General features: G+C 42.9%; 11 protein-coding genes, 4 long non-coding RNA genes and 1 pseudogene across 26 annotated transcripts; 8 read left to right on the top strand and 8 right to left on the bottom strand.

Moving 5' to 3' along the window:
- Positions 1-13,206: 13,206 nt before the first annotated feature.
- Positions 13,207-16,408, bottom strand: LOC139568507 (uncharacterized). The gene is made up of 3 exons (XR_011673621.1): positions 16,262-16,408; positions 13,868-14,086; positions 13,207-13,590 (listed from the first exon to the last, which is right to left on the bottom strand). It is a non-coding gene; the product is annotated as an uncharacterized lncRNA (long non-coding RNA).
- A 6,482-nt stretch (positions 16,409-22,890) lies between these two features.
- On the top strand, positions 22,891-26,304 carry LOC139568506 (uncharacterized). Its single transcript, XR_011673620.1, has 3 exons — positions 22,891-23,024; positions 25,424-25,642; positions 25,920-26,304. It is a non-coding gene; the product is annotated as an uncharacterized lncRNA (long non-coding RNA).
- Positions 26,305-53,428: 27,124 nt separating this feature from the next.
- On the bottom strand, positions 53,429-56,760 carry LOC139568508 (uncharacterized). Its single transcript, XR_011673622.1, has 3 exons — positions 56,710-56,760; positions 54,041-54,259; positions 53,429-53,763 (listed from the first exon to the last, which is right to left on the bottom strand). It is a non-coding gene; the product is annotated as an uncharacterized lncRNA (long non-coding RNA).
- An 8,562-nt stretch (positions 56,761-65,322) lies between these two features.
- LOC139568505 (uncharacterized) lies at positions 65,323-68,508 on the top strand. The gene is made up of 3 exons (XR_011673619.1): positions 65,323-65,456; positions 67,627-67,845; positions 68,123-68,508. It is a non-coding gene; the product is annotated as an uncharacterized lncRNA (long non-coding RNA).
- Positions 68,509-84,026: 15,518 nt separating this feature from the next.
- Positions 84,027-87,713, bottom strand: LOC139568502 (putative nuclease HARBI1). 3 transcript variants are annotated; one of them, XR_011673618.1, is made up of 10 exons: positions 87,013-87,713; positions 86,749-86,925; positions 86,597-86,658; positions 86,428-86,514; positions 86,299-86,340; positions 86,057-86,230; positions 85,942-85,977; positions 85,289-85,843; positions 84,896-85,007; positions 84,027-84,801 (listed from the first exon to the last, which is right to left on the bottom strand). XR_011673618.1 is itself a non-coding variant. In XM_071390370.1 (8 exons), the coding sequence occupies exons 5-8, from the start codon at positions 85,758-85,760 to the stop codon at positions 84,431-84,433; spliced, it is 1,071 nt and encodes a 356-aa protein (XP_071246471.1). In that variant the 5' UTR covers positions 85,761-85,843; positions 85,942-86,340; positions 86,428-86,658; positions 86,749-86,925; positions 87,013-87,713; the 3' UTR covers positions 84,027-84,430. The 3 variants fall into 3 exon arrangements, 2 of the variants coding, with proteins under 2 accessions (XP_071246471.1, XP_071246469.1); XM_071390370.1 differs by adding an exon at positions 85,104-85,219 and having other exon boundaries at positions 85,942-86,340; positions 86,428-86,658; XM_071390368.1 differs by adding an exon at positions 85,104-85,219 and having other exon boundaries at positions 85,289-86,340; positions 86,428-86,658.
- A 10,433-nt stretch (positions 87,714-98,146) lies between these two features.
- LOC139568504 (lysozyme g-like) lies at positions 98,147-107,346 on the top strand. The gene is made up of 4 exons (XM_071390372.1): positions 98,147-98,231; positions 105,407-105,597; positions 105,722-105,860; positions 106,840-107,346. Exons 1-4 carry the CDS (start codon positions 98,228-98,230, stop codon positions 106,971-106,973), a joined length of 468 nt encoding a protein of 155 aa, XP_071246473.1. The 5' UTR covers positions 98,147-98,227; the 3' UTR covers positions 106,974-107,346.
- A 13,140-nt stretch (positions 107,347-120,486) lies between these two features.
- Positions 120,487-126,215, top strand: LOC139568503 (uncharacterized). The gene is made up of 3 exons (XM_071390371.1): positions 120,487-120,552; positions 125,218-125,457; positions 125,730-126,215. The coding sequence occupies exons 2-3, from the start codon at positions 125,223-125,225 to the stop codon at positions 126,131-126,133; spliced, it is 639 nt and encodes a 212-aa protein (XP_071246472.1). The 5' UTR covers positions 120,487-120,552; positions 125,218-125,222; the 3' UTR covers positions 126,134-126,215.
- A 28,570-nt stretch (positions 126,216-154,785) lies between these two features.
- Positions 154,786-161,773, top strand: LOC139568501 (uncharacterized). Of its 2 annotated transcripts, none has more exons than XM_071390367.1 (3): positions 154,786-154,931; positions 160,612-160,836; positions 161,150-161,773. In XM_071390367.1, exons 2-3 carry the CDS (start codon positions 160,614-160,616, stop codon positions 161,551-161,553), a joined length of 627 nt encoding a protein of 208 aa, XP_071246468.1. In that variant the 5' UTR covers positions 154,786-154,931; positions 160,612-160,613; the 3' UTR covers positions 161,554-161,773. The 2 variants fall into 2 exon arrangements, with proteins under 2 accessions (XP_071246468.1, XP_071246467.1); XM_071390366.1 differs by having other exon boundaries at positions 160,609-160,836.
- A 6,548-nt stretch (positions 161,774-168,321) lies between these two features.
- LOC139542362 (ATP-dependent RNA helicase DDX39A-like) lies at positions 168,322-175,257 on the top strand (annotated as a pseudogene).
- Positions 175,258-180,482: 5,225 nt separating this feature from the next.
- Positions 180,483-189,829, bottom strand: LOC139568499 (lysozyme g-like). 3 transcript variants are annotated; one of them, XM_071390364.1, is made up of 4 exons: positions 189,760-189,829; positions 182,219-182,409; positions 181,956-182,094; positions 180,483-180,986 (listed from the first exon to the last, which is right to left on the bottom strand). In XM_071390364.1, exons 2-4 carry the CDS (start codon positions 182,396-182,398, stop codon positions 180,853-180,855), a joined length of 453 nt encoding a protein of 150 aa, XP_071246465.1. In that variant the 5' UTR covers positions 182,399-182,409; positions 189,760-189,829; the 3' UTR covers positions 180,483-180,852. The 3 variants fall into 3 exon arrangements, with proteins under 3 accessions (XP_071246465.1, XP_071246466.1, XP_071246464.1); XM_071390365.1 differs by lacking the exon at positions 189,760-189,829 and adding an exon at positions 188,526-188,619; XM_071390363.1 differs by lacking the exon at positions 189,760-189,829 and adding an exon at positions 186,494-186,624.
- Positions 186,799-198,814, top strand: LOC139568498 (lysozyme g-like). Of its 3 annotated transcripts, none has more exons than XM_071390361.1 (8): positions 186,799-186,938; positions 194,025-194,143; positions 194,262-194,413; positions 196,489-196,578; positions 196,679-196,911; positions 197,489-197,639; positions 197,754-197,892; positions 198,400-198,814. In XM_071390361.1, the coding sequence occupies exons 5-7, from the start codon at positions 196,708-196,710 to the stop codon at positions 197,888-197,890; spliced, it is 492 nt and encodes a 163-aa protein (XP_071246462.1). In that variant the 5' UTR covers positions 186,799-186,938; positions 194,025-194,143; positions 194,262-194,413; positions 196,489-196,578; positions 196,679-196,707; the 3' UTR covers positions 197,891-197,892; positions 198,400-198,814. The 3 variants fall into 3 exon arrangements, with proteins under 3 accessions (XP_071246462.1, XP_071246461.1, XP_071246463.1); XM_071390360.1 differs by having other exon boundaries at positions 194,262-196,341; XM_071390362.1 differs by having other exon boundaries at positions 197,754-198,814.
- A 1,205-nt stretch (positions 198,815-200,019) lies between these two features.
- Positions 200,020-202,418, top strand: LOC139542353 (lysozyme G-like). The gene is made up of 3 exons (XM_071347676.1): positions 200,020-200,307; positions 200,510-200,660; positions 202,405-202,418. Exons 1-3 carry the CDS (start codon positions 200,140-200,142, stop codon positions 202,416-202,418), a joined length of 333 nt encoding a protein of 110 aa, XP_071203777.1. The 5' UTR covers positions 200,020-200,139.
- On the bottom strand, positions 201,512-219,812 carry LOC139568472 (dual specificity mitogen-activated protein kinase kinase 7-like). 3 transcript variants are annotated; one of them, XM_071390306.1, is made up of 12 exons: positions 219,519-219,812; positions 217,939-217,986; positions 213,622-213,769; positions 213,354-213,420; positions 213,027-213,140; positions 210,318-210,437; positions 210,011-210,118; positions 209,597-209,776; positions 209,291-209,371; positions 208,146-208,288; positions 207,937-207,982; positions 201,512-207,727 (listed from the first exon to the last, which is right to left on the bottom strand). In XM_071390306.1, exons 1-12 carry the CDS (start codon positions 219,640-219,642, stop codon positions 207,587-207,589), a joined length of 1,320 nt encoding a protein of 439 aa, XP_071246407.1. In that variant the 5' UTR covers positions 219,643-219,812; the 3' UTR covers positions 201,512-207,586. The 3 variants fall into 3 exon arrangements, with proteins under 3 accessions (XP_071246407.1, XP_071246409.1, XP_071246408.1); XM_071390308.1 differs by lacking the exon at positions 219,519-219,812 and adding an exon at positions 218,271-219,499; XM_071390307.1 differs by lacking the exon at positions 217,939-217,986 and having other exon boundaries at positions 219,519-219,805.
- A 481-nt stretch (positions 219,813-220,293) lies between these two features.
- On the bottom strand, positions 220,294-277,840 carry LOC139568470 (serine/threonine-protein kinase N1-like). Of its 3 annotated transcripts, none has more exons than XM_071390305.1 (23): positions 277,018-277,840; positions 232,040-232,234; positions 231,678-231,783; positions 231,358-231,506; positions 230,875-230,995; positions 228,361-228,506; positions 227,763-227,976; positions 227,178-227,378; positions 226,928-227,037; positions 226,464-226,607; positions 226,242-226,317; positions 225,747-225,876; positions 225,438-225,522; positions 225,138-225,217; positions 224,806-224,878; positions 224,607-224,698; positions 224,159-224,335; positions 223,647-223,709; positions 223,482-223,558; positions 223,169-223,311; positions 222,824-222,931; positions 222,427-222,507; positions 220,294-222,305 (listed from the first exon to the last, which is right to left on the bottom strand). In XM_071390305.1, the coding sequence occupies exons 1-23, from the start codon at positions 277,036-277,038 to the stop codon at positions 222,102-222,104; spliced, it is 2,796 nt and encodes a 931-aa protein (XP_071246406.1). In that variant the 5' UTR covers positions 277,039-277,840; the 3' UTR covers positions 220,294-222,101. The 3 variants fall into 3 exon arrangements, with proteins under 3 accessions (XP_071246406.1, XP_071246404.1, XP_071246405.1); XM_071390303.1 differs by lacking the exon at positions 277,018-277,840 and adding an exon at positions 238,018-238,462; XM_071390304.1 differs by lacking the exon at positions 277,018-277,840 and adding an exon at positions 232,684-232,824.
- Positions 277,841-279,717: 1,877 nt separating this feature from the next.
- Positions 279,718-281,987, bottom strand: LOC139551651 (uncharacterized). The gene is made up of 3 exons (XM_071362926.1): positions 281,859-281,987; positions 280,522-281,699; positions 279,718-280,244 (listed from the first exon to the last, which is right to left on the bottom strand). The coding sequence occupies exon 2, from the start codon at positions 281,298-281,300 to the stop codon at positions 280,689-280,691; it is 612 nt and encodes a 203-aa protein (XP_071219027.1). The 5' UTR covers positions 281,301-281,699; positions 281,859-281,987; the 3' UTR covers positions 279,718-280,244; positions 280,522-280,688.
- On the bottom strand, positions 281,440-285,770 carry LOC139542347 (uncharacterized). The gene is made up of 5 exons (XM_071347663.1): positions 285,717-285,770; positions 285,431-285,625; positions 285,292-285,328; positions 283,887-285,180; positions 281,440-281,642 (listed from the first exon to the last, which is right to left on the bottom strand). Exons 2-5 carry the CDS (start codon positions 285,487-285,489, stop codon positions 281,440-281,442), a joined length of 1,593 nt encoding a protein of 530 aa, XP_071203764.1. The 5' UTR covers positions 285,490-285,625; positions 285,717-285,770.
- Positions 285,771-288,358: the final 2,588 nt, after the last annotated feature.

Here is a 288,358-nt window from a genome sequence, read left to right as displayed (position 1 = left end):
TGGTGCTGTGTATAGTAGTTTACCATTTCTTCAAATTCAAGAATTTAAATTGATCAGCAATTTACATTTGTAGATTTACATTCTCTCCGTTCCTGTCATCCTCTTTCTCGCCTCTCTTCCCTCTCTCTCTAGCAGCAATGGGAGCTAGTGGTTCAATCAACGTCAACAGCGATGCGCAAGGTATGTAACCCAGTCCAACTGGAGCAGGGACTCTGTATATGAATAAATGTGTTGCCACTTAGCATGTGGCCCATCCCACATAGGATTCTAAGCAGAAGCGACACTGCCACTGGGATGGGGGGGGTACATGTCCCCCTCAATATTCAGAACAAGTCGATTAGTCCCCACCAATAAATTCTTGTTGGGGTTGGGGGCCCCCCATATAGCATATGAACATGTCGTAAGCAATGGCAAAATATGTAGAATTGCAGGAAATTAGCTTTAATGTTCGACTTTTGGCACGAAAAAACTCCTTTCTCAATTTTCAAACAGAAATGGGGTGTGCCTTTGGTTCATTGTGTCACTCTGGTCATGCTGTGAACGACGTAGCTAGCTCATTAGCTAAGCCAGCCACTTGTAACTAGCCAGTATGTGTTGACGTCATTTCATGGGATATGTTTTTGGATGGAAGCTGTAGAGATGGCATTTCCGTAGCCAAATATCATATTCATTTATTTTTTAAAGCATTAAATAACCTGGTATGATGGTGCATAGATCAGTTAGTTTAAAGCGGTTATTTTTGTGTTTTTGACCAGTCTACCTTTTTAAAGTAACTGTCCAGTGTTTTCAGATTTCTATGAAATATTACCTTTAATGAATTACAATATGAGAGAAATAGTTTACCTTCCCAAAAATGTTGAATTAAACATGTTGGAATGGTGTGGGCGTATACTGGTCATGAAATATTCATGCGAGTAGGCTGCTGATTGGCCAGCTCATCCGCCTCAGGAGGACGACATCCTCAGACGAAATAGCAAGCATTTATGAAACAGGTCTGTTTGAGATACAAGTGTGAGATTTAAGTGTTTTTTCTCCAATTTATGCTTTCGCCACAAATACAAGTATAGGATAACAGAATATTTCCTTAAGTGAGATTTTCACTGGACAGTTACTTTAAAACTGCATCATTTTCTCTCAGCCTCATGGCAAAATGTGTAGAGTAGCAGGAAATTAGCTTTAAATCTGCAACATTTCTCATCATGGCAATCTGTGAAGAATAGCAGGACATGAGCTATAAAACCTCATCTCTGCCCCATGGCAAAATGTGTTGAAATGCAGGAAGTTCAAAAATGTCCCTTCCTCTTATACTGCATTTTCATAGTACCACTCCATACACCCCTCAAGAGAGGCATAATAAGTAATGTCAAACTGTAGAATTGCAGAAGGCTTGTTTTAAGAATTGCAGAAGGCTTGTAAGACTATGCTAGTGAGTTTATAGTGTACTTTTGACTAAAGACAGTAGCGGGTGGATTGTTTGTTAACTGCCAATTGGGCTCCGATTAGTGACCAGTATCCATTACGCTGATTCTGTTGCAAAACTTTTATTAAAACAGAAGCAAATGAAACAGGGAGGGACCTACCTGAATTTGTCCAATAGAAACTCTCATTTTGCCCCATTTTGGTTCTTAAACGGTAAACGGGTTCCATAATTAATACACCACAGGACAAGGACTCCAGAGAACATTTAACCATTTATTGTAGCACAAAAAGCATCCCAGCACAGAGGGCAAACACATGAATAAAGACTACTTGAAAGGGTATGTATGAGTATGGTTTCTGTGAACAGACAAAGAAAGCGGCATAAGAGTTCACATCAACAGAACAACAACGCTAATGAAGGAGTCCAAACATACACATCAAAAGTTACTAAGTTGAACTAGGGGTTAAACAATGAATGTAGCACATTAAAGGCACAGATAACTCACGTTTATCCTGAACGCATACTAGTGAACCAAGAAATCGTTTTTTATAGTGACAGGTCACCTGATTTTCATTTCATGGTCACCTGAGAAGTCACCTGACTTGGAGGCCTTCTTGGTATGGAATATTGTCATTATCTGTCTGAACAGTTCTGAACATTTACATTTTAGTATTTGTGTGTGACTCTGTTGCTCTCAGCAGTGTTCCTAGCAACACCTAATATTGACAACCACATTTCTTTCAGCACTGTCCAGTATTGACTATCTCTCTCTCTCTGTTTCTGTTTCATTCTCTTGTTCTCTTAGGTTGTAATATAGCCAACGCAACAGGCGGCAAAGTGCGTCTCTACCACAAGTCAGAGAAGATGGCTCTCTGTGACCTCATCGAGGGGTGTAAACTCAAGAAGGCCGACTCCATCCTCATCCTGGAAGGCACCGTTAAGAAGAGCGTTCTCCCGCATAACCTCTATGTCACTGGCTTCCAAGTAGAAAGTGACAATACACACAGCTGCCCTAAGGAATCCCCACTGAACGGGTTGAACAACCTCCTGGCAGAGTATGCTGAGGGTCACCCCAAGTCCTACATCCTCACTGCCGACAAAGAGGTCAAGTTCGCCAAGACCGGAGAGATCTGGGTGGATGAGGACGGGGTGGATCACAACCCCAAAAAGTAACGCCACCAGGGAACCTGTATCTTAACACCCTTTATTAATCACAGATGATTAAACTACATTACATGTACAGATTAAAATTCAAGAGTTTCAATCACAGATACATGAAATGGGGTGTTCTTACCGCTAATGCTTTTTGTATGGTACAAATCAGCAACTCTACTTTTTGACAAATAAATGTGTTACCAAACTGAGAAGTGAGTATGTGTTCTGTAAGATGTTATTATGACAAGAAACTCAGTGTGTGTGTGTGTGTGTGTGAATACATTACATGATTGGGGTTGACACCAGATATCCTACATAGTTATACTTATTTTAAAAGTGGTCAAGAATGTAATCAAAGTTTATATTTATCAGGTTGTAGTCATGTTATTTCAAGCATACACCGTGATGGTGCAAGACACTTGCAGGGAGCACAAATAATTAGCGGAGAAAAAATGTGCACATTTGCTCATAACATTGGATTTGAAAGTCTTGTGAACTAGAATGTTAGATATATGTAGTGTTTCCCAACTAAAGGTTTGATGAAGAGTTGATGAGTTGAATCAAGTGTGTTAGTGCTAGGGCAAAAACTAAAATGTGTACCCCTTTGGGTCCCTAGGACCAGGATTGAGAAACAGCAGATTAATGCATCAAAATGAATGAACACCACTCCAGACAACCACTTTCACGCCACATGGCTCTGTCCACCCACCCTACCAATTCTGGAAAGAAACCATACACAAACTGTGCACCCTTTTGGGTCTTCAGAACTACCACCCAAACATCATCGGTCCATTTTAAACTGCCTTTAATATCGCCAAGAAAACAGTATTACTCAACTGGAAAAAGAGATACCAGCTGTCTGTTTGGCTCAGCCTTCTCACAGACCACATCACAATGGAAAGAATTACAGCATCCACCAAAGACTAAATTTAACCCTTCAACGAAAAGTGGACCCCCCTCAAGTCCTTGCAGCTACCACTGAGCAGAACTCACCCTAGTGTTTCCTCTATCACCCAAGTTGCTATTACTGTTTATTTTTTAGATAATATATTATTATTGTATTGTTATTTTATTTATTTACTTTTGTATCTAATCAGGTTTACAAAACCAAATAAGATTTATCCCCTGCAACAATCTTTTCACCATAGGTGACTTCCCCCAAATACGAATGTTGAATTTGTTATTAATTGGTGTCCTGTCTACATTTCCAGTCCAGTCCTGTCGTGTCAACCTGTCCCTACAAGGACCTGTTGAATGTGTGACTTGTTTGCTTGTTTTTGTTGTTATTATTGTTGTTTGTTTATTCTTTGAGTCACATTAATGGTCTGATGGGAAGACACAGGGTTGGGAGGTTGTTTACTTAAATTGTTTTGGTCTGGGGTATTAGGAGCGGCTTCACTTTTGTAAAAATGTATACTGAAAACTTCAATAAAATAAATGAACAATTAGGAGTAGGCCCCCCCCAGTGAGTAGCCCCCCCCCAGTGGTGTTCTCATCCACTTTGCTGTATGAGTGGGCAATATCCAGTCCCATATTGTAGGCCGCTAATCCCCCTGAAAAAACAAACAGGACAGGCTGTAGCCATGTAACCTGTTCAGTTGCATCATATACCTACCTTTGTATTAAATGTATGACTCATCTCTGTCAAACTCTTGGCAACAAAAGGCGAGGGAAATGGTACCTTTCAGCTCCTGCTCCGTGGTACATTTTCTATCATATCAATTCAGACAGAAAACGGCACGTATTCGTTGAACTATTTTAGAAAGTAAATGAGAATACATTACGTCTTGGCAGTAGGCTCTGCAGCTTCCAGGTAGCTAGCTCACTACCATAGATAAGCTAAATCATTACCATAATAATAAACTTTGTTAAATTTGTTTTGTTTTTAAATCTGTTTTAAATTATTTGTACACACACGGTCGTTTGTACTATTTAGCTAGGCAAGTTAGTTAAGAAAAAAATCTTATTTTTACAATGACGGCCTACCCCGGCCAAACCCTCTAACCTGGATGACGCTGGGCCAATTGTGCACTGCCCTATGGGACTCCCGATCATGGCCGGCTGTGATATAGCCCAGGATCAAACCAGGGTCTGTAGTGAGGCCTCTAGCACTGAGATGCAGTGCCTTAGATCGCTGCGCCACAAGGGAGCCCTACAGGCAGTGAGTGCGGTATAGCTATGGCAATTCCCCTGACTGAAACAAAAGCAGAGCCAAACAGGTGGAGGCTGCCCACTGGGCAAAAACTGGTTGAATCAACGGGGTTTCCACGTCATTTCAAACAAAAGAAATGTGATAACGTTGAATATGTTCAGAGACTCCGCCGATAACATTGACGAGCTAATCACCTCGGTCACTGGTTTCATTAGAAAAGACATCGGTGACTTGGCCCACAGTGAAGGTTCGCTGCTTCCCCAATCAAAAGCCCTGGATTAACAACAAGGTTGGTGCCAAGCTAAAGGAGAGGGCTACCGCACACCGTGCTATCGCAGGCTATCCTGAGGATACGGCTGAGGACAGGAACGCGTACAAGAAGTCCCGCCATGACCTCCGCTGAGTCGTCAACAAGGAAAAGTTGGAATCATATCACACATGCTCCGACGCTCGCCTCATTTGGCAGAGGGGCTACAATACAGTCCATTACGGTTTACAAAGGAAGACCCAGCCATGATCTGCCCAACAATGCTTCTCTACCAGACAAACTCAATGGTGACTTTAAAGCACTTACAGAGTTTAATAGCTGTGATGGAGAAAACTAAGGATGGATCGAACGGCATTGTAGTTACTCCACAATGCTAACCGAATTGACATAGCGAAAAGAAGGAAGGTTGTACAGAATAAAAAATATACCAAAACATGCATTGTGTTTGCAACAAGGCACTAAAGTAATACTGCAAAAAAAAGTGGAAACGTCTAGGGGCAACAACGGCTCAGCTGCGAAGTGGTAGGCCACACAAGCTCACAGAACAGGACTGCCGAGGGCTGAAGCACGTAAAAATCATCTGTAACACTCACTACCGGGTTCCAAACTGCCTCTGGAAGCAATGTCAGCACAAGAACTGTTCGTCGGGAGCTTCATGAAATGGGTTTCCATGACCGAGCAGCCGCACACAAGCCTAAGATCACCATGCCAAGCGTCGGCTGGAGTGGAGTAAAGCTTGCTGCCATTGGACTCTGGAGCAGTTGAAACATGTCTTCTAGAGTGATGAAATACACTTCACTATCTGGCAGTTCGACGGACGAAGCTGGGCTCGGTGGATGCCAGGAGAACGCTACCTGTCCCAATGCTAGTGCCAACTGTAAAGTTTGGTTTAGGAAGAATAATGGTCTGGGGCTGTTTTCATGGTTACCCCCAGGCCCCTTAATACCAGTGAATGGACATTTTATCGCTACAGTATATAATTACATTTTAGATCAGTGATTATCAACTGGGATCGAAATTTAAAGGGTCGCAAGAATAGAAAATAGAATAAAAAATGTGAAAGGTAACACCGCACCAAAACTTTTATTTTGAAAGGATAACGCTGCACTCCTTATTGTTGCTGACTTTACAGGTGCAGTGCGTCGGCAGTGCTGAAATCAACTGCTGCTTCCAATGTCACAACAAGGCAGGCAACCCGGTCCCTTTCAAGAACAGAAAATACGACCCCCACTTCATCAAATATGGTTTTACATAGTGCAAGAAAATGAACTCTGGCCATCTACTACGATTATAGAACACTCTCGTCTTAGTGTGCCAGAGCGCACAATAATTGATGAATTTACGAACACGCCCATATATAGAAGACACCGTTGTGCGTCCAACACAACGAGCTGTTAGCTAATGACAGAATGAAACCCTCCAAAATGAAACCCCTTCTGGGCACCAAGCATCCAAGCCACAAAGATAAGACAGCTGACATTTTTTTAAAGGAAATGTCAATATCTGGAGGCCTCACAAGATTCATTGAACAATGCACGGTACAAGAAAAGGCACTTCGCGCATCATACGGTGTGGCCCAGCGCATTGCTAAGTGGTAAAAAAGCCTACACCAGCGCAGAGGATCTCATATTCCCCCCTGCGATTTATATGTGCACTGAAATCTTGGAAGGGTCAGCCGCCAACAAACTTAAAACCATACCTCTATCAAATAACACCACGAGGGAGAGAATCCAGGACATGTCTGAGGACATCAGAGCGCATCAGTGCAAAGGGCCATTACGCACCGCAGCTTGATGCAATTCTAATGGTCTATGTCAAACACGTCTAGAATAATAACTTCGAAGAGCAGTTCCTTTGTAGTGCTGATTTCCCTACCACCAACAGTGCAGAGCCTGTCTTTAAAACAATGGATGTGTACATGGGCTCCGTGGGACTGGCCTGGGATCGGTGCGTCGGTGTGACCACTGATGGTGCAGCTGCCATGACGGGAAAGAACACTAGGGTAGTAAAGGCTAGTGGTTAGAGCGTTGGGCCAGTAACCGCAAGGTTGCTAGATCGAATCCCCGAGCTTACAAGGCCAAAATCTGTCGTTCTGCCCCTGAACAAGGCAGTTAACCCACTGTTCCCCGGTAGGCAGTCATTGTAAATAAGAATTTGTTCTTAACTGACTTGCCTAGTTAAATAAAGGTGAAATAAATACAAAAAATAAGCGGATCCTGGACAGAGCACCGAGTGCGACGTGGAACCACTGCTTCCTACACATGGAGGCGTTGGCAGCGAAGGGTATGGTGCCTGAGCTCCACGCCACTCTCCAGGTCCAGGATGTGATCAAGTGTGTCAACTATATCAAAAAGAGTTCCACGAAAAGCAGGTGTTTCCAGTCCTTCTGTAGGGATATGGGGAGCGAGCACCAGCAGGGGCTTTATCATGTAGAGGTCCGCTGCCCTTCCAGGGTTAAAGTCGCTTTTATGAGCTTCGAGAGGAGATTGCTGCGTTTCTTTCGGAAAACAAGTCACCTCTGGCCGGACATTTCCATTGTGAGGCTCGGAGCGAGTTGCCTACCTGGCAGATATTTTTGATCATCTGAATTCTCTCAATGTGCCAATGCAAGGGAGGGGCACAATTCATTTGAACAGAGGGACGAAGTGGATGCCTTCAAGATGAAGCTTACCGTTTGGGCAAATCATGTTTCAAACGGGAGAATGTACATGTTCCCCAATGCTGATTTCGAGATTCAGATTCTGATCCACAAAGTGCACAACGACACACTGAAAACAAAACGTTAAACAGCATATTGTCAAGCTGCAGAGAAAGTTCTGCGACTACTTCCGGGAGGAGAACAGGATACAAGACGACTGGATACGCAACCCAGTCTCTCATTAATGATGTACTTTACTATACGTACAAACTAGCACCACATTTTTATATAGGCCTACTAATGGCATAAACCCATTGCGCATCGAACTCCATCAATTTCACGCCCCTTCTGAGACTCTTAACTAGATGCTCTAATAGTTTGTGCTATTAGTACAAATATACATAGCTGCTTTTTTGGAAGCAATTATCTAGCTATTTTAAAGTGAAAGCCAGGTAAATTGTTGGACAATAAATGACCAACAATCTAGTATTTTCTCTATTTCGGCCCGCATAATTTTAGACTATTATATTATTTTAATCAGTTATGTGTATTGCTTTATTATCTTGTATACTGGTAGTGATCTTTATTTGCCCTGGCCAACATTTTTATTGTAACGTAATGTTAGCTTGTTGGTTCCCGTGAGCGTGTAGGCCTTTTAGCAAGCTGTTTAAAAATCTACTTGTTTTCATTATTCAAAAAGACAATCCATAATATCATCAATCGTGTAAGCACATGGAAATACTTTCGTGAATTATTTATTTCAGACTCATGACTTAAGTCACGGACTGTGAAGCTCAATCTCCCATGATTCTGTAGTATTGACCATATAATGAATCAACTTAGTTATGTTGTATTCCCATCAAAACTATTATGCTGCATATATTACTCTTTATAACGTATAATAATAGAATAAACAATTGCATTTGAATTAGATCTGTGATAGTGTAGCTAGTTTATTTATTGGCCTGTATGTGTACAATAGAAAAAAACACTGGTATGGATGGAGGACCAAGACGGCCCAAAAAAAAGAAAAAGAATTGAATACATAAATAAATAAATATATATGCACGTAAATGTAAAAATAAATGCATGTACACGGATATCAATCAATACACAAACACAATTTGATATAAATGAGTACTTTTGCACCATTTATTGCTGTATTTATTTTATTTCGGTATTTATTTATTTCTGTATTCCTTCGTCCCTATGCAAATGACGAGGCTGTCATTCAAACTATGTCACTGTGACCTTAATCTCATTGGTTGATCCGTATCAGAGTACGAAGATCGACTTCACATGCCTGGTTGCTATGACACAGACACTACGTAATATGGTTACACACATGCAAGAGATATTTGAGAGTGTTTGCTTACCTAGCTGAAAGGAGGAAGCATGGTAAACTAAAATGACCTATGTTTACTTGTGGAGCCTTTAGAAAGGGTGTTCAATAACTGCACAATTCTATTCTTTAATTCAAATTTGTACAGTTTGCCCTGTCCCCTTTGACTGTCTCAGTAAAACTGTGGCGAGAAACGGTCAATAATAAGACATGCTGCTGTCTTTACACTAGTGAGCAGACAGACCGTCTGAGCAGTTCAACTAAAGAGTAGAACGAAAAGTGTCACTTCAACTTCAGCTGAATGTTTTCTTCATGACTGTTTAAAAAATACATTACATTAATTTCTGGTGATGTACGTCTATCAGTCATGCCCCTCCTGAGACAAGCAAACTCAAAACACCACCCTCACCACGACCATAAGGACCATTGTGGTCCTTTTATTCCTCAGTGCTATCTATGCTATAATAACCTGGGGCGAACACTGCAACAGTGAGGAAAGGCTTGCCGACACAGCCATCTCTCCACAGACCCCCAGAACACAGAGGCTACGGCCTCTGGAGCAACTTGTGATTTCAATTTGAGCCAGGCCACAGAACGAGATCACATCACAGGGTGGAGAGCCAGGGATGGAATGTGACCAGGGGCCTCAAACAGGATCAAGTCACCTTGGTAGGGCGCACTAATACATATAAATGGGCCTCTCCCTTTTCACTCTCTGACTCTTTCACACTAGACTATAATTTTCTTAATTAAAATGTTTGGACTCTTACATGAAGCCTGGAAGGTCCCAGGGCAGGGTCACAGAGAGAACTCGCGGTTTCTCGTCCATTGAAAGTTCCTTGGTGTCACGATCGTTGAAAAGAGTAGACCAAGGCGCAGCGTGCTTAGAGTTCCACATCATTTTAATAAACTGAAACTCACTGAACTGCAAAACAACAACCTAACGAACGAACGAACGAACGGACGAACGGACGAACGGACGAACGGTGAAGCTATACAACTAGCGCTGACAGGGAACTAAACATAGACAAGATCCCACAAACACAAATGAGGAAATGGCTACCTAAATATGATCGCCAATCAGAGACAACGATAAACAGCTGTCTCTGATTGGGAACCATATCAGGCCAACATAGACATACAAAAACCTTAGATGACCCACCCTAGTCACTATCACGCCCCAACCAACACAGAGAATAAACAGCTTACTGTGGTCAGGGCGTGACACTTGGTTCCTTCCAACTGACCTCTCTCATTAAAAAGGTGTTTTTGCCCACAGAACTGCCACTAATTTATCGCACCATTCTCTGTAAATTCTAGACACTAGTGGGTAAAAATGGGGCTGTTTCTGAGATGCTGGAACCACCATGTGTGGCACCAACAATCATACCACGTTCAAAGTTGCTTAGATTACGCATCTTTCCCATTTCCCATATTTCCCATTCTAACAACAACTAAAGCTCTCTACTCTATATACTCTATATATTGAGTTGCAGGCAGCCACATTATTCGCTGTTCAAAGGAGCAGGCTATTTGCGTTAACACGCAGGGGTACCTAATAAAGTGGCCGGTCAGTGTACATCTCTAACTGACAGGACCTTCAAAATGGTGTGATATCTGGGCCAGCGGGCCAGCTGTCCAGCTTCTTGCACTATGGTGCAGATCTATGATCACATTTCCCCTGTCTACATTCTATCCTTATTCTTTGCTAGATAGCAAAACTGACCCTAGATCAGCACCTGTACTCTGAGAAGCTTGATAACTACATGCCCAGATTAGCTTGAATCACAAGAGTAGGATTTAATATTTAATAGCCATAGAAGTTATCAGGCTTCTCAGAGTACGGGTGCTGATCTAGGGTCAGTATTATACACTATGCAAATGTTATTAAAATATGCAAGAATCTCTTCATAAATCAACAATAAACTCCCTATACATTAAAGTTATACGTTCTAAAACTTAGATTTGTGCATGCCTATGCACACCATAAATCAAATTGTCACAATTTGAGGTCTTAGGTCTGTTAGGATCACCACTTTATTTTAAGATGGTGAAATGTCAGAATAATAGTAGAGAGAATTATTTATTTAAGTTTTTCTTTGTTTCATCACATTCCCAGTGGGTCAGAAGTTTACATTACATTTACATTTAAGTTTACAAACACTCAATTAGTATTTGGTAGCATTGCCTTTAAATTGTTTAACTTGGGTCAAACATTTTGGGTAGCCTTCCACAAGCTTCCCACAATAAGTTGGGTGAATTTTGGCCCATTCCTCCTGACAGAGCTGGTGTAACTGAGTCAGGTTTGTAGGCCTCCTTGCTCACACACGCTTTTTCAGTTCTGCCCACAAATTTTCTATTGGATTGAGGTCAGGCCTTTGTGATGGCCACGCCAATACCTTGACTTTGTTGTCCTTAAGCCATTTTGTCACAACTTTGGAAGTATGCTTTGGGTCATTGTCCATTTGGAAGACTCATTTGCAACCAAGCTTTAACTTCCTGACTTGTTAGAATCTTCCCATAGTTGGTTAACCCTATTGGTGCAGGGGTTTGCTTACTGGCTGGAAAACTTGGATTTAACACCCACAAGGGACGTTACATTGTTGTTCGCTACTTTGGTGTCAGAGTGGGATGGTGTCTGTGAGGCTATTGGAGAGGTGTGTATACGTGAGGGACTTGGTAGAGTGAAGCGTGGGGACATGAAACAACCCTTGCCGGTTTTTACATACTGTAAAAAATAGGGGTGGATCTTTGATGTTATGGGGCTATTTTGCTTCCAACGGTCCTGGGGACCCAGTTAAGGTCAACGGCATTATGCAATTTACCAAGTGCCAGGACATTTTAGCCAAGAACCTGGTTGTCACTGCCAGGAGAATGACACTTGGCAGCAAGTGGATCTTCCAGCGAGACAGTAACCCCAAGCACTAATCAAAATCCACAAAGAAATGGTGAATTGACCACAAAATCAACATTTTGCAATGGTTTCTGGACATGAGCCCCTAAAAACCTGTGGTTTGAATTGAAGAGGGCAGTCCATAAGAGTAGACAAAGGACATAAAGGATCTGGAAAGATTATATTTGGAGAAATAGTCTAGAATTCCTCCCAACGTGTTCTCTCTTTAAAGGCTCAGTGTATTTAACCTCGCAAGGGGAGTATTCAAAACAGGTAGTTTAAAAGAATACAATTTCCCCCCCAAAATTGCTTTCAATATAGCTCAGTATTTTCTGCTAACCTTTTTCAAGAGTACCAATAATTATGGACCTGACTGTACAACATCAATCAACTATCAAACGTTGTACCTTTCAACCGCTGCTCCATATAATGTATACAAATAAATATTAATAGCAACTTGGGTGTCAGAGGAAACACTAGGGTGGGATCAGCTCATCTGTAGCTGCAAGGAGTTGAGGAGTGGGGTCCAGTTTCCGTTCAAGGACTGGATTTTGTCTTTGGTGGATGCTGTATTTTTTCCCATTGTGATGTGGTCTGTGAGAAGGTTAATCCATTGACAAAATAGACTGTTGGTTTCTGTTTTTCTAGTTGAGTAATATTGTTTTCTTGGATATATTTAAGGCAATAGAAATGGACTGATGATCTCCAAGAAGGCAAAAGATTGGGGAGAGTGGAATGCTGTGACCCAAAAGGGTGGACAGTTTGTGTATGGTTTCTTTCCAGAATTGTAGGGTGGGTGGACAGAGCCATGTGGCGTGAAAGTGGTTCTATTTTAGTTTTTTCCTTAGCACTAACACACTTGATTCAACTAATCATCAAACCTTTAGTTGGGCAACACTGCATTCATCTAACATTCTAGTTAAAATGATTTTCCAATCGAATGTAATGAGTAAATGTGCAGATTTTGTCTCTGCTATATATATTTGTGCTCCCTGTAAGTATATTGCACCATCACACTGTGCTTGAAATAAAATGACTACAACCTTAGAAATAAAACTTTGATTACAATATTGTGTTGTTGACCTTTGTTAAAATTAGTATCAGTATGTAGGATATCTGGTGGCAACCCCAATCATGTAATGTAATCACACACACACACACACACACACACACACACACACACACACACACACACACACACACACACACACACACACACACACACACACACACACACACACACACACACACACACACACACACACACACACACACACACACACACACACACACACACACACACACACGATAACATCTTACAGAACACATACTAACATCCTCAGTTCGGTAACATTTATTTATCAAAAACCTACATCGATTACATTGCTGAATTCGACCATACAATCAAAGTATATCTTGTAGCACTTTTTCACCTATCTGGGATATATTCTGTCTTTATTTTTTAACAATAATGTGTATGTAGTTTAATCTGTGTGTATTGTCACTTTCTACTTGGAAGCCAGTGACATAGAGGAGGAAGAGGGGTCTTCTTAAAGGTGTTTTCCAGGATGAGAATGGAGTGGCCCTTCCTGAGTTGACTCCCCTCGATGAGGTCACAGAGAGCCATCTTCTCTGCCTTGTAGTAGAGACCCACTTTGCCACCTGTTATGTTGGCAATGGTGATGCTGGGTGCGACAGTTTTTCTGGGAGTTGTTTGTTAAGCTAAGAGAACGAGAGAGACTCATTGGACAGTGCTGAAATAAATGTGGTTGTCAGTATTTGGAGTTTGCATTGAACACTGCTATGAGCAACAATAAACCATGTTTTATGCTGGTGCTGGAACTGAGCTGTGAAATGTGTATGTATATGGACATGTAATTGCTTTATGCTTTGAAATGTCTAATGTGTTATATTCCCATGTTGAATGGCCACAAAACAATAAAATATGAATTGATTTATTTATATGTAGATTCCCTCCCGCTGGATAGGGTTTACATACCAGTATGACTGGTGGTTTTGGCCTGGTTGCCAATGGAAATGTTTCCGCTCACATTGCCTGTTACATTTTGGCCTGATACGTTTTGGCCTGATACGTTTTGGCCTGATATGTTTTGGCCTGATTCAGTAGGACATTTGGCAACACATTGGGTTTTTTTGCAGACGCTTTGGCTGTTGGTATGTGAAGGGACATCAGTTGAAGCACAATCCATTGCTGCAACTATAGAGAGAGGAGAGAAAGAGAGGGGGAGAGAAAGATGGTAATTAAGGGTTAAGTTGATTCAATTCAGTGGTGGAAAAATTACCCAATTGTCATTCTTGAGTAAAAGTAAAGATACCTTAATAGAAAATGACTCAAGTTATCCAGTAAAATACTACTTGAGTAAAAGTCTAAAAGTATTTGGTTTTAAATATACTTAAGTATCAAAAGTAAATGCAATTGCTAAAATATACTTATTTATCAAAGTAAAAGTGTAATTAGTTTCAAATTCCTCATATTAAGCAAACCAGATGGCACCAATTTGTTATTTTACAGATAGCCAGGGGAACACTCCAACACTCAGACAACATTTAAGCAAAGTGTATCTGTGCAATGTATCATTATTAGTCACCATTGCACTAAGTGGCATTGCATGTCTTTTGCGATGTCTTGCTCCTTATGCTCAAGTTCAAGCACAGAACATTCATGAGCAGGCGCAGTACTCAATTAGTATCAATGCTCTAGGTTCCACAGTAACAACAAAGTAGTGCCTAGGATAAATTCTATATAACAGTATGACATTATATCACACGTAACAACTCCTCCCTTCCAGCTATCTTGTATTCCGTCAACATCAAAAGAGATATGCATGTAAATTCAACAACTGTAACAATAACTGAAATAAGGCACTATTCAATTATTAAAACTAACAACACATTTGTTTCACAATAAAATAAAATAAAACTAGCTTGAGAACCAGTCAGTAGTTGTAGGACTCTGAGAAATGGCGGCTTCAACAGTCTCTTGAGGTTCAGTTTCATTACAGTGCCTATAATAAGTATCACACCCCTCTGACTATTTCCCATTTTTTGGGTGTTACAAACAGGAACAACATTTGATTTCATAGGGATTTTGACTGATCTACACAAAATACTCCATTATGGCAAAGTGAATAAAAAAAGAATAAACTGTAAACATTTAAAAACGAAACAATTTGCAACAACATTAGTTTGGTAAAGGACATATTTTCATCGGAAACATTAAGCCCAGTCTACTTGTTGTTTTCAACAAACAGATGTTGTGGCCGTAATTCATCACCATGCAGTGTTCAATGGGAATTGTCCATTTAGAAAATTCCAATGAACAGGCAGATTAAACTAAATCGAACGTCTGTATATTGAAAAGAAGACAGATTTTGGTTTGTAACACTGAAAAAAGTTGTTCAACTCTGCCAAATGAGCCTGTTTCAAATGATCACTATTTGAGAGTAACTGTTCCAGGCAGGAGACGCACATGTCTTCACACTGCCAACTTTTTATTTGGAAAAATATTATATTATATTATGTTTTTTAACTTGATATATCTGACCTGTGCAAGGAACAAAGGACTATAAAATCCTGGTGTGTCACGTCGTTCATAATTGAAATGCCCATCTGATATTTTCAGCCATTTTTATCATTTAAATTAATAGGCTACCCATTAATTCATGAAGAATATAACTTATAGATGCATACATGGGTCTTCCACTCAGTGTTGAAAAGCAACCTAACATAGGCAATAACATCATTACACTAAAACATATATTTGTAGACATTTTATTAAGAAACGTAGTATCCAAAAAGAAGACAAATCTAACAAATGATCAAATGAACAAAAGAAGGCTATGCCATTTCAGTGGAGGCTGCTCTGTATCTGATACTGAGATCATAATATTTGGTATCATATTGATACAAGACTGACAGTATCCCCCATTTCTGAGTATCTTGCTGAGGGGAGAACGCTTATAAAAGTGGCCGGAACGGCACAAATGGAATGTCATCAAACACCTGGAAATCATGTATTAGATGTATTTGATGCCATTCCACTGATTCCGCTTCAGTCGTTACCACCAGCCCGTTCTTCCCAATTAAGGTGCCACCAACCTACTGTGCGTTGTACAGCCCTAGGCTTCTACAGTTAAGCGCATGCTGAGGTTACTGCCTTTTTGAAGATTGTGTTCCATGATATCACATATAATATAATATGTTAAGATTATGAAAATTCACTTTCAGACAAAGTCAGGCGCCCGTGTATGTCACCATAAGGCTGATCTTGTTCCCACACATTTCTCTGTAGCAATTAAGTCTGGGGTCATTGGCATGAGGACAATAGTATGAGGACAACACCTAAAGCATGTATTTTAAATGATGTATTTACCTGTGTGTGTTCTTCCTCGGTGCGGTGGCGCGCTTGAAGGTTGTAGTAATCAGGTGTTCTAGTGCAGAGTGGAGAGACGGCTCTGCTTTTATAGGGTACGCTGACAGAGAGAGGGAGGGTGGGAAGTTCTCAGCCCAATCCATTCCAGGTAAATGTTATTATTCCAGAGAACTGAAGAGGATGACTCAGTTCCAGAGAAGCTAGGTGGGTGTCACAAGATCAATATATTTGTCAAGCGCTAAAACGTATTATATCTCAAAGGGACATATCTTTAACTACCCCCTTACAGGTAAATCACTGACTATCAAGGGAGTTTGATAACCTAAAATAATAAGACGATCAGCCTGAGAATGCAAAAAATAGCAACCATGTGAGAGTCTCTGAGTTGCTATCTATGTGCAGCAGTTCTCTTGCTCATTAAAACTGATCTCAGGTCAGCTGGTAGCAGGGTCGTAGAATGAAAGTATGTGCAGTGGTTCTTCTGATTGCGTTGGAAGCCGAAGAGGCAGCGGGGTCAGTGGTAGGGTTGGTTGCCACTGTGCTGATGGCTGCAAGTGATGAGGTTGGAGCTCTGGCTGAAGGCTTTGCCACACACCTGGCACACATTGGGCTTCTCACCTGGCATAGGAAAGCAGAGGTAAAGTTCACTATTTTACAAGTGTTAAAGGGGCAGTGCGGTTGTTAGGGTGCTAAATATCCATATTGACGATGGCCGTATTTTCCACATGTATGTACAATAAGCCCACTCTCTGTCTCTCCCACTCTGTCTTTCCCGCTCTGATCTGTCCCCACCCCATTCCGTTGTCTACCAAGCCGTCATATCGGTTTAGTCCACCAGGGACCATTCATTGCATTGTGTTAGTAACCAATAACCAACTATTTGTGTGATTATGTAATTCTGTGTGTTTAGTTAGTTAGTTAGTAAATAAATAATTAAGCCAATTTGTATATCGCTGATTCATCATTTATGCTAGGGTTCGTGCAGATATCTAAGGATTTTGCGACATTCAGAATGAGACTCATAGAAGGTAAACAATTAATTAATGACTGAAATGTAAGAGATATTTATATCTTTAAGAGTTAATTCGGAAAACGGTAACCCGTTAAATAAACTTTTCCGTGGTGTCCTGAGATTGCAAATGAGTTAATTGTTACAGGATTAATGTAATCATTGTAATAACTAAACATAGGTAATCGATTTGATAAAACAATCATCATCACATTAATGATAGCCAAGACATGACATGTGATGTTAGCAAGTTATTGATTTCTAAACCTACATACACACTATATATACAAAACTATGTGGACACCCCTTCCAATTAGTGGATTTAGCTATTTCAGCCACACCCGTTGCTGACCGGTGTATAAAATCGAGCACACCTCCATGCAATCTCCATAGACAAACATGGGCAGTAGAATGATCTTACTGAAGAGCTCAGTGACTTTCAACGTGGCACCATCGTAGGATGCCACTTTTACAACAAGTCAGTTTGTCCAATTTCTTCCCCTGCCCCGGTCAACTAAGTCAAATCAAATCAAACTTTATGTCACATGCGCCGAATAGAACAGGTTTAGACCTTGTGTAGAAATGCTTACTTACAAGCCCTTTACCAACAGTGCAGTTCAAGAAGAGTTAAGAAAATATTTACCAAATAAACTAAAGTAACACAATAACATAACAATACCGAGACTATATACAGGGGGTACCGGTACTGAGTCAGTGTGCGGGGGGTACAGGTTCGAGGTAATTTGTACATGTAGGTAGGGGTGAAGTGACTGCATAGATAATAGACAGCGAGTAACAGCAGTGTCTAAAATCAAAGGAGGGGGCAATGTTAAAGTCCGTTGCCGATTTGATTAATTGTTCAGCAGTCTTATGGCTTGGGGGTAGAAGCTGTTAAAGGAGCCTTTTGGTCCTAGACTTGGCGCTCCGGTACCGCTTGCCGTGCGGTAGCAGAGAAAACAGTCTATGACTTGGGTGACTGGAGTCTCTGACAATTTTATGGGCTTTCCTCTGACACCTCCTATTATATAGGTCCTGGATTGCAGGAAGCTTGGCCCCAGTAATGTACTGGGCCGTACGCTCTACCCTCAACCGGTCAGGATGCTCTCGATGGTGTAGCTGTCTGTGCTAGCAAAACAGTCCTGGAGCGTAGCATCCACGCCATCTGACAACTTCCATATTGAGCGAGTCACTGGTACTTCCTGCTTTAGTTTTTGCTTATAAGCAGGAATCAGGAGAATATAATTATGGTCAGATTTGACAAATGGAGGGCAGGGGAGAGCTTTGTATGCATCTCTGTGTGTGGAGTAAAAATGTTTTCCTCTGGTTGCACTAATTTGTAAAAATTAGGAAAAACTGATTTAAGTTTGCCTGCATTAAAGTCCCTGGCCACTAGGAGCGCCGCTTCTGGGTGAGCATTTTCTTGTTTGCTTAAGGCCTTATTGAGTTGGTTGAGTGTGGTCTTTGTGCCACCATCTGTCTGTGGTGGTAAATAGACGCCTACGAGTTTTTTAACATGGGTCGTCCATGTTAAAACGTCTAGGAGCAACAACGGAACTACTGAGTTCCAAACTTCCTTTGGAAGCAATGACAGCAAAGGAACTGTTTGTCCGGAGCTTCATGAAATGGGTTTCCATGGCCAAGCAGCCGCACACAAGCCTAAGACCACCAATCGCAATGCCAAGCGTCTGCCGTAGTGGTGTAAATCTCGACACCATTGGACTCTGGAGCAGTGAAAACACGTTCTCTGGAGTGATGAATCACACTTCACCATCTGGCAGTCCAATGGACGAATCTGGGTTTGGCAGATGCCAGGAAAACGCTACCTTCCCCAATGCATAATGCCAACTGTAAAGTTTGGTGGTGGAGGAATAATGGTCTGGTGCTGCTTTTCATGGTTCGGGCTAGGCCCCTTAGTTCCACTGAAAGGAAATCTTTACGCTACAGCAATCAATGACATTGGAGACGATTCTCTGCTTCCAACTTTTTGGTAACAGTTTGGGTAAGGCCCTTTCCTGTTTCAGCATGACAATGACTCTGTGCACAAAGTGAGGTCCATACAGAAATGGTTTGTCGAGATCGGTGTGGAAGAACTTGACTGGCCTGCACAAAGCCCTGACCTCAACCCCATCGAACAGCTTTGGGATGAATTGGAACTCCGACTGCGAGCTAGGACTAATCGCCCAACATCAGTACTCAATCTCACTAATGCTCTTGTGGCTGAATGGAAACAAGTCTCTGCAGCAATGTTCTAACATCTAGTGGAAAGACAGGCCATGGAAACGCATTTTATGAAGCTCCCGACGAACAGTTATTGTGCTGACGTGGCTTCCAGGAGGTAGTTTGGAACTCTGTATTGAGTGTTGCAACCGGGGAAAGATGATTTTTACATGCTTCAGCACTTGGCGGTCCCGTTCTGTGAGCTTGTGTGGCCTACCACTTTGTGGCTGAACAATTGTTGCTCCTAGACGTTTCCACTTCACACTAACAGCACTTGCAGTTGACCTGGGAAGCTCTAGCAGGTCAGAAATTTGACGAACTGACTTGCTGGAAAGGTGGCATCCTATGACAGTGCCACGTTGAAAGTCACTGAGCTTTTCAGTAAGGCTATTCTACTTCCAATGTTTGTCTATGGAGATTGCATGGCTGTTTTCTCGATTTTATACACCCAGCAAAGGGTGTGAATGAAATAGCCGAATCCACTCATTTGAAGGGGTGTCCACATACTTTTGTATATAGTGTATTTTATTGTAGTGCCATGTGGCCATGGGATTATAAGACACATTGATATTATAATAAGTTCCAGCACCAGCGTAAAAATAAATAAAAAATAAACAATTATGAGGCTCAAAGCAGTGTTCCCAGCAAACTCTTAATACTGACAACCACATTCCTTTCAGCACTGTCAAATCTCTCTCTCTCTCTCTCTGAGAAGATGGCTCTCATTGACCTCATTGACCCCTCATTGACCCCTCATTGACCTCATTGACCCCTCATTGACCCCTCATTGACCCCTCAACTCCTGAAGGGCCACTCCATACTCATCCTGGAAGACACCTTTAAGAAGAGCCTTCTCACTAAGAGCATCTATGTTACTGGAAAGTGACAATACACATAGCTGCCCTGAGGAATCCCCACTTCATGGGCTGGACAACCTCCTGGCAGAGTATGCTGAGGGTCACCCCAAGTCCTACGTCCTGACTGTCGACAAAGAAGTGAAGTTAGCTGAAACAGGAAAGATCTGGGTGGATGAGGACGGGGTGGATCACAGCCCCAAAACGAAACGCCACCAGGGAACCTCCTGTATCTTAACACTCTTTATTAATTACAGATGAAGCTACATAACAATTATTACAGATACAAAATATTTCATTAAAATATTCATTAATTAAACGACACTCCAGACAACTACTTTCACGCCACCTGGTTCTGTCCACCCACCCTACAATTCTGGAAAGAAACTATATATAAACAATCCATCCTTTTGGGATGTGATAACCCAATAAATAAAATGTCCCACAAAATATGAAGCCAATATAGTATGCTATGTTCTCATGTTTCAGGAGTGTACATTTGGCTGCAAGGTGTGTTGGAAAAAGTGTTCAAGCGCTCATGCGTACCTGCTAATCTGATTTCACCAGAAGTCTGACATGAAGAAATACATCATTCATACACGAGAGTCAACATGTATTCTATGGGAATAGAGATCTGGTCTTTGTCAAGGTCACAGTCAAAATGTGTTATTCATTTTCCATAAGGCCATATCATTCCAAGGTTATTATAGTAAGGGAAAATTGAAACTAAAATTCAAATTCAAATTTGAAAACAATTTAGTAAACTGAGAAATAAAATGTAACCAATATTGAAACGATTGTCTTTGACTGAAAAACAAAAATATGTTTCGTTTTAGTTTTTTTCTAATGGGGTTTTTGAGCTTCTGAATCTGGCAGGTAAATGCTGTCAGTAGATGCCAATGTTTCAAATAGGCCCAGCTTGTGCATCACTATCACTAGCTATTAATACCTACTGGGAAAAGATGTCAGTTCAACTTTAGTTTTGATTTACATTTGGTTGGAATAAAAAAAAAACATGCCTCCGTATCATTTAGTTAATTTGGTAAATATTTTCTTAACTCTTCTTGAACTGCACTGTTGGTTAAAAGGGCTTGTAAGTAAGCATTTCACGGTAAGGTCTACACTTGTTCTATTAGGCATATGTGACAAATAAAGTTTGATTTGACTTAGTTGACCGGGGCAGGGGCAAAAATTGGACAAACTGACTTGTTGTAAAAGTGGCATCCTACGATGGTGCCACGTTGAAAGTCACTGAGCTCTTCAGTAAGGTCATTCTACTGCCCATGTTTGTCTATGGAGATTGCATGGAGGTGTGCTCGATTTTATACACCTGTCAGCAACCGGTGTGGCTGAAATAGCTAAATCCACTAATTGGAAGGGGTGTCCACATAGTTTTGTATATATAGTGTGTATGTAGGTTTAGAAATCAATAACTTGCTAACATCACATGTCATGTCTTGGCTATCATTAATGTGATGATGATTGTTTTATCAAATCGATTACCTATGTTTAGTTATTACAATGATTACATTAATCCTGTAACAATTAACTCATTTGCAATCTCAGGACACCACGGAAAAGTTTATTTAACGGGTTACCGTTTTCCGAATTAACTCTTAAAGATATAAATATCTCTTACATTTCAGTCATTAATTAATTGTTTACCTTCTATCAGTCTCATTCTGAATGTCGCAAAATCCTTAGATATCTGCACGAACCCTAGCATAAATGATGAATCAGCGATATACAAATTGGCTTAATTATTTATTTACTAACTAACTAACTAATCACACAGAATTACATAAACACACAAATAGTTGGCTATTGGTTACTAACACAATGCAATGAATGGTCCCTGGTGGACTAAACCGATATGACGGCTTGGTAGACAACGGAATGGGGTGGGGACAGATCAGAGATGGAAAGACAGAGTGGGAGAGACAGAGAGTGGGCTTATTGTACATACATGTGGAAAATACGGCCATCGTCAATATGGATATTTAGCACCCTAACAACCGCACTGCCCCTTTAACACTTATAAAATAGTGAACTTTACCTCTGCTTTCCTATGCCAGGTGAGAAGCCCAATGTGTGGCAAAGCCTTCAGCCAGAGCTCCAACCTCATCACTTGCAGCCATCAGCACAGTGGCAACCAACCCTACCACTGACCCCGCTGCCTCTTCGGCTTCCAACGCAAACAGAAGAACCACTGCACATACTTTCATTCTACGACCCTGCTACCAGCTGACCTGAGATCAGTTTTAATGAGCAAGAGAACTGCTGCACATAGATAGCAACTCAGTGACTCTCACATGGTTGCTATTTTTTGCATTCTCAGGCTGATCGTCTTATTATTTTAGGTTATCAAACTCCCTTGATAGTCAGTGATTTACCTGTAAGGGGGTAGTTAAAGATATGGCCCTTTGAGATATAATACGTTTTAGCGCTTGACAAATATATTGATCTTGTGACACCCACCTAGCTTCTCTGGAACTGAGTCATCCTCTTCAGTTCTCTGGAATAATAACATTTACCTGGAATGGATTGGGCTGAGAACTTCCCACCCTCCCTCTCTCTGTCAGCGTTACCCTATAAAAGCAGAGCGGTCTCTCCACTCTGCACTAGAACACCTGATTACTACAACCTTCAAGCGCGCCTCCGCACCGAGGAAGAACACACACAGGTAAATACATCATTTAAAATACATGCTTTAGGTGTTGTCCTCATACTATTGTCCTCATGCCAATGACCCCAGACTTAATTGCTACAGAGAAATGTGTGGGAACAAGATCAGCCTTATGGTGACATACATGGGCGCCTGACTTTGTCTGAAAGTGAATTTTAAAAATCGTGTAATTCTACAAAGTTTCTTCACAGGAGGAATCCATATTTATGAACAGAACACAACTATTTGTTCTTAGGTTCTGACACAATAACTGAAATTGAACTCCAGTCCTTAAATGAAAAAAATACATATTTTTAGAACACAAGGACATAAAACAATATGTGCAAATTTATCTAGGCCTATATGCCAACAGTTCGCAAAAACAATGCCTCATTTATTATAACCGTTACAGATAACAAATCCTAATTGCTAAATTGACCCATATATATTCAGTCAATAAAAAGTGCCATTTGAAACCATAATCTTAACATATTATATTATATGTGATATCATGGAACACAATCTTCAAAAAGGCAGTAACCTCAGCATGCGCTTAACTGTAGAAGCCTAGGGCTGTACAACGCACAGTAGGTTGGTGGCACCTTAATTGGGAAGAACGGGCTGGTGGTAACGACTGAAGCGGAATCAGTGGAATGGCATCAAATACATCTAATACATGATTTCCAGGTGTTTGATGACATTCCATTTGTGCCGTTCCCGCCACTTTTATAAGCGTTCTCCCCTCAGCAAGATACTCAGAAATGGGGGATACTGTCAGGCTTGTATCAATATGATACCAAATATTATGATCTCAGTATCTAGAGCAGCCTCCACTGAAATGGCATAGCCTTCTTTTGTTCATTTGATCATTTGTTAGATTTGTCTTATTTTTGGATACTACGTTTCTTAATAAAATGTCTACAAATATATGTTTTAGTGTAATGATGTTATTGCCTATGTTAGGTTGCTTTTCAACACTGAGTGGAAGACCCATGTATGCATCTATAAGTTATATTCTTCATGAATTAATGGGTAGCCTATTAATTTAAATGATCAAAATGGCTGAAAATATCAGTGGGCATTTCAATTATGAACGACGTGACACACCAGGATTTTATAGTCCTTTGTTCCTTGCACAGGTCAGAAATATATTAAGTTAAAAAAACATAATATAATAGAATATTTTTCCAAATAAAAAGTTGGCAGTGTGAAGACATGTGCGTCTCCTGCCTGGAACAGTTACTCTCAAATAGTGATCATTTGAAACAGGCTCATTTGGCAGAGTTGAACAACTTTTTTCAGTGTTCCAAACCAAAATCTGTCTTCTTTTCAATATACAGACGTTCGATTTAGTTTAATCTGCCTGTTCATTGGAATTTTCTAAATGGACAATTCCTATTGAACACTGCATGGTGATGAATTACGGCCACAACATCTGTTTGTTGAAAACAACAAGTAGACTGGGCTTAATGTTTCCGTTGAAAATATGTCCTTTACCAAACTAATGTTGTTGCAAATTGTTTCGTTTTTAAATGTTTACAGTTTATTCTTTTTTTATTCACTTTGCCATAATGGAGTATTTTGTGTAGATCAGTCAAAATCCCTATGAAATCAAATGTTGTTCCTGTTTGTAACACCCAAAAAATGGGAAATAGTCAGAGGGGTGTGATACTTATTATAGGCACTGTAATGAAACTGAACCTCAAGAGACTGTTGAAGCCGCCATTTCTCAGAGTCCTACAACTACTGACTGGTTCTCAAGCTAGTTTTATTTTATTTTATTGTGAAACAAATGTGTTGTTAGTTTTAATAATTGAATAGTGCCTTATTTCAGTTATTGTTACAGTTGTTGAATTTACATGCATATCTCTTTTGATGTTGACGGAATACAAGATAGCTGGAAGGGAGGAGTTGTTACGTGTGATATAATGTGATACTGTTATATAGAATTTATCCTAGGCACTACTTTGTTGTTACTGTGGAACCTAGAGCATTGATACTAATTGAGTACTGCGCCTGCTCATGAATGTTCTGTGCTTGAACTTGAGCATAAGGAGCAAGACATCGCAAAAGACATGCAATGCCACTTAGTGCAATGGTGACTAATAATGATACATTGCACAGATACACTTTGCTTAAATGTTGTCTGAGTGTTGGAGTGTTCCCCTGGCTATCTGTAAAATAACAAATTGGTGCCATCTGGTTTGCTTAATATGAGGAATTTGAAATTAATTTAACTTTTACTTTTGATAAATAAGTATATTTTAGCAATTACATTTACTTCAAATTCAGTCATTTTCTATTAAGGTATCTTTACTTTTACTCAAGAATGACAATTGGGTAATTTTTCCACCACTGAATTGAATCAACTTAACCCTTAATTACCATCTTTCTCTCCCCCTCTCCTCTCTCTATAGTTGCAGCAATGGATTGTGCTTCAACTGATGTCCCTTCACATACCAACAGCCAAAGCGTCTGCAAAAAAACCCAATGTGTTGCCAAATGTCCTACTGAATCAGGCCAAAACATATCAGGCCAAAACGTATCAGGCCAAAACGTATCAGGCCAAAATGTAACAGGCAATGTGAGCGGAAACATTTCCATTGGCAACCAGGCCAAAACCACCAGTCATACTGGTATGTAAACCCTATCCAGCGGGAGGGAATCTACATATAAATAAATCAATTCATATTTTATTGTTTTGTGGCCATTCAACATGGGAATATAACACATTAGACATTTCAAAGCATAAAGTAATTACATGTCCATATACATACACATTTCACAGCTCAGTTCCAGCACCAGCATAAAACATGGTTTATTGTTGCTCATAGCAGTGTTCAATGCAAACTCCAAATACTGACAACCACATTTATTTCAGCACTGTCCAATGACTCTCTCTCGTTCTCTTAGCTTAACAAACAACTCCCAGAAAAACTGTCGCACCCAGCATCACCATAGCCAACATAACAGGTGGCAAAGTGGGTCTCTACTACAAGGCAGAGAAGATGGCTCTCTGTGACCTCATCGAGGGGAGTCAACTCAGGAAGGGCCACTCCATTCTCATCCTGGAAAACACCTTTAAGAAGACCCCTCTTCCTCCTCTATGTCACTGGCTTCCAAGTAGAAAGTGACAATACACACACATTAAACTACATACACATTATTGATAAAAAATAGAGACAGAATATATCCCAGATAGGTGAAAAGTGCTACAAGATATACTTTGATTGTATGGACGAATTCAGCAATGTAATCAATGTAGGTTTTTGATAAATAAATGTTACCAAACTGAGAATGTTTGTATGTGTTCTGTAAGATGTTATCATGTGTGTGTGTGTGTGTGTGTGTGTGTGTGTGTGTGTGATTACATTACATGATTGGGGTTGCCACCAGATATCCTACATACTGATACTAATTTTAACAAAGGTCAACAACACAATATTGTAATCAAAGTTTTATTTCTAAGGTTGTAGTCATTTTATTTCAAGCACAGTGTGATGGTGCAATATACTTACAGGGAGCACAAATATATATAGCAGAGACAAAATCTGCACATTTACTCATTACATTCGATTTGAAAATCATTTAAACTAGAATGTTAGATGAATGCAGTGTTTCCCAACTAAAGGTTTGATGATAAGTTAAATCAAGTGTGTTAGTGCTAAGGAAAAAACTAAAATATAACCACTTTCACGCCACATGGCTCTGTCCACCCACCCTACAATTCTGGAAAGAAACCATACACAAACTGTCCACCCTTTTGGGTCACAGCATCACGCCATCAAGATGGCGTAGCAGTGTAGACGTGTTTGTTTAGTCCTCTCGTGTACGTTTGTATTTTTCGTATTTCTTGTATATATTTTAATTTTTTTTCTATCTCTTTTCGATATTTAATTCGATTATACCTTCCGGTAACCTACCTCACCCAATGTGATACGGAATCGCTATTATTTTTTAACTTTGGAACACATTCAAGAACCCCCAGTAGCTAACCAGCTAATCAGCTACAAGCTATTTAGCCATTTTTAGCCGCTGCTAGCAGCTTTTACCTTCTGCACAGACACCAGCCCTGTTATTAGCCTGGATATTACTCACCAATTTACCAGCATCGGACTGTCTCTCGACAACAACGCCGGATTCCTGCCGTAATCCCTGAGCCACTACTTCTGATCCTCACAGCTAGCTTGCAGCTAGCGCAGCTAGCGCCACTGCCACGAAGCTAGCACCAGTTAGCAAACACAATTCTACAATCACAACCTCTCTTTCGCCATCGCCATCCGGCTTGGATTCTCTGTCGACACGACCACGTCTGGTCTGCAGACGAATACCCCATCTGCTGTACCGTCAACCGGCCTCCGTCTGAGCAGACCCCCTCCGTCTGAGCAGACCACCACCCGGGCTACTAACTTTAAACGTTGCGTGCTAGCTTAGTGGCGGCTCCCCTGCTCCATCTACGGCTGCCCCCTGGACACTATGATCACTTGGCTACATAGCTGATTCCTGCCGGACTGTCCATTAATTCACGGTACTCCATTCTGTTTATTTGTGTTTTATCTGTCGGCTCTGTGTTTTAACTCAGGCTCTGTGTGTAGTCAATCCGACCCTCTCTGCCTAGTCGTCGCCATTTTTACCTGCTGTTGCTGTGTTAGCTGACTAGCTGCTGTTATCTCACCTGTTGTTTTAGCTAGCTCTCCCAATCAAGACCTGCAATCACTTTATGCCTTACTGTATGTCTCTCTCAAATATCAATATGCCTTGTATACTGTTGTTCAGGCTAGTTATCATTGTTTTGGTTTGCAATGGACCCCGTAGTTCCACTCTCCGTACCTCTGATACCTCCCACACATGCGGTGACCTCACCCATTGAGACCAGCATGTCCAGAGATACAACCTCTCTTATCATCACCCAGTGCCTGGGCTTGCCTCCGCTGTACCCGTGCCCCACCATACCCCTGTCTGCACATTATGCCCAGAATCTATTCTACCACGGCCATAAATCTGCTCCTTTTATTCCTTGTCCCCAACGCTCTAGGCGACCAGTTTTGATAGCCTTTAGCCGCACCCTCATCCTACTACTCCTCTGTTCCTCGGGTGATGTGGAGGTAAACCCAGGCCCTGCATGTCCCCAGGCACCCTCATTTGTTGACTTCTGTGATCGAAAAAGCCTTGGCCTCATGCATGTCAACATCAGAAGCCTCCTCCCTAAGTTTGTCTTACTCACCGCTTTAGCACACTCTGCCAACCCTGATGTCCTTGCCGTGTCTGAATCCTGGCTTAGGAAGGCCACCAAAAATTCTGAGATTTCCATACCCAACTATAACACTTTCCGTCAAGATAGAACTGCCAAAGGGGGAGGAGTTGCAATCTACTGCAGAGATAGCCTGCAAAGTTCTGTCATACTTTCCAGGTCTATGCCCAAACAGTTCGAACTTCTAATTTTAAAATTAATCTCTCCAGAAATAAGTCTCTCACTGTTGCCGCCTGCTACCGACCCCCCTCAGCTCCCAGCTGTGCCCTGGACACCATCTGTGAATTGATCGCTCCCCATCTAGCTTCAGAGTTTGTTCTGTTAGGTGACCTAAACTGGGATATGCTTAACACCCCGGCAGTCCTAAAATCTAAGCTAGATGCCCTCAATCTCACACAAATCATCAAGGAACCCACCAGGTACAACCCTAAATCCGTAAACATGGGCACCCTAATAGACATTATCCTGACCAACTTGCCCTCCAAATACACCTCTGCTGTCTTCAATCAAGATCTCAGCGATCACTGCCTCATTGCCTGTATCCGCTACGGGTCCGCGGTCAAACGACCACCCCTCATCACTGTCAAACGCTCCCTAAAACACTTCTGCGAGCAGGCCTTTCTAATCGACCTGGCCCGGGTACCCTGGAAGGATATTGACCTCATCCCGTCAGTTGAGGATGCCTGGTCATTCTTTAAAAGTTACTTCCTCACCATATTAGACAAGCATGCTCCGTTCAAAAAATGCAGAACTAAGAACAGATATAGCCCTTGGTTCACTCCAGACCTGACTGCCCTCGACCAGCACAAAAACATCCTGTGGCGAACTGCAATAGCATCGAAGAGCCCCCGCGATTTGCAACTGTTCAGGGAAGTCAGGAACCAATACACGCAGTCAGTCAGGAAAGCAAAGGCCAGCTTTTTCAAGCAGAAATTTGCATCCTGTAGCTCTAACTCCCAAAAGTTCTGGGACACTGTAAAGTCCATGGAGAACAAGAGCACCTCCTCCCAGCTGCCCACTGCACTGAGGCTAGGTAACACGGTCACCACTGATAAATCCGTGATAATCGAAAACTTCAACAAGCATTTCTCAATGGCTGGCCATGCCTTCCTCCTGGCGACTCCAACCTCGGCCAACAGCCCCGCCCCCCCCCCCGCTGCTACTCGCCCAAGCCTCCCCAGCTTCTCCTTTACCCAAATCCAGATAGCAGATGTTCTGAAAGAGCTGGAAAACCTGGACCCATACAAATCAGCTGGGCTTGACAATCTGGACCCCCTATTTCTGAAACTGTCCACCGCCATTGTCGCACCCCCTATTACCAGCCTGTTCAACCTCTCCTTCGTATCATCTGAGATCCCCAAGGATTGGAAAGCTGCCGCGGTCATCCCCCTCTTCAAAGGGGGAGACACCCTGGACCCAAACTGTTACAGACCTATATCCATCCTGCCCTGCCTATCTAAGGTCTTCGAAAGCCAAGTCAACAAACAAATCACTGACCATCTCGAATCCCACCGTACCTTCTCCGCTGTGCAATCCGGTTTCCGAGCCGGTCACGGGTGCACCTCAGCCACGCTCAAGGTACTAAACGATATCATAACCGGCATCGATAAAAGACAGTACTGTGCAGCCGTCTTCATCGACCTGGCCAAGGCTTTCGACTCTGTCAATCACCATATTCTTATCGGCAGACTCAGTAGCCTCGGTTTCTCTGATGACTGCCTTGCCTGGTTCACCAACTACTTTGCAGACAGAGTTCAGTGTGTCAAATCGGAGGGCATGTTGTCCGGTCCTCTGGCAGTCTCTATGGGGGTACCACAGGGTTCAATTCTCGGGCCGACTCTTTTCTCTGTATATATCAATGATGTTGCTCTTGCTGTGGGCGATTCCCTGATCCACCTCTACGCAGACGACACCATTCTGTATTCTTCTGGCCCTTCCTTGGACACTGTGCTATCTAACCTCCAAACGAGCTTCAATTCCATACAACACTCCTTCCGAGGCCTCCAACTGCCCTTAAACGCTAGTAAAACCAAATGCATGCTTTTCAACCGTTCGCTGCCTGCACCCGCCCGCCCGACTAGCATCACCACCCTGGACGGTTCCGACCTAGAATATGTGGACATCTATAAGTACCTAGGTGTCTGGCTAGACTGCAAACTCTCCTTCCAGACTCATATCAAACATCTCCAATCCAAAATCAAATCTAGAGTCGGCTTTCTATTTCGCAACAAAGCCTCCTTCACTCACGCCGCCAAACTTACCCTAGTAAAACTGACTATCCTACCGATCCTCGACTTCGGCGATGTCATCTACAAAATAGCTTCCAATACTCTACTCAGCAAACTGGATGCAGTTTATCACAGTGCCATCCGTTTTGTTACTAAAGCACCTTATACGACCCACCACTGCGACCTGTATGCCCTAGTCGGCTGGCCCTCGCTACATGTTCGTCGTCAGACCCACTGGCTCAAGGTCATCTACAAGGCTATGCTAGGTAAAGTGCCGCCTTATCTCAGTTCACTGGTCATGATGGCTACACCCACCCGTAGCACGCGCTCCAGCAGGTGTATCTCACTGATCATCCCTAAAGCCAAAACCTCATTTGGACGCCTTTCCTTCCAGTTCTCTGCTGCCTGCGACTGGAACGAATTGCAAAAATCTCTGAAGTTGGAGACTTTTATCTCCCTCAACAACTTTAAACATCGGCTATCCGAGCAGCTAACCGATCGCTGCAGCTGTACATAGTCCATCGGTATATAGCCCACCCAATTTACCTACCTCACCCCCCATACTGCTTTTATTTATTTACTTTTCTGCTCTTTTGCACACCAGTATCTCTACTTGCACATGATCATCTGATGATTTATCACTACAGTGTTAATCTGCTAAATTGTAATTATTCGATTTATTGCCTACCTCCTCATGCCTTTTGCACACATTGTATGTAGATTCTCTTTTTTTCTACCATGTTATTGACTTGTTTATTGTTTACTCCATGTGTAACTCTGTGTTGTTGTCTGTTCACACTGCTATGCTTTATCTTGGCCAGGTCGCAGTTGCAAATGAGAACTTGTTCTCAACTAGCCTACCTGGTTAAATAAAGGTGAAATAAAAAAAAATAAAAAAAAATTCCACTCTCCCCAATCTTCTGCCTTGGATATCATCAGTCCATTTCTATTGCCTTAAATATATTCAAGAAAACAATATTACTCAACTACAAAAACAGATTCCAACAGTCTATTTTGTCAATGGATTAACCTCCTCACAGACCACATCACAATGGGAAAAAATACAGCATCCACCAAAGACAAAATCCAGTCCTTGAACGGAAACTGGACCCCACTCCTCAACTCCTTGCAGCTACAGATGAGCTGATCCCACCCTAGTGTTTCCTCTGACACCCAAGTTGCTATTAATATTTATTTGTATACATTATATGGAGCAGCAGTTGAAAGGTACAACGTTTGATAGTTGATTGATGTTGTACAGTCAGGTCCATAATTATTGGTACTCTTGAAAAAGGTTAGCAAAAAATACTGAGCTATATTGAAAGCAATTTTTTGGGGGAAATTGTATTCTTTTAAACTGCCTGTTGTAACGGCAGCCTTCCCTCTCTTCACTAGAAGAGGGGGTGAAACAGGGATCGGACCAACACGCAGCGTAGCTAGTGCTCAACATATTTAATATAACGAACTGTGAACACTTACAACACTACAAAAACAACAAAATGTGGCAAACCGAAACAGCCCTATCTGGTGCAGACAAAACACAGAGACAGGAAAAAACCACCCACAAAATCCCAACACAAAACAAGCCACCTATATATGATTCTCAATCAGGGACAACGATTGACAGCTGCCTCTGATTGAGAACCATATTAGGGAGCGTACTGGCTCCCTTGAGCACCGAGCCTGCCCAACCTTACCTGGTTGAATGCTCCCCGTAGCCCGACCAGTGCGGGGAGGTGGAATAACCCGCACTGGGCTGTGTTGGCGAACCGGGGACACCATGCGTAAGGCTGGTGCCATGTACACCGGCCCGAGGAGACGTACTGGAGGCCAGATATGTTGAGCCGGCTTCATGGCACTTGGCTCAATGCTCAATCTAGCCCGGCCAGTGCGGGGAGGTGGAATAACCCGCACCGGGCTATGCACACGTACAGGAGACACTGTGCGCTCTTCCACATAACACCGTGTCTGCCCGTACTCCCGCTCTCCACGGTAAGCATGGGAAGTGGGCGCAGGTCTCCTACCTGACTTCGCCACACTACCCTTTAGCCCCCCCCCCAATACATTTTTGGGGTTTCTTCTCGGGCTTCCTGGCCAGCCGTGTTCCCTCATAACACCGGTTCCCCTTCTCAGCTGCTTTCGCTCTCCTAGCTGCCTCCACCTGTTCCCATGGAAGGCGATCCTTACCAGCCAGGATCTCCTCCCATGTGTAGCAACCCTTTCCGTCCAACACGTCCTCCCAAGTCCATTTCTCCTGGTCCCGCTGCTGCTGCTGCTGCCGCTGCTGCCCGTTGCTACGCTGCTTGGTCCGAAATTGGTGGGTGGTTCTGTAACGGCAGCCTTCCCTCTCTTCACTAGAAGAGGGGGTGAAACAGGGATCGGACCAACACGCAGCATAGCTAGTGCTCAACATATTTAATATAACGAACTGTGAACACTTACAACACTACAAAAACAACAAAATGTGGCAAACCGAAACAGCCCTATCTGGTGCAGACAAAACACAGAGACAGGAAACAACCACCCACAAAAACCCAACACAAAACAAGCCACCTATATATGATTCTCAATCAGGGACAACGATTGACAGCTGCCTCTGATTGAGAACCATATTAGGCTGGACACAGAAACAGACAAACTAGACACACAACATAGAATGCCCACCCAGCTCACGTCCTGACCAACACTAAACAAGCAAAACACATAAGAACTATGGTCAGGATGTGACAGTACCCCCCTCCTGAGGTGCGGACTCCGGACGCACCCCCTTAAAACTCTAGGGGAGGGTCTGGGTGGGCATCTGTCCGCGGTGGCGGCTCCGGCGGTGGACGAGGACACCACTCCACCATTACCTTGGCCTAGGAACCTTCACCAAGGCCCCCACCTGCTTTAGGAGACAGCTCAGGACAGAGAGGTAGCTCAGGACAGAGAGGTAGCTCAGGACAGAGAGGTAGCTCAGGACAGAGGGGTAGCTCAGGACAGAGGGGCATCTCCGGACTGAAAGGCAGCTCCGGACAGAGAGGCAGCTCTGGACTGAAGGGCAGCTCCGGACTGAGGGGCAGCTCATGACTGGAAGGCAACTCATGACTGGAAGGCAACTCATGACTGGAAGGCAACTCATGACTGGAAGGCAGCTCATGACTGGAAGGCAGCTCATGACTGGAGGGCAGCTCATGACTGGAGGGCAGCTCATGACTGGCAGGCAGCTCATGACTGGCAGGCGACTCATGACTGGAGGACAGCTCATGACTGGAGGGCAGCTCATGACTGGAGGGCAGCTCATGACTGGAGGGCAGCTCATGACTGGCAGGCAGCTCCTGACTGGCAGGCAGCTCCTGACTGGCAGGCAGCTCCTGACTGGCGGGCGGCTCTGGCAGCTCCTGACTGGCGGGCGGCTCTGGCAGCTCCTGACTGGCTGGCGGCTCTGGCAGCTCCTGACTGGCTGGCGGCTCTGGCAGCTCCTGACTGGCTGGCGGCTCTGGCGGCTCCTGACTGGCTGGCGGCTCTGGTGGCTCCTGACTGGCTGGCGGCTCTGGCGGCTCCTGACTGACGGACGGCTCTAACGGCTCGGGACAGACGGGCGGCTCTGACGGCTCGGGACAGACGGGTGGCTCAGACGGCGCTAGGCAGACGGATGGCTCAGACGGCGCTGGGCAGACGGATGGCTCAGACGGCGCTGGGCAGACGGATGGCTCAGACGGCACTGGGCAGACGGATGGCTCAGACGGCACTGGGCAGACGGATGGCTCAGACGGCACTGGGCAGGCAGGCAGCCCAGACGGCGCTGGGCAGGCGGGCAGTGCAGGCGAAGTTTGACAGACGACCGACTCTGACCTGCTGAGGCGCACAAGAGGCCTGGTGCATGGTGCCGGAACTGGTGGTACCGGACTGGAGACACGCACCTCAAGGCTAGTGCGGGGAGCAGGAACAGGGCACACTGGATTCTCAAAGCACACTATAGGCCTGGTGCGTGGTGCCGGAACTGGTGGTACCGGACTGAGGGCACGCACCTCAGGGCGAGTGCGGGGAGAAGGAACAGTGCGTACAGGGCTCTGGAGACGCACAGGAGGCTTGGTGCGTGGTGCCGGAACTGGTGGTACCGGGCTGAAGACACGCACCATAGGGAGAGTGCGTGGAGGAGGAACAGGGCTCTGAAGATGCACTGGAAGCCTGGTGCGTGGTGTTGGCACTGGTGGTACTGGGCTGGGGCGGGAAGGTGGCGCCGGATATACCGGACCGTGCAGGCGTACTGGCTCCCTTGAGCACCGAGCCTGCCCAACCTTACCTGGTTGAATGCTCCCCGTAGCCCGACCAGTGCGGGGAGGTGGAATAACCCGCACTGGGCTGTGTTGGCGAACCGGGGACACCATGCGTAAGGCTGGTGCCATGTTCCCCCGGCCCGAGGAGACGTACTGGAGGCCAGATATGTTGAGCCGGCTTCATGGCACTTGGCTCAATGCTCAATCTAGCCCGGCCAGTACGGGGAGGTGGAATAACCCGCACCGGGCTATGCACACGTACAGGAGACACCGTGCGCTCTTCCGCATAACACCGTGTCTGCCCGTACTCCCGCTCTCCACGGTAAGCATGGGAAGTGGGCGCAGGTCTCCTACCTGACTTCACCACACTATCCTTTAGCCCCCCCCCCCCCCCCCCCAAGACATTTTTGGGGTTTCTTCTCGGGCTTCCTGGCCAGCCGTGTTCCCTCATAACACCGGTTCCCCTTCTCAGCTGCTTTCGCTCTCCTAGCTGCCTCCACCTGTTCCCATGGAAGGCGATCCTTACCAGCCAGGATCTCCTCCCATGTGTAGCAACCCTTTCCGTCCAACACGTCCTCCCAAGTCCATTTCTCCTGGTCCCGCTGCTGCTGCTGCTGCCGCTGCTGCCCGCTGCGACGCTGCTTGGTCCGAAATTGGTGGGTGGTTCTGTAACGGCAGCCTTCCCTCTCTTCACTAGAAGAGGGGGTGAAACAGGGATCGGACCAACACGCAGCGTAGCTAGTGCTCAACATATTTAATATAACGAACTGTGAACACTTACAACACTACAAAAACAACAAAATGTGGCAAACCGAAACAGCCCTAATCTGGTGCAGACAAAACACAGAGACAGGAAACAACCACCCACAAAATCCCAACACAAAACAAGCCACCTATATATGATTCTCAATCAGGGACAACGATTGACAGCTGCCTCTGATTGAGAACCATATTAGGCTGGACACAGAAACAGACAAACTAGACACACAACATAGAATGCCCACCCAGCTCACGTCCTGACCAAAACTAAACAAGCAAAACACATAAGAACTATGGTCAGGACGTGACACCTGTTTTGAATACTCCCCTTGCGATGTTAAATACACTGAGCCTTTAAAGAGAGAACACGTTGGGAGGAATTCTAGACTATTTCTCCAAATATAATCTTTCCAGATCCTTTATGTCCTTTGTCTACTCTTATGGACTGCCCTCTTCAATTCAAACCACAGGTTTTTAGGGGCTCAAGTCCAGAAACTGAGATGGCCATTGCAAAATGTTGATTTTGTGGTCAATTCACCATTTCTTTGTGGATTTTGATTAGTGCTTGGGGTTACTGTCTCGCTGGAAGATCCACTTGCTGCCAAGTGTCATTCTCCTGGCAGTGACAACCAGGTTCTTGGCTAAAATGTCCTGGCACTTGGTAAATTGCATAATGCCGTTGACCTTAACTGGGTCCCCTGGACTTTTTTTTAGTTTGAAGCGCTGTCACAATGCCACCATTAAGATGTTTAAAACTTGTCTCAGCAGCATACATTTGAGATTTTTTGATGCAACGAGGGTAGAAATTGCTTATTTGGTCGATATTACAAGCAAAGCAGAGCTGTTTTATTGAGGCACAAATATCCTGTGCTTTTTCATTTTGCGCATAAGTGTCTACAAACTCAGCTTGTCTACATTGTAACTGCAAAGCATATATGGCTCAGCCAGGACTGTTACAATTGTAACATTTTTTACACAAATTATGTGTAACAACACCCTGAGTGCATTGGACATGAAACAACGACACAAATGTAATAGCACAACAAAATATATATATATAGTTTTACATTTGCAGGTGACTACACTTTTTCTAATTTCAGTCACTAGTTAGCACAGCCACAGTCATAAACCCTAGCCTCATACTATAATTTCTTAAAATCTGATTTTAAATCTCAACCCAAACCTTAACCACACTGCTAACCTTATAACTAGCCCTGACCCTAACCTTAAATTAGGACCTGAAAGCTCATTTTTGTTTTAAGGAATGTTTACATTATAACCAATTTAGACTTTGTGGCTGTGGTAGCGCGCACCGGAGGGAAGCAAAACCTCCCAGTGGGCAAAACCATTAATCTTGAGGCAACGGGAAGGGGTTGTAAAAAATATATATAGATTATTATATAATATATAAAATGTACATATCTCTTTTAATACAGACTAGCTCAAAACATTGCTAATCACTGAAAATTACAACTTACCCAATGGGGATCATGATCCTTTTCTGGTAAGAAACTGGTGATGCAAAAACATACGTTTGCACCCCTATTTTGAATGTGGGGATGCAGCTGCTCCACTTGCTCCATTGCTCAGGCACCTATAGTGACATACTTGAGCAAGGATGACTAAGGGGCCTTACAGATATGTTGTGTGTATGGGGTACAGTACAGAGATGGGGTAGTTGTTTAACAAATCATATTGAACACTATTATTTCAAACAGAGTGAGTCAATGCAACCTATTATTAGATTTTTGAAGTCAATGTTTTCCCCTGAACTAAGCTTGCCATAACATAGGGGTTGAACACTTATCTAACATTTTGTCTTATATTTTTTGTTTTTAAATGTTTACATTTTATTCTTTTTTTTATCACTTTGACATTTTTGTGTAGATCAGTCAAAACCCCTAATAAATCAAATGTTGTTCCTGTTTGTAACACATAAACAAATTGAAAAACGTCAGATGGGCATGAATACTTTTTATAGGCACTGTAATGAAACTGAACCTCAAGAGACTGTTGAAGCCACCAGCAATCATAGTCTCACAACTGCTGACTCTGGTTCTCAAACTAGTTTTATTTTATTCTAAAACAAAAGTGTTGTTACTTTGAATATTTGAATAGTATCTTATTTCAGTTATTGTTACAGTTGTTGAACTTACATGCATATCTCTTTTGATGTTGACGGAATACAACATAGCTGGTAAGGGAGGAGATGTTATGCATGATATAATGTGATACTGTTATATAGCATTTATCCTAGGCACTACTTGGTTGTTACTGTGGAACCTAGAACATTGATACTTATTGAGTAGCCTACTTTGCCTGCACATGTTCTGCACTTGAACTTAAGTTTGATCGAAAAAGTAAAGTTAACATTACCTCCGTTTCAAGTATCATTATTACTGTTTGTATAGAAGTAAGAACACAACACCTAACGCCAATATAAAAAAAAAAAAACAGTAACAGAGAGCAAAGTACAATATGGAGAATTTAGCAAACTAGACATTTGTGGTAAGTACTTTGGGTCTGCCAACTTCATGAACCTTCACCATTCTCAAATAAATTCTGATTGACACCAACCCTTGTCTCGTTTAAAAACGTTCAATTAGCAGATGGAACCAAGACATCACAGAAGACATGCAATGCAACTTAATGCAATGGTGACTAATAATGATAAATTGCACAGTTAAACTTTGCATATCGAGATCTGTGCTTTATGTGGACAGTTTGGATGAGGAAAATGATTTAATTTAGTCAGTGGTGTAAAGTACTTAAGTAAAAATGCTTTACAGTACTACATAAGACATTTTTGGGGTATCTGTACTCTACTATTTCTCTTTTTTGTCAACTTTTACTTGACTACATTTCTAAAGAAAATAATGCACATTTTACTCCATACATTTTCACTGACACCGAAAAGTACTCGTTACATTTTGAATGCTTAGCAGGACAGGTAAATTGTCCAATTCATGCACTTGTCAAGAGAACATCCCTGGTCATCCTACTGCCTCTGATCTGGTGGACTCACTAAACATATGCTTTGTTTGTAAATGTTGGAGTGTGCCCGTGGCTATCTGTAAATGGAAATAATAAAAGGTGCCATTTGGTTTACTTAATATAAGGACATTGAAATGATTTATACGTTTACTTTTAATAAAAAAGTATGTTTAAAACCCAAATACTTTTAGACATTACTCAAGTAGTATTTTACTGGGTGACTTTTACTTTAGTCATTTTCTATTAAGGTATCTTTACTTTTACTCAAGTTTGACACTTAGCTACTCTTTCCACCACTGAATTTACTCAACTTAAGCCTTAATTACCCTCTTTCTCTCCCCCTTTCTTTCTCTCCTCTCTCTATCGTAGCAGCAATGGGAGGGAATACTTCACATGATGGTGCTACTTCACATACCGACAGCCATAATGACAGCCATAATGACAGCCATAATGACAGCCATGACGACAACCGTGTTGACAAAAGTCAACACATATCAGGCCAAAAAATATCAGGCGATATGAAAGGCAATTTTTCCATTGGCACCAGACCAACACCATAATTTGCAAATAAATTCATAAAAAATCCTACAATGTGAAGATTCTGGATGTTTTTTTCCTCATTTTGTCTGTCATAGTTGAAGTGTACCTATGATGCAAATTACAGGCCTCTCTCATCTTTTTAAGTGGGAGAACTTGCACAATTGGTGGATGACTAAATACTTTTTTGCCCCAGTGTATACATACACATTTCACAGCTCAGTTCCAACACCATCAAGGAACCCACCAGGTACCACCCTAAATCCGTAAACATGGGCACCCTCATAGACATTATCCTGACCAACTTGCCCTCCAAATACACCTCTGCTGTCTTCAATCAAGATCTCAGTGACCATTGCCTCATTGCCTGTATCCGCTACGGGTCCGCGGTCAAACGACCACCCCTCATCACTGTCAAACGCTCCCTAAAACACTTCTGCGAGCAGGCCTTTCTACTTGACCTGGCCCGGGTATCCGGGAAAGATATTGACCTCATCCCGTCAGTTGAGGATGCCTGGTCATTCTTTAAAAGTAACTTCCTCACCATCTTAGATAAGCATGCCCCGTTCAAAAAACGCAGAACTAAGAACAGATATAGCCCTTGGTTCACTCCAGACCTGACTGCCCTCGACCAGCACAAAAACATCCTGTGGCGGACTGCAATAGCATCGAATAGTCCCCGCGATATGCAACTGTTCAGGGAAGTCAGGAACCAATACACGCGGTCAGTCAGGAAAGCAAAGGCTGGCTTTTTCAAGCAGAAATTTGCATCCTGTAGCTCTAACTCCAAAAAGTTCTGGGACACTGTAAAGTCCATGGAGAACAAGAGCACCTCCTCCCAGCTGCCCACTGCACTGAGGCTAGGTAACACGGTCACCACCGATAAATACATGATAATCGAAAACTTCAACAAGCATTTCTCAACGGCTGGCCATGCCTTCCACCTGGCTACTCCAACCTCGGCCAACAGCTCCGCCCCCCCGCAGCTACTCGCCCAAGCGTCCCCAGCTTCTCCTTTACCCAAATCCAGATAGCAGATGTGCTGAAAGAGCTGCAAAACCTGGACCCATACAAATCAGCTGGGCTTGACAATCTAGACCCTCTTTTTCTGAAACTGTCCGCCGCCATTGTCGCAACCCCTATTACCAGCCTGTTCAACCTCTCTTTCATATCGTCTGAGATCCCCAAGGATTGGAAAGCTGCCGCGGTCATCCCCCTCTTCAAAGGGGGAGACACCCTGGACCCAAACTGTTACAGACCTATATCCATCCTGCCCTGCCTATCTAAGGTCTTCGAAAGCCAAGTTAATAAACAGATCACTGACCATCTCGAATCCCACCATACCTTCTCCGCTGTGCAATCCGGTTTCCGAGCCGGTCACGGGTGCACCTCAACCACGCTCAAGGTACTAAACGATATCATAACCGCCATTGATAAAAGACAGTACTGTGCAGCCGTCTTCATCGACCTGGCCAAGGCTTTCGATTCTGTCAATCACCATATTCTTATCGGCAGACTCAGTAGCCTCTGTTTTTCTGATGACTGCCTTGCCTGGTTCACCAACTACTTTGCAGACAGAGTTCAGTGTGTCAAATCGGAGGGCATGTTGTCCGGTCCTCTGGCAGTCTCTATGGGGGTACCACAGGGTTCAATTCTCGGGCCGACTCTTTTCTCTGTATATATCAATGATGTTGCTCTTGCTGCGGGCGATTCCCTGATCCACCTCTACGCAGACGACACCATTCTGTATACTTCTGGCCCTTCCTTGCACACTGTGCTATCTAAGCTCCAAACGAGCTTCAATGCCATACAACACTCCTTCCGTGGCCTCCAACTGCTCTTAAACGCTAGTAAAACCAAATGCATGCTGCACCCGCCTGCCCGACTAGCATCACCACCCTGGACGGTTCCGACCTAGAATATGTGGACATCTATAAATACCTAGGTGTCTGGCTAGACTGCAAACTCTCCTTCCAGACTCATATTAAACATCTCCAATCCAAAATCAAATCAAGAATCGGCTTTCTATTTCGCAACAAAGACTCCTTCACTCATGCCGCCAAACTCACCCTAGTAAAACTGACTATCCTACCGATCCTCGACTTCGGCGATGTCATCTACAAAATAGCTTCCAATACTCTACTCAGCAAACTAGATGCAGTTTATCATAGTGCCATCCGTTTTGTTACTAAAACACCTTATACCACCCACCACTGCGACCTGTATGCTCTAGTCGGCTGGCCCTCGCTACATATTCGTCGCCAGACCCACTGGCTCCAGGTCATCTATAAATCCATGCTAGGCAAAGCTCCGCCTTATCTCAGTTCACTGGTCACGATAACAACACCCACCCGTAGCATGCGCTCCAGCAGGTATATCTCACTGATCATCCCAAAAGCCAACACCTCATTTGGCCGCCTTTCCTTCCAGTTCTCTGCTGCCTGTGACTGGAACGAATTTCAAAAATCGCTGAAGTTGGAGACTTTTATTTCCCTCACCAACTTTAAACATCTGCTACCTGAGCAGCTAACCGATCGCTGCAGCTGTACATAGTCCATCTGTAGACAGCCCAACCAATTTACCTACCTAGTCCCCTTACTGTTTTTATTTATTTACTTTTCTGCTCTTTTGAACACCAGTATCTCTACTTGCACATGATCATCTGATGATTTATCACTCCAGTGTTAATCTGCCAAATTGTAATTATTCGCTCCTATGGCCTATTTATTGCCTACCTCGTCATGCGTTTTGCACATATATATATATAGACTCTTTTTTTTCTCCTACTGTGTTATTGACTTGTTTATTGTTTACTCCATGTGTAACTCTGTGTTGTTATCTGTTCACACTTGGCAAGGTCGCAGTTGTAAATGAGAACTTGTTCTCAACTAGCCTACCTGGTTAAATAAAGGTGAAAATAAATAAATAATAATAAATAAAACCAGTGTAAAAATACATCAAAATAAACAATGGTTTATTGTTGCTCATAGCAGTGTTCTCAGCAAACTCCTAATACTGACTTCCACATTTATTGTAGTACTGTCCAATGACTCTCTCTCGTTCTCTTAGCTCCACCAAAAACTCCCCAAAAAACTGTCGTACCCAGCATCACCTTTGCCAACGTTACAGGCGGCAAAGTGCGTCTCTACTACAAGTCAGAGGACTTGGCTCTCAGTGACCTCATCGAGGGGTGTAAACTCAAGAAGGGCGACTCCATGCTCATCCTGAACGGCACCGTTAAGAAGACCAACCTCCCTCAGATCCTCTATGTCACTTGCTTCCAAGTAGAAGATGACAATACTCAATCATGCCCTGAGGAAGGCCCAATTTATGGTCTGGACAACCTCCTGGCAGAGTATGCTGAGGGTCAGCCCAAGTCCTACATCCTCACTGCCGACAAAGAGGTGAAGATAGCTGAAACAGGAAAGATCTGGGTGGATGAGGACGGGGTGGATCACAACCCCAAAAAGTAACGCCACCAGGGAACCTCCTGTATCTTAACACCCTTTATTAATCACAGATTAAACTACATGCAAATTATTGATAAAAAAATAAAGACAGCATGCATCACAGATAAGTTAAATAGTTTTTCAAGATACACTCTGTGTACGGTAGAAATCAGCAATGTTATCACTGTAGTTTTGTGACAAATAAATAAATGTTACCAAACTGAGAAAACGTTAGTATGTGTTCTGTAAGATGTTACCATGTGTGTGTGTGTGTGTGTGTGTGTGTGTGTGTGTGTGTGTGTGTGTGTGTGTGTGTGTGTGTGTGTGTGTGTGTGTGTGTGTGTGTGTGTGTGTGTGTGTGTGTGTGTGTGTGTGTGTGTGTTTGTGTGTGTGTGTGTGTGTGTGTGTGTGTGTGTGTGTGTGTGTGTGTGTGTGTGTGTGTGTGTGTGTGTGTGTGTGTGTGTGTGTGTGATTACATTACATGATTGAGGTTGCCACCAGATATCCTACATACTGATACTAATTTTAACAAAGGTCAACAACACAATATTGTAATCTAAGTTTTATTTCTAAGATTGTAGTCATTTTCTTCAAGCATACAGAGTGATGGTGCAATATACTTACAGGGAGCACAAATATATATATAGCGGAGGAAAAGCCTGCATATTTCCTCATTACCTTGGATTTGAAGATCATGTGAACTAGAATGTTAGATACAGTGCATTTGGAAAGTGTTCAGAACCCTTGACTTTATCCACATTTTGTTACGTTACAGCCTTCTTCTAAAATGGATTAAATACTTTTTTCTACACACAATAACCCATAATGACAAAGCAAAAACATTTTGAATTCAGATCCTTTGCTATGAGACTCAAAATTGAGCTCAGGTGCATCCTGTTCTCAGGTGCATCCTTGATATGTTTCTACTACTTGATTGGAGTCCACCTGTGGTAACTTCAATTGATTGGACATGATTTGGAAAGGCACACACCTGTCTATATAAGGTCCCACAGTTGACAGTGCATGTCAGAGCAAAAACCAAGCCATGAGTACAAAGGAATTGTCCTTTGGATGCCTGTATTTTTGTAGTAACTGGTATATTTATACACCATCCAAAGTGTAATTCATAACTTTTTTTACCCATCTACCAATAGATGCCCTTTGCGAGGCATTGTTAAACCTCCCTGGTCTTTGTGGTTGAATCTGTGTTTGAAATTCACTGCTCGACTGAGAGACCTTACAAATAATTGTATGGGTTACAGAGATGGCCTAATCATTTAAAATTCATGTTAAACACTAATGTTGCACACAGTGTGAGTCCATGCAACTTATTATGTGAAAATGTTCAGCAAATATTTTACTCCTGAGCTTATTGAGGCGTACCATAACAAAGGGGTTGAATATTTATTGACTCAAGACAGCTTTTTGTTTTTAATTAATTTGTAAACATTACCAAAAAACATAATTTCACTTTGACATATGGGATATTGTGTGTAGGCCAGTAACAAAAAATCTCAAATGAATCAATTTCATATTTAGGCTGTAACACAACAAACTGTGGGAAAAGTCAAGGGATGTGAATATTTGAGGTCCAGACACAAGATCAGAAATTTTAGGAAAAAAGCATTGTATATTTCACAGAGTACAAAACACAGACGCAGAATCTAAACAAAACAAAACTGTTTGTGACCTGGCTGCTAGAAGAAACCATACAATAGTTGTGTACAAATGTAATTGTAATGTTCTGGTTTATTTACCTTCAGCCTTGCTGTTCCACTTAGCCCTGGCAACAACATCATTGGACTAGTCCTCTCCAGTGGTGTTCTCGTCCACTTCCTCATATTTCCATCCCCCATGTTGTAGGCCGATATTAACATGTAGCAATGTAATCTATTGTAAAGACCCTTGCTTATGTAGGCTTGTTAGAATCTCCCCTAAGTGGGTTAACCCTATTGGTGCAGGGGTTATCTTACGGGCTGGAAAACCTGGATTTAATACCCACAAGGGTATATGCAGAAAAGATCCTCATACCTACGGTAAAAAATAGTGGTGGATCTTTGATGTTATGGGGATATTTTGCTTCCTGTGGTCCAGGAGCCCTTGTTAAGGTCAACGGATCATGATATTTGCCAAGTACCAGGACATTTTAAACAAAAACCTGGTTTGCACTGCCAGGAGGCTGACACTTGGCCACAAGTGGATCTTCCAGCAAGACAATTGTGTGCTCCTGAGTGGCGCAGCGATCTAAGGCACTGCATTTCAGTGGTAGCGATGTCATTACGGACCCTGGTTCGATTCCAGGCTGTATCACAACTGGCTGTGATTGGGAGTCTCATAGGGCAGTGCACAATTGGCCCAGCATTGTCTGCCCAGCGTTGTTTGGCCGGGGTAGGCTGTCATTGTAAATAACAATGTGTTCTTTTAATTTTTTTACCTTTATTTAACTAGGCAAGTCAGTTAAGAACAAATTCTTATTTTCAATGACGGCCTAGGAACAGTGAGTTAACTGCCTTTTTCAGGGGCAGAACGACAGATTTGTACCTTGTCAGCTCGGGGATTTGCAACCTTTCGGTTACTAGTCCAATGCTCTAACCACTAGGCTACTGTCACGTTCCTGACCTGTTTTCCTTTGTCTTGTATTTATTTTAGTTGGTCAGGGCGTGAGTTGGGTGGGTTTGACTATGGTTGATTTTCTATGTTGGGATTTTTGTGTTCGGCCTGGTATGATTCTCAATCAGAGGCAGCTGTCAATCGTTGTCCCTGATTGAGAATCATACTTAGGCAGCCTGGGTTTCACGTGTTTTTTGTGGGTGTTTGTTTCCGTGTTTGTGTTTTTCACCACACGGTACTGTATCTGTTTTCTGCACTTCGTTTATTTGTTTTGTATTTTCAGTGTTCAGTTTTTCCGTTATAATAAATCATTCATCATGAACACTAACCACTCCGCGTATTGGTCCGATCCTTCTCGCCTCTCCTCGTCCGAGGAGGAGGAATATGACGACTACCGTTACAGAAACACCCACCAACAAAGGACCAAGCGGAGTGGAGAAGGGCAGCGACAGCAGCAACAGAAGACACAGGACTCGTGGACCTGGGAAGAGATCCTGGACGGCAAAGGACCCTGGGTTCAGCCAGGGGAATATCGCCGTCCCAAGGTGGAGTTGGAGGCAGCGAAGGCAGAGAGGCGCTGGTATGAGGAGGCAGCACGGCGACGCGGTTGGGAGCCCGAGAGTCAGACCCAAAAATGTATTGGGGGGGGCACACGCGGGGTGTGGCAAAGCCGGGTAGGATACCTGAGCCAACTCCCCGTGCTTACCGTGGAGTGAGAGGGCGTCGTACTGGTCAGACACCGTGTTATGCGGTAAAGCGCACGGTGTCCCCAGTACGCGTGCTTAGTCCAGTGCGGGCTATTCCACCTCGCCGCACTGGTAGGGCTAGGTTGGGCATCGAGCCGGGTGTCATGAACCCGGCCCAACGCATCTGGCCTCCAGTGCGTCTCCTCGGGCCGGCGTACATGGCACCAGCCTTACAAATGGTGTCCCCGGTTCGCCAGCATAGCTCAGTGCGGGCTATTCCACCTCGCCGCACTGGCAGGGCTACGGGGATCATTCAACCTGGTAAGGTTGGGCAGGCTCAGTGCTCAAGAGCGCGTGTCCTCCTTCACGGTCCGGTATACCCGGTGCCACCTCCACGTACCAGTCCTCCGGTGGCAGCCCCCCGCACCAGGCGGGGTGCGGGGTTCTCTCCCCAGTTGCTCCCACCTGTCCAGCGCTGTCAGAGCATTCCTCTTCTCCAGCGCTGTCAGAGCATTCCTCTTCTCCAGCGCAGCCAGAGTCTCTCATCTGCCCAGCACTGTCTGAGCTGCCTGCCTGCACAGCACAGTCAGAGCTGTCCGTCTGTCCCGAGCCGTCAGAGCTGTCCGTCTGTCCCGAGCCGTCAGAGCTGTCCGTCTGTCCCGAGCCGTCAGAGCTGCCCGTCTGTCCCGAGCCGTCAGAGCTGCCCGTCTGTCCCGAGCCGTCAGAGCTGCCCGTCTGTCCCGAGCCGTCAGAGCCGTCCGCCAGACAGGAGCAGCCAGAGCCTTCCGCCAGACAGGAGCAGCCAGAGCCTTCCGCCAGACAGGAGCAGCCAGAGCCTTCCGCCAGACAGGAGCAGCCAGAGCCTTCCGCCAGCCATGAGCAGTCAGAGCCTTCCGCCAGCCATGAGCAGACAGAGCCGTCCAGCCAGGATCCGCCAGAGCCGTCCAGCCAGGATCAGCCAGAGCCGTCCAGCCAGGATCAGCCAGAGCCGTCCAGCCAGGATCAGCCAGAGCCGCCCAGCCAGGACCAGCCAGAGCCGTCCAGCCAGGATCAGCCAGAGCCGTCCAGCCAGGATCAGCCAGAGCCGCCCAGCCAGGACCAGCCAGAGCCGTCCAGCCAGGACCAGCCAGAGCCGTCCAGCCAGGACCAGCCAGAGCCGTCCAGCCAGGACCAGCCAGAGCCGTCCAGCCAGGACCAGCCAGAGCCGTCCAGCCAGGACCAGCCAGAGCCGTCCAGCCAGGACCAGCCAGAGCCGGCCAGCCAGGATCCGCCAGAGCCGGCCAGCCAGGATCCGCCAGAGCCGGCCAGCCAGGATCCGCCAGAGCCGGCCAGCCAGGATCCGCCAAAGCCGGCCAGCCAGGATCCGCCAGAACCGGCCAGCCAGGATCCGCCAGAGCCAGCCAGCCAGGATCCGCCCCTTAGTCCGGTGCTGCCCCTCAGTCCGGAGCTGCCCCTTAGTCCGGTGCTGCGTACATGGAGGGTGGTTGTTAGGAGGAGGCCACGGGGGCGAGTAAGGAGGCGGACAAAGACATTGTTAAGGTGGGGTCCACGTCCCGCGCCAGAGCCGCCACCGTGGACAGACGCCCACCCAGACCCTCCCCTAGAAGTTATGGTGGTGCGCCCGGAGTTCGCACCTTAAGGGGGGGTTCTGTCACGTTCCTGACCTGTTTTCCTTTGTCTTGTATTTATTTGAGTTGGTCAGGGCGTGAGTTGGGTGGGTTTGTCTATGGTTGATTTTCTATGTTGGGATTTTTGTGTTCGGCCTGGTATGATTCTCAATCAGAGGCAGCTGTCAATCGTTGTCCCTGATTGAGAATCATACTTAGGCAGCCTGGGTTTCACGTGTTTTTTGTGGGTGTTTGTTTCCGTGTTTGTGTTTTTCACCACACGGTACTGTATCTGTTTTCTGCACTTCGTTTATTTGTTTTGTATTTTCAGTGTTCAGTTTTTCCGTTATAATAAATCATTCATCATGAACACTAACCACTCCGCGTATTGGTCCGATCCTTCTCGCCTCTCCTCGTCCGAGGAGGAGGAATATGACGACTACCGTTACAGCTACGCTGCCGCCCCAAGTCAGTTCTTAACTGACTTGCCTAGATAAATAAAGGTTAAATAAAAAATAATCCCAAGCCCTAATCAAAATCGAGAAAGAAATGGTGAATTGACCACAAAATCAAAGTTTTGCAATAGCCATCGAAGTCTCCGGACTTGAACCTCTGAAAACCTGTGGTTTGAATTGAAGAGGGCAGTCCATAACAGCAGATGAAGGATATATCTGAAAAAATGTCCTCTTTTTTTAAAGGCTCTGTGTCATTAACCTTGCAAGGGGAGTGTGCTGGAGTGTTCAAAACAGGGATGCCAATCATTTTTACCAATATCTTTAACGTGTTTAACAAAATCTCTTAAGCTGAACAATTGTATTAGCTACAACAAATTGCTTACAATATACCTCTGTTTTTTGCTCATCTTTATCAAGAATACAAAAAATGATGGACCTGGCCGTACAACATCAATCAACTATCAAACTGTGTACCTTTCAACTGCTGCTCCATATAATATATACAAATAAATATTAATAGCAACTTGGGTGTCAGAGGAAACACTAGGGTGGGATCAGCTCATCTGTAGCTGCAAGGAGTTGAGGAGTGGGGTCCAGTTTCCGTTCAAGGACTGGATTTTGTCTTTGGTGGATGCTGTTTTTTTTCCCATTGTGATGTGGTCTGTGAGAAGGTTAATCCATTGACAAAATAGACTATTGGATTCTGTTTTTGTAGTTGAGAAATATTGTTTTCTTGGATATATTTAAGGCAATAGAAATGGACTGATGATCTCCAAGAAGGCAGAAGATTGGGGAGAGTGGAATGCTGTGACCCAAAAGGGTGGACAGTTTGTGTATGGTTTCTTTCCAGAATTGTAGGGTGGGTGGACAGAGCCATGTGGCGTGAAAGTGGTTGCCTGGAGTGTTGTTGATTTTTATTAATGCATTAATCTACTTTTTCTTAATCCAGGTCCAGGGACCCAAAGAGGTGGACATTATTGTTTCTGCCCTAGCACTAACACATTTGATTCAACTTATCATCACTCATGATGCGTATTAAGAGACACTGTATTTACAGTGCATTCGGAAATTAATCAGACCCCTTGACTTTTTCTACATTTTGTTATGTTACAACCTTATTCTAAAATGTATTAAATCGTTTTTCCCCCCTCATCAATCTACACATAATACCCCGTAATCACAAGGCATTTTTTTGTTGTAATTTTAGAAAATGTATTACAGATAAAAAACTGAAAAATCACATTTACTTAATAATAAGTATTCAGACCCTTTACTCAGTAATTTGCTAAAACACCTTTGGCAGCGATTACAGCCTTGAGTCTTCTTGGGTATGACGCTACAAGCTTGGCACACCTGTATTTGGGGAGTTTCTCCCATTCTTCTCTGCAGATCCTCTCAAGCACTATCAGGTTGGATGGGGCGCGTTGCTGCACACCTATTTTCAGGTCTCTCCAGAAATGTTTGATTGGGTTCAAGTCCGGGCTCTGTCTGGGCCACTCAAGGACATTCATACTTGTCCCGAAGCCACTCCTGCTTTGTCTTGGCTGTGTGCTTGGGGTCGTTCTCCTGTTGGAAGGTGAACCTTCGCCCCAGTCTGAGGTCCTCAGCACTCTGGAGCAGGTTTCCATCAAGGATCTCTCTGTACTTTGCTCCGTTCATCTTTCCCTCAATCCTGACTAGTCTCCCTGTCCCTACCGCTGAAAAACATCCCCACAGCATGATGCTGCCACCACCTTGCTTCACCGTAGGGATGGTGCCAGGTTTCCTCAAGACGTTACGCTTGGCTTTCAGCCAAAGAGATAACTCTTGGTTTCATCAGTCCAGAGTATCTTGTTTGTCATGGTCTGAGAGTCCATTAGATGCCTTTTAGTGATGAGTGGCTTCTGTCTGGTCACTCTACCATAAAGGTCTGATTGGTGGAGTGCTGCAGAGATGGTTGTCCTTCTGGAAGGTTCTCCCATCTCCAAAGAGGAACTCTGGAGCTCTGTCAGAGTGACCATCAGGTTCTTGGTCACCTCCCTGACTAAGGCCCTTCTCCCCCGATTGCTCAGTTTGGCCGGGTGGCCAGCTCTAGGCAGAGTCTTGAAGGTTCCAAACTTCTTCCATTTAAGAATGATGGAGGCCACTGTATTCTTGGGAACCTTCAATGCTGCAGAAATGTGTTGGTACCCTTCCCCGGATTTGGGACTTGACACAATCCTGTCTTGGAGATCTATGGACAATTCCTTTGTCCTCATGGCTTGGTTTTTGCTCTGACATGCACTGTCAACTGTGGGACCTTATATAGACATGTTGGTGCCTTTTCAAATCATGTCCAACCAATTGAAGTTACCACAGGTGGACTCCAATCAAGTAGTAGAAACATATCAAGGATGATTAATGGAAACAGGATGCACCTGAGCTCAATTTTGAGTCTCATAGCAAAGGATCTGAATTCGTAGGTAAATATGTTATTTCAGTCTTTTTAATAAATTTACATTTGCAAAAATGTTTTTGCTTTGTCATTATGGGGTATTGTGTGTAGAAAAAAGTATTTAATCCATTTTAGAAGAAGGCTGTAAAGTAACAAAATGTGGATAAAGTCAAGGGTTCTGAACACTTTCCTAATGCGCTGTATCTAACATTCTAGTTCACATGATCTTCAAATCCAAGGTAATGAGGAAATATGCAGGCTTTTCCTCCCTATATATATATATTTGTGCTCACCCTAGACCCATCAGACTGTTAAACAGCCACAACTAACATTTAGTGGCCGCTGCCAACATACTGACTCAACTCCAGCCACTTTAATAATGGGAATTGATGGAAATTTATGTAAAAATGTATCACTAGCCACTTTAAACAATGCCACTTAATATAATGTTTACATACCCTACATTACTCATCTCATATGTATATGTATATACTGTACTCTATACCAACTACTGCATCTTGCCTATGCCGTTCTGTACATATTCTTTATCCCTTTACACCTGTGTGTATAAGGTAGTAGCTGTGGAATTGTTAGGTTAGATTACTCATTGGTTATTACTGATTAGCAATGTTTTGAGCTAGTCTGTATTAAAAGAGATATGTACATTTTATATATTATATAATAATTTATATATATTTTTTACAACCCCTTCCCGTTGCCTCAAGATTAATGGTTTTGCCCACTGGGAGGTTTTGCTTCCCTCCGGTGCGCGCTACCACAGCCACAAAGTCTAAATTGGTTATAATGTAAACATTCCTTAAAACAAAAATTTGCTTTCAGGTCCTAATTTAAGGTTAGGGTCAGGGCTAGGCATAAGGTTAGCAGTGTGATTAAGGTATGGGTTGAGATTTAAAATCAGATTTTAAGAAATTATAGTATGAGGCTAGGGTTTATGACTGTGGCTGTGCTAACTAGTGACTGAAATTAGAAAAAGTGTAGTCACCTGCAAATGTAAAACTATATATATATATTTTGTTGTGCTATTACATTTGTGTCGTTGTTTCATGTCCAATGCACTCAGGGTGTTGTTACACATAATTTGTGTAAAAAATGTTACAATTGTAACAGTCCTGGCTGAGCCATATATGCTTTGCAGTTACAATGTAGACAAGCTGAGTTTGTAGACACTTATGCGCAAAATGAAAAAGCACAGGATATTTGTACCTCAATAAAACAGCTCTGCTTTGCTTGGTAAGTAATATCGACCAAATAAGCAATTTCTACCCTCGTTGCATCAAAAAATCTCAAATGTATGCTGCTGAGACAAGTTTTAAACATCTTAATGGTGGCATTGTGACAGCGCTTCAAACTAAAAAAAAGTCCAGGGGACCCAGTTAAGGTCAACGGCATTATGCAATTTACCAAGTGCCAGGACATTTTAGCCAAGAACCTGGTTGTCACTGCCAGGAGAATGACACTTGGCAGCAAGTGGATCTTCCAGCGAGACAGTAACCCCAAGCACTAATCAAAATCCACAAAGAAATGGTGAATTGACCACAAAATCAACATTTTGCAATGGCCATCTCAGTTTCTGGACTTGAGCCCCTAAAAACCTGTGGTTTGAATTGAAGAGGGCAGTCCATAAGAGTAGACAAAGGACATAAAGGATCTGGAAAGATTATATTTGGAGAAATAGTCTAGAATTCCTCTCAACGTGTTCTCTCTTTAAAGGCTCAGTGTATTTAACCTCGCAAGGGGAGTATTCAAAACAGGTAGTTTAAAAGAATACAATTTCCCCCCCAAAATTGCATTCAATATAGCTCAGTATTTTCTGCTAACCTTTTTCAAGAGTACCAATAATTATGGACCTGACTGTACAACATCAATCAACTATCAAACATTGTACCTTTCAACTGCTGCTCCATATAATGTATACAAATAAATATTAATAGCAACTTGGGTGTCAGAGGAAACACTAGGGTGGGATCAGCTCATCTGTAGCTGCAAGGAGTTGAGGAGTGGGGTCCAGTTTCCGTTCAAGGACTGGATTTTGTCTTTGGTGGATGCTGTATTTTTTCCCATTGTGATGTGGTCTGTGAGGAGGTTAATCCATTGACAAAATAGACTGTTGGATTCTGTTTTTGTAGTTGAGAAATATTGTTTTCTTGGATATATTTAAGGCAATAGAAATGGACTGATGATCTCCAAGAAGGCAGAAGATTGGGGAGAGTGGAATGCTGTGACCCAAAAGGGTGGACAGTTTGTGTATGGTTTCTTTCCAGAATTGTAGGGTGGGTGGACAGAGCCATGTGGCGTGAAAGTGGTTCTATTTTAGTTTTTTCCTTAGCACTAACACACTTGATTCAACTAATCATCAAACCTTTAGTTGGGGAAACACTGCATTCATCTAACATTCCAGTTAAAATGATTTTCAAATCGAATGTAATGAGTAAATGTGCAGATTTTATCACTGCTGTATATATTTGTGCTCCCTTTAAGTATATTGCACCATCACACTGTGCTTGAAATAAAATTACTACAACCTTAGAAATAAAACTTTGATTACAATATTGTGTTGTTGACCTTTGTTAAAATTAGTATCAGTATGTAGGATATCTGTCACGTTCCTGACCTATTGTTCCTTTTTCTGTTATTTATTTAGTTGGTCAGGGCGTGAGTTGGGGTGGGTTGTCTTTGTGTGTTTTGTCTAGTCTAGGGGTGTTGTATGTGTATGGGGTAGAGAAGAGTGAGGTTGTCTAGTTATGTCTATGGCTGCCTAGATTGGGTCTCAATCAGAGACAGCTGTCATTCATTGTCTCTGATTGGGAGCCATATTTAAGGCTGCCATAGGCAGTAGGCTTTTGTGGGTAGTTGTCTATGTTGAACGTTTGTTGCTGGTCTGTGCACTTACGTTATTTAGCTGTTTTGTTAGTTTGTATATAGTGTTCGTTTTGTGTTTTCTCTCTCTTCTCAATAAAAGAAGATGTATTTTGCACACGCTGCGCCTTGGTCCAATCTCTCTCAAGAAGACGATCGTGACAATATCTGGTGGCAACCCCAATCATGTAATGTAATCACACACACACACACACACACACATGATAACATCTTACAGAACACATACTAACATTCTCAGTTTGGTAATATTTTTTTATCAAAAACCTACATTGATTACATTGCTGACCATACAATCAAAGTATATCTTGTAGCACTTTTTCACCTATCTGGGATATATTCTGTCTTTATTTTTTATCAATAATGTGTATGTAGTTTAATCTGTGTGTATTGTCACTTTCTACTTGGAAGCCAGTGACATAGAGGAGGAAGAGGGGTCTTCTTAAAGGTGTTTTCCAGGATGAGAATGGAGTGGCCCTTCCTGAGTTGACTCCCATCGATGAGGTCACAGAGAGCCATCTTCTCTGCCTTGTAGTAGAGACCCACTTTGCCACCTGTTATGTTGGCTATGGTGATGCTGGGTGCGACAGTTTTTCTGGGAGTTGTTTGTTAAGCTAAGAGAACGAGAGAGAGTCATTGGACAGTGCTGAAATAAATGTGGTTGTCAGTATTTGGAGTTTGCATTGAACACTGCTATGAGCAACAATAAACCATGTTTTATGCTGGTGCTGGAACTGAGCTGTGAAATGTGTATGTATATGGACATGTAATTGCTTTATGCTTTGAAATGTCTAATGTGTTATATTCCCATGTTGAATGGCCACAAAACAATAAAATATGAATTGATTTATTTATATGTAGATTCCCTCCCGCTGGATAGGGTTTACATACCAGTATGACTGGTGGTTTTGGCCTGGTTGCCAATGGAAATGTTTCCGCTCACATTGCCTGTTACATTTTGGCCTGATACGTTTTGGCCTGATACGTTTTGGCCTGATATGTTTTGGCCTGATTCAGTAGGACATTTGGCAACACATTGTTTTTTTTTGCAGACGCTTTGGCTGTTGGTATGTGAAGGGACATCAGTTGAAGCACAATCCATTGCTGCAACTATAGAGAGAGGAGAGGGGGAGAGAAAGATGGTAATTAAGGGTTAAGTTGATTCAATTCAGTGGTGGAAAAATTACCCAATTGTCATTCTTGAGTAAAAGTAAAGATACCTTAATAGAAAATGACTCAAGTTATCCAGTAAAATACTACTTGAGTAAAAGTCTAAAAGTATTTGGTTTTAAATATACTTAAGTATCAAAAGTAAATGCAATTGCTAAAATATACTTATTTATCAAAGTAAAAGTGTAATTAGTTTCAAATTCCTCATATTAAGCAAACCAGATGGCACCAATTTGTTATTTTACAGATAGCCAGGGGAACACTCCAACACTCAGACAACATTTAAGCAAAGTGTATCTGTGCAATGTATCATTATTAGTCACCATTGCACTAAGTGGCATTGCATGTCTTTTGCGATGTCTTGCTCCTTATGCTCAAGTTCAAGCACAGAACATTCATGAGCAGGCGCAGTACTCAATTAGTATCAATGCTCTAGGTTCCACAGTAACAACAAAGTAGTGCCTAGGATAAATTCTATATAACAGTATCACATATCACACGTAACAACTCCTCCCTTCCAGCTATCTTGTATTCCGTCAACATCAAAAGAGATATGCATGTAAATTCAACAACTGTAACAATAACTGAAATAAGGCACTATTCAATTATTAAAACTAACACATTTGTTTCACAATAAAATAAAATAAAACTAGCTTGAGAACCAGTCAGTAGTTGTAGGACTCTGAGAAATGGCGGCTTCAACAGTCTCTTGAGGTTCAGTTTCATTACAGTGCCTATAATAAGTATCACACCCCTCTGACTATTTCCCATTTTTTGGGTGTTACAAACAGGAACAACATTTGATTTCATAGGGATTTTGACTGATCTACACAAAATACTCCATTATGGCAAAGTGAATAAAAAAAGAATAAACTAAACATTTAAAAACGAAACAATTTGCAACATTAGTTTGGTAAAGGACATATTTTCATCGGAAACATTAAGCCCAGTCTACTTGTTGTTTTCAACAAACAGATGTTGTGGCCGTAATTCATCACCATGCAGTGTTCAATGGGAATTGTCCATTTAGAAAATTCCAATGAACAGGCAGATTGAACTAAATCGAACGTCTGTATATTGAAAAGAAGACAGATTTTGGTTTGGAACACTGAAAAAAGTTGTTCAACTCTGCCAAATGAGCCTGTTTCAAATGATCACTATTTGAGAGTAACTGTTCCAGGCAGGAGACGCACATGTCTTCACACTGCCAACTTTTTATTTGGAAAAATATTATATTATATTATGTTTTTTTAACTTGATATATCTGACCTGTGCCAGGAACAAAGGACTATAAAATCCTGGTGTGTCACGTCATTCATAATTGAAATGCCCACTCTGATATTTTCATCCATTTTGATCATTTAAATTAATAGGCTACCCATTAATTCATGAAGAATATAACTTATAAATGCATACATGGGTCTTCCACTCAGTGTTGAAAAGCAACCTAACATAGGCAATAACATCATTACACTAAAACATATATTTGTAGACATTTTATTAAGAAACGTAGTATCCAAAAAGAAGACAAATCTAACAAATGATCAAATGAACAAAAGAAGGCTATGCCATTTCAGTGGAGGCTGCTCTAGATACTGAGATCATAATATTTGGTATCATATTGATACAAGACTGACAGTATCCCCCATTTCTGAGTATCTTGCTGAGGGGAGAACGCTTATAAAAGTGGCGGGAACGGCACAAATGGAATGTCATCAAACACCTGGAAATCATGTATTAGATGTATTTGATGCCATTCCACTGATTCCGCTTCAGTCGTTACCACCAGCCCGTTCTTCCCAATTAAGGTGCCACCAACCTACTGTGCGTTGTACAGCCCTAGGCTTCTACAGTTAAGCGCATGCTGAGGTTACTGCCTTTTTGAAGATTGTGTTCCATGATATAGTATATAATATAATATGTTAAGATTATGGTTTCAAAAGGCACTTTTTATTGACTGAATATATATGGGTCAATTTAGCAATTAGGATTTGTTATCTGTAATGGTTATAATAAATTAGGCATTGTTTTTGCGAACTGTTGCCATATAGGCCTAGATAAATTTGCACATATTGTTTTATCCTTGTTTTCTAAAAATATAGTTTTTTTTCATTTAAGGACTGGAGTTCAATTTAATTTATTGTGTCAGAACCTAAGAACAAATAGTTGTGTTCTGTTCATAAATATGGATTCCTCCTGTGAAGAAACTTTGTAGAATTGCACGATTTTTAAAATTCACTTTCAGACAAAGTCAGGCGCCCATGTATGTCACCATAAGGCTGATCTTGTTCCCACACATTTCTCTGTAGCAATTAAGTCTGGGGTCATTGGCATGAGGACAATAGTATGAGGACAACACCTAAAGCATGTATTTTAAATGATGTATTTACCTGTGTGTGTTCTTCCTCGGTGCGGTGGCGCGCTTGAAGGTTGTAGTAATCAGGTGTTCTAGTGCAGAGTGGAGAGACGGCTCTGCTTTTATAGGGTAACGCTGCCAGAGAGAGGGAAGGTGGGAAGTTCTCAGCCCAATCCATTCCAGGTAAATGTTATTATTCCAGAGAACTGAAGAAGATGACTCAGTTCCAGAGAAGCTAGGTGGGTGTCACAAGATCAATATATTTGTCAAGCGCTAAAACGTATTATATCTCAAAGGGACATATCTTTAACTACCCCCTTACAGGTAAATCACTGACTATCAAGGGAGTTTGATAACCTAAAATAATAAGACGATCAGCCTGAGAATGCAAAAAATAGCAACCGTGTGAAAGTCTCTGAGTTGCTATCTATGTGCAGCAGTTCTCTTGCTCATTAAAACTGATCTCAGGTCAGCTGGTAGCAGGGTCGTTCTGTTTGCGTTGGAAGCCGAAGAGGCAGCGGGGTCAGTGGTAGGGTTGGTTGCCACTGTGCTGATGGCTGCAAGTGATGAGGTTGGAGCTCTGGCTGAAGGCTTTGCCACACACCTGGCACACATTGGGCTTCTCACCTGGCATAGGAAAGCAGAGGTAAAGTTCACTATTTTACAAGTGTTAAAGGGGCAGTGCGGTTGTTAGGGTGCTAAATATCCATATTGACGATGGCCGTATTTTCCACATGTATGTACAATAAGCCCACTCTCTGTCTCTCCCACTCTGTCTTTCCCGCTCTGATCTGTCCCCACCCCATTCCGTTGTCTACCAAGCCGTCATATCGGTTTAGTCCACCAGGGACCATTCATTGCATTGTGTTAGTAACCAATAACCAACTATTTGTGTGATTATGTAATTCTGTGTTTTTAGTTAGTTAGTTAGTAAATAAATAATTAAGCCAATTTGTATATCGCTGATTCATCATTTATGCTAGGGTTCGTGCAGATATCTAAGGATTTTGCGACATTCAGAATGAGACTCATAGAAGGTAAACAATTAATTAATGACTGAAATGTAAGAGATATTTATATCTTTAAGAGTTAATTTGGAAAACGGTAACCCGTTAAATAAACTTTTCCGTGGTGTCCTGAGATTGCAAATGAGTTAATTGTTACAGGATTAATGTAATCATTGTAATAACTAAACATAGGTAATCGATTTGATAAAACAATCATCATCACATTAATGATAGCCAAGACATGACATGTGATGTTAGCAAGTTATTGATTTCTAAACCTACATACACACTATATATACAAAACTATGTGGACACCCCTTCCAATTAGTGGATTTAGCTATTTCAGCCACACCCGTTGCTGACCGGTGTATAAAATCGAGCACACCTCCATGCAATCTCCATAGACACACATGGGCAGTAGAATGACCTTACTGAAGAGCTCAGTGACTTTCAACGTGACACCATCGTAGGATGCCACTTTTACAACAAGTCAGTTTGTCCAATTTCTTCCCCTGCCCCGGTCAACTAAGTCAAATCAAATCAAACTTTATGTCACATGCGCCGAATAGAACAGGTTTAGACCTTGTGTAGAAATGCTTACTTACAAGCCCTTTACCAACAGTGCAGTTCAAGAAGAGTTAAGAAAATATTTACCAAATAAACTAAAATAACACAATAACATAACAATACCGAGACTATATACAGGGGGTACCGGTACTGAGTCAGTGTGCGGGGGGTACAGGTTCGAGGTAATTTGTACATGTAGGTAGGGGTGAAGTGAGTGCATAGATAATAGACAGCGAGTAACAGCAGTGTCTAAAATCAAAGGAGGGGGCAATGTTAAAGTCCGTTGCCGATTTGATTAATTGTTCAGCAGTCTTATGGCTTGGGGGTAGAAGCTGTTAAAGGAGCCTTTTGGTCCTAGACTTGGCGCTCCGGTACCGCTTGCCGTGCGGTAGCAGAGAAAACAGTCTATGACTTGGGTGACTGGAGTCTCTGACAATTTTATGGGCTTTCCTCTGACACCTCCTATTATATAGGTCCTGGATTGCAGGAAGCTTGGCCCCAGTAATGTACTGGGCCGTACGCTCTACCCTCAACCGGTCAGGATGCTCTCGATGGTGTAGCTGTCTGTGCTAGCAAAACAGTCCTGGAGCGTAGCATCCACGCCATCTGACAACTTCCATATTGAGCGAGTCACTGGTACTTCCTGCTTTAGTTTTTGCTTATAAGCAGGAATCAGGAGAATATAATTATGGTCAGATTTGACAAATGGAGGGCGGGGGAGAGCTTTGTATGCATCTCTGTGTGTGGAGTAAAAATGTTTTCCTCTGGTTGCACTAATTTGTAAAAATTAGGAAAAACTGATTTAAGTTTGCCTGCATTAAAGTCCCTGGCCACTAGGAGCGCCGCTTCTGGGTGAGCATTTTCTTGTTTGCTTAAGGCCTTATTGAGTTGGTTGAGTGTGGTCTTTGTGCCACCATCTGTCTGTGGTGGTAAATAGACGCCTACGAGTTTTTTAACATGGGTCGTCCATGTTAAAACGTCTAGGAGCAACAACGGAACTACTGAGTTCCAAACTTCCTTTGGAAGCAATGACAGCAAAGGAACTGTTTGTCCGGAGCTTCATGAAATGGGTTTCCATGGCCAAGCAGCCGCACACAAGCCTAAGACCACCAATCGCAATGCCAAGCGTCTGCCGTAGTGGTGTAAATCTCGACACCATTGGACTCTGGAGCAGTGAAAACACGTTCTCTGGAGTGATGAATCACACTTCACCATCTGGCAGTCCAATGGACGAATCTGGGTTTGGCAGATGCCAGGAAAACGCTACCTTCCCCAATGCATAATGCCAACTGTAAAGTTTGGTGGTGGAGGAATAATGGTCTGGTGCTGCTTTTCATGGTTCGGGCTAGGCCCCTTAGTTCCACTGAAAGGAAATCTTTACGCTACAGCAATCAATGACATTGGAGACGATTCTCTGCTTCCAACTTTTTGGTAACAGTTTGGGTAAGGCCCTTTCCTGTTTCAGCATGACAATGACTCTGTGCACAAAGTGAGGTCCATACAGAAATGGTTTGTCGAGATCGGTGTGGAAGAACTTGACTGGCCTGCACAAAGCCCTGACCTCAACCCCATCGAACAGCTTTGGGATGAATTGGAACTCCGACTGCGAGCTAGGACTAATCGCCCAACATCAGTACTCGATCTCACTAATGCTCTTGTGGCTGAATGGAAACAAGTCTCTGCAGCAATGTTCTAACATCTAGTGGAAAGACAGGCCATGGAAACGCATTTTATGAAGCTCCCGACGAACAGTTATTGTGCTGACGTGGCTTCCAGGAGGTAGTTTGGAACTCTGTATTGAGTGTTGCAACCGGGGAAAGATGATTTTTACATGCTTCAGCACTTGGCGGTCCCGTTCTGTGAGCTTGTGTGGCCTACCACTTTGTGGCTGAACAATTGTTGCTCCTAGACGTTTCCACTTCACACTAACAGCACTTGCAGTTGACCTGGGAAGCTCTAGCAGGTCAGAAATTTGACGAACTGACTTGCTGGAAAGGTGGCATCCTATGACAGTGCCACGTTGAAAGTCACTGAGCTTTTCAGTAAGGCTATTCTACTTCCAATGTTTGTCTATGGAGATTGCATGGCTGTTTTCTCGATTTTATACACCCAGCAAAGGGTGTGAATGAAATAGCCGAATCCACTCATTTGAAGGGGTGTCCACATACTTTTGTATATAGTGTATTTTATTGTAGTGCCATGTGGCCATGGGATTATAAGACACATTGATATTATAATCAGTTCCAGCACCAGCGTAAAAATAAATAAAAAATAAAAAATAATGAGGCTCAAAGCAGTGTTCCCAGCAAACTCTTAATACTGACAACCACATTCCTTTCAGCACTGTCAAATCTCTCTCTCTCTCTCTCTGAGAAGATGGCTCTCATTGACCTCATTGACCCCTCATTGACCCCTCATTGACCTCATTGACCCCTCATTGACCCCTCATTGACCCCTCAACTCCTGAAGGGCCACTCCATACTCATCCTGGAAGACACCTTTAAGAAGAGCCTTCTCACTAAGAGCATCTATGTTACTGGAAAGTGACAATACACATAGCTGCCCTGAGGAATCCCCACTTCATGGGCTGGACAACCTCCTGGCAGAGTATGCTGAGGGTCACCCCAAGTCCTACGTCCTGACTGTCGACAAAGAAGTGAAGTTAGCTGAAACAGGAAAGATCTGGGTGGATGAGGACGGGGTGGATCACAGCCCCAAAACGAAACGCCACCAGAGAACCTCCTGTATCTTAACACTCTTTATTAATTACAGATGAAGCTACATAACAACTATTACAGATACAAAATATTTCATTAAAATATGAATTAATTAAACGACACTCCAGACAACTACTTTCACGCCACCTGGTTCTGTCCACCCACCCTACAATTCTGGAAAGAAACTATATATAAACAATCCATCCTTTTGGGATGTGATAACCCAATAAATAAAATGTCCCACAAAATATGAAGCCAATATAGTATGCTATGTTCTCATGTTTCAGGAGTGTACATTTGGCTGCAAGGTGTGTTGGAAAAAGTGTTCAAGCGCTCATGCGTACCTGCTAATCTGATTTCACCAGAAGTCTGACATGAAGAAATACATCATTCATACACGAGAGTCAACATGTATTCTATGGGAATAGAGATCTGGTCTTTGTCAAGGTCACAGTCAAAATGTGTTATTCATTTTCCATAAGGCCATATCATTCCAAGGTTATTATAGTAAGGGAAAATTGAAACTAAAATTCAAATTCAAATTTGAAAACAATTTAGTAAACTGAGAAATAAAATGTAACCAATATTGAAACGATTGTCTTTGACTGAAAAACAAAAATATGTTTCGTTTTAGTTTTTTTCTAATGGGGTTTTTGAGCTTCTGAATCTGGCAGGTAAATGCTGTCAGTAGATGCCAATGTTTCAAATAGGCCCAGCTTGTGCATCACTATCACTAGCTATTACTACCTACTGGGAAAAGATGTCAGTTCAACTTTAGTTTTGATTTACATTTGGTTGGAATCCAAAAAAAACATGTCTCCGTATCATTTACTTTATTTGGTAAATATTTTCTTAACTCTTCTTGAACTGCACTGTTGGTTAAAAGGGCTTGTAAGTAAGCATTTCACGGTAAGGTATACACTTGTTCTATTAGGCATATGTGACAAATAAAGTTTGATTTGACTTAGTTGACCGGGGCAGGGGCAGAAATTGGACAAACTGACTTGTTGTAAAAGTGGCATCCTACGATGGTGTCACGTTGAAAGTCACTGAGCTCTTCAGTAAGGTCATTCTACTGCCCATGTTTGTCTATGGAGATTGCATGGAGGTGTGCTCGATTTTATACACCGGTCAGCAACGGGTGTGGCTGAAATAGCTAAATCCACTAATTGGAAGGGGTGTCCACATAGTTTTGTATATATAGTGTGTATGTAGGTTTAGAAATCAATAACTTGCTAACATCACATGTCATGTCTTGGCTATCATTAATGTGATGATGATTGTTTTATCAAATCGATTACCTATGTTTAGTTATTACAATGATTACATTAATCCTGTAACAATTAACTCATTTGCAATCTCAGGACACCACGGAAAAGTTTATTTAACGGGTTACCGTTTTCCAAATTAACTCTTAAAGATATAAATATCTCTTACATTTCAGTCATTAATTAATTGTTTACCTTCTATGAGTCTCATTCTGAATGTTGCAAAATCCTTAGATATCTGCACGAACCCTAGCATAAATGATGAATCAGCGATATACAAATTGGCTTAATTATTTATTTACTAACTAACTAACTAAAAACACAGAATTACATAATCACACAAATAGTTGGTTATTGGTTACTAACACAATGCAATGAATGGTCCCTGGTGGACTAAACCGATATGACGGCTTGGTAGACAACGGAATGGGGTGGGGACAGATCAGAGCGGGAAAGACAGAGTGGGAGAGACAGAGAGTGGGCTTATTGTACATACATGTGGAAAATACGGCCATCGTCAATATGGATATTTAGCACCCTAACAACCGCACTGCCCCTTTAACACTTGTAAAATAGTGAACTTTACCTCTGCTTTCCTATGCCAGGTGAGAAGCCCAATGTGTGCCAGGTGTGTGGCAAAGCCTTCAGCCAGAGCTCCAACCTCATCACTTGCAGCCATCAGCACAGTGGCAACCAACCCTACCACTGACCCCGCTGCCTCTTCGGCTTCCAACGCAATCAGAAGAACCACTGCACATACTTTCATTCTACGGCCCTGCTACCAGCTGACCTGAGATCAGTTTTAATGAGCAAGAGAACTGCTGCACATAGATAGCAACTCAGAGACTCTCACATGGTTGCTATTTTTTGCATTCTCAGGCTGATCGTCTTATTATTTTAGGTTATCAAACTCCCTTGATAGTCAGTGATTTACCTGTAAGGGGGTAGTTAAAGATATGTCCCTTTGAGATATAATACGTTTTAGCGCTTGACAAATATATTGATCTTGTGACACCCACCTAGCTTCTCTGGAACTGAGTCATCCTCTTCAGTTCTCTGGAATAATAACATTTACCTTACCGCATGACATTAGACATCATTCATACACGAGAGTCAACATGTATTCTATGGGAATAGAGATCTGGTCTTTGTCAAGGTCACAGTCAAAATGTGTTTTTCACTTTCCATAAGGCCATACCATTCCAAGGTTATTATAGTAAAGGAAAATTGAAACTAAAATTCAAATTCAAATTTGAAAACAATTTAGTAAACTGAAAAATAAAATGTAACCAATATTGAAACCATTGTCTTTGACTGAAAAACAAAAATATGTTTCGTTTTAGTTTTTTCCCTCTAAACTTTAGACAAAGTCTAATGGGGTTTTCGAGCTTCTGAATCTGGCAGGTAAATGCTGTCAGTAGATGCCAATGTTTCAAATAGGCCTAGCTTGTGCATCACTGTCACTAGCTATTACTACCTACTGGGAAAAGATGTCAGTTCAACTTTAGTTTTGATTTACATTTGGTTGGAATAAAAAAAAAACATGCCTCTGTATCATTTAGTTAATTTGGTAAATATTTTCTTAACTCTTCTTGAACTGCACTGTTGGTTAAAAGGGCTTGTAAGTAAGCATTTCATGGTAAGGTCTACACTTGTTCTATTAGGCATATGTGACAAATAAAGTTTGAATTGACTTAGTTGACCGGGGCAGGGGCAGAAATTGGACAAACTGACTTGTTGTAAAAGTGGCATCCTACGATGGTGCCACGTTGAAAGTCACTGAGCTCTTCAGTAAGGTCATTCTACTGCCCATGTTTGTCTATGGAGATTGCATGGAGGTGTGCTCGATTTTATACACCTGTCAGCAACCGGTGTGGCTGAAATAGCTAAATCCACTAATTGGAAGGGGTGTCCACATAGTTTTGTATATATAGTGTGTATGTAGGTTTAGAAATCAATAACTTGCTAACATCACATGTCATGTCTTGGCTATCATTAATGTGATGATGATTGTTTTATCAAATCGATTACCTATGTTTAGTTATTACAATGATTACATTAATCCTGTAACAATTAACTCATTTGCAATCTCAGGACACCACGGAAAAGTTTATTTAACGGGTTACCGTTTTCCGAATTAACTCTTAAAGATATAAATATCTCTTACATTTCAGTCATGAATTAATTGTTTACCTTCTATCAGTCTCATTCTGAATGTCGCAAAATCCTTAGATATCTGCACGAACCCTAGCATAAATGATGAATCAGCGATATACAAATTGGCTTAATTATTTATTTACTAACTAACTAACTAAAAACACAGAATTACATAATCACACAAATAGTTGGCTATTGTTTACTAACACAATGCAATGAATGGTCCCTGGTGGACTAAACCGATATGACGGCTTGGTAGACAACGGAATGGGGTGGGGACAGATCAGAGATGGAAAGACAGAGTGGGAGAGACAGAGAGTGGGCTTATTGTACATACATGTGGAAAATACGGCCATCGTCAATATGGATATTTAGCACCCTAACAACCGCACTGCCCCTTTAACACTTATAAAATAGTGAACTTTACCTCTGCTTTCCTATGCCAGGTGAGAAGCCCAATGTGTGCCAGGTGTGTGGCAAAGCCTTCAGCCAGAGCTCCAACCTCATCACTTGCAGCCATCAGCACAGTGGCAACCAACCCTACCACTGACCCCGCTGCCTCTTCGGCTTCCAACGCAATCAGAAGAACCACTGCACATACTTTCATTCTACGACCCTGCTACCAGCTGACCTGAGATCAGTTTTAATGAGCAAGAGAACTGCTGCACATAGATAGCAACTCAGTGACTCTCACATGGTTGCTATTTTTTGCATTCTCAGGCTGATCGTCTTATTATTTTAGGTTATCAAACTCCCTTGATAGTCAGTGATTTACCTGTAAGGGGGTAGTTAAAGATATGGCCCTTTGAGATATAATACGTTTTAGCGCTTGACAAATATATTGATCTTGTGACACCCACCTAGCTTCTCTGGAACTGAGTCATCCTCTTCAGTTCTCTGGAATAATAACATTTACCTGGAATGGATTGGGCTGAGAACTTCCCACCCTCCCTCTCTCTGTCAGCGTTACCCTATAAAAGCAGAGCCGTCTCTCCACTCTGCACTAGAACACCTGATTACTACAACCTTCAAGCGCGCCACCGCACCGAGGAAGAACACACACAGGTAAATACATCATTTAAAATACATGCTTTAGGTGTTGTCCTCATACTATTGTCCTCATGCCAATGACCCCAGACTTAATTGCTACAGAGAAATGTGTGGGAACAAGATCAGCCTTATGGTGACATACACGGGCGCCTGACTTTGTCTGAAAGTGAATTTTCATAATCTTAACATATTATATTATATGTGATATCATGGAACACAATCTTCAAAAAGGCAGTAACCTCAGCATGCGCTTAACTGTAGAAGCCTAGGGCTGTACAACGCACAGTAGGTTGGTGGCACCTTAATTGGGAAGAACGGGCTGGTGGTAACGACTGAAGCGGAATCAGTGGAATGGCATCAAATACATCTAATACATGATTTCCAGGTGTTTGATGACATTCCATTTGTGCCGTTCCCGCCACTTTTATAAGCGTTCTCCCCTCAGCAAGATACTCAGAAATGGGGGATACTGTCAGGCTTGTATAAATATGATACCAAATATTATGATCTCAGTATCTAGAGCAGCCTCCACTGAAATGGCATAGCCTTCTTTTGTTCATTTGATCATTTGTTAGATTTGTCTTATTTTTGGATACTACGTTTCTTAATAAAATGTCTACAAATATATGTTTTAGTGTAATGATGTTATTGCCTATGTTAGGTTGCTTTTCAACACTGAGTGGAAGACCCATGTATGCATCTATAAGTTATATTCTTCATGAATTAATGGGTAGCCTATTAATTTAAATGATCAAAATGGCTGAAAATATCAGTGGGCATTTCAATTATGAACGACGTGACACACCAGGATTTTATAGTCCTTTGTTCCTGGCACAGGTCAGATATATCAAGTTAAAAAAACATAATATAATATAATACTTTTCCAAATAAAAAGTTTGCAGTGTGAAGACATGTGCGTCTCCTGCCTGGAACAGTTACTCTCAAATAGTGATCATTTGAAACAGGCTCATTTGGCAGAGTTGAACAACTTTTTTCAGTGTTACAAACCAAAATCTGTCTTCTTTTCAATATACAGACGTTCGATTTAGTTTAATCTGCCTGTTCATTGGAATTTTCTAAATGGACAATTCCCATTGAACACTGCATGGTGATGAATTACGGCCACAACATCTGTTTGTTGAAAACAACAAGTAGACTGGGCTTAATGTTTCCGATGAAAATATGTCCTTTACCAAACTAATGTTGTTGCAAATTGTTTCGTTTTTAAATGTTTACAGTTTATTCTTTTTTTATTCACTTTGCCATAATGGAGTATTTTGTGTAGATCAGTCAAAATCCCTATGAAATCAAATGTTGTTCCTGTTTGTAACACCCAAAAAATGGGAAATAGTCAGAGGGGTGTGATACTTATTATAGGCACTGTAATGAAACTGAACCTCAAGAGACTGTTGAAGCCGCCATTTCTCAGAGTCCTACAACTACTGACTGGTTCTCAAGCTAGTTTTATTTTATTTTATTGTGAAACAAATGTGTTGTTAGTTTTAATAATTGAATAGTGCCTTATTTCAGTTATTGTTACAGTTGTTGAATTTACATGCATATCTCTTTTGATGTTGACGGAATACAAGATAGCTGGAAGGGAGGAGTTGTTACGTGTGATATAATGTCATACTGTTATATAGAATTTATCCTAGGCACTACTTTGTTGTTACTGTGGAACCTAGAGCATTGATACTAATTGAGTACTGCGCCTGCTCATGAATGTTCTGTGCTTGAACTTGAGCATAAGGAGCAAGACATCGCAAAAGACATGCAATGCCACTTAGTGCAATGGTGACTAATAATGATACATTGCACAGATACACTTTGCTTAAATGTTGTCTGAGTGTTGGAGTGTTCCCCTGGCTATCTGTAAAATAACAAATTGGTGCCATCTGGTTTGCTTAATATGAGGAATTTGAAACTAATTACACTTTTACTTTGATAAATAAGTATATTTTAGCAATTGCATTTACTTTTGATACTTAAGTATATTTAAAACCAAATACTTTTAGACTTTTACTCAAGTAGTATTTTACTGGATAACTTGAGTCATTTTCTATTAAGGTATCTTTACTTTTACTCAAGAATGACAATTGGGTAATTTTTCCACCACTGAATTGAATCAACTTAACCCTTAATTACCATCTTTCTCTCCTCCTCTCTTTCTCTCCTCTCTCTATAGTTGCAGCAATGGATTGTGCTTCAACTGATGTCACTTCACATACCAACAGCCAAAGCGTCTGCAAAAAAAACCAATGTGTTGCCAAATGTCCTACTGAATCAGGCCAAAACATATCAGGCCAAAACGTATCAGGCCAAAACGTATCAGGCCAAAATGTAACAGGCAATGTGAGCGGAAACATTTCCATTGGCAACCAGGCCAAAACCACCAGTCATACTGGTATGTAAACCCTATCCAGCGGGAGGGAATCTACATATAAATAAATCAATTCATATTTTATTGTTTTGTGGCCATTCAACATGGGAATATAACACATTAGACATTTCAAAGCATAAAGCAATTACATGTCCATATACATACACATTTCACAGCTCAGTTCCAGCACCAGCATAAAACATGGTTTATTGTTGCTCATAGCAGTGTTCAATGCAAACTCCAAATACTGACAACCACATTTATTTCAGCACTGTCCAATGACTCTCTCTTGTTCTCTTAGCTTAACAAACAACTCCCAGAAAAACTGTCGCACCCAGCATCACCATAGCCAACATAACAGGTGGCAAAGTGGGTCTCTACTACAAGGCAGAGAAGATGGCTCTCTGTGACCTCATCGAGGGGAGTCAACTCAGGAAGGGCCACTCCATTCTCATCCTGGAAAACACCTTTAAGAAGACCCCTCTTCCTCCTCTATGTCACTGGCTTCCAAGTAGAAAGTGACAATACACACACATTAAACTACATACACATTATTGATAAAAAATAAAGACAGAATATATCCCAGATAGGTGAAAAAGTGCTACAAGATATACTTTGATTGTATGGTCGAATTCAGCAATGTAATCAGTGTAGGTTTTTGATAAATAAATGTTACCAAACTGAGAATGTTAGTATGTGTTCTGTAAGATGTTATCATGTGTGTGTGTGTGTGTGTGTGTGTGTGTGTGTGTGTGTGTGTGTGTGTGTGTGTGTGTGTGTGTGTGTGTGTGTGTGTGTGTGTGTGTGTGTGTGTGTGTGTGTGTGTGTGTGTGTGTGTGTGTGTGTGTGTGTGATTACATTACATGATTGGGGTTGCCACCAGATATCCTACATACTGATACTAATTTTAACAAAGGTCAACAACACAATATTGTAATCAAAGTTTTATTTCTAAGGTTGTAGTCATTTTATTTCAAGCATACAGTGTGATGGTGCAATATACACTGCTCAAAAAAATAAAGGGAACACTAAAATAACACATCCTAGATCTGAATGAATGAAATATTCTTATTAAATACTTTTTTCTTTACATAGTTGAATGTGCTGTCAACAAAATCACACAAAAATGATCAATGGAAATCAAATTTATCAACCCATGGAGGTCTGGATTTGGAGTCACACTCAAAATTCAAGTGGAAAACCACACTACAGGCTGATCCAACTTTGATGTAATGTCCTTAAAACAAGTCAAAATGAGGCTCAGTAGTGTGTGTGGCCTCCACGTGCCTGTATGACCTCCCTACAACACCTGGGCATGCTCCTGATGAGGTGGCGGATGGTCTCCTGAGGGATCTCCTCCCAGACCTGGACTAAAGCATCCGCCAACTCCTGGACAGTCTGTGGTGCAACGTGGCGTTGGTGGATGGAGCGAGACATGATGTCCCAGATGTGCTCAATTGGATTCAGGTCTGGGGAACGGGCGGGCCAGTCCATAGCATCAATGCCTTCCTCTTGCAGGAACTGCTGACACACTCCAGCCACATGAGGTCTAGCATTGTCTTGCATTAGGAGGAACCCAGGGCCAACCGCACCAGCATATGGTCTCACAAGGGGTCTGAGGATCTCATCTCGGTACCTAATGGCAGTCAGGCTACCTCTGGCAAGCACATGGAGGGCTGTGCGGCCCCCCAAAGAAATGCCACCCCACACCATGACTGACCCACCGCCAAACCGGTCATGCTGGAGGATGTTGCAGGCAGCAGAACGTTCTCCACGGCGTCTCCAGACTCTGTCACGTCTGTCACATGTGCTCATGTGCTCAGTGTGAACCTGCTTTCATCTGTGAAGAGCACAGGGCGCCAGTGGCGAATTTGACAATCTTGGTGTTCTCTGGCAAATGCCAAACGTCCTGCACGGTGTTGGGCTGTAAGCACAACCCCCACCTGTGGACGTCGGGCCCTCATACCACCCTCATGGAGTCTGTTTCTGACCGTTTGAGCAGACACATGCACATTTGTGGCCTGCTGGAGGTCATTTTGCAGGGCTCTGGCAGTGCTCCTCCTTGCACAAAGGCGGAGGTAGCGGTCCTGCTGCTGGGTTGTTGCCCTCCTACGGCCTCCTCCACGTCTCCTGATGTACTGGCCTGTCTCCTGGTAGCACCTCCATGCTCTGGACACTACGCTGACAGACACAGCAAACCTTCTTGCCACAGCTCGCATTGATGTGCCATCCTGGATGAGCTGCACTACCTGAGCCACTTGTGTGGGTTGTAGACTCCGTCTCATGCTACCACTAGAGTAAAAGCACCGCCAGCATTCAAAAGTGACCAAAACATCAGCCAGGAAGCATAGGAACTGAGAAGTGGTCTGTGGTCACCACCTGCAGAACCACTCCTTTATTGGGGGTGTCTTGCTAATTGCCTCTAATTTCCACCTGTTGTCTATTCCATTTGCACAACAGCATGTGAAATTTATTGTCAATCAGTGTTGCTTCCTAAGTGGACAGTTTGATTTCACAGAAGTGTGATTGACTTGGAGTTACATTGTGTTGTTTAAGTGTTCCCTTTATTTTTTTGAGCAGTGTACTTACAGGGAGCACAAATATATATAGCAGAGACAAATTCTGCACATTTACTCATTACATTTGTTTTGAAAATCATTTTAACTAGAATGTTAGATGAATGCAGTGTTTCCCCAACTAAAGGTTTAATGATTAGTTGAATCAAGTGTGTTAGTGCTAAGGAGAAAACTAAAATTGAACTACTTTCACGCCACATGGCTCTGTCCACCCACCCTACAATTCTGGAAAGAAACCATACACAAACTGTCCACCCTTTTGGGTCACAGCATTCCACTCTCCCCAATCTTCTGCCTTCTTGGAGATCATCAGTCCATTTCTATTGCCTTAAATATATCCAAAAAAACAATATTTCTCAACTACAAAAACAGAATCCAACAGTCTATTTTGTCAATGGATTAACCTCCTCACAGACCACATCACAATGGGAAAAAAAACAGCATCCACCAAAGACAAAATCCAGTCCTTGAACGGAAACTGGACCCCACTCCTCAACTCCTTGCAGCTACAGATGAGCTGATCCCACCCTAGTGTTTCCTCTGACACCCAAGTTGCTATTAATATTTATTTGTATACATTATATGGAGCAGCAGTTGAAAGGTACAACGTTTGATAGTTGATTGATGTTGTACAGTCAGGTCCATAATTATTGGTACTCTTGAAAAAGGTTAGCAAAATATACTGAGCTATATTGAATGCAATTTTTTTGGGGAAATTGTATTCTTTTAAACTACCTGTTTTGAATACTCCCCTTGCGAGGTTAAATACACTGAGCCTTTAAAGAGAGAACACGTTGGGAGGAATTCTAGACTATTTCTCCAAATATAATCTTTCCAGATCCTTTATGTCCTTTGTCTACTCTTATGGACTGCCCTCTTCAATTCAAACCACAGGTTTTTAGGGTTTCAAGTCCAGAAACTGAGATGCCCATTGCAAAATGTTGATTTTGTGGTCAATTCACCATTTCTTTGTGGATTTTGATTAGTGCTTGGGGTTACTGTCTCGCTGGAAGATCCACTTGCTGCCAAGTGTCATTCTCCTGGCAGTGACAACCAGGTTCTTGGCTAAAATGTCCTGGCACTTGGTAAATTGCATAATGCCGTTGACCTTAACTGGGTCCCCTGGACTTTTTTTAGTTTGAAGCGCTGTCACAATGCCACCATTAAGATGTTTAAAACTTGTCTCAGCAGCATACATTTGAGATTTTTTGATGCAACGAGGGTAGAAATTGCTTATTTGGTCGATATTACTTACAACGCAAAGCCGAGCTGTTTTATCGAGGTACAAATATCCTGTGCTTTTTCATTTTGCGCATAAGTGTCTACAAACTCAGCTTGTCTACATTGTAACTGCAAAGCATATATGGCTCAGCCAGGACTGTTACAATTGTAAAAAAATGTACACAAATTATGTGTAACAACACCCTGAGTGCATTGGACATGAAACAACGACACAAATGTAATAGCACAACAAAATATATATATATAGTTTTACATTTGCAGGTGACTACACTTTTTCTAATTTCAGTCACTAGTTAGCACAGCCACAGTCATAAACCCCAGCCTCATACTATAATTTCTTAAAATCTGATTTTAAATCTCAACCCAAACCTTAATCACACTGCTAACCTTATGCCTAGCCCTGACCCTAACCTTAAATTAGGACCTGAAAGCTCATTTTTGTTTTAAGAAATGTTTACATTATAACCAATTTTGACTTTGTGGCTGTGGTAGCGCGCACCGGAGGGAAGCAAAACCTCCCAGTGGGCAAAACCATTAATCTTGAGGCAACGGGAAGGGGTTGTAAAAAATATATATAGATTATTATATAATATATAAAATGTACATATCTCTTTTAATACAGACTAGCTCAAAACATTGCTAATCACTGAAAATTACAACTTACCCATTGGGGATCATGATCCTTTTCTGGTAAGGAACTGGTGATGCAAAAACATACGTTGCACCCCTATTTCGAATGTGGGGATGCAGCTGCTCCACTTGCTCCATTGCTCAGGCACCTATAGTGACATACTTGAGCAAGGATGACTAAGGGGCCTTACAGATATGTTGTGTGTATGGGGTACAGTACAGAGATGGGGTAGTTGTTTAAACAAATCATATTGAACACTATTATTTCAAACAGAGTGAGTCAATGCAACCTATTATTAGATTTTTGAAGTCAATGTTTTCCCCTGAACTAAGCTTGCCATAACATAGGGGTTGAACACTTATCTAACATTTTGTCTTAGATTTTTTGTTTTTAAATGTTTACATTTTATTCTTTTTTTATCACTTTGACATTTTTGTGTAGATCAGTCAAAACCCCTAATAAATCAAATGTTGTTCCTGTTTGTAAACAAATTGAAAAACGTCAGATGGGCATGAATACTTTTTATAGGCACTGTAATGAAACTGAACCTCAAGAGACTGTTGAAGCCACCAGCAATCATAGTCTCACAACTGCTGACTCTGGTTCTCAAACTAGTTTTATTTTATTATAAAACAAAAGTGTTGTTACTTTGAATATTTGAATAGTGTCTTATTTCAGTTATTGTTACAGTTGTTGAACTTACATGCATATCTCTTTTGATGTTGATGGAAAACAACATAGCTGGAAGGGAGGAGATGTTATGCATGATATAATGTGATACTGTTATATAGCATTTATCCTAGGCACTACTTGGTTGTTACTGTGGAACCTAGAGCATTGATACTTATTGAGTAGCCTACTTTGCCTGCACATGTTCTGCACTTGAACTTAAGTTTGATCGAAAAAGTAAAGTTAACATTACCTCCGTTTCAAGTATCATTATTACTGTTTGTATAGAAGTAAGAACACAACACCTAACGCCAATATAAAAAAAAAACAGTAACAGAGAGCAAAGTACAATATGGAGAATTTAGCAAACTAGACATTTGTGGTAAGTACTTTGGGTCTGCCAACTTCATGAACCTTCACCATTCTCAAATAAATTCTGATTGACACCAACCCTTGTCTCGTTTAAAACCGTTCAATTAGCAGATGGAACCAAGACATCACAGAAGACATGCAATGCCACTTAATGCAATGGTGACTAATAATGATAAATTGCACAGTTAAACTTTGCTTATCGAGATCTGTGCTTTATGTGGACAGTTTGGACGAGGAAAATTATTTAATTTAGTCAGTGGTGTAAAGTACTTAAGTAAAAATGCTTTACAGTACTACATAAGACGTTTTTGGGGTATCTGTACTCTACTATTTCTCTTTTTTGTCAACTTTTACTTGACTACATTTCTATAGAAAATAATGCACATTTTACTCCATACATTTTCACTGACACCCAAAAGTACTTGTTACATTTTGAATGCTTAGCAGGACAGGAAAATTGTCCAATTCATGCACTTGTCAAGAGAACATCCCTGGTCATCCTACTGCCTCTGATCTGGTGGACTCACTGAACATATGCTTTGTTTGTAAATGTTGGAGTGTGCCCGTGGCTATCTGTAAATGGAAATAAGAAAAAGTGCCATTTGGTTTACTTAATATAAGGAAATTGAAATGATTTATAGTTTTAATAAAAAAGTATGTTTAAAACCCAAATACTTTTAGACATCACTCAAGTAGTATTTTACTGGGTGACTTTTACTTGAGTCATTTTCTATGAAGGTATCTTTACTTTTACTCAAGTTTGACACTTAGCTACTCTTTCCACCACTGAATTTAATCAACTTAAGCCTTAATTACCCTCTTTCTCTCCCCCTTTCTTTCTTTCTCTCCTCTCTCTATCGTAGCAGCAATGGGAGGGAATACTTCACATGATGGTGCTACTTCACATACCGACAGCCATAATGACAGCCATAATGACAGCCATAATGACAGCCATAATGACAGCCATGACGACAACCATGTTGACAAAAGTCAACACATATCAGGCCAAAAAATATCAGGCGATATGAAAGGCAATTTTTCCATTGGCAACCAGACCAACACCACCAGTCATTCCGGTATGTAGCCCAATCCAACAGGAGGGAATCTATATGTGAATGAATAAATAAATACATTCATATTTTATTGTTATACCATGTGGCCATTCCACATGGGATTATAACAGACATTGATATTAGACATTTCAAAGCATAAAGTAATTACATGTCTATATACAGTGGAGCAAACAAGTATTTAGTCAGCCACCAATTGTGCAAGTTCTCCCACTTAAAAAGATGAGAGAGGCCTGTAATTTTCATCATAGGTACACTTCAACTATGACAGACAAAATGAGAAAAAAAAATCCAGAAAATCACATTGTAGGTTTTTTAATGAATTTATTTGCAGATTATGGTGGAAAATAAGTATTTGGTCAATAACAAAAGTTTATCTCAATACTTTGTTATATACCCTTTGTTGGCAATGACAGAGGTCAAATGTTTTCTGTAAGTCTTCACAAGGTTTTCACACACTGTTGCTGGTATTTTGGCCCATTCCTCCATGCAGATCTCCTCTAGAGCAGTGATGTTTTGGGGCTGTTGCTGGGCAACAAGGACTTTCAACTCCCTCCAAAGATTTTCTATGGGGTTGAGATCTGGAGACTGGCTAGGCCACTCCAGGACCTTGAAATGCTTCTTACGAAGCCACTCCTTCGTTGCCCGGCGGTGTGTTTGGGATCATTGTCATGCTGAAAGACCCAGCCACGTTTCATCTTCAATGCCCTTGCTGATGGAAGGAGGTTTTCACTCAAAATCTCACGATACATGGCCCCATTCATTCTTTCCTTTACACGGATCAGTCGTCCTGGTCCCTTTGCAGAAAAACAGCCCTAAAGCATGATGTTTCCGCCCCCATGCTTCACAGTAGGTATGGTGTTCTTTGGATTCAACTCAGCATTCTTTGTCCTCCAAACACGACGAGTTGAGTTTTTACCAAAAAGTTCTATTTTGGTTTCATCTGACCATATGACATTCTCCCAATCTTCTTCTGGATCATCCAAATGCTCTCTAGCAAACTTCAGACGGGCCTGGACATGTACTGGCTTAAGCAGGGGGACACGTCTGGCACTGCAGGATTTGAGTCCATGGCGGCGTAGTGTGTTACTGATGGTAGGCTTTGTTACTTTGGTCCCAGCTCTCTGCAGGTCATTCACTAGGTCCCCCCGTGTGGTTCTGGGATTTTTGCTCACCGTTCTTGTGATCATTTTGACCCCACGGGGTGAGATCTTGCGTGGAGCCCCAGATCGAGGGAGATTATCAGTGGTCTTGTATGTCTTCCATTTCCTAATAATTGCTCCCACAGTTGATTTCTTCAAACCAAGCTGCTTACCTATTGCAGATTCAGTCTTCCCAGCCTGGTGCAGGTCTACCATTTTGTTTCTGGTGTCCTTTGACAGCTCTTTGGTCTTGGTCATAGTGGAGTTTGGAGTGTGACTGTTTGAGGTTGTGGACAGGTGTCTTTTATACTGATAACAAGTTCAAACAGGTGCCATTAATACAGGTAACGAGTGGAGGACAGAGGAGCCTCTTAAAGAAGAAGTTACAGGTCTGTGAGAGCCAGAAATCTTGCTTGTTTGTAGGTGACCAAATACTTATTTTCCACCATAATTTGCAAATAAATTCATTAAAAATCTTACAATGTGATTTTCTGGATTTTTTTCCCCTCATTTTGTCTGTCATAGTTGAAGTGTACCTATGATGAAAATTACAGGCCTCTCTCATCTTTTTAAGTGGGAGAACTTGCACAATTGGTGGCTGACTAAATACTTTTTTGCCCCACTGTACATACACATTTCACAGCTCAGTTCCAGCACCAGTGTACAAATACATCAAAATAAACAATGGTGTATTGTTGCTCATAGCAGTGTTCTCAGCAAACTCCTAATACTGACTTCCACATTTATTGTAGTACTGTCCAATGACTCTCTCTCAAATCAAATCAAATTTTATTTGTCACATACACATGGTTAGCAGATGTTAATGCGATTGTAGAGAAATGCTTGTGCTTCTATTCCGACAATGCAGTAATAACCAACGAGTAATCTAACCTAACAATTCCACAACTACTACCTTATACACACAAGTGTAAAGGGATAAAGAATATGTACAGAACGGGATAGGCAAGATGCAGTAGATGGTATAGAGTACAGTATATACATATGAGATGAGTAATGTAGGGTATATAAACATAAAGTGGCATAGTTTAAAGTGGCTAGTGATACATGTATTACATAAAGATGGCAAGATGCAGTAGATGATATAGAGTACAGTATATACATATACATATGAGATGAGTAATGTAGGGTATGTAAACATTATATTAAGTGGCATTGTTTAAAGTGGCTAGTGATACATTTTTACATACATTTCATTAAATTCCCATTATTAAAGTGGCTGGAGTTGAGTCAGTATGTTGGCAGCGGCCACTAAATGTTAGTTGTGGCTGTTTAACAGTCTGATGGCCTTGAGATAGAAGCTGTTTTTCAGTCTCTCGGTCCCTGCTTTGATGCAGTTGTACTGGCCTCGCCTTCTGGATGATAGCGGGGTGAACAGGCAGTGGCTCGGGTGGTTGTTGTCCTTGATGATCTTTATGGCCTTCCTGTGACATCGGGGGTGTAGGTGTCCTGGAGGGCAGGTAGTTTGCCCCTGGTGATGCATTGTGCAGACCTCACTACCCTCTGGAGAGCCTTACGGTTGTGGGCGGAGCAGTTGCCGTACCAGGCGGTGATACAGCCCGACAGGATGCTCTCGATTGTGCATCTGTAGAAGTTTGTGAGTGCTTTTGGTGACAAGCCGAATTTCTTCAGCCTCCTGAGGTTGAAGAGGCGCTGCTGCGCCTTCTTCACAACGCTGTATGTGTGGGTGGACCAATTCAGTTTGTCCGTGATGTGTACACCGAGGAACTTACTACCCTCTCCACTACGGTCCCGTCGATATGGATAGGGGGGTGCTCCCTCTGCTGTTTCCTGAAGTCCACAATCATCTCCTTTGTTTTGTTGACGTTGAGTGTGAGGTTATTTTCCTGACACCACACTCCGAGGGCCCTCACCTCCTCCCTGTAGGCCGTCTCGTCGTTGTTGGTAATCAAGCCTACCACTGTAGTGTCGTTCGCAAACTTGATGATTGAGTTGGAGGCATGCATGGCCACGCAGTCGTGGGTGAACAGGGAGTACAGGAGAGGGCTCAGAACGCACCCTTGTGGGGCCCCAGTGTTGAGGATCAGTGGGGTGGAGATGTTGTTACCTACCCTCACCACCTGGGGGCGGCCCGTCAGGAAGTCCAGTACCCAGTTGCACATGGCGGGGAGACCAAGATTGGTCGGACCAGCGTTGAACCGACCTGAGCGCTGGAGCTTCTTGTTTTAGTTTCTGTTTGTAGGCTGGAAGCAACAAAATGGAGTCGTGGTCAGCTTTTCCGAAAGGAGGGCGGGGGAGGGCCTTATATGCGTCGCGGAAGTTAGAATAACAATGATCCAGGGTTTTACCAGCCCTGGTAAAACCTTGTTCTCTTAGCTCCACCAAAAACTGTGCATCTCTACTACAAGTCAGAGGAGATGGCTCTCAGTGACCTCATCGAGGGGTGTAAACTCAAGGGCAACTCCATGCTCATCCTGGACGGCACGGTTAAGAAGACCAACCTCCCTCAGAGCCTCTATGTCACTTGCTTCCAAGTAGAAAATGACAATACTCAATCATGCCCTGAGGAAGGCCCAATTTATGGGCTGTACAACCTCCTGGCAGAGTATGCTGAGGGTCAGCCCAAGTCCTACATCCTCACTGCCGACAAAGAGGTGAAAATAGCTGAAACAGGAAAGATCTGGGTGGATGAGGACGGGGTGGATCACAACCCCAAAAAGTAACGCCAGATTGTAGTCATTTTATTTCAAGCATACAGAGTGATGGTGCAATATACTTACAGGGAGCACAAATATATATATATATAGCGGAGGAAAAGCCTGCATATTTCCTCATTACCTTGGATTTGAAGATCATGTGAACTAGAATGTTAGATACAGTGCATTCGGAAAGTGTTCAGAACCCTTGACTTTATCCACATTTTGTTACGTTACAGCCTTCTTCTAAAATGGATTAAATACTTTTTTCTACACACAATACCCCATAATGACAAAGCAAAAACAATTTTGCAAATGTAAATGTATTAAAAACACTGAAATAACTTATTTACATACGAATTCAGATCCTTTGCTATGAGACTCAAAATTAAGCTCAGGTGCATCCTGTTTCCATTAATCATCCTTGATATGTTTCTACTACTTGATTGGAGTCCACCTGTGGTAACTTCAATTGGTTGGACATGATTTGGAAAGGCACACACCTGTCTATATAAGGTCCCACAGTTGAAAGTGCATGTCAGAGCAAAAACCAAGCCATGAGGACAAAGGAATTGTCCATAGAGCTCCAAGACAGGATTGTGTCAAGTCCCAAATCTGGGGAAGGGTACCAACACATTTCTGCAGCATTGAAGGTTCCCAAGAATACAGTGGCCTCCATCATTCTTAAATGGAAGAAGTTTGGAACCTTCAAGACTCTTCCTAGAGCTGGCCACCTGGCCAAACTGAGCAATCGGGGGAGAAGGGCCTTAGTCAGGGAGGTGACCAAGAACCTGATGGTCACTCTGACAGAGCTCCAGAGTTCCTCTTTGGAGATGGGAGAACCTTCCAGAAGGACAACCATCTCTGCAGCACTCCACCAATCAGACCTTTATGGTAGAGTGACCAGACAGAAGCCACTCATCACTAAAATGCATCTAAAGGACTCTCAGACCATGAGAAACAAGATTCTCTGGACTGATGAAATCAAGAATTAACTCTTTGGCTGAAAGCCAAGCATCACGTCTTGAGGAAACCTGGCACCATCCCTACGGTGAAGCAAGGTGGTGGCAGCATCATGCTGTGGGGATGTTTTTCAGAGGTAGGGACAGGGAGACTAGTCAGGATTGAGGGAAAGATGAACGGAGCAAAGTACAGAGAGATCCTCGATGGAAACCTGCTCCAGAGCGCTGAGGACCTCAGACTGGGGGCGAAGGTTCACCTTCCAACAGGAGAACGACCCCAAGCACACAGCCAAGACAAAGCAGGAGTGGCTTCGGGACAAGTATGAATGTCCTTGAGTGGCCCAGACAGAGCCCGGACTTGAACCCAATCAAACATTTCTGGAGAGACCTGAAAATAGGTGTGCAGCAACGCGCCCCATCCAACCTGATAGTGCTTGAGAGGATCTGCAGAGAAGAATGGGAGAAACTTCCCAAATACAGGTGTGCCAAGCTTGTAGCGTCATACCCAAGAAGACTCAAGGCTGTAATCGCTGCCAAAGGTGTTTCAGCAAAGTACTTATTAAGTAAATGTGATTTTTCAGTTTTTTATTTGTAATATATTTTGTTGTGTTGTAGTTAGCGATGGAGATTTCAGGGTTTTTGTGGTTTTCCTAAGCCAGGATTCAGACACGGCTAAGACATCCGGGTTGGCAGGGTGTGCTACAGCAGTGAGTAAAACAAACTTTGGGAGTAGGCTTCTAATGTTAACCTCTCGTGGGGACGTGAGACGGTAGCGTCCCACCTCTTCAACAGCCAGTGAAACTGGTGGGCGCCAAATTCATATACAGAAATACTCATTATAAAAATTCAGAAAACAAAACATATTTTACATAGGTTTAAAGATGAACTGCTTGTGAATCCAACCACGGTGTCAGATTTTTAAATGGTTTACGGCGAAAGCTACATTACGATTATGAGAATATAGCCCACTAAACAAATCATTACAAACAGTAGCCAGCCAGCTAGAACAGTTACACAATTTAGAAATAGAGATAAAATGAATCCCTTACCTTTGATGATCTACATATGGTTGCAATCAGCAGACATTAATTTACTCAATAAATGTTCTTTTTGTTCGATAAAGTATCTTTATAGCCAAAAACCTCCGTTTTGTTCACAGGTTTTGTTCAGTAATCCACAGGCTAAAACGCAGTAAAAACAGGAAGACAAAAAAATCCAAATTGTATCCGTAAAGTTCATAGAAACATGTCAAACGATGTTTATATTCTAACCTCAGGTTGTTTTTAGCCTAAATAATCAATAATATTTCAACCGGACAATGACGTCGTCAATATAAAATGTAAACAAGAAACGCACTCTCTCAGTCTTGCGCAGGAAAAAGCTCTGTGACACGGCAGGGTCCACTCATTCAGACTGCTCTTACTTCCTAATTTTTCAGGATACAAGCCTGAAACAATTTCTGAAGACTGTCGACATCTAGTGGAAGGCATAGAAACTGCATTTTGAGTCCTAAGTCAATGGATACTGTATTGGCATTGAATAGAAAACTACAACAACAACAAAAAAACGACTTCCTGAATAGATTTTTCTCAGGTTTTTGCCTGCCAAATCAGTTCTGTTATACTCACAGACACTATTTTAACAGTTTTGGAAACTTTAGAGTGTTTTCTATCCATATCTACCAGTCATATGCATATCATATATTCTGGGCCCGAGATACAGGCAGTTTAATTTGGGCATGCATTTCATCCAAAATTCCGAATGCTGCCCCCTACCCTGGAGAAGTTAACATGCATGAAACCCAGGCTTTTTTGGTTAAAGAAGTCAACAAATGAGAGCACCTGGAGAGTGGGAGTGGAGCTAGGCACTGCAGGACCTGGATTAACCTCTACATCACCAGAGGAACAGAGGATAAGTAGGATAAGGGTACGGAGTAAAAGGAGCAGGTTTCTGGGCACGATAGCATAGATTCAAGGCATAGTGTACAGACAAAGGTAAGGTAGGATGTGAGTACATTAGAGGTAAACCTAGGCATTGGGTAATGATGAGAGAGATATAGTCTCTAGAGACGTTTAAACCAGGTGATGTCATCGCATATGTAGGAGGTGGAACAACATGGTTGGTTAAGGCATATTGAGCAGGGCTAGAGGCTCTACAGTGAAATAAGACAGTAATCACTAACCAGGACAGTAATGGATGAGGCATATTGATATTAGAGAGAGGCATGCGTAGCCAAGTGAACATACAGTATGGGTCCAGTGAGTGGTTGGGCTGACTGGGGACACTCAGACTCCGATGCTAACAAGCTAACAGTTAGTAGGCCGGGGCTAAACAAGCTAGCAGTTAGCAGACCGGGGCTAGCAAGCTAGTAGTTAGCAGACCGAGTTAGCAAGCAAGCAGTTAGCAGACCGGGGCAAGCAAGCCAGCAGTTAGCAGACCGGGGCAAGCAAGCTAGCAGTTAGCAGACCGGGGCAAGCAAGCTAGCAGTTAGCAGACCGGTGCTAGCAAGTTAGCAGAAGGGCCTTTGGGGGACGTCGCGATGGAGGTAAGTCTGTTTTTGCCTCTTCGTGCGGTGACGTCGATAGACTAGTAGAGTTCCAAGTAGCTCTAGGTAGCTAGCAGGCCGCGTTTAGCGGAATGGGCCTTCAGCGGACGTTGCGCCTGAGGGGCCTGTTGGAATCCTCGGGCAGATTATGTCGGTATTCCAGTCGTAGAGGATCGGCGGGGTTCCGTGCCCCGTACCGGCAGTAGAAGGGGTCCGGATATTGTAGCCCAGGAGTGGGCTTCGGTGGTAGCACAGGAGCCCTGGCTGGGCTAGCTTCAGGCTAATTGGTGCTTGCTCCGGGATGGAAACGCCAGAAGTAGTCACCCGGGATTGCGGTTAGCTAGTTGCGAAGATCCAGATGAAAATGTTCAGAGATTGCGGTAGGAATCCGAGGATATGGAGAGAGAGAGAAAATAGGTCCGTTATGCTCTTGTCACAAGCCGGCTCATAGCCTGTGACAAAAATGAGGGGACACGAACAACAGGTATAGGCCAATTTAAAAGTGTTCTTTATTATAAACAAACTATTAACTTAAACTAAGAAAAAGGAATGAGGTGTGGAAGTATCATGATGTAAGGTGTATGTAAAGTGTATGGATGCGTGAATATGTGTGTGTGAACATGACTGAGTGAAAACTATGCAAAACTACAAAGGAACAAACAAATCATGAGCATACCTGGAGGAGCAGAGAGAGAGAGAAGTGATTAGTGACAGTTTTATACCCTGAGCCCAGGTGGCTCCAATCACTAACGACCCTCCTCTGCCTGCAGGAGGAACCGCCCCCTGCACTGCAGAGGAGGAGCCGTGACACTCTGGTTTGAGGCACATTGTTCGGACTGGCGAGAGCTTTCCGAGCTAAAGGTTAGCTGATGACCGCTAGCAATGGTTTGCTAACTGATAGCTGGTAGGTAGTTAGCTGGCTAGCTTCAGTTGAGGGATTCCAGATCCGAAGTAAATAGAAATACTTTAGAAAAACCAGATCCACGCCACATTGGGTGAGGCGGGTTGCAGGAGAGTATTTAGAAGTTGAGGTATAGGAAAATATTTTAAAAGATATGCGAAGAAAAGGATGTAAAAAGATATATACAAGGGACACGACAGGACAAAGACAAAGACGTCTGACTGCTACGCCATCTTGGATGCAAGGATGTAGATGATACTGCCTGATGTTCCATGTTGATTACTGCTGTTATTGCATTGTCACACCTTTACATCTAGGATTATTTTTACTTTGAAATAATAATAACAAGCCTCATGATCTTAATTCAACTGTCCTACCGCATCAGAACCCCAGATATTTGCTTGTTTCACTCCACTGGTTTACTCCATTATTTATTAATAATATTATTGTTATGTTATTTGTTTTATTATTTTTTTAACACAAGAAAAAACAAAACAATATGATCAGAGTTTATGAGAAAAACGAAAAGAGCATGTGCAGGAGACGTAGAAAAACCCTGAGGCTTGTAAGGCACTGTATCCTTTCAAATGATTATGGAGTAAAAAATCCAAAAAACTATCTTGGTTCAACAAACACCGTGTAGTGTTTACAATGAAATTGTAATGTAATTGGAAACAAACACTGTGTCACGCCCTGGGGCCTGTTGCACAAAACTAGGATAAGGGATTAAGCCAGGATATCTTGGTGATCCTGGCTCAATTGATCCGTAATCCGGTTGCACTAAAGATGGATAGGGGGCAGGAGGATATGTTATGGTATAAATTACCATGGAGATTTATTCTGTGGAGCTAGCCTGCTCCAGACCAGGCTAAATTCCAGGATCTATTTAATCTCATCCCTAATGTCAGTCAGCAGTCACCACAAATGGAAACCAATAGTTATTTCACTGCTCACTATACATTGTTATCACATATAACTAGACCCACTGTTATTATTTAAACGTTTGTGATCATTAATTTCAATGATTTTGGATAAAAAATGATTTTTAGATGATGTTGCTATCATTAGATAATTTACAGTTTCCCATAGACTATAAGGCTATATATAAAATGATAGAATATTAGGGCCACAGAGGGGAAAAAAACACAAGTCATAATATTGTAACCAGTTGTTTTAAAGGAGGACAGTTGTTAAAATGACAGATGTGGGGCATTTCGTGAAATTGTACTTCAGTATGGTTTCATAAACAAAGACATGCTGATGTGCCAGAATATTAAGTATCACATTGTCATAAGTATCAAAACTGTAAAAACAATATGTAGCTTTTCTGCAGAAAGAACCAGCCTCATAAATTTATGACTTTATCCTTTTTCTTCAGTGTGGCCCTAGTACTCTGTCATATAAACAAATACACATTCCATATGAATATAAAAACACAATGTGTAACATTATGTTCCTTTATTGAATAAGGACAAAACAAAGCAGGTAAACCATCAGCTCCTTTCGAAACTGAAGTCACAGTGACTCTACAAGATGGAAAGCACAGAATCCAAGCATATTATACAAAATGATACATACACATTCAAAGGTCTGTATATAACACACCCTGCATGTCTGCACACTAAAATAAATGCAGGACAAATCCATACACATCAACTGAACAGACAAATGAATGGATGCAGTAGCCTCCCTGCAGCCTTGTATTACACACAGTATACCGCACAAACATCATAAGAGGCCAAATTCGTCAAAAAACGAACCCAAAAAAAACCAAATTCCTCTGCCACCGCAGGACATATTTAACCAAAATTGAAAGCACACATACTAACTAAAGTAATTCAACACATATTGGTCCCTCAGCAGCCGACCACTGTCGTCATCAGGGAAGATTGCCGGATTGTCCCAGTCCATGGCTGGTGGCACTCTGGGGGCCCTCTCCTTCCTCAGGCAGGCCACATTGTGGAGGACAGCACAAGCCACAGTAATATCACATGCCCTAACAGGGCTGACCCTTAATTTGTGAAGGCAGTGAAAGCGTGCCTTCAGGAGGCCAAAGGTCATTTCAACTCTGGCCCTGGTCCTGGCATGGGCATGGTTGTAGGCCTGCTGTGCTTCCTGGGGGTCTGTGAAAGGTGTCAGGAGAAAAGGCTGGCAGCCATACCCCCTGTCTCCCAGCAACACACCAGAGAATTCACCTGTCAACACAAAATCTCATCATTACTACCTCATAAACACAGTGATATTCTTGACACAGCCATGATGGTTATAAATAGGGGTTGTGTTGCTTACCTTGTGATAGGCACTGATAGATTTCAGAGGCCCGAAAGATTCTGGAGTCATGGACTGAGCCAGGCCATTTTGCCACAACATTGCTGATCACACAGTCAGCATTGCAGACCATCTGAAATCATAAGATGAGGAATATTACACCAATCAATGCACATCACTGGCAATGCAGAGTGTTCGTCAATGGACAATATCAAAAAGTTATGTTCACCTGAACATTAATGCTGTGAAAGGATTTCCTATTCACAAAATCGGCCTCATGGGCACCTGAGGGGGCTTTTATCCTTATGTGTGTGCAGTCCACTGCACCAATGACATTGGGGAAACCTGTCACACAAAGTAATGAGTATCCTACTATGTGTTAACAGTTGTCCTGTAATTTGTAGATCCTCTTACCTGCAATCCTATAGAACTCCTCTTTGATGTCACAGAGTCTTCTGTGGCCAGGGAAGGAGATGAAGACATCTGCTAATGCTTTGATAGCCAGACACACACTCCTTATTGTGCGGCAAATTGTGGCCTTGTTCAGCTGTTCTGCATCCCCCACTGAGTACAGGAAGGCTCCACTAGCAAAAAAGCGCAAGGCCACACAAACCATTTGCTCCACACTCAGTGCATGGCTCCGTGCAGTGCGGTGCTTAATCCTGGGACCCAGTAGTCTGCATAGATACCTGATGCCATCTGCAGAAAACCTGTATCTTTCATATAGATGGTCATCAGGGAAGGCCAGTGGGTCCAACCGGTCCCTGAAGACCCTTTCTCGCCTGAAGGCTCTCCTCAGCACAAGTGCTTCTTCATCCACCACATCTCGCACGAATGGGCATGCCATTGTCAGAGCAGAAAGGAACACACAATTTTGGGCCTTCATATAGGCTAGTGGCCACACCTGGTGCTGGGGGGGTGGGCAAAAGAGGGCGATGCCTTATAACGATGACTTGGTTGTACTGATTGCTGGGAAAATAAAAAAAACCTTAGAAAGATGCCACCGTCCTGTGTGCTCACAATAAGAGCTCATATGTCAGGGCTCACTTGACTTTACGAGAATATACCTAATTTTTATTTTGAGCTGTGTCATCTTCTTGGAGCTGGGGGAGGAAAGAAAAATAATGATTAATACATTTGTGTTACAGTTAGCATACAGTGTACATTGAAGGCATATCTCACCTCCCTCTCAAGTTTTTTTATTTCAAGGTCCAGTTTCCTAATTGTCCTCTTTTTTATTTCGGACTCCAGTGCAAGATTTTCCATCTTTTTCTTCTTGTACTGAATGTCTATGTCTGCCAGTTCTATTTGGCGCCGGAGGTGGTTGCCATACAACTTTCTGATAGCTTGTGAGCTCTGTGAACACAATACAATTAGCGCAGCTGGAATTTGGCAGGATGTGGTGTCCTTTTATTAATACGCACTATGTTGCCAGGCTGGTTTTCCCACTGTATAGCATCTGGGTCCTGTAAAAGAAATTAGATTTTTTGATTTTGATGAGGACTCCTCACCATTGTAGAGTAAATAGTACTTTCACAGTCTTAACATGATACCTCATGCCTTCTGGAATCCAGAGAGATGGTCTCCTCCTCATCATCGTCTCCATCATGTGCTGTTGCTGCTGCACTGGGGCCTTCACCCTATCACATTTAATCGGATTCATATTGAAGCTAGTAGACAAGACATGCCAGGCCTACAGTATGCCTTTGATGGAGTACTCACTGGATCAGCATCGTCTGGTGCTTGTGCTGGTGGCTCTAACAGGAACACAGTGCTGCCAGACACTGCAAGGCAATAGGTAAACCAAAGTCAGACAGTCCAAATTGATTCAATATGAATGTGGTTGTATCCCATGTAGAGATGGAAGGACATACCTTGAATGAAGCGGGTGGCATCTTGGGAGGAACCTATGCTCGTCTCTTTCCCCCCAGGGATCCCCTCTAAGACGGGCCTGCCTTTATTTAGCTCCAAGGCCATGTCCTCTGCTGGGGTAAGGTCAGCCTTTGGTGACCCACCACCCGTGCCTTGTCTGTGGGTATTCTTTTTCACTGCTAAAACAGTACAGACAATGTGTGAGCAGGCACCTTCTGGGTACAATATATGCTTGTGCTTTGTTAAATATTAGTCAGGGACCATACCATTCTGCAGAATGTTCTTGTATTTGATTTTGACCTGCTGCCATGTCCGTTTTGGCCCGTTCATGTTTAATCTACACACACACACACACACACACACACACATTTAATGGAGTCACACTGCAAAAAATTACTTGGTATTTTTGTCTTGTTTTCAGTAAAAATATCAAAAAATGTATCACAGCTTTATACAGTGTGATGGAGTTACTTTACACAATTTCACTCATATCTGCAGTGCATTTCAATTAAAAATTTAACCGTTTCATAATTACAGTACAACTGCATTTTTGGAGATGTGAATTAAATATTTGAATTGTAATTGTGATGTTTCAGCGGAGCGGTGAGTGTGTAATTGTGCACTACTTACGCATTCAGGCGGTCTGCAATACTTTGCCACGCTTTTTCTCTTTGCTTTATCACTGTGGCGGTGTTGCCTTTCTTCTTAATTATATCTTTTACCTCCTCGTATGCCTCCATGAGGATTTGTGCTTCCGACGGGGAAAAGTACGCGGCTCTAGTTGCCATGGTAAATCAGTTAATCTGTGATCTGTGGCGGGGTCTATTTGAGTGAGCCGTGAGCGCGCACCTATCCAGGATTGGTTTCACCTGGCTTAATGAATCCGTGTCTGCTCATCCTGGCTTGGTCTTTGTGCAACCAATTAAGCCTGGACGCACATGTTTTGGTTTCATTGAGCTCAGCTGAGTCATTTATCCCGGATGTCTTAATTCTACTTTTGTGCAACAGGCCCCTGACCATAGCTTGCTTTGTATGTTTGATGTTTTGTTTGGTCAGGGTGTGATCTGAGTGGGCATTCTATGTTGTTTGTCTGGTTTGTCTATTTCTGTGTTTGGCCTGATATGGTTCTCAATCAGAGACAGATGTTTTGCGTTGTCTCTGATTGGGAACCATATTTAGGTAGCCTGTTTTGTATTGTGGGTTGTGGGTTATTGTCTATGTGTAGTGTTTGTGTCAGCACTTTGTATTAGTTTGTCAAGTGTTCTTCATTTTCGTCTTCGTTAAATAAATCAAGAATGTATTAATTTCACGCTGCGCCTTGGTCCTCCTCTCTTCAACGTTACGACGATCGTGACACACTGTATAGCTTCAACACATGGTTAACACTATCATTTTGATCTTGTCAGCTCTTGAATCCATATCTTTATGGTAGTATTCTCCATTTAACATGTTTTATAATCCAAGACCAGGCATAATCTGTGTCCCAGCAACCAGCCCATATTTGTTATCTGATACTGATAGGTCACACACAGTATGTCCCCTCTGCCCTCCTATCCCAGGTGAGAAGCCTTGTGCGTGCCAGGTATGAAAGCCAACCTTCACCCACAGCCGTCCTCACAGTAGCAAACAGCCGTCCCACAAAACCAGGAGAATGACATAGGTTTTAGACCTTCAGGCTAAAACCCTGCTACCAGCTGATCTGAGTCTCAGCTTCTACCACCAGCATCACTACTGCTGATAGGCTCACAAGCAGCTATAGCTGCTGAACTTAGTTACATTTTAATTTGTCAATAGTTCAAGGATTATGTCACTGCTGCCCTGTTTGGCCACCAGCTGATCATTCAAACTTTTTCTATGCTGTCTTCACATTTGGACAAGGAAAGAGGCATATGTGTTGGACTTTGATACTGGCCTGGTGATTTCAAGGTTATACTGTAAGTCTTGGATCAAAATACAACACTATGATACCAACTACTATGACCCCAGTATCTACAGTTGTTATTATTGATCATTTGTTTGATTCTTATTATTAGATTTGATAATATTCTTCATAGTAAACTGTCCAAGCATACATGTTTTAGTCTAATCATGTTATGGCCTATTTTGTAGGGTTGTTTTTCTTCACACAACAGTGTAGTAGGCCTTGACCAGTGAATGCATTCATCAGTGATATTCTTCAAGAATCAATGGGTAGCCTATATTTCACTAATTTAAATGATCAAAACAACTGTAAATATGACAGTGGGCCATATTTTAGTATTTTGTGTCCAAAATGTCATCCTATTCCCAATAGAGGGCACTACTTTTGACCAGAAGAAGTAGTGCACTATAAAGGAAATTGGATGCCATTTCAGACACAGCTATGTGTTCACTTCTCATTTATTAATTTGGGTTATTACAGTGCTGCTTGCAATGCCAGTGCTGCTTGCAATTGTACCTTCAAATGAATTGTTGATGAGCCATTTTAGATAACTTGATTATTACCTAGTCATTCCAAGTACAGCTGTAATGCTGCAGGCATCCATTTATTTAATAAGATTATTTTTTGTACCCAGCATCTGCGATTCATGTTATGTTGGCACACTATGTTTGATGCTCTAAACTAATCTCTCCCTCGTCTTTCACCTTTTCTTGTTTCAGTTGAACAGTCCAGATGAAAATCGCCCTCTGACCAGTGAAGACGATGTGTGGTGTCCCTGTGTCTTTCAGAGAGGGAGAATAAAAATAGAATCTGACAATTTTTTTATTTAAATGTCTCTCCCTGATCTCCCAGTTCATTAAGCATCACGTTTTATTTTATCCTATCCTCCCGGGGCTGCAGTTTTACTTTTCTTTTCCCTAATTGTGGTTGTTTAAATTTTTTGGGTTAATGAAGTAATGAAATTAAAACTTTTTATACAAGAATGTCACTGTTTATTTTCTATTTCCTTACTAATAGGGTTCAAATCTTTTGCCATTTTTGTGAAATTTCTGGAAATCCCAGTGATTCTCTGCTTATTTATTTTTTTACCATACTTACTAATTAGAGAAGTTGGCGATTGGCTTTTCACATTGCAGCATATCACTGAACATGAACGATCAATGTTGAATTCAAATGTCAGAAGACAGACCTAGATTAACAACTTCTTATGGCTGAGATCCCGCTAACGGGATCGATATGACAACAGCTAGTGAAAGTGCAGGCTGCCAAATTCAAACAACAGAAATCTCATAATTAAAATTCCTCAAACATACAAGTATCTTATACCATTTTTTATACCAATCTTGCTGATAATCCCACCACAGTGTCCGATTTCAAAAAGGCTTTACAGCGAAAGCACCACAAACTATTATGTTAGGTCACCGCCAAGTCACAGAAAAACACAGCCATTTTTCCAGACAAAGACAGGAGTAAAAAAAAGCAGAAATAGAGATAAAATTAATCACTAACCTTTGATGATCTTTATCAGATGACACTCATAGGACTTCATGTTACACAATACATGTATGTTTTGTTCGGTAAAGTTCATATTTATATCAAAAAATCTCAGTATACATTGGCGCGTTATGTTCAGTAGTTCCAAAAACATCCGGTGATTTTGCAGAGAGCCACATCAATTTCCAGAAATACTCATAATAAACGTTGATCAAAGATACAAGTGTTATACATGGAATTTTAGATCCACTTCTCCTTAACCCCCAACATTATACTATTCTAGATAGCTTAAGAACTCTGCTACCCTATACAAACTAAACAATAAAGAAATAACTAACATGTGGGTGACCTCAGATCAGGAGTGCAGGGGGCTGGTTTGGGGGCGTGTCTTCAGTCGCTGGGCAACACCTAATCCCCTCACTCTCTTTTCTCATGTCATCTGCCTGATGCCTCTCTCTTGTGTTTGCGCTTCATAGTTCCCCTAGGAAACCTGTAAGGGAAATAGAGAGACAAGAGAGGTTAATCTTAGGGACAGTTTCAGGGGGAAGTATTGAAACGAACATCATGCAAGAGGCTACAGAGAATTGGTGTGTGTGTCCTCTCCTCACCACGTTGCTTTTCTCTTTCAGCAGTCAGGTTGGAGTCTCTTCTGCTCCTCTTCTGTTCATTGGCTTCAATGGTGTACATCTTCCTCTCATCTCATCTTCTTTAACTTGCTCAAGTTACACTGTAATATAGAATAACCAATTATTTGAACCCATATTTTAAGATGGCATAATATGGGTATCGTCTGGTGTTTAAAGTTCACCACACTGGGTTAATTATCTATTAGAAAGCATATCAAGCTCATTGTTACGTTCCCCAGCAAGACAACCAACATTGTTTTTCGCTCAAACAGAAGGGGGAACTAATAAAGAGTCACTGACAACAAATAAAACAAAACAGGTGGGGTTTTAGGAGGGGTTCTGAAAGCCAAAAGTGTTCCCCGTTTGTCGTCTACTACGTCATCCAATTGTATACTACAGTGGCTTGCGAAAGCCCCCCCCCCCCTTGGCATTTTTCCTATTTTGTTGCCTTACAACCTGGAATTAAAATTGATTTTGGGGGGGTTTGTATCATTTCATTTACACAACATGCCTACCACTTTGAAGATGCAAAATATTTTTTATTGTGAAGAAAAAAAGAAATAAGACAAAAAAAATGAAAACTTGAGTGTGCATAACTATTCACCACCCAAAGTCAATACTTTGTAGAGCCACCTTTTGCAGCAATTACAGCTGCAAGTCTCTTGGGGTATGTCTCTATAAGCTTGGCACATCTACCCACTGGGATAGCAAAACTGCTCCAGATCCTTCAGCTCCTTGGGTTCCACTGGTGTACAGCAATCTTTAAGTCATACTACAGATCCTCAATTGGATTGCGGTCTGGGCTTTGACTCGGCCATTCAAGACATTTAAATGTTTCCCCTTAAAGCACTCAAGTGTTGCTTTAGCAGTATGCTTAGGGTTATTGTCCTGCTGGAAGGTGAACCTTCGTCCCAGTCTCTGGAAGACTGAAACAGGTTTCCGTCAAGAATTTCCCTGTATTTGAATGAATCATGCAACATGTGAATTGGCTTTTGATTTTGTTAATTGGTGCAATTATGAACATTGCCATATCGGCTTGTGACCGGGGAACAGTGTTGTAAAGTACTTAAGTAAAAATACTTTAAAGTATTTTTTAAGTCGTTATTTTGAGTATCTGTACTTTACGTTTAATATTTTATTTTTGACAACTTTTACTTTTACTTCACTACATTCCTAAAGACAATTATGTTGTTTTTACTCCATACATTTTCTCTGACACCCAAAAGTACTCGTTACATTTTGAATGCTTAGCAGCACAGGAAAATGGTCAAATTTGCACACTTATCTAGAGAACATCCCTGGTCATCCCTACTTCCTCTGATCTGGCAGACTTACTAAAAACAAATGCTTTTTTTGTCAATTATGTCTGAGGGTTTGAGTGTGCCCCTAGCTATCCATAAATAAAATAAAAAAACAGACAATTGTGCCATCTGGTTGGCTTAATATAAGGAATAAGAAATTATTTATACTTTCACTTGTACTTTTGAAGTATATTTTAGCAATTACATTAACTTCTGATACTTAAGTGTATTTGAAACCAAATACTTTTAGACTTTTACTCAAGTAGTATTTTACTGGGTGACTTTCACTTTTACTTGAGCCATTTTCTATTTTTACTTTTACTCAAGTATGACAATAGAGTACTTTTTCCACCACTGCTGGGGAGGAGCTTGGCCATTCAATGCAATTTGCTTGCAATTGGTATGTCAGCCCCTAATCTTTCCATGTCCGTTATAAAAACAGTGTTGCCTAAAGGAAGTCAGTTGAGCATCTGCTGAGGCGAGAACTATTTGGGAGAAAGTAGAAGTGCGAGGAATAATTTAGGCATATTTGTCAGATTTGCAACATCAGCACTGTTATGTTTGTTCCTTATATAATGACAAACCGGGGCGTAGGTTTAACTACTTTAATGAACATATACTTCAGCTAGAAAACTCCATGTTTAGCCATGCAAGGCATTCTTTAACCATCTCCCGCGCCCGCATAGCCTGCTGGGTAACGTAGTCTAAATGTTATTAACACATAACAACACTTCTTTCCTTTAAAAGAAACATAGAAAAGTAGTTAACTACACATGTCACATCACATTTGTTTACTCAACCTGCATAACATGCAATTTTCAATAACACACATTTCTTTCCCAACATTTTTTTTCCTGGAAAATGTAATATTTTTTCAACTAAATATAGTCTGTCCAACAATACTCTATTGTGGCTCTATTTCTTTTCACATTAACAAAACATTCAGTCCAGGTGCCCCTTTTTTGATTATTTTTTTAGCAATTCTCAATAAGCCTTTCAAGGGCTCTGACAGTCCTTTTTGGTCATTCTGCTGAAGTGCTTCCTGAAACAGTTGGACAGCATGTATTGTCAGTCAGGGTGTTCTGACTGAATTGTCCATTTCTAAAGGCATTTGACTCTTCAGCAGTATCCTCCTGATGATCCTCAGTCCCTTCAGTGAATGGCTGCAGCCTTAGATCCACTCTGTTTCGTCTCAGTTGTGATCCATGCTCCGTTTGGATCTCATAGGATCGCGGTGCAACTTCTCTGCACACACCCTTGCTGCATCCAGGTTCCTGTAGTGATGTCTCGGAGTCGTACATGATCTCCAGGTTTCAGTTCAGGTAAGTGTCTTGCACTTTTGTTGTGTCACTGTTTTTGTTTGTCTTTCTGTTTTTCCTTTGCGAGTTTGACTTTGTGAGCACCTCTGGGTGTTAGCAAGTCCTCATGGATGGGTAGGTTGGTTCTGATGCGACGTCCCATCAACATTTGTGCAGGTGAAAGTCAGTTCTGCAGCGGTGCGCTGCGGTAGATCATCAGATTTTTTAGGAAATCCTCCTTTCCATCGTGTGCCTTTTTCATCAGACCTTTGACAATTTTGACTGAACTCTCTGTTAAGCTGTTGGACCTTTGGTAATTGGGGCTGGGGGTGTTGTGTCGGAATCCCCAGTCGTCAGCGAACGATCGGAATTCAGAACTTGAAAACTGCGGGCCATTGTCCGAGTACAGTTCAGACGCAACCCCATGTCTTGCAAAGACTGATTTCAGGTAGGTGGTTACAGCTTTGCTGGAGGTAGTTGGCAGTGTTGCTACTTCAGGGTAGTTTGAGTAGTAGTCGGTAACAACAATGTGACTTTTGCCATTGCAGTCAAAAAGGTCAACTCCAACTTTGTAGTAGGGTCTGTTGGGTACTGGATGAGGCATTAGCGGCTCTGCTTGCTGCTTTGGCCTGTAGGTCAAACACAGTTCACATGAAGCAGTGGTCTGGCTGATTTCCTGGTACATTCTTGGCCAGTACATTACTTCTCGTGCTCGTCGTTTGCATTTTTCCTCACCCAAGTGGCCCTCGTGTATTTTCTGTAGCATTTCTTTGCGTAGTGTCATGGGAATGACAATCTTGTTGCCTTTGAACACTATGTTATCCACAACGGTGAGCTCTGCTCTGCACATCCAGTAATCCTGTATTCTCCTTGGACAGTTGTTGTTCTGTGCAGGCCATCCTATCAGTGTCGTTTCTTTCAACTCTGTCATTGTTTGGTCAGCTGCGGTCTCTTTTTTTGATCTGCTCCATTCTCTCAGAAGACACAGGAAGTGATGCTACGATCATGTCGACGTAGGCCTGAATCTCAGTGTTTTTCTGTGTGTCGAAGCTCTCCTTGTCGACTGCTCGAGAAAGTGTCGGCGGCGAACATGAACTTTCCCGGGGTATAGATCATCTTCACATCATACTTTTGCAGTCTAATCAACATTCTCTGGATTCTCATTGGACAATCATTCAGTGGCTTAGACATGATTGACACCAATGGCTTGTGGTCGGTTTTTACTTTGAAGTCTCGTCCGTAGACGTATTGGTGAAACCTTTCGCAAGTGTATGTGCTCGCCAGTAGTTCTTTCTCTATTTGTGCATACCTTGTCTCTGCACCTGTCGAGGCTCTGGACGCATAAGCGACAGGTTGCCATGTGTCGTCATGCTGTTGCAGAAGAACTGCTCCCAGGCCAAACTGTGACGCGTCTGCAGAAATCCTTGTGCTTTTCTTTGGATCATAGAATCTTAGCACTGGCTCTTCAGTGGTTGTCTTCTTTAGGTTTTTGAAGCAGTTCTCCTGTTCATGGGACCATTCCCATTCATTTTTCTGTTCCAGAAGACATCTGAGTGGAGCGGACTGTGCTGACAATTGAGGTATGAATTTTGCAAGGTAGGTGATCATGCCCATGAAGCGTCTCACATCATCCTTGTTCTTCGGGCGCTCCATGTTGTTGATGGCTGATGTTTTCCTCGGGTCTGGTTTGACTCCGTCCTCTGAAAGTACATCTCCAACGAATGTAAGTGTTTTCACACCAAACTCGCATTTGTCCTTGGAAGGTCAACCTAAAACCAAACGTGTCAGGTCCAGCACTTGTCTCACTCTCGCATCGTGTTCTTCTTTTGTGGATCCCTAGATGATGATGTCATCCATCATAGTCTCCACTCCTGGAATGTGCTCGAAGATCATGTGGATGGTCTTGTGGTAGACCTCTGGCGCTGAGAGAATCCCATATGGTAGACAAAGAAATCTGTACCTGCCCTCAGGTGTGTTGAATGTGCATAGCCTTGCGCTTGCATCATCTAGCTTCATTTGCCAGAATCCTGATTAGGCATCAAGCTTACTGAACCACTTTGCTCCAGCAAACTGCAACATTATCTCTTCTCTGGTTGGCAACTTGAAATGCGCTCTCTTGATTGCTTTGTTGAGATCTCTCGGGTCTAGACATATCCTGAGATCGCCGTTCTTTTTCACCACAATAACCAGTGAGCTTACCCAGTCTGTAGGTTCATCCATTTTTGTGATGACGTCCATCTTTTAGATGCGTCCGAGTTCCTCTTTGAGCTTTTTCCTCAGTGCAAATGGAACTTTTCTGCATGCATGCACAACTGGAGTAATTTTGTCATCAGTACATATTTTGTGTTCTCCTGGTAAACATCCAAGACCCTCAAACATATCCTCATACTCAGCCAGTAGTGATTTTTGGTCATTTTCAGTCTGTGATGTCACTACATACACTCTTTTCAACAAATTGAGCTTTTCACATGCAATGATTCCAGGAATGATGATTCCTGTACACTCTTTTCCACAATCAGCAGCTGTGCTCTGAACTGTTTTCCTTTATGCTGTAAAGTTACTATGCAGCTACCTTTGACTGGTACGTTCTCCCCAGTATAACCAGTAACCTTAATTTTCACCGGGTGTATTTTGCTCTTCACCATCAGTGTTTTGTAGTCATCCAGCGATAACAGGTTTACCTGTGCTCCAGTATCAAGCTGGAATGGTATTATAGTTTCATTCACAGTCAATGGCACAATCCATTCAGCATTTACTGCATTGCATATTTCCACAGAATCAACAAAGAATTCTTCCATCTCCTCGACTGTGTGAACCTTTTTCTTTGTAGCCTCAGCTTTGCAGCATTTTGAGAAATGATTATTTTTCCCACAGTTGTTACATGATTTGCCATATGCAGGGCACTTTTTTGGCTTGTGGATAAATCCACATTTTCCACATGTAGTGTTTTGATTTCTGTCTTTTGCTTGTTTTTGTTTTGTAAGGCGTTGTGTGTTGTGCTCCTCTCTTTTTATTGCATACACTGACGTCTCATCCCTGCACAGCTCTTTAGCTTGTACTCTGGTGGTTTCAGCTGCTCGACACATATTCACTGCTTTATCCAAAGTTAAATCTTGCTCACGCAGCACTCTCTCCTGGAGTCCATTATCAAGTATGCCACAGACTATCCTGTCTTTCAGATTTTCAAATTCACACGTTTTGCTCACTGTGTTCAGCTCAGCCAAATACTGGTCAAAACTGACTCCCTGTTTCTGATCATGAGAAACACTTGTATCTCTCAAACGTGACGTTCTGGCTCGGTACAAAGTACTCCTCAAATTTAGCCATTAGCACAGTCAATGTCAAGTTTGCCTCATCTAGCTGAAAGCTATTGTAAATGTCCAATGCACCCTCTCCAATAACATGCAGAAAAATGGAAGCTTTCAATTTGTCATCATCTCCCCCTGCACCACTGGCTGCTAGGTAGATATTGAATCTCTGCTTGAAACGTTTCCAATTGTCAGCTAAATTGCCTGTTAACTGCATAGGCGTAGGAGGACTAAGGCTATCCATGACGGAGAACAGGAACAGTGTCAATTTCTCTTACTTCAGTGTGTTGCTCATCAACTTGCTCATCAACAGATTCCAATGCAGCCTCACTCTCGCTGCTGCGGCTCGTTGTCCTCGCTCTTGCAAGCTAGCGTCTTCGACTACTCACGTCACTTGACTTGTGGTAGAATGTTCAATTTTCGTTGCGGACATTTGCAGAGTTACTCCTTTCTTTTCTCTGTCTCGTCATAGCGACTACCAATCTGACACCATGTTATGTTTGTTCCTTATATAATGACAAACCGGGGTGTAGGTTTAACTACTGTGGGGTTTTGCTAGGCTTAGCGTGCTAAAATAACTATAAACTAGAAGGATTTTACATTAATTAAAGTTTAAGCTACTGACTCATGTAGGCCTGACAATTTGTCTTTGTTCTCAGGAGTAACAGTTCTCATAGCCTAACCATGAGGCCACAGCCTGAAATATATGTGTATGCAACAATGTACAAGGGCATAAGATACACGAAGATCATCTGTGAGGTTCTGAATTATGCACTATAACCCAATACTATAACACATGTGATTGAATATTAGCAACTGTTGGCCTGGGAGCCTGGGTGTCTGTGTGTGTGTGCTGGAAGTAACAGTTAGCCCCAGATAAGTGTGCTGGGAAGCTGTGGTTAGCCTTGAGCGAGAACAGTGGGCTTTGTATACAGGTGCAAATAGCTCAGACAATATTGCAGAGCTGTCTGACCTCAGTCTTTGGGGTGAAGGAGCGTAATCTACACAGCAACAGCATCGGGACATCACATGCGCTAAGGGGCCAGGACTGGCTTAAAGCGCCAACACCAACGATAGGCTGGGTGAGTCTAAACCACGCCCAGTCTAAACTCTGACAGGCCGGCTCAGAAGCGGGAACTATCTCTGTCATGAGTATATTATAATATCTTTGTCAGTAACAAGTTAGTTCCTTGTTCCACCCTGCGGGGTGGTGCAGTGAACCCGTCTATACGGAAATTGCATTTGCCATTTATTAACTATTGAATTAAACAATTATTTTAACCAAGTTCAGGTGTGGTATTGTTCCTATCTCAGTTGAACCTTACGCAGCCTTAACACTACTTTTAATGAACATATACTTCAGCTAGAAAACTCCATGTTTAGCCATGCAAGGCATTCTTTAACCAACTCCCGCGCCAGCATAGCCTGCTGGGTAACGTAGTCTAAATGTTATTAACACATAACAACACAAGCACTTGAGTTTTAGTTTATACATTTTGAGGAATCTCCAGTTTCAAGAATCAAAACATCAACATGGGTAAGCTCTTACTTTTGAAAACAGAGGCAAAATGGTGCAATTCGGTTGCATCCACTAACCATGTTTCAATCCACCGTTTTTATGAGAGTAAAGTCATACTGTATTTTTTTTTTTAATAATCACGACAGCTTGGTGGGATCTTTTTGTGTTGGTGAAATATTGCGAGAAATGGTGGTGGAAATGCCTTAATGCGCAAATATTGATATAATAACCATCATAGGGAGTCACTACGACTCGGGAAACCATGCAGTTTACTGTATTTGGCTACAGATGACATAAATGGTGATGAACTGAACCACTACCTGGGCTTGTGGAGTCTACTGAGTGCACAGTGATGAGCTTGATGCTCCTTTACAATAAATATCAATGGTCTTATTCTACTGACATGATGATCAATGCTTGACTGCGTTTGACAAATAAAAACATTCTTGCTCTTCACAATAATCTCATAATGTAGCATACCTGCACAGCCTATCCGCATTGTATCTGTGAGACGTTGGCAAGCGTGCACGAGCCAAAAACAGTGAAGGCAGGAACATTTGCTATTTAACGCAACAGTTGTGACAAAACTATCGGTAGAGTTGAAAATGCGATGGAAACATTGAACTTTCGATTTTTATTAGGTACATGAAAACTAAAGGTGTAATATGCAGAAATCGCTGGTTGGATTAACTTCTAATAGTTTGCCTAATTTCAGTTTGTGACAAAACAAGCAGCCATTGTGTAGAGAACCATTGTACCATATAAACCCTGACATATTTTCCATAACCAAAAATATTGTACTTTCAGCGGTATGAAGCTGGTGTACAAAACTGAAAGTAAAAAAAGGCAAAAACGAAATTTAAAATATGGCATAGAAATAGTGCACATAGAACAGACTGCTTCTTAGTCTTGCTTTCAATGAAAATGACAGATCTATAACTAACATTTCTATGTGAATTTGGTCAGTCCACCCAAAAAGTTATATATTGCAGCAACAAGTCCATTTGGAGGAGACACACAACTGGTGGGAAAATGTGCATTTTAGCGGATTTTAGAATAGTTGCATGAAAATCTAGCTGGAGTCAATCAAATGTATTTATAAAGCCCTTGTTACATCAGCCAATGTTACAAAGTGCTGTACAGAAACCCAGCCTAAAACAGCAAGCAATGCAGATGTAGAAGCACTCGGCAAGGAAAAACTCCCTAGAAAGGCCAGAACCTAGAAGGAAACCTAGAGAGGAACCATGCTCTGAGGGCTGGCCAGTCCTCTTCTGGCTGTGCCGGGTGGAGATTATAACAGAACATGGCCAAGATGTTCAAACGTTCATAGATGGCCAGCAGGGTCTAATAATAATAATAATAATAATAATAATCAGTGGTTGTAGAGGGTGCAACAGGTCAGCACCTCAGGAGTAAATGTCAGTTGGCTTTTCATAGCCGATTATTCAGAGTTAGAGACAGCAGGTGCGGTAGAGAGAGTCCAAAACAGCAGGTCCGGGACAAGGTAGCACGTCCAGTGAACAGGTCAGGGTTCCCTAGCCGCAGGCAGAACAGTTGAAACTGGCGCAGCAGCATGAACAGGTGGACTGGGGACAGCAAGGAGTCATCAGGCCAGGTAGTCCTGAGGCATGGTCCTGGGGCTCAGGTCCTCAGAGAGAGAGAATTAGAAGGAGCATACTTAAATTCACACAGGACACTGGATGAGACAGGAGAAATACTCCAGATATAACAGACTGACCCTAGCCCCTCCGACACAAACTATTGCAGCATAAATACTGGAGGCTGAGACAGGAGGGGTCGGGAGACACTGTGGCCCTGTCCGACGATACCCCCGGACAGGGCCAAACAGGCAGGATATAACCCCACCCACTTTGCCAAAGCACAGCCCCTACACCACTAGAGGGATATCTTCAACCAGCAACCTACTACCCTGAGACAAGGCCGAGTATAGCCCAAGAAGATATCCCCCACGGCACGAACCCGAGGGGTGCGCCAACCCGGACAGGAAGATCACATCAGTGACTCAAGTGACGCACCCCTCCTAGGGACTGCATGGAAGGGCACCAGTAAGCCAGTGACTCAGCCCACATAATAGGGTTAGAGGCAGAGAATCCCAGTGGAGAGAGGGGAACTGGCAAGGCAGAGACAGCAAAGGCGGTTCGTCGCTCCAGTTCCTATCCGTTCACCTTCACACCCCTGGGCCAGACTACACTCAATCATAGGACCTACTGAAGAGATGAGTCTTCAATAAAGACTTAAAGGTCGAGACCGAGTCTGCGTCTCCCACATGGGTAGGCAGACCATTCCATAAAAATGGAGCTCTATAGGAGAAAGCCCTGCCTCCAGCTGTTTGCTTAGAAATTCTAGGAACAGTAAGGAGGCCTGCGTCTTGTGACCGTAGCGTACGTGTAGGTATGTACAGCAGGACCAAATTGGAAAAATAGGCCCATGTAATGCTTTGTTGGTTAGCAGTAAAACCTTGAAATCAGCCCTAGCCTTAACAGGAAGCCACTGTAGAGAGGCTAGCACTGGAGAAATATGATCAATTTTGGGGGGTTCTAGAGCATTGCAGTAGTCTAATCTAGAAGTGCCAAAAGCATGGATCAAATTTTCTGCATCATTTTTGGACAGAAAGTTTCCGATTTTTGCAATGTTACGAAGATGGAAAAAAGATGTCCTTGAAATATTCTTGATATGTTCGTCAAAAGAGTGATCAGGGTCCAGATTAACGCCGAGGTCCAGTTTTATTTGAGATGACTGTACAACCATCAGTATTAATTGTCAGATCAAACAGAAGATCTCTATTTTTCTTGGGACCTAGAACTAGCATCTCTGTTTTGTCTGAGTTTAAAAGTTAAAAAAATTATGCCATCCACTTCCTTGTGACATGTCTGTCGCACATGGGTGTCCTTCTTAGTATACAACTCTAAAGTCTGACTAATAGTTAAAGCTATTTCACAAAAACTGGTGCACCAGTTAAAATATGCTGTCATATATTTATATTATTAGATTTGTCATTATGTGTTATTAGATTTTATTTGAAATGTATATGTAGGGGAGAGTGGGGTAATTTGAGCCACTCTTGTTTCTAGAAAACCATACACAAAATGAATCATTTGACCAAATATTTAGGAAGGAAGAAACCACATGGAAAAAGTGGTAAGCAAGTTGGACCCCCAAAAATGATTTTGTGTCAGAGATTTCATGATGCTTGTATCTAAACCAAATTAGATCATTTTAAGATTGTTCTATACATCCTGATAAGCTTCAATATGAGGTTCTAAACCTAGCATGAAAATGCAGCCTTGTAATTTTGTGGGCTAATATTGTCACGTTCCTGACCTGTTTTCTGTTAGTTTTATGTGTTAGTTGGTCAGGACGTGAGTTTGGGTGGGCATTTCTATGTTTTCTGTTTCTATGTTTGTTTTGGGTTGCCTGGTATGGCTCTCAATTAGAGGCAGGTGTTTGACGTTTCCTCTGATTGGGAGTCATATTTAGGTAGGCTGTTCACAGTGTTTGTTTGTGGGTGGTTGTCTCCTGTATCTGTGTTATGTTTGCACCATACGGGACTGTTTGCGGTTTGTTCGTTTCATGTAGTCTGTTCCTGTTCATTGCGTTCTTCACGTTATATGTAAGTTCGTCGTTCAGGTCTGTCTGCATCGTTTATTTGTTTTGTTAGTTTAATCAAGTATAGTTCGTTTTCGTCTTTGTCTCTTTTGTTTATTTAATAAATCATTATGTCATTTCACTACGCTGCGCCTTGGTTCAATCACTACTCCTCCTCTTCGTATGAAGAGAGAGAGGAATACCGTTACAGAACCACCCACCAATCCAGAACCAAGCAGCGTAATTTTGAGCAACGGGCAAGTATACAGGACTTGTGGAGTTGGGAGCAAATATTTAACGGAGAAGGACCATGGGCTAAAGTGAATCACCGTCCATGGGAACAGCTGGAGGCAGCTCGGAGAGCGGAGGAAAAGAGAGAGAGGAACCGGCGTTATGAGGGGACGTGTCTTGCACGGAAGCCCGAAAAGCCCGTGAGTAACACCCAAAAATTTCTTGGGGGGGGGCTAAGAGGTAGTGGGCCAAGGGCAGGTAGGAGACCTGCGCCCACTTCCCAGGCTAACCGTGGAGAGCGGGAGTACGGGCAGACGCCGTGTTACGCAGTAGAGCGCATGGTGTCTCCTGTACGTGTGCATAGCCCGGTGCGGGTTATTCCACCTCCCCGCACTGGTAGGGCTAGATTGGGCATTGAGCCAGGTGTCATGAGGCCGGCTCAACGCGTCTGGTCTCCAGTGCGTCTCCTCGGGCCGGCATACATGGCACCTGCCTTACGCATGGTTTCCCCGGTTCGCCTACATAGCCCGGTGCGGGTTATTCCACCTCCCCGCACTGGTCGGGCGACCGGGAGCATTCAACCAGGTAAGGTTGGGCAGGCTCAATGTTCAAGAGTGCCAGTACGCCTGCACGGTCCGGTATTTCCGGCGCCACCTTCCCGCCCCAGCCTAGTACCAACAGTGCCTACACTACGCACTAGGCTACCAGTGCGTTTCCAGAGCCCTGTTCCTCCTCCACGCACTCTCCCTATGGTGCGTGTATCCAGTTCGGTGCCTCCAGTTCCGGCACCACGCACTAAGCCTCCTGTGCGTCTCCAGAGCCCTGTACGCACTGTTCCTTCTCCCCGTACTCGTCCTGATGTGCGTGCACTCAGCCCGGTGCCACCAGTGCCGGTACCACGCACCAGGCCTATAGTGCGCTTCGAGAGGTCAGTGTGCCCTGTCCCTGCTCCCCGCACTAGGCTTGAAGTGCGTGTCTCCAGTCCGGTGCCTCCAGTTCCGGTACCACGTACCAGGCCTACAGTGCGTCTCAGCCGGCCAGAGTCTGCCGTCTGCCCAACGGCGCCTGAACTGTCCGTCTGCCATGAGCCTGCAAAGCTGCCCGTCGGCCATGAGCCTACAGAGCCTTCCGCCAGACAGGAGCAGCCAAAGCCTTCCGCTAGACAGGATCAGTCTGAGCCATCTGTCTCCGCAGCGCCATCTGAGCCATCCGTCTCCTCAGCGCCATCTGAGCCATCCGTCTCCCCAGCGCCATCTGAGCCATCCGTCTCCCCAGCGCCATCTGAGCCATCCGTCTCCCCAGCGCCATCTGAGCCATCCGTCTGTCCCGAGCCATTAGAGCCGCCCGTCTGTCCCGAGCCGTCAGAGCCGATAGTCAGTCAGGAGCCGCTAGAGCCATTCGTCAGACAGGATCTGCCAGAGCCGCCAACCAGACTGGATCTGCCAGAGCCGCCAACCAGACTGGATCTGCCAGAGCCGCCAACCAGACTGGATCTGCCAGAGCCGCCAACCAGACTGGATCTGCCAGAGCCGCCAACCAGACTGGATCTGCCAGAGCCGCCAACCAGACTGGATCTGCCAGAGCCGCCAACCAGACTGGATCTGCCAGAGCCGCCAACCAGACTGGATCTGCCAGAGCCGTCAGCGAACCATGACCGTCCAGAGCCGTCAGCGAGCCATGAGCGTCCAGAGCCGTCAGCCTGCCATGAGCGTCCAGAGCCGTCAGCCTGCCATGAGTGTCCAGAGCCGTCAGTCAGCCATGAGCTGCCCCTCAGCCAGAAGCGGCTAGTAATCCAGAACTGCCCCTCAGTCCAGAGCTGTCTCTCTGTCCGGAGCTGCCCTTCAGTCCGGAGTTGCCCCTCTATCCTGAGCTACCTCTCTATCCTGAGCTACCTCTCTATCCTGATCTATCCCTCTGTCCTGAGCTACCTCTCTGTCCTGAGCTACCTGGTCCCGGAGCTGTCCTTTATCTTGGTGTTGTCCCTTAAATTAGGTGGGGGAAATAAGAGGGTGGTCATGATAGGGGGTAGACGTAAGCTGGGATTGACTATGGTGGGGTGGGGACCTCGTCCAGAGCCTGAGCCACCACCGTGGTCAGATGCCCACCCAGACCCTCCCCTAGACTTTCTGCTGGTGCGCCCGGAGTTCGCACCTTAAGGGGGGGGTTATGTCACGTTCCTGACCTATTTTCTGTTAGTTTTATGTGTTAGTTGGTCAGGACGTGAGTTTGGGTGGGCATTTCTATGTTTTCTGTTTCTATGTTTGTTTTGGGTTGCCTGGTATGGCTCTCAATTAGAGGCAGGTGTTTGACGTTTCCTCTGATTGGGAGTCATATTTAGGTAGGCTGTTCACAGTGTTTGTTTGTGGGTGGTTGTCTCCTGTATCTGTGTTATGTTTGCACCATACGGGACTGTTTGCGGTTTGTTCGTTTCATGTAGTCTGTTCCTGTTCTTCACGTTATATGTAAGTTCGTCGTTCAGGTCTGTCTGCATCGTTTATTTGTTTTGTTAGTTTAATCAAGTATAGTTCGTTTTCGTCTTTGTCTCTTTTGTTTATTTAATAAATCATTATGTCATTTCACTATGCTGCGCCTTGGTTCAATCACTACTCCTCCTCTTCGTATGAAGAGAGAGAGGAATACCGTTACAAATATAGTCAAAATGTTTGCCTTGGGGTAAATTGAGCCAATGGCCATGTGGTAAGTTGAGCAAATTGAAATGTTTTCTTCCCAGACATAATGCAAGGCATTATCGCTGGGATATGAGGTAACAACGGGGCCAGGCCTGTGTAAAAACAAAAGCACATAGTGTTTGTTGGGCCTACGTTAAAAGTTGATTCAAATGATTAAAAGACAAAAAAGCTATTGTGATTGTGTTTGGAAAATAAAGAGTTAAAAAGGTAGTGGTAATATTTCATTTAGTACAAATGTTTAGGTGGCACACCTTACCCTGTCCCTCAGCTCAACTTACCCCATACCCGGGATACACAACATCCTGAAATATATGTAGATATATTTAATAGAACGATTACTATATTTCCCTTGACAGAGTGATGCTGAATGTAAAAAAAAAATGTCTTAACTTACCCCACTCTCCCCTACCAGAAATCTCTATAAATGTTGTGTTTTTGGAATATCACTGCTAGCTTACAGGGCTTGTACTAATATACACTTCAGCTTGGGTTTGTGTTGTGTAGTCTGTGCACTCTGAATTGAATCTCACGTGAATTGTCTTGATTATAGCCTATGATATGAAGGTTGATACTACTTGTACCTCATAAAGCTGTAAGTGGTCTCTGGCAACTCTTACAAGTACTAAAATATAACAAGTTCTTATACAAACATTAATTTACTAACAGGATCTCACGAAATGGCAGAAGAACTGAAACACATGAACAAGTATAAGTCCATCATAAAGCGGGTGGGGCGAAACCATGGAGTGGCGCCATCCGTCATAGCTGGTATCATCTCACGAGAGACCAGGGCTGGGACAGGAGCAGGACTGGACAATGGTTGGGGGGACAATGGAAATGCATTTGGTCTCATGCAGGTAGGCACTCAGTTTTGCAGGTACATTTGCTATACTGTTGTTGGCAGACAAGAGAGCCTGTTTCCTATTTCACAATGCAAAGTAAGCGGTGTCCATAGATTTCTATTGATTTCATTTTTTTTAGGTTGACAAAAACTATCACCGTCCACGGGGGAGATGGGACAGTGAGGAACATCTGAGTCAAGCAACTGGGATTCTCGTTGATATAATCGGATCGGTCCAGAAAATATTCCCTTCATGGACCGAAGAGCAGCAGCTGAGAGGTATAGCCAACCATTTGACCCGCCCTTCTTGCCAATAGTTTTTTTGTTGTTGTTGTGGGGGGGGGGGGTAGATTGTAGCTTCCATCACTGTAATTGTCTGCATCATTTCCAATCCCCCAAAATTTGGGGGTAAAAATATAATCTGTAAATAATATCCTTTCTAAATAAAGTTTCCTTTATTATTTTCTCCTAACCCCACCACCCCTCCCCCAGTTGGATTAAACTAATGGAAAACAGCACCTAGGCTTCTACTTCCAGCTTAAACATTCATTATAGATTTTACGAACACAATGTATTTTACAATAGTTATCTTTTGTTTGTTTTTAATCCCATCCTTCAGCTACCCTCAACCTCTCCTATCTATCTCTGAAGACCATCCAGTTTTGATTTCTATTTGCCATTTCTATTTTTCAACTGTGCTGTGATGTTTCACAAAAGTTCTGAACCTTTCTATTCTCATAGTCTCTACAGATTGTAAACCAAAGATAAAAACCTTTGCTAAAAGTGTTATTATTTTATTGATCGATTTGACTATGACTTTTCAAATCACCCAGCAGTGCTATTTGCAGAGTTAGCTCCACGTAAATGTTGCAATTCTTCAGCCATTCCTGAACCTTTGATCAAAAACAAGATACATATAGAAAGTACCAAAACAAATGATCTAATGATTGTCTCTTCGCAGAAAAACATTCTATTGGTTGCAAGAATTTTGTATAATAATTTAAATTTGAAGTTTTGAATCTGTCGTCGTTTTGTGTATCAGTTCATAAACCATGTGCCAAGGAATCAGTACATCAAATCTCTTCTCAACAATTTTGCAATCTTTATGGCACAGCTGTCAATTTTTGGGTCCTCAAATGAAACTGCTCAGAGTTTGATAGAGATGATCAGTCTTACATTTAATACAACCTTTATTATGCATTATACAACTACATAGATTACATGACTACATTACAGCCTGTTGTGTTTGTTTTTTCAGGAGGATTAGCAGCCTACAATAAGGGGCTGGATAATGTCCACTCATACAGCGAAGTGGACAAGAAGACCACTGGGGGGGACTACTCCAAGGATGTTCTTGCCAGAGCTCAATTTTACAAAAGCAATGATTATTAAAGTCAACTCAGTGGTTACCTCCAAGTCTTCAATTAAGACCATTGTGAAGAAAATGACATATCCTCCACTATCTCATCAAAACTTAGGCTGATGTTTAATTGTTAATTATGATCCATTAATCCAGTTTTTACCAATCCTTGTCCTATGGTGCACATTTTTCTTTTGGCCTAGCAGTAACACACTTGAGTCAACTCATCATCAAACTTTAAGTTGGGAAGCACAGATTTATAACGTTCTAGCTCATGTGATTTTCCAATGTAATGAGAAATGTTTCTGACCTATTTGTGCTCCCTGCGATTGTCTTGCACCATCACTATGTATTGAAATAACATGACAAGCTACAACCTTAAAAATTAAACGTATGATTACAGTCTTTTGTTGTTGACCTCTGTTGAAATAAGTATCAGTGTGACGGAAATCTGGTAGCAACCCCAGTCATGTCACGGAATCACACATTGACTTACTTGTCAAAATAACATTTTACAGAATACACACTCACTTTTTCTTAATTTGGTAACATTTATTAATTGTCAAAAAGTAGAGTGATTACATTGCTGATTTCCAATGTTTATGTAGTTTAATCTGTGATTAATAAACAGTATTTTTTAAATAATTCAAATGAATGAAATTTAGGCTCTCGGAGAGAGCATGGTTCATTACAGCACCAAGGACAGTTACCACGGGCACATTGACCACAATCCTGAGGCTTGCTGCGATGAAGACCCTTATGATCCCCACCACATTCTGGTCAACACCACTGACACCCATCTCCAAAAGGACACGGTTGATGAATCTTATGATATCTCCTATCACATAATCTTTGGATTTTGCAGACAAACATCGGGCAATAGCACACTTGATAACCTGAATGAGGATAAGAAAAATAACCACAACTCCCACTATTGGAAGTATCATGCTCACCAAAAAAACTTCCCCATGTACCGAATGTTGAAGACAACCACATGACTAAGCCTAAATCATCTGGATTGGAATCATAATATTTAGCGCCCTCAGTCCTGATCTTTTGGATTAGGTCAGTTATTTCCTCAGAATTATCAGGAATGTAACTACAGCATTCAGCACCAATAACAGCACATGTACCCCATTGAGCTGACAGAAGATAATAAAGTGTCAAACTATTTTGCATCGCCACAGTCTGAATGGCAACCATCTCAGCTGTAATTAACTCAACTATACTATTAGATACGAGTTCCAAAGGGTTAGCCATATTAATAACTATTTTAGAAATACCATAAGATGGAAAAGCAATTGCAAAGAATCTCTCCGTTTCTGTAATCACACGTTTATGACGGTGTGATAAAGGAGAATTCACTGAATGCCTTACATATCCCAAATAACACAATCCTTGTAGTAGAGTTCTTAAGCTATCTAGAATAGTATCATGCTGGGGGTTAAGACAATGGGATGATTCTGTAAGGTTTTCCAGAAAGTACATTTTCAGTGTCCCACTTTGCCAATACTCAACCTACTTAAAAGGAAAAAATATCCTTCACATATTTAGTGGATATAGATTCTCGTGTTATAGATAGACTAATTGGTGATCATTAGGAAAGGTGGAATAATACTGAACAAAAGATATACTATGCAGCAGCAACAAATTCAAATACTTTACTGAGTAACAGTTCATTTAAGGAAATCAGTCAATTGAAATAAATAAATTAGGCCCTAATCTATTGATTTCATCAGATTTGGAATACAGATATGCATCTGTTGGTCAGATATAGCTTTTTTTTTAAAAGGTAGGGGCGTGGATAAAAAAAACTTTCAGTATCTGGTGTGACCACCATTTGCCTCATGCAGTACAACACATCTCCTTTGCATAGAGTTGATCAGGCTTTTGATTGTGGCCTTTGGAATGGTGTCCCACTCCTCTTCAATGGCTGTTGCTGCATAATGGCGAAACTGGAACCCGCTGCCGTACACATCGATCCAGAGCATCCCAAACATGCTCAATGTGTGACATGTCTGGTGAGTATGCAGGCCATGAAAGAACTTGGACATTTTCAACTTCCAATAATTATGTACAGATCCTTGCAACATGGGGCTGTGCATTATCATGCTGAAACATGAGGTGATGGCGGCGGATGGACGCCACGATAAAATGCAATTGTGTTCGTTGTCTGTAGCTTATGCCTGCTAATACCATAACCCTACCACCATCATGGGGCACTCTATTCACAGGATTGACATCAGCAAACCGATCGCCCACACGAGCACGCAGATGAGCTTCCCTGAGATGTTTAATTTTACAATTTGTGCAAAAATTCTTCAGTTGTGCAAACTCACAGTTTCATCAGCTGTCCAGGTGGCTGGTCTCAGACGATCCTGCAGGTGAAGAAGCCGGATGTGGAGGTCCTGGGCTGTCATGGTTACACGTGGTCTGCGGTTTTGAGGCCGGTTGGAGGGACTGCCAAATTCTCTAAAACAACGTTGGAGGTGGCTTATGGTAGAGATTATCTGGCAACAGCACTGGTTGACATTCCTGCAGTCAGTATGCCAATTGCACGCTCCCTCAACTTGAGACATCTGTGTCATTGTGATGTGACACTGCACATTTTAGAGTGGCCTTTAATTGTCCCCAGCACAAGGTGCACCTGTGAAATGATTATGCTGTTTAACCAGCTTCTTGATATGCCACACCTGTCAGGTGGATGGATTATCGTGGCAAAGTTGAAATGCTCACTAACAAGGATGTAAACAAATTTCTGCCCAAAATTTGAGAGAAATAATATTTTTGTGCGAATGGAACATTTCTGGGATCTTTTATTTCAGCTCATGAAACCTGGGACCAACACTTTACATATTGCATTTATATTTTTGTTCAGTGTATATATATATATATTTTTTTTTTATAGTGGAAGACATCTGAAATCTATGATCATAGTGCCCTCTACTTGTGACAGGCAAAATTTAATCTGATATATTCTATAGCGTTAATCTAGGTTTGTCTGCTGACGTTTGAATTCAACATTGATCTTTCATGTTCAGTGATATGCTGCAATGTGAAAAGCCAATCTCCAACTTCTCTAATTAGTAAGTATGGTAAAAAAAAAAATAAGCAGAGAATCACTGGGATTTCCTGACATTTCAGAAAATGTACAGAATTTCCTATTGGTAAGGAAAAACAAAAATAAACAGTGACATAATTGTAGAAAACGTTTTAATTTCAATTATTTAATTAACCAAAAAATAGAAACAGCTATGATTAACAAGGAAAAGAAAAGTACAACTGCAACCCCGGGAGGATAGGATCAAATAAAATAAAAGGTGAGGCATAATGAACTGGGAGATCAGGGAGAGACATTTACATAAAAAACGGTCAGATTCGTTTTTTTATTCTCCCTCTCTGAAAGACACAGGGACAGATGGGCACCACACGTAGTCTTCACTGGTCAGGGTGCGATTTTCATCTGGAGTGTTCAACTGAAACGAGAAAAGGTGAAAGACGAGGGAGAGGTTAGTTTACACCATCAAACTTAGTGTATCCACATAAAATGACTTCCAGATGCTGGGTACAAAAAATAACCTCATTAAATAATTGGATGCCTGCAGCATTACAGCTGTACAGACCATTACAGCTGTACAGACCATTACAGCTGTACAGACCATTACAGCTGTACAGACCATTACAGCTGTACAGACCATTACAGCTGTACAGACCACGTACTTGGAATGACTAGGTAATAATCCAATGCTCTAAAGTGCTCATCAACATTTCGTTTCAAGGTACAATTGCAAGCAGCACTAGCATTGCAAGCAGCACTATAATAATGAAGGATATTCCAAAACCAAAATGAATAAATAAAAAGTAAAAACATGGCTGTGTCTGAAAGGGCCTCCAATTTCTTATATAGTGCACTACTTCTTCTGGTCAAAAGTAGTGCCCTACTTAGGGAATAGGGTGACATTTCGGACACGAACCATGAAATAGTACTGTGGAATTACATGAACTCAATGAGTGCTAGACTAGTTTGTTGGATATAGCTTACTGTAGGTGGCGATGTCAAACTCCTCTGGGAGCTCTGCCACGTTGACCTTGAAGCGGTCCTGCATATCGTTCAGGGTCTTGGCGTCGGTCTCGCCGTACACAAAGGTCACGGACAGATCTTTCGTCCCAAACCTGCCTGCACAGGCCACTATGCAGGTAGGTGTCGGAATCCTCGGGTATGTCGTTGTTGAAGACAATGTTGACGCGCTCAATATCCATTCCTCGGCCAAACAGGTTGGTGGCCACCAGGATCCGTGTCTGGAAGTGCTTGAACTGCTGGTACCGGGAAAGCCTGGGGGAGGAAGGGGGGCACCCATAGATTTAGAATAAGTGGAACATCCTGCTTCACTCCTGTGGGTACACTGAAACTGTGACCCACAAACATGTCTGAGAGAAAGTTATTGTTCCTCTGGATAACAGCTTCTGCTAAATTACTATTATAGACAATGTGCATGTAAATGAGAGAGTCTCAATTTGATTGCACAACTCCTCCGTCCTCTCCTCGCCTCCTTTTGAAAAAGGTCAAAAGTAACCGAGGAGAGGAGGGGAGGAAATGTGGAAACAAATGTGCTTGTATGAAATTCATATCAAATCAAACTTTATTTGCCACATGCGCCGAATACAACAAGTGTAGACTTCACCATGAAATGCTTACTTACAAACCCTTAATACAAGCCCTTAACCAACAGTGCAGTTCAAGAAGAAGAAAATATTTACCAAGTAGACTAAAATAAAAAGTAATAATAAAAAGTAACACAATAATAATAACAATAGCGAGGCTATATACAGGGGGCTCCGGTATCGAGTCAGTGTGCAGGGGTACAGGCTAATTGAGGTAATCTGTACATGTAGGTGGGGTTGAAGTGACTATGCACAGGTAACAAACAAGTAGCGAGTAGCAGTGCACAAGGGGGGTGGGGGTTCAATGTACATTTTTATGAATTGTTCAGCAGTCTAATGGCTTGGGGGTGGAAGCTGTTGAGGAGCCTTTTGGTCCTAAACTTGGCGCTCCGGTACCGCTTGCCGTGCTGTAGCAGAGAAAACAGTCTATAACTTGGGTGACTGGAGTCTCTGACAATTTTATGGGCTTTCCTCTGACACCGCCTATTATATAGGTCCTGGATGGCAGGAAGCTTGGCCCCAGTGATGTACTGGGCCGTTCGCACTACCCTCTGTAGCGCCTTACGGTCAGATGCCGAGCAGTTGCCATACCAAGCGGTGATGCAACCGGTCAGGATGCCATCGATTGTGCAGCTGTAGAACCTTTTGAGGATCTGGGGACCCATGCCAAATCTTTTCAGTCTCCTAAGGGGGAAAAGGTTTTGCCATGCCCTCTTCACAACTGTCTTGGTATATTTGGACCATGATAGTTCGTTGGTGATGTGGACACCAAGGAACTTGAAACTCTCGACCCGCTCCACTACAGCCCTGTCGATGTTAATGGGGGCCTGTTCGGCCCGCCTTTTCCTGTAGTCCACGATCAGCTCCTTTGTCTTGCTCACATTGAGGGAGAGGTTGTTGTCCTGGCACCACACTGCCAGTTCTCTGACCTCCTCCCTATAGGCCGCCTAGTCGTTGTCGGTGATCAGGCCTACCACTGTTGTGTCGTCAGCAAACTTAATGATGGTGTTGGAGTCGTGTTTGGCCACGCAGTCGTGGGTGAACAGGGAGTACAGGAGGGGACTAAGTACACACCCCTGAGGGGCCCCAGTGTTAAGGATCAGCGTGGCAGATGTGTTGTTGCCTACTCTTACCACCTGGGGGTGGCCCATCAGGAAGTCCAGGATCCAGTTGCAGAGGGAGGTGTTTAGTCCCAGGGTCCTTAGCTTAGTGATGAGCTTCGTGGGCACTATGATGTTGAACGCTGAGCTGTAGTCGATGAACAGCATTTTCACATAGGTGTTTCTTTTGTCCAGGTGAGAAAGGGCAGTGTGGAGTGTGATTGAGATTGAGATTGCGTCATCTGTGGATCTGTTAGGGCGGTATGCAAATTGGAGTGGGTCTAGGGTTTCCAGGAGGATGCTGTTGATGTGAGCCATGACCAGCCTTTCAAAGCACTTCATGGCTGCTGACGTGAGTGCCACGGGCGGTAATCATTTAGGCAGGTTACCTTCTCTTCCATGGGCACAGGGACTATGGTGGTCTGCTTGAAACATGTAGGTATTACAGACTTGGTCAGGGATAGATTGAAAATGTCAGTGAAGACACTTGACAGTTGGTCCACGCATGCTTTGAGTACACATCCTGGTAATCTGTCTGGCCCAGCGGCTTTGTGAATGTTGACCTGTTTAAAGGTTTTGTTCACATCGGCTACCGAGAGCGTTATCACACAGTCATCCAGAACAGCTGGTGCTCTCGTGCATGCTTCAGTGTTACTTGCCTCGAAGCGAGTATAAAAGGCATTTAGCTCATCTGGTAGGCTCACGTCACTGGGCAGCTCGAGACAGGGTTTCCCTTTGTAGTCCGTAATAGTTTTCAAGCCCTGCCACATCCAATGAGCATCAGAGCCGGTGTAGTAGGATTCAATCTAAATCCTGTATTGACGCTTTGCTTGTTTGATGGTTCGTCTGTGGGCATAGCGGGATTTCTTATAAGCGTCCGGATTAGTCTGCCACTCCTTGAAAGCGGCAGCTCTAGCCTTTAGCTCAATGCGGATGTTGCCTGTAATCCATGGCTTCTGGTTGGGATATGTACGTACGGTCACTGTGGGGACGACGTCATCAATGCACTTATTGATGAAGCAGATGCGGTCGCATTTGCATTCGCTCTGCAGGTAGTATAACTTTTCATTACATTTCATTATAGTACAACGGTTTAATTTGTCCAACCTTAGCAATTTCTTCTTAGCTAGCTACATAGCCGTCTGTGTATCAAAGATAATTGCGTAATTATCGTATTTCGTCGTCTATCGTAGTCCACACTGCTATCTGCCCAGCAGCTAGCCAGCTAGCAAACGTCCACCGTCTACCCAATAGTAGTATAACTTTTCATTACATTTCATTATAGTACAATGGTCTGATTTTCATTTTCATTACAGTACAACGGTTTGATTTGTTTGATCTTAGCTAGCTACATAGCCGTCTTTGTATCAAACATAATTGTGTAGTTATTGAGGTTCGCTAGCCAGCTATTTTCGTCCTAACGTAACGCAACGTAGCCAACACTGCTAGCTAGCCAGCTTGCCACCGAATAGCAGCATTGTAGAAACGAGTGCATTACAACGGAACGACTTGATTAGTGTAGTGTTGGCTGGCTACACAGTTGTCTTTGCTATCTTTGATTTGTTTGATCTTAGCTAGCTACTTAGCTGGCTACGTAGCCGTCTTTGTATCAAGGATAATTGTGTAGTTATCGAGGTTCGCTGAGGTTCGCTAGCCAGGTATTCTCGTCCTAACGTAACGTAACGTAGTCAACCCTGCTAGCTAGCCAGCTAGCCACCGATTAGCAGCACTGTAGAAACGATTACATTACAACGGAACGACTTGATTTGTGTAGTGTTAGCTAGCTACATAGTTTTCTTTGCTATCTTTGTATCTAAGATAATTGTGTAGCTTTGAGTAATTATCGGTTAGCTAGCCAGCTATTTTCGCCTGCCGCGCTGCCGTCCTCCTACCTAGCCAACACTGCTAGCTAACACTGCTAGCTAGCCAACTTCTACCGAATAGCAGCACTGTAGAAACTTACATTACAACGGAACGACTTGATTAGCGTAGTGTTAGCTAGTTGTCTTTGCTGTCCTTGTATCCATGATAATTGTGTAGTTTAGAGAAATTTAGAGAAATTGTCGAGGTCACCTAGCCAGCTTCACTTTCAACAACGCAGCCACTGCTAGCCAGGCTACTTCACCAGCCAGCAGTACTATATCATTTTAGTCAATTAGATCTTTTATTTTATTTATTTATTTTTTGCAACGTAAGCTTAACTTTCTGAACATTCGAGTCGTGTAGCCCACTTGTCATTCTAATCTCCTTTGCTTTAGCGTAGCCTCTTCTGTAGCCTGTCAACTATGTGTCTGTCTATCCCTGTTCTCTCCTCTCTGCACAGACCATACAAACGCTTCACACCCCGTGGCCGCGCCCACCCTAACCTGGTGGTCCCAGCCCGCACGACCCACGTGGAGTTCCAGGTCTCCGGTAGCCTCTGGAACTGCCGATCCGCGGCCAACAAGGCAGAGCTCATCTCAGCCTATGCGTCCCTCCAGTCCCTCGACTTCTTGGCACTGACGGAAACATGGCTCACCACAGATAACACTGCTACTCCTACTGCTCTCTCTTCGTCTGCCCACGTGTTCTCGCACACCCCGAGAGCTTCTGGTCAGCGGGGTGGTGGCACCGGGATCCTCATCTCTCCCAAGTGGTCATTCTCTCTTTCTCCCCTTACCCATCTGTCTATCGCCTCCTTTGAATTCCATGCTGTCACAGTTACCAGCCCTTTCAAGCTTAACATCCTTATCATTTATCGCCCTCCAGGTTCCCTTGGAGAGTTCATCAATGAGCTTGATGCCTTGATAAGCTCCTTTCCTGAGGACGGCTCACCTCTCACAGTTCTGGGTGACTTTAACCTCCCCATGTCTACCTTTGACTCATTCCTCTCTGCCTCCTTCTTTCCACTCCTCTCCTCTTTTGACCTCACCCTCTCACCTTCCCCCCCTACTCACAAGGCAGGCAATACGCTTGACCTCATCTTTACTAGATGCTGTTCTTCCACTAACCTCATTGCAACTCCCCTCCAAGTCTCCGACCACTACCTTGTATCCTTTTCCCTCTCGCTCTCATCCAACACTTCCCACACTGCCCCTACTCGGATGGTATCGCGCCGTCCCAACCTTCGCTCTCTCTCCCCCGCTACTCTCTCCTCTTCCATCCTATCATCTCTTCCCTCTGCCCAAACCTTCTCCAACCTATCTCCTGATTCTGCCTCCTCAACCCTCCTCTCCTCCCTTTCTGCATCCTTTGACTCTCTATGTCCCCTATCCTCCAGGCCGGCTCGGTCCTCCCCTCCCGCTCCGTGGCTCGACGACTCATTGCGAGCTCACAGAACAGGGCTCCGGGCAGCCGAGCGGAAATGGAGGAAAACTCGCCTCCCTGCGGACCTGGCATCCTTTCACTCCCTCCTCTCTACATTTTCCTCTTCTGTCTCTGCTGCTAAAGCCACTTTCTACCACTCTAAATTCCAAGCATCTGCCTCTAACCCTAGGAAGCTCTTTGCCACCTTCTCCTCCCTCCTGAATCCTCCTCCCCCTCCCCCCTCCTCCCTCTCTGCAGACGACTTCGTCAACCATTTTGAAAAGAAGGTCGACGACATCCGATCCTCGTTTGCTAAGTCAAACGACACCGCTGGTTCTGCTCACACTGCCCTACCCTGTGCTTTGACCTCTTTCTCCCCTCTCTCTCCAGATGAAATCTCGCGTCTTGTGACGGCCGGCCGCCCAACAACCTGCCCGCTTGACCCTATCCCCTCCTCTCTTCTCCAGACCATTTCCGGAGACCTTCTCCCTTACCTCACCTCGCTCATCAACTCATCCTTGACCGCTGGCTACGTCCCTTCCGTCTTCAAGAGAGCGAGAGTTGCACCCCTTCTGAAAAAACCTACACTCGATCCCTCCGATGTCAACAACTACAGACCAGTATCCCTTCTTTCTTTTCTCTCCAAAACTCTTGAACGTGCCGTCCTTGGCCAGCTCTCCTGCTATCTCTCTCAGAATGACCTTCTTGATCCAAATCAGTCAGGTTTCAAGACTAGTCACTCAACTGAGACTGCTCTTCTCTGTATCACGGAGGCGCTCCGCACTGCTAAAGCTAACTCTCTCTCCTCTGCTCTCATCCTTCTAGACCTATCGGCTGCCTTCGATACTGTGAACCATCAGATCCTCCTCTCCACCCTCTCCGAGTTGGGCATCTCCGGCGCGGCCCACGCTTGGATTGCGTCCTACCTGACAGGTCGCTCCTACCAGGTGGCGTGGCGAGAATCTGTCTCCTCACCACGCGCTCTCACCACTGGTGTCCCCCAGGGCTCTGTTCTAGGCCCTCTCCTATTCTCGCTATACACCAAGTCACTTGGCTCTGTCATAACCTCACATGGTCTCTCCTATCACTGCTATGCAGACGACACACAATTAATCTTCTCCTTTCCCCCTTCTGATGACCAGGTGGCGAATCGCATCTCTGCATGTCTGGCAGACATATCAGTGTGGATGACGGATCACCACCTCAAGCTGAACCTCGGCAAGACGGAGCTGCTCTTCCTCCCGGGGAAGGACTGCCCGTTCCATGATCTCGCCATCACGGTTGACAACTCCATTGTGTCCTCCTCCCAGAGCGCTAAGAACCTTGGCGTGATCCTGGACAACACCCTGTCGTTCTCAACTAACATCAAGGCGGTGGCCCGTTCCTGTAGGTTCATGCTCTACAACATCCGCAGAGTACGACCCTGCCTCACACAGGAAGCGGCGCAGGTCCTAATCCAGGCACTTGTCATCTCCCGTCTGGATTACTGCAACTCGCTGTTGGCTGGGCTCCCTGCCTGTGCCATCAAACCCCTACAACTCATCCAGAACGCCGCAGCCCGTCTGGTGTTCAACCTTCCCAAGTTCTCTCACGTCACCCCGCTCCTCCGCTCTCTCCACTGGCTTCCAGTTGAAGCTCGCATCCGCTACAAGACCATGGTGCTTGCCTACGGAGCTGTGAGGGGAACGGCACCTCAGTACCTTCAGGCTCTGATCAGGCCCTACACCCAAACAAGGGCTCTGCGTTCATCCACCTCTGGCCTGCTCGCCTCCCTACCACTGAGGAAGTACAGTTCCCGCTCAGCCCAGTCAAAACTGTTCGCTGCTCTGGCACCCCAATGGTGGAACAAACTCCCTCACGACGCCAGGACAGCGGAGTCAATCACCACCTTCCGGAGACACCTGAAACCCCACCTCTTCAAGGAATACCTAGGATAAAGCAATGCTTCTGCCCCCCCCCCCCCCCCCCTTAAAAGATTTAGATGCACTATTGTAAAGTGGCTGTTCCACTGGATGTCATTAGGTGAATGCACCAATTTGTAAGTCGCTCTGGATAAGAGCGTCTGCTAAATGACTTAAATGTAAATGTAAAGATGACTGAGGTGGTATACTCCTCAATGCCATTTGATGAATCCCAGAACATATTCCAGTCTGTGCTAGCAATTCTTTTAATTACTAAGAGCAAATTTCAGTTGACAACAAAGCTTATCTTATCTCAATTCTTTCTTATTATTTTAGGTTATCAAACTCCCTTGATAGTCAGTGATTTACCTGTAAGGGGGTAGTTAAAGATATAGCCCTTTGAGATATAATACGTTTTAGCGCTTGACAAATATATTGATATTGTGACACCCACCTAGCTTCTCTGGAACTGAGTCATCCTCTTCAGTTCTCTGGAATAATAACATTTACCTTAACGGATGACATTAGACATCATTCATACACGAGAGTCAACATGTACTCTATGGGAATAGAGATCTGGTCTTTGTCAAGGTCACAGTCAAAATGTGTTATTCATTTTCCATAAGGCCATACCATTCCAAGGTTATTATAGTAAAGGAAAATTGAAACTAAAATTCAAATTCAAATTTGAAAACAATTTAGTAAACTGAAAAATAAAATGTAACCAATATTGAAACGATTGTCTTTGACTGAAAAACAAAAATATGTTTCGATTTAGTTTTTTTCCTCTAAACTTTAGACAAAGTCTAATGGGGTTTTCGAGCTTCTGAATCTGGCAGGTAAATGCTGTCAGTAGATGCCAATGTTTCAAATAGGCCTAGCTTGTGCATCACTATCAATAGCTATTACTACCTACTGGGAAAAGATGTCAGTTCAACTTTAGTTTTGATTTACATTTGGTTGGAATCCAAAAAAAACATGCCTCCGTATCATTTAGTTTATTTGGTAAATATTTTCTTAACTCTTCTTGAACTGCACTGTTGGTTAAAAGGGCTTGTAAGTAAGAATTTCACGGTAAGGTCTACACTTGTTCTATTAGGCATATGTGACAAATAAAGTTTGATTTGACTTAGTTGATCGGGGCAGGGGCAGAAATTGGACAAACTGACTTGTTGTAAAAGTGGCATCCTACGATGGTGCCACGTTGAAAGTCACTGAGCTCTTCAGTAAGGTCATTCTACTGCCCATGTTTGTCTATGGAGATTGCATGGAGCTGTGCTCGATTTTATACACCTGTCAGCAACGGGTGTGGCTGAAATAGCTAAATCCACTAATTGGAAGGGGTGTCCACATAGTTTTGTATATATAGTGTGTATGTAGGTTTAGAAATCAATAACTTGCTAACATCACATGTCATTTCTTGGCTATCATTAATGTGATGATGATTGTTTTATCAAATCTATTACCTATGTTTAGTTATTACAATGATTACATTAATCCTGTAACAATTAACTCATTTGCAATCTCAGGACACCACGGAAAAGTTTATTTAACGGGTTACCGTTTTCCGAATGAACTCTTAAAGATATAAATATCTCTTACATTTCAGTCATTAATTAATTGTTTACCTTCTATCAGTCTCATTCTGAATGTCGCAAAATCCTTAGATATCTGCACGAACCCTAGCATAAATGATGAATCAGCGATATACAAATTGGCTTAATTATTTATTTACTAACTAACTAACTAATCACACAGAATTACATAAACACACAAATAGTTGGCTATTGGTTACTAACACAATGCAATGAATGGTCCCTGGTGGACTAAACCGATATGACGGCTTGGTAGACAACAGAATGGGGTGGGGACAGATCAGAGCGGGAAAGACAGAGTGGGAGAGACAGAGAGTGGGCTTATTGTACATACATGTGGAAAATACGGCCATCGTCAATATGGATATTTAGCACCCTAACAACCGCACTGCCCCTTTAACACTTATAAAATAGTGAACTTTACCTCTGCTTTCCTATGCCAGGTGACAAGCCCAATGTGTGCCAGGTGTGTGGCAAAGCCTTCAGCCAGAGCTCCAACCTCATCACTTGCAGCCATCAGCACAGTGGCAACCAACCCTACCACTGACCCCGCTGCCTCTTCGGCTTCCAACGCAAACAGAAGAACCACTGCACATACTTTCATTCTACGACCCTGCTACCAGCTGACCTGAGATCAGTTTTAATGAGCAAGAGAACTGCTGCACATAGATAGCAACTCAGAGACTCTCACATGGATGCTATTTTTTGCATTCTCAGGCTGATCGTCTTATTATTTTAGGTTATCAAACTCCCTTGATAGTCAGTGATTTACCTGTAAGGGGGTAGTTAAAGATATGGCCCTTTGAGATATAATACGTTTTAGCGCTTGACAAATATATTGATCTTGTGACACCCACCTAGCTTCTCTGGAACTGAGTCATCCTCTTCAGTTCTCTGGAATAATAACATTTACCTGGAATGGATTGGGCTGAGAACTTCCCACCCTCCCTCTCTCTGTCAGCGTTACCCTATAAAAGCAGAGCCGTCTCTCCACTCTGCACTAGAACACCTGATTACTACAACCTTCAAGCGCGCCTCCACACCGAGGAAGAACACACACACACACAGGTAAATACATCATTTAAAATACATGCTTTAGGTTAAGGTTTTAAAATCACTATTGTCCTCATGGTAATGACCCCAGGCTTAATTGCTACAGAGAGATGTGTGGGAACAAGATCAGCCTTATGGTGACATACATGGGCGCCTGACTTTGTCTGAAAGTGAATTTTAAAAAATTGTGTAATTCTACAAAGTTTCTTCCCAGGAGGAATCCATATTTTATGAACAGAACACAACTATTTGTTCTTAGGTTCTGAGACAATAAATGAAATTGAACTCCAGTCCTTAAATGAAAAATATATATATTTTTAGAACACAAGGACATAAAACAATATGTGCAAATTTATCTAGGCCTATATGCCAACAGTTCGCAAAAACAATGCCTCATTTATTATAACCATTACAGATAACAAATCCTAATTGCTAAATTGACCCATATATATTCAGTCAATAAAAAGTGCCATTTGAAACCATAATCTTAACATATTACATTATATATTATATCATGGAACACAATCTTCAAAAAGGCAGTAACCTCAGCATGCGCTTAACTGTAGAAGCCTAGGGCTGTACAACGCACAGTAGGTTGGTGGCACCTTAATTGGGAAGAACGGGCTGGTGGTAACGACTGAAGCGGAATCAGTGGAATGGCATCAAATACATCTAATACATGATTTCCAGGTGTTTGATGCCATTCCATTTGTGCCGTTCCCGCCACTTTTATAAGCGTTCTCCCCTCAGCAAGATACTCAGAAATGGGGGATACTGTCAGTCTTGTATCAATATGATACCAAATATTATGATCTCAGTATCTAGAGCAGCCTCCACTGCAATGGCATAGCCTTCTTTTGTTCATTTGATCATTTGTTAGATTTGTCTTATTTTTGGATACTACGTTTCTTAATAAAATGTCTACAAATATATGTTTTAGTGTAATGATGTTATTGCCTATGTTAGGTTGCTTTTCAACACTGAGTGGAAGACCCATGTATGCATCTATAAGTTATATTCTTCATGAATTAATGAGTAGCCTATTCATTTAAATGATCAAAATGGCTGAAAATATCAGAGTGGGCATTTCAATTATGAATGACGTGACACACCAGGATTTTATAGTCCTTTGTTCCTTGCACAGGTCAGAAATATATCAAGTCAAAAAAACATAATATAATAGAATATTTTTCCAAATAAAAAGTTGGCAGTGTGAAGACATGTGCGTCTCCTGCCTGGAACAGTTACTCTCAAATAGTTATCATTTGAAACAGGCTCATTTGGCAGAGTTGAACAACTTTTCAGTGTTCCAAACCAAAATCTGTCTTTTCAATATACAGACGTTCGATTTAGTTTAATCTGCCTGTTCATTGGAATTCTCTAAATGGACAATTCCCATTGAACACTGCATGGTGATGATTTACGACCACAACATCTGTTTGATGAAAACAACAAGTAGACTGGGCTTAATGTTTCCGATGAAAATATGTCCTTTACCAAACTAATGTTGTTGCAAATGACCAGTGTGGAACCTGTATATGTTGATGGGGGTTATATCCTAGCCCTAGTATTCTAAATGGAACTAGTAGTTCGCAAAGTAGCCTAAGTGACAGAACAAAATTATTCCAAAACTGCATAGTTGTGATAAAACTGTCTTAATTTGGCAAGGGATGTGGCTTGTGTATCCTATCAGTTAGATACGTTTTTATAGGCATGTATTTCTGGAGGCATAATCTTAGCTTGCTTGTGTGCGTACTCAGGACGCATGTGTAGAGGGAGTGGTAGTGGTAGAACGGTGAAACACGGAGGGGAAAGGGAGAAGATCTAAGTGATGCTTGGCTTGGTTTCTTTTTTGTTGTGCCCCGCAAATGAACATGTAGGTCTATGAAACACTAGAGTTAAAGCAAATGTACGTTGTCTTCAAGACAAAATGTATATTTTTTTCAAAGCACATTCCACCAAATAACTTTACAGTATTTGAAAAACAATTGTAATCTTTGATTATAGATCGAGTTTTGATGTCCGACATGGACTTTTTTTTAGTTTGAAGCGCTGTCACAATGCCACCATTAAGATGTTTAAAACTTGTCTCAGCAGCATACATTTGAGATTTTTTGATGCAACGAGGGTAGAAATTGCTTATTTGGTCGATATTACTTACCAAGCAAACCAGAGCTGTTTTATTGAGGTACAATATCCTGTGCTTTTTCATTTTGCGCATAAGTGTCTACAAGCTCAGCTTGTCTACATTGTAACTGCAAAGCATATATGGCTCAGCCAGGACTGTTACAATTGTAAAATGTTTACACAAATTATGTGTAACAACACCCTGAGTGCATTGGACATGAAACAACGACACAAATGTAATAGCACAACAAAATATAGATATATAGTTTTACATTAGCAGGTGACTACACTTTTTCTAATTTCAGTCACTAGTTAGCACAGCCACAGTCATAAACCCCAGCCTCATTCTATAATTTCTTAAAATCTGATTTTAAATCTCAACCCAAACCTTAACCACACTGCTAACCTTATGCCTAACCCTGACCCTAACCTTAAATTAGGAAGTGAAAGCAAATTTTTGTTTTAAGAAATTTTTACATTATAACCAATTTTGACTTTGTGGCTGTGGTAGCGTGCACCGGAGGGAAGCAAAACCTCCAAGTGGGCAAAACCATTAATCTTGAGGCAACAGGAAGGGGTTGTAAAAAATATATATAGATTATTATATAATATATAAAATGTACATATCTCTTTTAATACAGACTAGCTCAAAACATTGCTAATCACTGAAAATGACAACTTACCCATTGGGGATCATGATCCTTTTCTGGTAAGGAACTGGTGATGCAAAAACATACGTTTGCACCCATATTTCGAATGTTGGGATGCAGCTGCTCCACTTGCTCCATTGCTCACACTCCTATAGTGACATACTTGAGCAAGGATGACTAAGGGGCCTTACAGATATGTTGTGTGTATGGGGTACAGTACAGAGATGGGGTAGTTGTTTAACAAATCATATTGAACACTATTATTTCAAACAGAGTGAGTCAATGCAACCTATTATTAGAATTTTGAAGTCAATGTTTTCCCCTGAACTAAGCTTGCCATAACAAAGGGGTTGAACACTTATCTAACATTTTGTCTTAGATTTTGTTTTTTAAATGTTTACATTTTATTCTTTTTTTATCACTTTGACATTTTTGTGTAGATCAGTCAAAACCCCTAATATATCAAATGTTGTTCCTGTTTGTAACACATAAACAAATTGAAAAACGTCAGAGGGGCATGAATACTTTTTATAGGCACTGTAATGAAACTGAACCTCAAGAAACTGTTGAAGCCACCAGCAATCATAGTCTCACAACTGCTGACTCTGGTTCTCAAACTAGTTTTATTTTATTATAAAACAAAAGTGTTGTTACTTTGAATATTTGAATAGTATCTTATTTCAGTTATTGTTACAGTTGTTGAACTTACATGCATATCTCTTTTGATGTTGATGGAAAACAACATAGCTGGAAGGGAGGAGATGTTATGCATGATATAATGTGATACTGTTATATAGCATTTATCCTAGGCACTACTTGGTTGTTACAGTGGAACCTAGAACATTGATACTTATTGAGTAGCCTACTTTGCCTGCACATGTTCTGCACTTGAACTTAAGTTTGAACGAAAAAGTAAAGTTAACATTACCTCCGTTTCAAGTATCATTATTACTGTTTGTATAGAAGTAAGAACACAACACCTAACGCCAATATTTAAAAAAAAACAGTAACAGAGAGCAAAGTACAATATGGAGAATTTAGCAAACTAGACATTTGTGGTAAGTACTTTGGGTCTGCCAACTTCATGAACCTTCACCATTCTCAAATAAATTCTGATTGACACCAACCCTTGTCTCGTTTAAAAACGTTAAATTAGCAGATGGAACCAAGACATCACAGAAGACATGCAATGCCACTTAATGCAATGGTTAATAATGATAAATTGCACAGTTAAACTTTGCATATCGAGATCTGTGCTTTATGTGGACAGTTTGGATGAGGAAAATGATTTAATTTAGTCAGTGGTGTAAAGTACTTCAGTAAAAATGCTTTACAGTACTACATAAGAGGTTTTGGGGTATCTGTACTCTACTATTTCTCTTTTTTGTCAACTTTTACTTGACTACATTTCTATAGAAAATAATGCATATTTTACTCCATACATTTTCACTGACACCCAAAAGTACTTGTTACATTTTGAATGCTTAGCAGGACAGGAAAATTGTCCAATTCATGCACTTGTCAAGAGAACATCCCTGGTCATCCTACTGCCTCTGATCTGGTGGACTCACTAAACATATGCTTTGTTTGTAAATGTTGTAGTGTGCCTGTGGCTATCTGTAAATGGAAATAAGAAAAAGTGCCATTTGGTTTACTTAATATAAGGAAATTGAAATGATTTATACTTTTAATAAAAAAGTGTGTTTAAAACCCAAATACTTTTAGACATTACTCAAGTAGTATTTTACTGGGTGACTTTTACTTGAGTCATTTTCTATTAAGGTTTCTTTACTTTTACTCAAGTTTGACACTTAGTTACTCTTTCCACCACTGAATTTAATCAACTTAAGCCTTAATTACCCTCTTTCTCTCCCCCTTTCTTTCTCTCCTCTCTCTATCGTAGCAGCAATGGGAGGGGGACATTCACATGGTTGTGCTACTTCACATACCGACAGCCATAATGACAGCCATAATGACAGCCATAATGACAGCCATAATGACAGCCATGACGATAGCCATGACGACAACCGTGTTGACAACAGTCAACACACATCAGGCCAAAACATATCAGGCCAAAACATATCAGGCGATTTGAAAGGCAATTTTTCCATTGGCAACCAGACCAACACCACCAGTCATTCCGGTATGTAACCCAATCCAACAGGAGGGAATCTATATGTGAATGAATAAATAAATACATTCATATTTTATTGTTATGCCATGTGGCCATTCCACATGGGATTATAACACACATTGATATTAGACATTTCAAAGCATAAAGTAATTACATGTCTATATACATGTCTATAAACAATGGTTTATTGTTGCTCATAGCAGTGTTTTCAGCAAACTCCTAATACTGACGACCACATTTATTGTAGTACTGTCCAATGACTCTCTCTCTTGTTCTCTTAGCTCCACCAAAAACTCCCCAAAAAACTGTCGTACCCAGCATCACCATTGCCAACGTTACAGGCGGCAAAGTGCGTCTCTACTACAAGTCGGAGGAGATGGCTCTCAGTGACCTCATCAAGGGGAGTAAACTCAAGAAGGGCGACTCCATGCTCATCCTGGACGGCACCGTTAAGAAGACCAACCTCCCTCAGAGCCTCTATGTCACTTGCTTCCAAGTAGAAAATGACAATACTCAATCATGCGCAGAGGAAGGCCCAATTTATGGGCTGGACAACCTCCTGGCAGAGTATGCTGAGGGTCAGCCCAAGTCCTACATCCTCACTGCCGACAAAGAGGTGAAGATAGCTGAAACAGGAAAGATCTGGGTGGATGAGGACGGGGTAGATCACAACCCCAAAAAGTAACGCCACCAGGGAACCTCCTGTATCTTAACACCCTTTATTAATCACAGATTAAACTACATGCAAATTATTGATAAAAAATAAAGAGAGCATGCATCACAGATAAGTGAAATAGTTTTTCAAGATACACTCTGTGTACAGTAGAAATCAGCAATGTAGTTTTGTGACAAATAAATAAATGTTACCAAACTGAGAAAACGTTAGTATGTGTTCTGTAAGATGTTATCATGAGTGTGTGTGTGTGTGTGTGTGTGTGTGTGTGTGTGTGTGTGTGTGTGTGTGTGTGTGTGTGTGTGTGTGTGTGTGTGTGTGTGTGTGTGTGTGTGTGTGTGTGTGTGTGATTACATTACATGATTGGGGTTGCCACCAGATATCTTACATACTGATACGAATTATAACAAAGGTCAACAACACAATATTGTAATCTAAGTATTATTTCTAAGATTGTAGTAATTTTATTTCAAGCATACAGAGCGATGGTGCAATATACTTACAGGGAGCACAAATATATGTATAGCGGAGGAAAATCCTGCATATTTCCTCATTACCTTGGATTTGAAGATCATGTGAACTAGAATGTTAGATACAGTGCATTAGGAAAGTATTCAGAACCCTTGACTTTATCCACATTTTGTTACGTTACAGCCTTCTTCTAAAATGGATTAAATACTTTTTTCTACACACAATACCCCATAATGACAAAGCAAAAACATTTTTGCAAATGTAAATTTATTAAAAACACTGAAATAACTTATTTACATACTGTAACGGCAGCCTTCCCTCTCTTCATGAGAAGAGGAGGTGTAGCAGGGATCGGACCAAGACGCAGTGTAGCTCGTGTTCAACATGATTTTAATTACGTAAATACTGAACACTAAACAGATACAAAATAACTAATGTGGCTTACCGATACAGTCCTCGCTGGTGCATAGAAAACACAAAGACAGGAAACAACCACCCACAAATCCCCAACACAAAACAAGCCACCTATATATGATTCTCAATCAGGGACAACGATTGACAGCTGCCTCTGATTGAGAACCATATTAGGCCGAACACAGAAACAGACAAACTAGACACACAACATAGAATGTCCACCCAGCTCACGTCCTGACCAACACTAAAACAAACACACAAGAACTATGGTCAGAACGTGACAAATACAAATTCAGATCCTTTGCTATGAGACTCAAAATTGAGCTCAGGTGCATCCTGTTTCCATTAATCATCCTTGATATGTTTCTACTACTTGATTGGAGTCCACCTGTGGTAACTTCAATTGGTTAGACATGATTTGGAAAGGCACACGCCTGTCTATATAAGGTCCCACAGTTGACAGTGCATGTCAGAGCAAAAACCAAGCCATGAGGACAAAGGAATTGTCCATAGAGCTCCAAGACAGGATTGTGTCAAGTCACAAATCTGGGGAAGGGTACCAACACATTTCTGCAGCATTGAAGGTTCCCAAGAATACAGTGGCCTCCATCATTCTTAAATAGAAGAAGTTTGAAACCTTCAGGACTCTTCCTAGAGCTGGCCACCCGGCCAAACTGAGCAATCGGGGGAGAAGGGCCTTAGTCAGGGAGGTGACCAAGAACCTGATGGTCACTCTGACATAGCTCCAGAGTTCCTCTGTGGAGATGGGAGAACATTCCAGAAGGACAACCATCTCTGCAGCACTCCACCAATCAGGCCTTTATGGTAGAGTGACCAGACAGAAGCCACTCATCACTAAAAGGCATCTAAAGGACTCTCAGACCATGAGAAACAAGATTCTCTGGACTGATGAAACCAAGAATTAACTTTTTGGCTGAAAGCCAAGCGTAACGTCTTGAGGAAACCTGGCACCATCCCTACGGTGAAGCAAGGTGGTGGCAGCATCATGCTGTGGGGATGTTTTTCAGAGGTAGGGACAGGGAGACTAGTCAGGATTGAGGGAAAGAGGAATGGAGCAAAGTACAGAGAGATCCTTGATGGAAACCTGCTCCAGAGCGCTGAGGACCTCAGACTGGGTCGAAGGTTCACCTTCCAATAGGAGAACGACACAAAGCACACAGCCAAGACAAAGCAGGAGTGGCTTCGGGACAAGTATGAATGTCCTTGAGTGGCCCAGACAGAGCCCGGACTTGAACCCAATCAAACCACTTTCACAGCACATGGCTCTGTCCACCCACCCTACAATTCTGGAAAGAAACCATACACAAACTGTCCAACCTTTTGGGTCACAGCATTCCACTCTCCCCAATCTTCTGCCTTCTTGGATATCATCAGTCCATTTTAATCGCCTTAAATATATCCAAGAAAACAATATTATTCAACTAGAAAAACAGAAACCAACAGTCTATTTTGTCAATGGATTAACCTCCTCGCAGACCACATCACAATGGGAAAAAATACAGCATCCACCAAAGACAAAATCCAGTCCTTGAACGGAAACTGGACCCCACTCCTCAACTCCTTGCAGCTACAGATGAGCTGATCCCACCCTAGTGTTTCCTCTGACACCCAAGTTGCTATTAATATTTATTTGTATACATTATATGGAGCAGCAGTTGAAAGGTACACAGTTTGATAGTTGATTGATGTTGTACGGCCAGGTCCATAATTTTTTGTATTCTTGATAAAGATGAGCAAAAAACAGAGGTATATTGTAAGCAATTTTTTGTACCTAATACAATTGTTGAGCTAAAGAGATTTTGTTAAACATGTAATCAAAAAATCTAAAAAAGATCTTGGTAAAAATGATTGGCATTGTCACGACTCCCACCGAATGTGGCTCCCCTGCCTGTTCGGGCGGTGCTCAGCGGTCGTCGTCGCCGGTCTACTAGCCGCCACCGATCCCTTTTTCCTTTTCTGTTCGTTTGGCCTGATTGGTTGCACCTGTCCCTTATTTCGTTTCTTGATTTATGTCTATTTAAGACTGTTAGGCACATATCACACTACAGCACCACAAAGTCTAGTTGTTATTAGTGAGGGAGTGTCCGTCTGTCCGTCCTGACCTGTGAACCTTGACCTTTTGCTCCCTGACCTTAGACATTGTAGTCCAGGGTCACCCTGATTTAGAATGGTCTGTCTACCTGTCTGTCTGTCTGTGGGCCTCCTGCAAGCTCGACCTTGACATTACACACCAAAGGTGTCATCAACGAAAACAAGTTATTATTGTTATTGATATTCTAATTGATTACTATGACTACGATATATTCAGAGTTTCTCTGTAGCTAGTGTGGGATAGGGGGAGGGGGTGCTTTAGGGGTAGCAATGCCCGTGTGTGTAGAATACAGGGAGAGACTTGTACTCTGACAAAGCCTGGGCACAGCAATCACACCCACTCAGCCAGACAGACCTTTTTACTGTGTAAACTGGTACTGTAATAAGCCACTGCTCACCATCACCAGGTCTTGGGAGAGTTCATAAGATTGGCTGTGTTGCAGGTAGAATATACATGGTTCTCTTATCGTTGTGGAATAGAGAACAGTGTTGGTTCTTTGCGTTATGTTTCAGTCTGCAACGTTCTGTTTGTTGTTGCCCCTCCGCAAATCATCATGTACCAACTTTGAACCATGGCTCTTTGGTTTTGGTTCTCCTACAGGCAATCAGGTAGTAATGACATACACATTATTATACAATCTAGGCTGCCTGGCCCACTTGCTAAAACAAAGTTTTAAAATACTGACTTTATATGTACTTTTATTAGTACTATCCCTTGTAATTTACACGCTTTCTACCCCTTGGGTTGTCCAAAATCACTACAAAGTGCACTCTACTCAAAGTGCACCCTATTCCCCCAGTCTTGGCTGTCCAGTGCTGTGTCAGACCCAGTCTCCCACTGTCAACTTTCTCTTTTGTTTTGCTGATGTCTTTTTACAAGCACACGCACGTGGTTGGAAAACACCTGACAGGTGACTGTGCCACTCTTAACCTTTCTAAAAACGGCAAGAACTTTTTTGGGCCCCTGGTGCAAAACCTGAATGACTTGGGTGTTTTAGTGTGTGTTTGTAAAATGTATAATACAATTTGAAAAAAGTTTGAATCCTAACCCATTGCCAAGGACAGCGGTGGCGCGCCACACACACTCCAAATGTAGGCTATAGACAATATGTCCACAGTGGTGCTGGTTGGCTGCTGTTTTGTGCTTTTGTGTGTTCTTAGCAGGCAGTGGCAAAGCCAGCGCTGTTAAAGATGTACTCTGGTAGCGTGCCTCTGAAATCACACCCTATGTAGTGCACTACTTTATCACCAGGGCTCATAAGACCCCGGTCAAAAGTAGTGCACAAAGTAGTGAATAGGGTGCCATTTTGGATGCACATAGTAGTCTGCTGCTGCGCTGTACCTTGGGGGTGCGGTGGGAGGGTGTGTCATCGCCCCATCTGTAAGTAAAACCAAATATCATTTTCACTATGCAGTCATTCAAATCAGTCAGCTTGCTGTACGTTAGGAAGTACTCCTGTATATAAACATATGGTGATGAAACTGGAGTTGATGACAATATGAGATCTTCTATCTAGAACGGTTGAATTCATGCCTTCAGCTAGTCCAGGGGGGAAATGATTGAAGCGAGAGACGTGTTTTTGAATGAGCTGACTATTTAAGGATTGTGTTGTGGTGGGGCCCTTGGGTTGTAGTTTTTGGGGTGGGTTAAATGGGGTTTGTAGTTTTGGAGTTGCTAGTCCAATGCTGTAAGTATATCAATTGCATGTTATTGTCACTGATGTAACTACTATTGATTTTAGATTAGGGACGGGGGGGGGGGCACAACTCTATTTATAATTTTTACATATTATATATTATTTTGCAAAATGTTGAATTGTATACTTAGGAAAATACACACTTGCCTTTGTGTTCTCTTGACTTGTTTTCAATCTGCTATTTGCAATATGCATTTTTACTTGTATTGTCTTTTAGTTGGTTTCATGGCGAGAATGAGTTGTCATGTGTAGATCTTTTTTTGTCCGTTTCTTTTCCTGAATGTGCTGTGTGTCTTTCGTTCAATTAGCTGTGTGAGTGAGGATGGATGGATGGAGGGCAAGGTCTGTGTCTTGGAAGTGTTTTGTCTATGATTATCATTTACCTTTTTCGTCTTTTTTATTTTTTTTATTAATTTGTATTTTATTCAGGGAAAAGATGACACCAAATTGAATAAAGACATTTCCGGATGATCCTAGAGAGCGGTTGAGATAGAGAGTGTGTGACAGTGTAGTTAGAGAAGTCTTCTTTCTGTCCTTCCGTAACGCCTGGGTCAAAGGTGTCTCTTTCTCTCAAAGCGGAGCGATCACTTTCACTGCTCCGTTTAGCCGCTTCTTCTTCACCCTGTGTCGCTGTGAAACTTTGGTCCTCCGATATCCTCTTAACTGAATTTTGTTTTTTCTTTCCATGATCAAAATATCATGATTGATTGTTTCTCGGTTTAAATCTTTTGTGTGCCATTTTATTTCTCTACCCAGAAACCCACTTTGTTTTTGTGGTTCTCTGAAGCTGTATGGTCAAACTAATTTGACTGCATCTGAAATGGCACCCTATTCCCTAAATGCTGCACCAAAAGTAGTGCACTACATCAGGAATGGGGTGCCATTTGAGACGGCGCCAATGAGAGAGCGTCTTATTTATGCTGAAATTGTCATGAGTGGCATTTGCACTTGGGCAGCTTTTGAGTCGGGTGGGGAGGAGTCGTTGGGAGCTCTTTTGGGTTGCAGATGTCCCGTTTGACCAATCACAGACCTGCGACTGGCAGAAAGAAAAAAAACTGATTTCAACAATGTATTATCACTATTTATTTATTGGTTGTGTTTTTGTTTTGTTTTTTTAAGCCAAACAAGACACATGGTAAAGAGAATCGTCTGTCATTGGCGTTGACGTTGATACAAAAGCCAAATATCAAACCACACTAACCCACAGGAAACATTGCTATTGTAGTGGAGTGGTTTAAACTCTAGATGGTGTATGCTTTTTTAGTACTGGCTTGGCTGAGCTGTAGGATGTCGGTCTTCATGTTTGTATACTTTAGTGTGTGCACTCATTTCATTGAAATCCTGCTCAGTCAAGCCAAACAGGTTATGGTTTAAACCTTAACATTTACAGCATGGGTGGTATTAGAGAGAGAGTGCTAAGCTAATAGCCATTTTAAGTTAGCTCCTATTGTTTGAAACTTGGTTTGGTTTTACACAAGTAATGAATTATCCTCCTGAAACAGACTAGCAGTCAACGTTTTACCCATACTCTGACTGGAAAAAATTGATTTCTATTACGAAGTGGACTGATTAGCTCGTATTTAATCTGTACTCTGTAGCGAGGTGGAAACCCTGTTTTTAAAATGTTGGTAAAGAATAATTTGCTTGTTCCCTAGGGTTTCTAAATGCAGTATTGCATGACTTGCTCGATTTGAAAGGGGGAAATTGTATACTTTTTCCATCGCCATTGCAATTCGTATGAATGACTCAAAGGGTTTGTTCTGACAGTTGTATCAATCTACACAGCTACTGTCTCCCTCTGCTTTTCGCTGTCTTTCATTTTCCATTAAATTTCCTCTATTTCAAACAGAATAAATGCCATTATATTGTGAATACCTCAGGATTTTTTTGGAGACAAATCAAATAAAGAAAACTTCCAAAAAGTTGTGGAGACATGTTACATGAGTCTTTATTGCCTGAAGTCTGCATGCCTCTTATGACTCAATGTTCTTTTTTAAATTCTTTTTTTTAAAGCATATTGATGTTGTATGACTCCTACCGAAAATACCAATAGATTAGAAAAAAGCTGTACTTTTTGTAAAGCAGGAAACATTCCTTGTTGCATGATCTTCATGTCAATTGAAAGCAACTAGAATGTTAGACAAATGCATTAAATTAAACCTTCCTATTCCATTGTGTATACCATTTTGTGAATTTAACATTGATCATGAGATCGGGCTACTGAAAACCACACAATGCAACCTAAGGCCATACAATGTTGATTTACTGTTTAACGGATGCCCTTGTTGACTCAAATGGGGTCTTGACAACAGAGATCCTATAAAATGTTTGTCATTATATGGTAATGAGGTTGAACTAAGGTTGCTATAGTATTTTTACAAAGTTAACTTTTTGATTTGTTTGCCTGTCTCAAAAATAAAATACATATTGTTAACTGTTTGTTAATCAAGTCTGTATGGCCTAACCTGCAGATACATTCAGGCTACACAGACAGCGGAGGACATGTCGTTAGAATGGTCTGGCTCAAAAGGATGGTAGGTCCCACAGTTTACTTTTAATAACCATTATGCAATGTATTAAGACAACATCATGGAATTCCTTCCTTGTAGTGTAGGTGTCCATTTTCTCATGAGATTTGGCAGTACAATAATATTAGTCAAAATAACACGTCATCTGAGGGTAAAAACAAGGTAGGTTTTAGCAATGCTTTCCATAAGAGGCTAAAATGTTCTTGACAAGGGCCACAAATTTGGTTAGTCCAGGAAGTATCAAACGTCATACCTTTCAGCTGCTGCTCCTTGGTCCAGTCAGGAAACTTTCTCTGAATCTTTTTGATGAAATTTATGAGAATCTCAGTGCCTTGTTTGAGATGTTCCTGACTGTCCCATTCTCCCTTTGGAGTGTGGTTGCCACCGTTTGGAGTAACATCAACCTAGGAAATATGATGGAAATCAATGGACAGCATTTCACTTACATTGTAATCAGAAGAGGATTGTGGGAGGAACTATAGGACAGGCTCATTGTAATGGCTGGAATGGAATTATTGGAACGGTGTCAAACGTCTGGAAACCACATTTGACTCTGTTCCATTAATTCCATTCTAGCCATTACAATGAGCCTGTCCTCCTATAGGTCCTCCCACCAGCCTCCACTCTAATCTCATTCAAACATGGCACTCAGGATCAAAAAAGCTAACGGAAACAGAAATATGATTAACAACTTTATTAACCTATAAATTCCATTCATAGCTCTCAAATCTGGGCTTTGAGGGCCTGATTCATACCTTGGACACCAGGGATGTATTCATTAGGCACCAAGCGGAAGAAAACAGAGGGACTACCTGGATTTGTCCAATAAGAAAGCTGCCTTTTTTTTTGTTTTCTGAAATGTTTTGTGTTGCCTGCCCTTATGAATACGACCCAAGTGACTGGAATTCTCTGGCCAATCAGTGACTCCAATCAATTAATTATAATCTGAGTGCCTATCTGCATAAGCCCAAAGGATTTTCCATAGTTCCCCCCAACCATTCTTGTCCAATATTGCTCTCCCACCTCTGGACTCTCTTGAGATGATGCCACAGATGATAGCTGGGTCTATTTCATACTTTCCCACCACCTTCTTGATAATGGCCTTGTACTTCATTACGTCATTCTTATCATCATCAGACATTCTCTCAGATGCATGCACCCCTTTGTTAGGTTCTAATTTTCAGAGTAAAAGCTCAACAGACACTATGAAAGCATAAACCAAGTTTATTCTTCCCAGAGGGTCAATAGAGCTGCATTAGACAAAAACATGGTTTCATCCGTGGTAGTATACATACCCCACTTTGGGTGGAGTCTCCTCGTTATCGCCAAACATTGCATCATTATTGCTAGGCAGGGAGCTGAGTGATATGGGCCTTAAACGGTTCCTCCCCCTTATCAGTAGTGCCACGTGATCATTTTCCCTGCACTCAGCCCCTCCTAAGCTTGATTATGGCACCCCTCATGTCTCTTTTATAACTAATGATTAATAATAGTTAAAGCTCAGAAACCAAACCTATCACTTTATATAAATAGAGATTGTAAAGTAACAAGGCAACAGTAAACATGTCATCCCCCACGAATGATGCAGCGACCCCCTTGGGCCAATTGAGATATCACGTAACAAATGTATTAAAGCTATTTTACAAATATTAAACACAGTTGCACCATTTGACAGCACTGAATAAAGCTTATCCATTTTTATGTTTTCTCCTGAAATTCTTAAAACTGGAGGATACTCAAAATGATATACTAAGCGCAGCCGGGAGCTTTTGTAAGAACCTGTCACAAAAAATGTAAGTTAATGACTTCCTCCTCACACAGTCGCAGCTCTTCTTTCTCCCTGAAACTGAAGCCTCAATTATATCCACCAATCTGATTGTGCATGGACAGTGTGCAATGTAAACTCTGCTAGAGTTTTTTTATATATATATAGTGTACAAGGATTTCCCCTCTCTATAGTGTGCTTGATTTACAGCAAGTCACAGCTCTGTCCAGAAATAACCAAGCATGGATAGCTGCTAGTGATGGGTTGTTCGCGAACAAACAGCCTTTTTTTGAAAGGCTCTTTTTGGTGAAAGGAGCCTCACTTGGCTGCCTGATTAGCATACTTTTAATATTTGCAACCTAGTCTCAGAGCATTTCGTATTATTCTGTACGTTATTCCGGGACACTCCATTTATTACGAAATGTTACGTTTCGTATGGTTTGTATTAATTTATGTATGTCCCCATTTAGTATGCTATGTTACACTTCGTATGTTATGAATTACAATTCGTATTATATGTTACGAATTTGCAAAACGTACAATATGTTACAATTGGAAAACATATGATATGTTACGAATTCTTACTAGCTGGCTAACGTTAGCTAGGCTCGGGTTAGGGTTAAGAGAAGGGTTAGCTAAATGGGTTAGGGTTAAGAGAAGGGTTAGCTAAAAGGGTTAGGGGAAGGGTTAGCTAAAAGGGTTAAGATTAGGGTTAGAGGCATGGTTAGCTAACATGCTAAGTAGTTACAAAGTAGCAAAAAAATAGTAAGTAGTTGAAAGTGAGGTGGAACCCCTGTTTTAAAATGTTTTGGTAGAGAATCATTTGCTTGTTCTCTAGGGTTTCTAAACACAGTATTGCATGACTTGCTTTATTACAAGGGGGAAATTGTGTACTTTTTCCATGGCTATTTCAATTCTAAGGCTTTTTGTATGCATGTATGAATGACTCAAAGGGTTTGTTCTGACAGTTGTATCAATCTACACAGCTACTGTCTCACTCTGCTTTTTGTTGTCTTTCATTTCCCTGTCTCATTTCCTCAATATTTCAAACAGAAATTTTTCTGATCCACACTCCTACCTTTTATTTAGGTTTCTGTGACCAACAGATGCATATCTATATTCCCAGTCATATGAAATCAATAGATTAGGGCCTAATGAATTTATTTCAATTGACTGATTTCCTTATATATGAACTGTAACTCAGTAAAGTCTTTGAAATTGTTGCATGTTGCGTAGTACATTTTTGTTCAGTATAATTCCACCTTTTCAAATGATCACCTATTAATCTACGTATAACACGAGAATCTACATCCACAAGATGACAGTAGATAAACTGACTGAATATGTGAAGGATATTTTTCCCTTTTAACTAGGGTGAGTATTGACAAAGTGGGACACTTTCTGAAATTACCTGACAGAATCATCTCATTGTCTTAAAACTATAGAATATATCAGATTCAATTTTGCCTGTCACAAGTAGAGGGCACTATGATCATAGATTTCAGATGTCTTCCACTATTAAAATATATATATATACTGAACAAAAATATACATGCAATATGCAAAGTGTTGGTCCATGGTTTCATGAACTGAAATAAAAGGTCAGAGAAATGTTCCATACACAAAAGCTTATTTATCTCAAATTTTGTGCAGAAATGTGTTTATATCCCTGTTGGTGAGAATTTCTTCTTTGCGAAAATATTTCATCCACCTGACAGGTGTGACATATCAAGAAACTGATTATGATCATTACACAGGTGCACCTTGTGCTGGGGACAATAAAAGGCCAGTCTAAAATTGCAGTTTTGTCACAACACAGTCCCAAAGATGTCTCGCGTTTTGAGGGAGCGTGCAATTGGCATGCTGACTGCAGGAATGTCCACCTGAGCTGTTGCTAGATAATTGAATGTTCATGTCTCTACCATATGCCACCTCCAACCTTGTTTTAGAGAATTTGCAAAATTTCTGCACAAATTGTAAGAAACGGTCTAAGGGAAGGTCATCTGCGTGCTCGTGTGGGGGCGAGCAGTTTGCTGATGTCAATGTTGTGAACAAAGTGCACTATGATGGCGGAAGTTATGGTATTTTATGTTAATTTTTAAATAAAATTGTTTAACCTCATGTTGCGTATGAGCAGGCATAAACTACAGACAATGAATCAATCGCATTTTATTGTGCCATTCATCCACCGCCATCACCTCATGTTTCAGCATGATAATGCATGGCCCCATTTTGCAAGGATCTGTACTCAATTCCTGGAAGTTGAAAATGTCCCAGTTCTTCCATGTCCTGCATACTCACCAGACATGTCACCCATTGAACATGTTTGGGATGCTCTGGATCGACGTGTACGAAAGCGGGTTCTAGTTCCCGGCAATATACAGCAACAGCCATTGAAGAGGAATGGGACACACCATTCCACAGGCCACAATCAGAAGCCTGATCAACTCTGTGCAAAGGAGATGTGTTGCGCTGCATGAGGCAAATGGTGGCCACACCAGATACTGACTGTTTTTCTGATCCACTCCCCTACTTTTTTTTAAAGGTAAATCTGACCAACAGATGCATATCTGTACTCCCAGTCATATGAAATCAATAGATTAGGGCCTAATGAATTAATTTAAATTGACTGATTTCCTTATATGAACTGTAACTCAGTAAACTATTTTGAATTTGTTGCATGTTGCATAGTACATTTTTGTTCAGTATTATTCCACATTTCCAAAGGACCAGCTATTAGTCTATGTATAACATGAGAATCTACATCCACTAAATATGTGAAGGATATTTTTTCATTTTAAGTAGGGTGAGTTTTGGCAAAGTGGGACACTTTCTGAAAATGTGCTCTCCAGAAAACCTTATAGAACCATCCAATTGACGTAAAGGTAACGTAAGGGTAATGGCGGGCTGAAGGGATTTATGTAGAGCACCTCAAGATAAAACATAATATTCGAATTATCTTCTAAATTAGACTAAAATATTAGCACTACATAATCTGGTGAGTGATAACCTTCAATCTGGACAATAACACAAAACAAATCCTAAAACTAGAGACATTTATCGACAAATATTACGAAAACAGGCAACAACCAAACATGACGGAGAGTAAGACAGGGGAACTGATTACAAAACGTAAACGTGACTCTTCTACAGACACTGATGATTTAATATTCTCTCCACCGGGAATGGTAAAGGTCGAAACCGATCTGTTAAAATCAATAAATGACAAACTGGGTTTACTTGAATTCCTTAGTAAGGATATAAAAGAGTTAAAGGCAAGCCTAGAGATGAGTGATGAAAAAGCTGCGACATTGGAGAAGGAAACACACAAGCTAAAAGGGACAGTCAATAAGATTGAAACCGAAATGAATGGAATTAAAAAAGAGAACACCGTTCTGAAGGAAGCCTTACTGGACATACAAACTAGATCCATGAGAGAGAATTTGGTACTTACAGGTATCCAAGAAAAAGAAGGAGAAGTTCCTGAATCTATAGTTAGAGAGTTCCTCCTTACAGCGCTTCAGATTCCACGCGAAGTTGTCGACAAAATCCAACTTGAACGTGTTCACCGCTTCGGACAGAGAGGGCAGAGGTACTAACGCCCAATTGTTGCCAAATTTGCTTCATTTAAAGATAAAATAATGGTTAAAAGCCTGGGTAATTGCAGAACGGCGCAAAGTTCTGTATCCAATTTTCAAAGAAAACAGATTAAAAGCGAAACGAGTAGCTCTCGTCGTTGATAAACTATATATTGATAACCAGTTGTTCAGAGACACAAAGACTACTCCATGGTTATTTTAAAATTTACAAAGTTCTGATAGACGAGGAAAATAAACACGATTCAAGCCCGGTTACTGATTGTAACAATACAACAAAAAATATAGCTTTTCTATAAATCTTCACATATAACTAATTGAACACACAAGCACTATTTTTACATAGTGAAGATAAAAACTAAGTAAACAGAAGGCACAGTATGTGTGGATGGTATGGTTTGTGTTTATTTTTTATTTCTTTTTTTATTTTATTTGTTATGTTTGGAAAGTTGAGTGAGTGAGTAATGAAATGGTTGCATATCCCAGAGCCAATGTATTGCTGTGAGCCGGGTATGAGAGGGCTTTCAATGTTGTTCAGATGATGGATATACTTTTATAATGAATTATACGTCTTATTTATTTATTGTCCTATCATGGAAAACTACATTTTTTAATTTTTTATTTATCTTAATAAATTATATCTAATTATTTATTATCCTATTTTAATGGTACGGTCCATGGCCCTATACCCTAGACACCCACCTGAATGACCCAGATACTAAGGAGAAGTCCCTAACTGTTTTATGTGCTCGCTGTAAGCGGTCTATATGCAGCTAAAATGAGGTCAGAGACCAAGAGCAGCACTGCCCCCTCAAGATTCTGTGCCTGCTTGGCAGGGTTGGTCCTGCAAAGCCCTAAAGGGAGAGCATAATATACAAGGAAATTCTCAAAGCTGCTAATGAGAACCTTGACGACCTTGTACCTAGCCGGTGGGGATTCCGGTGGGGTGCCCCCACAAAGGCAGTGGCAGTGCTGGCAACACTAGCTGCAGTAACCCATGGGGAGGGGGTCACACTCGGACATTCAGAGAGGGGGTATATTATTGTGGCCCTGGCGGCACAAAATCAAAGTCGGACTGCATGGAGATGCGTGGGGACATGGTCATGACGGGTGGCCGTATTGTGGGTGTTTCAGGAATAGGGTGTACATTTGACCACCATTATCTAGGATGTGACAATGGTAAATAAATCTCTCAATTTTTGCTCATTTTTTGCGCGGTCTTGCAGGCCTTCTCATGCAGCTGCAACTGCAATAGCATTTGTAAATCATGACCCATCTTGAGTTGGGCTCTGGGATGGTGCAATTGTTGAGAAAGTGAGCTTATGGTTGTGTGGGGGTAAGGACTGAGTGTGTGTGGGTGTATGTGTGTATCCCACAACTGTTGCGAAAGAAGAAGTAAAAGATGTAAGGGACAATAGAGGATGATCCACAGCTATATATAATACAAATCGAGGTGAGGGCAATGGAAATGCATATGGCAATTGATTTACTTCAATTCGGTAAATGGCACTGTATGCTCTTTTCAAAGAATGAATCCCAGTCGGTTCAGGGCTATGGGATACAGGGGGTCGAGGGTGGTCTGCCGGGCATTGGGATGACAAGCCATCTCGAGATGAGGCCTTTTAGCGGGTGGAATAGTAGGGACCAATTGGAGGTTTACTTAGTAGAAATGCAAATATCATGGTACAACTATATAGACACTCAATCATTATGTTACTTTTTAATAGTACGTTTACAAAAATATATTCTGATTAAAAGAATGAAAGGTGTGTCTCATTATGGTAAGTGGTGAAATAAGTATAGCCAGTTACAATTGTAATGGCTTAGCAGATAATAAGAAAAGACGATCAGTATTTACCTGGCTAAAAGAGAAGGATTATAATATTTATTGTTTACAGGAAACCCATTCAACAGTTTTAGATGAAGTTTTGTGGAAAAAGAACTGGGTGGGCAAAATATATTTCTCCCATGGGCAAAGAAATTCAAAAGGGGTGATGGTCTTAATTAACAATAATTTTGATCCAAATGTGCAAATTGTCCAAACAGATCCTCAAGGTAGATGGATTATTTTAAATATGTTATTGGACAATAAACAAATATGGCTTGTTAACCTATACGGTCCGAATAATGATGATCCAAGCTTCTTTGAAAATATATATAAGAATTTATCAACTCTACAAGCAACACTAGACTCTATTATTATAATGGGAGATTTTAAGACGGTCTTAAATAGCTCTATAGACCGGAAAGGAAATCACACTACAAACTATCACCCTCAGGCACTTAAGGAAATCATGAATGTCATGGATATATTGGAATTATATCGTGCTTCTACACCTGCATTACTAGCTGTTTGGGGTTTTAGGCTGGGTGTCTGTACAGCACTTCGAGATATTAGCTGATGTACGAAGGGCTATATAAAATAAATAAAATTGAAAATTGAAAATTGAAAATTAGTGGATATATGGAGACTTAAATACCCTGATTTAGTGAGATATACATGGCGGAGGCTGAATCAAGCTAGTCGTCTTGACTACTTTCTTATTCCATTCTCTCTGGCACCAAAAGTTAAAAAAGTGTTGATAGGGGATAGAATGCGGTCGGATCATCACATAATTGGCATATATATTTCTCTTACAGAATTTCCACGTGGGCGAGGATATTGGAAATTTAATCAAAGTCTACTAGATGATAAATTGTTTAGAACTAGGACAGAAGATTTTATAACTGACTTTTTCAGACATAACATAGGTACAGCAGATCCCCTTATTGTATGGGACACTTTTAAGTGTGCCTTTAGAGGCCATGCAATTCAGTACTCATCTATAAAACAAAAGCAATTTAGATCAAAAGAGTCCATATTAACAAAGGAAATTGAAGGACTAACAGTACAGTTAGATAGCAATAAAAACGGTACCATAGAGGCACAGAATAAGTTAGAGGAAAAACAAAAAGAAATGGGGGAACTTATTCAAGAAAGATCCAGTGTAATATATTATAAAAATAAAGCGAACTGGATGGAATATGGGGAAAAATGCACCAAATTCTTTTTCAATCTTCAATATAGAAATGCTACCAAAAAAAATGTATTAAAACTTGTTACAAATGATGGAGTCACGCATGATTCACCAAATTATATTTTGAAAGAGGAAGTAAAGTACTTTAAGAATATGTTTTCGTTTCAGGCTCCTCCATCTCCACTAACTGACACTAATTGTATGGATTATTTTCCTTTTAATAATGTAAAATTAACATCTGAGCAGAAAGACTCATGTGAAGGCCAAATTACAGAGGAGGAACTGCTTGATGCAATTGGGGCCTTCAAAGATGGGAAAACTCCAGGGCTGGATGGCATACCAGTGGAAGTATACAAAACGTTTTTTGATATACTCAAAGGACCATTATTAGCTTGTTTTAACCACTCCTATATAAATGGTAGATTATCAGACACGCAACAAGAAGGTCTGATATCGTTATTACTGAAACAGGACCCAAGTGGTATATATAAAGATCCAGTCCAATTAAAAAATTGGAGACCTCTTACACTTCAATGTTGTGATGCAAAAATCCTAGCAAAATGCTTGGCGCATAGAATAAAAAAAGTTTTGTCAGATATTATTCATCCTAATCAGACAGGTTTTTTACATGGACGATACATTGGAGATAATATAAGGCAAGTACTGGAAACAATAGAACACTATGAGATATCGGGGACACCAGGCCTGGTTTTCATAGCTGATTTTGAAAAGGCTTTTGATAAAGTACGACTGGAGTTTATATATAAATGCCTAGAATATTTCAATTTAGGGGAATCTCTTATAAAATGGGTTAAAATTATGTATAGTAACCCTAGGTGTAAAATAGTAAATAATGGCTACATCTCAGAAAGTTTTAAACTATCTAGAGGAGTAAAACAAGGTTGTCCACTATCGGCATATCTATTTATTATTGCCATCGAAATGTTAGCTGTTAAAATTAGATCAAACATTAATATTAAGGGATTAGAAATCCGTGGCTTAAAAACTAAGGTGTCATTGTACGCTGATGATTCATGTTTTCTTTTAAAACCACAACTGGAGTCTCTCCAGGGCCTCATAGAGGATCTAGATACCTTTGCTATCCTCTCTGGATTAAAACCAAATTATGATAAATGTACCATATTACGTATTGGATCACTCAAAAATACACATTTTATATTGCCATGTAGTTTACCAATTAAATGGTCTGACGGAGATGTGGACATACTCGGTATAAAAATCCCAAAAGAAAGAAATGATCTCACTCCAATAGATTTTTATAGAAAGTTAGCAAAAATAGATAAGATCTTGCTACCATGGAAAGGAAAATACCTGTCTATTTGTGGAAAAATCACCCTGATTAACTCTTTAGTCATATTTATTTATTTATTTATTTAACCTTTATTTAACCAGGTAGGCAAATTGAGAACACGTTCTCATTTACAATTGCGACCTGGCCAAGATAAAGCAAAGCAGTTCGACACATACAACAACACATAGTTACACATGGAGTAAAACAAACATATAGTCAATAATACAGTGAAAAAAATAAGTCTATATACAATGTGAGCAAGTGAGGTGAGATAAGGGAGGTGAAGGCAAACAAATATATGTATAAATAAATAAAAATATAAAAAGGCCATGGTGGCGAAGTAAATACAACACAGCAAGTAAAATAAAAAATAAAAACACTGGGATGGTTGGTTTGCAGTGGAAGAAAGCACAAAGTAGAGACAGAAATAATGGGGTGCAAAGGAGCAAAATAAATAAATAAATAAATACAGTAGGTAAAGAGGTAGTTGTTTGGGCTAAATTATAGATGGGCTATGTACAGGTGCAGTAATCTATGAGCTGCTCTGACAGCTGGTGCTTAAAGCTAGTGAGGGAGATAAGTGTTTCCAGTTTCAGAGATTTTTGTAGTTCGTTCCAGTCATTGGCAGCAGAGAACTGGAAGGAGAGGCGTCCAAAGGAAGAATTGGTTTTGGGGGTGACTAGAGAGATATACCTGCTGGAGCGCGTGCTACAGGTAGGTGCTGCTATGGTGACCAGCGAGCTGAGATAAGGGGGGACTTTACCTAGCAGGGTCTTGTAGATGACCTGGAACCAGTGGGTTTGGCGACGAGTATGACCTGGAACCAGTGGGTTTGGCGGCGAGGGCCAGCCAACGAGAGTGTACAGGTCGCAGTGGTGGGTAGTATATGGGGCTTTGTCACAGTTTACCTATTTGCTTATGGTTTTGCCTACACCTAGTGACCTGCTTTTTAAATTATATGAACAAAAAATATTCCATTTTATTTGGAACGGCAAGCCAGATAAAATTAAAAGGGCCTATTTATATAACGAATATGAATTCGGAGGGCAGAAATTATTAAATATTAAAGCATTAGACCTCTCACTAAAGGCATCGGTCATACAAAAGTTATTGTAACGTCCTGACCAGAGTTATTATGTGTTTTGCTTGTTTAGTGTTGGTCAGGACGTGAGCTGGGTGGGAATTCTATGTTGTGTCTAGTTTGTCTGTTTCTATGTCCAGCCTAATATGGTTCTCAATCAGAGGCAGATGGTAATCGTTGTCCCTGATTGAGAATCAAAAATAGGAGGCTTGTTTGGTGTTGGGATTTTGTGGGTGTTTGTTACCTGTCTCTGTGTTTGTCTGCACCAGATAGGTCTGTATCAGTTTTTGCACATTTGTTATTTTGTAAGTTGTTTGTAGTGTTCACTTGTTCTTATATTAAACATGTTTAACACTAGCCGCGCTGCACTTTGGTCCTCTCCTTCACCCCTGGAAGAAAACCGTTACAGTTATACTTAAATCCTAACTGGTTCTCTAGTAAATTGGTACGAATGTCTCATCCTATGTTCAAGAAGGGCCTTTTTCCCTTTATTCAGATTACACCTGCTCACTTTCGGTTGTTTGAAAAGGAAATAATCTCCAAAATATCCTTATTTTTTAAACAAGCCTTAGAAAGTTGGTTGCAATTTCAGTTTAATCCACCTGAAAGGACGGAACAAATAGTACAACAAATATTGTGGTTAAATTCAAATATAGTAATTGATAAAAAAAACTGTATTTATCGAAGAAATGTTTAGAAAAGGTATAATTTTTGTGAATGATATCATAAATAGGACTGGTGGAGTTATGTCACACGTGCAGCTAACACAGACATATGGAAATGTCTGCTCTACCCAAAATTACAACCAATTAATTGCAGCATTACCACAAAAATGGAAGAGGCAAGTAGAAGGGGAAAAAAGTAAGGAACTTGTATGTCGGCCCTGTATTAAAGAACATAAATGGTTAAAGAAAAGTGTGATAAATAAAAACATATACCAATTTCATTTAAGGACCAAAAAACTGACAGCTGTGCCATATAAATTGCAAAATAGTTGGGAAGAGATTTTCGATGTACCCATTCCATGGCACATGGTTTATGAATTGATACGCAAAACAACGCCGGATTCAAAACGAATTTTTCAATTTAAATTACTGTACAAAATTCTTGCAACTAATAGAATGTTATATATATGGGGTATACAATCTTCCCAGCTCTGCAGATTCTGTTGTGAGGAGGCAGAGTCATTAGATCATTTATTTTGGTATTGTCCATATGTAGCTCGTTTTTGGTCACAGGTCCAGGAATGGCTGAAGAATTGCAACATTTGCCTAAAACTAACGCTACAGATAGCAATACTGGGGGATTTGAAAAGCCATAGTCAATCAATCAATAATATAATAATTATTTTAGCAAAAATGTTTATTTTTAATTTACAATCTGTAGAAGCTATGAGAATAGGAAGGTTCAAGTCTTTTGTGAAGCATCACAGCACAGTTGAGAAATATATGGCAAATAAAAATCCGAAATGGATGATGTTGGAAGATAGATGGGAGGGGTTGAGTGGAACTGAAGGGTGGGACTAATAACAGGATAAACAATGTAGGGCATACGGGATCAGTGAAATGTGTATAGCTGCGGAGCTTTTGTGAAATAGCACAGTTAAAGGGGAAAATAAAATTGGATGGACAACAGAAATAGAGGAAGGACTAAGAACAAATAAGAGAGAACTATTGTAAAGTGGACTGTGTCTGTAAGATGGATATAAGATGTAGAAATTGAAGGTAAAAGCAGAAGTGTTTATTAGTTTACTCCAATTGGGGGATTGGTGGTAGGGTTGCGGGGAATAATAATAAAGGTATATTCTTTAAAAAAGTATGTATGTCTATATAGGTATGTGTATGTACAGTGGGGAGAACAAGTATTTGATACACTGCCGATTTTGCAGGTTTTCCTACTTACAAAGCATATAGAGGTCTGTAATTTTTATCATAGGTACACTTCAACTGTGAGAGACGGAATCTAAAACAAAAATCCAGAAAATCACATTGTATGATTTTTAAGTAATTAATTAGCATTTTATTGCATGACATAAGTATTTGATACATCAGAAAAGCAGAACTTAATATTTGGTACAGAAACCTTTGTTTGCAATTACAGAGATCATACGTTTCCTGTAGTTCTTGACCAGGTTTGTACACACTGCAGCAGGGATTTTGGCCCACTCCTCCATACAGACCTTCTCCAGATCCTTCAGGTTTCGGGGCTGTCGCTGGGCAATACGGACTTTCAGCTCCCTCCAAAGATTTTCTATTGGGTTCAGGTCTGGAGACTGGCTAGGCCACTCCGGGACCTTGAGATGCTTCTTACGGAGCCACTCCTTAGTTGCCCTGGCTGTGTGTTTCGGGTCGTTGTCATGCTGGAAGACCCAGCCATGACCCATCTTCAATGCTCTTACTTAGGGAAGGAGGTTGTTGGCCAAGATCTCGCGATACATGGCCCCATCCATCCTCCCCTCAATACGGTGCAGTCGTCCTGTCCCCTTTGCAGAAAAGCATCCCCAAAGAATGATGTTTCCACCTCCATGCTTCACGGTTGGGATGGTGTTCTTGGGGTTGTACTCATCCTTCTTCTTCCTCCAAACACGGCGAGTGGAGTTTAGACCAAAAAACTCAATTTTTGTCTCATCAGACCACATGACCTTCTCCCAGAGGGAACAGAGGGACCTTGAACAGAGGGACCTTGCGTGCACTGCAGGATTTTAATCCATGACGGCGTAGTGTGTTACTATTGGTTTTCTTTGAGACTGTGGTCCCAGCTCTCTTCAGGTCATTGACCAGGTCCTGCCGTGTAGTTCTGGGCTGATCCCTCACCTTCCTCGTGATCATTGATGCCCCACGAGGTGAGATCTTGCATGGAGCCCCAGACCGAGGGTGATTGACCGTCATCTTGAACTTCTTCCATTTTCTAATAATTGCGCCAACAGTTGTTGCCTTCTCACCAAGCTGCTTGCCTATTGTCCTGTAGCCCATCCCAGCCTTGTGCAGGTCTACAATTTGATCCCTGATGTCCTTACACAGCTCTCTGGTCTTGGCCATTGTGGAGAGGTTGGAGTCTGTTTGATTGAGTGTGTGGACAGGTGTCTTTTATACAGGTAACGAGTTCAAACAGGTGCAGTTAATACAGGTAATGAGTGGAGAACAGGAGGGCTTCTTAAAGAAACACGAACAGGTCTGTGAGAGCCGGAATTCTTACTGGTTGGTAGGTGATCAAATACTTATGTCATGCAATAAAATGCAAATTAATTACTTAAAAATCATACAATGTGATTTTCTGGATTTTTGTTTTAGATTCCGTCTCTCACAGTTGAAGTGTACCTATGATAAAAATTACAGACCTCTACATGCTTTGTAAGTAGGAAAACCTGCAAAATCGGCAGTGTATCAAATACTTGTTCTCCCCACTGTATATATGTGTATATGTATGCATGCGTGTATGGATATATATATTTACCCCAAAAAATATGGGGGATTGGAAATGATGCAGACAATTACATTGGAAGCAACATTCTTTCCGCAATACTAAGCTGATCCACCCCTAAAAAATAAATTTAAAAAAATAATAAAAAATTGTCTTAACCCCCAACATGATACTATTCTAGAGAGCTTAAGAACTCTGCTACACTATACAAACTAAACAATAAAGAAATAACTAACATGTGGGTGTCCTCAGATCAGGAGTGCAGGGGGCTGGTTTGGGGGCGTGTCTTCAGTCGCTAGGCAACACCTAATCCCCTCACTCTCTTTTCTCATGTCATCTGCCTGATGCCTCTCTCTTGTGTTTGCGCTTCATAGTTCCCCTAGGAAACCTGTAAGGGAAATAGAGAGACAAGAGAGGTTAATCTTAGGGACAGTTCCAGGGGGAAGTATTGAAACAAACACCATGCAAGAGGCTACAGAGAATTGGTGTGTGTGTCCTCTCCTCACCACGTTGGTTTTCTCTTTCAGCAGTCAGGTTGGAGTCTCTTCTGCTCCTCTTCTGTTCGTTGGCTTCAATGGTGTACATCTTCCTCTCATCTAATCTTCAACTTTTCCCCCAAGATCACAAGGAAGCAATGGTCTGCCATGTTAATCATGCTGTAATATTGATCTACTAGTGTCAGACATGACAAAATGTTTACCATTGATTTATGTTAGCTCAAGTTTCACTGCAATATAGAATAACCAATCATTTTAACCCATATATTAAGATGGCATAATATGGGCATCGTATGGTACGCAAAGTTCACCACACTGGGTTAATTATCTATTAGAAAACATATGAAGCTCATTGTTACATTACCCAGAAAGACAACCAAAAAGGTTTTAGCTCAAACAGAAGGGGGAACTAATAAAGAGTCACTGACAAGAAATAAAACGTAACAAGGGGGGGTTTTAGGAGGGGTTGTGAAAGACACTCATGGTGTTGTCCACTGAAAGTTGACTAGCAACAACAAATGGGACCTAACAGACAGTGGTGGAAAAAGTACCCAATTGTCATACTTGAGTAAAAGTAAAGATACTTTAAAAGAAAATGACTCAAGTAAAAGTGGATGTCACCCAGTTAAATCCTACTTGAGTAAAGGTCTATACATTATTTGGGTTTAAATATACCTAAGCATCAAATGTAAATGTAATTGCTAAAATATACTTTAGTGTAAAAATTACAATTCCATTTATTAAGCAAACCAGATGCCACCAATTTCTTGTTTTTTTTATTTACGGATAGCCAGAGGCACGCTCCAACACTCAGACATACTTTACAAACGAAGCATGTGTTTCGTGAGTCTGCCAGATCAGAGGCAGTAGGGATGACCAGGGATGTTTTCTTGATAAGTGCGTGAATTACAACATTTTCCTGTCCTGCTAAGCATTGAAAATGTCATGAAAAAAATGTGTCGGTGTCAGGGAAAATCTATGGAGCAAAAAACCCATCATTTTATTTAGGAATGTAGTGAAGTAAAGGCAAAAATATAAATAGTAAAGTATATAACAGATACCCCAAAAAACGACTTAAGTAGAAATTTCAAGTAATTTTATTTAAGTACTTTACACCACTGCCAAAAGACACCCACCATGAGCACACACTACATTTGCCCACTAAGAGGCAAACAAAATAATAATCCACACAAAACTTAAAGACAGGAAGCAAACCAACATTTTTAGATGAAAACAAAAACAGGGAAGATCAGACAAAGGAATGTTTTCCTAGAAATTAAATCGGGGGAGCCAACTAAAGGTGTTGACCTTCCACATCTCTGAAGCCACTGGAGCACTGGGCCAGCCACTCATAAATATCACTTGGGCCAGCACACGTGAAACACCTTCCAACTAACGAGATGGATAAGCCAGCACACATGTAACACATGTGACTAACAAGGTGACACCAATCGGTGCGCCCTAAGTGCTAGCGTGCTACACGTGATAAAAGTCCAACCTCAAAACATAAATGGAAAAAACTAAACCTGTAACACTCACTTAGATCTTGCTGTGAAGGTGTGTGTGTGTGTTTGTCTACTGTGTTTGTATATCATAACTGTAAACACATCTTGCTTTAACAGTTCAACATTTTTTAAACAGCACCACCGTTAGGCTACTGCAGCCTCACTCCACCAATGATATCAAAGTCATTTATGATAAGACCAGAAATAACCTCCAACTTGACTTGATCTCAAATGGGCTGGTGCACATGCTTTTTCTCTCTCTCCCAGTCTGTCTGGTCCAGCTCAGTGTGTGGCAAAAAGCCTGTGGACGCCAGCAGAGGCGTCATGCCCATAGGGGGCACAAGGGCATGTGCCCCGTCAGATTTGTCCTCTTGAAAAAATATATTATAAAAGCTTTTTTGTAATACTACTAGCCACCTAGCAATTTATTTAGCCCAAATATGTTGTCAATCTCCCTACCTCATAACTGGCTACCAAGAAGCAATTTCAAGCTATCCATCAAGTTAGAGTAGCTAGCTTGTCTAAGTATCTTAGCTGCCATGCCTCAACTAGATTGCAGGAAAAAGTTTCATATTTAGGTGTTCAAAAAATGCCAAATTCCCCCAACTTCCGGACAAGGAGGCCTAGCTCCCCTCCAGACCACCCCCAGGCATCCTCACTCAATAACATGTACTGCTAATCGAACATCTCATTCCAAAATCATAGGCATTAATATGGAGTTTGTCCCCCCTTTTCTGCTATAAAAGTCTCCACTCTTCTGGGAAAGCTTTCCACTAGATGTTGGAACATTTCTGCAGGGACTTGCTTCCAATTAGCCATAAAGCATTACTGAGGTTGGAAACTGATGTTGGGCGAATAAGTCTGGCTCGCAGTCGGCGTTCCAATTCAATTCAAAGGTGTTCGATTGGGTTGAGGTCAGGGTTCTGTGCAGGCCATTCAACTTCTTCCACACCGATCTCGACAAACCATTTCTGTATGGATCTCACATTGTGCACAGAGGCATTGTCATGCTGAAACTATTGTCACAAATTTGGAAGCACAGAATCATCTAGAATGTCATTGTATGCTGTAGCATTAAGATTTCCCTTCACTGGAACTAAGGGTTCTAGCTCAAACCATGAAAATCAGACCCAGACCACTCATTATTCGTTCTCCTCCAAACTTTACAGTTGGCACTATGCATTGGGGCAGGTAGCGTTCTCCTGGAATCCACCAAACCCAGAATAGTCAGTTGGACTGCCAGATGATGAAGGGTGATTCATCACTCCAGAGAACGTGTTTCCACTGCTCCAGAGTCCAACGGCGGAGAGCTTTACACCACTCCAGCCGATGCTTGGCATCGCACATGGTGATCCTAGGTTTGTGTGCGGCTGCTTGGCCATGGAAACCCATTTCATGAAGCTCCCCACAAACAGTTCTTGACATTGCTTCCAAAGGCAGTTTGGAACTCAGTAGTGAGTGTTGCAAACGATGACAGATGATTTTTACGCGTTACACGGTTCAGCACTCTGCGGTCCTGTTCTGTGAGCTTTCCTACCACTTCACAGCTGAGCCATTGTTGCTCCTAGACATTTCCACTTCACAATAACAGCACTTACAGTTGACCGGGGCAACTCTAGCAGGGCAGAAATTGAACAAACTGACTTGTTGGAAAATGGCATCCTATGACGGTGCCACGTTGAAAGTCACTGGGCTCTTCAGTAAGGCCAATCTATTGACAATGTTTCTCTATGGAGATGGCATGGCTGTGTGCTCGATTTTATACACCTGTCAGCAACGCGTGAGGCTGAATTAGCCAAAACCACTCATTTGAAGGGGTGTCCACATACTTTAGCATATATAGTGTATTTTATTGTGGTGCCATGTGGCCAAATCGGATTATAAGACACATTGATATTAGACTCAGTTCCAGCACCAGCTTAAAAGTCAAATAAACTAATATGAGGCTATGTTTCCTCATAGCAGTGTTCCCAGCCAACTCTTAATACTGACAACCACATTTCTTTCAGCAGTCTAATCTCTCTCTCTCTCTCTCTCTCTCTCTCTCTCTCTCTCTCTCTCTCTCTCTCTCTCTCTCTATCTCTATCTCAGGAATGTATTTTTGGCTGTAAGGTGTTTGGGAAAGTGTTCAAGTGCTCCTCAACCCTATCCACCTACCTGCTAATCTGATTTCACCACAAGTCTGACATGAAGAAACACCTTTTCCTTCCCACAGGTGAGTCAACATGTATTCTATGGAATAAAGATATTATCTTTGTCATGGTCACAGTCTAAATGTGTTAGTAATTTTCAATAAGGCCATACCATACCAAGGTTATTATAGTAAAGGAAAACTGCAACTAAAATTATTATGAAAATTGGAAAAACTATTTAGTGAACTAAAATAACTATTCTGAAACTATTATCTTCGACTGCAAAACAAAATTAAATTAAAAGCATCATAAAAGATGTTCAGTTTAAGTTGATTTCTTCTTCTGAATCTGGTGGGTAAATGCTGTCAGTAGATGCCAATGACTCAAATAGGCCTAGCTTGTGCAGCACTATCACTAGCTATCACTACCCACTGGGCACAAATGTCAATTCAATGTCTAGTTTTAAGTTACACTTGGTTGAGTTTTCAACTAATGTCAATTCAACGTGGAATCAACTAAACATGTCACCCTGTCATTGGATTTAGGTTCAAAGTTAGTTGAATAAAATATGAAATTCCCTTAAGTTGATGACTTTTTGCAAATCCAATCAGACTTCCACGTTGATTCAACGTCTTCACTTAGAATTTTTCGGATGAAATGACGTGGAAATAGCATTGATTCAAATAGTTTTAGCCCAGTGGGTAGCTAACAGGGAAGAAATATGAGGGTGCGCACAGGGCGTAACTGGGACAAGCCAAAACAGGTTGTGAAGCTGCTGGAGCCATTCACAATCCACACCGACCAACTTCAAACTGACAGCCAGTCGCTGTCTGTTGTGGTGCCATGCCGTCTCAACCTTGAGCAGCAGGACCCCAGGTAGATGCCAGCACAATGAATCCAGCAAGCATCTCGACCACAGTTCTTCAGAAATATAGCTTCGTCGCATCGAAGATTCCGAGGTCACTGTCCAGCCGGAGGGTCAACCTGGCAGGGCATTAACTGCCCCGTGTGAGCTGCGGAAATACCTGGAAAAGGTAAAGGGGGCATGTTTAAAGAGTCACCTCTTCAGTTCTGACAGGCAAGGATGGCTGTTTATCCAAAAGCTGTGCCCTGTGGCACTAGATCTGGTTTCTGCCCCTGCATCCCAAAAGTGTTCATTAACAGAATATTCAAATCAAATCTAATCTAATGTTATTTCTCACTTGCGTCATATACAACAGGTGTAAACCTTACCGGGAAATGCATACTTATGAGCCCTTAACCAACAATTCAGAGTTTTTCAAAAGTAATTAAGAAAAATGTACTAAATAAACTAAAGGAAAAATAGTAACATAAAAAAATAACAACAACGAGGCTATATACAAGGTGTAAAGGTACTGAGTCAATGTGCAGGGGTATGAGTTAGTCAAGGTAATTGAGGTAATATGTAAATGTAGGTAGGGGTAAAGTGACTATGCATAGATAATAAACAAAGAGTAGCAGCATATGTAAAGATGTGAGTGTGTGATTGTGTGTGTTTTGTGTGTGTGTCCGTGTGTGTACATCAAGCCTCTGCAAGAGAGTCAGTGCAAAAAATTATAATAAATAAGAACAAAATAAGGGGGTCAATGCATATAGTCCGGGTAGCCATTTGACTAACTGTTCAGCAGTCTTACGGCCTGTGGGTAGAAGCTATTAAGGTGACATTTGGACACAGACTTGGCGCTCCAGTACTGCTTGCCATGCGCTAGCAGAGAGAACAGTCTTTGCCTTAGGTGGCTGGAGTCTTTCACCATTTTTAGGGCCTTCCTCTGACAGTGCCTGGTATAGAGGTCCTGGATGGCAGGAAGCTCTGCCCCAGCGATGTACTGGGCCGTAAGCACTACCCTCTGTAGTGCCTTGCGGTCGGATGCCAAGCAGTTGCCATAACAAGCGGTGATGCAACCAGTCAGGATGCTCTCTATGGTGAAAAAAGTTTTGAGGATCTGAGGTCCCATGCCAAATATTTTCAGCCTCCTGAGAATAGTCATTGTCTTGCCTTCTTCACAACTGTGTTGGTGTTGTTGCACCATGATTTGTCCTTACTGATGTGGACACCAAGGAACTTGAAGCTCTCACCCCCTCCTCTACAGCTCCCTCGATGTGAATGTGGGCGTGCTCTGCCCTCCTTTTCTTGTACTCCACGATCAGCTCCTTTGTCTTGCATATGTTGAGGGAGAGGTTGTTGTCCTGGTACCACACTGCCAGGTCTCTGACCTCTTCCTACAGGCTGTATCATTGTCGTCTGTGATCAGGCCTTCCACCGTCGTATCGTCGGCAAACTTAATGATGGTGTATGAGTCATGCATGGCCAAGCAGTCATGGGTAAACAGGGAGTACAGGAAAGGACTAAGCACACACCTCTGAGGGGTCCCTCGTGTTGAGGGTCAGCGTGGCAGATGTGTTGTTGCCTACACTCCCCACCTGGAGGTGGCCTGTCAGGAAGTCCAGGATCCAGTTGCAGAGGGAGGTGTTCAGTCCCAGGGTCCTTAGTTTAGTGAAGCGCTTGGAGGGAACTATGGTGTTGAACGCTGAGCTGGGATATGTACGTATGGTCACTGTAGGGATGACGTCGTCAATGTGCTTACTAATGAAGCCGGTGACTGATGTGGTATACTCCTCAATGCCATTGCATGAATCCCGGAACATATTCCAGTCTGTGCAAACAAATACTTCTTCTTATTTATTTCCCTGAGCCTCAATATACTTTAAAAGGACTAAAACCAAATCGAAACTGTGTAGAAATGACAATGGACCTATATACACTCATAGTGTGGAAATATCATTTGGAAAAAACAGGGAAATCACATTTGACTGCACTGCCCATTAATTTATAGAATAGTGAACATCTCTTTTAATATAGTATGTCCTCTCTGTTTTTATATCCCAGGTGAGAAGCCCCATTGCGTGCCAGGTGTGTGGCAAAGCCTTCAGCCAGAGCTCCAACCTCATCACTCACAGCCGTCAGCACATTGGCAACCAACCCTACCACTGATCCCGCTGCCTTTTTGGCTCTTGTGACGCCCACGTAGGTTCTCTGGAACTGAATCCTCCTCCTCAGTTCTCTGGAACATTAACATTTACATGGAATGGATTGGGCCGAGAACTCTCCACCCACCCACCCTCCCTCTCTCTGTAAGATCTACCCTATAAAAGCAGAGCCATCTCTCCACTCTGCACTAGAACACCTGATTACTACAACCTTCAAGCCCTCCACTGCACTGAGGAAGAACACCCAGACACAGGTAAATACATAATTTAAAATACCTGACTTTGTCTGAATGTGAATAAAATATATTCCTGCAATTCTACACAGTTTTTTGTCACTGGGGGAATCCATATTTATGAACAGAACACAACTATTTGTTCTTAGTTTCTGACACAATAAATTATATCTAACTCCAGTACTCCAATTCAATGTTTTATTTTGTGCGCATTTACCTAGGCCTATGTGCCAACAGTTCGCAACAATGCCTAATTTATCATAACCATTACAGATTAAATTTTTTATTTATTTCACCTTTATTTAACCAGGTAGGCAAGTTGAGAACACGTTCTCATTTACAATTGCGACCTGGCCAAGATAAAGCAAAGCAGTTCGACACATACAACAACACAGAGTTACACATGGAGTAAAAAAAATATATATTATTTTAAAAAAAAAAAAAAAAAAAAAAAAACATACAGTCAATAATACAGTAGAAAAATAAGTCTATATACAATGTGAGCAAGTGAGGTGAGATAAGGGAGGTGAAAGGCAAAAAAAAAAGTCCATGGTGGCGAAGTAAATACAATATAGCAAGTAAAACACTGGAATGGTTGATTAGCAGTGGAAGAAAGTGCAAAGTAGAGATAGAAATAATGGGGTGCAAAGGAGCAAAATAAATAAATACAGTAGGGATAACAAATAATAAATCCTAATTCAAAAAGATAACAAATCCTAACTGCTAAATTGACCCATACTGTATACAATGCCTTCGGAAAGTATTCAGGCACCATGACTTTTTCCACATTTTGTTAGGTTACAGGCTTATTCGAAAATTGATTAAATCGTTTTTTTCCCTCATCAATCTACACACCTGTCGTGGAAAATTGCGAGATTATGTTATAGTGCTTGAAAGATTATATTCTAATCTTTGTATTGCATTAGAATGGTTTGTTGAAGCAACTTTGGCAGAAATACCAGCCTCAAGTCTTCTTGGGTATGAAGCTAGGCACACCTGTTGTTTTGGGAGTGTCTCCCATTCTTCTCTGCAGATCCTCACAAGCTCTGTCAGGTTGGATGTGGAGCGTTGCTGCACAGCTATTTTCAGGTCTCTCCAGAGATGTTAGATCGGGTTCAAGTCCGGGCTCTGGCTGGGCCACTCAAGGGCATTCAGGGACTTGTCCCGAAGCCACTTGTCCAGGAAATTCTATACATGGGACTCTAAGTCAATCGTAAATTAATAATTGTTTATTAAAACCTCTCTAGGGTATGTGGCACGGTAGCGTCTCACCTCGTCAACAGCCAGTGAAACTGCAGGGCGCCAAATTCAAAACAACAGAAATCCCATAATTAAAATTCCTCAAACATACAAGTATTTTACACCATTTTAAAAATACACTTGTTGTAAATCCAGCCACAGTGTCCGATTTCAAAAAGGCTTTACGACAAAAGCACACCAAACGATTATGTTAGGTCAGAGCCAAGTCACAGAAAAACAGCCATTTTTCCAGGAAAAGAGAGGAGTCACAAAAAGCAGAAATAGAGATAAAATTAATCACTAACCTTTGATGATCTTCATCAGACGACACTCATAGGACTTCATGTTACACAATACATGTATGTTTTGTTCGGTAAAGTTCATATTTATATACAAAAATCGGAGTTTACATTGGCGCGTTATGTTCAGTTGTTCCAAAACGTCCGGTGATTTTGCAGAGAGCCACATCAATTTACAGAAATATTCATAATAAACATTGCTAAAAGATACAACTGTTATGCATGGAATTTTAGATCCACTTCTCCTTAATGCAACCGCTGTGTCAGATTTCAAAAAAACTTTACGGAAAAAGCACACCATGCAATAATCTGAGTACAGCGCTCAGAGACCAACACAACCCAAACAGATATCCGCCATGTTGTGTAGTCAACAGAAGTCAGAAATAGCATTATAAATATTCACTTACCTTAGATGATCTTCATCAGAATGCACTCCCAGGAATCCCAGTTCCACAATACATTTTTGTTTTGTTTGATGAAGTCCATCATTTATGTCCAAATACCTCCTTTTTGTTCGCGCGTTTAGCCCAGTAATCAAAATTCATGACGCGTGATCACTAGGTGCAGACAAAGTCAAAAAGTTCAGTGACAGTCCGTAGAAACATGTCAAACGATGTATAGAATCAATCTTTAGGATGTTTTTAACATCAATCTTCAATAATGTTCCAACCGGAGAATTCCTTTGTCTTCAGAAATGCAATGGAACGCAAGCTAACTATCACGTGAACGCGCATGGTCAGCTTGTGGCTCTCTGGCAGACCTCTGACTCATTCCCCTCTCATTCGCCCTCACTTCACAGTAGAAGCCTCAAACAAGGTTCTAAAGACTGTTGACATCTAGTGGAAGCCACTGTATCATTTCCACTGTATCTTGGATAAGCAAAGAGTTGAAAAACTACAAACCTCAGATTTCCCACTTCCTGGTTGGATTCTTTTCTCAGGTTTTTGCCTGCCATATGAGTTCTGTTATACTCACAGACATCATTCAAACAGTTTTAGAAACTTCAGAGTGGTTCCTATCCAAATCTAATAATAATATGCATATCCTAGCATCTGGGCCTGAGTAGCAGGCAGTTTACTCTGGGCACGCTTTTCATCCGGACGTGAAAATACTGCCCCCTTACCCAAAGAAGTTAACAGTTAACTGGAGAGGTTCCGACAACTTGATGCACCATAGTGAACGTCTGTCAGGAGCTTTACCACGGCAGTCTCGTTGGTTCTCTTATATACTGCAGACAAGTTAGATTTGCATATATAAACTTATTCATAACTAACTCATCAATAACGTTTGCTTCATTCACGTGACCGACCAATACTGGTTCATGCATGTGACAGATAAATACCTCACAAGGCTCCTTCTCTCAAAGCTGAGACCTAAAAACTGAGATATCTTTCGTTCTCAAAACAAGGGTACTGATAGTGATGATTCGTTCACTCAGTCACTTGCATGAACACAATTGGTTATTAGAAAAGCACAAACATAACATTTTTCATCACACATTCCTGCGTTGTCTTGGCTGTGTGCTTAGGGTCGTTGTCCTGTTGTAAGGTGAACCTTTGACCCAGTTTGAGGTCCTGAGCGCTCTGGAGCAGGTTTTCATCAAGGACCTCTCTGTACTTTGCTCCTTTCATCTTTGCCTTGATCCTGACTAGTCTCCGACTCCCTGTCGCTGAAAAACATCCCCACAGCATGATGCTGCCACCACCATGCTTAACCGTAGGGGTGATGCCAGGTTTTCTCCAGACGTGACGCTTGGCATTCAGGCCAAAGAGTTCAATCTTGGTTTCATCAGACCAGAGAATCTTGTTTCTCATGGTCAGAGTCTTTAAGTGCATTTTGGCAAACTCCAAGCGGGCTGTCATGTGCCTTTTACTGGCCACTCTTCCATATAGGCCTGATTGGTGGAGTGCTGCAGAGATGGTTGTCCTTCTGGAAGGTTCTCCCACCTCCACAGAGGAACTCTGGAGCTCTGTCAGAGTGACCATTGGGTTGTTGGTCACCTCCCCGACCAAGGCCCTTCTCCCCTGATTGCTCAGTTTTGCCGGGCGGCCGACTCTAGGAAGAGTCTTGGTGGTTCCAAACTTCTTCCATTTAAGAATGATGGAGGCCACTGTGTTCTTGGGGACATCAATGCTGCAGACATGTTTTGGTACCCTTCCCCAGATTTGTGACTTGACACAATCCTGCTTTGGAGCTCTACGGACAATTCCTTCAACCTCCTGGCTTGGTTTTTGCTCTGACAAGCATCTGTCAACTGTGGGACCTTATATAGACAGATGTGTGCCTTTCCAAATCATGTCCAATCAATTTAATTGACCACAGGTGGACTCCAATCAAGTAGTAGAAACATCTCAAGGATGATCAACAGAAACAGGATGCACCTGAGCTCAATTCCAAGTCTCATAGGAAAGGGTCTGAATACCTATGTAAATAAGGTATTTCTGTTTTTATTTTTAGTACATTCTCAAAAATGTCTAAAAAACTGTTTTCGCTGTGTATTGTGTGTAGATTGCTGAATAAATTGTATTTTAGAAAAAGGTTGTAACTAACAAAATGTGGAAAAAGTCAAGGGGTCTGAATACTTTCCAAAGGCACTGTATTTGCAGTCAATAAAAAGTGCGATTTAAGATTGTGTTATTGAAACCATAATATCAACAGGTTATATGACATTTTTGTGTAGATCAGTCAAATCCCCTAATAAATCAAATGTTGTTCTTGTTTGTAACACATAAAGAAATTGAAAAACGTCAGAGGGGCATGAATACTTTTTATAGGCACTGTAATGAAACTGAACCTCAAAAGACTGTTGAAGCCACCATTTCTCAGAGTCCTACAACTACTGACTGGTTCTCAAGCTAGTTTTATTTTATTATATTGTGAAACAAATGTGTTGTTAGTTTTAATAATTGAATAGTGCCTTATTTCAGTTATTGTTACAGTTGTTGAACTTACATGCATATCTCTTTTGATGTTGACGGAATACAAGATAGCTGGAAGGGAGGAGTTGTTACGTGTGATATAATGTGATACTGTTATATAGCATTTATCCTAGGCACTACTTGGTTGTTACAGTGGAACCTAGAACATTGATACTAATTGAGTAGCCTACTTTGCCTGCACATGTTCTGCACTTGAACTTAAGTTTGATCGAAAAAGTAAAGTTAACATTACCTCCGTTTCAAGTATCATTATTACTGTTTGTATAGAAGTAAGAACACAACACCTAACGCCAATATTTAAAAAAAAAAAACAGTAACAGAGAGCAAAGTACAATATGGAGAATTTAGCAAACTAGACATTTGTGGTAAGTACTTTGGGTTGGCCAACTTCATGAACCTTCACCATTCTCAAATAAATTCTGATTGACACCAACCCTTGTCTCGTTTAAAAACGTTCAATTAGCAGATGGAACCAAGACATCACAGAAGACATGCAATGCCACTTAATGCAATGGTGACTAATAATGATAAATTGCACAGTTAAACTTTGCATATCGAGATCTGTGCTTTATGTGGACAGTTTGGATGAGGAAAATGATTTAATTTAGTCAGTGGTGTAAAGTACTTAAGTAAAAATGCTTTACAGTACTACATAAGACGTTTTTGGGGTATCTGTACTCTACTATTTCTCTTTTTTGTCAACTTTTACTTGACTACATTTCTAAAGAAAATAATGCACATTTTACTCCATACATTTTCACTGACACCGTTACATGACACTCGTTACATTTTGAATGCTTAGCAGGACAGGTAAATTGTCCAATTCATGCACTTGTCAAGAGAACATCCCTGGTCATCCTACTGCCTCTGATCTGGTGGACTCACTAAACATATGCTTTGTTTGTAAATGTTGGAGTGTGCCCGTGGCTATCTGTAAATGGAAATAAGAAAAGGTGCCATTTGGTTTACTTAATATAAGGACATTGAAATGATGTATACTTTTAATAAAAAAGTATGTTTAAAACCCAAATACTTTTAGACATTACTCAAGTAGTATTTTACTGGGAGACTTTTACTTGAGTCATTTTCCATTAAGGTATCTTTACTTTTACTCAAGTTTGACACTTAGCTACTCTTTCCACCACTGAATTTAATCAACTTAAGCCTTAATTACCCTCTTTCTCTCCCCCTTTCTTTCTTTCTCTCCTCTCTCTATCGTAGCAGCAATGGGAGGGAATACTTCACATGGTGGTGCTACTTCATATACCGACAGCCATAATGACAGCCATAATGACAGCCATAATGACAGCCATAATGACAGCCATGACGACAACCGTGTTGACAACAGTCAACACATATCAGGCCAAAACATATCAGGCCAAAACATATCAGGCAATATGAAAGGCAATTTTTCCATTGGCAACCAGACCAACACCACCAGTCATTCCGGTATGTAACCCAATCCAACAGGAGGGAATCTATATGTGAATGAATAAATAAATACATTCATATTTTATTGTTATGCCATGTGGCCATTCCACATGGGATTATAACACACATTGATATTAGACATTTCAAAGCATAAAGTAATTACATGTCTATATACATACACATTTCACAGCTCAGTTCCAGCACCAGTGTAAAAATACATCAAAATAAACAATGGTGTATTGTTGCTCATAGCAGTGTTCTCAGCAAACTCCTAATACTGACTTCCACATTTATTGTAGTACTGTCCAATGACTCTCTCTCGTTCTCTTAGCTCCACCAAAAACTCCCCAAAAAACTGTCGTACCCAGCATCACCATTGCCAACGTTACAGGCGGCAAAGTGCGTCTCTACTACAAGTCAAAGGAGATGGCTCTCGGTGACCTCATCGAGGGGTGTAAACTCAAGAAGGGCGACTCCATGCTCATCCTGGACGGCACCGTTAAGAAGACCAACCTCCCTCAGAGCCTCTATGTCACTTGCTTCCAAGTAGAAAATGACAATACTCAATCATGCCCTGAGGAAGGCCCAATTTATGGGCTGGACAACCTCCTGGCAGAGTATGCTGAGGGTCAGCCCAAGTCCTACATCCTCACTGCCGACAAAGAGGTGAAGATAGCTGAAACAGGAAAGATCTGGGTGGATGAGGACGGGGTAGATCACAACCCCAAAAAGTAACCCCAAAAAGCCACCAGGGAACCTCCTGTATCTTAACACCCTTTACTAATCACAGATTAAACTACATGCAAATTATTGATAAAAAAATAAAGAGAGCATGCATCACAGATAAGTGAAATAGTTTTTCAAGATACACTCTCAGTGTATGGTAGAAATCAGCAATGTAATCAATGTTGTTATGTGACAAATAAATAAATGTTGCCAAACTGAGAAAACGTTAGTATGTGTTCTGTAAGATTTTATTGTGTGTGTGTGTGTGTGTGTGTGTGTGTGTGTGTGTGTGTGTGTGTGTGTGTGTGTGTGTGTGTGTGTGTGTGTGTGTGTGTGTGTGTGTGTGTGTGTGTGTGTGTGTGTGTGTGTGTGTGTGTGTGTGTGTGTGTGTGTGTGTGTGTGTGTGTGTGTGTGTGTGTGTGTGTGTGTGTGTGTGTGTGTGATTACATTACATGATTGGGGTTGCCACCAGATATCCTACATACTGACACTAATTTTAACAAAGGTCAACAACACAATATTGTAATCTAAGTTTTATTTCTAAGATTGTAGTCATTTTATTTCAAGCATACAGAGTGATGGTGCAATATACTTACAGGGAGCACAAATATATATATATAGCGGAGGAAAAGCCTGCATATTTCCTCATTACCTTGGATTTGAAGATCATGTGAACTAGAATGTTAGATACAGTGCATTCGGAAAGTGTTCAGAACCCTTGACTTTATCCACATTTTGTTACGTTACAGCCTTCTTCTAAAATGGATTAAATACTTTTTTCTACACACAACACCCCATAATGACAAAGCAAAAACATTTTTGCAAATGTAAATTTATTAAAAACACTGAAATAACTTATTTACATACGAATTCAGATCCTTTGCTATGAGACTCAAAATTGAGCTCAGGTGCATCCTGTTTCCATTAATCATCCTTGATATGTGTCTACTACTTGATTGGAGTCCACCTGTGGTAACTTCAATTGGTTGGACATGATTTGGAAAGGCACACACCTGTCTATATACGGTCCCACAGTTGACAGTGCATGTCAGAGCAAAAACCAAGCCATGAGGACAAAGGAATTGTCCATAGAGCTCCAAGACAGGATTGTGTCAAGTCCCAAATCTGGGGAAGGGTACCAACACATTTCTGCAGCATTGAAGGTTCCCAAGAATACAGTGGCCTCCATCATTTTTAAATGGAAGAAATTTGGAACCTTCAAGACTCTTCCTAGAGCTGGCCACCCGGCCAAACTGAGCAATCGGGGGAGAAGGGCCTTAGTCAGGGAGGTGACCAAGAACCTGATGGTCACTCTGACAGAGCTCCAGAGTTCCTCTTTGGAGATGGGAGAACCTTCAAGAAGGACACCCATCTCTGCAGCACTCCACCAATCAGACCTTTATGGTAGAGTGACCAGACAGAAGCCACTCATCACTAAAAGGCATCTAAAGGACTCTCAGACCATGAGAAATGCTGGGGCATTCAAGGACATTCAGAGACTTGTCCCGAAGCCACCCCTGTGTTGTCTTGGCTGTGTACTTAGGGTCGTTGTCCTGTTGGAAGGTGAAGCTTCGCCCCAATCTGAGGTCATGAGCGCTCTGGAGCAGGTTTTCATCAAGGATATCTCTGTACATTGCTCCGTTCATCTTTCCCTCGATCCTGACGAGTCTCCCAGTCCCTGCCGCTGAAAAACATCCCCACAGCATGATGCTACCACAGCCATAATTCACCGTAGGGATGGTGCCAGGTTTCCTCAAGACGTGACACTTGGCATTCAGGCCAAAGAGTTCAATCTTGGTTTCATCAGTCCAGAGAATCTTGTTTCTCATGGTCTGAGAGTCCTTTAGGTGCTTTTTAGCAAACTCCAAGCGGGCTGTCATGTGCCATAAAGGCCTGATTGGTGGAGTGCTGTAGAGATGTTTCTCCTTCTAGAAGGTGCTCCCATCTCCACAGAGGAACTCTGGAACTCTGTTCTTGGTCACCTCCCTGACTAAGGCCCTTCATCGATTGCTCAGTTTGCCTCTAGGAAGAGTCTTCGTGGTTCCAAACTTCTTCCATTTAAGAATGATGGAGTCCACTGTATTCTTGTGTACCTTCAATGCTGCAGGCCATTTTTGGTACCTTTCCCAAGATCTGTGCCTCGACAGTCTCTGAGCTCTATGGACAATTCCTTCGACCTCCTGGCTTGGTTTTTGCTCTGACATGCACTGTCAACTGTGGGACCTTATATAGACAGGTGTGTGCCTTTCCAAATCATGTCCAATCAATTTAATTGACCACAGGTGGACTCCAATCAAGTTGTAGAAACATCTCAAGGATGATCAACGGAAACAGGATTCACCTGAGCTCAATTTCACGTCTCATAGCAAATGGTCTGAATACTTATGTAAATAAGGTATATCTGTTTTTTATAATAAATACATTAGCAAAAATTTCTAAAAAACTCTTTTCACTTTGTCATTATGGGGTATTGTGTGTAGATTGATGAGAACTTGTATCTATTTAATACATTTTAGAATAAGGCTGTAATGTAACAAAATGTGGAAAAGGGAAGGGGTCTGAATACTTTCTGAATTCACTGTAAAAGATATACAAGGAACTTGAGCATTTCCACCAATGGGAAACTTAGCTATTAATGAAAATCATTATCTAAATCACACTCTTTTAGGATGTCAATAATTTGAGGATTCCATTTGTTATTTGGTGAGTCTAAATAAAGTTACTCAATTCTAAAGTTACTCAATTTTAATGAAGGGAAATTACATTGTGAGAAAAATGATTAATCATATTGCTTCAGAAAATGATTTTAAAGCAGCAATCAGCAGAAGAAACAATAAAAATGTGGTCTCACTGTTTTGGTAAAAAGCTGAGGGATGGGGCTGGAGAAATGTAACCACTCAAATTAATAGACAGAGCTATAGATGCAAGGAATGACCATCCATGATATCAAAATTATAGTTTTACCTATGTTTTGAAGCTATATAGTGTTTGTTTAAATGTTCTTTGTTTACAAACATAGGAGATAAACAATACTATGTTTTGGGTCATGATGGGGTACGACAGTTGAACTAAGCTCTTGAGGTACATATGATTCATTTATAAGTTCTAAAATGGATGTTGCAACTGCTGATTGCCCCTTTAAAGGGTTAATGACCTTAGATTTGAGCATCTGAGGCCTCCATTCAAGAACATCTTTAAAGAAATGTGTCATTGGTGTTAACGTCATTGGTGTTACTACTTATACTGGTGGCACAATGTTATCATAATGGTTAAAAAGATTTAAAAAATAAAAATCTGCCACATTACTTGATATAGAAAAGGAAGATGTTCTGAAATACATTTAAATAAATAAAACAACTAGAAAAATGCATTTCATTCTCCCCAAAATGCCATTCCCAAATGCCACTGCAATTCAAGAATGCCCCAATGTATTAAATATGGGATATTGTGTGTTATGTATTATCACAAGGTCTGTTTATCAAGGTTTTGGATGCCATTCATAAACTATATTCAAGAAACACACCATAGTAGAACCTATATGTGGCTTATATGGCTTATACAGTATACAGTATGTATGTTGTGTTGTCATGTGTCAGAGGAGCGTACGCTGGGCTATAATGTGAATAGGAAAGTGTTCAAGCCCCCCCTACCCTGTCCACTCACCTGCTTATTCACTCTGACACGCGGCCCTACCCCTGTCAATACTGAGAAAGAGATTTCACCAGAAACCTGACATGATAAAAACACACCTTAATTCACACAGGTGAATCCGTGAACACGCTATTTTTGTTTATTTTATTTAACCTTTATTTAACCAGGTAGGTTAGTTGAGAACAAGTTCTCATTTGCAACTGCGACCTGGCCAAGATGAAGCATAGCAATTCGACACATACAACAACACAGAGTTACACATGGAATAAACAAAACATACAGTCAATAATACAGTAGAACAAAAGAAAACAAAAAGTCTATATACAGTGTGTGCAAATGAGGTAAGATAAGGGAGTTAAGGCAATAACTAGGCCATGGTGGCGAAGTAATTCCAATATAGCAATTAAACACTGGAATGGTAGATGTGCAGAAGATCAAATCAAATCAAAGTTTATTTGTCACGTGCGCCGAATACAACAGGTAGACCTTACAGTGAAATGCTTACAGGCTCTAACCAATGGTGCGGGAAAAGAAGAAAAAAATAGTGTGTGTGTGTGTATGTGTGTGTGTGTGTGTGTGTGTGTGTGTGTGTGTGTGTGTGTGTGTGTGTGTGTGTGTGTGTGTGTGTGTGTGTGTGTGTGTGTGTGTGTGTGTGTGTGTGTGTGTGTGTGTGTGTGTGTGTGTGTGTGTGTGTGTGTGTGTGTAGGTAAGTAAAGAAATAAAACAACAGTAAAAAGACATTTGAAAAAAGAGTAGCAAGGCTATATACAGACACCTGTTAGTCAGGCTTATTGAGGTAGTATGTACATGTACGTATCGTTAAAGTGACTATGCATATATGATGAACAGAGAGTAGCAGAAGCGTAAAAAGAGGGGTTGGCGGGTGGTGGGACACAATGCAGATAGCCCGGTTAGCCAATGTGAGGGAGCACTGGTTGGTCGGGCCAATTTAGGTAGTATGTACATGAATGTATAGTTAAAGTGACTATGCATATAAGATATAACAGAGAGTAGCAGCAGCGTAAAATAGGGGTTGGGGGCGCACACAATGCAAATAGTCCGGGTAACCATTTGGTTACCTGTTCAGGAGTCGTATGGCTTGGGGGTAAAAACTGTTGAGAAGCCTTTTTGTCCTAGACTTGGCACTCCGGTACCGCTTGCCATGCGGTAGTAGAGAGATAATTTTTAGGGCCTTCCTCTGACACCGCCTGGTGTAGAGGTCCTGGATGGCAGGCAGCTTTGCCCCAGTATGCACTACCCTCTGAAGTGTCTTGCGGTGGGAGGCCGAGCAATTGCCGTACCAGGCAGTGATGCAACCGGTCAGGATGCTCTCGATGTCTAGGGTTTCTGGGATAATGGTGTTGATGTGCGCCATTACCAGCCTTTCAAAGCACTTCATGGCTACTGACGTGAGTGCTACGGGTCTGTAGTCATTTAGGCAGGTTGCCTTTGTGTTCTTGGGCACAGGGACTATGGTGGTCTGCTTGAAACATGTTGGTATTACAGACTCAATCAGGGACATGTTGAAAATGTCAGTGAAGACACCTGCCAGTTGGTCAGCACATGCCTGGAGCACAAGTCCTGGTAATCCGTCTGGCCCCGCAGCCTTGTGTATGTTGACCTGTTTAAATGTCTTACTCACGTCGGCTACGGAGAGCGTGATCACACAGTCGTCCGGAACAGCTGATGCTCTCATGCATGCCTCAGTGTTGCTTGCCTCGAAGCGAGCATAGAAGTGATTTAGCTCGTCTGGTAGGCTTGTGTCACTGGGCAGCTCGCGGCTGTGCTTCCCTTTGTAGTCTGTAATAGTTTGCAAGCCCTGCCACATCCGACGAGCGTCGGAGCCGGTGTAGTATGATTCAATCTTAGCCCTGTATTGACGCTTTGCCTGTTTGATGGTTCGTCGCAGGGCATAGTGGGATTTCTTGTAATCTTCCGGGTTAGAGTCCCGCACCTTGAAAGCGGCAGCTCTTCCCTTTAGCTCAGTGCGAATGTTGCCTGTAATCCATGGCTTCTGGTTGGGGTATGTACGTACAGTCACTGTGGGGACGATGTCCTCAATGCACTTATTGATAAAGCCAGTGACTGATGTGGTGTATTCCTCAATGTCATAGGAAGAATCCCGGAACATGTTCCAGTCTGTGATAGCAAAGCAGTCCTGTAGTTTAGCATCTGCTTCATCTGACCATTTTTTTATAGACCGAGTCACTAGTGCTTCCTGCTTTAATTTTTGCTTGTTGTGGTCGGAATTACCAAATGGAGGGCGAGGGAGAGCTTTGTACGCGTCTCTGTGTGTGAGGTACAGGTGATCTAGAATTTTTTTCCCTCTGGTTGCACATTTAACATGTTGATAGAGATTTGGTAGAACTGATTTAAGTTTCCCTGCATTAAAGTCTCCGGCCACTAGGAGCGCCGCCTCTGGGTGAGTGGTTTCCTGTTTGCTTATATCCTTATACAGCTGACTGCGTATAAACAGCCACGAAAAGTATAGCTGAGAACTCTCTAGGCAAGTAGTGTGGCCTGCAATTGATCACAATATATTCTACTTCAGGCGAGCAAAATCTAGAGACTTCCTTAGATTTCGTGCACCAGCTGTTGTTTACAAATATGCACAGACCGCCCCCCCTTGTCTTACCGGAGTGTGCTGTTCTATCCTGCCGGTGCAGCGTGTATCCCGCTAGCTGAATATCCATGTCGTCATTCAGCCACAATTCCGTGAAGCATAGGATATTACAGTTTTTGATGTCCCGTTGGTAGGATATTCGTGGTCGTACCTCGTCTAGTTTATTGTCCAATGATTGCACGTTGGCGAGTAATATTGATGGTAACGGCAGCCTTCTGCAGGTCCAGACGAGGCATCCGGCTCTTCGTCCTCTGCGTCGCTTCCTTTTGCGAATAATTGGGAGGTCTGCCCTGTGGGGTGTTTGGAGAATATTGTGTGAGTCCTGCTTGTTGTTGTTGTTGTTGAAGAAATCTTCGACTAATCCGAGATGAGTGATCGCTGTCCTGATATCCAGAAGCTCTTTTCTTCCGTAAGATACGGTTGCAGAAACATTATGTACAAAATAATTTACAAATATTGCAAAAAAAAACACATAATAGCACAATTGGTTAGGAGACCGTAAAATGGTGGCCATCTTCTCTGGCGCCATTTTGTTGTGCAAGTAGAGATACTGGGGTGCAAAGGAGCAAGATAAATAAATACATACAGTATGGGGATGAGGTAGGTAGGTAGATAGATGGACTGTTTACAGATGGGCTATGTACAGGTGCAGTGATCTGTGAGCTGCTCTGACAGCTGGTGCTTAAAGCTAGTGAGGGAGATAAGTGTTTCCAGTTTCAGAGATTTTTGTAGTTCGTTCCAGTCATTGGCAGCAGAGAACTGGAAGGAGAGGCGGCCAAAGGAGGAATTGGCTTTGGGGGTGACAAGTGAGATATACCTGCTGGAACGCGTGCTACGGGTGGGTGCAGCTATGGTGACCAGCGAGCAGAGATAAGGCGGGACTTTACCTAGCAGGGTCTTGTAGATGACCTGGAGCCAGTGGGTTTGGCGACGAGTATGAAGCGAGGGCCAGCCAACGAGAGCGTACAGGTCGCAGTGGTGGGTAGTATATGGGGCTTTGGTGACAAAACGGATGGCACTGTGATAGACTGCATCCAATTAGTTGAGTAGGGTGTTGGAGGCTATTTTGTAAAAATAATGTAAAAAGTTCCAGTCAAGTCCGGCTGTTTGGCCTGCAGCAATACAGCAAGCTAAAGGATAGCGAGAAGAACCATAAGCTGCTGGTGGAGCAGAACTTCCCTGCCATTGCCATTCACAGGGGCATGGCCCAGGAGGAGAGGTGGGCTCTAACAGAGAGGAAAAACACTGGCTAAACCCTACAGGCTATGCACTTGTTGAAATTTGAGAGGTTTTGATTTGATTGGTATTAGCAATATTAGGATATCAAATCTTAGGATATTGCTTATACTTCAAATCAGCTCAGATATTAACAAGTGCATATAGTTTAGGGGTAGATTTGGGATTGGGTCTTTGCTTTCATTGGGAAATTCTGATTTGTGTAAAAGACTGTCCTCTCCTCGACTCTTCCATCCTCGCTCATCTGTAAACCGATAAGTGGTTTAGGAGAGTGTCAATTAGTTAGTAGGCAAACAGAGGAGTGTCCTCGCCTCCTCCTGCTGTGGAAGCACAAGTGTCCTTCGCTGAAGAGTTTTGAGATCTATCACTCCACCTTTGAATCAGCTGTTTACTCTGAGGAGAAAAGCATGCACATATTTAAAAACGATTTGTTACGATATGCTACTGGTCTGAGACACTGCATCTCAGTGCAAGAGGCGTCACTGCAGTACCTGGTTCTAATCTTGAACGTGCCGTCCTTGGCCAGCTCTCCTGCTATCTCTCTCAGAATGACCTTCTTGATCCAAATCAGTCAGGTTTCAAGACTAGTCATTCAACTGAGACTGCTCTTCTCTGTGTCACGGAGGCGCTCCGCACTGCTAAAGCTAACTCTCTCTCCTCTGCTCTCATCCTTCTAGACCTATCGGCTGCCTTTGATACTGTGAACCATCAGATCCTCCTCTCCACCCTCTCCGAGCTGGGCATCTCCGGCGCGGCCCACGCTTGGATTGCGTCCTACCTGACAGGTCGCTCCTACCAGGTGGCGTGGCGAGAATCTGTCTCCGCACCACGTGCTCTCACCACTGGTGTCCCCCAGGGCTCTGTTCTAGGCCCTCTCCTATTCTCGCTATACACCAAGTCACTTGGCTCTGTCATATCCTCACATGGTCTCTCCTATCATTGCTATGCAGACGACACACAATTAATCTTCTCCTTTCCCCCCTCTGATAACCAGGTGGTGAATCGCATCTCTGCATGTCTGGCAGACATATCAGTGTGGATGACGGATCACCACCTCAAGCTGAACCTCGGCAAGACGGAGCTGCTCTTCCTCCCGGGGAAGGACTGCCCGTTCCATGATCTCGCCATCACGGTTGACAACTCCATTGTGTCCTCCTCCCAGAGTGCTAAGAACCTTGGCGTGATCCTGGACAACACCCTGTCGTTCTCAACTAACATCAAGGCGGTGACCTGTTCCTGTAGGTTCATGCTCTACAACATTCGCAGAGTACGACCCTGCCTCACGCAGGAAGCGGCGCAGGTCCTAATCCAGGCACTTGTCATCTCCCGTCTGGATTACTGCAACTCGCTGTTGGCTGGGCTCCCTGCCTGTGCCATTAAACCCCTACAACTCATCCAGAACGCCGCAGCCCGTCTGGTGTTCAACTTTCCCAAGTTCTCTCACGTCACCCCGCTCCTCCGCTCTCTCCACTGGCTTCCAGTTGAAGCTCGCATCCGCTACAAGACCATGGTGCTTGCCTACGGAGCTGTGAGGGAAACGGCACCTCCGTACCTTCAGGCTCTGATCAGGCCCTACACCCAAACAAGGGCACTGCGTTCATCCACCTCTGGCCTGCTCGCCTCCCTACCTCTGAGGAAGTACAGTTCCCGCTCAGCCCAGTCAAAACTGTTCGCTGCTCTGGCACCCCAATGGTGGAACAAACTCCCTCACGACGCCAGGTCAGCGGAGTCAATCACCACCTTCCGGAGACACCTGAAACCCCACCTCTTTAAGGAATACCTAGGATAGGAGAAAGTAATCCTTCTAACCCCCCCCCCCCCCTTAAAAGAGTTAGATGCACTATTGTAAAGTGGTTGTTCCACTGGATATCATAAGGTGAATGCACCAATTTGTAAGTCGCTCTGGATAAGAGCGTCTGCTAAATGACTTAAATGTAAAATGTAAATGTAATCCAGGCTGCATCACATCTGGCCGTGATTGGGAGTCCCATAGAGTGGCGCACAATTGGCCCAGCGTAGTCTGGGTTTGGCCGGGGTAGACCGTCATTGTAAATAAGAATTTGTTCTTAACTGACTTGCCTTGTTAAATAAAGGTTAAATATATTTTTTTTATGTTATCTATAAAATGTCTAGCTAAATGTCTTCTTACTACTTCACACATTTTAGTATGGGATTCCACTCCTGTAAAAGTTATTTGCATGATGATGCGTGAAGAAAGGAGTCTAAGGAGTACACCACCTCAGTCATCAGCTTCATCAATAAGTGCATTGATGACGTCGTCCCCATAGTGACTGTACGTACATATCCCAAACAGAAGCCATGGATTACAGGCAACATCCGCATCGAGCTAAAGGCTAGAGCTGCCGCTTTCAAGGAGCGGCAGACTAATCCGGACGCTTATAAGAAATCCCGCTATGCCCACAGACGAACCATCAAACAAGCAAAGCGTCAATACAGGATTAAGATTGAATCCTACTACATCGGCTCTGATGCTCATTGGATGTGGCAGGGCTTGAAAACTATTACGGACTACAAAGGGAAACCCTGTCTCGAGCTGCCCAGTGACGTGAGCCTACCAGACGAGCTAAATGCCTTGCAAGCAACACTGAAGCATGCACGAGAGCACCAGCTGTTCTGGATGACAGTGTGATAACGCTCTCGGTAGCCGATGTGAACAAAACCTTTAAACAGGTCAACATTCACAAAGCCGCTGGGCCAGACGGATTACCAGGACGTGTACTCAAAGCATGCGTGGACCAACTGTCAAGTGTCTTCACTGACATTTTCAATCTATCCCTGACCAAGTCTGTAATACCTACATGTTTCAAGCAGACCACCATAGTCCCTGTGCCCATGGAAGAGAAGGTAACCTGCCTAAATGATTACCGCCCATGGCACTCACGTCAGTAGCCATGAAGTGCTTTGAAAGGCTGGTCATGGCTCACATCAACAGCATCCTCCTGGAAACCCTAGACCCACTCCAATTTGCATACCGCCCGAACAGATCCACAGATGACGCAATCTCAATCTCAATCACACTCCACACTGCCCTTTCTCACCTGGACAAAAGAAACACCTATGTGAAAATGCTGTTCATCGACTACAGCTCAGCGTTCAACATCATAGTGCCCACGAAGCTCATCACTAAGCTAAGGACCCTGGGACTAAACACCTCACTCTGCAACTGGATCCTGGACTTCCTGATGGGCCACCCCCAGGTGGTAAGAGTAGGCAACAACACATCTGCCACGCTGATCCTTAACACTGGGGCCCCTCAGGGGTGTGTACTTAGTCCCCTCCTGTACTCCCTGTTCACCCACGACTGCGTGGCCAAACACGACTCCAACACCATCATTAAGTTTGCTGACGACACAACAGTGGTAGGCCTGATCACCGACAACGACTAGACGGCCTATAGGGAGGAGGTCAGAGAACTGGCAGTGTGGTGCCAGGACAACAGCCTCTCCCTCAATGTGAGCAAGACAAAGGAGCTGATCGTGGACTACAGGAAAAGGCGGGCCGAACAGGCCCCCATTAACATCGACAGGGCTGTAGTGGAGCGGGTCGAGAGTTTCAAGTTCCTTGGTGTCCACATCACCAACGAACTATCATGGTCCAAATATCCCAAGACAGTCGTGAAGAGGGCATGGCAAAACCTTTTCCCCCTTAGGAGACTGAAAAGATTTGGCATGGGTCCCCAGATCCTCAAAAGGTTCTACAGCTGCACAATCGAGAGCATCCTGACCGGTTGCATCACTGCTTGGTATGGCAACTGCTCGGCATCTGACCGTAAGGCGCTACAGAGGGTAGTGCGAACGGCCCAGTACATCACGGGGGCCAAGCTTCCTGCCATCCAGGACCTATATAATAGGCGGTGTCAGAGGAAAGCCCATAAAATTGTCAGAGACTCCAGTCACCCAAGTTATAGACTGTTTTCTCTGCTACCGCACGGCAAGCGGTACCGGAGCGCCAAGTTTAGGACCAAAAGGCTCTTCAACAGCTTCCACCCCCAAGCCATTAGACTGCTGAACAATTCATAAAAATTTACATTGAACCCCCACCCCCCCTTGTGCACTGCTACTCGCTACTTGTTTGTTACCTATGCATAATCACTTCACCCCCACCTACATGTACAGATTAACTCAACTAGCCTGTACCCCTGCACACTGACTCGATACCGGAGCCCCCTGTATATAGCCTCGCTATTGTTATTATTATTGTGTTTCTTTTTATTATTACTTTTTATTTTAGTCTACTTGGTAAATATTTTCTTCTTCTTGAACTGCACTGTTGGTTAAGGGCTTGTATTAAGGGTTTGTAAGTAAGCATTTCATGGTAAAGTCTACACTTGTTGTATTCGGCGCATGTGGCAAATAAAGTTTGATTTGATATGAATTTCATGCAAGCACATTTGTTTCCACATTTCCTCCCCTCCTCTCCTCGGTTACTTTTGACCTTTTTCAAAAGGAGGCGAGGAGAGGACGGAGGAGTTGAGCAATCAAATTGAGACTCTCATTTACATGCACATTGTCTAAAATAGTAATTTAGCAGAAGCTGTTATCCAGAGGAAGAATAACTTTCTCTCAGACATGTTTGTGGGTCACAGTTTCAGTGTACCCACAGGAGTGAAGCAAGATGTTCCACTTATTCTAAATCTATGGGTGCCCCCCTTCCTCCCCCAGGCTTTCCCGGTACCATCAGTTCAAGGACTTCCAGAGGCGGATCCTGGTGGCCACCAACCTGTTTGGCCGAGGAATGGACATTGAGCGCGTCAACATTGTCTTCAACAACGACATGCCCGAGGATTCCGACACCTACCTGCATAGTGGCCCGTGCCGGCAGGTTCGGGACGAAAGATCTGTCCGTGACCTTTGTGTACGACGAGACCGACGCCAAGACCCTGAACGATATGCAGGACTGCTTCAAGGTCAACGTGGCAGAGCTCCCAGAGGAGTTTGACATCTCCACCTACAGTAAGCTATATCCAACTAGTCTAGCACTCATTTGGATTTCATGTAATGCCACAGTACTTTTTCATGGTTTGTGTCTGAAATGTCACCCTATTCCCTAAGTAGGGCACTACTTTTGACCAGAAGAAGTAGTGCACTATATAAGAAATTGGAGGCCCTTTCAGACACAGCCATGTTTTTACTTTTTATTTATTCATTTTGGTTTTGGAATATCCTTCATTATTATAGTGCTGCTTGCAATGCTAGTGCTGCTTGCAATTGTACCTTGAAACGAAATGTTGATGAGCACTTTAGAGCATTGGATTATTACCTAGTCATTCCAAGTACGTGGTCTGTACAGCTGTAATGGTCTGTACAGCTGTAATGGTCTGTACAGCTGTAATGGTCTGTACAGCTGTAATGGTCTGTACAGCTGTAATGCTGCAGGCATCCATTTATTTAATAAGATAATTTTTTGTACCCAGCATCTGGAAGTCATTTTATGTGGGTACACTAAGTTTGATGGTGTAAACTAACCTCTCCCTCGTCTTTCACCTTTTCTCGTTTCAGTTGAACACTCCAGATGAAAATCGCCCCCTGACCAGTGAAGAGTACGTGTGCGTGCCCATCTGTCCCTGTGTCTTTCAGAGAGGGAGAATAAAAAACGAATCTGACCGTTTTTTATGTAAATGTCTCTCCCTGATCTCCCAGTTCATTATGCCTCACCTTTTATTTTATTTTATCCTATCCTCCCGGGGTTGCAGTTTTACTTTTATTTTCCTTGTTAATCATGGCTTTTTCTATTTTTTGGTTAATTAAATAATTGAAATTAAAACGTTTTATACAATTATGTCACTGTTTATTTTTGTTTTTCCTTACCAATAGGAAATTCTGTACATTTTCTGAAATGTCAAGAAATCCCAGTGATTCTCTGCTTATTTTTATTTTTTACCATACTTACTAATTAGAGAAGTTGGAGATAGGCTTTTCACATTGCAGCATATCACACTGAACATGAAAGATCAATGTTGAATTCAAATGTCAGAAGACAAACCTAGATTAACGCTATAGAATATATCAGATTCAATTTTGCCTGTCACAAGTAGAGGGCACTATGATCATAGATTTCAGATGTCTTCCACTATAAAAAAATAAATATATATATATATATACACTGAACAAAAATATAAATGCAATATGTAAAGTGTTGGTCCCAGGTTTCATGAGCTGAAATAAAAGATCCCAGAAATGTTCCATACGCACAAAAATATTACAGTGGGGAGAACAAGTATTTGATACACTGACAATTTTGTAGGTTTTCCTACTTACAAAGCATGTAGAGGTCTGTAATTTTTTATCATAGGTACACTTCAACTGTGAGAGAAGGAATCTAAAACAAAAATCCAGAAAATCACATTGTATGATTTTTAAGTAATTAATTTGCATTTTATTGCATGACATAAGTATTTGATACATCAGAAAAGCAGAACTGAATATTTGGTATAGAAACCTTAGTTTGCAATTACAGAGATCATACGTTTCCTGTAGTTCTTGACCAGGTTTGCACACACTGCAGCAGGGATTTTGGCCCACTCCTCCATACAGACCTTCTCCAGATCCTTCAGGTTTCGGGGCTGTCGCTGGGCAATACGGACTTTCGGCTCCCTCCAAAGATTTTCTATTGGGTTCAGGTCTGGAGACTGGCTAGGCCACTCCAGGACCTTGAGATGCTTCTTACGGAGCCACTCCTTAGTTGCCCTGGCTGTGTGTTTCGGGTCGTTGTCATGCTGGAAGACCCAGCCACGACCCATCTTCAATGCTCTTACTGAGGGAAGGAGGTTGTTGGTCAAGATCTCGCGATACATGGCCCCATCCATCCTCCCCTCAATATGGTGCAGTCGTCCTGTCCCCTTTGCAGAAAAGCATCCCCAAAGAATGATGTTTCCACCTCCATGCTTCACGGTTGGGATGGTGTTCTTGGGGTTGTACTCATCCTTCTATTCCTCCAAACACGGCGAGTGGAGTTTAGAGCAAAAAGCTCTATTTTTGTCTCATCAGACCACATGACCTTCTCCCATTCCTCCTCTGGATCATCCAGATGGTCATTGGCAAACTTCAGACGGGCCTGGACATGCGCTGGCTTGAGCAGGGGGACCTTGCGTGCGCTGCAGGATTTTAATCCATGACGGCGTAGTGTGTTACTAATGGTTTTCTTTGAGACTGTGGTCCCAGCTCTCTTCAGGTCATTGACCAGGTCCTGCCGTGTAGTTCTGGGCTGATCCCTCACATTCCTCATGATCATTGATGCCCCACGAGGTGAGATCTTGCATGGAGCCCCAGACCGAGGGTGATTGACCGTCATCTTGAACTTCTTCCATTTTCTAATAATTGTGCCAACAGTTGTTGCCTTCTCACCAAGCTGCTTGGCTATTGTCCTGTAGCCCATCCCAGCCTTGTAGAGGTCTACAATTTATCCCTGATGTCCTTTCACAGCTCTCTGGTCTTGGCCATTGTGGAGAGGTTGGAGTCTGTTTGATTGAGTGTGTGGACAGGTGTCTTTTATACAGGTAACGAGTTCAAACAGGTGCAGTTAATACAGGTAATGAGTGGAGAACAGGAGGGCTTCTTAAAGAAAAACTAACAGGTCTGTGAGAGCCGGAATTCTTACTGGTTGGTAGGTGATCAAATACTTATGTCATGCAATAAAATGCAAATTAATTACTTAAAAATCATACAATGTGATTTTCTGGATTTTTGTTTTAGATTCCGTCTCTCACAGTTGAAGTGTACCTATGATAAAAATGACAGACCTCTACATGCTTTGTAAGTAGGAAAACCTGCAAAATCGGCAGTGTATCAAATACTTGTTCTCCCCACTGTATTTCTCTCAAATTTTGGGCAGAAATTTGTTTACATCCCTGTTAGTGAGCATTTCTCCTTTGCCAAGATAATCCATCCACCTGACAGGTGTGGCATATCAAGAAGCTGGTTAAACAGCATAATCATTACACAGGTGCACCTTGTGCTGGGGACAATTAAATGCCACTCTAAAATGTGCAGTGTCACATCACAATGTCACAGATGTCTCAAGTTGAGGGAGCGTGCAATTGCCATACTGACTGCAGGAATGTCAACCAGTGCTGTTGCCAGATAATCTCTACCATAAGCCACCTCCAACGTTGTTTTAGAGAATTTGGCAGTACCTCCAACCGGCCTCACAACCGCAGACCACGTGTAACCATGACAGCCCAGGACCTCCACATCCGGCTTCTTCACCTGCAGGATCGTCTGAGACCAGCCACCCGAACAGCTGATGAAACTGTGAGTTTGCACAACTGAATAATTTTTGCACAAATTGTAAAAAAAAACATCTCAGGGAAGCTCATCTGCGTGCTCGTGTGGGCGATCGGTTTGCTGATGTCAATCCTGTGAACAGAGTGCCCCATGATGGTGGTAGGGTTATGGTATGAGCAGGCATAAGCTACAGACAACGAACACAATTGCATTTTATCGTGGTGTCCATCCGCCGCCATCACCTTGTGTTTCAGCATGATCATGTCGCAAGGATCTGTATATAATTCTTGGAAGTTGAAAATGTCCAAGTTCTTTCATGGCCTGCTTACTCACCAGACATGTCACCCATTGAGCATGTTTGGGATGCTCTGGATCGATGTGTACGGCAGCGGGTTCCAGTTTCGCCATTGTACAGCAACAGCCATTGAAGAGGAGTGGGACACCATTCCAAAGGCCACAATCAAAAGCCTGATCAACTCTATGCGAAGGAGATGTGTTGTACTGCATGAGGCAAATGGTGGTCACGCCAGATACTGACTGTTTTTTATCCACGCCCCTACTTTTAAAAAAAAGCTATATCTGACCAACAGATGCATATCTGTATTCCCAGTCATATGAAATCAATAGATTAGGGCCTAATTTATTTATTTCAATTGACTGATTTCCTTAAATGAACTGTAACTAAGTAAAGTATTTGAATTTGTTGCATGCTGCGTAGTATATTTTTTGTTCAGTATTATTCCACCTTTCCAAATGATCACCTATTAGTCTATGTATAACACGAGAATCTACATCCACTAAATATGTGAAGGATATTTTTTCCTTTGAAGTAGGTTGAGTATTGGCAAAGTGGGAAACTCTGAAAATGTGCTTTCTGGAAAACCTTACAGAATCATCCCATTGTCTTAACCCCCAGCATGATACTATTCTAGATAGCTTAAGAACTCTACAACAAGGATTGTGTTATTTGGGATATGTAAGGCATTCAGTGAATTCTCCTTTATCACACCGTCATAAACGTGTGATTACAGAAACGGAGAGATTCTTTGCGATTGCTTTTCCATCTTATGGTATTTCTAAAATAGTTATTAATATGGCTAACCCTTTGGAACTCGTAGCTAATAGTATAGTTGAGTTAATTACAGCTGAGATGGTTGCCATTCAGACTGTGGCGATGCAAAATAGTTTGACACTTTATTATCTTCTGTCAGCACAATGGGGTACATGTGCTGTTATTGGTGCTGAATGCTGTAGTTACATTCCTGATAATTCTGAGGAAATAACTGACATAATCCCAAAGATCAGGACTGAGGGCGCTAAATATTATGATTACAATCCAGATGATTTAGGCTTAGTCATGTGGTTGTCTTCAACATTCGGTACATGGGGAAGTTTTTTTGGTGAGCATGATACTTCCAATAGTGGGAGTTGTGGTTATTTTTCTTATCCTCATTCAGGTTATCAAGTGTGCTATTGCCCGAAGTTTGTCTGCTAAAATCCGACGATTATGTGATAGGGGATATCATAAGATTCATCAACCGTGTCCTTTTGGAGATGGGTGTCAGTGGTGTTGACCAGACTGTGGTGGGGATCATAAGGGTCTTCATCATCGCAGCAAGCCTCATGATTGTGGTCAATGTGCCCGTGGTAACTGTCCTCGGTGCTGTAATGAACCATGCTCTCTCCGATGTGGTATCACACTTGTTAATACCTCTTTTCTATAACTTTGTGTGAAATCTATTTCTTATTGCAATGGCAAGTAGGTGTTTAATGTAAATGATTTTATGCTTACTGATAATGTTTTTTATTCTGTCTATTTTTTATGTTTTCTAAAAAGACGTTTTAACTATATATTTTTTTTTAAATGGTCTAGGAATATAAGAATATTTTGAAGATAAATACACAACACAGAGGATGAGTGGACGAGAGTACTAGAGTACTAATGGTCAATAGCAAATTGTAAATAGGAGTTGGGTTTCAGTTCAACATCTGTTTGGGATCTGTGGAATGTCACTCTTGAACTCAGAGTGACATGTGCTACGTTCTGTACATTGAGTCGGGGGCAGGATACTTGTTATTCGGCCATTGGCCAAGTTGTACTGCAAGGACTTCTGATTGGTCAAACCAGGCCAGGGTGGGGGGTTATAAATGGCATCCTGTTCCTTTGTTCAGTGGGGAAAAGCTGAGGACAGGGGAGACTGACATCTGAACATCTACCTCCCAGCATAACATCTTGATTTGTCCTCTGAATAAACCTATTTTTCTCCCCCTGATTTTCTTTGGAGTTTGTGTTATTGAAGAATAACAAATTGCTAACAGTATCAAGAATATGCATATCCTTGCTTCAGGTCTGGAGCTACAGGCAGTTAGATTTGGGTATGTAATATTAGGCGAAAATTTGGAATAAAGGTCCGATCCTTAAGAGGTTTTAAAGAAGGATTTACAAGCTTTGGGACAATTGAGACATGGATTGTGTATGTGTGCCATTCAGAAGGGGAATGTGCAAGACAAAAGATGTAAGTGCCTTTGAACAGGGTATGGTAATAGGTGACAGGTGCACCGGTTTGTGTCAAGAATTGCAACACTGCTGGGTTTTTCACGCTCAACAGTTTCACCGTGTGTATCAAGAATGGTCCACAATCTAAAGGACATCCAGCCAACTTGACACAACTGTGGTAAGCATTGGAGTCAACATGGGCCAGCATCCTTGAACACTTGACACCTTGTAGTCCATGCCCCGAGAAATTGACGCTGCTCTGAGGGCAAAAAGGGGTGCAACTCAATATTATGAAAGTGTTCCTAATGTTTTGTTCACTCAGTGTATCTTTAGGTGTGATGATGTAATTGTCTATGTAAGGTTGTATTTCTTCTTTGAGTGGAAAACCTGTGTATTCATCTAAGTGATATTCTACAAGAATCAATGGGTATCCTAAATTTCATTCATTTGAATTATAAAAAAAATACTGTTTATTAATCACAGATTAAACTACATAAACATTGGAAATCAGCAATGTAATCACTCTACTTTTTGACAATTAATAAATGTTACCAAATTAAGAAAAAGTGAGTGTGTATTCTGTGAAATGTTATTTTGACAAGTCAATGTGTGATTCCGTGACATGACTGGGGTTGCTACCAGATTTCCGTCACACTAATACTTATTTCAACAGAGGTCAACAACAAAAGACTGTAATCATACGTTTAATTTTTAATGTTGTAGCTTGTCATGTTATTTCAATACATAGTGATGGTGCAAGACAATCGCAGGGAGCACAAATAGGTCAGAAACATTTCTCATTACATTGGAAAATCACATGAACTAGAACGTTATAAATCTGTGCTTCCCAACTTAAAGTTTGATGATGAGTTGACTCAAGTGTGTTACTGCTAGGCCAAAAGAAAAATGTGCACCATAGGACAAGGATTGGTAAAAACTGGATTAATGGATCATAATTAACTATTAAATATCAGCCTAAGTTTCGATGAAATAGTAGAGGATGTCATTTTCTTCACAATGGTCTTAATTGAAGACTTGAGGTAACCACTGAGTTGACTTTAATAATCATTGCTTTTGTAAAATTGAGCTCTGGCAAGAACATCCTTGGAGTAGTCCCCCCCAGTGGTCTTCTTGTCCACTTCGCTGTATGAGTGGACATTATCCAGCCCCTTATTGTAGGCTGCTAATCCTCCTGAAAAAACAAACACAACAGGCTGTAATGTAGTCATGTAATCTATGTAGTTGTATAATGCATAATAAAGGATGTATTAAATGTATGACTGATCATCTCTATCAAACTCTGAGCAGTTTCATTTGAGGACCCAAAAATTGACAGCTGTGCCATAAAGATTGCAAAATTGTTGAGAAGAGATTTGATGTACTGATTCCTTGGCACATGGTTTATGAACTGATACACAAAACGACGACAGATTCAAAACTTTGAATTTAAATTATTATACAAAATTCTTGCAACCAATAGAATGTTTTTCTGCGAAGAGACAATCGTTAGATCATTTGTTTTGGTACTTTCTATATGCATCTTGTTTTTGATCAAAGGTTCAGGAATGGCTGAAGAATTGCAACATTTCCGTGGAGCTAACGCTGCAAATAGCACTGCTGGGTGATTTGAAAAGTCATAGTCAAATCGATCAATAAAATAATAACACTTTTAGCAAAGGTTTTTATCTTTGGTTTACAATCTGTAGAGACTATGAGAATAGAAAGGTTCAGAACTTTTGTGAAACATCACAGCACAGTTGAAAAATATATATGGCAAATAGAAATCAAAACTGGATGGTCTTCAGAGATAGATAGGAGGGGTTGAGGGTAGCTGAAGGATGGGATTAAAAATAAACAAAAGATAACTATTGTAAAATACATTGTGTTCGTAAAATCTATAATGAATGTTTAAGCTGGAAGTAGAAGCCTAGGTGCTGTTTTCCATTAGTTTACTCCAACTGGGGGAGGGGTGGTGGGGTTAGGAGAAAATAATAAAGGAAATTTGGTTTAGAAAGGATATTATTTACAGATGATATTTTTACCCCCAAATTGGGATTGGAAATTATGCAGACAATTACAGTGATGGAAGCTACAATCTACCCCCCCCCCCCAACAAAAAAAAACTATTGGCAAGAAGGGCGGGTCAAATGGTAGGCTATACCTCTCAGCTGCTGCTCTTCGGTCCATGAAGGGAATTTTTTCTGGACCGATCCGATTATATCAACGAGAATCCCAGTTGCTTGACTCAGATGTTCCTCACTGTCCCATCTCCCCCGTGGACGGTGATAGTTTTTGTCAACCTAAAATAAATGAAATCAATAGAAATCTATGGACACCACTTACATTGTATTGTGAAATAGGAAACAGGCTCTCTTGTCTGCCAACAACAGTATAGCAAATGTACCTGCAAAACTGAGTGCCTACCTGCATGAGTCCAAATGCATTTCCATTGTCCCCCCAACCATTGTCCAGTCCTGCTCCTGTCCCAGCCCTGGTCTCTCGTGAGATGATACCAGCTATGACGGATGGCGCCACTCCATGGTTTCGCCCCACCCGCTTTATGATGGACTTATACTTGTTCATGTGTTTCAGTTCTTCTGCCATTTCGTGAGATCCTGTTATATAAATGGATGTTTGTATAAGAACTTGTTATATTTTAGTACTTGTAAGAGTTGCCAGAGACCACTTACAGCTTTATGAGGTACAAGTAGTATCAACCTTCATATCATAGGCTATAATCAAGACAATTCACGTGAGATTCAATTCAGAGTGCACAGACCTACACAAGACAAACCCAAGCTGAAGTGTATATTAGTATAAGCCCTGTAAGCTAGCAGTGATATTCATAAACACAAAATGTATAAAGATTTCTGGTAGGGGAGAGTGGGGTAAGTTAAGCCATTTTTTTTTACATTCAGCATCACTCTGTCAAGGGAAATATAGTAATCGTTCTATTAAATATATCTACATATATTTCAGGATGTTGTGTATCCCGGGTATGGGGTAAGTTGAGCTGAGGGACAGGGTAAGGTGTGCCACCTAAACATTTCTGTACTAAATGAAATATTACCACTACCTTTTTAACTCTTTATTTCCCAAACACAATTCAAAACAATCACAATAGCTTTTTTGTCTTTTAATCATTTGAATCACCTTTTAACGTAGGCCCAACAAACACTATGTGCTTTTGTTTTTACACTTTTAACACAGGCCAGGCCCCGTTGTTACCTCATATCCCAGCGATAATGCCTTGCATTATGCCTGGGAAGAAAACATTTCAATTTGCACAACTTACCACATGGCCATTGGCTCAATTTAACCCAAGGCAAACATTTTGACTATATTAGCCCACAAAACTACAAGGCTGCATTTATGCTAGGTTTAGAACCTCATATTGAAGCTTATCAGGATGTATAGAACAATCTTAAAATTATCTAATTTGGTTTAGATACAAGCATCATGAAATCTCTGACAAAATCATTTTTGGGGGTCCAACTTGCTTACCACTTTTTCCATATGGTTTCTTCCTTCCTAAATATTTGGTCAAATGATTCATTTTGTGTATGGTTTTCTAGAAACAAGAGTGGCTCAAATTACCCCACATATACATTTCAAATCAAATCTAATAACACATAATGACAAATCTAATAATATAAATATATGACAGGATATTTTAACTGGTGCACCAGTTTTTGTGAAATAGCTTTAACTATTAGTCAGACTTTAGAGTTGTATACTAAGAAGGACACCCATGTGCGACAGACATGTCACAAGGAAGTGGATGGCGTAATTTTTTAAACTTTTAAACTCAGACAAAACAGAGATGCTAGTTCTAGGTCCCAAGAAACATAGAGATATTCTGTTTGATCTGACAATTAATACTGATGGTTGTACAGTCATCTCAAATAAAACTGGACCTCGGCGTTAATCTGGACCCTGATCCCTCTTTTGACGAACATATCAAGAATATTTCAAGGACACATTTTTTCCATCTTCGTAACATTGCAAAAATCGGAAACTTTCTGTCCAAAAATTATGCAGAAAAATTGATCCATGCTTTTGTCACTTCTAGATTAGACTACTGCAATGCTCTAGAACCCCCCAAAATGGATCATATTTCTCCAGTGCTAGCCTCTCTACACTGGCTTCCTGTTAAGGCTAGGGCTGATTTCAAGATTTTACTGCTAACCAACAAAGCATTACATGGGCCTATCTTTCCAATTTGGTCCTGCCGTACATACCTACACGTACGCTACGGTCACAAGACGCAGGCCTCCTTACTGTCCCTAGAATTTCTAAGCAAACAGCTGGAGGCAGGGCTTTCTCCTATAGAGCTCAATTTTTATGGAATGGTCTGCCTACCCATGTGGGAGACGCAGACTCGGTCTCGACCTTTAAGTCTTTATTGAAGACTCATCTCTTCAGTTGGTCCTATGATTGAGTGTAGTCTGGCCCAGGGGTGTGAAGGTGAACGGATAGGGACTGGAGCGACGAACCGCCTTTGCTGTCTCTGCCTTGCCAGTTCCCCTCTCTCCACTGGGATTCTCTGCCTCTAACCCTATTCTGTGGGCTGAGTCACTGGCTTACTGGTGCTCTTCCATGCAGTCCCTAGGAGGGGTGCGTCACTTGAGTCACTGATGTGATCTTCCTGTCCGGGTTGGCGCCCCCCTCGGGTTCGTGCCGTGGGGGATATCTTCGTGGGCTATACTCGGCCTTGTCTCAGGGTAGTAGGTTGCTGGTTGAAGATATCCCTCTAGTTGGTGTAGGGGCTGTGCTTTGGCAAAGTGGGTGGGGTTATATCCTGCCTGTTTGGCCCTGTCCGGGGGTATCGTCGGACAGGGCCACAGTGTCTCCCGACCCCTCCTGTCTCAGCCTCCAGTATTTATGCTGCAATAGTTTGTGTCGGAGGGGCTAGGGTCAGTCTGTTATATCTGGAGTATTTCTCCTGTCTCATCCAGTGTCCTGTGTGAATTTAAGTATGCTCCCTCTAATTCTCTCTCTCTCTGAGGACCTGAGCCCCAGGACCATGCCTCAGGACTACCTGGCCTGATGACTCCTTGCTGTCCCCAGTCCACCTGATCATGCTGCTGCGCCAGTTTCAAGTGTTCTGCCTGCGGCTATGGAACCCTGACCTGTTCACTGGACGTGCTACCTTGTCCCGGACCTGCTGTTTTGGACTCTCTCTACCGCACCTGCTGTCTCTAACTCTGAATAATCGGCTATGAAAAGCCAACTGACATTTACTCCTGAGGTGCTGACCTGTTGCACCCTCTACAACCACTGATTATTATTATTATTATTATTATTAGACCCTGCTGGCCATCTATGAACGTTTGAACATCTTGGCCATGTTCTGTTATAATCTCCATCCGGCACAGCCAGAAGAGGACTGGCCACCCCTCAGAGCATGGTTCCTCTCTAGGTTTCCTTCTAGGTTCTGGCCTTTCTAGGGAGTTTTTCCTTGCCGAGTGCTTCTACATCTGCATTGCTTGCTGTTTTAGGCTGGGTTTCTGTACAGCACTTTGTAACATTGGCTGATGTAACAAGGGCTTTATAAATACATTTGATTGACTCTAGCTAGATTTTCATGCAACTATTCTAAAATCCGCTAAAATGCACATTTTCCTACCAGTTGTGTGTCTCCTCCAAATGGACTTGTTGCTGCAATATATACCTTTTTGGGTGGACTGACCAAATTCACATAGAAATGTTAGTTATAGATCTGTCATTTTCATTGAAAGCAAGACTAAGAAGCAGTCTGTTCTATGTGCACTATTTCTATGCCATATTTTAAATTTCGTTTTTGCCTTTTTTTACTTTCAGTTTTGTACACCAGCTTCATACCGCTGAAAGTACAATATTTTTCGTTATGGAAAATATGTCAGGGTTTATATGGTACAATGGTTCTCTACACAATGGCTGCTTGTTTTGTCACAAACTGAAATTAGGCAAACTATTAGAAGTCAATCCAACCAGCGATTTCTGCATATTACACCTTTAGTTTTCACGTACCTAATAAAAATCGAAAGTTCAATGTTTCCATCGCATTTTCAACTCTACCGATAGTTTTGTCACAACTGTTGCGTTAAATAGCAAATGTTCCTGCCCCCACTGTTTTTGGCTCGTGCGCGCTTGCCAACGTCTCACAGATACAATGCGGATAGGCTGTGCAGGTATGCTACATTGAGATTATTGTGAAGAGCAAGAATGTTTTTATTTGTCAAACACAGTCAAGCATTGATCATCATGTCACTAGAATAAGACCATTGATATTTATTGTAAAGGAGCATCAAGCTCATCACTGTGCACTCAGTAGACTCCACAAGCCCAGGTAGTGGTCCAGTTCATCACCATTTATTTCATCTGTAGCCAAATACAGTCAACTGCATGGTTTCCCGAGTCGTAGTGACTCCCTATGATGGTTATTATATCAATATTTGCGCATTAAGGCATTTCCACTACCATTTCTCGCATTATTTCACCAACACAAAAAGATCCCACCAAGTCGAACAAACAAATGATCTGTCTGCGTTTGTAAACATTTTACCGGAACTTGCTCCTTCCTTTACAGCTGTCGTGATTATTTAAAAAAAAATACAGTATGATTTTACTCTCATAAAAACTGTGGATTGAAACGTGGTTAGTGGATGCAACCGAATTGCACCATTTTGCCTCTGTTTTCAAAAGATAAAAGCTTACCCATGTTGATGTTTTGATTCTTGAAACTGGAGATTCCTCAAAATGTATAAACTAAAACTCAAGTGCTTGTGTTAATAACATTTAGACTACGTTACCCAGCAGGCTATGCGGGCGCTGGTTAAAGAATGCCTTGCATGGCTAAACATGGAGTTTTCTAGCTGAAGTATATGTTCATTAAAAAGTAGTTAAACCTACGCCCCAATTTGTCATTATAAGGAACAAACATAACATGGTGTCAGATTGGTAGTCGCTATGACGACAGAGAAAAGAAAGGAGTAACTCTGCAAATGTCCGCGACGAAAATATAACATTCTACCACAAGTCAAGTGACGTGAGTAGTCGAAGACGCTAGCTTGCAAGAGCGAGGACAACGAGCCGCAGCAGCGAGAGTGACAGCAGCGAGAGCGAGGCTGCATTGGAATCTGTTGATGAGCAACATACTGAAGTAAGAGAAATTGACACTGTTCCTGTCCTCCGTCATGGATAGCCTTAGTCCTCCTACTCCTACGCAGTTAACAGGCAATTTAGCTGACAATTGGAAACGTTTCAAGCAGAGATTCAATATCTACCTAGCAGCTAGTGGTGCAGGGGGAGATGACAAATTGAAAGCTTCCATTTTTCTGCATGTTATTGGAGAGGGTGCATTGGACATTTACAATAGCTTTCAGCTAGATGAGGCAAACTTGACATTGACTGTGCTAATGGCTAAATTTGAGGAGTACTTTGTACCGAGCCAGAACGTCACGTTTGAGAGATACAAGTTTTTCTCATGATCAGAAACAGGGAGTCAGTTTTGACCAGTATTTGGCTGAGCTGAACACACTGAGTAAAACGTGTGAATTTGAAAATCTGAAAGACTCACTAGTGAAGGACAAGAGTCTGTGGCATACTGGATAATGGACTCCAGGAGAGATTGCTGCGTGAGCAAGATTTAACTTTGGATAAAGCAGTGAATGTGTCGAGCAGCTGAAACCACCAGAGCACAAGCTAAAGAGCTGTGCAGGGATGAGACGTCAGTGTATGCAATAAAAAGAGCACAACACACAACGCCTTACAAAACAAAAACAAGCAAAAGACAGAAATCAAAACACTACATGTGGATTTATCCACAAGCCAAAAAAATGCCCTGCATATGGCAAATCATGTAACTGTGGGAAAAATAATCATTTCTCAAAATGCTGCAAAGCTGAGGCTACAAAGAAAAAGGTTCAGTCGAGGAGATGGAAGAATTCTTTGTTGATTCTGTGGAAATATGCAATGCAGTAAATGCTGAATGGATTGTGCCATTGACTGAATGAAACTATACCATTCAAGCTTGATACTGGAGCACAGGTAAACCTGTTATCGCTGGATGACTACAAAACACTGATGGTGAAGAGCAAAACACACCCGGTGAAAATTAAGGTTACTGGTTATACTGGGGAGAACATACCAGTCAAAGGTAGCTGCATAGTAACTTTACAGCATAAAGGAAAACAGTTCAGAGCACAGCTGCTGATTGTGGAAAATAGTGTACAGCCTATTCTAGGAATCAATGCATGTGAAAAGCTCAATTTGTTGAAAAGAGTGTATGTAGTGACATCAGACTGAAAATGACCAAGAATCACTACTGGCTGAGTATGAGGATGTGTTTGAGGGTCTTGGATGTTTACCAGGAGAACACAAAATATGTACTGATGACAAAATTACTTCAGTTGTGCATGCAGAAAAGTTCCATTTGCACTGAGGAAAAAGCTCAAAGAGGAACTCGGACGCATCTAAAAGATGGACGTCATCACAAAAATGGATGAACCTACAGACTGGGTAAGCTCACTGGTTATTGTGGTGAAAAAGAACGGCGATCTCAGGATATGTCTAGACCCGAGAGATCTCAACAAAGCAATCAAGAGAGAGCATTTCAAGTTGCCAACCAGAGAAGAGATAATGTTGCAGTTTGCTGGAGCAAAGTGGTTCAGTAAGCTTGATGCCTAATCAGGATTCTGGCAAATGAAGCTAGATGATGCAAGCGCAAGGCTATGCACATTCAACACACCTGAGGGCAGGTACAGATTTCTTCGTCTACCATATGGGATTCTCTCAGCGCCAGAGGTCTACCACAAGACCATCCACATGATCTTCGAGCACATTCCAGGAGTGGAGACTATGATGATGACATCATCATCTAGGGGTCCACAAAAGAAGAACACGATGCGAGAGTGAGACAAGTGCTGGACCTGACACGTTTGGTTTTAGGTTGACTTTCCAAGGACAAATGCGAGTTTGGTGTGAAAACACTTACATTCGTTGGAGATGTACAGATGTACAGATGTTTCAGAGGACGGAGTCAAACCAGACCCGAGGAAAACAGCCATCAACAACATGGAGCGCCCGAAGAACAAGGACGATGTGAGACGCTTCTTGGGCATGATCACCTACCTTGCAAAATTCATACCTCAACTGTCAGCACAGTCCGCTCCACTCAGATGTCTTCTGGAACAGAAAAATGAATGGGAATGGTCCCATGAACAGGAGAACTGCTTCAAAAACCTAAAGACAATCACTGAAGAGCCAGTGGTAAGGTTCTATGATCCAAAGAAAAGCACAATGATTTCTGCAGATGCATCACAGTTTGGCCTGGGAGCAGTTCTTCTGCAACAGCATGACGACACATGGCAACCCGTCGCTTATGCATCCAGAGCCTTGACAGGTGCAGAGACAAGGTATGCACAAATAGAGAAACTACTGGCGAGCACATACACTTGTGAAAGGTTTCACCAATACGTCTACGAACGAGACTTCGAAGTAGAAACCGACCACAAACCATTGGTGTCAATCATGTCTAAGCCACTGAATCATTGTCCAATGAGAATCCAGAGAATGTTGATAAAACTGTGTTACGAATCCCTTTGGCCCGACAGTCTAGGGGGGGATGGTAATGGGACCCGTAACATAACTCATGCAAATTATAGTAGTGACAAAGAGTGAAAACGAAATAACGACAACTAAGATCTACCGTCAAACACTCAAGGTTTATTTATAAACACACGGTAATGGGGGGAGCAGGAAAAGGGGCTGAGCTGGACCCAAGGAATGAAACAATAATCCAAAAACACCCCTAAACTAGACTATTCCAACAACTAACCAATAAATACAGGGGGTGGTCCGCCCAGTTTTAACTAGTGTTTTTAACAACGTTTACCTACGGGTAGTGTATGCCCAAGGGCGACTTGTCTGGTTACCCCCTTTTCCCACCATCAATCAAACACCATAACCAAAACAATACTCACAGGTGGGGACAAAGTGACATGTAGATGCAAAACAAACAAGAGATCTACAGAGCATTGACAGAGAGATTGAGCTCCTGAGAAAACAACTGACAGGGTTTTTAAACCAAGGGAAAGGAACTGTGATTGGGTAAGGGAAAAGGAGCAGGTGTCTTCTGATTAGCGACTGATTGATGACTGATTGGGGAATGATGATTGTCACCTGTGAGTAGGGGAGAAGGAGAGAAAAGATACACACAGAATATTTGTATCCGTAACACTCCCACCCTTAAAAGAGCAACCCTAGGGGGGATTGCGAACACAGTATTTACAACACATACAAACATCATTATTCTCACACACGAGACAAAGCATCTGCCAACACATTCTCAGAACCTTTTTTATGCCGTATCTCCAAATTATAATTCTGTACAATAAGTGCCCAACGCATAAGGCGCTGGTTCTGGTTGTACATACGGTGGAGAAACACTAAGGGGTTGTGGTCAGTATATACAATCACTGGTAGGGCACTGGAACCAATGTACACCTCAAAGTATTGCAGAGCCAACAACAAAGCAAGAGCTTCTTGTTCTATTGTGGCATAGTTTGTTTGACATTTATTAAATTTACGTGAAAAATAACAAACGGGATGATCCACTCCACTCTTGTCCTGCTGCAGTAGAACAGCACCAGCACCTCTGGCACTAGCATCTACCTCAAGTTTAAACGGTTTCTCAAAATCCGGAGCAGCAAGTACAGGGATATTACATAAGAGTGCTTTAGCAGTGTCAAAGCCTATCTTACAATCAGGAGACCACACAAATGATTTAGCCGGACTGAGCAAATCGGTCAATGGAGCCACTACCGCAGAGAAATTTTGACAGAAACTACGGTAGTAGCCAACCATCCCTAAAAAGCGGCGTAGCTCTCGTCTGGTGGTAGGTGCAGGGAATGCAGTTATAGCCAAGACCTTGGCATCAACAGGGCGCACCTGTCCATGGCCGACCTCCTTGCCAAGATAGGTAACAGTAGCCTTCCCAAACTCGCACTTTGCCAAGTTCAGGGTTAGCGAAGCAGTTGCCAACCGTTCACATACTACCCTTAGAGAGTCAACATGATTTGACCACTCAGACGAATAAATCACCAGATCATCCAGATAAGCACTACAATTGGGTACTCCAGCTAATACGGCGTTAACCAGTCGTTGGAAAGTGGCTGGTGCATTTCGCATCCCAAAAGCCATGACTGAGTACTGTAGGAAGTTGTCTGGGGTTACAAAGGCAGAAATCTCCGAAGCACGTGAAGTTAACGGAACCTGCCAGTAACCTTTTAAGAGGTCCAACTTAGTTACATACTTAGCAGCACCAATAGTGTCGATACAGTCGTCCAGTCTGGGTAACGGGAACGAATCTGGCATTGTGACAGAATTAACCTTTCGATAATCCGTACATAACCTGGACGTACCATCAGGTTTAGGAACCAGAATGCAAGGAGAACTCCAAGGGCTTGAACTTGGCGTAGCCAGGTCATTCTCCAACAAATCTCACCTCATCCCTCATTATCTTCCTCTTGGAAGCGTTGATACGATATGGGGGTTGCTTGATAGGTGTAGCATTTCCAACATTAATGTCATGTTCCAACACGTTTGTGCGAGTAGGAATGTCATTAAAGAGACATGGAAAACCGTGTAGTAACCTCACAACATCGTCGGCCTGTCCGTTCGTTAAATGAACCAGACCTGACTGGATAGACAGCAGCATTTCTGAGTTGGGCAATCTAACGCACTGCTGCGGAGTATTGCGCAACTCTAATCCATCTCCCTCACCATCATCAATATGACAGTCCACTATCATAGCAGTAGAAGCAGAGGAGACAGCAGTACCTTCCTCTGTTTTTGAACTATCCATCTGGGTGATGGGTCGGGTGTGGTATGCTTTCAACATGTTAATGTGGCACACACGAGATTGGTGTTTTCTATCAGGCGTTTGAAGCACATAATCAGTTTCACTTAATTTCTTCTCAATGAAGTAAGGACCAGAGAAACGAGCTGACAGTGAAGATCCTGGAACAGGCAATAACACCAGTACTTGGTCACCTGGCTGTAGTGGACGAGAAACAGCCTCTAAATCAAAGTGTCTTTTCATGCTCCTTTGGGAGGAAGACAGATCTTCCTTTGCATTAGCACAGGCTTGGTGTAGGCGCTCACGAAAGCGACTAACGTAGTCCAACACATTCTCATCTCCTGTACACAACTCTTGGGACAAAAACTGTTCAAGAACTTTCACTGGTCCTCTCACTGTGTGACCAAACACTAGTTCAGCCGGGCTGAAACCTAGGGACTCCTGTACAGTTTCACGAGCAGCAAACAAAACTAGAGGAACTCCCTCATCACAATCTTTCTCAGATTCCAAACAATATTTACGTAGCATAGACTTCAATGTCTGATGCCAACGTTCAAGCGCACCCTGAGACTCTGGGTGATAGGCGCTTGACACACGGTGCGTAATTGATAAGGATTTTAACACCTGCTTGAAGAGCTTGGATAGGAAATTGGTACCTTGATCACTTTGTACCACCATAGGTAATCCGAATGTAAGCATAAGCATACTGCTAAAGCAACACTTGAGTGGTTTAAGGGGAAACATTTAAATGTCTTGAATGGCCGAGTCAAAGCCCAGACCGCAATCCAATTGAGGATCTGTAGTATGACTTAAAGATTGCTGTACACCAGTGGAACCCAAGGAGCTGAAGGATCTGGAGCAGTTTTGCTATCCCAGTGGGTAGATGTGCCAAGCTTATAGAGACATACCCCAAGAGACTTGCAGCTGTAATTGCTGCAGAAGGTGGCTCTACAAAGTATTGACTTTGGGTGGTGAATAGTTATGCACACTCAAGTTTTCATTTTTTTGTCTTATTTCTTGTTTGTTTCACAAGAAACAATATTTTGCATCTTCAAAGTGTAGGCATGTTGTGTAAATCAAATGATTCAAACCCCCCCAAAATCAATTTTAATTCCAGGTTGTAAGGCAACAAAATAGGAAAAATGCCAAGGGGTGGGGAATACTTTCGCAAGCCACTGTAGTATACAATTGGATGACGTAGTAGACAAAAAACGGGGAACACTTTTGGCTCGTGAGCACTACTTTCAAAACTACTGGCGAAAATCATCCAAAAGTTAGACAGTGCATCATTGCATAGGCTAAACACATTCTAATCTAAACTTTAACTGCTGCCTCATTTTAAAGGAACAATATAGGCTAGCCCACGGCCAGAAGAAACTAGATGTCATTGTTTTATATAGCCCTTTATATACCTGGCACTAACATTCGTTCTGATCTTGTCCACATTCACATTGTGCCCACATTTAGACAGGTGTGAACGATTAAAAGACCCGTTGTGAACTGATCGTGATCAGATCTACCTGACCAGCTCCAGAGGTGGTCCGCGACACATTGTTTCTGGATATCTTACAAGTGAAAATAGATCTGGATGGTCAAACCATTTAAATCATAACTATACCGCCTTCTAAAATCATTGACTCGAGGCATCAATTATTGAGAAAAAAAAGTCATTATTTTGAAACAATATCTTTCAAATAATTGGAATGCTTGAAGGGATCTCACGCACAGATAGAGACGCTAGCACTTATAGCACGCCAGCACTTAGGGCGCACCGATTGGTGTCACCTTGTTAGTCACATGTGTTACACGTGTGCTGGCTTATCCATCTCGTTAGTTGGAAGGTGTTTCACGTGTGCTGGCCCAAGTGATATTTATGAGTGGCTGGCCCAGTGCTCCAGTGGCTTCAGAGATGTGGAAGGTCAACACCTTTAGTTGGCTCCCCCGATTTGATTTCTAGGAAATTCTTCCCTGATTTTTGTTTTACTGAACTTTTTGGGGGTATTGCTTCCTGCCTTTAAGTTTGGTGTGGGTTTTTCTTTTGTTTGCCTCATATTTGACAAATTTAGTGGGCACTCATGGTGGGTGTCTTTTAGGTCCCAGTTGTTGTTGCTGGTCATCTTTCAGTGGACAACACCATGAGTGTCTTTCAGAACCCCTCCTAAAACCCCACCTGTTTCGTTTTATTTGTTGTCAGTGACTCTTTATTAGTTCCCCCTTCTGTTTGAGCTAAAAACATTTTTGGTTGTCTTGCTGGGGAACGTAACAATGAGCTTGATATGCTTTCTAATAGATAATTAACCCAGTGTGGTGAACTTTAAACACCATACGATACCCATATTATGCCATCTTAAAATATGGGTTCAAATAATTGTTTATTCTATATTACAGTGTAACTTGAGCAAGTTGAAGAAGATGAGATGAGAGGAAGATGTACACCATTGAAGCCAACGAACAGAAGAGGAGCAGAAGAGACTCCAACCTGACTGCTGAAAGAGAAAACCAACGTGGTGAGGAGAGGACACACACACCAATTCTCTGTAGCCTCTTGCATGGTGTTCGTTTCAATACTTCTCCCTGGAACTGTCCCTAAGATTAACCTCTCTTGTCTCTCTATTTCCCTTACAGGTTTCCTAGGGGAACTATGAAGCGCAAACACAAGAGAGAGGCATCAGGCAGATGACATGAGAAAAGAGAGTGAGGGGATTAGGTGTTGCCCAGCGACTGAAGACACGCCTCCAAACCAGCCCCCTGCACTCCTGATCTGAGGACACCCACATGTTAGTTATTTCTTTATTGTTTAGTTTGTATAGTGTAGCAGAGTTCTTAAGCTATCTAGAATAGTATCATGTTGGGGGTTAAGACAATGAGATGATTCTGTAAGGTCATTTTCAGAAAGTATCCCACTTTGTCAATACTCACCCTAGTTAAAAGGGAAAAATATCCTTCACATATTCTGTCAGTTTATCTGTCTACTCTGTCATCTTGTGGATGTAGATTATCGTGTTATACGTAGATTAATAGGTGATCATTTGAAAAGGTGGAATTATACTGAACAAAAATGTACTACGCAACATGCAACAATTTCAAAGACTTTACAGAGTTACAGTTCATATAAGGAAATCAGTCAATTGAAATAAATTCATTAGGCCCTAATCTATTGATTTCAAATGACTGGGAATATAGATATGCATCTGTTGGTCACAGATACCTAAATAAAAGGTAGGAGCGTGGATCAGAAAACCAGTCGGTATCTGGTGTGACCACCATTTGCCTCATGCAGCGCAACACATCTCCTTCGCATAGAGTTGATCAGGCTGTTGATTGTGGCCTGTGGAATGTTGTCCCACTCCTCTTTAACGGCTGTGTGAAGTTGCTGTATATTGGCGGGAACTGGAATATGCTGTCGTACATGTCGATCCAGAGCATCCCAAACATGTAAAATGGGTGACATGTCTGGTGAGTATGCAGGCTATTGAAGAACTGGGAAATGTTCAGCTATCAGGAATTGTGTACAGATCCTGGTGACATGAGGCCGTGCATTATCATGCTGAAACATGAGGTGATGGCGGCGGATGAATTTTACGACAATGGGCCTCAGGATCTTGACATGGTATCTCTGTGCATTAAAATTGCCCACACGTCGCCATACACGTGGTCTGCGGTTGTGTGGCCAGTTGGACATACTGCTAAATTCTCAAAAACGATGTTTGAGTGCGGCTTATGGTAGTGAAATTAACATTAAATTCTCTGGCAACAGCTCTTGTGGACATTCCTGCAGTCAGCATGCCAATTGCACACTCCCTTCAAACTTGAGACATCTGTGGCATTGTGTTGTGTAACAAAACTTCACATTTTAGAGTGGCCTTTTATATTCCCCAGCACAAGGCACACCTGTGTAATGATCATGCTGTTTAATCAGCTTCTTGATATGCCACACCTGTCAGGTGGATGGATTATCTTGGCAAAGGAGAAATGCTCACTAACAAGGATGTAAACCAACATTTGAGAGAAATCAGCTTTTGGTGCGTATGGAAAATGTCTTGGATCTTTTAACACTTTACATGTTCCATTTATATTTTTGTTCAGTGTAGGTACATGGCCTATTACGTACCTCACAAACCCAGTGTACTTGACTTCGATAATAAAAGATATTCCCAGTTCCAAACAAAACCCTAGTGTAGATACTGTCAACTCCAAAATGATTGGCACCCTTGACAAAGAAGAGCAAAAAAGACAATACAATCATACAAATACTGAGCTATATTGGATGGATGTGCTATATTGTATTATATTATTATATAGAGAAAGAGATTTTGTTTAATCAGTTATTATTTTATCTATGAAAAAGATATGGAGCAAGGCACGAAAATGAAATAAACGATATTGTATAATTGGGATTATGGAATATTGAATAAGTGGGCTTCAAAGTGTTTACTTGAAATGATTTGTAGCTATCGTCTCTATCTGTGTGTGAGAGTGCATTCGACTCAGTTTCCCTATCAGAAATACTTAATACCGTAAAGTGTTGTGTATTCGTGCATAACAAATCAGGCGGAAACTGGCTTGACCATTTTGAGAGTGTCAGTTCAGTTATCAAATGGTCACATTTGTGCAGCAGGTTTTTTCAAAAGCTCCCAGCTCGGCTCAGTTTAACATTTTGAGGATCCTCCAATTTCAAGAATTTTAAGAGAAAACATCAACATGGGTGAGCTTTATGTTTTTTCAAATAGTGGACTTGTGTTTAGTAGTTGGAAAAGATTTAGTAAATAAAATATTTGTTGTATTTTCGCATAGGCCTATTAACCTACAACAGGACAGTTAACCTTAGCTTGTGTTTGTCTTGTTGAGATAGGAATCTTTGGGTCAAAGTATGGAGACATTATGAAAGTTTAAACTACTGGTGCCTCTAAGAAGACAGCAGATGCTGACGGACATGCTAGAGGTATGTGGTCTATGAAACTAACAGAACCTACATAATCAATACTAATCCATACATCCATCTCATTCACAAAAAGACTGAAAACACATTTACTTTACAACAGGTTATAGCGGGGTGAGTGCATCTGAGAGAATGGCAGAGTATGACAAGGATGACATAGAGGGGTACATTGACATCATCAGAGAGGTGGGGAAAGAGAATGACATAGCCCCAGCTCTCATCTGTGGCATCATCTCAAGAGAGACCAGAGGTGGGAGAGCAATATGTGAACCGTCCCCACCAATCGTCCCAGAAAAAGGCTGGGGGGACTATGGAAAAGGCTTTGGGCTAATGCAGGTAGGCACTCAGATTATGTGTAACTATTCATCGCTTGTGGAGTGATCATGCATCTAATTTCTTTCAGGGACACTGATGGAAAAATAATTCAATATCTTTGGTGCTGCCAAAAAACATAATATATACGCAAACTGTTTCGACTTGGACTCATACAGTACGCTTTAGTAGCCTTGCACGATGGGGGCCAGACAGCATATTTCCTGTGTCTGTAGCATGAGAGAGGTTGATGTAAAAGTACAACCCCTGAACAGGATGCTAGTTTATCACATGGTCTTACCCCCAATCTATCTCCTTAATGTTGCGTGCCAAGCAGAGAGACATTTTTACAATCTTTAGTATGACTCAACCGGGGACCTTCCAATCTCAGGGTAGAAACTCTAACCACAAGGCGACTGAGTTGGTATCTGGATTTGTGAAGGAGGCTATAAATGGAGTTTATACAAATTAACTTTAAAAAGCCATTGAACCTATTTCTATTTCCATGACCTTTTATTGTTTGATGCTGAAATGACATGTTTGAATGGCATTACAACAGAAGTGAAGTACTGTCCATTGATTTCCATAATATATTTCCTAGGTTGATGTTGACCCAAATGGTGGCAACCACAAGAGAAAGGGTGAATGGGACAGTAAGGAACATCTTGAACAAGCCACTGGGATTCTAATTTATTTCATCGAACAAATCAAAGACAAGTTTCCTGAATGTACCAAGGAGCAGCAGCTTAAAGGTACAACGTTTGCTAGTTGATAGATACTTGTTGGGTGGGGGGAATACAATGGCAAACAAAACGAAATCAACTGCACGGCCGGTTGGTAATCCGGCCATGATTGTTACTTTTCAGGGGGAATAGCTGCCTACAACCAGGGGGATGGAGCGATCTATTCGCTATGTGAGGAAGTGGATGAGAACACCACTGGAAAGGACTATTCCAATGACGTTGTTGCCAGGGCTCAATGGTATCACACCAATTTGGTCTGAGGGTAAATAAACCAGAACATTACATTGTGTGGTTCAGTTTTATCCAAAATATTCTCAAGTAGTTGAGTCATTCAATCATTCTGATGTGTTAGCATTGCAATTCAGCAAGAGACATACACATTTGGCAAAAACCTTTAGTTATAAAAAATATACACAGTTAAAGGGGCAATCTGCAGTTGCTATATCATGTTAGGTCAGTCCTTGCAAATCAAATCAAATGTTATTGGTCACATACACATATTTAGCAGATGTTATTGCGGGTGTAATGAAAAGCTTGTGCATCCATAGCTCTGTCTAGGAATTTAGTGGTTACATTTCCCCAGCCCCATCCCTCAGCTTTTTGCCTAAACAGTGCTGGTGAGAACGCTTTGTTATTGTTTCAACTAATGATTGCCCCTTTAAAGTAGGCTAACTGTAATCAATACTACAAACGCTCAATACTACAAACTCTGGTGATTGATTTATAAAACTGCGTAGATAATAGCTAAATCCTTCTTCTTCTTCCTCAGTTCATATCATACATTTTGAAAGAGATAGTAGCTTTTGGACTCCTTATCATTGACCAGCATCCAGACCATTGGAATGACAGAGGATCCGATCGGTTACATTGTGTAGTTCAACTCTTTTCAAACTTCCTCAGGTGTTGGACCATTCAGTAACTTGCTATGATGATTAATGATACGTTCACAATATGTTATACACAATGTAATATGAAGATTTAGTTTGATGTATTTGTCTGACATTGTAGTTGCTACGTTTTTTTTTCTTTCTAGTTCAGTAGTCTGGTTTTTCCAATCAACATGAAGATCAATGTAATGAGGAATGTGTAAGGGTTTACATTGTGTTAAAAACATGTATTATAATGTTATGTTTGAGTCATAAGAGGCAGGCAGGCATCAGGCAATAAAGACTCATGTAACAAAACTTTTTGGAAGTTTCTTTTCTTTATTTATTCGATTTTTAAGTGTTAAAAAAACATTTTTAATATTCTGAGGTATTCACAATGTAATGGCATTTATTCTGTTTGAAATATTGAGGAAATGAGACAGGGAAATGAAAGACAACAAAAAGCAGAGTGAGACAGTAGCTGTGTAGATTGATACAACTGTCAGAACAAACCCTTTGAGTCATTCATACATGCATACAAAAAGCCTTGGAATTGAAATAGCCATGGAAAACGTACACAATTTCCCCCTTGTAATAAAGCAAGTCATGCAATAATGTGTTTAGAAACCCTAGAGAACAAGCAAATGATTCTCTACCAAAACATTTTAAAACAGGGGTTCACTTTCAACTACTTACTATTTTTTAGCTACTTTGTAACTACTTAGCATGTTAGCTAACCATGCCTCTAACCCTAACCTTAACCCTTTTAGCTAGCCCTACCCCTAACCCTTTTAGCTAACCCTTCTTAACCCTAACCCTTTTAGCTAATCTTTCTCTTAACCCTAACCCTAGCCTAGCTAACGTTAGCCAGCTAGTAAGAATTCGTAACATATATGTTTTCCAATTGTAACATATTGTACGTTTTGCGAATTCGTAACATATAATACGAATTGTAATTCATAACATACGAAACGTAACATAGCATACTAAATGGGGACATACATAAATTAATACATACCATACGAAACGTAACATTTCATACTAAATGGAGTGTCCCGGAATAACGTACAGAATAATACGAAATGCTCTGAGACTAGGTTGCAAATATTAAAAGTATGCTAATCAGGCAGCCAAGTGAGGCTCTTTTCACCAAAAAGAGCCTTTCAAAAAAGGCTGTTTGTTCGTGAACGACCCATCACTAGCAGCTATCCATGCTTGGTTATTTCTGGACAGAGCTGTGACTTGCTGTAAATCAAGCACACTATAGAGAGGGGAAATCCTTGTACACTATATATATAAAAAAAACTCTAGCAGAATTTACATTGCACACTGTCCACGCACAATCAGATTGGTGGATATAATTGAGGCTTCAGTTTCAGGGAGAAAGAAGAGGTGGGACTGTGTGAGGAAGGCCCATATCACTCAGCTCCCTGCCTAGCAATAATGATGCAATGTTTGGCGATAACGAGGAAACTCCACCCAAAGTGGGGTATGTATACTACCACGGATGAAACCATGTTTTTGTCTAATGCAGCTCTATTGACCCTCTGGGAAGAATAAACTTGGTTTAAGCTTTCATAGAGTCTGTTGAGTTTTTACTCTGAAAATTAGAACCGAAAAAAGGAGTGCATGCGTCTGAGAGAATGTCTGATGACGTAATGAAGTACGAGGCCATTATCAAAAAGGTGGGGGGAAAGTATGAAATAGACCCAGCTATCATCTGTGGCAGCATCTCCAGAGAGTCCAGAGGTGGGAGAGCAATATTGGACAAGAATGGTTGGGGGGAACTATGGAAAATCCTTTGTGCTTATGCAGATAGGCACTCAGATTATAATTAATTGATTGGAGTCACTGATTGGCCAGAGAATTCCAGTCACTTGGGTCGTATTCATAAGGGCAGGCAACACAAAACATTTCGGAAAACAAAAAAAAGGCAGCTTTCTTATTGGACAAATCCAGGTAGTCCCTCTGTTTTCTTCCGCTTGGTGCCTAATGAATACATCCCCATCCTAGGTTGATGTTACTCCAAACGGTGGCAACCACACTCCAAAGGGAGAATGGGACAGTCAGGAACATCTCAAACAAGGCACTGAGATTCTCATAAATTTCATCAAAAAGATCCAGAGAAAGTTTCCTGACTGGACCAAGGAGCAGCAGCTGAAAGGTACGACGTTTGATACTTCCTGGACTAACCAAATGTGGCCCTTGTCAAGAACATTTTAGCCTCTTATGGAAAGCATTGCTAAAACCTACCTTGTTTTTACCCTCAGATGACGTGTTATTTTTGACTAATATTATTGTACTGCCAAATCTCATGAGAAAATGGACACCTACACTACAAGGAAGGAATTCCATGATGTTGCCTTGATACATTGCATAATGGTTATTAAAAGTAAACTGTGGGACCTACCATCCTTTTCAGCCAGACCATTCTAACGACATGTCCTCTGCTGTCTGTGTAGCCTAAATGTATCTGCAGGTTAGGCCATACAGACTTGATTAACAAACAGTAAACAATATGATTTTTTTTTTTTGAGACAGGCAAGCAAATCAAAAAGTTAACTTTGTAAAAATACTATAGCAACCTTAGTTCAACCTCATTACCATATGACAGACATTTTATAGGATCTCTGTTGTCAAGACCCCATGTGTCAATAGGGGCATCCGTTAAACAGTAAATCAACATTGTATGGCCTTAGGTTGCATTGTGTGGTTTTCAGTAGCCCGATCTCATGATCAATGTTAAATTCACAAAATGGTATACACAATGGAATAGGAAGGTTTAATTTAATGCATTTGTCTAACATTCTAGTTGCTTTCAATTGACATGAAGATCATGCAACAAGGAAAGTTTCCTGCTTTACAAAAAGTACAGCTTTTTCTAATCTATTGGTATTTTCAGTAGGAGTCCTACAACATCAATATGCTTTAAAAAAAAGAAATTTAAAAAAGAACATTGAGTCATAAGAGGCATGCAGACTTCAGGCAATAAAGACTCGTGTAACATGTCTCCACAACTTTTTGGAAGTTTTCTTTATTTGATTTGTCTCCAAAAAAATCCTGAGGTATTCACAATATAATGGCATTTATTCTGTTTGAAATAGAGGAAATTTAACGGAAAATGAAAGACAGCGAAAAGCAGAGGGAGACAGTAGCTGTGTAGATTGATACAACTGTCAGAACAAACCCTTTGAGTCATTCATACGAATTGCAATGGCGATGGAAAAAGTATACAATTTCCCCCTTTCAAATCGAGCAAGTCATGCAATACTGCATTTAGAAACCCTAGGGAACAAGCAAATTATTCTTTACCAACATTTTAAAAACAGGGTTTCCACCTCGCTACAGAGTACAGATTAAATACGAGCTAATCAGTCCACTTCGTAATAGAAATCTATTTTTTCCAGTCAGAGTATGCGTAAAACGTTGACTGCTAGTCTGTTTCAGGAGGATAATTCATTACTTGTGTAAAACCAAACCAAGTTTCAAACAATAGGAGCCAACTTAAAATGGGTATTAGCTTAGCACTCTCTCTCTAATACCACCCATGTTTTAAATGTTAAGGTTTAAACCATAACCTGTTTGGCTTGACTGAGCAGGATTTCAATGAAATGAGTGCACACACTAAAGTATACAAACATGAAGACCGACATCCTACAGCTCAGCCAAGCCAGTACTAAAAAAGCATACACCATCTAGAGTTTAAACCACTCCACTACAATAGCAATGTTTCCTGTGGGTTAGTGTGGTTTGATATTTGGCTTTTGTATCAACGGCAACGCCAATGACAGACGATTCTCTTTACCATGTGTCTTGTTTGGCTTAAAAAAACAAAACAACAACCAATAAATAAATAGTGATAATACATATACATTGTTGAAATCTGTTTTTTTTTTTCTTTCTGCCAGTCGCAGGTCTGTGATTGGTCAAACGGGACATCTGCAACCCAAAAGAGCTCCCAACGACTCCTCCCCACCCGACTCAAAAGCTGCCCAAGTGCAAACGCCACTCATGACAATTTCAGCATAAATAAGACGCTCTCTCATTGGCGCCGTCTCAAATGGCACCCCATTCCTGATGTAGTGCACTACTTTTGGTGCACCATTTAGGGAATAGGGTGCCATTTCAGATGCAGTGAAATTAGTTTGACCATACAGCTTCAGAGAACCACAAAAACAAAGTGGGTTTCTGGGTCCAATTTGTAAGTCGCTCTGGATAAGAGCGTCTGCTAAATGACTTAAATGTAAATGTAAATGTAGAGAAATAAAATGGCACACAAGATTTAAACCGAGAAATAATCAATCATGATATTTTGATCATGGAAAGAAAAAACAAAATTCAGTTAAGAGGATATCGGAGGACCAAAGTTTCACAGCGACACAGGGTGAAGAAGAAGCGGCTAAACGGAGCAGTGAAAGTGATCGCTCCGCTTTGAGAGAAAAAGACACCTTTGACCCAGGCGTTACGGAAGGACAGAAAGAAGACTTCTCTAACTACACTGTCACACACTCTCCATCTCAACTGCTCTCTAGGATCATCCGGAAATGTCTTTATTCAATTTGGTGTCATCTTTTCCCTGAATAAAATACAAATTAATAAAAAAGACAAAAAAGGTAAATGATAATCATAGACAAAACACTTCCAAGACACAGACCTTGCCCTCCATCCATCCATCCATCCTCACTCACACAGCTAATTGAACGAAAGACACAGCACATTCAGGAAAAGAAACGGACAAAAAAAGATCTACACAAATGACAACTCATTCTCGCCATGAAACCAACTAAAAGACAATACAAGTAAAAATGCATATTGCAAATAGCAGATTGAAAACAAGTCAAGAGAACACAAAGGCAAGTGTGTATTTTCCTAAGTATACAATTCAACATTTTGCAAAAGAATATATAATATGTACAAATTATAAATAGAGTTGTGCCCCCCCGTCCCGTCCCTAATCTAAAATCAATAGCAGTTACATCAGTGACAATAACATGCAATTGATATACTTACAGCATTGGACTAGCAACTCCCAAACCCCATTTAACCCACCCCAAAAACTACAACCCAAGGGCCCCACCACATCACAATCCTTAAATAGTCAGCTCATTCAAAAACACGTCTCTCGCTTAAATCATTTCCCCCCTGGACTAGCTGAAGGCATGAATTCAACCGTTCTAGATAGATCTCATATTGTCATCAACTCCAGTTTCATCACCATATGTTTATATACAGGAGTACTTCCTAACGTACAGCAAGCTGACTGATTTGAATGACTGCATAGTGAAAATGATATTTGGTTTTACTTACAGATGGGGCGATGACACACCCTCCCACCGCACCCCCAAGGTACAGCGCAGCAGCAGACTATGTGCATCCAAAATGGCACCCTATTCACTACTTTGTGCACTACTTTTGACCGGGGTCTTATGAGCCCTGGTGATAAAGTTGTGCACTACATAGGGTGTGATTTCAGAGACACCCTACCAGAGTACATCTTTAACAGCGCTGGCTTTGCCACTGCCTGCTAAGAACACACAAAAGCACAAAACAGCAGCCAACCAGCACCACTGTGGACATATTGTCTATAGCCTACATTTGGAGTGTGTGTGGCGCGCCACCGCTGTCCTTGGCAATGGGTTAGGATTCAAACTTTTTTCAAATTGTATTATACATTTTACAAACACACACAAGTCATTCAGGTTTTGCACCAGGTGCCCAAAAAAGTTCTTGCCGTTTTTAGAAAGGTTAAGAGTGGCACAGTTACCTGTCAGGTGTTTTCCAACCACGTGTGTGTGCTTGTAAAAAGACATCAGCAAAACAAAAGAGAAAGTTGACAGTGGGAGACTGGGTCTGACACAGCACTGGACAGCCAAGACTGGGGGAATAGGGTGCACTTTGAGTAGAGTGCACTTTGTAGTGATTTTGGACAACCCAAGGGGTAGAAAGCGTGTAAATTACAAGGGATAGTACTAATAAAAGTACATGTAAAGTCAGTATTTTAAAACTTTGTTTTAGCAAGTGGGCCAGGCTTATATAATAATGTGTCTGTCATTACTACCTGATTGCCTATAGGAGAACCAAAACCAAAGAGCCATGGTTCAAAGTTGGTACATGATGATTTGCGGAGGGGCAACAACAAACAGAACGTTGCAGACTGAAACATAACGCAAAGAACCAACACTGTTCTCTATTCCACAACGATAAGAGAACCATGTATATTCTACCTGCAACACAGCCAATCTCCTGAACTCTCCCAAGACCTGGTGATGGTGAGCAGGGGCTTATTACAGTACCAGTTTACACAGTAAAAAGGTCTGTCTGGCTGAGTGGGTGTGATTGCTGTGCCCAGGCTTTGTCAGAGTACAAGTCTCTCCCTGTATTCTACACACACGGGCATTGCTACCCCTAAAGCACCCCCTCCCCCTATCCCACACTAGCTACAGAGAAACTCTGAATATATCGTAGTCATAGTAATCAATTAGAATATCAATAACAATAATAACTTGTTTTCGTTGATGACACCTTTGGTGTGTAATGTCAAGGTCGAGCTTGCAGGAGGCCCACGGACGGACAGACAGACGGACAGGTAGACAGACCATTCTAAATCAGGGTGACCCTGGACTACAATGTCTAAGGTCAGGGAGCAAAAGGTCAAGGTTCACAGGTCAGGACGGACAGACGGACACTCCTTCACTAATAACTAGACTTTGTGGTGCTGTAGTGCGATATGTGACTACAACATGCTATTACACTGTTAGATACATGTGAGGTGTACATCAATTGCGTGGATTAGTTTAGTGACGTTAACCTATGCTACTCATCTATGGGTTTAGCTCTCTGTCACTGTTCTCTCACACCCTTCACCATCAGACTTGCTTTTCTGTATTTGGTAACTGTAAAGAGATTGCATTACTTCACTTATTTGGTTTAAAAAGATAAAAGTATTTGTCCTTTGGGGGACAATTATCGACAGCAGTCTAAAGCAAAAATTTAGCAGCAGTAGTAGCAACGTAATAAATAATTAAATATTTTTTGAAAGATACAATAATGAATAGAATAGCAAACAATCAAAACACAAATCCTAATTCACTCTAAAAATCATAATTGGTATATTGGTGCAACACCATTGAAAGATTTTACAATGTCCAGCTAGCTTCAACATCTGATCCATAGCCTGGCTGCCTAAGGCTGAATTCAGGGCTCCAAACTCTCTCCTCCTCACATCTCTCCGTTATCAAAACACTCACCGCTCTGCTGTCACTCACTCTTCCCTCACTAGCTCTAGATGGCCCTTACCTTTGTCACATACCTCTCTTGACCTTCTTTCTCACTTTCTTATCCTTCTCTTCCTCCACTCGTTTTCACCTCATCCTTTCATCCCAAATACTTCCTTCTTTTAAATCCAACTCTTTCCTCGTCTTGCTTCTCCCTAGCTCTTCTTCTGCACATATTCATAGTCGACGTTTCCGATTCCCTCTCTCCATTTCTCTGACATACCGTTGATCTCCCTCTCTTATCGTGTCTGTGTCTAGCAGTGATTTGGCTTGGTTGTGTGTTGGGGAAGCCTGATCCCAGATCTGTCAGTGCCGTCTTACAAACTCCTAATGCTCAGGCTAGGAAAGGGAGGGGGTAGTCTTCTCTACCTGGCTTTGGCTCTGCAGGAGGGGAGGCAGCAGTCAGGAGCAACGAGAGGGCCTTGTGTGACACCCTCCACCAACAACTACCACCTTTGGTTTGACAAAACAGTGGAGCCTCTAAAAGATGGAACAGCAGAAAGAATGAAATAAAGAAGAGGGTGAGTGGCTGAGTGCCATTGAGAAAGACCGGAAGGAGGGAGGGTTGAAATGCTCCACAGCCAAAAATATCTAATTGTATTATTTGTAAAGGGCAAGCTGCTGTCTCTTGCCTGTTTCTTGACACAAATAACTCACGCCTCCCCTCCGTTCGCCTCAACAATAAGCAACACTGCTTTAAACCTCATCTAGCAGTACAGTTTCCCTGACTGAGTTTCACAGCATCTGGGGTAAATGCAGTAAACCAAGTCCGATAAAAGGCAGACTTTTGTCCTCCTCTGTATCCCTCCCACTCATCCACCGGTTATCCAGTCCCACTCAAAACCATCCTGAACTCTAAATAAATAAATACAAAACACCTTTTCTACAGAGCTACGCATAACCCAACTTTTTTTTTGTATTTTTCGCCGTTTTTCCAATTCAAAGCTGCTAGAACATGTACTTGTTGATATTCTCTCTAAGCATTTGAATCAAAGTTAAAGTTTCTGTCATCTATTGTATTTTCAAAACGATGGTTAAAAACCAGACTGAAACAAATACAGCGGGTCTAGTTGGTCTGTTAGAGCTACAGTGGGACAGCTATATGCCATCCATAATAGTGAGTGCACACTTGTGTCTTAGTACACACACTCATACACAACCTGTTGAAGAGTAAGTATAGAAACAATAACACCCGGCTGAATATTGCACTGAACCTTCCACTTCTGAGCCTAGCCATCACTGCGGATGAAACTGGGCCTCTGGGCTTGCCGTAGGGACTCTTACATTGTCTTAACACTACATGATGTAGCAGAAATGTGCTCCAGTGTGTATCGACTACTCTGTTGTCAGACCCCGTAGCTATGACTAGGGCTGGAGCTGAACAAGATTACACAGGCGCGTGAGATATGATTAGTGAGTGAGTAGTATTTATGTATGTGTTTAACCACGTGAATGCATTTACAGTATCACTACTGTACGTCAGTATCGAACGGATGGAAAAGTGTGCATGCATTGTGGATACAGAGTAACCTACAGTATGTGCTGAAGTGTTCACGATGATAATGTACATGTGCTGATATGACTTCTGATGACGCTTAACTACAGTGTGAAGCTCTACTCTCCCTCGTGTCTGTCTGTCCTGATCCAGACTCAATCAGTCAATCAACCAGACTCAATCAATCAATCCACCGAGCCAGTCTGTCTGTCTAGGGATAAAGGCCTACTCCGTGTCTCCGACCCTCTCTGGGGTCTCCCGGCTGCAGGCTGGGGCGGCTGCAGGCTCCAGTGGCTCCGGGGCGGGGCCAGTGGCCGGGGGCTACCTGCTGAAGAGCGAGTGGAGCTGGTGCTGGTGGTAACATTGGCTGCTGCGCGGCGACTCAGTGCGCTCCATCACCGCCTGGAACCAGCCTGCCACGTCCACCACCAGCACCTCATAGCGCCGAATGAAACTGTGCTCCTAGGGGAGGAGGGGGGGATATCAGTGAGAGGAAGGGCAGAAGAGAGGAGTTTGAACACTGCATCCATTCCCTTTCTCTCTAATGTACAGATTTTTTTCTTCTAATAAACATTTAATTCAGACAACATTCTTCCCTTTCTTGTAATCCCAAATCATGGTTTAGAGTGGTGGTGAATCAGTGTGTGAATAGCTGGAGGGGAGAGACTTACGAGCAACTTGTGGTATTTTGGCCTTTTTCTGTGATCCTTTGTGAGGCTGTGGAAAGAGGCAGTCAGTGACGTAGAAATGAACAGACAAAAATCACTTGATATTACTTAGCAACTGTACTGTCAGCAGACTGGTTGAGAGCCGTAAGACTGCAGAAATTAATAATAAACTCTCTCAATGAGTCACACAGTGCTTGTGTGTTTTGTCTCACCAGTCTTTGACGAAGGACTGGAAGTCGAGGGAGAAGTCCATGCTGAGGGGGAGCGAGGGAGGGTCTTCCTGCAGCACTTTGGTCAGGACCTCAAAGTCGGTCTTGCAGTTCTTATAGGGGAACTGTCCTGTGGCCAGCTCCACCTGCAGGCCGAGACAACACATTACAGCGTTAAGGCCAGTTTATACTTGGTCTAACGACATGTCAGTAGACAATTAGAACGCGACAAGCGTCGCTGGTCAAAACGACATTTAAATTTATACTCCAGTGGAACATCTGTAGACCATCGCTGTGACTGTCAGCTTTCTTGTTGCGACTGTCGCTATGTCCGTTGTTGTGGTTACCAGACTGCCACAGCAACCAGACAGTTCTAAAATTCTCAGATACAATGACAAACTTTTATTTAGTCACACTGTGGCAGTAAGCTATTTTCTGTAAACTCGCCATTACTTGTGAGTTTATTTTTCTATAATAATGAATAAAAAGTAGCTAAAGTTCAGACGTTGTCAGTTATTCTCTGCTCATTATTTGAACTGGCTAACGAACCAAAACATTGTTTAGAAAATTGCTTTTAGTTGCCTTGCTTGCTTGGTTGACATTTACTGAATTCACTTTTAAAACGGATGGGTTTATTGGTGTTAAAATAGAGAACGTATGCTATTTGGAGAACCGGATTGCTGACCTCGTTGTGCGTTTATACTTTTTCATAAGGACAAGTTTGAAGTCGCTACGTAAATTGTCTACAGACATGTCGGTAGACCGACCGTAAACCAGCCTTTATACTCACAACGACAGGTCACTAAGACTAAAGTTATCAAACCTCTTCACTCGTTAGAAATCAACCCTTAGCCCCTAACCTAGACACCATTTCATGCTCCCTTGTAGATGTGAATAGCTGTATGGGTGTAAACAATACGGCGAAAAGTCCACCTAGCCTACCAAAAGGCTTGATGGAGCAATTATCATATTACTTACACCCATTTGATCCTTTCAGATGGATGACGGGACATTGAGAAGTGTCAAAGCGTAGAAGGTAGGTAAGGCTCTCAACTTTTGGCCAGGGCCAAATACGAAGGCACAGGACTGACCAAAAGAAGTGCACTACATAGGGAATAAGGTGTGATGTAGTAGTGTAGGTGTTTTACCAGAGAGATGCCCAGGCTCCAGACGTCTGCTCGGATGTCATAGTCAGGCTTGCTGGGATCTGGGGGGTCTATTCTCTCAGGCTGGGAACACACAGAAACAGGCTTGGGTTAGGGGGAAACTGCACTTCTTGTACCAATACACAGGGAAATTAAACACATTTTACAGAGGACAGCAGCATTCAGAATTTTCACAGAGCTATGTGCAACCCCAGGTGGAAAAATAGTGGCGCTTTAGCATCAAAATGGCAGCCTTCACTTCGGTAGGTTAAACGTGGTAGGGTACGTGTGCCCAGCAAGGTGACTCACAGCCATGTAGGCAGCACAGCCGGCACTGCGGGTCTTGGCCTTGGAGTCGACGAGTCGTCCGCTGATGCCAAAGTCACACAGCTTGATCTGGCCCTTGTTGTCCAGCAGGATGTTGGAGGGCTTCACGTCCCGGTGGATCACACCGTGCTTCTCCTTCAGGTACAGCAGAGCTGACACTATCTGTACACACACACACAAAGGGTAACACAGTACTACATTGAAGAGAAGGTGAACAAACTTTTTATGGGATGGGGTCAACTCCACTGGAACTCAATTCAGGAGATGAACTGAACATAAAGACACCTAATTGAAAATGAAGGGCAATTTTTTAAATTCAGAATTTGAGTTTCAGTTCAAAGCCTGAATTGAGGGTATGAGAGCGCAAGAGATAAGACGCGAGATGGAGAGACTCACTGCCACGGTCATCTTGCCCAGGATGCGTTCAGGTATGGGCCCCTGGATCCTCTTCTTGAGTTTCTCAGCACACGTCCCCATCAGCTCCATTGCGATGAACACATCCGTCTGAGGACCAATCACAGTCAGTCACATAACATTGGCATTTTAAACAGAACAGTGAAACTGCTACAAGAAAGAAGCTATTTCTGTCAATATGAATAAATATGGTTTAAATGATGTGACATACTAAATTATCTGTGCGTGTGACTCACGTTGGTAACTATAGCGTGGCAAATTAACTTATTTAACTGTGTGTGTGACTCACGTTGGTAACTATGGCGCCGTAGCACTGGATGATGTAAGGGCAGTCGTGGCTCTTCAGCACCACATCCAGATCCATCAGAATCCTCTTGTTCTCGTCCTTGTTTCCTGTCCGGCGCATTTGCTAGTGACACACACACAATAAATCAGTCATCAACATTCAATAATGATGTTTTAGTTGAGGGAGAAGAACTTCAAGCAACTGGATGGCGCCACTAATTTACAACTCCGCCCAACCCACATACCTGTCTAGCACTTAACCATTAGCCAATCGCATACTGCCGGTTTCCCGGACACAGATTAGGACTAATCCTACACTAAAAAGGGGATTTAAAAGGAGATTATCCACTGAAAGTGCTTCATAGTCCAATCTGTCACCGGGTAACCATAGTAACCTACCTCACTCCAGAGTCCAGTGTATCAGCTGTTTCCAGCAACCTACATCCCCTGCCCCCCCCTCATCCAAACCTATCCCCTGCCCCCTCATCCAAACCTATCCCCTGCCCCCTCATCCAAACCTATCCCCCCTCATCCAAACCTATCCCCCCTCATCCAAACCTATCCCCCCTCATCCAAACCTATCCCCCCTCATCCAAACCTATCCCCCCTCATCCAAACCTATCCCCCCCTCATCCAAACCTACCCCCCCTCATCCAAACCTACCCCCCCTCATGCAAACCTACCCCCCCTCATGCAAACCTATCCCCCCTCATGCAAACGTATTCCCCCTCATGCAAACGTATTCCCTCTCATGCAAACGTATTCCCTCTCATGCAAACGTATTCCCTCTCATGCAAACGTATTCCCTCTCATGCAAACGTATTCCCTCTCATGCAAACGTATTCCCTCTCATGCAAACGTATTCCCTCTCATGCAAACGTATTCCCTCTCATCTATATACAGTAGGTCACCAGATGGTGAAAAGTGAAACTGTATATGATTGAACTATAGAGGTAGGCCTATGTATTTTAAGAACAGAACACACTGATTATAAAGTTTATACCTGCCAGTTAAGGCTGAACAAAACATAATAGCATTCTACATCTTAAATTGCATAGCTATAATATATAATTTACAGCTCCAGCCATTATCCCTGTAGGCCATGTTGTTTGTGCTTGTAACCATGACTGTGTATACCAAGGATAAGCATTGTATGCAACCCCCCATAGACTAGTAGTGACTGACTTCCTAATAGTTAAACAGTTAAGATAAATGGGGGGGGGGTTTAACAATGCTTAATTGTAGCAGTGACGATACAGTATAATTACTATCATTGTGTGAGGTTAAACAATGGAAGGCAAAGCCCAGAGAGAAACCGATAGAAAAAAGAACAGCGATACTGAACTGACAAACAGCCCAGAGCTGACTCCAACAGTTAAATCCTCTGGTCAAATCGGCTGCTATGGAATTATGTGTTCTGCCACAGTAGGAAAAACCAATGCTATGGCCTTATCCCAAATAGCGGCAGTAGAACATCCACACAGCACTTGCATAACAGAATAGGCCAAATGTTTCGAGCTGCTGGAAGGCGATTAAGGTTCCCACTGTTCAGAAAGAATAGGAGCAAGGCTAGTTTCATGACATTAGGCTGTTGAACAGTGGGACATAGGACAGATGCAGGCCCAATACACGGTCAGACAGTAGGCCGCAGAGACTTTGAATATGTTAAAATGTAAGTGTGTACTTGTGGACTAACTTTGCAGTTTTCCGTACTGCATGTAATATGTTGTGTTTGTATGCTGTCTAGGGATGCACAATATATCGGCAAGCATATAGGAATCGGACGATATTCGCTAAAAATGCCAACATTGGCATCGGCCCCGATGTCTAGTTTGTCGCCGATGTCTAAGCTGACGTGCATACCTATATAACGTAATGACGCCACGAAAAATACAGCACTACACAGAACAAAATCAGAAAAATACTAAGCGGACACTTCCAACAACTAAACAAGTTCAAGTACAGCACTCATTTGAATGAGTAAGAACATTTCAGCGAGACAACTCAAAGGCGAAATCCATTAACGCCAAGAAAATGGAATTCATTGCCCTCGACAATCAACTGTTCTTATTCGTGGATGTTGGCACTGTCACGGACACCGTGACAGTGCGCACTGGAAGAGAGGCCACTGACAGACAGAGAGCTGAAACGTCACTGCTTGACATGTATGATGAAATCCTGGTAGAGACTGAACAAATGAACAACAAAACAGCACAGCACGCAAGTGAAAGAAACAGGTTTCGATTATGTTTTACTGGTAATGGTGACATACGTAAATGCCAACAAAATAACTTTTTGGTCAGTGTGTGTGTGTGTGTTTCAACTATTTAAAAATGTACTAGAACGCTTAAAAGGCTGCTAAAATTGTAAATATCGATATTGTTTTTTTTGGCAAGGAAAATATCGGAATCAGACAAAAATGTCATATTGGTGTATCCCTAATGCTGACACCATGAAATGAATTTCCATCTAAATGGTCAATAAAGTATATTGTATCGTAAGTGTCAAACTGCAACAAGACAATGCATCCAGAACAACAGAATCAGAGCGGAGGCCGGATGGACAGACTCCTCATCCTCAAGACATGAAAGTGAAGTGACCCCCTGCCAGACAATGTAACGCGCTTCCAGACTGCCTGTTTAAAATGCAATCCAGAACTATTATATATTGTCTTAATGCCAACAAGCTGTGGTTGGAGGTGGACAAGGCTTACTTTGACGGCGATGACGTGGCCCGTCTTCTTGAAGCGCACTTTGAACACCTGACCGCACGTGCCGCTGCCGATCTCCCCCTCGCTGATCAGGTCACTGACCTCGGCTGGGTACCGCTGAGGAGGGGAACAGGTGACGAGTCACAACATGTCAATGACAAACATACATGGCATATGTAGCATGATGTACTACAGAACCTATAATGCTCTGTCTATTCTATCCGGTTATAAATGGTGTACCGTCTCCTTGTCAATACAGCACATTATTTTTAATGAGTAGAGAGAAATAGCAAAAAATAATAATCACTTCAGGCAATGCTAGTCTCTTACCTGGCCGTCGATCTTCAGGTAGCCTGTCTGTTTCATGATCTCCTGCAGCTTCTGGTCTATCTCCGCACTAAGGGGACACGGCACAGACGCACAAAAAGGTTAGGTGCGTCATTTGACGCATGTGTGTGAACGGAAGCGTTTTTTAAACTTTCTGTATCCCTTTCCAGAACATGAATGCTCCGTGTGCATGTGTATACATTTGTGTGCGTATCTGCATCATGCACGTGTGTGTGTGTGTGTATGCTCCGTGCATGCGCGTTTGTCTTACTTCTCCACGCTCTTCACCAGGCTGTACTGTGGCGTGGGCAGGTTGAGCATGTGTCGCGGGCGGCTGGGGTAGGAATGGTGCTGGGGCGAGCTCTCAGAGGATGAGGAGCGACTCCCCCCTCCGTCGTTAGCCAGGGGAAGCTGAAGAGCTGGGGGGGAGAGGAGATTTATAAAGAAGGGAAGGTAAAAGAGGAAGACTGGGGCTGTCCTTTATTAGCTTGGAGGCCAGTCTGTTTCAGCCTGTTTCTGCTTTAGGAAACTTGTCATTGTCAGAAACAGACTGGCACCCAGGCTAGTGTTACTGTAATCAATTCCACTCTCCTTTCCTCATCTCTCTTCTTAATGATCATTGAGCTTACAGCATTGAAGAGGGCAGCAATGTAGCAGAATCTATCTAGCTCTTTGACCAAACAGTGATACAGAGAGAGACCTAAGGAAAGGAAGCCAAATAGCATTGGTGCACTGGGATTCTGCCAACTCCCTGTCACTGACGGGCTATTCAAAACACCCTGACAGTTACAGGTCTACAGTGCCTTCAGAAAGTATTCAGAGCCCTTGACTTTTTCCCACTTTGTTACAGCCTTATTGTAAAATGGATTAAAAAAACTATTTTCCTTAATCTACACACGTACTCATAAAGAATTCTAACAGAAATACCTTATTTACATAAGTATTCAGACCCTTTGCTATTAGACTCAAAATTGAGCTCAGGTGCATCCTGTTCCATTGATCATCCTTGATGTTTCTACAACTTGGAGTCCACCTGTGGTAAATTCAATTGATTGGACATGATTTGGAAAGGCACACACCTGTCTATATAAGGTCCCACAGCAAACAGTGCATGTCAGAGCAAAAACCAAGCGTTGAGGTCAAAGGAATTGTCCTTAGAGCACCGAGACAGGCTTGTGTCGAGGCACAGATCTGGTAGAGGGTACCAAAAAATGTCTGCAACATTGAAGATCCCCGAGAACACAGTGGACTCCATCATTCTTAAATGAAAGAAGTTTGGAACCACCAAGACTCTTTCTAGAGCTGGCCGCCCGGCCAAACTGAACAATCAGGCTTTGGTCAGGGAGGTGACCAAGAACCCAATGGTCACTTCCTCTGTGGAGGTCGGAGAACCTTCCAGAAAGACAACCATCTCTGCAGCACTCCACCAATCAGGCCTTTATGGTAGAGCGGCCAGACAGAAGCCACTCCTCAGTAAGGCACACGACAGCCTGCTTGGAGTTTGCCAAAAGGCACCTAAAGGACTCTCAGACCATGAGAAACAAGATTCTCTGGTCTGATGAAACAGAGGTTGGACTCTTTGGCCTAAATGCCAAGCGTCACTTCTGGAGGAAACCTGGCACCATCCCTATGGTGAAGCATGGTGTAGGCAGCATCATGCTGTGGGGATGTTTTTCCGTGGCAGGGACTGGGAGACTAGTCAGGATCGAGGGAAAGATGAACCTGCTCCAAAGCACTCAGGACCTCAGACTGGAGCGAAGGTTCACCTTCGAACAGGACAACGACCCTTAGCACACAGCCAAGACAATGCAGGAGTGGATTTGGGACAAGCCTCAATGTCTTTGAGTGGCCCAGCCAGAGCCCGGATTTGAACCCGATCAAACATCTCTGGAGAGACCTGAAAATAGCTGTGCAGCAATGCTCCCCATCCAACCTGACAGAGCTTGAGAGGATCTGCAGAGAAGAATGGAAGAAACTCCCCAAATATAGGTGTGCCAAGCTTGTAGTGTCATACCCAAGAAGACTCAAGGCTGTAATTGCTGCCAAAAGGTGCTTCAACAGAGTTCTGAGTAAACGGACTGAATACTTGTGAAATGTGAAGAAAGAAAAGTAGCAACATTTTTTTTAAACTGTTTTTGCTTTGTCATTATGGACTATTTTTTATTTAACTAGGCAAGTCAGTTAAGAACAAATTCTTATTTACAATGACAGCCTAGGAACAGTGGGTTAACTGGCCTGTTCAGGGGCAGAACGACAGATTTTTACCATGTCAGCTTGGGATTTGATCAAGCAACCTTTCGGTTACTGACCCAACGCTCTAACTACTAGGCTTCCTGCCGCCCCGGTATTGTGTAGATTGATGAAGAAAAACAATGTCATACATTTTAGAATAAGGCTAACATAACAAAATGTGGGAAAAGTGAAGGGGTCTGAATACTTTCCGAACGCACTGTATAGGTTGGCTTATAAAATTCGGGGTTATTCTACTTCAAGGTCTCACCCATTGCCTCTCAGTTTGTACACATTTAGTGTGCATCCCAAACTTCCCCTAGTGCACTACTTTTGATCAGAGCCCTATGGGCCCAGGTCAAAAGTAGTGCACTATAAGGGGAAATTGTACCATCTGGGACTCCCCCATGTTTCTATTCAGACTTCGAAAGGAGCGAATGAAAGCAGTCCATGCTCAATTTGACCTTGATGGACAGACAGAGCAGTGTAAGTAGAACGATATCAGTTCAGTCTCCAACAGAGGTCGGCTGTGAATGTCTATAGACCACAATACGAACACTTCGACAAGACATTCCACAAGTATTAGCAAGACAACCCTTAGCCTGTATATTAGCAAAGCATAGGTAAACAACTTCAATTGAACTTGAAGGCTTGTTTAGTCGATTCATTTTTACTGCATAATTTGACACACAGGCTAAAAGTGTTATTGTTCAAGGAGACGACACTTCACAGGGTTAAGTAGACAGGGTGAGCACTGAGCAGTGGAGACCAGCTACGAGAGTAGTGTTAGCTTTGACCCGCCATGCAACCACACAAACAGGCCATAAGTTCAGACTGCTGCTCAGTCAGTATCTAGCTAGCAGCACCACCAAATGGAGTGGACCCTCTGCTGCAGAACATTGGAGCTCTCTCAGTGACCTCTGAGACCCCCCTGGAGAGGAGTCCAACCCCCCCAACCTTCAGTTCAGACCGTTCAATGTATTTTCTTTAGATAAAATGAACACATTTCATATGATATGTTTTATACACTGTGTGAAGAGCGCCCCATTCCTAATCTGTAAATGGGGTCGTTTTGCAAAGGGCACCTTCGGAGCCTTTGGTTTGTTTGAGGTTTTCAAAGCAACGAGATAGTGTTGACCAGTTCTTAAAAAAAAAAAACGTCTTTTCAAGAGAAAAATGCACCAACACCAGGCAGTAGCTTTTATCCCTGGTTCAATCACCTGCAGCCAGGACCTGCTCACTGGAGAGAATCGGTTAGTAGGGGTTAGTAAAGGACTCGGGCAATTTTTGGTTTGGCAAAGACCAGACAGTCCTCCACACAGCTGGATCCAGACAGACACACACATCAGCCACTTAGGCACCGCTGGCAATTGACAGTGCCACTGCAAGGGGGATGCCAGGAGAGAATACTTAGTTAGCGCACAAAGAACACCATCTGACCCTGAGGAAGAGCATGGAAGAAACAGACGGAGACACAAGACAGACAGAAATTAACCTGTCACAGCCTGGACTGCAGAGCAAAGAGAATGCCAGCTTGGGCCCAGTCTGGATGAAGACATGACAGACAAACAGACTGAAGGACAAGTCTACAGACATGAAAAGAGGAAGAGGTGGTCAGATTTTGCCACAGCAGCACTCCTGCAGACCAACCGGTGGTGGGATGCTGGATTAGACTGTGTAATAAAAACCGTGCAGGAAGCCACATGCACTGTGTCTCTGCATCCAGCAAAACAGGGGTTAATAATATCCTCACACACACAGACCCAGGCATACACACCCACTGCCCTGCCACTGGCACTCACACATGGAGAAGGGATGGAAAGATGGAGGGAGAATGAGATTAGAGTGGAGGTGAGACTGCGACCAACTGGGGATACAGTGCAAATGGCCACTTGAAAATAAAAAATGCCTCTTGGCTTCCATACTGTCAGAATATAATATTTTAGGTGTGCTGTGTACAATTGTGGGCTAAACATCTGAAAGTATCAATTTTACACAACAATAGCCTTAGCCTATTACACATATTTTGTAAGAGGAGAATTCATTGGCTGTGTGTTGTGTTATGTACTGCAATTCATTTAGGCCTACATTCAACTCTAAGGATAATGTATAAGCTGGTTAGGTATCAGTCAGGCCAGCCATTCAGGTTTGGTGAAACCATCTGAAGAATGTATGAAGTTACTAGCGTCTATACGTTCTGTTCTGAGCTACTGAGGGTGAAATGTTCCCTTTCTATTGAATAGGAGGAGTGACATGGAGATGGGGAGAGAAAGGAGAGGGATAAAGAATGGATTGTGAAAAAGAGAAGGAAGGATGGAGGGTGCAGTGGCAGAGAGAGAGAGCGATGATTGAATGATACCTGCACGTTGGGAAGGAGCTGGAGCAGGACTGAGCTGGATCACGATGACTGGACAGAGGAGAGAAAATACACACGTGCACATTACTGCACTGTTCAATGCCAGGTACTCACTCACACATACCCTGTCTAACACCCACAGAGACTCACCAATAAACTACCACACACACACACCAATGAACTACAACCCCATACTAACACACACACAAAACAAAATGAAGGAAGGTTCAATCAATCAAGAGCACCTCAGATACACCAGTTGATATGCTGTGTGCGAAAATAAAAAAAACTAGCACCTCAAATGCTGCGCTCGTCAAAGATAAGAGTTGCATTACCACAACATCTTTGCTTTCCCATGCCTTTAGCTTTCCAATGAGGCTGGGAGAGAGAACGCATCAAGAAGAAACGCAGTGAGAAGAAAACACATTAAATAACTTGATATAGAAGTATAGAAATTGACCTCAGGGCGACACCACCACTATCAGCATAGGGTTGAGTACCCATATCACCACATTGCACTGAATGTGGCTGGCATTGAATGGTGCAAGACGAAATTCACCCATAAGCATTGGGCAGGAGCCAAGCCTGTTTGAAATGTTTGACCTTCATATCGGCTGTAAACTGATCCTAAATCAGGGCTGTTGGGATAAATCCCGCATGGTTCATTTTGGTGGCTTGGCTGGCAAAGTCTCTAGCTAGCCAGCTATATTATGCCCACACATTCTGCCAGATGTGTTCGTCTACATTATGACCAAAACATTACCTGCCAAAGATGTTCAAGACTGCCGAAATAAAGAAATATCCATCATGCCCAAAATATGAGAACAGCATTAATGCAAAACAAATCACGAGTTTATCAGACATATGGAATTGGTTTAGAAAATGAAAACACAAGTTTGTTTAGTTTTGTAGTTACTAACACCACTATATTCGTGCAATGTGTGACGTGACAAGAGCCACTTTCAGGGGTAGTTTGCTAGCTATCTTGAACGTTATAGCTGGCAAGTTTGTTCACGCAACTAACTGGCAAGCTGCGTTAGCTCGAAAAGCTAACGTTAGCTTAGCTGGCTACTAACAACATTGACTCGGTCAAAATCATATTTGAAGTTTCGCTAGAAATGTATACACACACAAGCCATATCTGGTTAATGAACCATATTAGACCAGATATAAAATATCAAATACTGATAAACAGTACATTTTCCGTGTTGAGAAGTTAACAACAACAAATTGACTGACGGATGATGGGGCCTACTAGAGCTAACTTAGCTAGTTGCTAGCCAGCAGTTGCCAGGACAGAACCAAAACACAGTTCAGGATTTAAATTGAGTTTCTGTTACAACGTTGCACTGATATAAAATTCTGGTGTACATAGTTTCAAAATGTTTATGTGATATGTTATATACATGGAAAAGGCATGACACCTCTGGGCAGGGCAACGTCCCGAGTTGGGGTATTTGTTTATCCATTTAGCCTGTTAGCCAACAGCATATCCCTATTACACCCCCTCACTGCCTCTCCTTTCGCTTATTTTCCCTTTCCTTTCCCTATTTTCCGTTACCGACTCCCCCACGGACACTCACTTGGCCTCGGACGTGAACGTTGTGGACTCATGTCGATATTGAGGTCAATTCTTCTACGAGCTTCTTTATTTTCTTGCTTTAGTTTCTCCTCGATTCGGGAGAGTCTCTGTTCCAGCGACGACATCTTGAAAAATTGAACACTATCAAAGATGATCTATTATAATGAGTAGATAGCAGAGTGACCGTTCTAACGATGGAAATACATGCCCTCAATGATTGAAGGCAGGCGCGATCATGTGGGACCATTCTAACCAATGAGAGGGCATAGGCGAGCGTGAACATAAGCCTAACGTAATTCAACTTCCGACACTCTTATACCTCCGTACAGAAAAAGGGCTTAATCTCACTCCGACAGATTTTGGGCAGAGTAAATCCTCTCGCTTTGCCTCTTCCTCTCTGGCATCATCGAGCGTAACCAGCTAGCTCAAGACTCCCTCTCTTGTGGACTATACAGGCAGGGACGGCTGATGTCCCAATGCCCTCCCTGTTTGAAACATTCTCAGGTCAGACATTTCCATAGAAAATTGGCTTGCTTGCATGTTTGAAGATGGATGTTGATGTTTGCATCTATTTTTTAGTTTTCAACATGAATTTGAGAGGACATGAGTTGATACTTTAAGGATATTCGTCATGAGTTGACACGGTAAAGCTTGTCTAAAAATGACCTTTGTTTTATGACCATCTTACTTGTGAAGATACAGTATTGCATTAATAGCAGGGAGGTGACAGAGAATGGTCTGATGATGAGACACCCAATCAAACACAGTAAACCATATACACAAGTTTTCCCAACAGATGTTCTTTATAAATAACTAATCTCATACTTTCACTTCCTTTTGTATAGTCGTACACAAGATAAGTAGAGTCTGCAACCAGACAAACATGATTCAAAACACACCCCCATACACAGAGACAAGGGAGGTAAAGTTTGTTTTCTATTGACTTCTGCAGATGAGCATGTACTGTAGTTGGAGGATGAAGCTGCCTCTAAATTCTGATCTAAGGTCAGTTTTCTTTTCCTAATGGATGAGGTTGGAATAAACTGATCCTAGATCCGTTCTTAATGGTCACTTCAACCTGGAGAAGCCTGAGCATGATTCATTGCTTGGATGTGTTTCCGCTTCATGCCACTGATTGAATTTGAGTGTCTTGAGCATTAAAGTCTCTCAGTGTGTGTACGTTTGTGTGAATATTTACATGTTTGGAACGAGACATCCTTCAGCCTTTCTTTTGTGTGTTCAGATATGACAATGGCACAGGTGTAGACTGCCACATGACACACCCTTATATAAAATTCACAGATTGGACCAATTAAAAGGCAACAGGATAAATTCAATAATGCTCCCTGTTGCTTTTCTCAACGACTTCATTATCAACCAAAAACAGAACCAAAAGCACTGTCGCCGTTGATTTCCCCCCCCATAATAACTCAAATCAGAACATTTTAAAGAATGTTAAAAAGGCAACAATTGCCCATTGTGAATGCACTAGTGATCTGGTTGGATCAGAATTGACCGTTCCTCCAAGCAGTGGTTCTTTACCCTTCTGTTGACACAAGACTAGCATTGGGTAACTTGATGGGTGATTGTTCACAACATTGTAACAATGTAGAGTACATATATATAGATGATTCTACACACTGTTAATTCAACTTCCTCCAAGCAATCATTTTGATAGGCAGATGGAGGTACTTCCTTTTCTCCTCTTAGCATTAATGTAAAACATTATCACCCTCATTGTATACCAAGGACCACAGTTGTTACCAAGGACCACAGTTACTAAGGACCACAAAATAACAAAATGAAATGCATTTCTATAGATCCCAGTAGAAATGTAAGGCATCATTTCAAGCCATGCACCCACCCCACCCCACCACACCCTCTCCCAAATATTATTTGTGTTTTGTCACAGTATGAAGGAACCAGGGTTGGGGTCCATTCCATTTCAATTCAGGAAATAAACTGAAATTCCAATTGACTTCCTGAATTGACTGAATTGAAATGGAATGGATCCCAACCCAAAACGTTACATGGAGATCCTCAGACGTCAGAGCAGACTCAGAGCAGACAACAACACTGGCACAAAGGAGGATGGAACTGGAAGGCAAAGGTAAAAGGGGTTGACTGTGTAATAGAAGTTACACATGTTATGACAAGTTCTTGTAAGGACACAGCCATTGGAGTGTTCTAGATAGGGAGGAGGTGGCACAAGCTTAGCGGGCGTCACAGTTTCTTTTTTTCTGTCTTCTTTTCCTTTGGAAAACATAGCCACGTCTCATTGTAACAGAACTTCATTTCTCATCAACCACCAGTCTTCTTGACGGGCCCCTTCTCACAGTTCTGTGAGATGCTGCTGCAGTGTAAAAAAAAAAAACACAGTCACAGAGTCTTGGCCTGGGTCTGCATTAATCTCCTCTAGTTCATACCTCCCACACAGACGTAGACTACACTACAGACTGACCCTTCTCCGTTTCTCATATCACATTCACAGTGTGGTGGATGCAGCAGACCACCCTTGCAGACTGCCGTGACCCCATGACCCTCATATGATGATGATGTGATAGAGGTCACAACCTCTCGACCCCTAGCAGAGGTCGGAGACGTAGTCGAAGTCGCAGAAGCTGTCCTGGTCCTTGCGAGAGAGCGTGCGGGGCTCGCGCGGCGGCGTCAGGGCGGGAGGCTCGGCGGTGAACTCCTCGTCAAAGTTGCTGACGTCCTCTCGGCCCTTGATGGAGGGGACGAAGGGAGGGGGCAGCTTCCTCTGTAGCAGGGCCTCCCAATCCAGACCCTGGAGGAGTGAGAGAAAAACAGGGTTAACAAAAAACAAAATATGTTCCTGCAAAAACAACAAGTGTGGGATGAAGAGAAATGGAAAAAGATGAATATGGTGTCATGGATTTCTGACTCACCCGGAAGAAAGGCTGTTTCTTTATCTCATCAGCATCTTTCTCACCAGAGCCTAGTCTTCTCTCTGGGTTCCTCCTCAACAGCTGTTCATGACACACACACACACACACACACACACACACACACACACACACACACACACACACACACACACACACACACACACACACACACACACACACAAATCACATGAACATTGACAGCCATTATAGAAGTCAAATTACCAGCTGTTATACTAAACTTGCTAATGAGAGAATTATGGGGGTTATTGGGAGAGTCTTTTCAGAACTGCTGTTCCCAGGTAAATAAATCATGAATTTAAGAGACAAGAACTACAACATTAAATGGACAAATCTGTGAGGTGCCACAGACCATGGACCTATGTGTGTGGTCACATACCCTCCTCATGATGGCGATGGCCTCTGTGGAGAGGAATCGTGGGTAGCGGACCTCGTCATTCACGATGCTGTCAAACACCTCCTCCTCATCGTCACCAGGGAAGGGCGACTAGCAGAGAAAATACACTCAGACAATTGAGTGGGAAACCCCATTTCTAAATACCAGACCTCACAATATTGACACAAACCAAACCCAAGGAGATGTGCCGTGATGCGACACATTTCTGTTCACGGTATACTGCTACCAAGTGACGTATATTGAATATGTCTACTCAAATAAAGAGTGGACAGATATTTTCTGTCCTTCCGTATCTATATTTTGTCCAACTCTTCAATGACGTCTCACCTCTCCCACCAGCATCTCATAGATGAGGACCCCCAGGCCCCACCAGTCCACTGCTCTGGTGTAAGAGGTGTCGGTCAGGACCTCAGGGGCCAGGAACTCTGGAGTACCGCAGAACGTACTGGTCCTGTCCCCATAGCCCATCCCTATAGAGGGGGAGATGTTAATCCACAGTGTTACGCGTGCAGGCAGGACGAGACGCACGCAGGCAGACGCACACAAAACTCGCACTCACGTGAGTGTTCACACACACACTAGGTGTCCAGACGTACGTGTCATAGAAGTGTAACGATTCGACAAACTTCTGACCACTCACCTTCTTTACAGAGTCCAAAGTCGGCAATCTTTACATATCCGTCTGTATCCAGCAGTAAGTTGTCTAGTTTAAGGTCTCTGGAGGAGGGAGGACATAAGAAATGTTACAGACCAGTCACGGACTTGGATGGCGCGCTAAGAGAGTAGATGTGTGTCGTTGACTCACCGGTACACAATCTTGTGGTCATGGAGAAACTGCAGCCCCAGAACCACACAGGCTGAATAGAACCTGTCAACAGAGACAGAAACATGTAAGACACCTATTCAAAAAACTAAGTGGAGTATACACTCACACTGGGACTACGTAGACACACACACACACACGCACACACACACACACTCTCTCTGGGACTACGTACACACTCACACTCTCTGGGACTACGTACACACACACACTCTCTGGGACTACGTACACACACACACACTCAGACTACGTACACACACACACACTCAGACTACGTACACACACACACACTCTGGAACTATGTACGTACACACACACACACACACTCTGGGATTACGTACACACACACTCTGGGACTACGTACACACACACACACACACACACACACACACACATTGGGACTACGTACACACACACACACACACATTGGGACTACGTACACACACACTCTGGGACTATGTACACACACACACACACACTTGGGGACTACGTACACAGCCCGTGGTTCAGTGAAGACATCAGCGTGGATGTGCATCATGAGGTCACCGCCAGCCGTGTACTCCATGACGAAGCACACGTGTTCCGGGGTCTGGAAACACGCAAACAGGTTGACCAGGAAGGGGTGGTGGGAGACGTTCACCGTCTCAAAGATACGCTTCTCACACATCAGACTGGAGGGAGAGGAGAAAAACAACAACGGAGGTGGTGAAAATGAGATCTGTGCTTTCAGAGTTCAACTTCAAGCCTTGTGTGATGACAAATTGTTGCAGTCATGTAAAAACAAGTCAAGTTTGTAAATGTATAAATGAAAGGTCCACACACACACACACACACACACACACACACACACACACACACACACACACACACACACACACACACACACACACACACACACACACACACACACACACACACACACACACACACAGAAACACGTACCTCTCCACCTCGTCCCGTGCAACAATATCTCCTTTCTTCAGGGCCTTGATGGCGTATATACTTCCTGTCTTCTTATACTCTGACAGCAGCACCTAAGAGAGAGGACAGGTAAAACAGACAAGGTTCACGGGTCACATTTCAGACTAAATCAAAGTGTTTATTTGGACTTTAAGGCCAGAGGGAGGTTAGAAACGCGTACCTTTCCAAAGTGTCCCCGGCCCAGCACAGCGATCAGCCTGAAGTCCTGGAGGCACAGGGGTTTCTTATCTTTACTGTGGAGAGAGACACACATTACCACAATAAATACTATCTTCACTGTAAACACAGTGACTGGTCCAGCATGGCCAGAGGTGTGTACTGCATTCAACAGTTCATACGTTAACGGAGGTGCCTGGAAGGCACATGGTCACTGGTAGCCTCCAATATAACACCGTTGTGTGTGTGAAACCCTCGTGTGTGTAGGTGTATGTAAATGACCATTCGTGTGTCCGCATAGTGACCGCGTCCGTGGGAACGAGTGTGGGTGCACACCTGCTCAGAGGGGGGTTTTGGGCAGGGCGATCAGGGGTGAGGTCTGGGGGAGAGAAGGGCTCAATCACTGGCAACCGCTCCTGAGAAAAAGAGAGCAGAGGGAGAAGAAGAGGATAGAAAGATGGAGGGAAGAAGAGGAAAGAGAGACGGAGGGAAGAAGAGGATAGAGAGATGGAGGGAAGAAGCAAAGCCAGGAGTGAGAGAGAGAGGTAAATGAAGTGGGTGAGTGTGTGAGGTTCCTCTCATGTTGTATTTTGCTATTCTCTTGTTGGGTTTCTCGTCTTTCTGTCCCTCTCTCACCGGGGTGTTATTATCAGAGTCTCTCCTGTAATCATGCCTGACTGGAGAGTCACTGTCCAGACTTAGTTTCTCCACAGAGATCTCCCTGAAAACACGTGCAAACACACACACACATGTATATGCAAACACACACACATACAGACACAAAAGGGTGGTTAGCTACAGGGTCCAGAGTGCATAGCATGCTACGTGGAGTTCATTCAACAACTAGAGGGATGAATTTGAGGAGTAGATACTTGGGTACAAGTTGCTTGCGTGGGCCACACACCAAGTCGTTTGTGTGTGTGTGTGTGTGTGTGTGTGTAATACCCAGAGTTGAGGTTGTGTGCATTGGGGCTGTAGGTTCCTGTGTTGTTGACAGTGGGGATTGCGTTCCTCAAGAGTCGGACCCAGGTCCCGATGTCAACGTTCATCTGACGAGCTCTCAGGAAAGCCTTGCCTGCAAACACACACCGGAACAGTTCACACACACACACACACACACACACACACACACACACACACACACACACACACACACACACACACACACACACACACACACACACACACACACACACACACACACACACAATATAAATCCAGCTGGACACAGCAGCAAACGCACCCATTTTCAAAAGACACCATGCGGTTAAATCTGCTATGACCACAAGGGGGTGCTATGGTGAGGTGAGGTCAACCCTTCCGTTACCTTCATTATAAAAACGCCATAGAAATACAATCTCATTCTAGCTCTGTGGGAAATACTGTAGTAAGATATCCACTGTACTAGTAGGTTCTGGATTTCTCCCTGCCCTCTCTCACCGTGCTGTTTGGAGAAGACTTTCTTCTGTCTCTGAAGGCGTGGGGCTCTCTCAATCACCGGGTTGAAGAATATCACCTGAACAAATCACACACGTCACACCTGCACTCTATATAATGGATCTATCAACTCAATTACCAAACACGGTTTTGATACTTCTTTAATGATGTCAAGTTTACAGCGTGTGTGTGTGTGTGTGTGTGTGTGTGTGTGTTGAAACCTACCTCGGCCAGAAGCAGACCCTGAGGCTCCAGCTCCAGCTGAACTCTGTGTTTCTGGTTGTCCAGGAAGTCCTCCAGCTTCAGGTACTTGAGAGCGCACAGCGAGCGGTAGTCCCTCCAGTACACCGCTATCTCCATCTCCCTGGACTGGAACACACACACACGTAACAGGTTCCAACTAAGATACACACAGACACATGATACCTCTTCAGAGAGCTGACTAGTGTAGGAGCAAGAGTGTGTGAAGAGGTTTGGTCCTTTTGTGTGTGTGTGTGTGAGAGAGTGTGTGTGAAGACTTGTTTCTTTTGTGAGTGTATGAGTGAGTACATGCGTGCGTGTGTGTGAGAGAGAGAGAGAGAGAGAGAGAGAGAGAGAGAGAGAGGACATTTGTACTTGTGTAAGCATATTTGAATGCATAATATTGTCTGTGTGTGTGTACGTGTGCGTGTGTGTGTGAGACCGCTCACCCTCTCCAGCTCCACAGTGAAGGTCTGATCCCAGGCCTGCTCCCCGACACTCTTCCAGGCTGTCTGACCCACCACTGAGTTATCCATCTTCAGCACCGCACTCACCTCCGCTACAAACACACACACACACACACACATTTATTACACACACTACACAAACACACCTTTACATAAATATCCATTTAACAGCACAATTCATGGTAACGGTATGGTTCATTTGACACACACACACTCCACCCTAGCCACTCACAGGAGAGTTCGTCGGTCTTGCTGGGAGTCTTGCCGCTGACGCTCCCGCTGCGTGCGTACAGGTTGCTCTTGCTGCTGCGGTTCATGAAGGAGCGTCCCTCCCCGGGGCTGTAGCAGGGCAACATGACCGCCGTGCCCTTACTGCGCCCCGGGACCACCTCCAACACCCCCACACAGCCCAGCAGCTGCACCTGGAGAGTACCTGAAGCCACGGGGGCGAGGACAGCGAAAGAGAGTAAGCATGTTCCGAGACACCACTATCTAACCTAAGCAAACGCTTCATCGCGTGACGTAAAGATGCTCCTATCCATGTTTATTTTGAAATGGCATGGTGAAGCTAACCGCTATGAAACCACTGTCAATGGTCCACCATCAAGAAGAATCCGTAAGCCAGGGCATGATGCAGGCGAAACAGAACGAGTGTGAATACAGTATGTCAAATGTATGCACGCATGACTGTAAGTCACTTTGGATAAAAGCGTCTGCTAAATGGTATATTATATTCGTAGATGGTTGAATGTGACGGATACTATTGAGTGTTGTGTGCAGTCAATCCTATTGACACATTTAGACCAGTGTCTGTCACCAGTGAGCGGGGAGGGCTTGCTGAGGGTGCTGTACTGGTTGTGAAGGTAGGGGGCACTGTGGCGGGAGCTGAAGGCCGGGGAGGAGGCCAGGACTAGTTCCTCCTTGATGAGGCAGGCCTTGGGGTGGTCCTCCGGCAGGTCGGCTAGACGCTGATCCAGAGAGTCCCTCAGGAGGTCCAACCGCTGGGACGCCTCGCTCAGACGACACTGGGCCTGGAGGAGATAAGAGGGGGCGGAAGTGGGGTGAGATGCTCGAAAATAGACCAGGAGTGTGTGTGCTGTATAGAAGTGTGGGTTTACAAATGACACTGGGCCTGGAGGTAGAGAGATTCAGGGATTTGGAAGGATAGGGGTGAGTCCCTAAAGACCAAACCAGGGTCGAGCTCGGTAGGCATGAAAAAGTTTCAATGAACTTCAAAAGGTGTATTTTCGTATTCTGTACGGACACACTTTCACCTGTTTGTACCCAATGAACACAACCCTGGAGAACGGGGTTGTAAGTGTGTGTTCAGACAGTAATTATGTACTGTATGTATGGATTCATATGCATCCATGTAGAGTGAGTTCTGTGTGTCTACACATGCATGTGGTGTGTACCTCTGACAGGGCCTTCTTATCCTGGACCTTGCCGGCCCCCAGTAGTCGGAGGACATTCTTAGCACCCTCTGCCACAGCGTGTTCTACCCTGTAGTGGTGCCTCAGCTCCTCAATACGCAGCTCCACACCACACATGTCCTGGTTACCTTGGGGGGGAGAAAGAGAGAGAGAGAGAGAAAAGGGATGAGTAGACCTAGATGTATGCGTTTAATGCATGTGATTGACATAGGTTAACTTCAATAATAGTCTAGGAGTTTCTGATATATTCTGAGGTAAAAAATAAAATAAAAAAAAATGATCGGGAATGTTTTATTTATCAGGAAAACTCTATCCCTGAGAGAAAGATGGTCAGTGTCGTTTAGGTACTCTACTTTATGCTTTCTGTCACAATCCCAAATCTGACCTGACTTGACAGGTGAACGGACTAGACTGGAGCGGTCCTTCTACCATTCTGCTTTCACCCGTCACTGGTGACGTGTTAAAAGAGACAGGGAAAATAGGGCTCCTCTCCAGGAGTACTGGGACACAAACTCAAGATGACACATCCTTTTATTCAGACTGCGGAATAACAGAGGGGTTGAGACATTTCATCAGTATGTGCTGGAATAATGCCGAGGACAAAACCTTTTTGGATGTCCTGTATTGGTTTAGAGTGCACACTGTGCTTATGTGAGAGGGAGGAGAGAGGGAGAGAGAAACAGAGAGAAAGAGGCAGAGAGAGAGAGAGAGAGAGAGAGAGAAGGGGGCGACAGAGATAGAGAGCGAATGAGAGCGTGAGAGGTGGGTGGGGAGAGAGAGAGGGGGAAGGAAGAGAGAGAAACCGAGAGAGCGAGAGGGTGGAAGGACAGAGGTAGAGAGTGAAGGAGAGAGTGACAGAGGTGGATGGGGTGAGAGAGAGGGGGAAGGAAGAGAGAGAGTCATGTAGAGAGGGACAGACAAGAGAGAAGTGGGTATGTGGTTGAATGAGAGAGAGAGAGAGAGAGAGAGAGAGAGAGAGAGAGAGAGAGAGAGAGAGAGAGAGAGAGAGAGAGAGAGAGAGAGAGAGAGAGAGAGAGAGAGAGAGAGAGAGAGAGAGAGAGAGAGAGAGAGAGAGAGAGAGAGAGAGAGAGAGAGAGAGAGAGAGAGAGAGAAGAGAAAGGTGGGTGGGTATGTGGTTGAATTCCTTTATCTCCTAATACGGTCCTCGGCTGGGTGCCAGAGACCCTTCTGACTGACCGTAAAGGGGGTGTGTGTGTGTGTGTGTGTGTGTGTGTGTGTGCGCGCACGCGTGCACATTTGTGTATATACAGAGGGAGTGTGTATTTACCTTCATGTGAGTATGTGTTTACCTTTAGGTGAGTGTGTGATGGGGGGTCTGTTTCTGCAAGTATGTGTGTGGAAGTCGTTGGCTAAGTAACCACTAAAGCCACTTAGGGTGAAAATCCCATCGTCAACACCACATTCACCCTGCTACATTTTAACAACGATCCCTCACATATGTCTACAATTGACAGCTAACGAAGTGCTTCTGACCAGCGATGAGGAAAAAACCTGGAAGACATATTCCATAGTGAATACACTATCCTCACTAGCCAGAGTTCCGTTGGTTACAGATGAGTACACCAGAAAACGCCCGCCCATAGGAATACATGATCCTTAAAATCCCTCCAAATAGCTTTCAGTTCCTCGCTCCTCCTTACTCCTTTCCCTCCATCTACCTCTCTTGACCTCCATCAATTCCTCTCTTCTCCAGATGACCCCATTAGCTGTTTCCTGAGGATGGAGAGCCCATAAAGGGCCATTCACGTGCCCTGCTGCCACTGAGATTCATCGATCGTCTGCTAACTCATAACGCACGATGAGTGTGTGTGTGTGTGTGTGTGTGTGTGTGTGTGTGTGTGTGTGTGTGTGTGTGTGTGTGTGTGTGTGTGTGTACTTTGCGAGTCAGTGTTTGTGCGCAAAAGCATTTGTATGCGTGTTCTCTCGAGTTTCTACTGAGCCCACAGCTTTGAGAGAGCGAGAGACAGACACACACGCGGGATGTCAATGAGTCTCGCTGCCCTCCTCAGTCCAGGAGAGAACCATCCAGACAGTCCCTGAGGCTGTAGAGTATTGATCTGCTTACTGTTTGCCTCGTCTCAGTCTGGACGGATTCGCGGCTAGTTGGCTACTCAGGGGGAGGTAGATGAATATACTGTACATGGGGAGAGGTCAGAGCTGGGCAGTATTGATGGCCTTTTGACTGAACTGCCATTTGACGGATTGAGCTAAAGTGAAATGTGCTGGCAACCTTCCAGCCTCACAGACAAAACCTGTACCTCCGAGACACAGTATATCTCCTCAGTCCAAAATAGACAGTTACATTTTGCAGGCAGACAGTTGGACGGTGGCAAAGTATTGACCTGCAAATCAGACAAATAAATGGACAGAGACACAGACAAACAGCGAGAGGGCCGCCCAGACAGATGGACACACAGAGAGGGCCGCCCAGACAGACGGACACACAGACAGGTAAGTAAGTATACACTGTCCTACCCTGTGTGTCCTCGGTGTGCTCAGTGGCCTGCACGTTCTTGCGGATCTGCATGCGGATGATGTCGATCTTGGTCTTGCTGTCCTGCAGCATCTGCTGGGCCGTCTGCAGCATCTTCTTGTCCTGATTGGAGGAGGAGGAGAAAGACACAGGAAGACCCGGGTCACATGTAGGGAAGTAGAAGATGTGATGAATCATCTCAAGTCTAAATTGCTTTATTTTCTTTTCTTTTCTCCACTGATGTGATATACATATGCAGGCCAAAGCTAAATCCTGGTATGAATCCACCATGTTGCTTTTCCCGGTTTCTGTGTTTTCAGATCGCTGTAGATTAAGGAGAAGCATGCATTTAAGCGGGGAGGACATAGAAAAAAGACCTGAGGTGACAGGAGACAAGGACAATCAGCAGATGGGGAAGGGAGGAAAGAGGTGCGGTAAGTACAGAGGGTATGAGTCAGCAGATGGTTGGTTAGAGAGGACAGTACCTTGGTGGATCCGTTGGCGTAGATTGGAATCATGTTCTCGGCTCCCTGTTTGACCTTGAGCTCGATGTTGAGCTGTCTCTCCAGGGCGGCAATGCGGTCCTGGCTTGCTGACGAGCGGCTCTCCGCCCCCGGGGACTGGGGTGGGTCATCTGGTGGGGTCAAAGGTCAGATACGTGTTGTCATCGCAAAACCAACGCAATACCTTGAGGTTTAATCTATCATGACAACCAAACATCTCCCTTTTCATACTTGCACGGCTATGACTACGCAAGGGCGACACATAAAACGCAAAGCATAAATGGAATCGTCTAAAAACATACCCTTATTGTCGTCTCCTCCTTTGACCATGATGTGAGCGTCCAGCTCCTGTAAGTGAGCATGCAGGTCTTCCAGCTTACGGTTGGAGCTGCGTAGCTGGGAATCCACCTAATGAATAACACACAACAACAGATGACATTTTACATAGCAACTTTCCAATGCTCGTAGCACTTTACATCAATGCTTGACAGTGAACGTGTAATGCCTCGTGTTGTGCTGTGTCACTATGTTAACTTATATGTAACGCCCTACGCTTTACTTGATAAGACCCAATAAACACAATAAAACAAAACAAAACTATTATAATACATTGTAAAAGGGGGGGACTTTTACTAAGAGTGTAAGGGGAGGAAACCTAGCCTACCTGGGAGGCATTCCTCTTATCGGTGGTGGCCCTGCGGAGGTTGTCAGCCCCTTCCTTGATCTTCAGCTCCTTCCTGATCTCCCTGCGGATCTTCTCCCTCTGCTCATCAAGACGCTGCTGCACCGTGGCGTCTGAGAAGTCCGAGCTCTGGTCCAGACCCAGCTGCTCTAAGACGGACAGCCCACCTGGGTCACTCTGGATGGGGGGAAGAGGGAGGGGAAGGATGAGGGGTGAAAAGGGGGAAGGGAGAGAGAGGAAAGGGGGCAACAGAAGACAGAAAGAGGGAGAGGAAGGAAGTGGGAAAGATAGGATAGAACAAATATTAGCATGTGTTTGTAGAAAACTCAAATGCAGGCTAAATACATATTTCAGGAGGATAGCTAGCTACAACGTTCAAGACTTCACATCTCGCCAGTCCACAGTCCCCCCTGAAATTGCCAATGTTCTGAGCTCTAAATCGGCGCTTGACTGTACAGTCAGAGACACAGTGGTTACCACAAGCTGCAATTCCCTCAGGGAGAAAGCCAGCCAGCAAACCAGCCAAACAATCAGGGAACCAGCGGGAGACTGAATGAATCACTGCTATAGGAAATCACAGCTCTGTCCCCCCCAAAACCGTAAACAATACAAAAACAACACATCACCTCCTGGCTGTCGTCGTCCTCAAACAGCCCATCGCCATGCCAACACATAGTCCCCCTTTCACCTTCAAATTACAACCGCCAGACCACAGCGACAGAAAACCTCTGACAACACCGCTGGCTAAAACCACACCAAAGCACATTGAGTTGGAGTAGAGAAACAGAAAGGAAAAGATAGTCAGGGTTGTAGAGGAGTGACGTTAGGGGGGGACAGGATATCCGTCCCACACCAGCTCAGGCCCTTCCTGTTTCCTGCCTGTGTCGCTCTGCTATCAGGGAGAGAAAGAGAGGGGGGTCGCGTTCCAAACATACTAAAATGCATCCTTCTGTCCTGTCTTTGAAGTAAATGACTAACCACGTTTCCATCCACTGCTTTTATGTGAGTAAAATCATAGCGTATAATTCTTTTTAAATAAACCCCGACAGCTGTGATGGAAACAGGAAGTTTTTAGGTATTTTTCTTAAAACTGCTTTGTTGGTTAAGGGCTTGTAAGTAAGCATTTCACTGTAAGGTCTATCTATACCTGTTGTATTCGGCGCATGTGACAAATACAATTTGATCATTCGATTTTTATTCGGTACACGAAAACTTAAGTGAAAAAGTAAATTGTGTGTGTACTACTTCATCACGCACTGATTAGTATCTGCAACAGGTCAGTTTGCTGGAAACACAACTGGTGGGAAAATATTTTCTTTATGCAGATTTTTAGAATATTCTCATAAAAATTTTTTTTCAATTGGATAGAAACCTAGCTACTAATAGACATGGCTGAGAGTGGGGAAAGCTGTGAACCCTTTGCTTTCACCAATCAAAACGTGTTACATCCGTGATTAGTGATTACCTCAAGGAAGGATGGAAGGACACACTTCAAAACTACTGGAACGGGGCCAGTCAAATAAGTATGGGAGGATGAGCCATTTTGACCTTTGACTTCCTCTGAGCTCATAACGTGCACAGGACTGAGTGCCGTGGCCACTAAAAGCTAACCGCTACACTTTAACAAGAGGGAGGAAAAACAGAGCAGAGTAGAGAGCATCCTTGCCCAGGCCGTCAGCTCACATTACAGGAAAGCAGGAGAAAGGGAGGTTAACGGTTAGCAAGCGCCTCATCCAGATCATATGACAGGAAGAGACCAATGATTAGCTAGCGCCTCATCCAACTGATATTACAGGAAGAGGCTAACGTCTAGCTAGCGCCAACATCCATCTGATATGATAGGAGTGGCTAACATAAAGTTAGCCTTTAGCACTCCCTGCCTGTGGTTCCTAGGGAACTCACTCTAGAACCCTGGGGCTAACGGCTAGCTAGTCCCAACATCCATCTGATATGATAAGAGAGGCTAATGCTAGCAGTTAGCGCAGCTCTAGGAGCATGGGGAGGTGCTCCAGGCCCAGACTGAGTGGGTGGGAGGCTTGCAAGGTCTTTAGGCCCGCCGCGACCTGAATTAAAGATTTGCTGCTGTGTCTGTAAAGCATGGAGGAGGAGAGCGAGGCGAGAAAACCTCTCGCTCTGCAGACTGGCTGGTGCACTCCCTGCACTGTACTGTTAGCCTGGTTAGCGATACACTGTACTGTAGTGTAGAAAGCAGTGGGTGTTGAGTTGACTGGGGTTTCAGCCTGACTGTGCTGCTTTGTTGTGTTCTACTTCTACCACATCATAGGCCTAGAGGACGCCTGAACTAAACCCATCTGTTTCTGCTTCAGGAGCTTGGTGTCGTCTTGTGTGCTGGCAAGGCAATGTTGTTGAACGCAGAAAGAGTCTGGTACACAGGATGTCTGAACTGTAGCTGTGCTGCCAGTCTGTTTCTGCTTTAGCAAGCTTGTTGTCGTCTAGCCACATCAGTGTGGCAACTGGCAAGGCAATGATATAACTAGTGTTGTTGAATGTAGAAAGAGTCCGGTACGCAGGTTAGCTGAGCTGGCCCTTCGCTCAGGAAGGCCAAGTTTGATTATTTGGTAAATATTTTCTTAACTTGCACTGTTAAGGGCTTGTAAGTAAGCATTTCACGGTAAGGTCTACACTTGTTCTATTCGGTGCATGCGACAAATAAAGTTTGATTTGATAGAGAGTGTGGGGGTTGAAGATAAACACAAAAGATAGTAACCCTGATAGAGGAAGTGTCAGTGTGTGAGGTTACTGTGGGTAAAAGTTGCCCTTCGCCACAGATCTAGGATCAGCTAGGTCCAAATCCTGGCCTTGACCATTAGCGGGGAAAACACAAAACTGACCTTAGATCAGTGTCTACGGGCAACTTCGTCCTACTCCAGTTACTGCACCAACAGAGCTCCAATGAAATGTCAAATGAATTAGACCTAAATCATCGTCAACACGGCAAGTTGTCCAGCTGCTCCTAGACCCTCTAGGACTTTCACACAACTGCACCAATGTGTAATACGTAGAGCCATCTGGTTGGAATCCCCAACGCAGTAAGTACCGATAAGCACATAGAGATAATGGCTGGCTAATTCAATAGATAGTGGTGCCATGAGCTATTCGCTAACAGAGGCTAATTGAATAAGACCAGCGGAGGAGAGAGAGAAGAGAGGGACCTGAAGAGAAGGAGAGAACGTGGTCAGATTGCAGTAGAATGTCATGAGCTCACGATGGAAAACAGTCCGTCGGAGTTTCCTGCTCCGAGATAACGATTTGAACAGAGATACTGTCAACACACATACTACTGGCACGAGATACTGTCGCCCACGCTCACACACACACACACACACACACACACACACACACACACACACACACACACACACACACACACACACACACACACACACACGCCAAAATCCCCTCCCTTGGCCTGACTTAAACTCTCCACATCACTGCAGGTCTCCGGAGTGTGTCGACACGCATGACCCATTGCCAGGGTATTGTTATTGTAGAGGGTGTGATCGGTGTACTGACTGGACTCGTACTTCACCCCGCCGTGTGTGTGTGTGTGTGTGTGTGTGTGTGTGTGTGTGTGTGTGTGTGTGTGTGTACCAGAGAACCCAGATACACCGCCGTGAACCATTGACACTCCCCTGCGACTCCATTCCATTGTGACGTAATGGAGCTCACAGGTCGTCCATCTTGGAAAGTCTTCTAGGGTCACCAGACACACACAAACTTGATCAAGGCGCCAAAGCAGAGGCACTGACAGAGTCTGTGTGTCCTGGTTGCCGGTCCCAAATAAAGAGCAGATACTTATTACACCTGTCTTTATGGTACACAGAGTCTCTCTGACAGGACTGTGTGTGTGTGTTACATCCAGAGGGAGTGTGTTCGGTGTCTTGATGAGGAAGACAGTACAGTCAGTACACAGTAAGAGCAGAAGGCCCCTCATGAGGTAAACAGACAGTTTCTCTCTCTGTGCTCCCACTTCTTGGCAATCTACACAGTGTATAAACACACACACACCATCTCCCACACACACTATGTATGGGGCCGTGGCTGGTGAACACACACACACACATACACAGGCACGTATACACAGAAATGTGTGCGCGTATGCAGGTACAATGGCTGCTTTTTGAAATAGGTTTTCTGTACTAACTTAGTAGGCCTAATCAACGTTCCCTCTCATCAAGTGCAACATGGTCACATCTCTCTGTTCGCCTACTTGCAACAGCAGGGAATAACCAGTTACCACATATAAAGTGGATGAGAAGGCAGACGGGGGAGATGTTGAGAGACAGGGAAAACAAGTAGAAAGAGCATGTCATCCCCAGGGCTTGGAGAGAGAGAGGGGGAGACAGAGGCAGGGTGCGAGAGCGAAAAAGAGAACGAGAGCGCACACCTGCAGCTTTACTGCCCATATGTCTCTCAGTGGCTCCAGCCCTGCAGTAATGAGAGAGAGAGAGAGAGAGAGCGAGAGAGAGCGAGAGCGAGAGAGAGCGAGAGAGAGCGAGAGAGAGAGAGAGAGAGAGAGAGAGAGAGAGAGAGAGAGATGAGAGAGAGAGAGAGAGAGAGAGAGAGAGAGAGAGAGAGAGAGAGAGAGAGAGAGAGAGAGAGAGAGAGAGAGAGAGAGAGAGAGAGAGAGAGAGAGAGAGAGAGAGAGAGAGAGAGAGAGAGAGAGAGAGAGAGAGAGAGAGAGAGAGAGAGAGAGAGAGAGAGAGAGAGAGAGAGAGATGAAGGGAGAGAGAGAAATAGAGAGAAATGCGGCCGGACTAGTAGAAACAGTGGGAGAGCGAGAGTAGGGAGATGAAAGACTCTAGGATAAGCAGGGGAGACCGAGGGAACACAGAATGCAAGAGAAAGAGAGGGAGCCAGGACGAGCAAGAGAGGGAGCATGGGGAGTGAAAGAGAGGGAGCCAGGACGAGCAAGAGAGGGAGCATGGGGAGTGAAAGAGAGAGGGAGCATGGGGAGTGAAAGAGAGAGGGAGCATGGGGAGAGAGAGAGAGAGAGAGAGAGAGAGAGAGAGAGAGAGAGAGAGAGAGAGAGAGAGAGAGAGAGAGAGAGAGAGAGAGAGAGAGAGAGAGAGAGAGAGAGAGAGAGAGAGAGAGAGAGAGAGAGAGAGAGATGAAGGGAGAGAGAGAAATAGAGAGAAATGCGGCCGGACTAGTAGAAACAGTGGGAGAGCGAGAGTAGAGAGATGAAAGACTCTAGGAAAAGCAGGGGAGACCGAGGGAACACAGAATGCAAGAGAAAGAGAGGGAGCCAGGACGAGCAAGAGAGGGAGCATGGGGAGTGAAAGAGAGGGAGCCAGGACGAGCAAGAGAGGGAGCATGGGGAGTGAAAGAGAGAGGGAGCATGGGGAGTGAAAGAGAGAGGGAGCATGGGGAGTGAAAGAGAGAGGGGAAGTGGAAAGCCAACACAAAGAGAAACAGCACGAGGGGGACCGGAAGAGAGGGAAGAGAAAGGCAGATGACGCACAGCTGGGCCCGTGTGACATGGAGAGAGAGACGAGGACAGAACGAGATGGACTGAGGACAAAGCAAATGAAACCAGGAGGACAAAGAGGAGAGGAGGCAGACCCAGACAAGAGGAGAAATATCCTAGTCATTCAGCTAGAGACAGAAAACAGAAAGCAATTTAAAAACATTATGAGAAGTGGATGTGGAGGGGAAGAATAGCAAGCAGACAATAAAGGAAGTAAACAGCTGCCTATAAGGCAAACTGACATAAACAAGAGAGACCCAGAAACTCAAAAATACAGCCACTTGTGAATTGAATGTACCAAGACACAAAATGAAACACACATATTGGACACACACACACACACACACACACACACACACACACACACACACACACACACACACACACATGGGAAAGAAGGCACAACCACCGACTGCAGCAACACACACTGACAGTACAGCACAGTAAATACACGCCCTTTGAACCCTACCGCTGTGTCAGGGTGGCCGCTGTCTTCCGACCGCTCCCCCGGGCTTTCCCCCATCGCCGCTTCGCTCGCCATCACCCTCCTTCTCTTGCTGCCTCCCTTCCTACCGCTCTCTCTGAAAGTCTCCCCCCTAGAGCACTGCTTTATCTCTCCCTGCTGAAATCCACCGCCAACTTCCCTCTTCAAAAGGGAAGAGAGAGAAAAGGGAAACTACAGGGGAACTAGAGAGGGAAAAGGCTGCCTGGTCAAGAGACGAGACTAGAACGCGAGGCGAGAGACAGACAGAAAGAAAAAAGAGACCGAGTGTGACGGAACTCTACCCTGCACGGCTTCCTGGTTTTAGAGCGAGAGAGAGAGAGCAGGAAAGAGAGCCAAAAAGCGAGAGGGAGAGAGAGCAAGAGTGTGTAATTGTAAACATTCATTTAGGCAGGGTCGGTCTAGAGACTGAACATCCGACAGAGAGGAGAGCAGTTCTATGTGCTCATTGTGTGTGACAGAAAATATGACCAGAGAGCATAATAACAGAGGTACTGAGAAAAAGAGGTAGGGGGAGGGAGAGGAAACAGACAAGAGAGTCTCTAGCGCCTCCCCCAGCTCAGATAAGGCCTGATGGATGAAGAGAAGGAGGGAGGGGGAAGTCTAGAAAAGGATCCTGGCACTTTCTCCTCCCATTGCTCCTCCTTCGATCTCTCCCTGGCTTCACCGTCGTGTTAAAATGCACATAGTTCAGCACGTCAGAGGAGAGCGATGTTCCGTTATGCAAACTTTTCCAACATTTTGTTAGGTTACAGCATTATTCGAAGAATTGATTAAAAATAATCATCCTCATCAATCTACACACAATACCCCATAACGACAAAGCAAAATCAGGTTTTTATTACAAATAAAAAACGGAAATACTTTATTCACATAAGTATTCAGACCCTTTGCTATGAGACTGGAAATTGAGCTCAGGTGTATCCTGTTTCCATTGATCATCCTTGAGATGTTCCTACAACTTGATTGGAGTCCACCTGTGGTAAATTCAATTGATTGGACATAATTTGGAAAGGCACACACCTGTCTAAATAAGGTCCCACAGCAGACAGTGCATGTCAGAGCAAAACCCAAGCCATGAGGTCAAAGGAATAGTCCATAGAGCTCCGAGACAGGATTGTGTCAAGTCCCAAATCTGGGGAAGGGTACCAACACATTTCTGCAGCATTTAAGGTCCTCAAAAACACAGTGGCTTCCATCATTCTTAAATGGAAGAAGTTTGGAACCACCAAGACTCTTCCTCGAGCTGGCCACCGGGCCAAACTGAGCAATAAGGGGAGAAGTGCCTTGGTCAGGGAGGTGACCAAGAACCTAATGGTCACTCTGACAGAGTTCTAGAGTTCCTCTGTGGAGATGGGAAAACCTTACAGAAGAACAACCATCTCTACAGCACTTCACCAATCAGGCCTTTATGTTAGAGTGGCCAGACGGAAGCCACTCCTCAGGAAAAGTCACCTAAAGGACTCTCCAACCATGAGAAACAAGATTCTCTGGACTGATGAAACCAAGATTGAACTCTTTGGTCTGAATGCCAAGCGTCACATCTGGAGGAAACCTGGCACCATCCCTACGGTGAAGCATGGCGGTGGCAGCATCACGCTGTGGGGATGTTTTTCAGCGGCAGGGACGGGGAGACTAGTCAGGATCGAGGGAAAGATGAACGGAGCAAAGTACAGAGAGATCCTTGATGAAAACCTGCTCCAGAGCACTCAGGACCTCAGACTGGGGCAAAGGTTCACCTTCCAACAGGACAACGACCCTTAGCACACAGCCAAGACAATGCAGGAGTGGCTTTGGGACAAGTCTCTGAATGTCTTTGAGTGGCCCAGCCAGAGACCGGATTTGAACCCGATTAAACATCTCTGGAGAGACCTGAAAATAGCTGTGCAAGCCAAGCTTGTAGCGTCATACCCAAGAAGACACAAGGCTGTAAAAGTACTGAGTAAAGGGTCTGAATACTGTAAATGTAAATGTGATATTTCAGTTTTACATTTTTAATACATTTGCACAAAAAAGTAATTATGGAGTATTGTGTGTAGATTGATGAGGAAAAACACAATAATCAATTTTAGAATAAGGCTGCAACGTAACAAAATGTGGAAAAAATCAAGGGGTCTGAATACTTTCCGAATGCACTATACATCCCAAATAGCACCCTATTCCCTTTATAGTGCACTACTTTTGACCAGTAGTGCAAAAGTAGTGCCCTATAGAGGTAATCAGGTGCCATTTGGGACGCATAATATGGGTGGAGCACTGACTCCTCACCTGGCTTATTGCTCTCGTGCAACATTAGATCACACTCAGTTGCTTCACATACACAACACTTAAGCCTATCAACACACAGATTTAGACTAACATAACACAGTATCAATCACAAGGGACTAAGTATAGGGGCTTTAACACTGGGTATTCTCACCGGGTTATGGCTAATGACAGTGTTGTCGGACCAAATTATGCAGCTGGTCCGCACTCAAAAAGGAGATTCAAGGTTTATTTTTAGTATTTATTTCATTCAGGGGTAAGTAGAGACGAAAACGTTTCTGCCTCAGCCTTTGTCAGCCGCACAGTCACAATCTTCAGGTAGGTTGTGACAACAAAACCTCAGCCAAGTGTTTGAGCTGCAGAATAGGACTACAGTGCGGTGTCACAGGAAGGCCCTAAAAATTGTCAGACTGTTCTCTCTGCTACCGCAAGGCAAGCGGTACCGGAGCGCCAAGTCTGGGACCAAAAGGCTCCTGAACAGCTTCTACCCCAAAGTCATAAGACTGCTTAACAGTTCATCAAATGGCTACCTGGACTATTTGCATTGAACCCCCCTTTTTGTTTGCACACTCACACATACCTACTAGGTACAACCCCAAACCCGCTGCTGTTTTCAACCAGGATCTCAGCGATCACTGCCTCAATGCTGTCAAACTCTCCCCAAAACACTTCTGCGAGCAGGCCTTTCTAATCGACCTGGCCCGGGTATCCTGGAAGGATATTGACCTCATCCCGTCAGTAGAGGATGCCTGGTTGTTCTTTAAAAGTAATTTCCTCACCATCTTATGGGGCCCCTTTCTAAAAAATGTAGAACTAAGAACAGATGTATCCCTTGGTTCACTCCTGACCTGACTGCCCTCAACCAGCACAAAAACATCCTGTGGCGTACTGCACTAGCATCGAATAGCATCGAATCCCCACGATATGCAACTTTTCAGGGAAGTCAGGAACCAATATACACAGTCAGTTAGGAAAGCAAAGGCTAGCTTTTTCAAACAGAAATGTGCATCCTGCAGCACACTGTAAAGTTCATGGAGAACAAGAGCACCTCCTCCCAGCTGCCCACTGCACTGAGGCTAGGAAACACTGTCACCACCGATAAATCTACGATAATCGAAAATTTAGAAAAGCATTTCTCTACAGCTGGCCATGCTTTCCACCTGGCTACCCCAACCCCGGCCAACAGCTCTGCACCCCTCGCAGCAACTGGCCCAAGGCCCCCCCCCCCCGCTTCTCCTTCACCCACATCCAGACAGCTGATGTTCTGATAGAGCTGCAAAATCTGGATCCCTACAAATCAGTTGGGCTAGACAATCTGGACCCTCTCTTCCTAAAATTATCCTCCGCCATTGTTGCAACCCCTATTACTAGTCTGTTCAACCTCTTTCGTTTCGTCACAGATTCCTAAAGATTGGAAAGCGGCCGCGGTCATCCCCCTCTTCAAAGGGGGAGACACTCTAGACCCAAACTGTTACAGACGTATATCCATCCTGCCCTGCCTTTCTAAAGTCTTCGAAAGCCAAGTGAACAAACAGATCACCGACCATTTCGAATCCCACCGTACCTTCTCCGCTATGCAATCCGGTTTCCGAGCTGGTCATGGGTGCACCTCAGCCACGCTCAAGGTCCTAAACGATATCATAACCGCCATCAATAAAAGACAATACTGTGCAGCCGTCTTCATTGACCTGGCCAAGGCTTTCGACTCTGTCAATTACCGTATTCTTATTCGGCAGACTCAACAGCCTTGGTTTCTCTAATGACTGTCTCGCCTGGTTCACTAACTACTTCTCAGATAGAGTTCAGTGTGTCAAATCGGAGGGCCTGTTGTCCGGGGGTGGGGGTGCCACAGGGTTCAATTCTCGGGCCGACTCTTTTCTCTGTATATATCAATGATGTCACTCTTGCTGCGGGTGATTCTTTGATCCACCTCTACGCAGACGACCCCATTCTGTATACATCTGGCCCTTCTTTGGACACTGTGTTAACAAACCTCCAAACGAGCTTCAATGCCATACAACACTCCTTCCGTGGCCTCCAACTGCTCTTAAATGCTAGTAAAATTAAATGCATGCTCTTCAACCGATCGCTACCCGCACCTGCCCGCCCGACTAGCATCACTACTCTGGACGGTTCTGACTTAGAATATGTGGACGACTATAAATACCTAGGTGTCTGGCTAGACTGTAAACTCTCCTTCCAGACTCATATTAAGGATCTCCAATCCAAAATTAAATCTAGAATCGGCTTCCTATTTAGCAACAAAGCCTCCTTCACTCATGCTGCCAAACATACCCTCGTAAAACTGACTATCCTACCGATCCTCGACTTCGGCGATGTCATTTACAAAATAGCCTCCAACACTCTACTCAGCAAATTGGATGCAGTCTATCACAGTGCCATCTGTTTTGTCACCAAAGCCCCATATACTACCCACCACTGCGACCTGTATGCTCTCGTTGGCTGGTCCTCACTACATATTCGTCGCCAAACCTACTGGCTCCAGGTCATCTATAAGTCTTTGCTAGGTAAAGCTCCGCCTTATCTCAGCTCACTGGTCACCATAGCAACACCCACCCATAGCACACGCTCCAGCAGGTATATTTCACTGGTCACCCCCAAAGCCAACACCTACTTTGGCCGCCTTTCCTTCCAGTTCTCTGCTGCCAATGACTGGAACGAATTTCAAAAATCGCTGAAGTTGGAGACTTATATCTCCCTCACTAACTTTAAGCATCAGCTCTCAGAGCAGCTTACCGATCGCTGCAGCTGTACACAGCCCATCTGTAAATAGCCCATCCAACCAACTACCTACCTCATCCCCATATTTGTTTTTTTCCTGGTCTTTTGCACACCAGTATTTCTACTTGCACATCCTCATCTGCACATCTATCACTCCAGTGTTAATTGCTAAATTCTAATTACTTTGCCACTATGGCCTATTTATTGCCTTACCTCCTTACTTCATTTGTACACACTGTATACAGATTTTTATATTGTGTTATTGACTGTACGTTTGTTTATCCCATGTGTAACATTGTGTTGTTGTTTTTGTCGCACTGCTTTGCTTTATCTTGGCCAGGTCGCAGTCGTAAATGAGAACTTGTTCACAACTGGCCTACCTGGTTAAATAAAGGTGAAATATATACAAATACTACAATGACACACACATACTCTCACACACACAAAACACACACACGCATGCATATTGACGCCACACACACACTCAGACACACTTCCACACTCGTTGCTGCTACTGTTTATTATCTATCCTGATTGCCTAGTCACTTTTACCCCTACCTACATATACATATTACCTCAATCACCTTAACTACCTGGTACACCTGCACATTGACTCGGTACCGGTACTCCTTGTATATAGCCTCGTTATTGTTATTGTTATTTTATTGTGTTACTGTTCCTTTTTTATAGTAGGAGGGAGGGAGAAAGGCCCGTGGAGAGGAGGAGCGGGGAGAGATGTTTTAAGGACAAACATTCCCACCTGGGATGTAAACAGAGCGAGGTCTGGTGGTGAAGTGGCTCATATCCATAAACAGTGAACCATCTGAATAACTCCTACTTTGGCATAAAGGGAGGAGAGAGAGACGGGAGAGGCACGGAGGGAGAGAAAGAGCAAGCAAGTGAAAGAGCAAGGGAGAGAGAGATGGACAGATGGAGAAAAACAAGCCCTAGAGTAGCCCACAGAGACTGAAGGCCTTGGCAGCAGATGCAACAGTATAACACACACACACACCGCCAGCTGAGCCCACGGCTGTCCAATCAGCAGGGGTGGGGGTCCCTCACCACACCAGCCTGTCCATCACTCACCGTCTCTATCCCATGCTGAGTCAGTGAGTGGGCTAGACACCTGTCAATCATCCCAAGGCCTGGAGTCAGTAGGCTAATACATCTGAGGGCGGGATTAGTTGAACTTGACACTTGTTTGACAAGTGGTGGAAGGTTTCCTGCTGTGAAGGCATGTTGGCGGTCTTGTTGAATTAACACTGTTCATGAAGAATAAGATACAGGCCTATGCCACAGTATGCTGCACAATGTGGTACATATGGCCTGGCCTCAGTTCTGTTCCAAGACAGGTCTTGTCATTTTAGTCCTTATGACAACGGATGGCACTGAGGTACTAACAGCTGATCCTAGACCAGCCGTTAGGGTTGAATCTCTCCCTGGAGGGCCCTTACATGCCATTACACCAACCACCGTGCTGTGTGTCCCACTACTAGACACCTGTGAAAGCTGCATTCACTCTACAGTGATGAGGTGTGAAACTAGTGTAGCCAACAGAGCAGTACCACAAGAGGATGCACAGGCCTTTCACACCCCAATGTGTGTGTGTGTGTGTGTGTGTGTGTGTGTGTGTGTGTGTGTGTGTGTGTGTGTGTGTGTGTGTGTGTGTGTGTGTGTGTGTGTGTGCCAAATGGACGTTGGCAGAAGTCCTGCATAAAGTAACTATTTTAAATACATTTTATATGCTTGCATGAATATCAAATACTTACACTGATAAACACAGACATGCAAGACCTAACCACAGACAAAGACAACCCAAAGGCACAATGACACAGATAGACACACAGTCTGTGTGTGTGTGTGTGCGCTCGTGTGTGTGTGCGTGCACAGTGTGCCGTTTGGGAGGCCTGACTTGAATGAAGATTTAATGGAGTGACTGACTATTAAATATGTCCTGTGTTCTGTCTGAGTCCGGGTCATGTTGACACACTGGGGGAGATCAGGAGACCCAATCCTCTACTACTTGTACTGCTCTACAACAGACAACCAATTAAGTTCAACAACACACTCCTGAGATTTCCTGGACAGGTAGACACAGCACGTGCAGACGTTGAGTCACAAATAATAAACTTTGTAGCATCAGAGAGAGGAGAATGGGGGGAGCAGCAGCCTCAAGGATACATTTTAGATAGGCTTAAACAGTCTTTCATCAAGACAGACAATATTAAAACATTGATTTCTATTGTGTGGCAAGTACACCCAACTGAACTGGGATGATCTCGATGGGTGAGTTCCATATTCACTCTAATCAAATCAAATTGTATTTGTCACTTGCGCCAAATACAACAGGTGTAGACCTTACCGTGAAATGCTTACTTACAAGCCCTTAACCAACAATGCAGTTCAAGAAAGAGTTAAGAAAATGTTTACTAAATAAACAAAAGTTTAAAAAATGATATTTGAATCATTAAAAAAGTAACAAGAAATGTACATAACAATAACGAGGCTATGTACAGAGGGTACCGGTACCGAGTCAATGTGCGTGTCACGCCCTGATCATAGAGAGCCCTCGGTTCTCTATGGTGTTTAGGTCAGAGCGTGACTGGGGGGGGTTATCTAGTTTATAGATTTCTAGGTTGGTGGTTTGTGTGGTTCCCAATTAGAGGCAGCTGGTAATCGTTGTCTCTAATTGGGGATCATATTTAAGTAGATATTTCTCCCACCTGCATTTGTGGGATATTATTTTGTGTTTGTGCATGTGCACCACGTAGTCACGTTTCGTTGGTCGTTTATTGATTTATTGTTTTTGCTTTAAGTTTCACTTTTGAAATAAATATGTGGAACTCAACCTCCACTGAGCCTTGGTCCCGTTCTTACGACAACCGTGACAGTGCGGGGGTACAGGTTAGTCGAGGACTCTATGCCAGAACTCTACATCTGTGGTTTGTCTCGACCGAACATTGACTTTATTATCGAGTAAACATACAGACTGAAACGTGGATGGCTCTCTCCCTCCCCCACATCCCTGCTTTCTCTCTCCCACTGTCAGTTATGAGTCTGGCCCACAAGGCCCTGAGGGAGCCACACAACACCCCTCTCTATGTCTCCTCTCAACCACAACAATACACATTGTAGAAGAATAACATATAGGGCCTAAATACAGAAGAATTACGACTTGTTATCACCGGCTGATGAAAATTACATAACGCAGGATGTTTCTGTTCCTACGATATTTCACCTCTACGAACAGACAATTCTCATAAGCATAATTAATATAGGCCTGTAGTGTATAATTATTCACTCGCTGTACCAGATAAATAAGTCAGTGTGTGAACCTGACCTGAACTAAATCTCCCTCTCTCTCTGCATATAATGTAGGCTATGCAGAGAGTATCGAGGTGAGGATGTGTAAGCACTAAGTAGGGGGGAGATGAATTATAGAGACTAGTTATGAATAAACCAGCGCGAGCTAGCTGCAGTGTTACTGCGTCTGCTCGTGGAACAGACTGGTATGAACTGTGCTCCTAATTGGAATGACAAGCCCAGAGTTAATCCTACAGCCTACGCTGAACTGAACAGAGTAATCCCCCACCCCCTCCTTCTTCCTCCTCTCTGAATCATGAGTCATACATAGAAACATCTGGAGGGGTGGATTCCTGGGATGCCTGTGTGGTGACGTCAGCAAGACCTGGGAGGGATCAAGGCTAGCCTAGCAGGCAACCACAACCACAGGATAACATCTATTGGGGATAAATGGCGCGAGTCCGTCATATCTATGCGTGCTAATGTAGATGAAACTGTACCGTGTGGTGACAGCAGCAGGACCTGGGAGGGATCAGGCTTAGCAGGCAATCACATCTACTAGGAGTTCTGATAGGCTCACTACACCCCTCTATATGGTTTGCTCTGCCGCCTGTGGATACTAGGCTACTGTACAGTCGTGGCCAAAAGTTTTGAGAATGACACAAATATTAATTTCCACAAAGTTTGCTGCTTCAGTGTCTTTAGATATTTTTGTCAGATGTTACTATGGAATACTGAAGTATAATTACAAGCATTTCATAAGTGTCAAAGGCTTTTATTGACAATTACATGAAGTTGATGCAAAGAGTCAATATTTGCAGTGTTGACCCTTCTTTTTCAAGACCTCTGCAATCCGCCCTGGCATGCTGTCAATTAACTTCTGGGCCACACCTTGACTGATGGCAGCCCATTCTTGCATAATCAATGCTTGGAGTTGGCCAGAGTTTGTGGGTTTTAGTTTGTCCACCCGCCTCTTGAGGATTGACCACAAGTTCTCAATGGGATTAAGGTCTGGGGAGTTTCCTGGCCATGGACTCAAAATATTTATGTTTTGTTCCCCGAGCCACTTAGTTATCACTTTTGCCTTATGGCAAGGTGCTCCATCACACTGGAAAAGGTATTGTTCGTCACCAAACTGTTCCTGGATGGTTGGGAGAAGTTGCTCTCGGAGGATGTGTTGGTACCATTCTTTATTCATGGCTGTGTTCTTAGGCAAAATTGGATGCTTTACTGTTGGCATGACACAGGACTGATGGTATTGCTCACCTTGTCTTATCCGGACAAGCTTTTTTCTGGATGCCCCAAACAATCGGAAAGGGAATTCATCAGAGAAAATGACTTTACGTGTTTCCTTGCAGGTAACCATGGCTGACAGAGGAAGAACAATGATTCCAATCAGCATGACAGAGTGATCTCCAGCCTTGTCCTCGTCAACACTTACACCTGTGTTAACGAGAGAATCACTGACATGATGTCAGCTTGTCCTTTTGTGGCAGGGCTGAAATGCGGTGGAAATGTTTTTGGGGGATTCAGTTCATTTGCATGGCAAAGACTCTTCATAACATTCTGGAGTATATGCAAATTGCCATCATACAAACTGAGGCAGCGGACTTTGTGAAAATTAATATTTGTGTCATTCTCAAAACTTTTGGCGACGACTGTACACTGGACAGGAGTAGGATGTACCGTCACAAAGGAGAAAGTTCAATACAGACTTCTGGAGGTCGGCTGCTTTCATCAAAATAACAGCGTTCAATATGGTCCACTTCTAAAGCGTTTTACTTTGATTTTCTACAGGTCGCGGTCTCCTGAGCCACAGTGTGTTGTTTTACTATCCTCCTCAGTCCTTTACTCCCTCGAGGCTGAGAGGAGGTGAAGAGAGGTTGGGAAGAGAAGCAGAGGTAGACGCCGCCCTTCTCCCCACGAGGCCTTCTATGTGACAGGCCAGGAGAACCTCTGAACAGACAGAGAGAGACAGAGAGATTGGGCCAGAGGAAAGAGAATGAGAAGAGTGTGTGCCAGGCCTTGTATGTATATATATATATATATATATATATATATATATATATATATATATATATATATAGAGAGAGAGAGAGAGAGAGAGAGAGAGAGAGAGAGAGAGAGAGAGAGAGAGAGAGAGAGAGAGAGAGAGAGAGAGAGAGAGAGAGAGAGAGAGAGAGAGAGAGAGAGAGAGAGAGAGAGAGAGAGAGAAAGTACTCGGTAGACGGAGAAAGAGAGCTGGTGAGGTGATACTGATAAACATGGCTCTGGAAAACCCCTGTAACTGAGAGGGCAGCTGAAGAAAAGGACGGTTGGGATGACACACAAGGAGATAAAGGGAGGACTATAGGAAGGACTGTACCGAAGCCGTCAGTACATCTGAGAGGACAGGGCTGTGGAAGGGCTGTGGAACATGGAGGATCCAGAGCAGTAACCCTACACCCTGGCCTGACAGCAGAGGCAGAGGCAGAGAGAGGGAGAGAGAGAGAGAGAGAGAGCGCGAGGGAGAGAGAGAGAGAGAATTTACTTTGGCAAGGAGCCCGGGGACAAAGGCAATGAGACAGAATGAGAGAGGGGGGGGGAAGGGAACGAGAGATGGGTAGAACGGTTATTAAACTTAATTCACCATGTGCAAGGGAGAGTGAGAGAGAGGTGGGAGAGGAGAGCGGGAATCAGACTAAATTCAGCATGTGTTAGCTAGACAGTGTGAGTGTGTGGGAGAGAGAGAGAGAGCCCGCTAGAGCGAGAGGAGGCGAGGGACGTGGGATTTAGAGTTAATGCAGCTTGTGTTGCTGGGTGGAGGAGAGTTCACTGCAAGTGAGGCAATACATCACCACCACCAACACCCAGCTGCTCAGTACTGGTTAGCTTTATCTTCCCCTAACACTACCACCCTTCCCCTAATTGGAGTAAACGAATGGTCAACAATACTTAGGCGTCCACTCCCAGCTCATACATACTACGCACATTTCACGGACAGTATATTTCACCTCAACCTCTCCCATCTATCTCTGAAGACCATCCAGTTGGGATTTCTAACTGCCATATACAGTGGGGAGAACAAGTATTTGATACACTGCCGATTTTGCAGGTTTTTCTACTTACAAAGCATGTAGAGGTCTGTAATTTTTATCATAGGTACACTTCAACTGTGAGAGACGGAATCTAAAACAAAAATCCAGAAAATCACATTGTATGATTTTTAAGTAATTAATTTGCATTTTATTGCATGACATAAGTATTTGATCACCTACCAACCAGTAAGAATTCCGGCTCTCACAGACCTGTTAGTTTTTCTTTAAGAAGCCCTCCTGTTCTCCACTCATTACCTGTATTAACTGCACCTGTTTGAACTCGTTACCTGTATAAAAGACACCTGTCCACACACTCAATCAAACAGACTCCAACCTCTCCACAATGGCCAAGACCAGAGAGCTGTGTAAGGACATCAGGGATAAAATTGTAGACCTGCACAAGGCTGGGATGGGCTACAGGACAATAGGCAAGCAGCTTGGTGAGAAGGCAACAACTGTTGGCGCAATTATTAGAAAATGGAAGAAGTTCAAGATGACGGTCAATCACCCTCGGTCTGGGGCTCCATGCATTGGGGCATCAATGATCATGAGGAAGGTGAGGGATCAGCCCAGAACTACACGGCAGGACCTGGTCAATGACCTGAAGAGAGCTGGGACCACAGTCTCAAAGAAAACCATTAGTAACACACTACGCCATCATGGATTAAAATCCTGCAGCGCACGCAAGGTCCCCCTGCTCAAGCGCATGTCCAGGCCCGTCTGAAGTTTGCCAATGACCATCTGGATGATCCAGAGGAGGAATGGGAGAAGGTCATGTGGTCTGATGAGACAAAAATAGAGCTTTTTGGTCTAAACTCCACTCGCCGTGTTTGGTGGAAGAAGAAGGATGAGTACAACCCCAAGAACACCATCCCAACCGTGAAACATGGAGGTGGAAACATCATTCTTTGGGGATGCTTTTCTGCAAAGGGGACAGGACGACTGCACCGTATTGAGGGGAGGATGGATGGGGCCATGTATCGCGAGATCTTGGCCAACAACCTCCTTCCCTCAGTAAGAGCATTGAAGATGGGTCGTGGCTGGGTCTTCCAGCATGACAATGACCCGAAACACACAGCCAGGGCAACTAAGGAGTGGCTCCGTAAAAGCATCTCAAGGTCCTGGAGTGGCCTAGCCAGTCTCCAGGCCTGAACCCAATAGAAAATCTTTGGAGGGAGCTGAAAGTCCGTATTGCCCAGCGACAGCCCCGAAACCTGAAGGATCTGGAGAAGGTCTGTATGGAGGAGTGGGCCAAAATCTCTGCTGCAGTGTGTGCAAACCCGGTCAAGAACTACAGGAAACGTATGATCTCTGTAATTGCAAACAAAGGTTTCTGTACCAAATATTAAGTTCTGCTTTTCTGATGTATCAAATACTTATGTCATGCAATAAAATGCAAATTAATTACTTAAAAATCATACAATGTGATTTTCTGGATTTTTGTTTTAGATTCCGTCTCTCACAGTTGAAGTGTACCTATGATAAAAATGACAGACCTCTACATGCTTTGTAAGTAGGAAAACCTGCAAAATCGGCAGTGTATCAAATAATTGTTCTCTCCACTGTATATATATATTTTTTTAGCTCAACAGGTACAACAGTCACGCCGTCTTAAATCTGAGACGTTCTCTCTAGAGTCAACGTGAGTCTCTCATCTGGCCAACAAGATGGCCGTGGTAATCCTGCCGTTAGCACCGCAGGCTACAATCCCACCCGGACACAGCAGTTGTCCTGTACAACACTGCACCAACTACAAGTCTGTCTTTGGTGTCTATTGTGGTCTACTACGTTCAGAACTCGCTCTCAGACACACACACACACACTTCCTTAGAACTCAGGGCCAGTGGTGGCGTGCCGATACACACAGCAGCAGAATAAGAGAGGATACACACACAAGTGTCTGAAGCTGGAGAAGCCAAGGAGAGTGGGATTAAGGGAAGGAGGGCGAGTGAGCAGTGGGCACTGGGCCGCGTGAGCCTTGGGTCTTCAGCTGGAGCGCTGTGAATGGACATGAATGGCCTCATTGTAGCCCGGTCTGTCCTCTGAGGGAGTGCCGTGTGTGTGTGTGTGTGTGTGTGTGTGTGTGTGTGTGTGTGTGTGTGTGTGTGTGTGTGTGTGTGTGTGTGTGTGTACATGCGTACTCCTGTAAGACCTCTTGAATGAAATGGTATTTGTATCGAGAATACTGTATGGGGTTGGACACACTAACCTCTCTTCCTCCACTTACGGGTCGCTGCGCCCCCACAGCACTCTGGGTAATGGTGTGTGTGTGTGTGCGAGAAAGACCTCTTAAAGTGGTACTGTAACTAGAATGACCCTCTCCAGTGTTTCTGCGTGGTCACAGCTGGACTACTGGGCTCAGGTCCATGTGTTGTTTTAAAGACTCCTCAATAACAGCTGGATCACAAGTAGAAAAGGCCTTGTGTGTTAGTGTGTGTGTGTGTGTGTGTGTACAGTAAGTGCATAATGTGTGTGAATCCTGGAGATTACCACACTAAGCTTTACCAGGGTGGCTCAGGGTTGATTCCCCTGGCAGAGTAGGCCTACACTGAACAGAGGGCACACACACCACTACCCAGGGTGCTGTGTGGCGCAGTGACCCAGCAGGGGAGGGAGAGAGAGGAGGTGGTTAGTTTCCAGCAGAGTGGCCGGCTGCAACACGGTGCTGCTGAACCGTTACTACCAGCCAAGTGAGAAGACCTACTGCCTGTCTGCCTGTGTAACGGCAGTCTAGCTCTTCCTCATCCTCAGAAGAGGAGAGGCGAGAAGGATCGGAGGACCAATGTACAGCGTGGTAAGTTTCCATGATTTAATAACAAGAAAACTAGACAAAATACAAAACAACAAACGTACTAACCGTCACAGTCCCGTGTGGCACAAACACTGACACAGGAAACAACCACCCACAAATCCCCAACACAAAACAAGCCACCTATATATGATTCTCAATCAGGGACAACAATTGACAGCTGCCTCTGATTGAGAACCATATTAGGCTGAACACAGAAACAGACAAACTAGACACACAACATAGAATGCCCACCCAGCTCACGTCCTGACCAACACTAAAACAAGCAACACACATAGGAACTATGGTCAGGACGTGACAGCCTGCCTGGGAGCCCACACTGTGCCAGAGGACAGCAGAGATCTCTCACAGGGGAGAATACAAGTGTGTGTGTGTGTGTTAGAGCTGGGCGATATGGACAAAAAGTCATATCGCGATAAATATAACTATTTTGCTCGACAACAACAAATACAACAATAAAAAAAATGGTTTAATGGACAGTTACTTTACATTAGAAGCAGGGCTCTAGACCTTTTTTTCCCCCAATGCCAAGTAAGACAACTGGGATGGTAGCCTATGATTTTAAAAAGTCAGCTATTTCATGTAAAATATCCAGGAAATGTATGATATATTTTGATGTGCAACCTGTCAAAATAGGATCCAGAATTCTCAGATTTCTTTTTGGCTCTTCAGAGAATTTTCCAACATCTTTGTACATATTAGCCTACAGGAGACTGGGGTAAGTTGAGCCATTTTTTACATTCAGCATCACTCTGTAAAGAGAAATATAGTATTGTTTCTAACAAAGATACCTACATATTAGAGCACAACCGATTTATCGGTTGACCGATATTGTCTGCCGATATTAGCCTTTTGCGGATGTTTTTGTATTGCCGTTTAATCCACTGAAAAGGATATGAGATGCAGATAAAATGAACACAAAAAAACTAGAAATACTTTTTTTTTTGCATTGCTATTAGTCCTGAAGACATGGCTCTAAGCCTATCTTTCCTTGTCGCGCTACAGCAAGACTGGACATCACCCAATACAACACCACCGGTCGGAGAGGAGTGTCAACTACTGTGAACTAAGGTGAGAGCTGAGTAGATAGAAGCTTGCCAGCTCAATAAAGTGCCAAAATGCGCATTAGCCATATACTGTTACGTGGAGTGTAACGTGAAAGCAAGCTAAGAACGTTCAACTCTGTGGTAATGTTAACGTTAAATCCCTTTAGCGAAGCCCTGGAAATCTGGTGTGATATATTTGCTCTTCGTGAAGAGTATTCCTCAAGCGCTGTCATTTAGAAAGACACACAAAAACATAGCAGGCTGCAAAGCAGCGCTTCGTAGCTACTTTTTGATGTGTGGGTTGTCATTTGCCAGGGACTCGTCCAAATTCACGTTTCGCTGCCCCCATCTAGCCAGCTAACTAGCTGTGTGGGAGTAGGGCTGTTGCGGTGACCGTACCGGCAGTCATGACCGTAGTAAAATTCCACGTGACCATTGACTCACAGTAATCGCCTCTTATGCACTCTGGACATGCTTTGGTAGTACCCAACTTGCTGAAGACCATCATTGCTCAAAGCACTGGTACTCGGGGCTATATTGTCCCTCTAACCACTCTGACTTTAATGCAACGCAATCCATAAATCAAATCAAAACACTTCTAATCAAAACAGTATCTATCATGTTTTTAAAAAGTCACCTCACTGTGGTGATCAATTTGAAGGAAGTAGTTCAACAGCAGGTTGAAACCGGAGTTGAACGGCGGGAACCAGGTTACTGAGATTTAACACCCAAAACCACTCCCTTTCCCAGGGATAGATAACTGCGAGAAAAAGGTCAATTATAATAAATTATTTATATGAACAGCATGGCGTGAAATTGAACGGTTAAATGATATGCGATGTCTAAATCGGGCTTCTCTACGGCCTCTGCATGATGAATGATCAACGCTCAGGGTGGGGACAGAGCCCGTCTCAGTATGGAGCGCAGTTCACAACGCATGTAGATCTGTCATCTCGTCATGGTAACTGTTTTCTCTTGTGACAGGTAGGCCTGCATTTGCTGCAGCATAGCCTATGCTACAGTAACATAAAGACTGAATGCGTGTCTAATTTACACATCTCCACCTGGCTTTCGAATATCGCTGCTTTAAATTCAGTGCACACGCGGGCACTCTTTCACAGTCTCTCTCTCTCTCCGTCAAGTCCATTCAAATTGCATCCAAAATAGATCATCCTGTTCTAGATTGATATATAGTCCTATATATAGATCTTGGAGTCCCACGCAGGAAAAGCTAGAAGCTTGCTGAACAATATTTCTTTTAGCTTTTCTTATATCAATAGACTATTCGAGGAGGGACGCGAGCTCTTGTTTGCTCATTGTTAAATACATCAGCCAATAGAACTCACGGGTAGTTTGAAAGGAGAGCGAACACGCGATGGCGGTAGGTTATAGCAGTTATTTTTTCAGACCCCTAACCATTCAATCTTCATGATGAGAAGTGAAAGCCTTCTGCATCTAATTCTAGTCCTGTATTATTCAAGGGAATCATTAGAATGATAAAGGACAACAAAGGTTATTTCATTTAACTGTTGAAAGCGAAGGAATGAAGCAACAATAGAGAGAGAAAGAGGTAGGCTAATAACATCAGGGAAAATATTATGAAAGGTATATGTGATTCAGCCTACTAATTATACAAATAGGCCCTATTATATTTCAAAATTAAAATCAAATTTGCTAGCCTACTTTAACGCATGTGCTGCACCAGAATAGCACGTTCTCTCCCTGCTTTATCATGGTTTGAACGATGTGCGTAATTCCTGTCCATATAATACGGTATAATACAATACAGTACAGTAATACAGTCCACACTCAAAAAGATTAGCCTACTGAACCTAGTTTCATGTATTTACCCAAGAGCTATGGGCTTTTATGTTTTTTATCTACAGCTATGGGCTTTTCTGTCGTGCATAATGTGCAGTAGACTATATCAATTATGTATTGGCTAACAGCACAATCAGTTGGGAATGGGTTCATTAAAATGTCTTTGTTTTTTTTACCTTTATTTAACTAGGCAAGTCAGTTAAGAACAAATTCTTATTTTCAATGACGGCCTAGGAACAGTGGGTTAACTGCCTTGTTCAGGGACAGAACGACAGATGTTTACCTTGTGAGCTCAGGGATTCGATCTTGCAACCTTTCGGTTACAAGTCCAACGCTCTAAACACTAGCCTACCTGCCGCCCCACTGTATGGCTCATCAGGCTCCGGTAGCTTCAGTCTTGAATAATCAAATCTAGACATAGGCCTATTTATATACTTTATAATGCTTTTGAATGACACTTCCAGTTTTGGCAGGAAATACCGGGTCCCCAGGAGAAAAGTGATTTATTCTCGGGATGGAACATTTGTAAAATAGAGGGAAAATATTCAACCGAGTTGAAACTGAGTGTAAGACATGGTCGTTGTAGTTGTTGTTTCAAGCCTAGCACAACGAAATGGACAGCGCTTTCTAAGGTGATGATTAATTCAAAACACCCATATTCATACATTAAAAGGTCAATTACTGTGAGACCTGCCTACTTTTGCATGACAATAGCCGGCTGACAAAATGTCATGACCGCCACAGCCCTATGTAAGAGTACTTGGTGCTACCCAGGATCCTTGGGACATCTCTACGCTTAATCCCTACCCTAGCCATAACACTTACCAAATCCGAACCTTAACCATAACCATTTACATTTCAACTTCACGAGAGTGCTGCGCCAGCGGCAAATTTTGTGATTGATGTTTTTCCTTTCAAGTGACAACTACCAGAATTCAGTGGCTACAGCCCTACAATCAATTATAACATAGCTAAATATCAATACACTGAAAATGTGTCTTATGCTGTTGTTTTCCAGCTGGCTAGCATGAGGCAGCTCATTCTTCAGGGTCTATGCAAAATATTTTGCTGGAATCAGTGCAGTTTATCCTCCTTTCACTAGAGTGACAGTTTTTCCATGAAAAAATCTTGTCTTTCCGATGTTCCTAAATTATATGCAGGTGCTTACATTAAATGTTCTTTCCTCAAATTTAAGAAATTCACTTTGAGTATCTTTGTAGGGCTGTTTTAACTTCACTAGGGTAGGGGGCAGCATTCGGAAATTTGGATGAAAAGCGTGCCCAAATTAAACTGCCTGCTACGCAGGCCCAGAAGATAGGATATGCATATAATTAGTACATTTGGATAGAAAACACTCTAAAGTTTCCAGAACTGTTAAAATAATGTCTGTGAGTATAACAGAACTGATATGGCAGGCGAAAACCCAAGGACAATCCAACCAGGAAGTACTATTATTTTGAAAGACTTAGGACCCAGTTCACGAGCTCCGCGTCTTCCTCTACATGTAGCCAGTCTTTAGGCATTGTTTCAGGCTTTTACTCTGAAAAATGAGGGAGATACAGCACTTTCAATCAGTGGCCAGTGTAAATTTCCCTTCATCAGCCATGCGCCCTGATCGGGAACACGCCTTTCTTGTTTCTCCTTTCCTATTGACGAAGCTTTTATCCGGTTGAAATATGATTGATTATTTATGACAAAAACAACCAGAGGATTGATTTTAAACATCGTTTGGCATGTTTCTACTAACTGTTATTGTACTTAAAAAAAAACTTTTCGTCTGGAATTAGTGCACGCGCCTTTTTATTACTGGTTTACTGGACAAAACGCGCGAACAAAAAGGAGGTATTTGGTCCTAAAGAGGGACATTATCGAACAAAACGAACATTTATTGTCTAACATGGAGACCTGGGAGTGCCACCAGATGAAGATCATCAAAGGTAAGTGATTAATTTTAATGCTATTTCTGACTTTTGTGACACTCTCCTTGGCTGGAAAATGGCTGTATGGGTTTCTGTGGCTAGGTGCAGACCTAACATAATCGCAAAGTGTGCTTTCGCCGTAAAGCGTTTTTGAAATCTGACACAGCGGTTGCATTAAGGAGAAGTTTATCTTTATTTCCAATGTAAACTGAGATTTTTGGATATAAATATGAACTTTATCGAACAAAACATACATGTATTGTGTAACATGAAGTCCTATGAGTACCATCTGATGAAGATCATCAAAGGTTAGTGATTAATTTTATCTCTATTTCTGCTTTTTGTGACTCCTCTTTGGCTGGAAAAATGGCTGTATGGTTCTGTGACTAGGTGCTGACCTATCATAATCGCATGGTGTGCTTTCACAGTAAAGCCTTTTTGAAATCGGACACTGTGGTTGGATTTACAAGAAGTTTATCTTTCAAATGGTGGATAATACTTGTATGTTTGAGGAGTTTTAATTATGGGATTTCTGTTGTTTTGAATTTGGCGCCCTGCAATTTCACTGGCTGTTGTCGAGGTGGGACGCTACCGTCCCACTTGTACCAGAGAGGTTAAGCACAATCCATAAAGATTTTGTTTTGTTTTCATGTTTGATACCTCTGGTTTAGATACAAGAATCATCAAATCTCGAACACAATACATTCATTTGACTTAGAGCATACCACAAAACACTCAACTCTAAATATGATGTTGTTACTAGATAAATGTATCTATCAGTAAATGTAGGCTAAAGTCCAGGCCAATGCCCAACAGAAACGTTCCAGCTCTAGGCCTAGGCTACTTGATGTAAGCCTATTCACTGCAAATTGCGTGCTCTGCTCTACTCTGCTCCACGGGCGTGTCAAACTAGGGATGCACGATATATCGGTGAGCATATCGGAATCGGACGATATTCGCTAAAAATGCCAACATCAGCATCGGCCCAATGTCAAGTTTAACACTGATGTGTAAAACCGATGTCAAAGCTGATGTGCATACCTATATAACATAGGTAGATGACGTAGTGACGCCACGAAGAATACAGCGCTACTCAGAACAAAAGCAGAAAAATACTAAAGCGCACACTTCTAACAACTAAACAAATTCAAGTCAAGCAGTCATTTGAAAGAGTAAGAAAATTTCTGCAAGATAACTCAAAGGCGAAATCCATTAACGCCAAGATAATGGAATTCATTGCCCTTGACAATCAACCGTTCTGTCGTGGATGATGTTGGCTTTCTCCGAATTGTTGAGCACCGGTACACACTACCAAGTACTGTAGGCGCTATTTGAAAGAATGAAAGAAAAGCATTGCAAGTTTGAATTTTGTAAAATTAGTGTGGGAGAGGTGGGGAAATTATTGTTATTGATCAATAATGACAAACCTCCTGGCATTGACAACTTAGATGGAAAGCTGCTGAGGATGGTAGCTGACTCTATAGCCACTCCTATCTCTCATATTTTTAATCTGAGCCTAGAGGAAAGTCTTTGTGCTCAGGTCTGGAGGGAAGCCAAAGTAATTCCGCTACCCAAGAGCGGTAAAGCGGCCTTTTCTGGTTCTAACAGCAGACCTATAAGCACAAACACAATGCTATTTCTCTGTAAACAAATTAACAATAGACTTTCAGCATGCTTATAGAGAAGGGCACTCAACATTAACTGCACTGACACAAATGACTGATGATTGGTTGAAAGAAATTAATAAGAAGAAGATTGTGGGAGCTGTACAGTTAGATTTCAGTGCAGCCTTTGATATTATTGATCATAACCTGTTGTTGAAAAAACGTATGTGTTATGGCTTTTCAACCTCAGCTCTGAATCCATGATATGGCATTCTATCTAATAGAACTCAAAGGGTTTTCTTTAATGGAAGCTTCTCTAATGTCAAACATGTTTTTTTATTTTTTTATTTCACCAGATAGATCAGTTGAGAACAAGTTCTCATTTACAACTGCGACCTGGCCAAGATAAAGCAAAGCAGTGCGACAAAAACAACACAAAGTTACACATGGGATAAACAAACGTACAGTCAATAACACAATAGAAAAGTCTATGTACAGAGTGTGCAAATGTAGTAGGATTAGGGAGGTAAGGCAATAAATAGGCCATAGAGGCGAAATAATTACAATTTAGCATTAACACTGGAGTGATAGATGTGCAGATGATGATGTGCACATGTCAAACATGTAAAGTGTGGTGTACCGCAGGGCAGCTCTTTAGGCCCTCTAGTCTTTTCAATTTTTTACCAATGACCTGTCACCAGCTGTCAGAGCAGCTCACAGATCACTGCACCTGTACATAGCCCATCTGTAAATAGCCCATCCAACTACCTCATCCCCATACTGTATTTATTTATTTATCTTGCTCTTTTGCACCCCAGTATCTCTACTTGCACATTCATCTTCTGCACATCTACCATTCCAGTGTTTAATTGCTATATTGTAATTACTTCGCCACCATGGCCTATTTATTGCCTTACCTCCCTTATCCTACCTCATTTGCACACACGGTATATAGACTTTTTCTACTGTATTATTGGCTATATGTTTGTTTATTCCATGTGTAACTCTGTGTTGTATGTGTCGAACTGCTTTGCTTAATCTTGGCCAGGTCGCAGTTGTAAATGAGAACTTGTTCTCAACTAGCCTACCTGGTTAAATAAAGGTGAAATAAATAAATATAATTAAACAAAGCATGTGTGCCCATGTAGGCTGATGATTCAACCATATACGCACAGCTAATGAAGTCACTGAAACCCTTAACAAAGAGTTGCAGTCTGTTTTGGAATGGGTGGCCAGTAATAAACTGGTACTGAACATCTCTAAAACTAAGAGCATTGTATTTGGTAAAAATCATTCCTTAAATTCTAGACCTCAGGTGAATCTGGTAATGAACGGTGTGGCTGTTGAACAAGTTGAGGAGACTAAATTACTTGGCGTTACTTTAGATTGTAAACTGTCATGGTCAAAACATATAGATTCAATGGTTGTAAAGATGGGGAGAGGTCTGGTTGTAATAAAGAGATGCTCTGCTTTTTTGACACCACACTCCAAAAAGCAAGTTCTGCAGGCTCTAGTTTTGTCTAATCTTGATTATTGTCCAGTTGTGTTGTCCAGTGCTGCAAGGAAAGACCTAGTTAAGCTGCAGCTGGCCCAGAACAGAACGGCATGTTTTGCTCTTAGTTGTAATCAAAGGATTGATATAAATACTATGCATGCCAGTCTCTCTTGGCTAACAGTTGAGGAGAGACTGACTGCATCACTTCTTTTTATAAGAAACATTGTGTTCAAAATCCCAAATTGTTTGCATAGTCAACTTACACACAGCTCTGACACACACTTATCCCACCAGACATGCCACCAGGGGTCTTTTCACAGTCCCCAAATCCAGAACAAATTCAAGAAAGTGTACAGTATTATATAGAGCCCTTATTGCATGGAACTTCCTTCCATCTCATGTTGCTCAAATAAACAGCAAACCTGGTTTCAAAAACAGATAAAGTAACACGAAGCGGCACAACGCCTCTCACCTATTTGACCTAGATAGTTTGTGTGTATGCATTGATATGTAGGCTACGTGTGCCTTTTTTCAAATGTATGTAGTTCTGTCTTTGAGCTGTTCTTGTCTATTGATGTTCTGTATTATGTCATTCTATATTAAGATGTTTTATGCTTTGTGTGGACCCCAGGAACAGTAGCTGCTGCTTTTGCAACAGCTAATGGGGATCCTAGTAAAATACCAAAATACCAAATACCAAAGTTGGATGGAGGAGGAATAATGGTCTGGGGCTGTTTTTCATGGTTCGGGCTAGGCCCCTTAGTTCCAGTGAAGGGAAATCTTAACTCTACAGCATACGACAAATGACATTCTAGATGAATCTGTGCTTCCAACTTCATGGCAAGAGTTTGGGAAGGCCCTTTCCTGTTTCAGCATGACAATGCCCCGTGCACAAAGTGAGGTCCATACAGAAATGGTTTGTCGAGATCGGTGTGGAACTTGACTGGCCTGCAAAGAGCCCTGACCTCAACCCCATTGAACCCCTTTGGGATGAATTGGGACGCCGACTGCAAGCCTGGCCTAATCGCTCAACATCTGTGCCCGACCTCACTAATGCTCGTGGATGAATGGAAGCAAGTACCCACAGCAATATTCCAACATCTAGTGGAAAGCCTTTCCAGAAGACTGGAGGCTGTTATAGCAGCAAAAGGGGACCAACTCCATATTAATGCCCATGATTTTGAAATTAGATGTTTGACGATCAGGTGTAATGAGAACTTATAGTAGCCCATCTTTTGATTATAGCTAGCTTTATTTCAGTCAACTGCTCCTGCTGAGGTCAGGCTCCGTTCAACACTAGCTTCTAACTTCCTCCCTCTAGTCAGCTAGTTTTAGCTAGCTAACTGGCTAATAGCCAGAGCCCTTGAGTACCTAGCTAGCTAGCCATCTGACTGAAATATCAGCAACTATTTACCAGTTTTATACTCATTCTCCGAGGGTCAGGGGTTCTGTTGACACGGCAGGAGTCGAGGGATGTAAAAAAAAATCCCTCTGTCAGCGATGTCTCTCTGATACTTGCCACTATAGATCTGGGCTAAGGTAGTTAGTTTCACCTCTCGGACGATGTCGTGGGTGGAGTTTCCCGTTGGACAGAGTTGTGAAAGAATGCGCTGCTAACAAGGTAAATCCGGGGGAGCAGGCGAACATGATTCCACTCGTTCCAAGAGGTAGGCACGATTACAACTCAGATCAAGAAGCCTTCTGAGCGTTGATCAATGCTGGGAATGCAATATTAAGTGGGTAAACGATAATTAACTAAATACAAAAGGTGAGTCAACGCTAGTTCACTAATAAAAAGGTGCGTCAACAGAGTTTACCTTCCACTACATCCCCATTTGGGTCTGGCAAAACCCATACATAAACAACAATATCCTGCTGGGCAGGATAGGATCTACAGTGGGGCAAAAAAGTATTTAGTCAGCCACCAATTGTGCAAGTTCTCCCAATTAAAAAGATGAGAGAAGCCTGTAATTTTCATCATAGGTACACTTCAACTATGACAGATAAAATTAGAAAAAAAATCCAGAAAATCATATTGTAGGATTTTTAATGAATTTATTTGCAAATTATGGTGGAAAATAAGTATTTGGTCAATAACAAAAGTTTATCTCAATACTTTGTTATATACCCTTTGTTGGCAATGACAGAGGTCAAACGTTTTCTGTAAGTCTTCACAAGGTTTTCACACACTGTTGCTGGTATTTTGGCCCATTCCTCCATGCAGATCTCCTCTAGAGCAGTGATGTTTTGGGGGCGTTGCTGGGCAACACGGACTTTCAACTCCCTCCAAAGATTTTCTATGGGGTTGAGATCTGGAGACTGGCTAGGCCACTCCAGGACCTTGAAATGCTTCTTACGAAGCCACTCCTTCATTGCCCGGGCGGTGTGTTTGGGATCATTGTCATGCTGAAAGACCCAGCCACGTTTCATCTTCAATGCCCTTGCTGATGGAAGGAGGTTTTCACTCAAAATCTCACGATACATGGCCCCATTCATTCTGTCCTTTACACGGATCAGTCGTCCTGGTCCCTTTGCAGAAAAACAGCCCCAAAGCATGATATTTCCACCCCCATGCTTCACAGTAGGTATGGTGTTCTTTGGATGCAACTCAGCATTCTTTGTCCTCCAAACACGACGAGTTGAGTTTTTACCAAAAAGTTATATTTTGGTTTCATCTGACCATATGACATTCTCCCAATCTTCTTCTGGATCATCCAAATGCTCTCTAGCAAACTTCAGACGGGCCTGGACATGTACTGGCTTAAGCAGGGGGACAAGTCTGGCACTGCAGGATTTGAGTCCCTGGCGGCGTAGTGTGTTACTGATGGTAGGCTTTGTTACTTTGGTCCCAGCTCTCTGCAGGTCATTCACTAGGTCCCCCCGTGTGGTTCTGGGATTTTTGCTCACCGTTCTTGTGATCATTTTGACCCCACGGGGTGAGATCTTGCGTGGAGCCCCAGATCGAGGGAGATTATCAGTGGTCTTGTATGTCTTCCATTTCCTAATAATTGCTCCCACAGTTGATTTCTTCAAACCAAGCTGCATACCTATTGCAGATTCAGTCTTCCCAGCCTGGTGCAGGTCTACAATTTTGTTTCTGGTGTCCTTTGACAGCTCTTTGGTCTTGGCCATAGTGGAGTTTGGAGTGTGACTGTTTGAGGTTGTGGACAGGTGTCTTTTATACTGATAACAAGTTCAAACAGGTGTCATTAATACAGGTAACGAGTGGAGGACAGAGGAGCCTCTTAAAGAAGAAGTTACAGGTCTGTGAGAGCCAGAAATCTTGCTTGTTTGTAGGTGACCAAATACTTATTTTACACCATAATTTGCAAATAAATTCATAAAAAATCCTACAATGTGATTTTCTGGATTTTTTTTTCTCATTTTGTCTGTCATAGTTGAAGTGTACCTATGATGAAAATTACAGGCCTCGCTCATCTTTTTAAGTGGGAGAACTTGCACAATTGGTGGCTGACTAAATACTTTTTTGCCCCACTGTACATTTGCCCAGCATTTTAGCTATCAATGTGACGTTTGGCGGCGCCTAATCAGCCAGTTCTGTACCTGCCTGGCTGAGTGGCAGTGTGGGTGGAATGAGCGAGCTCGCCTGGCAACCAGAGCTCGAAACAAGTGAGGTAATAAAACTCTGTAGTCTGCCTGGAAATTAATTTGCAAAGACCAATAGATTCTTCATATAAACATACTTGATCATTTTCTGTTCTCCTCTCATTTCACTGTATTGTTTACACCTTCTGTATCCTGTGCATGCGACAAATAAACTTTGATTTGATTTGATATAGTGTGTGTTTACCAGATACCAATGTGAAGAACAACATGACTTGCACCAAAGTCAGATTAGGATACAGGCCAAGGATTAGATAGTGTATTTTTACCTGGGGTTTTTCCTTATTGTAGGCTACTACTTTCACCACTTTTAGTCTTGAAAGCTTTGGTTGTTAACTACCCTACCTTACTCACCCTGTTAAGAGGGTGTGAACGATGCTGAATAGGTGTAGACAAAGAAGAGCTCTCCAGTTTGTGTACCAAAACATTTAAAGGGCCATTTTCTCAAAACTGGGATTACAAGTTTATCAACTTTCAAAGCATAATTACTTTCCCATTGTTCCTCAACTACAGTGTATGATGTACCATTTCCTAGCTCTTTGCTTTTATCCAATGTCAAAAAAAAAAAAAAGTGCTACATAAGACCGAATCGAGGTGGTCGGTCACATATATGAAGGCCCTACATGCATCCACTTTCAAAGTGAATGCTTTTGTTTACAGGTTTTGTGCCAATTAATTTAACATTGGCAAATGCGTCAGTAAAGAAAATGGTGTGCCTTTTTAATGCAAAGCCTTGCTGTTAATAGATCACAAAGCAGCATTAACTTAGCTAAACTTTTAGAAATGACCAGTACACTGTCTCACCCATAGCCTGAAAATGCATCTCATGTGCAAGTGCACTGTTCAGCTCACATGTGCAGGCTGGGGGACATTTAGGAGGTATTCTAGTGCGGATCGCTAAAATAATGATTATGACAACAAGTCAAATATTATGGCAACACTATAGCAAAGATGTTCTGGTATGGTTTAAAAACGTGGAAGCCAAGCTCGAGTTATCAGTGTAGCTTGTTATCACCTGGACATGTTGAAATATCTTCATGCCTGGAATAAAAACCTCCAGTCTTCCGCGATAATGGTCCATTTATTGAGAAAAAAAATGAATTATAGGGTGTAGATTGGGAAAAAAACTAATCCCGTCCGAATCCTCCTCTGGAATAATGGACCTTCTGGGGTAATAATTACATAATCAATGTTTTCTAGTAATACTAGTCCCCTGCAAAGTGGGCTATATTCCATTTAACTCCTAGTAGAGCAAAGAGCCTATGAACTCCAGATCAATTAGGCCTATGACTCAAAATGCACTGTGTGGGCCGAAACGTGCACCACATCAGTTCAGTTACCGTTAAAGGAAAGATTTTATTTTTCGACTTCATAATCTCCAGCACCACCCCAACATCCACATATGTTAAAATGGCGCATTTCTATATTTTGTAGTAAAAAAAAACAGGAAGATAAGTGTTTCCAATGACATCATCGGCCAATTAGTTGGAAACACTTATCTTCCACTATCTTTTTTTACAACAAAACATTGAAACGCACCATTGTCACATAGTTGAATTCTGAAGTTTACATACACCTTAGCCAAATACATTTAAACTCAGTTTTTTACAATTCCTGACATTTAATCCTAGTACAAATTCCCTGTCATGGGTCAGTTACGATCACCACCTTATTTTAAGAATGTGAAATGTCAGAATAATAGTAGAGAGAATGATTTATTTCAGTTTTTATTTATTTTGTCACATTCCCAGTGGGTCAGAAGTTTACATACTCAATTAGTATTTGGTAGCATTGCCTTTAAATTGTTTAACTTTGGTCAAACGTTTTGGGTAGCCTTCCACAAGCTTCCCATAATAAGTTGGGTGAATTTTGGGCCATTCCTCCTGACAGAGCTGGTGTAACTGAGTCAGGTTTGTAGGCATCCTTGCTTGCACATGCATTACCAGTTCTGCCCACACATTTTCTATAGGATTGAGGTCAGGGCTTTGTGATGGCCACTCCAATACCTTGACTTTGTTGTCCTTAAGCCATTTTGACACAACTTTGGAAGTATGCTTGGGGTCATTGTCCATTTGGAAGACCCATTTGCGACCCAGCTTTAACTTCCTGACTGATGTTTTGAGATGTTGCTTCAATATATCCACATAATTTTCCATCCTCATGATGCCATCTATTTTGTGAAGTGCACCAGTCCCTCCTGCAGCAAAGCACTCCCATAAGATGATGCTGCCACCCCCGTGCTTCACAGTTGGGATGGTGTTCTTCGGCTTGCAAGCATCCCCCTTTTTCCTCCAAACATAACAATGGTCATTATGGCCAAACAGTTCTATTTTTGTTTGATCAGACCAGAGGACATTTCTCCAAAAAGTACGATCTTTGTCCCCACGTGCAGTTGCAAACCGTAGTCTGGCTTTTTTATGGCGGTTTTGGAGCAGTGGCTTCTTCCTTGCTTAGCGGCCTTTCGGGGTATATGTCAATATAGGACTCGTTTTACTGTGGATATAGATACTTTTGTACCTGTTTCCTCCAGCATCTTCACAAGGTCCTTTACTGTTGTTCTGGGATTGATTCGCACTTTTCGCACCAAGGTACGTTCATCTCTAGGAGACAGAACGCATCTCCTTCCTGAGCGTTATGACGGCTGAGTGTTCCCATGGTGTTTATACTTGCGTACTATTGGTTGTACAGATGAATGTGGTACCTTCAGGCATTTGGAAATTGCTCCCAAGGATGAACCAGACTTGTGGAGGTCCACAGGTACACATCCACAGGTACACCTCCAATTGACTCAAATGATGTCAATTAGCCTATCAGAAGCTTCTAAAGCCATGACATAATTTTCTGGAACTTTCCAAGCTGTTTAAAGGCACAGTCAACTTAGTGTATGTAAACTTCTGACCCACTGGAATTGTGATACACTGAATTATAAGTGAAATAATCTGTCTGTAAATAATTGTTGGGAAAATGACTTGTGTCATGCACAAAGTAGGTGTCCTAACCGACTTGCCAAAACTATAGTTTGTTAACAAGAAATTTGTGGAGTGGTTGAAAAACGAGTTTTAATGACTCCAACATAAGTGTATGTAAACTTCCGACTTCAACTGTATATAGATGTTGGGGTGGTGCAGGAGGTGATGATTATGAAGTTAAACAATTTTGAAATGTCCCTTTAAGGTTAGGCTGATGTCTGTGGCTAAGTGAATCCACACATTAGTTAAAGCTAGAACCCTTAATTGAAACAATAACAAATTGTTTTGGTAGAAAGCTGAGGGATGGGCCTGGAGAAATGTAACCACTCAAATTCATAGACAGAGCTATGGATGCAAGGACTGACCATCCAAGATATCACAATTATAGTTTAAACCATGTTGAGGTTATACAGTGTTTGTTTACATTTACATTGTTTACAAACATTGGAGTAAAACGGGCATATATGTTTTGGGTTCTGAACTAAGCTCATGGGTCATTTATAAGTTATATTCTTCAAAAAAACATGGAGGATTACATATCATTAATTTATAAGTCCAAAAATGGATGTAGCAAATAAGCTGTAATAATAGTAGTTGGCTATGTTCAGCCAGAAAACAAAAACAAAGATTGCGTCTGAAATGACACCTTTGTAGTTCACTGTGGGGGAAAGGCCACAGGGTGCCAGTTCAGACGCATGTCTAACCCTTTCTGGAACATGTAAGTGAGCGTGGAAGAGATGGGTTTATTTTCGTGCCAAAAAAACAATGCTTGTTAATAGGATGAGGACACTGGTTCTCTGCTTCAATTTCCTGCAGGATACTTCTTCAATACAGCATCAAGGTTTAGTGATGGGTCATGGCCACTGGCATGACTGTGTGTGACTGTGTCAGCTGAGACTCATCCTGTCCATAGATTGAGAGGTAGAGAGATGGGCATATGTATTATGGCAGGCAAAACCAATTACACACATAATCGCATGGGGAAAGAACATTACGGTTGAAGGGAATGAGAACAAGGAGTCGAGAACCGACTGACATGTTTCAGGGGGGTTAAATGTGGTTTGGGTTGGGAGTGGGGAGGGATTCTCTACTAATCAAAAATAGATGGCAGGGTATATGAAGTGATGGTTGGATTGCTACGGGACGGGATGTTATCAAATCATTACGTTGGCTGGATTAGAGTTAGGGATGGACACACTCCCATGTTATTTCCAATGATAGATTTCACACACAACTAACAACCCTTCAGAACTATGTGGTAAAGTTTTTAAAAAATGCATCAAAACATTACATCATGGTATTTGTATGGAGAATACTGTATGGGATGGACACACTAACCTACTCGACTCTCTTCCGCCTCTGTCGAGTCACTGCGCCCCACAGCACTCTGGGTAGTGGTGGGTGTGTGTGTGTGCACAAGACCTCTTAAAATGGGACTCTCTACTTCCTTTTGGCCTTTTCTGCGTGGTCACAGCTGGACTACTGGGCTCAGGTCCTTGTGTTGGTTTAAAGACTCCTCAATAACAGCTGGATCACAAGTAGAAAAGACTAGTCCCCGTGTGGCGGTACTATTCCTGTGTGTGTGGCGTGCATACAGTAAGAGATAGGTGGTTCGTTTCCAGGAGAGTGGCGGGCTGCAACGTGGTGCTGCTGAACCGTGACTAACAGCCAACTGTGAAGAACTACTGCCTGGGAGCCCCAACCGTGCCAGAGAATAGCAGAGCTCTCACACAGGGGGAATACAAGTGTGTGTGTGTGTGTGTGTGTGTGTGTGTGTGTGTGTGTGTGTGTGTGTGTGTGTGTGTGTGTGTGTGTGTGTGTGTGTGTGTGTGTGTGTGTGTGTGTGTGTGTGTGTGTGTGTGCGCGTGTGTGTGTGTGTCAGAGCGTGAGAGGGAAACAGCAGGGCCAGAAGGCATGAGCCCCGTGCAGGAGACACAGCTCTTCAAAATGAACGGCACAGTGACAGCAGCACTCCATCAGCTACATTGTAGGCTGTTGTAGCACAATGGTCTGAACGCCGGGTGAGAGTCAAGAGATGCATTTCATCAGAGTTAACACGGAACTTATCTTTGCAAAAGAGAGCTATCAAATACTAGGCAGATAGAGAGAATAGCCTACATCTGGCTCAACTTAGTTGACGGATTCCTTTTAGCTCCTAGTAGAGCAAAGAGCCTATGAACTAAAGATCGATTAAGCTTATGGCTCAGAATGCACTGTGTGGGCTGGGGGCCGATACTTTACATTGCATCACAACAGTTACCGTTAAGGTTAGGCTACAGGTTGCATGACAAGTTCAGCAGGTCTGTGGCTAACAGAACCCAGGACTTGCAGAGACAAGTCAACACCACAGCAGGAATGGACCCTGAGGTTCGAGTGACACATTGATTAATAATAGTGGTTGGACTTGTTCAAAACAAAACAAAGGCTTCATCTGAAATAGCTCCCTAGCAGTGCACTATATAGGCCACAGGGTGCCATTTCAGACGCATCCAGAGTGAAACATGTAAGAGGACGTGGAAGAGATTCAACGTTTGGTCTATTTTAGGGTCTGAAACCAATGCTTGTTAATGGGATGAGGACACTGGTTCTCTGATTCAATTTCCTGTTGAATCCTTATTCAATACATACAGCATCAAGGTTTAGTTCTGGGTCATGGCTACTTTTAACCAAGGCATGTGTGTGTGACAGTTTGTGTGTTTGTGTATGTTTGTGCTTGTGTGTGTGTTGTGTGACAGCTGAGACTCATCCTATCTATAGACTGAGTGGGAGAGAGATGGGCATGTGTATGACGGCAGGCAAAACCAAATTACACACATAATCGCATGGGAAAAGAAGATTACGGTTGAAGTGAATGAGAAGGAGTCGTCGAGAACAGACTGACATGTTTCAGGGGGGTTAAATGTGGTTTGGGTTGGGAGTGGGGAGGATTTCTCTACTAATCAAAAATAGATGGCAGGGTATATGAAGTGATGGTTGGATTGCTACGGGACGGGATGTTATCAAATCATTACGTTGGCTGGATTAGAGTTAGGGAAGGTTACGGCTGGATGGAAACACTTCCATGTTATTTCCAATGATAGATTTCACACACAACTGACAACCCTTTAGAACTATGTGGTAAAGTAATACAATGCTTAAAAACATTACATCATGACTTACATACAACTTATCCTTTTTGGTCTCCCACCTCATTCCATCCTCGTCTGCCACCTCATTCCGTCCTCATCTGCCACCTCATTCCATCCTCGTCTCGCACCTCATTCCATCCTCGTCTCCCACCTCATTCCATCCTCGTCTCCCACCTCATTCCATCCTCGTCTCCCACCTCATTCTATCCTCGTCTCCCACCTCATTCCATCCTCGTCTCCCACCTCATTCTATCCTCGTCTCCCACCTCATTCTATCCTCGTCTGCCACCTCATTCCATCCTCGTCTCCCACCTCATTCCATCCTCGTCTCCCACCTCATTATATCCTCGTCTCCCACCTCATTATATCCTCGTCTTCCACCTCATTCTATCCTCGTCTGCCACCTCATTCCATCCTCATTCTATCCTCATCTCCCATCTCTGAGAGTGTTTTAGTCTCTGTAGCTTCACATCCCGTCTTAACCACAAACTGCTCCATTGACTCTGAATGGGACGACATCCCAAAGGGGCCTCTAATCTGCTGTAAATGGGCCAGGTAGCGATGTGTGTGTGTGTGTGTGTGTGTGTGTGTGTGTGTGTGTGTGTGTGTGTGTGTGTGTGTGTGTGTGTGTGTGTGACACCACAGAGTAGACTAGGCATAAAACTATGAGCTCATCCTCCCCCGACAGCCGTTGCCACGGCAGCACAGCTCCAGGTAACACACTTGACACACCTGTCTCCTGTCCTCTGCGCCGCCCGACTGTCCGCCCAATTGACTCAAGCCACGCCCATTTCAGAGGCAGGTGGATATTCAAGTGTGTGATACTGTGGGACTCAATTCTTCAGAATTTGTTATAGAGAATACTGACACTCTAACAGGAAATGAGTCCGAATAGTTATAGAGAATACTGATACTCTAACAGGAAATGAATCCGAATAGTTATAGAGAATAGTGACACTAACAGGAAATTAATGCAAAAAAGGTTTTTCTACAATATTTACCTTCGTATATTCTTTTTTCCATTCAACCAGAGAACAAACACTGGGCTCTTTTACACTGAGTGAACCAGCCTCTCTCTCTAAATGTCATCTGTGTAACCTGATCTGTAGTAGAATCAAATAAGAGGATTGTTAAAAGAGAGTGGCCTTATTCCCTAGAGTCATTTATATCGTCATCGCCGAAGAGTAGACGCACTCAGTAGACAGGGGACTGAGAGTGGGTGACACACACACTCAGAATCATATTTACAGTTCTGACTGAACAACCCAAACACAATTTCAATGTTTACTTCCCTTCAATACATAATACCCATTCTACCATGCAATGTACACAATGCACAGCAGTCATGAAAAAGCCCTTCTGGGATTTAAGTGTTTGATTTGAGCTTCACTCTGCTGAAGTAGTGCAACTAACGTCCAGCACCTTTGAAGATAAAATCGGACACACAGTCACACGATCTGCCCTGAAGTAAAACAAAAAGGCTAACAGTGGGAAAACCCAACACCGAACATGTCTAACGACGCAGTGACAAACTGCTCTCAAAGTGCTTAAATGGATAGTTTGGGATTTATCTACTTCCCCAGAGTCAGATGAACTTGTGGATACCATTATGAAGAAAGTTAGAGGGAGTTTCGCGGGCCAATGTTAACCAGCGTCAGCGCAATGACTAGAAGTCTATGGGAACAGCTTAGCGCAATGACCAAGTCTACAGTCTTCTAGTCATTGCGCTAAAGCTAGTTAACAACTTCCTTCAAACTGCCCGCAGAGACATGAAAATGGTATCCACAAGTTCATCTGACTCTGGGGATGTTGCCAAAATCCTTAACTATCCCAATAAAAAAAAGACTTCTCTTATCTAATTATCCCCATTGGGTGATAAGATCCTGATGTGATAAGATCCATCCCTCCATACTCAGCGTGGAAAAACGCAGAGTCAGCGAAAGAGAGAAGCGGGAGAGCAGCTGGTGCGTGGCCACGTTCCATCAGAGGCTCCATTCCCTGTGAGTGGACACACACACACAGGGCCAGGCAGGGCCCCCGGGGCAGAGGCAAAGTCAGGCCACGTTGTATGGAATAAGAGAAAGACGAAAGAAGAGAGGAAAGTGGAGAGGTGAAGTCATGGCAGGGTGTGAACTGTGGATGAGGTGGGGACTGGGGAGGGAGGGGCTGCAACAGAGGGGCGAGGTCATTAGGTCATGAGAACGGCAGGATGTTTGCACAGGGGATGGCAGGGAGAGACATAGGACAAAATACGCAGGGGCATGTGTATGGACATTGGACACACACAAAACTAGGGCTTCCCTATGCAAACCAGCTGGCCCAAATAGGCGAACAAATCTACACAAACATCACACACTCATACCACACACACATCTACTCAAACCCAGACTCACACGTGAAAGCATGTCAACACAAAAGTGATTACTCCACCCACGACCTGTGTGTCATTGACAAACACACATAAACACACAAACTCCCACACAAAACAAACAGACACAGCCATGATGCCACACCGTGGGGCCTTGCTTTAACCTATTAGTGAGGGTGTGGCCACCCAGGATAGGATGAGGAAACACATTGCATTGGTGAACGTGATCTGGGGCTGCAGTCGGGACAATGGGGGCCATTGTGCTGCTATGGCCAGAACCTCATCATCAGCATAATGCCCTTTACAGCCCCCCCCCATCACACTCACACAGCCACACTGTGCTACTGGGAGTGGGACACAGACAGCCAGCATGGACACCGCATGGAGACACTGTCTGACAGTGGCCAGTAAGAAAACAGTGCATGGACTGTGTCGACCAGCAAGAGCCAAGATCAAAGATAGTGGCGGCCAATAGTGGCGGCCAATAGGGACATCAAATGGGGGCAGTCAGTGACAGCCAGTAAGGACAGTCCTGTGCTTGGGACTGTCTCAGTAACAAGAAAAGTTCTGCTGATAAGAGTCAATAAGGAAATACCATTCTCCTATAAATCTTGAGATCATAAGGCCTATTCCTCTTAAATACAAAAGAAAAATAATCAAAGTGTCCCGTTCTCTGTCTTCAAACTCCCTATCATAAATTAGCCAAGGCGCAGCGTGCATGTAATTCCACATCTTTAATTGAAGTGAAACCTTTCACAAAAAAACAGAATCAGAACGTGACGCAACCGTGGCGCGCACCCCAACACTCACAGAAAATAAATATTTACCCACAAACACAGGTGGGAAAAAGGCTGCCTAAGTATGATTCCCAATCAGAGACAACGATAGACAGCTGCCTCTGATTGGGAACCATACCCGGCCAACAAAGAAATAGAAAACTAGAATGCCCACCCAAATCACACCCTGACCTAACCAAATAGAGAAAATAAAAAGGCTCTCTAAGGTCAGGGCGTGACACAAAGAAGTAGCTTAAGCAACTCAATTGTGAACAGCATGGCTCTCATTGCCTCTGGTACCATGTTGTTTATTTAACTAGGCAAGTCAGTTAAGAACAAATTCTTATTTTACAATGACGGCCTAATGCATTAGCTAGCGTGTGTCTGCCTACATGGCCACAGGGCCATGGCTTGCTGAGAAAGCCTGAGATATGTGCATAGCAGTCTCATTACGTCATGCAGCTGTTTAGGTGAATGATCCGTATGCATTACCCTGAGTCTCTGTCTTTAGTGTGTCTGTGTGTCTGTGTGTGTGTGTGTGTGTGTGTGTGTGTGTGTGTGTGTGAACATGCAAAACTGAAAAAAAGTATACCGTTGAAGTCGGTAAGTTTACATACACTTAGGTTGGAGTCATTAAAATGTGTTTTTCAACTACTCCACAAATTTCGTGTTAACAAACTATAGTTTTAGCAAGTCGGTTAGGACATCTACTTGGTGCATGACACAAGTCATTTTTCCAACAATTGTTTACAGACAGATTATTTCACTTATAATTTACTGTGTCACAATTCCAGTGGGTCAGATGTTTACATACACTAAGTTGACTGTGCCTTTAAACAGCTTGGAAAATTCCAGAAAATGACATCATGGCTTTAGAAGCTTCTGATAGGCTAATTGACATCATTTGAGTCAATTGGAGGTGTACCTGTGGATGTATTTCAAGGCCTACCTTCAAACTCAGTGCTTCTGCGCTTGACATCATGGGAAAATCAAAAGAAATCAGCCAAGACCTCAGAAAAAGAATTGTAGACCTCCACAAGTCTGGTTCATCCTTGGGAGCAATTTCCAAACGCCTGAAGGTACCACGTTCATCTATACAAACAATAGTACGCAAGTATAAACACCATGGGACCACACAGCCGTCATACCACTCAGGAAGGAGACGCGTTCTGTCTCCTAGAGATGAACGTACTTTGGTGCGAAAAGTGCAAATCAATCCCAGAACAACAGCAAAGGACCTTGTGAAGATGCTGGAGGAAACAGGTACAAAAGTATCTATATCCACAGTAAAACGAGTCCTATATTGACATAACCTGAAAGGCAGCTCAGCAAGGAAGAAGCCACTGCTCCAAAACCGCCATAAAAAAGCCAGACTACGGTTTGCAACTGCACATGGGGACAAATATCGTACTTTTTGGAGAAATGTCCTCTGGTCTGATGAAACAAAAATAGAACTGTTTGGCCATAATGATCATTGTAATGTTTGGAGGAAAAAGGGGGAGGCTTGCAAGCCGAAGAACACCATCCCAACTGTGAAGCACGGGGGTGGCAGCATCATGTTGTGGGGGTGCTTTGCTGCAGGATGGACTGGTGCACTTCACAAAATACATAGCATCATGAGGATGGAAAATTATATGGATATATTGAAGCAACATCTCAAAACATCAGTCAAGAAGTTAAAGCTTGGTCACAAATGTGTCTTCCAAATGGACAATGACCCCAAGCATACTTCCAAAGTTGTGTCAAAATGGCTTAAGGACAACAAAGTCAAGGTATTGGAGTGGCCATCACAAAGCCCTGACCTCAATCCTATAGAAAATGTGTGGGCAGAACTGGAAATGCATGTGCAAGCAAGGATGCCTACAAACCTGACTCAGTTACACCAGCTCTGTCAGGAGGAATGGGACAAAATTCACCCAACTTATTATGGGAAGCTTGTGGATGGCTACCCAAAACGTTTGATCCAAGTTAAACAATTTAAAGGCAATGCTACCAAATACTAATTGAGTGTATGTAAACTTCTAACCCACTGGGAATGTGATGAAAGAAATAAAAGCTGAAATAAATAATTCGCTCTACTATTATTCTGACATTTCACATTCTTAAAATAAGGTGGTGATCCTAACTGACCTACGACAGGGAATTTGTACTAGGATTAAATGTCAGGAATTGTGAAAAACTGAGTTTAAATGTATTTGGCTAAGGTGTATGTAAACTTCCGACTTCAACTATAGATGAATGTACGTTCATGGATATTTGATCCAACGTTCTCCTTTCTAAAACTTCTTCTATCACAAACTAACATCCCACTAGTTACAATACATTTACATCCCTGTCCCCCCCCCCCGTGACCTTTAGGAGGAAGTGTGACGCTGTTTGGGTTCAGATTCCTATTCGGCTTATTTTGTATCAGTCTTCCTGTGTGTGTGGGGAACAAAAGGCGTGCTGTGAAGAAGCTAAACCTCCCCACCACTGAAGACATTGGAGTCTGATTATGACAGACTTTATCAACTGCCAGGCCAGCAGAGGCCTTCAGTTTGAGTCACCAGACCAGTGTACGTGTTGGCTGAGGGGATAATGGCTCCCTGTCTGTGCCCCCAAACCAGAGTTCCCACTTCGCCACTGTGGCTTGAGTCAGTCCCCCAAGCTTGCCCTCTCTCAGCTGTGCCCTCCTCCATTGTGTGTGGACCTGGAGGTGACTACCTCCTGCCTGGTACCTCCTGCCTGGTACTGCTTTCTAGTATTATCTTGTACTGTAGCTATACAAATAATTGGCTACTGTGCCAAGCTTGGAATCGTAAGCCAGTTAGGCCTATTTGGGGGAAGAAGTTTTAAGTTCCAACAAACAAGAGAAATTGGAATGGGTTTGAAAACGTGAATGAATAAATCAGCCCTGATAAGAGTCTGATAAAGAGTCTGATAAAAGATGAATGTTAAATAATACAGTACCCATGTAGCAAGCAGTGTGACTAGAAGACATCATCAAGGCTAGTTAGTAAAAAAGGGTGAAGTAACTTACTAACCCAGTAGAGCTTTAACAACAGTCAGATGAGAAGCAGCATTTAAACAGGATGCATTATTGAACACACTTCTTGCCTTACTTTACTACAAACAGAGAGTTGGGTTCATGACTTGCTGACACACACAAGGTAAATGCTGAGGTAAAAAGGGGGCTGACTGCTGACTTGTCACTAAACTAGAGCAGAGGCAAGAGGAACTTCTGTAGCCTACAACAGTACCCACTGTTAGGATATTTTCAACGTCTTTGTGAGTGGCGGTGGCACCTGTGCTGAGTTGTTCATAACCCCCACTGTAAAGAACATCAGTCATTGCACCAACTCAGTCAAATACTGTATCAGGATACTGTCAAGTAAAGTAGTCTAAATGACAAAATGACCCCAGCTCAATGTCCATCACTTTAGTGGTGTGGATTTCTATTTTAGTGGTGTGAATTTCCTTTTCGTATTCCTTGTAATATATTTCAAAGTCCTTGTTATAGTCCAAACGCATTACTCAAGCTGTCAGAAATGAGTTGGCAATAATGACTGTCGCCACAAACATGTTTTTTCCCCCTCTTAAAAAGGGTCCATTCCAAAAAGGTTGGGAGCCTTGTGTCTGCTATTGGTTCTTCTCAGACTCAAGATGGTTCTGAGAACTGGTGAGGTCCACTGGGATGTGTGTGTATTTATGTGTTTGTGTGTGTTTATGTGTGTGTCAAACACCCGCCCAGTATTGTGCCAGCCTGGCCAGGAGCTCTTCGCATATGCATTTGGCTGCAATGAGGAACCAATGAGGAAACATGCCAAGGTGACAATGCAGAACACCACAAGTGTGTCTTTACAAAATACAGAGCATAAAGAGCGCAATGCATCGTCATAAATCCAGTTAAATTAATATTTGACCATAGAAAATAGAACACCGCATTGGGTTTCCATTGATGTCGAATGGATGATACCCCCAGCTATTGATAACGTACATTGTAGCACCGTTATTACACTGTAACAGCAATGTAACAACTTACTTGTATCGAGTCATTCGCCATCGTTGTTCTTTGTGTCGTGTTCCAGTGATGATGCCGTTCTAGACTAGACCAACTGGGCAGGACACATGCGATTGTCCGGCGAGTGCTCACAATGGTCTTCTCCACGAATTTTGGCAGCTAGATTATCAATTCATCCAATTGTTGCTCAAATATGTACTCTGTCCAAAAACTCACCACTATATTCTCTGAGATAAAGGAACTTTTAAAAACTATTCTCAGCCAATGGTCAAAGATAATCCCATTGTGTCGCCTTAACGCGCCACTGTCCAAGGAAACTGGTGATCCCAAAATGTTTGTCTAGTTGTTCGACTAATGGTTCGTTCAACAAATACAAAATGTTCGCGGTGAGTGTCTTTAAAATGTCAGTAGGATAAAAGCATAAAACAAAACTGTTTGATTCCGTTCATTGTTCTTTTCTTTTGAGGCTAGCTATCAACAGCTAGAGCACACGGGAAACAAACCGCACGACTCCCTCCCTATCCGCGTAACAGACTCCGAAGAGGGATAGAGATCCATTGCTAACATAAAACGCTACAGAGGCAGAAAAACTGTCGAGATCCGTCTTCGTAGTAACATCCGTGAACCATGAACACGCGTCAGTGTACCAGTATCACATGCCACAAAAGCCTTATTTCAAACGAGACTATCTTATGCTTCCCTCGAGCAAAGTACCGAATGACCGAAGGGTGTCACTCTTCGTTTGCTCTTCGTTCGGTTTTGGAGGGCAGAGGAATATCGCCTTGTCTGTCCGCGCATTGCCGATGATAGCTTGAGCGGGAGGCTACACTTTTTTTTTCTCTGATGGAGCTGCGCGCAGTTGCGCTGGCACAACGTGTACGGTAGGTAGCAGGAGCGCGCCCAATGTATCATGTGACCATGTCCAGACCATGGATTTGTAATTTCCAACTTCTCATATTGAACGCTGTTGCTTATCTCTTTCCCCTCTCTCAGATTTGCAATTTAGCCACACACAAAACAACTGTTATTGGTATTACTCTGCTTACATGTAAAAATGTGCCCATGCAATCACAACCAGAAGATAAATGGAGTACAGTTACAGTATAATAAAAAGTATATGACTAAAACATTTAACATCGCAAATCTACACGTACTGTTACACTCATGATCTAATATTGGAAACAAGCCCAAATCTATAGCGGATAAATACTATCCTACATTAAGCAACAGGCCATTAGGTCAATACATAACAATAGTCCCAAAGACGAACTGAGGTCCAGTGTTGTGCAGAAGACATGTGAGTGTGAGTTGAGAGTGAGGGTGAGAGAGAGGCAGGTAGCCTAGCGGTTAATAGTGTTGGGCCAGTAACCGAAAGGTTGCTGGTTTGACTTCCAAAGTTGTCAAGGTGGAAAAATATGCCGTTCTGCCCTTGAGCAAGGCAGTTAACCCCCAACAACAACTGCTTCAGAGGGGTTGGGTTTAATGCGGTAGACACATTTCGGTTGAATGCATTCAGCTGTGCAGCTGACTAGGTATCCCCTTTCCCTATTGGCCTCCTTATCCCTACATAAGCAGAAACTCAAACTATAGCTGAATAAAACAAAAACAAATCTCAGGGCATGCAAATGGGAGATTTGCTTACAGAGAATTTGATACTGCCAGAGGGAGACTGAGACGGAAAAGCAAAGGAGCACCTGGTCATAGTTGATAATAGGTGAAAAACATCACACAAAGGCTATGAAAATTCACACCAGAAATAGCCTACTTACATCTGATAGCGGTAATGAGCAGGCTAAATAAACATAGCCTACATTCACATCATCAAGTGTTCCATCCTATTTCCTTGTGGGCAGGAGTTTATTTTATTTTACCTTCGTCAGTTTCCAGGCTATTGCTTGCTGGAGTATATTATGGGGAATACATCTGCAATATACTGCTAATAATCTTAATCTAGAATGAAAAATACTGTACAAAGTAGTATAATGTACAAAGTAGTATAGATCATGTTCTTGCCTTTGACAGTTTATCAGATCAGAGTTTTTCCTGCTCAGGTCCTGCATGAGTCTTAGGCGGTGTTTGCACAGGCAGTCCAATTCTGATCTTTTGCCCAATTCTTAGCAAAAGAGCTAATCTGACTGGTCAAAATACCAATTAGTGGAACAGATCAGAATTGGACTGCCTGTGTAAACGCAGCCATAGACCTTGTTTTTACCTCCATAATCTCTGCAACCCAGAACCAAATCTCACATGAGTGCCGTGCCAGCTACTCGATTAGGTTCCGGTAGGGAGAGGTTAAAATATTGGACTAGTGCGAGCGAGTGGTGGAAGCAGGATGGACTTTGGAAGCCGTCTTTGGTAGCCGTCATAAGAGACTGTGACCTCCACAACCCTGAAGTTATTACATTTGAATGATCTAAACTGTCAAAGGCAAGAACATGATTTATTCTACTTATATACATTGCAGATGTATTCCCTCAGAAAGACCAAATTAGAAAATACTCAAATGTAACTCTTATTGTGTCAATACCAATACACTTAAGAGTGTTAAAGCCTAGATTGACTATAATGACCGGCACAGTGAACTCATAATATTGATGCAGTACACACATCAATTTGCACTTAAGAATTTGTAGTCTACATTAGGCCTGTTAAGAACCAAAAAAAGAGGTTCAAAATAGATGCAAGGACATGTTTATTTAATTAAATAGGTCCGGGCCGGACTATGGGGGGAATCATCATGGTTTGTAATGGTTTGTTATTGGGGGAGGGGGGGGGGGGGGGTTGTCATGCCAGTTGTGTCATCAGCCACGTCGTCTTGGTCCGCTTCCTTGGCTCTTTCAGCCAAGAGCTCCTTGGTGAGGGTGATGTCACTCCTTGAGGAGTGGGAACTCCCACTACCACGGCTCCTCCTGGCTCCAAAATGGCCATCAGAGCTCCAATCCTCAGCATGGTCATCTATGACGTGTGTGATAGTGTCCGCCATGCAACAGATGGCTCCCTCGCCACCATAGCGTGGGGGTATGGTTGGAATCATCAAAAGTGTTGTGAGTAGGGGGGTTTGTCTCCCTCTTCTGTTGACTCTGGGTTTGTAGAGGAGGCAGGTGCACTGAAGTGCCTACTAAGTGGGTATACCCACACAATTACTTTTTACCGCTTCTTTTTTTACAGGGGAGGCAAAATAGTTTTGCCACGGCAGCTGTAATCCGCAGGAGGAGAGTGTTTTTTTCCCGGCTCATCAGCCACGGTATCTGAACAAGTGACAGAGAACAGTGGATGACATCATTAGGACAAACCGTAAAATAATCCTTTGCAACAGAAAACAAAAACACAATTTTTTTAGTTCAAGGAAGTTCCTCTCTGTTACTTCCGTTTAATGAATAAGGCCCTGATAACTTCATCATAGTCTCTTCCCCTAACATTACAATGGTGGGAATGTTAGGGGATGGTGGTGAAATAATGGTGGTGAAATAATATAATTTTGTTGAAGATAAAGAGACATGTGGACTGACAGAAGGGAGGACTTACCATCAGTGCCAAGGGGAGCCACCTTGTTCTTCTTCAGGGTCTTCTTGCGACCTCGCTTCCCCTTTCCTAACTTCCTCATTGCCTCGTCCTTCACTGTCTTCTTAGTAGAGAGAGAAACAGATATGAGTTGGTGCCTCACAATCAAACAGCCCCAATAACTCAACAACCTACTGGTTAATGGTAGAGGTGCTGTCCACAAGGTCTGTGGAGAGGGAGCTGCTGCTGGCCTTCTCCAAGCTAGCAGAGTCACATTTCTTGTTGTCGCCGATCGCAGCCACCTCCTCTTGGTCCTCTTCCAGGGATTCCCCCTGGGCCAAGAGTTCCTCTGTGAGGGTGATGTCACTCTTTGAGGAGCTTGAGGAGGAGCATGATCTCCCACTACCACAGCTCCTCCTCGCTCCAAAATGGCCGTCTGAACTCCAGTCCTGGGCGTGGTCGTCTATGACACGCGCGATGGTGTCTGCCATGCAACATATGGCTCCCTCGCCACCATAGCATGCGGCGCGCAGTTGAGCCCGGTTGGAGTCCGAGCCTAGGGACAACCTTTTAGCCGCAGCCTTCACAATGGCCTTCATTGCATCCTCCCCACTGAATTGGATGCTCTCCTCCAGGCTGAAGAGGACAGAGATGTCAGCATACCTAAAGGCATGGTGGACCTCCAAAAAGAGATTCTTCATCAGCCTGAAGGGGTCGTTGGCCCTCCTGGCCTGGGGGGACTCTGAGGCCTCCAGTCGGCGCATGATGCCCTGGAGGATGAGCTTCAGGGTTTGGGGGCTCATGAGGGTGTCCCTGGGAGTGCTGCGTAGGGGGATGTCCTCTTCGATGTGGATCTCACCTGGTAGGAGAGAGGGAATCTTCTCCAGGAGGTCCTGCCTGGCCTCGGTGGGGGTCAGGGAGCCGGTACTCACCTCAGAGACATCAGCTCCCCCGACTTCTTCTTCCAAGGTCTAGGCAGGAGCTGCCCATGCTGCCTGAGTGGTCGTCAGGGACCTTCTCATCTTCATCCAGACAGGGGTTGACCTCCAGGGTCTTTGTAGGAGCTGCCCATGCTGCCTTGGTTGAGGTGGAGGGCTCCAAATATAAGACAGTCATGACACTCGCGAACACCTCCTCTTCTTCCTCTGATGAAGAAGGACACGGCGTGTCAGGGAACCTGTCCCTGGCACCAGAATCCAGTCCTAATAAAACACACTCATATTCTGAATTGGTTCGAAGCCACATCCATGTATAGCACTATGAAGTATCTAGTACATTTACTAGAATGATAATACACCGGTTATTATATGGTTATTACAGGGTTAATACTGGTCATAATGGTAAACAGGTTATAAATGGACCTTTCTGGATGATGACACTGGCCCTGTAATCGTCGTTGCAGGTCCTGTTCAGCATCTGTTCCATCCAGGCAGTCAGGACCTGGCAGATGGCCTCTAGTCAAATCAACATGTATTTAAAGTGTTGCCTCACATACAACATGTCACAAAACACGTTACAGAAAAGTAGAAAAAACAGGAGAGAGAAGAGAAAAAAGGAGACGGAATAACAGCCCAGTCATAGCTGCAGGAAGTAGGGGTGCTGAGGGTGCTGTAGCACCCCTGATAAATCAATATATATATACAGTACAAGTCAAAAGTTTGAACACACCTACTCATTCAAGGATTTTTCTTCATTTTCACTATTTTCTACATTGTAGTATAATAGTGAAGACATCAAAACTATGAAATAACACATATTGAATCATGTAGTAACCTAAAAAGTGTTAAGTAAATATTTTAGATTTTAGATTGTTCAAAGTAGCCACCCTTTGCCTTGATGACAGCTTTGCACACTCTTGGCATTCTCTCAAACAGCTTCATGAGGTAGTCACCTGGAATGCTTTTCCAACAGTCTTGAAGGAGTTCCCACATGCTGAGCACTTGTTGGCTGCTTTTCCTTCACTCTGCAGTCCAACTCATCCCAAACCATCTCAATTGGGTTGAGGTCAGGTGATTGTGGAGGACAGGTCATCTGATGCTGCACTCCATCACTCTCCTTCTTGGTCAAATAGCCCTTACACAGCTTGGAGGTGTGTTTTTGGTCATTGTCTTGTTGAAACACAAATGATAGTCCCACTAAGCGCAAACCAGATGAGATGGCGTATCACTGCAGAATGCTGTGGTAGCCATGCTGGTTAACTGTGCCTTGAATTCTAATTAAATCACTGACAGTGTCACCACAGCAAAGCACCCCCACGCCATCACACCTCTTCCTCCATGCTTCACGGTGGGAAACACATGCCGAGATCAGCCGTTCACCTACTCTGCGTCTCACAAAGACAGGGCGGTTGGAACCAAAAATCTCAAATTTGGACTCATTTAGACCAAAGGACAGTTTCTTGGCCCAAGCAAGTCTGTTCTTCTATTGGTGTCCTTTAGTAGTGGTTTCTTTGCAGCAATTCGACCATGAAGGCCTGATTCACAGTCTCCTCTGAACAGTTGATGTTGAGATGTGTCTGTTACTTGAACTCTGTGAAGCATTTATTTGGGCTGCAATCTGAGGCTGGTAACTCTAATGCACTTATCCTCTGCAGCAGAGGTAACTCTGGGTCTTCCTTTCCTGTGGCAGTCCTCATAATAGCCAGTTTCATCATAGCGCTTGATGGTTTTTGCAACTGCACTTGAAGAAACTTTCAAAGTTCTTGAAATTTTCCGGATTGACTGACCTTCATGTCTTAAAGATGTGATGGACTGTCGTTTCTCTTTGCTTATTTGAGCTGTTCTTGCCATAATATGGACTTGGTCTTTTACCAAATAGGGCTATCTTATGTATACCACACCTACCTTATCACATCACAACTGATTGGCTCAGGGAAAGAAATTCCAAAAATGAACTTTTAACAAGGCACATCTGTTAATTGAAATGTGACTACCAGGTTACTACCTCATGAAGCTGGTTGAGAGAATGCCAAGAGTTTGCAAAGCTGTCATCAAGGTAAAGGGTGGCTACATTGAAGAATATTTTGATATGATTAACACTTTTTTTGGTTACTACATGACTCCATATGTGTGATTTCATAATTTTGATGTCTTCACTATTATTCTACAATGTAGAAAATAGTAAATATTAAGGAAAATCCTTGAATGAGTAGGTGTGTCCAAACTTTTGACTTGTACAGTATATATATATATTGATTTATCAGGGGTGCTGCATTATTTTTATCACAAAATTAGTGAACTAGGCCTTTATTACTCCTGTATGAGCGGGGAAAAAAATACTTCCTCCCCCATCGACAGCACCCTCACCCCAAAACATATTGGTCACAGTGTAAATGTCAATAACAATAATAACAATGGGGTAAAAGGAGACAAGACTACATAATAACTAACCTAGTGCCCTCTTGTCATGATCGGAGAGTGAAGTGGAGGCCTGGGGGGTCAGGATCAGGGAGCTCCCCTCTCCGACATAGCTGCCCACCTCCTCCTCTTCAACCCCATGAGACCATGTGGAGTTGCTGTCCCACAAATCCTCCTCGCTGGATGTGGGAGTGCTGGGAGGCTGGTTCTGCTCCATGTCCCAAGTGCTGGTCGGACAAATCTCCCCTGGCCTCTCCTCAAGAAGGGCAAAGACAGGGAGGGACCCCTCACTGAGGGCTTTATGGACATCCCTTCCCCTGGCCCTCCTCACTGACCCCAGTTCTTTCACACTGACGCTGGAGTGGAGTGTGTCTTTCTGAGGATAAACCCTCTCCATCTCCTCTGCCTGATTACAGAGGTTGAACCATCTCAATCTCTGTGAGAACCCAGAGTGACTCCAGCTGTTGTCCTCCCCCTCCTGGAGGGTTTCCAGGGCCATAATGGTGTAGTGGGCCCTTCCCTCTGAGTTCTCATCTGGAGAAGACCGGCAGATGGATGGAGATGAGGCAGTGGACGACCCTGACAACCTATTGGATGAGCTGTCGTCTCCATTTGCCAGTGGCAGATGTCTGGTGAAGTTCTCCAACTCGCCCATGTCTGCTTCAATGGTGGACAACTGACCTAGGGCTGAACCAATATGCTCCTCCATCCAGCCCTGCTCTGGAAGGGGGTGCAGGCCACTTCTGTTGGAGCAGGACACACTTGGATGTTCCAGAGATAGTGGCTGAGCATCCACACACTCTGCCAGCTGACAGAGGTTTAACGCCAACTCTGGTATGTTGGACCTGCTCGATACCTGTGATGACCCAGGGCCACTCCCATTCCGGCCGTTGTTGCCTCGTCCGGACCTCATGTGGTGGATCTGTCTGGCGGCCTCCTGGGCACTCTCACAGGCATCCCTGAACAGCACTGAGAAGATGCTGGAGAGCTTTTCTTCGGTCAGAGTGATGCATGGATTGGTGGTCTCCAGGTCATTCATACCAGAGAAGAGGTCCTCCTGGGCATTCCTCATGATGTTACTCACAGTCATGTCTGCTATACCCTGAATCTCCTTGTCTGTCTCAGAATTGGGCGTGGGGGGCTGCCCGCCCCGGAGCCTCCCCTTTGGCTCAGAGCCCCGCCGGTGGAACGTCTCCGAGACGATCTTCAGCACCCCTGACCCCCGGCAGGAGGAGTGGAGTGACTCTGGACTGGAGATCCTGAGCAGAGCTATCGCTGGCAGGAGGACCGCATAGGACATGTTTTCCAGGTCCTCTATGGTCACATTCTTAGAAAGAAATACAACAACTTAAAGTGACATCATTTCCTCTTAGTTTTTAAGTTACATGTATTTTGTTGTTGTTGGCATGAGGTAAAGTAGAAGAAATGGGGGACTAACCTTTTGTTTAAGGAACTTCCTGAGGAGCTTTCTCTGACTGGAAAAGAAAAAACAAACAACAAGAATCCTTGGTTAGTGGACTGGCAACTTGATTATATTTTTGTATACTGCACATAACACAGTTCAGAGCAGGACTCACGGGTGAGACTTCAGGAAGTCCTCTAGAGAGGACGCCTCCTCTACATTCTCAGGTGTCATCTCACGGGGTGGGTCCGCCAGAGAAGTGGCATCGGAGGTGATATCACTCTCTGGAGTCTCTGGGTCAGGGGGTCATCAACAGACGGAGAGGAGTTCATTCTCATCCCATCCTCAGGTGTCAAGGGGCCTGGTGGCTCTGAAACAGAAGACAATCAGAATTACCACCGAACAAGCTAGTAACCATGGCAACGACTCGATTGAATAACCACTGTGTCACCAAAACCCACCTGTTGTCTCCACCTTAGTCACTTTAGTGCCCTTTTTGATAGCTGGCAGGACACCTACAGAAAACGGAGAGTCAAACCATTAGTTGATCCTTCCACCATATTGTATGTTTATTTATAATTATATCAATAAATCCAGGTATTTTGGAAGTGGTGATCAATACTCACTGTAACTGGTCCTCGGAGATAGAAGAGGTGCCAGCGCCAACACACCAACGACTTGGCGGCTTGGTTTTTTCGCCGCTGCATTGGTCTCCCTAGCCTTTCTGGGCTCAATGGCTTCTCTGGCGTTCTTTTCGGCCTTGGCCATCTTGGCCTGATCAATCATGTCACCATAAAAACCACCTCTTTCACCATAGACATGACGGTACTGAATGACATGTCACATAAGGGTTATCCTTAGAATTAGAATCAGAATTAGAGTCAGAATTCCAATGCTATTGGTTCTAACTAGTAAATGACCCATGCATCATTATCTTGTTTTAAACAGATTTCGGGTTGAGAACATGTCATATTACTAGATTAGCAACAACTGGTCTCTCAACTGGTCTCTCAGTTACAACCACGTAAAGATTTCAAAACAAAGCGTCCTTATACAACCAGGGGCGCGTTCGGCAAGGCGGAACGTTTAGCAACATTCACTGACCAAAAATGGACAAGCGTGTTTTAGGCCTATACATCATTAGCATATAAATGACAGCATTATCCACTTGACCAACGAAGCAATCAAAATAGATGTCCAATTAAGGCAAAGAATTTCTGACCGAAGACCCAATCAAAACGAATGTGACAGGCGCTCGGGATTTGATCTTCTAAAAGGGTGACCAAAATTGGAAATGGGCAGGGCTTAATCACATTAAAAACCCAATCACAATTGAAGTGGGTGTTGCTTAGCGCCAACCAGTCCGCTCTCAGAGGTTTCCTGGAGTGAATTCAGCATGCCTATGTAACGGATGTGAAATGGCTAGCTAGTTAGCGGGTACGCGCTACTAGCGTTTCAATCAGTTACGTCACTTGCTCTGAAACCTAGAAGTAGAGTTGCCCCTTGCTCTGCAAGGACCGCGGCCTTTGTGAAGCGATGGGTAACGACGCTTCGTGGGTGTCAGTTGTTGATGTGTGCAGAGGGTCCCTGGTTCGCGCCCGGGTCGGGGCGAGGGGACGTTATACTGTTACACCTAACATTTTCCAATTGAACAGATACGTATTTCACTCTGAACTGTTCAAAACGTTTTCCAACAGAACTCAAAGCCATTTCTAACCTTTAGGGGGCTCTTCTTGGTGCAGTCCACCAGTGCTTGGTTATCTGTCTGGAGCACCTGTTCTCCAACACTAGCTTGGACGGTCCCAGCCTGGGGTAAAGGTACAAAATGAACTAAATTACACTTGAGTCCTCCATTTTTATGCCCACTTTTCCAACCATAAAGCATATCAGTCTGTTTTTGCATAGGCCAGTGGTTTTCAACCCTCTCCTTGTGGAACCCTGGATGTTTCACAATTGTGTTGTAGCCCTAAACAAGCAAACCTCATTAAAACCTATTCAACAGCTTGATGATTAGTTGACAAGTTGAATCAGGTGTGCTAGCTGTGGAATACCGTGGAATGTCTGGGGGTCCTCAGGAGAGGTTTTAAAACCCCTGGAATATGGCTGTACTACTAAAAATATTTCCCCATTACAGAGACACACAGATAAACATTTTTTCATCATATATGAGACTTACCTTTAGACAACTCTCCTCAGCCGTTTATGACTTACCCATTCTATTTTAAGACATCATTCAGATTGGACCTGTACAATGATAGAAAAATAATAAACAAATATATGTTTATATAAAATGTTTGAACATTTTAAGTACAATACTTACAGTTACACATAATTTATTGTCCAGGCAAAGTAATGTCTTTGAACATGAGGATGACTGTCCTATGCAAACTATCAACTCAACTGACCCAATCAACTTAATAATGTCTTGACTGTCATAGGCTTATTATTACGTCATGGCACTATACACGATTACGTCAACTACAACAGCGCACAGTGACCACGCCGGGAGATTAATACATTTTCTGATCACATACGAAATCTCTAAAAAGATTAAAATACAATGTAATCCAATTCACGTTGATTCAGTGGGGTTTTATATGTCAATGTTTCTCTCTGGTGGCAAGAACTGAAAGAGCCATCAATCGAAGTCTAGAGCCGGTTGTCATCATCAGTCTGCACTCCGCACTCTCACTTCTGAACTTTTGATTGGGTTAGAATAATAGAGTTAGAATAATATAGTTAGAATAATAGAATTAGAATAACTTTAATCATGTAGCTAGTATGGATACTAATACTGACAAATCAAAAGCATTTTTTTTTTCATACCAGTGTTGTCAAACAAACGATAATATTTGGATTGACAATGACAGCGGTGTAAGATTTATGGTCATTTTTGTAATTATGCAATCATTTATTTATTAGTCTCCATGGGCAGAAAGGTTGCCTATCTCCAATTATCTATATAAATAAACCCACATAAATGTCAAGAGTTTTTTTTGTTGCATTTTTCGGCCAGCAGAGGAATCCGCTTGCTCTAGTCTAGTGTTTGCTTCAGGCGCTCACAGTAGTAGTTATCGCGCTAGACTAGCCTGCAAACTGACAA

This window comes from Salvelinus alpinus, chromosome 2, assembly GCF_045679555.1.
Source record: "Salvelinus alpinus chromosome 2, SLU_Salpinus.1, whole genome shotgun sequence".
Lineage (NCBI taxonomy): Eukaryota > Metazoa > Chordata > Actinopteri > Salmoniformes > Salmonidae > Salvelinus > Salvelinus alpinus.
Note: the sequence above shows the minus strand (reverse complement) of the source record. Positions and strands in the feature narration are given on the sequence as shown.

What these genes read in the sequence shown, in the direction of transcription:
- LOC139568470 (XM_071390303.1), bottom strand. Translation starts at nt 238,089, where the DNA reads ATGGCGAGCGAAGCGGCGATGGGGGAAAGCCCGGGGGAGCGGTCGGAA. An exon ending in CAAGACCGACGAACTCTCCT is followed by an intron (nt 227,038 to 227,177) that starts GTGAGTGGCTAG and finishes GTGTGTTTGTAG; the next exon opens with CGGAGGTGAGTGCGGTGCTG. An exon ending in CTTTGGACTCTGTAAAGAAG is followed by an intron (nt 223,312 to 223,481) that starts GTGAGTGGTCAG and finishes CCCCCTCTATAG; the next exon opens with GGATGGGCTATGGGGACAGG.
- LOC139542347 (XM_071347663.1), bottom strand. Translation starts at nt 285,489, where the DNA reads ATGACACCTGAGAATGTAGAGGAGGCGTCCTCTCTAGAGGACTTCCTG. An exon ending in GACTTCCTGAAGTCTCACCC is followed by an intron (nt 285,329 to 285,430) that starts GTGAGTCCTGCT and finishes TTTCTTTTCCAG; the next exon opens with TCAGAGAAAGCTCCTCAGGA. An exon ending in GGAAGTTCCTTAAACAAAAG is followed by an intron (nt 285,181 to 285,291) that starts GTTAGTCCCCCA and finishes TTTCTTTCTAAG; the next exon opens with AATGTGACCATAGAGGACCT.
- LOC139568502 (XM_071390368.1), bottom strand. Translation starts at nt 85,760, where the DNA reads ATGAAGGCCCAAAATTGTGTGTTCCTTTCTGCTCTGACAATGGCATGC. An exon ending in TTCACAGCATTAATGTTCAG is followed by an intron (nt 85,008 to 85,103) that starts GTGAACATAACT and finishes TTATGATTTCAG; the next exon opens with ATGGTCTGCAATGCTGACTG. An exon ending in CTATCAGTGCCTATCACAAG is followed by an intron (nt 84,802 to 84,895) that starts GTAAGCAACACA and finishes TTGTGTTGACAG; the next exon opens with GTGAATTCTCTGGTGTGTTG.
- LOC139551651 (XM_071362926.1), bottom strand. Translation starts at nt 281,300, where the DNA reads ATGAGCCCCCAAACCCTGAAGCTCATCCTCCAGGGCATCATGCGCCGA.
- LOC139568498 (XM_071390361.1), top strand. Translation starts at nt 196,708, where the DNA reads ATGGCAGAGTATGACAAGGATGACATAGAGGGGTACATTGACATCATC. An exon ending in AAGGCTTTGGGCTAATGCAG is followed by an intron (nt 196,912 to 197,488) that starts GTAGGCACTCAG and finishes TATATTTCCTAG; the next exon opens with GTTGATGTTGACCCAAATGG. An exon ending in CAAGGAGCAGCAGCTTAAAG is followed by an intron (nt 197,640 to 197,753) that starts GTACAACGTTTG and finishes GTTACTTTTCAG; the next exon opens with GGGGAATAGCTGCCTACAAC.
- LOC139542353 (XM_071347676.1), top strand. Translation starts at nt 200,140, where the DNA reads ATGTCTGATGACGTAATGAAGTACGAGGCCATTATCAAAAAGGTGGGG. An exon ending in GGAAAATCCTTTGTGCTTAT is followed by an intron (nt 200,308 to 200,509) that starts GCAGATAGGCAC and finishes TCCCCATCCTAG; the next exon opens with GTTGATGTTACTCCAAACGG.
- LOC139568503 (XM_071390371.1), top strand. Translation starts at nt 125,223, where the DNA reads ATGGGAGGGGGACATTCACATGGTTGTGCTACTTCACATACCGACAGC. An exon ending in CAACACCACCAGTCATTCCG is followed by an intron (nt 125,458 to 125,729) that starts GTATGTAACCCA and finishes TTGTTCTCTTAG; the next exon opens with CTCCACCAAAAACTCCCCAA.
- LOC139568504 (XM_071390372.1), top strand. An exon ending in ATGCATTTGGTCTCATGCAG is followed by an intron (nt 105,598 to 105,721) that starts GTAGGCACTCAG and finishes CATTTTTTTTAG; the next exon opens with GTTGACAAAAACTATCACCG. An exon ending in CGAAGAGCAGCAGCTGAGAG is followed by an intron (nt 105,861 to 106,839) that starts GTATAGCCAACC and finishes TTGTTTTTTCAG; the next exon opens with GAGGATTAGCAGCCTACAAT.
- LOC139568501 (XM_071390367.1), top strand. Translation starts at nt 160,614, where the DNA reads ATGGGAGGGAATACTTCACATGGTGGTGCTACTTCATATACCGACAGC. An exon ending in CAACACCACCAGTCATTCCG is followed by an intron (nt 160,837 to 161,149) that starts GTATGTAACCCA and finishes TCGTTCTCTTAG; the next exon opens with CTCCACCAAAAACTCCCCAA.
- LOC139568499 (XM_071390363.1), bottom strand. An exon ending in ATGCATTTGGACTCATGCAG is followed by an intron (nt 182,095 to 182,218) that starts GTAGGCACTCAG and finishes CATTTATTTTAG; the next exon opens with GTTGACAAAAACTATCACCG. An exon ending in CGAAGAGCAGCAGCTGAGAG is followed by an intron (nt 180,987 to 181,955) that starts GTATAGCCTACC and finishes TTGTTTTTTCAG; the next exon opens with GAGGATTAGCAGCCTACAAT.
- LOC139568472 (XM_071390306.1), bottom strand. Translation starts at nt 219,642, where the DNA reads ATGTCGTCGCTGGAACAGAGACTCTCCCGAATCGAGGAGAAACTAAAG. An exon ending in ACGGCGCCATAGTTACCAAC is followed by an intron (nt 210,119 to 210,317) that starts GTGAGTCACACA and finishes ATTGGTCCTCAG; the next exon opens with ACGGATGTGTTCATCGCAAT. An exon ending in CAAAATACCACAAGTTGCTC is followed by an intron (nt 207,728 to 207,936) that starts GTAAGTCTCTCC and finishes CTCCTCCCCTAG; the next exon opens with GAGCACAGTTTCATTCGGCG.